General features: G+C 44.3%; 2 protein-coding genes and 1 long non-coding RNA gene across 4 annotated transcripts; 1 reads left to right on the top strand and 2 right to left on the bottom strand.

Moving 5' to 3' along the window:
- Nucleotides 1-96274: 96274 nt before the first annotated feature.
- Nucleotides 96275-192064, bottom strand: LOC134970551 (uncharacterized). Its single transcript, XM_063946489.1, has 9 exons — nucleotides 191998-192064; nucleotides 191012-191281; nucleotides 139686-139964; nucleotides 139041-139151; nucleotides 135268-135378; nucleotides 111457-111543; nucleotides 103959-104072; nucleotides 97942-97973; nucleotides 96275-96774 (listed from the first exon to the last, which is right to left on the bottom strand). The coding sequence occupies exons 1-9, from the start codon at nucleotides 192062-192064 to the stop codon at nucleotides 96505-96507; spliced, it is 1341 nt and encodes a 446-aa protein (XP_063802559.1). The 3' UTR covers nucleotides 96275-96504.
- A 2719-nt stretch (nucleotides 192065-194783) lies between these two features.
- Nucleotides 194784-209403, bottom strand: LOC134897559 (uncharacterized). Its single transcript, XR_010172128.1, has 3 exons — nucleotides 209334-209403; nucleotides 200293-200361; nucleotides 194784-194819 (listed from the first exon to the last, which is right to left on the bottom strand). It is a non-coding gene; the product is annotated as an uncharacterized LOC134897559 (long non-coding RNA).
- Nucleotides 209404-213624: 4221 nt separating this feature from the next.
- Nucleotides 213625-243786, top strand: LOC134891074 (Fc receptor-like protein 5). Of its 2 annotated transcripts, none has more exons than XM_063913508.1 (9): nucleotides 213625-213772; nucleotides 213981-214130; nucleotides 219107-219391; nucleotides 220980-221270; nucleotides 223617-223904; nucleotides 230249-230557; nucleotides 232293-232418; nucleotides 241484-241524; nucleotides 243604-243786. In XM_063913508.1, the coding sequence occupies exons 2-9, from the start codon at nucleotides 214061-214063 to the stop codon at nucleotides 243628-243630; spliced, it is 1437 nt and encodes a 478-aa protein (XP_063769578.1). In that variant the 5' UTR covers nucleotides 213625-213772; nucleotides 213981-214060; the 3' UTR covers nucleotides 243631-243786. The 2 variants fall into 2 exon arrangements, with proteins under 2 accessions (XP_063769578.1, XP_063769579.1); XM_063913509.1 differs by having other exon boundaries at nucleotides 213625-213805.
- The last annotated feature ends 44572 nt before the right edge of the window (nucleotides 243787-288358 follow it).

The raw sequence follows: 288358 nt of genomic DNA, 5'->3' as shown, positions 1-288358 counted from the left end.
GGGAGGCGGCGTTTGGAGATTACATGGTCTCCAAGCGCCACCTGCTACCATACAGTGAACAGGTAAGAGGTCGCATCAACCCGGCAACCCGTTCACCAGCACTTTAACCCGGGTTTAATCCGGATCATACCCATGTAAAACCCTGCTTTAAACGCGGGTTAAAATACCGGGTTGCTCAACCTGGGTTATTTCCCTTGGCTCCATTCACACTGCACAAAACCCGGGTTGCTGTGCATTCACACACAATGGGCCTAATTCAGACCTGTTCGCTCGCTAGGGGTTACTTGCAGTCCTGCGTTCGCATAGTCACTGCCCATCCCCCCACAGTGCCAGATAAAAACATGCCGCCGTTGCTTTGCCCCCAGTAGTTATGCCCCTTCTTTGCCCCCAGTAGTTGTGCCCCCTCTTTCATTGCCCCCAGTAGTTATGCCCTCTCTTTCTTTGCCCCCAGTAGTTGTGCCCCCTTTCATTGCCCCCAGTAGTTGTGCCCCCTTTCATTGCCCCCAGTAGTTGTGCCTCCTTCTTTCTTTGCCCCCTGTTGCAGTGCCCCCTTCTTTCTTTGCCCCATGTTGCAGTGCCCCCTTCTTTCTTTGCCCCCTGTTGCAGTGCCCCCTTCTTTCTTTGCCCCCTGTTGCAGTGCCCCCGTCGCCGCTTACAAACACACAAACACACACAAAAACAATACTTACCACTGCCCCGCTCCTGCTTCCCGACCGCTTCTTCTGCTGCTGCGCTGCTCCGCTCCGGCCGTCCGCTCGCTCCGTCCGGCCTGGTAGGCTAATTGGCTCCCAACAATAAAAAAATAAAAAATAAAATGACCCTATTGTGTGCATATAAAATGCTGCATAGTCTGTGCGTCTCCATTATGCACAGTGTGGCTTGGGGGAACCAGTGTAGTAGTGTCGGATGGGTCCAAATGACTAGATAGATAGATAGATAGATAGATAGATAGATAGATAGATAGATAGATAAAAACCTTTTTCACATGCTTCAAAGAGCAGTACCTCACAGTAGAACCCCTGTTAGCGGGAACCAAGAAATGTAGAAGAAAGGTGGCAACCTTTGTAACAGGTTCTTTTCACAACATCTTTTGTATACAATGTAAGATCAAACCTCTACATTTTATGTTGAATGTCGTAAACAAATACATTTCTGATAGTCTGTTAATAAAAGGCATTTGGTGCGTGTTTTGGGTGTCTGCTCTGGTGAGAGGGTGTCTTCCAGGTTAACACGCGGCTGAGTGCAATATCCGGCGAACTAACAGTTGGGGTTATAGGGGGTGATTCCGAGTTGTTCGCTCGCTAGCAGATTTTAGCTGCATTGCACACGGTAGGCCGCCGCCCTCTGGGAGTGTATCTTATTTTAGCTGAATAGCGAACGAAAGATTAGCAGAATTGCGAATAGAAAATTCTTAGCAGTTTCTGAGTAGCTCCAGACCTACTCACAGATTGCGATCAGCTTAGGCCGTTTCGTTCCTGGTTTGACGTCACAAACACGCCCTGCGTTCGGCCAGCCACTCCCTCGTTTCTCCAGACACTCCCGCGTTTTTTCCTGGCACACCTGCGTTTTTCCACACACTCCCAGAAAACGGCCAGTTTCCACCCAGAAACACCCACTTCCTGTCAATCACACTCAGATCACTTCAACGATGAAAAATCTTCGTTTGGACGTGAGTAAATCTGCAAAGTTTTGTGCTAAAATACTAACTGCATGCGCACTGCGTACCATGCGCATGCACATTTTTGCCTTAATCGCTCTGTTGCGAAAATCGGCAACGAGCGAACAACTCGGAATGACCCCCATAATCAAGTTCTGCCGGAATGCAGTTGGACTTAAAAAAAAAAAAAACATTGTAAAATCATAACCCCTAACCTCAATCCAAACTGGTAAATAAACCCTAATACCCTAACCCCATCACCCAAACTAGCCCCGATACCCTAACCACTAAATTATCAGGCGGTGGCTGCGGAACTTACAAGATGCTGTGTCTGCACTTTTACCCTGAGGGGCTCAGTGTTTTGGTGTGTGTGGGTGTAGGGGTGTGTGTGTGTGTGGGGGCGCTGACGATTTGCCTAGGGTGCTGAGAAACCTTGCACCGGCCCTGGGTTTAGGCACCCCCAGGGAGGCTTAGGGTTAGGCTGTGGGAGTTGGGGGGGGGGGGGGGGTAGGTTTAGTCTGTGGTGGGAAGGCTAGGGTTAGAATGTGTGGAGGGGGATAGGTAGGTTTAGGCTGAGGGAGGGGGGTTAGGTTTAGGCACCCCCAGGGAGGCTTAGGGTTAGGCTGTGTGAGTGGGGGGGGGGGTAGGTTTAGGCAGTTGGAAGGGAGGGTTAGGCTTAGGGGGCCATTTGTGAAAGGTAAGTATACTGTTGAGATTATCAACATTGGGATGCCGCATTCGGTATTCTGACCGCTGGCAACCCGAGCGCCAGCATGTCAATCCCAACCCTGACAGCACGCATGAAATTCACTTAATAGCTGATACATGGACTGAAGGCTGACTCTATGGAAAACATACAATTGGTTACATACATTAGTCTAAAACTTAGTAAAAATTATATTTTATCAATGGGAAGTTAATATAGGGACATGGTCATAGATATATTTGTTGATGCTATATCTATAGTTTTTACATAGAATCAGAAGTATGATATGAGTACAGTTATATATTTTTTTTATATTTAACAATGTAAACTTACTAGAAATAAAACTTGAAGTATTCCATCCAAAATTCCAGAGAAATTATTATTTCCTCTTAAAACTTTGAAACTTGCACTTAAAAAATATGCAGAAACTGGTTTACCAAAAGTAACCATGACAAAGCCTCCGTGGGTGCAGTGAAAAGTGCTGAAGTACGGTATATGGAGTAATCTCCTATACTGTCACTCTCATGCCCTGAACAAGCCACATCCCTATACAATGCATCCCTTACTTCTGCTCTTGACTCTGTCGCTCCACCAATCACTTTTCACCCTCGCAGATTAACACCTCAACCGTGGCACACCAAATGCACCAGATATTTGCAAAAATGCTCACGTACTGCTGAGCGACAGTGGAGGAAATTGCGCTCTAAGGCAGACTTCCTCAATTTCAAACTTATGCTCTCATCCTTCAGTACTGCCCTTTCCCTCATTAAATAGTCATACTTCAAGAACATTGTATCCTCCCAGTCTTCCAACCCCCGGCGCCTCTTTGCCGCTCTCATCTCCCTCCTCTGCCCACCTCCACTTCGTCTCCCATACCCACTCACTGCTCTTGACTTTGCCACTCACTTCACATCCAAAATTGACTCCACATCCCGCCAAAAAAAAAAAAACAGCAACCAGCCACCTCCTATCCCTTGCCACCCCTCCCCGTCCCTCTTACCAACTCTGATGTCTTTCTCCCATGTATATTGTGAGGAAGTCATGGCCCTCATTCGTTCCTCACCCATGGTTTTTGGCGTTACCTGAGAAGCACCTGTAGCAGAGACGGTTAAAAGTGACAGTTGCATTTTTGTGGTTTATTAAAATCTACACACTGGAGGTGCAATCCAAATTTTGATTTCGATTGTCTGTTTGGGCATTATCGTTGATGCAACGCAAGCCACGCATCGGTTATGATGTCATTATGTCAACCCCTTTTCATCCCCTTAGGGCAGGTTTATTAAAATTCTGATTATATTGTTTTCCTGTTTCCCACCTGAAGAATACCTATGTTAAATCTCAGCTTCCTAACATATCGGGAAGTAAGAGAATTAGTGAGTGAGTCAGTCAGTGACTGAGTGAGAGATATGGTAAAAAGTGACAGGGCCATTTTTGTAGTTTATTAAATTCTACACACTGGAGGTGCAATCCAAATTTTATCTGATTGTCCTATCAGGCATTATAGTTCACACAGGGCAAACCATGTGTTGGTAATGACGTCATTATGTCAACCCCCTTTTCATTCCCTTAGATGAGGTTTATTAAAATTCTAATTACATAGTTTTCCTATTTTCCACCTGAAGAATATCTACATTAAATTTCAGCTTCCTAACATATCGGGAAGTAAAAGAATTAGTGATATGTCAGTCAGTTAGTCAGTTAGTCAGTCAGTCAGTCAGTCATCGAGTGACTGATGGCTTTTTTCGCATTTATATATATTAAAATTATCACATGTAAAGGGGGGAATATTTATCTAACACTAATTGCTGTCACACACCTATTCAATTAGCATGGTTACGTGTGGGTCCCTGCAGTCCTGCGCATGAGACCCCAGCATTGGAGCTGTGAGGAAAAGTCTACAAAAAAAAGCACAAAACAGGTCGCACGTTGAAAAAAAAACACACTGATTCCTCAGTTTATGTGGAATCAGTGGTTCCGCAAGTAAATCCTGATTTTTCGGTGTGGGAAAAAGGCTATTTTATTGAATAATATTCCCCCTCCCTGCCGGGATTTTTGATGGCAATTAGCCATAGTGGCCACTAATTCTCCTTTTACATCGCCAATACCATGTTGCACCCGGGACTTGTGCACTGGTCCTTCCAGGGTGCGACCCGCTTGATACTCTTTTAAGACTGGTGTCTGGCATATTGCCATGTCGATGACATCACCACATCACGTGGGGAGGCGGCGTTTGGAGATTACATGGTCTCCAAGCGCCACCTGCTACCATACAGTGAACAGGTAAGAGGTCGCATCAACCCGGCAACCCGTTCACCAGCACTTTAACCCGGGTTTAATCCGGATCATACCCATGTAAAACCCTGCTTTAAACGCGGGTTAAAATACCGGGTTGCTCAACCTGGGTTATTTCCCTTGGCTCCATTCACACTGCACAAAACCCGGGTTGCTGTGCATTCACACACAATGGGCCTAATTCAGACCTGTTCGCTCGCTAGGGGTTACTTGCAGTCCTGCGTTCGCATAGTCACTGCCCATCCCCCCACAGTGCCAGATAAAAACATGCCGCCGTTGCTTTGCCCCCAGTAGTTATGCCCCTTCTTTGCCCCCAGTAGTTGTGCCCCCTCTTTCATTGCCCCCAGTAGTTATGCCCTCTCTTTCTTTGCCCCCAGTAGTTGTGCCCCCTTTCATTGCCCCCAGTAGTTGTGCCCCCTTTCATTGCCCCCAGTAGTTGTGCCTCCTTCTTTCTTTGCCCCCTGTTGCAGTGCCCCCTTCTTTCTTTGCCCCATGTTGCAGTGCCCCCTTCTTTCTTTGCCCCCTGTTGCAGTGCCCCCTTCTTTCTTTGCCCCCTGTTGCAGTGCCCCCGTCGCCGCTTACAAACACACAAACACACACAAAAACAATACTTACCACTGCCCCGCTCCTGCTTCCCGACCGCTTCTTCTGCTGCTGCGCTGCTCCGCTCCGGCCGTCCGCTCGCTCCGTCCGGCCTGGTAGGCTAATTGGCTCCCAACAATAAAAAAATAAAAAATAAAATGACCCTATTGTGTGCATATAAAATGCTGCATAGTCTGTGCGTCTCCATTATGCACAGTGTGGCTTGGGGGAACCAGTGTAGTAGTGTCGGATGGGTCCAAATGACTAGATAGATAGATAGATAGATAGATAGATAGATAGATAGATAGATAGATAAAAACCTTTTTCACATGCTTCAAAGAGCAGTACCTCACAGTAGAACCCCTGTTAGCGGGAACCAAGAAATGTAGAAGAAAGGTGGCAACCTTTGTAACAGGTTCTTTTCACAACATCTTTTGTATACAATGTAAGATCAAACCTCTACATTTTATGTTGAATGTCGTAAACAAATACATTTCTGATAGTCTGTTAATAAAAGGCATTTGGTGCGTGTTTTGGGTGTCTGCTCTGGTGAGAGGGTGTCTTCCAGGTTAACACGCGGCTGAGTGCAATATCCGGCGAACTAACAGTTGGGGTTATAGGGGGTGATTCCGAGTTGTTCGCTCGCTAGCAGATTTTAGCTGCATTGCACACGGTAGGCCGCCGCCCTCTGGGAGTGTATCTTATTTTAGCTGAATAGCGAACGAAAGATTAGCAGAATTGCGAATAGAAAATTCTTAGCAGTTTCTGAGTAGCTCCAGACCTACTCACAGATTGCGATCAGCTTAGGCCGTTTCGTTCCTGGTTTGACGTCACAAACACGCCCTGCGTTCGGCCAGCCACTCCCTCGTTTCTCCAGACACTCCCGCGTTTTTTCCTGGCACACCTGCGTTTTTCCACACACTCCCAGAAAACGGCCAGTTTCCACCCAGAAACACCCACTTCCTGTCAATCACACTCAGATCACTTCAACGATGAAAAATCTTCGTTTGGACGTGAGTAAATCTGCAAAGTTTTGTGCTAAAATACTAACTGCATGCGCACTGCGTACCATGCGCATGCACATTTTTGCCTTAATCGCTCTGTTGCGAAAATCGGCAACGAGCGAACAACTCGGAATGACCCCCATAATCAAGTTCTGCCGGAATGCAGTTGGACTTAAAAAAAAAAAAAACATTGTAAAATCATAACCCCTAACCTCAATCCAAACTGGTAAATAAACCCTAATACCCTAACCCCATCACCCAAACTAGCCCCGATACCCTAACCACTAAATTATCAGGCGGTGGCTGCGGAACTTACAAGATGCTGTGTCTGCACTTTTACCCTGAGGGGCTCAGTGTTTTGGTGTGTGTGGGTGTAGGGGTGTGTGTGTGTGTGGGGGCGCTGACGATTTGCCTAGGGTGCTGAGAAACCTTGCACCGGCCCTGGGTTTAGGCACCCCCAGGGAGGCTTAGGGTTAGGCTGTGGGAGTTGGGGGGGGGGGGGGGTAGGTTTAGTCTGTGGTGGGAAGGCTAGGGTTAGAATGTGTGGAGGGGGATAGGTAGGTTTAGGCTGAGGGAGGGGGGTTAGGTTTAGGCACCCCCAGGGAGGCTTAGGGTTAGGCTGTGTGAGTGGGGGGGGGGGTAGGTTTAGGCAGTTGGAAGGGAGGGTTAGGCTTAGGGGGCCATTTGTGAAAGGTAAGTATACTGTTGAGATTATCAACATTGGGATGCCGCATTCGGTATTCTGACCGCTGGCAACCCGAGCGCCAGCATGTCAATCCCAACCCTGACAGCACGCATGAAATTCACTTAATAGCTGATACATGGACTGAAGGCTGACTCTATGGAAAACATACAATTGGTTACATACATTAGTCTAAAACTTAGTAAAAATTATATTTTATCAATGGGAAGTTAATATAGGGACATGGTCATAGATATATTTGTTGATGCTATATCTATAGTTTTTACATAGAATCAGAAGTATGATATGAGTACAGTTATATATTTTTTTTATATTTAACAATGTAAACTTACTAGAAATAAAACTTGAAGTATTCCATCCAAAATTCCAGAGAAATTATTATTTCCTCTTAAAACTTTGAAACTTGCACTTAAAAAATATGCAGAAACTGGTTTACCAAAAGTAACCATGACAAAGCCTCCGTGGGTGCAGTGAAAAGTGCTGAAGTACGGTATATGGAGTAATCTCCTATACTGTCACTCTCATGCCCTGAACAAGCCACATCCCTATACAATGCATCCCTTACTTCTGCTCTTGACTCTGTCGCTCCACCAATCACTTTTCACCCTCGCAGATTAACACCTCAACCGTGGCACACCAAATGCACCAGATATTTGCAAAAATGCTCACGTACTGCTGAGCGACAGTGGAGGAAATTGCGCTCTAAGGCAGACTTCCTCAATTTCAAACTTATGCTCTCATCCTTCAGTACTGCCCTTTCCCTCATTAAATAGTCATACTTCAAGAACATTGTATCCTCCCAGTCTTCCAACCCCCGGCGCCTCTTTGCCGCTCTCATCTCCCTCCTCTGCCCACCTCCACTTCGTCTCCCATACCCACTCACTGCTCTTGACTTTGCCACTCACTTCACATCCAAAATTGACTCCACATCCCGCCAAAAAAAAAAAAACAGCAACCAGCCACCTCCTATCCCTTGCCACCCCTCCCCGTCCCTCTTACCAACTCTGATGTCTTTCTCCCATGTATATTGTGAGGAAGTCATGGCCCTCATTCGTTCCTCACCCATGGTTTTTGGCGTTACCTGAGAAGCACCTGTAGCAGAGACGGTTAAAAGTGACAGTTGCATTTTTGTGGTTTATTAAAATCTACACACTGGAGGTGCAATCCAAATTTTGATTTCGATTGTCTGTTTGGGCATTATCGTTGATGCAACGCAAGCCACGCATCGGTTATGATGTCATTATGTCAACCCCTTTTCATCCCCTTAGGGCAGGTTTATTAAAATTCTGATTATATTGTTTTCCTGTTTCCCACCTGAAGAATACCTATGTTAAATCTCAGCTTCCTAACATATCGGGAAGTAAGAGAATTAGTGAGTGAGTCAGTCAGTGACTGAGTGAGAGATATGGTAAAAAGTGACAGGGCCATTTTTGTAGTTTATTAAATTCTACACACTGGAGGTGCAATCCAAATTTTATCTGATTGTCCTATCAGGCATTATAGTTCACACAGGGCAAACCATGTGTTGGTAATGACGTCATTATGTCAACCCCCTTTTCATTCCCTTAGATGAGGTTTATTAAAATTCTAATTACATAGTTTTCCTATTTTCCACCTGAAGAATATCTACATTAAATTTCAGCTTCCTAACATATCGGGAAGTAAAAGAATTAGTGATATGTCAGTCAGTTAGTCAGTTAGTCAGTCAGTCAGTCAGTCATCGAGTGACTGATGGCTTTTTTCGCATTTATATATATTAAAATTATCACATGTAAAGGGGGGAATATTTATCTAACACTAATTGCTGTCACACACCTATTCAATTAGCATGGTTACGTGTGGGTCCCTGCAGTCCTGCGCATGAGACCCCAGCATTGGAGCTGTGAGGAAAAGTCTACAAAAAAAAGCACAAAACAGGTCGCACGTTGAAAAAAAAACACACTGATTCCTCAGTTTATGTGGAATCAGTGGTTCCGCAAGTAAATCCTGATTTTTCGGTGTGGGAAAAAGGCTATTTTATTGAATAATATTCCCCCTCCCTGCCGGGATTTTTGATGGCAATTAGCCATAGTGGCCACTAATTCTCCTTTTACATCGCCAATACCATGTTGCACCCGGGACTTGTGCACTGGTCCTTCCAGGGTGCGACCCGCTTGATACTCTTTTAAGACTGGTGTCTGGCATATTGCCATGTCGATGACATCACCACGTCACGTGGGGAGGCGGCGTTTGGAGATTACATGGTCTCCAAGCGCCACCTGCTACCATACAGTGAACAGGTAAGAGGTCGCATCAACCCGGCAACCCGTTCACCAGCACTTTAACCCGGGTTTAATCCGGATCATACCCATGTAAAACCCTGCTTTAAACGCGGGTTAAAATACCGGGTTGCTCAACCTGGGTTATTTCCCTTGGCTCCATTCACACTGCACAAAACCCGGGTTGCTGTGCATTCACACACAATGGGCCTAATTCAGACCTGTTCGCTCGCTAGGGGTTACTTGCAGTCCTGCGTTCGCATAGTCACTGCCCATCAGGAGAGTGTATTTTCGCTTTGCAAGTGTGCGAACGCATGTGTAGCAGAGCTGTACAAATAGATTTTGTGCAGTCTCTGAGTAGCCCAGGACTTACTCAGTCGCTGCGAACACATCAGCCTGTCCGGGACCGGAATTGACGTCAGGAACCCTTCCTGCAAATGCTTGGACACGCCTGCGTTTTTCCAACCACACCCAGAAAACGGTCAGTTGACACCCACAAATGGCTTCTTCCTGTCAATCTCCTTGTGAACGCCATGCGAATAGATTATTTGCACAAACCCACCGATTTGTAACCGTGCGACGCGCCTGCTCATTGTGGTGCATATGCATGTGTAGTTTAAACCTGATTGCCCGCTGTACGAAAACGCAGCCTAGCGATCAGGTCTGAATTAGGCCCAATATACCGTGTTATTTTTGGTAGTGTAAAGAGGTGTAAAGTTCTAATTATTTCTAAATACCGTATATACTCGAGTATAAGCCGACTTTTTCAGCACATTTTTCTATGCTGAAAAAGCCCCCCTCGGCTTATACTCGAGTCAATGGCTGCAGCAGACGCCGTGGGCTGTGTGGGCGTCTGCTGCAGCCGGCTCCAGGACAGACACTAGAGGTCATTATTGACCTCTAGTGTCTGTGCGCGTTGCTATGGGAGAGACGTCATGACGTCTCTCCCATAGAGATGATCGGGTGCCGGGGAGCGGGCGGCCGGACGGAGCGGCGGCCGGACGGAGCGGGCGGCCGGACGGAGCGAGCGGACGGACGGAGTGGAGCAGCGCAGCAGCAGAAGAAGCGGTCGGGAAGCAGGAGCGGGGCAGTGGTAAGTATTGTTTTTGTGTGTGTTTGTGTGTTTGTAAGCGGCGACGGGGGCACTGCAACAGGGGGCAAAGAAAGAAGGGGGCACTGCAACAGGGGGCAAAGAAAGAAGGGGGCACTGCAACATGGGGCAAAGAAAGAAGGGGGCACTGCAACAGGGGGCAAAGAAAGAAGGAGGCACAACTACTGGGGGCAATGAAAGGGGGCACAACTACTGGGGGCAATGAAAGGGGGCACAACTACTGGGGGCAAAGAAAGAGAGGGCATAACTACTGGGGGCAATGAAAGAGGGGGCACAACTACTGGGGGCAAAGAAGGGGCATAACTACTGGGGGCAAAGCAACGGCGGCATGTTTTTATCTGGCACTGTGGGGGGATATCTGTTACTGGGGGTATATGTGGCACTGGGGGCACAACCCTAGCAACAAGCATTACCCCCTGGCAACAAGCATAACACCTACCGCATGAAACCCCTGGCAATGAGCATGACACCCTGAGCATGAAAACCCCTGGCACCGTACATTTCCCACCCTAGGCTTATACTCGAGTCAGTAATTTTTCCCAGTTTTTTGTGGTAAAATTAGGTATCTCGGCTTATATTCGGGTCGACTTATACTCGAGTATATACGGTAGTCATTTCAAATGCCAGCGTTAAGATATGCTGCGGACGCAAGGCACATCTTATTACCATATACGATAAAATTGCACTGTACATCGCAAACACTATATCCCTTAAGAGAAAACAAGTAATCGCACACATTGTAGGCTGAGGTCCAATGGTCAGAGATGTATATATTTGATATTAAAAGGGTATGCATACAATATAACATATGTACAATAAACCATTCAGTTATAATATGTATAAATATGGTTACAGCGTTACAATTACACAAGAAGCAGATAGTTACATAAGGATCCGTTACAGCCAGCACACATCACCCTGTCCCATGCTCAGTGAACAGTCATCCCCATTTTAGAATCTGCACCAACAGCAATGAAACAGAGCTTCCTGGGTGAGGGGAAATACCTACATACTGTGTATTGGGGGAGGTACATGTCTGGGACTGAGTCATATATGTATGATGTTATAACTCTCTTCTATAAATACATTATAATGTCTGGTGCTTGACATGTTTCATTTATGTGTTGTATGAAATATGTGTTGAATATATCTTTGTGGCTTGTCTGTGTGAATGCATAGGCTACCATACATCGCTGTGCACGCTGCGTGTATGCGCACGCACAGAGACCCATCTGTTTGGAGTTTGTATGCAGTGTGTATGTAATATTTTTGACTTCGACAAAGGGTATAGTACTACCATTTAAGTTTTATTTCTCCACTGACATGGTATTGCTACACCAGTTCACTGCCAGACTGTTTCAAAACTGTGGTTACATGAGACTGATTGCAACATCTGAGAGTCTCCGCAGTTGTCAGTGGAATTAACATTTTTCCTGATTTTTGTCTTTACTTTTCTTTAGGATGGTTAGGTAGTTGAATTAATTAACACACAGGTGTCTGTGGTTTTATTAATTGTATAGGGTATATAAAGAGCTCTGGGTCATGCTCTATCATTCACTCCTGAGGAAGCTGGTAGTTAACATCAGCGAAACGCGTTGAGACGATACTGCTGGACATTTTTCACTAATCATCCCCTTCAAAAATTGGAGAACTTTTTCTTCACGATTGACCCGGACGGCATCAATTGGTCTCTCCACCTTGGATCCAACATGTTATGGTGAGATTGAAAAAAATCCCTGTCTGCGTGAAAAAGCTTGCACGGTGTGCTTAAAAGAGGGACTTACAAAAGCTGCTACTCACCTACTACTATATCTGTGGACCATAATCTGGAGAGAATCCTAGCCTGGGGTACCTGCTAATTCTCCTAAGGGGACTAGTGAATGTCTTTGACCCATGAACTGAGTCTTTTAAGTTGATTCTAGATGTCTGAAATCATACATGCTTTTTAGATACTATTCTTATTAAATTTATTATATTAATTCAACCTAAAACCTACCGTCCTTTTTTATTTTTTTATTTAGTTTTATTTTTCTAATGTTGTCTAATTTTTGGAGAGAATAGAGGGATATACCCATAAAAACAACAGAGCGCAGGTGTTATATCCTTTTTTCTGTGACTACATACATTGGGGATTGCCACCCCCTACACCAGCTGCTATTGACAGCGCACCCCACTTGTACTTTTCTATACTTGTTTGTTTTTTGGTATTTTGGAGGTGCTGCAGTCATGAGTTGTTTTACGAATATTAGTGAACGTAATGATAGAAGACAAGCCTACTTGTCTCACATGGATGTACCCAAGACTGAGAAATTGGGTTTAGATAGATCTGATATGATACAGGATTTCTACAAACTGGAGGACCTCTTGAAAGCCGAATCTAGAACCTGGCTTGATAGTACAAATTTACAACAGTATATTGACAAAAAAATGGTACCAAGAGGCCTCAGGTTGTTCAAATCCTCTATATTTCAAGATAATCAAGAATATCAAATTGAATGGGATAAACTTTTGGATGATTGTTCTCTTGCAATGATGAAATTAATTGTTAAATACAGGTCACATAAGGTTATGTGTATTGAAAAAGAGATAGAGAGTTTAAAGAAAGCAATGGAGAGATTTAACAGAGAGGAGAGTTTCAACGAGAGAGATAGATCAGTTAATGATAAAGTCATAAGATATGAACAAAATATTATGGAACAGAAACAGAAAAAATTCAGGAGAGATCTTTATGATTATGAAAATAATTCTGTAAGATCTTATAGAAAAAATACAGAAAAACGGGCCCATTCTAAAGAACAAACAGCTCCAAAGAGAGGAAGAGATTGGTCTAGATCACGATCAAGACCACCCTTTAGAAATCAATCTAGGGACCCTTCTAATTCTAATAAATATAAGAATCAGGGTTATAGGAAAACAGAGAGGTGGGAACAACACTACCATACAGATCGTTATACTTCTCCCTCCCAAACAAGAAAGAATCACTATGGAGATGATGCCCTAGGAGGAACACAAGAACATCATACTGAGGATAGGGATTTTTTAGGGGCACGCCCGAAAACAAAATTCAATCATTCATATTACAAAGATACCCCAAAAAGAGGCAGGGACATAAGCCCAGAGGCAAGAGAGGAGGAAAGCATGAACAGAAAATATCCAAGAAAAATCTAGTTTTATCTCAGACTAATGGGAAACATAAAAGAAGTATTTTTAACTTGTCTAGCAGAGATTTGAGTCAAGCCGATATATCTCTATTAGAGAAAGGCTTGAAATTTTCACCAACAGATGAACCCAACATCTTTGATCTCTATGTTGAATTAAATCGGTACGTCAGGTCTCTGTGCCGGAAAAGATTCTTTGCTAAAAGGGATCTCGAGCGGCGCGGAGATCAGTCGATACCCATACTATTGGATTCTAACGATGATGCCATGCTTTCCATCCTCAAGGAACTGTGGGAACAGAACAGCACAGAGAGACCTGAATCTGGGGAATACTGTAAGATTTTTGATCTTCAAAAACCTGTCAATCCCTTTAGACTCAAGTCGGAATTTTTTCCAATTTCAGCCAAGAGCAGCTGTATTGAGTCCTTTTATAAAATCACCCTGGAAGACTTCAAAGATCTTATTGGGAAACAACAAAAACACACCTATCATTACTCTAACCTTTCCAAACAAGAAAAAAGGGCCCTTAAACATCTTACTCAAGATACCAATATAATCATAAAAGAGGCAGACAAGGGAGGCGGTCTGGTTATTATGAATAGAGAAGATTACATCAACGAAGCTTTCAGACAATTACATGACACTCAATTCTATTCAGTTCTGAAAACCAATCCCACACAGTCCTATACCAACGAACTTCGCTCTATACTAGACTCTGCTGTCTCATCGGGGGTCATCTCCAGAGAAGAACGTAGATTCCTACTTCCCACATTTCCTGTCACACCCACTTTCTATTTTCTTCCAAAGATTCACAAATCCCTCACCTCACCCCCTGGGAGACCTATTATTTCAGGTATCAATTCACTTACTTCTAACCTTTCTTATTATATAGATCACTTTCTTCAACCACGAGGTTCCACACTGAGGTCACATCTGAGAGATACAACAGACTTTCTTAAAAAGATCCAAAAAATACCCTGGAAACAAAATTATGCCTTCTTGACATTGGATGTCAAAGCACTTTATACACACATTCCACACTCCAAGGGTGTTGAAACCATCTGTCGATCCTTATCCTCAGATGAAGACCTCAGTGTGGAACATAAACAATTTTTAATAGATTGTATTTCTTTCATTCTTCACCACAATTATTTTTTATTTCAGGACACTTATTATTTACAGACTATGGGAACGACCATGGGGACCAGGTTCGCGCCCAGTTACGAAAATCTCTACATGGGCGATTTTGAGGATCGCCACCTGTGGAATGGCGGATGGGGCGGGAACCTGGTCTTCTATGGCCGATATATAGATGATCTTTTTATTATTTGGGACGGGGATGTATCTTCTGCACAAAATTTAGTATCTTCACTCAATTCCAACTCTTATAATTTATCCTTCACTTTCACATATAGTCAGGAACACGTCGATTTTCTGGATGTGACCCTCAGAGCAGTGGAGGATAGAATAATTACTTCAAATTATGTTAAATCAGTTAATACTAATTCTTATTTACACTATAAAAGTGCCCACTATGCCCCTTGGAAGAAGAACATACCCAAGGGACAATTAATGAGGCTGCAACGGAACTGCACGGAGATAGAAACCTTCCGTGCACAGGCAACTGATATGATTGATTCTTTCAGATCCAGAGAGTACCCTGACAATATCCTAGAACAAGCCTTAAATGAAGTACTTAATATGGATATAGAAGATCTCTTAGAAAAAAATACATATCTTAAAGCTTCCAAAAACTCTGCTCAAAAACTAGAAGAGAGACAATGTGCTTTTATCAGTAAATATAACAGATGCTCTGGTCAAATCAAAACTATAATTTCTCGTAACTATAAAGTATTGAAACATGACACAATTCTTGGAAAGCTTCTACCAAACAAAATACAAGTTATTTATAAGAAAAATAAGACTCTCAAAACCATTCTAGCCCCCAGCCACCTTAGAGCGAACAAAATAAATGCCAAATCCACTGACTAGGGTTGGTTAGCACAAACACCATGTTTCTTTAGATGTGGTAAGACAAGATGTACAATGTGTTCCTATATACCTAGAAAAACAACTTCAATACAATTACCTCAGAATAATGAAGTGTATACTCTAAAATCTTTTATGAATTGTGACTCCAAATTTTTTATATATCTTTTGAGCTGTGGGTGTGGCTTACGTTATGTGGGTAGGACCACGAGATCCCTCCACACTCGGTTTATGGAACACCGACGAAATATTCTAAAAAATTGTACCACACATAGTGTATCACGTCATTTTAATGAAACACATTCTAATGATCCAAGTAGTTTAACTATAGTTTCATTGGAATTGATTGCCCCCACAGCCAGGGGTGGTGACCGCTATAACAAATTATGCACGAGAGAGGTATACTGGATGTTAAAATGTAACTCATTATATCCTGATGGCCTCAATGAGGCGATTGAATTGAATTCAGTGATTTAGATGAAATTTATTAATTGTTCTGTTTATGTACTTTTTCGTTCTCTTTTTTACTCCTTCCCTCTTCCCAGTATTTATATATATTTAGATCCCTTCTCCACTCTTGTGGGGTTTTTTTTTTCTCAATGAATGTATATATATATATATATTTTTTTTTAAGATCGCTATCTCATGTATATTATTATTATTTTTTCCTCTCTCCATATTGATTTTCATGTAAACAAAATAATATATTCTCCTAACATAGAATATACCATCAATACATCTTGGAACGGAAAATATATTATTGCATCAACTGGTTCTTTAATATCCTCTATCTATACATTAATTTTAATTGAAAAGCACCTTTTTTGAGAACATATCATGATTGATGTATTGCATCAGATCACCTAGGTGATCGCCTATGTAATGGGCTTTTGGGACGGGGGCGCATGCGCGGACCGGAGCCTGGCTGCGCCGTTGCCATGCGCCGGGCTGCGTTGCTAAGACATGACGTCTACGGGTCGATCATGTGATACACATGTATCGACCACGTGGGTGGTGGAGTGACGTCACGACGGGACGCCGGTCACGCGTCATATGACGCGGATCGACACCGTGACTATGTGTCGGGTGATGCGGTTTTGGCGCGTGGGGATGACGTCGTCATGGGCTGAACTGGCGCCTACGCTTCCGCCCTACTCCCCCAGAATTCAGTTCGGATAGGTCACTTGATCTATCTGACCCAATGAGATGCTGGTTAACGATCATGTGAGGAATGTAAATCACATGATCGGACAAAGATCATCGTTTTCAGAATAAATATAGTATTTTTTATCCTTTCTCAGATCTCGTTTTTGATTAAATTTATAAACATCCAACTGTGAGACCAGAATATAGGCTTATGTGATATTTGTCTTTACTTTTCTTTAGGATGGTTAGGTAGTTGAATTAATTAACACACAGGTGTCTGTGGTTTTATTAATTGTATAGGGTATATAAAGAGCTCTGGGTCATGCTCTATCATTCACTCCTGAGGAAGCTGGTAGTTAACATCAGCGAAACGCGTTGAGACGATACTGCTGGACATTTTTCACTAATCATCCCCTTCAAAAATTGGAGAACTTTTTCTTCACGATTGACCCGGACGGCATCAATTGGTCTCTCCACCTTGGATCCAACATGTTATAGTGAGATTGAAAAAAATCCCTGTCTGCGTGAAAAAGCTTGCACGGTGTGCTTAAAAGAGGGACTTACAAAAGCTGCTACTCACCTACTACTATATCTGTGGACCATAATCTGGAGAAAATCATAGCCTGGGGTACCTGCTAATTCTCCTAAGGGGACTAGTGAATGTCTTTGACCCATGAACTGAGTCTTTTAAGTTGATTCTAGATGTCTGAAATCATACATGCTTTTTAGATACTATTCTTATTAAATTTATTATATTAATTCAACCTAAAACCTACCGTCCTTTTTATTTTTTTATTTAGTTTTATTTTTCTAATGTTGTCTGATTTTTGGAGAGAATAGAGGGATATACCCATAAAAACAACAGAGCGCAGGTGTTATATCCTTTTTTATGTTTCATTTATGTGTTGTATGAAATATGTGTTGAATATATCTTTGTGGCTTGTCTATGTGAATGCATAGGCTACCATATATCGCTGTGCACGCTGCGTGTATGCGCACGCACAGAGACCCATCTGTTTGGAGTTTGTATGTGGTGTGTATGTCATATTTTTGACTTTGACAGTCCACCCTTTGTCAGTAGACAATAACTGTCATAACTGACACACTAAACATAATTACAAGAAAAAATATTTCAAACACATGATCGGCGACCTAGACACACGTATGTATTCATTTCGCAAATCATACATTTACTATATTTGGGGAAGACAGGGAGGAGGATGGGACATCCTCTATATGCACTCGGCGGTCACGAGACCACTGGTTGGGTGTGGGATGACATTCAACCTATAGAGTATGATGGGACAGTGCTATGGCTATGATGTCTGATTTGAACAAACGTTGCACACATACATGTACCTACGTCTTTGTACACTGATGTTCAGATTCGATAGAGGTTTTGCTGGGTAGATGGCGAAAACACAAACAAATTGTGAAAGAGACATATAAAATTTTCATGGTATATATTCCTATCACTCCCTGAACATTGGCCCTCATTCCGAGTTGTTCGCTCGTAAGTTTTTTTTCGCAACGGAGCGATTAGTCGCAAACTGCGCATGCGCAACGTTCGCAGTGCGCCTGTGCCAAGTAAATTTTCAAAAAAGTTTGGTATTTTACTCACAGCTTAACAAAGAAATTTAATCGTTCTGGTGATCGGAGTGTGATTGACAGGAAGTGGGTGTTTCTGGGCGGAAACTGGCCGTTTTATGGGTGTGTGCGAAAAAATGCTGGCGTTTCTGGGAAAAACGCGGGAGTGTCTGAAGAAACAGGGGAGTGTCTCGGCGAACGCTGGGTGTGTTTGTGACGTCAAACCAGGAACGAAACTGACTGAACTGATCGCAGTGGAGGAGTAAGTCTCGAGCTACTCAGAAACTGCAAAGAAATTTGTATTCGCAATTCTGATAATCTTTCGTTTGCAATTCTGCTATGCTAAAATACACTCCCAGTAGGTAGCGGCTTAGCATGTGTAATGCTGCTAAAAGCAGCTAACGAGCGAACAACTCGGAATGAGGGCCATTGTTTCCATATCTGGATCGTATGATAGGTCTGTTTCATCATTGAACAAGGGTTATTATTTCAGGTAGTGTCCTTCCTAGATAACATAAACCTTCGGAGTTCGGGGAGAGCCACTCATAAACATTTCTTCCACATATATTAATGAGCTCTTTATCTACTATGAGTGAATAGGCCATTGTCTGATTGTTCCAGATTACCTTCCAATTTCCTGATTTCCTGAAATTGGTGAGCTTTAAACATACCAGGGATTTATCTATGGTACTGGTGGATCTTAGGACTAAGGGGTCTAGTCATATTATATTCCTTGTCCACCTGTCCCCCCCCCCTTCCCCTTCCATGTCATTAAAGTACCTCAGCTAACTCTAAAGAAGGTGGCACTAGTCCTGCAATGTTTTGTCTTAGAGGCACCTGTGAGCACATCCAACATTCCGTTTGGTTTAAGACCTTACCCATTAGTGAGTGGTAATCACTCAAGGGATGTCTGTCAAATTCTGCCTTATTGCTAGACTGACATATCTGGATGCACTCATCTTCAATTATAGGGTCACAATAACTACAAAATACAGTATTCCTCAGACAATAGCCTATCACGTTACCTCCGAACTCCATAATTACTAGTATCGTTGTTGGGTTATCTGCGCACTGAGATCCTAATGTGTGGATGAGCTGCCAACACTGGTAGGCGACCAACCTACTATTTGCTAAATTATGGATAGTATAGTGTAGCGCTCAGTTCTAGCTACTAGTCTTGCTTGTCTATGCTTTGTGTATAGATAATGTTGTAATACCTGCTGTATAAATCTGTGAGTTCACAGGTTAATAGTAATAGATGTCTAAATATTCCCACATGTAGCTGGTTAATGTTATGAAATGACAAGTCAGAAATGTTAACCTGGGTACTACTGTACTACTGTGTTTATTGCGATAATAGGCAAAAATGAAAAATTAAATTAAAGGTAAAAAATAATTAATAAGGTAAAAATAAGAAAGTAATGAACTGAAAGAAATGCTAAATAATGTAGCAATCCTTGCATTTAAATTCATTAAGTCTATGCTGCAGCTTGCGGCGTCCCGCACAACTGCTGATAAGTCTCTCGTTAGAATAGTAAAGTTCACTTTTCGTGCTGCACTGTTAGGTTTGAGGAATAAATATAAACAGTCCTCCTGTGTCTTCACGGTGTAGAGTGTTAGGGGTTAAACAAGGATAAGGTAAGGTTGCTCCGGACTGGTCTCCTACTCTAGCCTCAGCTTCTCATGGTGTGTCTTGGTACAGACGCCCCCTGAGAGCCAGAGGGTTCGAGTGGCTGGCCTGTCTAGGGTGAGGGGGAAACTCGGTTAGCGCTCTAACGGGGCAGCTTGCCGAGTAACACCCGCCGCATACGGAGACTCACCTTGTGCCTTCTCCTGTTCTCCGCCGTACTCCGTCACCGGCTTCCTCTCCGTGTCCTCCGTCTGTTGCTAGGCAACGTTGCTGGTTTCCGGGTTTTCCCGATCACGTGACCGGGTCTTTGCTTCGTAATCAGCGCTCTCTGTGGTTCAGTGTATTGTAATTCCAATCAGCATGTATCGTAGCTCCAACACGTTTCAGCCTCTAAGGGCCTTCCTCTGGGAGTAGTGAATGCTTTGAATGGTATTCCATAGATTTTTAAAGGAACATGCTGTGACCTCATAGGTCATGTGATTCGAATTCCTGCTTCTCATTGGTCTCCATGTTTTTTTGACCACTGTGTGAGTGTCATAAATGATTGTAAAAAGTAATAAGAATAATAAAAAACAAAAATTAAAGACCGTGTAGATACACAATCATTTATCCATCAGATCCCAATTGAACAATCAAAGCATTCACTACTCCCAGAGGAAGGCCCTTAGAGGCTGAAACGCGTTGGAGCTACGATACATGCTGATTGAAATTACAATACACTGAACCACAGAGAGCGCTGATTACGAAGCAAAGACCCAGTCACGTGATCGGGGAAACCCGGAAACCAGCAATGTTACCTAGCAACAGACGGAGGACACGGAGAGGAAGCCGGTGACGGAGTACGGCCGAGAACAGGAGAAGGCACAAGGTGAGTCTCCGTATGTGGCGGGTGTTACTCGGCAAGCTGCCCCATTAGAGCGCTAACCGAGTTTCCCCCTCACCCTAGGCAGGCCAGCCACTCGAACCCTCTGGCTCTCAGGGGGCGTCTGTACCAGGACGCACCATGAGAAGCTGAGGCTAGAGAAGGAGACCAGTCCGGAGCAACCTTACCTTATCCTTGTTTAACCCCTAACACTCTACACCGTGAAGACACAGGAGGACTGTTTATATTTATTCCTCAAACCTAACAGTGCAGCACGAAAAGTGAACTTTACTATTCTAACGAGAGACTTATCAGCAGTTGTGCGGGACGCCGCAAGCTGCAGCACAGACTTAATGAATTTAAATGCAAGGATTGCTACATTATTTAGCATTTCTTTCAGTTCATTACTTTCTTATTTTTGCCTTTATTAATTATTTTTTACCTTTAATTTAATTTTTCATTTTTGCCTATTATCGCAATAAACACAGTAGTACAGTAGTACCCAGGTTAACATTTCTGACTTGTCATTTCGTAACATTAACCAGCTACATGTGGGAATATTTGGAGATCTATTACTATTAACCTGTGAACTCACAGATTTATACAGCAGGTATTACAACATTATCTATACACAAAGCATAGACAAGCAAGACTAGTAGCTAGGACTGAGCGCTACACTATACTATCCATAATTACTAGACCTTTGATTTTCTCTGGCTTTAACAAAGTGATAGGCTGATCCTGGGATCCTATAAAGACATCACTCCTTTCTCCAGAACCAGTTCCAGTCCCACACTCGACTCCTCATGAAACCTTACAAAAATAGAATGTCCTGAAAAAAAAATGTTTCTCAACGGCAAAAAGAAAAATAGAACAAAACAAATCTTGCTTATAACAAATCCATTACTACGACTGGTCTTTCTGTAATCCTTTAGTATGCTCAGGTAGTGTTCAACAGTGCCGCCTCTTAGTCTTCACGGAACAGACTCTCGGGTGCTACTTCTGCGATCTCACTCCCTTTACGAGTTCCTTCCGGACTACCGACTTTCCTGCGATGGGAATTCGTGGACCCAAGTCTCTCTCTCGGCTACTTTCACTGGGATCGTGCTGTCAACAAAACTTGGTACGGTCCTTCCCACCTGTCTATTAGGCAACCTGAGCGTAAGAACAATCACACAGTCTCTTGGTTCACAATCAAGATAGTTAGTAGTTGGCATATTAGGTTGTCTTCCAAAAAGACAAAAAAACAAAGCAAAAATTTCAAAGAGGGTGATTCGTTAAGTGGGGATCTGGGAGTGGTTCCAATGCTACATAACACTAGTGGCAGTGTATATGACCACAATAGTCCAGTTTCAAGCTATCACTTTGCTCCTACTCCTAAGGATACCATATCTACACACAAATGTCTGCACAATTTTCTTTGCGGTAAACACAGCAGTATTTGTGGTGGCAGGAAATGCCTCTACCCAGTTTGAGAAAAGAAAAGTGCACACCAATGCCTATTTCAAATTCCTAGAGGGTGTTAACTGTACGAAGTCGATTTGTATTACCTGAAAAGGTCCGTCTGCAGAAGGGATATGTTATGGCTCTGTTAGTAGTACTACCTTACCAAATGTTCTTCCTCATGCAAGTAAGACAGGTCATTGCTTGACTGAGAAGAGAACCCTGATACACGCCAGTATGCTCTTACCAATTTGCACATACCTTCCCTACCCTAGGTGAGTCAGACCATGTGCCGCCTCAGCTAGGCCTGGGAGATACGTCCTGGGGCCACTGGCTTACCTTGTCCATCTCTCCAGAGTCCTGAGGACTCCTGACCATACCCCTTCGCCTTCCAGACCTCCTTTTCTGGTAGGGAACACAAATATGCATCTCAATTTAATTGTTGTGTGTTTGCAAATGTAAAGTACCATGAGCATCACTCAAAAAAAAACATCTCTAGAGGGAAAAAATAACTAAAATATCATGTCTGCGTTCACTAACGGGCTGTCACTTATGTCTGGTCTTGTAGTAAAGGTCTGATTCAGATATTCCATACCATCATGCATATCAGTGTGTAAACAAAATTTCACTTCACCAGTATTCTCATCCTCAACCCTTTGTGCATGACAAGGCACACTGCAGTAATATACTGGTGTCATTGTGCTGATGAAACGTACCGGGTTCGGGCAGAACGTTGAAGGACCAATACGGTATGTGGTGTATGAACTGTCAAATCATGTACCAGTACTACGTCTCAGGTATTTGATCCTTGTCCTACACAACTGTAGTTTATCCCTTGAGACCTTGTGTCCTGTCTGGAAGAGACGAAACAGAAACTGTTTCGCATCTGCCAGGGATGACTCAAATGAATCAGCGCACAACAGCAAGTCATCAACATATTGTATCAGCACCGACCCATTCTCAGGCTGAAAGGACTGTAAACAGTCATGTACTGCTTGGGGGAAAATACTCAGGCTGTCACTGAAACCTTGGGAGAATCGGGGCCTTTGTGAATGCAAAGATGAAGAGGAAACTGTGAAGAAACAGAATAGAGGTTGGTGACAGATAAGTTTGTAGAGGTGGAGAGGATTTTATTAAAATGACAGCTGGATTGGGCACTATGGGGAATTGATTAACTACTTGGTCTACCCCCCTTAAAGCTTGTGCTTGCTGTGTCACTACTGGGACTACCTCAGTCATCAATCCAGTGTCCTGTCCATCCTAAGTTCATAGGGAACCCGGTATCTGTGAGATAATTTCCTCTACCTGTGATGGACATGAATCTTGAACAGTGGAATGCAATATTAGTCTTTGAGGATTATCTAGCATACCTTGTACTTCCTGAGCGGGAGTACAATATATGTATTTCACATTTCAATTTACATAACAAAATCTCTGTCGATTAAGTTAGTCAGGGGCCACTGCTGCTAGGAGAAAAAGAAAAAGGATATAGCATCATAGAGGCCCAATCGTACCTTCTGCAGGTTTTGTCAAAGGGTAATGTTGCACTTCTCTTGTTCCTCCCATTTGCCGAATTAGTGTTTACTAGTGATCTTATCCTGACAGAGTATTTTCTAGTACTGCACAAAAAAAAAACAAGCTTCTAGGTCATGCGAAGTATTCATTCAATCCTTCTCATCCCCTATTAAGGGTCTGTACATGGTTCAACGAACATTTCCGAGCTTATCTAGATAAGGGCAGTCATAGAAATGAATACTTCTTATGTGGTAATTAAAAAGAAATACCCGGGGTTACCCTATCTCTGTTCGCTTTCCTACTGGGAAATACTAATGTGCAGACAGGATATTCTCCATTTATGACATTACTTTCTTGATTTTTATGTTATTTTTTGGGGGGGTTTTACTTTATATGTACTTGAATGGCTCCATACTTACCAGTTCCACTGGTCTCAGCCACTTCCTCTGCAGGCTACAGCTCCTCTGAGTGCATGAGAAATGGCAGAAACCAGTCAGGTCACCTTATCCTCCTAAATAAAACTTTGACATTCATTAGTACATATATAGGTTACATTCATATTTTTCATATTTTTATTATTTTCTATAGTTCGTATACTGGCTGTAACTGCTTCCACATCCACATATGGGATGCGGTCAAGATCCCACCGGATGGAATCCCGGCGGTCGAAATACCGACACCGGAATCCCGACCGGCACAATCCCAACATATTATCCCTCTGTGGGTGTCCACGACACCCATAGAGGGAGAATAAAAGTGTGATGAGCGCAACGAGCCCGCAAGGGGCTGCGTTCCGCTCGCCACCCCTGTCAGGATTCTGCTGGTCAGGATTCCGGTGTCGGTATTTCGACCGCCGGGATCCCGTCCAGCGGGATTTCGTACTGATCCCGCACATATGGTGGTGTACTTGCTTTCTCTTTTTACTTATTTATTGTTGCTACAAGTTCAAACAGTTAGTATGTTTTCGTTCTTGTCTTATATGACTTTGGTTAAACATACTACCTGCAATACCTCAGGATCAAAACCACCAATCACTGGAAATGATATTCCACCATTCATACGTACTCAATCATTAGAAAAAGCCTCTGTGTGTGGACCATATTTCCCACACATAATATACCGAGCGGACCCTCTTGGCCTCTGCTCCTTAGTCTGAACCCTGGCTCCTGGCCGCCTCTTGCGTGCACATCTAGTTTCCTTCGTGGGCCTTTTAACATGATCACCAAATGGTCAACACGAGACGACGGGGAAAAGTCCCTTCGATAGCTTTTCACCCGCTCCTTCTCCGCTGGAATGTACCACGACTCACTCCTGTAGTGATTTCCCGTGTCCACAGTGAGAATCCCTACCAGACCCCTGCACGAGAAGTATGGAGCATTAATAGAATTAATACCCTACCTTTTTCAGTGGAGGTTGTAAGCCTGTTGGAATGTTTCCTGAGAGAGAGTCAGCGAAACTTCCTTTTCTTTGCACAAATCACGTCTGCGTATGCTATCACAGCGCGTATGATGACGCAGTTGCGCAAAATAATGCAAATGGTATCACGTTGCACCACGTATCTCACACACAGATGTGCGGTCCAATCGCACAGCTTATAGATACCTGTTATATGCCCTACAATCACGGGAGTCGAATTCCACTAGCTGCGCTCCACATCTGGAGCGTAACACCAAAACCCCGCTCCACCGCCCATTCTTCCCTACGTGCGTCAATCTCAATACGTAATGTCGCTAGCCTTCACGCCGCCAAGCCTCTGCTAACTCAGCGTCTTCTACAGGAACCCGAATTGGTCATGGAGTTCAATGCATTCAAACTTACTTTTTCAACAACCCACATTTTTAGGTTTTCTGTACAGAAATAAAAGTAATTTACCAGTGATTGATAACATCCCCTTAAAGGTATTACACTTTAAACAACGTATTACAGTAATGTGCTTTAAAATCGGATAGTTACCTGTTAAAATGTGTTTTATCCCACCATAACAATCAATTTCTATTATGCAGCTAACTTCCGCTTGCGTAAATACGCACTCACTTTTCCCGCCTGTGCGTCCACATGTGTAACCGTGCGTCGCTATATACGTGTCCATGTACTAAGGTACTATGACACGTGTATACTTGCGTACGCAAATGTGTATCGCTGCGTACCTTTGCACGGAGCTTGCCACACTCTGTTACCCAACTCTAGTAATACAATAAAAAAAATAAAAAAACACTATTTGTATTGTATTGTAGTAGTTAGATAAATGCTTATACGTTCCCTTTGAGCACTGGAAGTCCCCTGCCGGAAAGCTTCCGCTACGTGCTACCTAAACTTTTAGGCAGGAACGGAGCTTCACTTATGAAATGCAAATATTTTGCGCATTTTCGTTAACAATAACACTTTAACAATCAATTTTAAAACACTTCAATATAATATGGGTATTGACTATAATTTAAAGGCTATGATTCAGATTGGATAGCTATCTTGCAGAACATACACTGATATAAATACCCATATAATAATATTATATACACACACACACACACACACACACACACACACACACACACACACACACACACACACACACACACACACACACTATTTATTATACTTCTATGAAACCCCTCACACAGCATATGTATTCATACACACATACTGAATGAATGTAGTTTCTACAGAGCCTCTAATTTGCATAATCAGCAGATGTTAACATGCTTGCTGTATTCTGGTTCTAGAGTGGTTGAACAGGTTCATTAACATTTCAATTGCCTATCTTGTAGCAGCAGAGGGTTGACAAATCCTGAAAAAAAACCCTCTTCATCTGTGTGTAATTCTTACATCAAGTATTTATTTATCTCACTATTTCTCTCTCTAGGCCCAATTGAAACTCTATTTATAATTGACTCTGGCATGGGTTAGTTAAATTCATTGGTAGCTTTTAAATGGTGATGAATTTGTACATATATTTGTTCATATTGTGACAAAGGCTACAGATTGTGTAAACAAACTGAAAGTCAGCTGTTAGCTAAGTGGATAGAGAGTGACCTTACATACATAAAATGGCCACTGCTCCTCCCCCTTCCCAAGCCATGTGCATGGACAAAATGGTGATCACACCATGCGGCCAGAATACACAAACACTCTATCCTTTGTCACAAATAAATCCCAGATTATACAAGCACCGGAAGTTTGCTACTTCAGGCCTGCGTTAGCAGTATGCGAATAGGCCTCAGCATGCTAACACAGCTATATCATACCTATGCACCAACTTTTAAATGCTCTTTAAATTTACTTAACAGATAAACAATCCAATCTGAATCAAACACAATATGACTTATTAAACCTCGTTTAGCAACAATAAAAATATGCTGTAGCATTTCTAATATTGTGCATTTTTGTCACACACACGCAACAAAGAAATATATTGTCCCTTGATTCATATCAGCGCTTTACTGATAACACAAAAAAACCACGCATGTGTTCAGCAGCATCTAGATGCATCCATCCTTAACTGGTAGACCACAGCAGTGTGTACTGCGCATCATTAAGTACGTGATATCCTGGCTGCGAGCCCACAACTGTAAAGTTCTAATTATTTCTAAATAATCATTTCAAATGCCAGCGTTAATATATGCTGCAGACACAAGGCACATCTTATTACCATATACGATAAAAGTGCACTGTACATCGCAAACACTACATCCCTTAAGAGAAAACAAGTACTCGCACACATTGTAGGCTGAGGTCCAACGGTCAGAGATGTATATATTTGATATTAAAAGGGTATGCATACAATATAACATATGTACAGTAAACCATTCAGTTATAATATGTGTAAATATGGTTACAGCGTTACAATTACACAAGAAGCAGATAGTTACATAAGGATCCGTTACAGCCAGCATACATCACCCTGTCCCATGCTCAGTGAACAGTCTCCATTTTAGAATCTGCACCAACAGCAATGAAACAGAGCTTCCTGGGTGAGGGGAAATACCTACATACTGTGTTTTGGGGGAGGTACATGTCTGGGACTGAGTCTTCTCTTATTGGTCCAGGGGAGGGAGATCTCTCATTCATGATGTGTTATTGGTCAGTTCATATGCAAGCAACGTCCAGTTTTGAAGAAGCCATTATAGGGATTAGCCATGCTGTCTTACAAGAAGTTCTTTTGTTCACTTTAGAATGTGGCTTCATATTCATACATTTAATCATAACTAATCGTTGCAATGTGCTACAATCTAACCATAGCTATCAAATTAACACACACATTCTACTGATCATTTTGACACTAAGCATGATATGTTTAACTTGTTCTGTTCCAATAATACATACATATATATATATATATATATGTATGATATTATAACTCTCTTATATAAATACATTATAATGTCTGGTGCTTGACATGTTTCATTTATGTGTTGTATGAAATATGTGTTGAATATATCTTTGTGGCTTGTCTGTGTGAATGCATAGGCTACCATACATCGCTGTGCACGCTGCGTGTATGCGCACGCACAGAGACCCATCTGTTTGGAGTTTGTATGCAGTGTGTATGTAATATTTTTGACTTCGACAAAGGGTATAGTACTACCATTTAAGTTTTATTTCTCCACTGACATGGTATTGCTACACCAGTTCACTGCCAGACTGTTTCAAAACTGTGGTTACATGAGACTGATTGCAACATCTGAGAGTCTCCGCAGTTGTCAGTGGAATTAACGTTTTTCCTATTAAGGTACTTTGGGGGTCATTCAGAGTTGATCGCACGCTGCAACTATTTGCAGCCCGTGCGATCAACTAGACGGCGCTTGTGGGAGAGTGTATTTTTATACATGTCTGCATAGGAAGGCTGCGATCGCTTGTGCAGTCCTGCTATGCAAAAAAAGTTTTGTAGAACCAGGGTAAGAGTTACTTACCGTGTACGGTGAATCCAGCATTGCAGGTCCCAGAATTTATGTCAGACATCCACCCTCCAAACGCCTGGACACGCCTGCGTTCGCTGCACCACTCCCAGAAAACGGTCAGTTGACACCCACAAACGCCCTTTTCTTGTCGATTTCCTTGCGATCGGCTGTGTGAATGGATTCTTCATTAAATCCATCGCTCAGCAATGATTTGCTTTGTAGCCGTATGACGCGCCTGCACATTGGGGTGCATTCGCATGCGCAGAGCTGGCACTTCCCGCTCAGCAGCTCCTGCAAAGCAGGGAGGCGCTGGTCGGAAGAGGCGCTCTCCCCGCTCTGCTGTTGCTACTGGCTCCCGGCTGCCACTGCATCTGTCACACTGTATGACAGACGCAGGCAGCATCACTAGCGTTCACAGGGGGGGCCGATACATCGCCGTAGGTGAGGTTTTTTTTTGAGGAAAGGGGGGGAAACGGAGGAACTATGTCAGTGATGCTACAGCTGCCTCTGCAGCGGTAGCGCACAGCTCCTCCGAGTCCTAGGTACTGTACTGTAGTTCCAGTCTGTCCCGAACGTCCGTCTCTCATCGCCGGCGCAGGGACCATGCTGCAGGCTTGCTGCTACACTCTGTACATGCCTACATGGGGAGAGCGGCTGCTGCTCCAGGGGGCTGGTCTGGTGATATCCATGATTGTGAATCTGCTTGCCCTACAGTTTACGGCCTCCAGCCTCGAGGTGAGTGTAACTGTGGGACTCTGGGGGAGAGCTGGGGGATGCAGGGAGCCCAGCAGGTGGACTGGTGGGTGCACACACTAGATACTGTAGATATATATACACACACACATGCACCCCCCCCCGTACTTCACCCATTTTACACGGGTCCGAGGCAGACTCGGATCCTCCCGCCTTGCTCGGTTAACCCGAGCGTGCCCGAACGTCATCATCCCACTGTCGGATTCTCGCGAGATTCGTATTCTATATAAGGAGCCGCGCGTCGCCGCCATTTTCACTCGTGCATTGGAGATGATAGGGAGAGGACGTACAGCGTTCTCTCAGTTGTGTTCAGTGTGCTGCAAATATCTGTGCTCAGTGTGCTGCAAATATCTGTGCTCAGTGTGCTGCAAATATCTGTGCTCAGTGTGCTGCAAATATCTACGTTCTCTGCCTGAAAAATGCTCCATATCTGTGCTCAGTGTGCGGCAAATATCTGTGCTCAGTGTGCTTTATTGTGGGGACTGGGGACCACCAGTATTATATAGTAGGAGGACAGTGCAGAGTTTTGCTGACCAGTGACCACCAGTATTATATCAGTACGGTACAGTAGTCCACTGCTCTACCTACCTCTGTGTCGTCAAGTATACTATCCATCCATACCTGTGGTGCATTTTAGTTGTGCGCAGTATATATAGTAGGAGGACAGTGCATAATTTTGCTGACCACCAGTATATAATATATAGCAGTACGGTACAGTAGGCCACTGCTCTACCTACCTCTGTGTCGTCAAGTATACCATCCATCCATACCTGTGGTGCATTTAAGTTTTTGTGCGCAGTATATATAGTAGGAGGACAGTGCATAATTTTGCTGACCACCAGTATATAATATATAGCAGTACGGTACAGTAGGCCACTGCTCTACCTACCTCTGTGTCGTCAAGTATACTATACATCCATACCTGTGGTGCATTTTAGTTGTGCGCAGTATATATAGTTGTTATGATTCCCGTACTCCAGACCAGAGGAGATCTTATGGCAGAGGTCTGAGTACTGGAAAGATATGCTGGTTACGGGAGCAGGAAAGCCTAGTAACCCCTGGCGCCCTAACTCCGTTGTCTCGCCCGTGTTATCAGAAATCCCCTGCGAGACTATGGTTGCTTGAGCCCATGGCAGCCGCGTTTGAAGGGCGGATTATGTCTGCCCAACTTCGATGCCCCCTCAGGTCTTAATGGGAGACAAAGGGAAATCCGAGACAGGGTGATAACAAGGGGCCCTCTGACTAAGCAACCAGGCCAGGGGCTACAAGCTAACTAACTTAAACCAAAAGTATGTGCGGACAAACCGCCAGGGAAAAGGACAACCAAAGATCCACTGATCCGTTACTCCTATCCAGCACCGCTGGATACCAGAGTGGATTTGTGGGAGCGGAATCCTCCGCAAAAGCTCCGGAACACAATGAAACTAAATAATAAACAGTAAGCGGTCAAGCCGCAACACACGGCTATGCCGCGACTCACGAACACCACAGGATGTTAAAGGTGCTCGGTCGGACTCCAGGAATAGATGACAACTTCCGAGTACAGGACCACTGAGGACAGGAACAACCGGATTGAGCAGGACTGGAAACTCTCTGTAACTGACACAGCAAACAGGAAGCTATCACCGGCGTCTGTGAGAAGTCCTGAGAGTGCTTAAATTTGGGAGCCCTCCAATCAAGATCCAGACAGGGTAATCACATAATCATGCCGTGCAGCTGCATGCTGTACGGCCAGGATACAATTGAACTGATTAATTAAGACCCAGCAACGGGGAACGCGGTCCGAGCGTGGCGTCCCCGTTGCTAGGGTCTGAGCGGCTCCGTGCGCCCGGCGTCTAGCGTTGCTAGGGAGCCGGCGGCTGTCTGCCTGCGGCGTCTCTAGTTGCTAGGCGCCGGGCCGCACTGACGGGCGGACCCTCGGCGCCTAACAGTACCCCCCCTTGAGGAGGGGTCAAGGAACCCCTAAGGCCAGGTTTCTGAGGAAATTCTCGAAAAAATGCCCTTTTGAGCCTCGGGGCATGGAGATCCTCATCCAGGACCCAAGACCTTTCTTCTGGACCATAACCTCTCCAATGTACCAAAAAATAAAGCCGACCCCGGGACAACTTGGAATCGAGAACCTTCTCCACCAAGAACTCCTGCTGACCCTGTACATCTATTGGTGATTTCCCCTGAGAGATCTTGCGAGGAAATCTACTGGACGAAACATATGGTTTTAACAAGGAGCAATGGAAGGTATTTCCGATCCGTAAAGTTGTTGGTAAACGTAACCGGAAAGCAACTGGATTGACTTTTTTGATAATATGAAATGGTCCAATAAATTTAGGACCCAATCTGGCTGAGGTTTGTCGAAGTTTAATGTTGCGAGTCGACAACCATACCCTATCTCCTACTTTAAAAGTGCACGGCCGCCGGAGCCTGTCAGAAATTTTTTTCTCCCGAAATGCCGCTTTTCTGAGAGCCAGGTGCACTTTTCTCCAAATGAGTTTGAGATGAGAGGTCAAGGTCAGTGAGGAGACAGAGGAATGTTGAAAAAAGGAATTAGCTCTGGGGTGAAAACCAAAAACTGTAAAAAATGGAGACACATTGGTGGAGGAATGACAGGCATTGTTGTAAGCAAACTCCGCCAACGGAAGAAACTCAGACCAGTCATTTTGGAGTTTGGCCGAGTACAAACGCAAATATTGTTTTAATGATTGATTAACTCGCTCAGTCTGCCCGTTGGATTGGGGATGGTAGCCAGACGTTAAAGATAATTTCATCTTTAATGAGGCACAAAAAGACTTCCAAAATTGTGCAATGAATTGTGGACCCCGATCAGAGACAATATCAGTGGGTAACCCATGGAGTCTGAAAACATGGCGGAGGAACAAGACTGCCAATCCCTGGGCAGATGGCAATCGGGGAAGAGCAATGAAATGGGCCATTTTGCTAAAACGGTCCACTACCACCCATATGACTCGGCATCCGGCTGACAGAGGGAGGTCCACCACAAAATCCATGGAAATATGAGACCATGGCCTAAGAGGAACATTCAAGGGCATAAGTTGACCGATAGGCAAGGAACGGGGAACCTTATGCTGTGCACAGACCTGACAAGAAAAAACAAACTCCTTAATGTCTTTGGAAAGACCAGGCCACCATACCGAGCGGGAAACTAATTCAAAAGTTTTGGCGATCCCCGGATGCCCGGCAACTTTGCTATCATGAAACTCCGTCAAAACAGTTGCTCTCAAAAACTCGGGGACATAAAGACGACCAGCAGGAGTATTTCCAGGAGCTTGATGTTGAAGCTGCTTTAACTGGGTAAATAAATCTTGTGTGAGGCCTGCCCGAATGACTGAAGACGGAAGTATGGGAGTAACAGGACTGTTGTCTTGAACTGGAAGAAAACTGCGTGACAGGGCATCTGCCTTGGTATTCTTGGAACCTGGCCTGAAGGTGATAATGAACTTGAAACGAGTAAAAAATAAAGCCCAACGAGCTTGCCGGGCATTCAGCCGTTTAGCTGATTCAATGTATTGAAGATTTTTGTGATCAGTCAAAACTGAAATGGTATGAGTGGCTCCTTCAAGCCAATGCCTCCACTCCTCGAAAGCCCATTTAATAGCCAGTAATTCCCGGTTACCAACATCGTAGTTGGATTCAGCAGATGAGAATTTCCTGGACATAAAGGCACAAGGATGTAATTCTAGAGAATCTGGATCCTTCTGAGATAGGATAGCCCCTACTCCAACCTCCGAGGCATCAACCTCAACAATGAAAGGCAATTCTGGGTTGGGATGTCTGAGGACTGGGGCTGAGACAAAGGCTTGTTTCAAGGCCTGAAAAGATAACTCCGCTTCACGTGACCAGTTGGTAGGATCTGCTCCCTTCTTAGTCAGTGCCACAATGGGAGCAACTAGGTCGGAGAAAGAGTGAATAAATCTTCTATAGTAATTCGCAAACCCTAAAAAGCGCTGAATTGCTTTTAAGTTGGTGGGTTGCGCCCAACTAAGGATGGCTTGGAGCTTCTTTGGTTCCATACAGAATCCCCGAGGGGAAATGATGTACCCTAAAAAGGATACCTCCGTGACATGAAATTCACACTTCTCCAGCTTGGCATATAGGTGATTTTCACGTAATTTTTTTAGAACCTGACGCACCTGGGTAACATGTTGTTCTATAGAGTCAGAATATATCAAAATATCGTCTAAGTAGACTACAACGAATCTTCCAAGAAATTCACGGAGCACATCGTTAATGAGATCCTGGAAAACTGCCGGAGCGTTAGACAGGCCGAATGGCATAACCAGATACTCATAGTGACCCGACTGAGTACTGAATGCCGTTTTCCACTCATCCCCTGACTTGATCCGGATGAGGTTATATGCTCCTCTCAGGTCAATCTTAGAAAAAAATCACAGCCGAACGTAGCTGATCAAAGAGGACAGAAATCAGCGGCAAAGGGTAAGTATTTTTTACTGAGATCTTATTCAAGGCTCTAAAGTCAATGCAAGGTCTGAGTGATCCATCCTTCTTCTCCACGAAGAAGAAGCCTGCACTTAAAGGGGATTTAGATGGCCTGATAAATCCTTTCCCTAGGCTTTCTTTAACATACTCATTCATGGCCACAGTTTCAGGTCCGGACAATGCATATAACCTTCCCTTAGGCAAAGTGGCACCAGGAATTAGCTCAATAGCACAATCATAAGGCCTATGGGGAGGCAGAATGTCCGCATTGCCCTTGGAAAATACATCAACAAAATCCTGGTATTCCACAGGAATGGGTGCGGGAATGACAGCAGCTATTCTGATGGGAAACGTAATACATTCCTTATTACAGATGGTACCCCATTGTGAGATCTCCCCCGACTGCCAATCAATGATGGGATTATGAAAGGCCAGCCAAGGGTGACCCAGAACCACTGGAACTGCTGGGCAATGGGTAAGGAAAAACTCAATTTTTTCAGAATGCAGAGCTCCTACCGAAAGTAGAACAGGAGGTGTACAGAGAGAAATAACCCCATTGGACAAGGGACTCCCATCTAAACCATGCATGGTGATACACCTACCCAAGGCTAACTGAGGAATACCTAAGGCCTTGGCCCATGTTAAATCCATAAAGTTCCCTGCAGCTCCACTGTCCACAAAAGCCGAGACCGAGGAACAGAGGCTGCCAAAGGAAACTTTAGCTGGGACTAACAGTGAATTATTTGAGGAGATAAGCTGCAGACCAAAGTGAACCCCCTCACAAATCACTTGGTCGAGGCGTTTCCCGACTTGTTCGGACAACTACGGGCAAAATGTCCCTTACCTCCACAGTATAAACAAAGACCAGAATTTTGCCTTCTGGTTCTTTCTTCAGGAGACAGTTTGGAGAGGCCTATCTGCATGGGCTCCTCTATGTCCACAGGAATGGAAAAAACACAAGGAGTAGACCCGACAGATGCTCCTTTTTCAGCCCTCCGCTCTCTGAGACGACGATCAATCTTAATAGAGAGCTCCATGAGTTTATCGAGAGTCTCAGGAGCGGGATACTGAAGGAGACTGTCTTTTATAGACTCGGATAAGCCGAGGCGAAACTGACTGCGCAGGGCTGGGTCATTCCATCCACAGTCGTTCGACCAACGGCGAAACTCCGTACAATAAATCTCTGCGGGATTCCTACCCTGTCTGAGAGCACGCAACTGACTCTCGGCGGATGCCTCTCTATCAGGGTCGTCATACAATAGCCCTAAAGACCCCAGAAAGGCGTCTACAGACAATAAAGCCGGATCGTCTGTTCTTAAACCAAAAGCCCAGGTCTGAGGATCCCCCTGAAGTAAAGAAATAATAATTCCAACCCGCTGAGATTCCGTACCTGAAGAGACTGGTCTTAAACGAAAATAAAGTTTACAAGACTCTTTAAAATTAAAAAACTGCTTTCTATCCCCAGAAAAACGGTCAGGCAAATGCATTTTTGGTTCAGGAATGACCCTCGGGGAAGTCCGTAACAGATCTTCCTGTGACCTCACCCGAAGGGACAGATCCTGAACCATCTGAGTAAGTTCTTGAATCTGGCTAACTAGAAGCTGGCCAGGATTTGGCCCAACACCGGTGGGATTCATGAGGCCGACAAATCTTCCAACTGAATAAGGGAAAAAATTAAATCCTGTTTAATTTTTAATTTTAGTCTGGCCGGTGATAATGTTATGATTCCCGTACTCCAGACCAGAGGAGATCTTATGGCAGAGGTCTGAGTACTGGAAAGATATGCTGGTTACGGGAGCAGGAAAGCCTAGTAACCCCTGGCGCCCTAACTCCGTTGTCTCGCCCGTGTTATCAGAAATCCCCTGCGAGACTATGGTTGCTTGAGCCCATGGCAGCCGCGTTTGAAGGGCGGATTATGTCTGCCCAACTTCGATGCCCCCTCAGGTCTTAGTGGGAGACAAAGGGAAATCCGAGACAGGGTGATAACAAGGGGCCCTCTGACTAAGCAACCAGGCCAGGGGCTACAAGCTAACTAACTTAAACCAAAAGTATGTGCGGACAAACCGCCAGGGAAAAGGACAACCAAAGATCCACTGATCCGTTACTCCTATCCAGCACCGCTGGATACCAGAGTGGATTTGTGGGAGCGGAATCCTCCGCAAAAGCTCCGGAACACAATGAAACTAAATAATAAACAGTAAGCGGTCAAGCCGCAACACACGGCTACGCCGCGACTCACGAACACCACAGGATGTTAAAGGTGCTCGGTCGGACTCCAGGAATAGAAGACAACTTCCGAGTACAGGACCACTGAGGACAGGAACAACCGGATTGAGCAGGACTGGAAACTCTCTGTAACTGACACAGCAAACAGGAAGCTATCACCGGCGTCTGTGAGAAGTCCTGAGAGTGCTTAAATTTGGGAGCCCTCCAATCAAGATCCAGACAGGGTAATCACATAATCATGCCGTGCAGCTGCATGCTGTACGGCCAGGATACAATTGAACTGATTAATTAAGACCCAGCAACGGGGAACGCGGTCCGAGCGTGGCGTCCCCGTTGCTAGGGTCTGAGCGGCTCCGTGCGCCCGGCGTCTAGCGTTGCTAGGGAGCCGGCGGCTGTCTGCCTGCGGCGTCCCTAGTTGCTAGGCGCCGGGCCGCACTGACGGGCGGACCCTCGGCGCCTAACAATAGTAGGAGTACAGTGCATAATTTTGCTGACCACCAGTATATAATATATAGCAGTATGGTACAGTAGGCCACTGCTCTACCTACCTCTGTGTCGTCAAGTATACTATCCATCCATACCTGTGGTGCATTTAAGTTTTTGTGCGCAGTATATATAGTAGGAGGACAGTGCATAATTTTGCTGACCACCAGTATATAATATATAGCAGTACGGTACAGTAGTCCACTGCTCTACCTCTGTGTCGTCAAGTATACTACAAAAGTTCAATAATATGACCCAAAAATCTAAATTAAAAGCATCTGATGAGAAGCGTAAACTTGCCAATATGCCATTTACGACACGGAGTGGCAAGGAACAGCTGAGGCCCTGGCCTATGTTCATGGCTAGTGATTCAGATTCACATGAGGATGGAAGCACTCATCCTCTCGCTAGAAAACTGCAGTGCCACTCCTAGATGGGCCAGGTGTTTGTGTCGGCCACTTGGGTCGCTTAGCTTAGTCACACAGCTACCTCATTGCATCTCTTTTTTTCTTTGCATCATGTGCTGTTTGGGGACTATGTTTTGAAGTGCCATCCTGTCTGACACTGCAGTGCCACTCCTAGATGGGCCAGGTGTTTGTGTCGGCCACTTGGGTCGCTTAGCTAAGTCACACAGCTACCTCATTGCAACTCTTTTTATCTTTGCATCATGTGCTGTTTGCGGACTATTTTTTGAAGTGCCATCCTGTCTGACACTGCAGTGCCACTCCTAGATGGGCCAAGTGTTTGTGTCGGCCACTTGGATCGCTTAGCTTAGCCATCCAGCGACCTTGGTGCACCTCTTTTTATCTTTGCATCATGTGCTGTTTGAGGACTATTTTTTGAAGTGCCATCCTGTCTGACACTGCAGTGCCACTCCTAGATGGGCCAAGTGTTTGTGTCGGCCACTTGGGTCGCTTAGCTTAGCCATCCAGCGACCTTGGTGCACCTCTTTTTTTCTTTGCATCATGTGCTGTTTGGGGACTATTTTTTAAATCTGCCATCCTGTCTGACACTGCAGTACCACTCCTAGATGGGCCAGGTGTTTGTTTCGGCCACTTGGGTCGCTTAGCTTAGTCACACAGCTACCTCATTGCACCTCTTTTTTTCTTTGCATCATGTGCTGTTTGGGGACTATTTTTTTGAAGTGCCATCCTGTCTGACACTGCAGTGCCACTCCTAGATGGGCCAGGTGTTTGTGTCGGCCACTTGGGTCGCTTAGCTTAGTCACACAGCGACCTCGGTGCAAATTTTAGGACTAAAAATAATATTGTGAGGTGTGAGGTGTTCAGAATAGACTGGAAATGAGTGTAAATTATGGTTATTGAGGTTAATAATACTATGGGATCAAAATGACCCCCAAATTCTATTATTTAAGCTGTTTTTGAGGGTTTTTTGTAAAAAAAACACCCGAATCCAAAACACACCCGAATTCGACAAAAATGTTTCAGGGAGGTTTTGCCAAAATGTGTCCGAATCCAAAACACGGCCGCGGAACCGAATCCTAAACCAAAACACAAAACCCGAAAAATGTCCGGTGCACATCACTAATATACACACGCACACACACACACACACACACACACACACACACACACACACACACACACACACACACACACACACACATACATATACATACAGAGCAAAGGTGTCCAGCACTCCATTAGACTGTGATACATGCCCTGGTGCCCTCCTCCAATAGTAAATCCAACTCCGAAAAGCCTTGACAAAGGGGCGCTGAGCACCGAAACATTGGTCGATTGATGTGATCTTAAATACACTTTGGTTCCACTACAAGTCCCGGGAGTGCCGCCTATATTTTTGTTGTGTATATTATATATATAGAGAAGTGATCCTGTGTGGAAGTCCTTGTACTCAGGAAGAAGTGAGAGAGGAGGTTTCTCTATGTGGCAGTGGCCTGAGAACTGGAGGATGATATAAACCTGGTTCTTACTCCGATAAATAGGTACTATACATTGTCAAGGAGTACCTTATAGGAGCAGCATTCTAAAAAGGAGTGAGTCATTACCACCCTTTCCTTATTTTTAAACTTTATCACTCAGGTGTGATTCTGATTATTTATATTAGAAATCACATTTTTAATATAGTGGTTTTTAAGACACTATAGGCACATAGCACTTTGTTATAAATATATATATTTTTTTATATATATTTTTTATTGGCACTAACAAGTCACTGGTCACTTTATAATACTAAGAGCATTTTTGCTGACACATATCTTCCCTTTCTGCCTATATAACTGTACCTAAACCCCTCGCTGAGGGTGTCCGTACATGGGCCCTCATTCCGAGTTGTTCGCTCGTTCTTTTTCATCGCATCGCAGTGAAAATCCGCTTAGTACGCATGCGCAAAGTTCGCACTGCGACTGCGCCAAGTAACTTTACTATGAAGAAAGTATTTTTACTCACGGCTTTTTCTTCGCTCCGGCGATCGTAATGTGATTGACAGGAAATGGGTGTTACTGGGCGGAAACACGGCGTTTCAGGGGCGTGTGGCTGAAAACGCTACCGTTTCCGGAAAAAACGCAGGAGTGGCCGGAGAAACGGTGGGAGTGCCTGGGCGAACGCTGGGTGTGTTTGTGACGTCAACCAGGAACGACAAGCACTGAACTGATCGCACAGGCAGAGTAAGTCTGGAGCTACTCAGAAACTGCTAAGTAGTTAGTAATCGCAATATTGCGAATACATCGGTCGCAATTTTAAGAAGCTAAGATTCACTCCCAGTAGGCGGCGGCTTAGCGTGTGTAACTCTGCTAAATTCGCCTTGCGACCGATCAACTCGGAATGAGGGCCATGGAGTAAGAGGACAAGGGAAGACGACCATATAAAGATACCACTACAGGCACATCTTGATCATATCTCTGGTACGCATATATATATTTTTAGCTGCACATTGAAGGAATTTTCCACACCAGAGCACTGAAGGCGCAGAGATTTTATCCCTATTGAACATTTTTACCTATGACTTATTGAAATATGAGTCAATAAGAAAGTATATGCTGCAGCCCCTACACTTAGGAGTGCTGATGGAAATTGACATAAATGTTTATGCACGAATTATGTTATATTATTACACCTATTGTAAACGTATAAGGTGTTAAGCGCTTATTTTACATCCTTATTGCACATATATATATATATATATATATATATATATATATATATATATATGTTTGTGTACGTATACATTATAGAATTGGTGGAACTCATGGACTCTTCGTCACCCAGAAATAAAGACGCATAGGCGCCCGCAGGCTACTCCAACATTTTACTGTATAATAACATTTGTCAGGTATATCCTGACAAAGGTTATAATAAAACGAAACGTTGAAGTAGACTGCAGGTCCTAATTTCTTTGTGACAAAGAGTCCGTGAGTGCTACCATTTACCATTTCTATACTGTATATTACATTACTGTTGGAAGGCACCGCCAGATTACCGAGTGCATAATACCTCAGTCTCAGCCCCTTGTGCTTGGCTCCACCCCCTCTTTGGAAACCCCTGTTCACAAATTCTGCGTTTGCCCCTGCAGTGTGAAGCGCGGCTTCGGATCAGTCCCTCCGGCTCTCTCCCTCCTGATTCCACCCCCTCCTCCCCACTGCACTTTAGGCAGCAGCGCCGGCAGCACTCTCCCGCACAGGGCCGGTGCTCTCCCGCTCAGCAGCGTGAAGCGCAGCTTCGGCTTGGTCCCTCCGGCTCCCTCCCTGCACTTTAGGCAGCGGCGCTGGCAGCACTCTCCACGGATCTGTGTGCGGTAAGTAACGCACACCACCTCTATCTCCTCCCCTCCGGTTTACTTAAGTGTAAGGGGCATTAATTGTTGCACTACTTCTGTGGGCATTCTGTGTGGCACTAGTACTGTGGACATTATGTGTGGCACGACTACTGTGGACGTTCTGTGTGGCACTAGTACTGTGGGTGCTCTGTGGATCACTATTGCTGTGGGCATTATTTGTGGCACGTCTACTGTGCGTGCTCTGTGGGGCACTACTATTGTGGGCACTCTGTGTGGCACATCTACTGTGGGCGCTCTGTGTGGCATGACTACTGTGGGCGCTCTGTGTGGCACAATTACTGTGGGTGCTCTGTGTGGCACGACTACTGTAGGTATTCTGTGTGGCATGACTACTGTGGGCGTTCTGTGTGGCACGACTACTGTGGGCGTTCTGTGTGGCACAACTACTGTGGGCGTTCTGTGTGGCACAACTACTGTGGGCATTCTGTGTGGCACTACTGCTGTGGGCAATCTGTGTGGCACGACTACTGTGGGCGCTCTGTGTGGCACAACTACTGTGGGTGCTCTGTGTGGCATGACTACTGTAGGCATTCTGTGTGGCATGACTACTGTGGGCGTTCTTTGTGGCATGACTACTGTGGGCGTTCGGTGTGGCACGACTACTGTGGGCATTCTGTGTGGCACTACTGCTGTGGGCATTCTGTGTGGCATGACTACTGTGAGCATTATGTATTAGGCACGCTATCATTGTGGGCATTTTGTGTGGCACTACTTCTGAGGGTGTTATTTTTATAAGGAACACTACTGTGGGTATTGTGTATTAGGAGCACTACTGTGTTTCGTAATGTGAATTAGGTACACAACTATTTAGTGCAATATGAATCAGGGGCACTACGTGTGGTATAATGTGAATACAATTGTGATACTGTGTGGCGTAATTTGAATTGGGGACACTATTATGTGGCCATGCCCCTTCCATGTGAGAACACGCCCCTTTGGCGAGCACTGTCCCTTTATTACATATGGGAGGGAGGGCGCAATTTACTGTTTGCAGGGGTACGCCGGACACCCTAGCACCGGCTCTGCGCATGCGCAGTACTAACCTGTTCGCTGCGCTGTGAAAAAAGGCAGCGAGCGATCAACTCGGAATGACCCCCTTTGTATCAAATTTGATGTTGATACTTATACAGAGTCTGATACAATATAATCAATTACGCTGCTATCCTGTATTATACAGAAGTGTTTCTCTCAATTTTCTATGTTGATTCTGATGTTATTTGACTTAGTAATTGCTGATCTGTTTTTACCTCCAGATCAGAGATTTATTTTTTAGTCTAAGAAACATAGGCCCTCATTCCGAGTTGTTCGCTCGCTAGCTACTTTTAGCAGAAATGCAAACACAAAGCCGCTGCCCTCTGGGAGTGTATCTTAGCACAGCAGAATTGCTAACGAAAGATTAGTAATTGCTAACAAAAGATTAGCAATTCTGCTAATATTGCCAGAATTGCTAACGAAAGCAATTTCCCTGCAGTTTCTGAGTAGCTCCAGACCTACTCCTAGATTGCGATCACCTCAGTCCGTTTAGTTCCTGGTTTGACGTCACAAACACGGCCAGCGTCCGACCAGCCACTCCTCCGTTTCTCCAGCCACTCCTGCGTTTTTACCTGGCATGCCTGCGTTTTTTAGCAGACTCCGTGAAAACGGACAGTTTCCGCCCAGAAACACCCACTTCCTGTCAATCAGCGGAGCGATTGAAAAGCTTTGTTCGCCTGTGAGTAAAATAGCATAGTTTTGTGTAAATTTGCTTAGCGCGTGCGCCCTGAGATGCATACGCATGCGCAGAACTGCCGGATTTTAGGCTATTAGCAATTCTGCTAAAATAAGCAGTGAGCGAACAACTCGGAATGAGGGCCATACTGTTATAATAACTTATAATTGATATGTATGTTTATGCAATTAAGCACTGCCTATGTTTTTGTATTTGTGTGTTTGTTTTAAGAGGATTGGCATTTCTCTTTCAGGGTAGGTCTCTCTATTGTACAATTTAGAACCACAGTCAGGGCCGAAACTAGGATTTTTGTCACCCGGGGCAAGGTAGTCATTTGACACCCCCATTCCCCCCCCCCCCCCCCCCCGCAAAAAAAAAAAATTCTTTTACAATAAATAAATAAAAATAATAATAATAAAAAAACAATTTAAAATAAATAAATAAATGAATAAAAATATTATTTATATATATATATATATATATATATATATATATATATCTCTTTCAGAACTTTTTTACCTGAAAAATTGCCTTTTCTAACATAAATTTCATATCCAGGAAAAAGTGTCCCCATTTTACACAGTACGACAGGCAAGTGTCCCCATTCCCCATTTTACACATTGCGGCAGACAGGTGACCCCATTTTACACATTGCGGCAGACAGGTGTCCCCATTTTACACATTGCGGCAGGAAAAAGTGTCCCCATTTTACACATTGCGGCAGGAAAAAGTGTCTCCATTTTACACATTGCGGCAGGCACAGGTCCCCATTTTACACAGTACGCTGGCAAGTGTCCCCATTTTACACATTGCGGCAGGAAAAAGTGTCCCCATTTTACACATTGCGGCAGGCACAGGTCGCCATTTTACACAGTACGCTGCAAGTGTCCCCATTTTACACATTGCGGCAGGAAACAGTGTCCCCATTTTACACATTGCGGCAGGAAAAAGTGTCCCCATTTTACACATTGCGGCAGGCACAGGTCCCCATTTTACACAGTACGCTGGCAAGTGTCCCCATTTTACACACTGCGGCAGGAAAAAGTGTCCCCATTTTACACATTGCGGCAGGAAAAAGTGTCCCCATTTTACAGATTGCGGCAGGTGTTTGTGTAATACATCTGAAACAGCAGGCACAGGTCCCCATTTTACACATTGCGGCAGGTGGTGGAGGGAGAGAGAGAGAGAGAGAGAGAGGAAGGGAGAGGGGCTGACTTACATTTGAAGTGGTTCTCGCCGCTCTTCAGCCGCCTCTCCCTCCTCGTCTGCGCGGCTCCCCCTTCTCCCTCCTCCGGCGGGGTTTCGTGGAATGACGCGTTTGCGCCGTGACGTCACGACGCAATCGCGTCATTCCGCGAAACCCCGCCCCCCGAGCTGGGCACTCGGGAGAAGGGGGTTTCAAAGTCTAAAAGTGCCGCGGCGGGTGTTAGGGGGTCTCGGCGCCCCCTCCAATCCGGCGCCCAGGTCGCCTGCCCCCCTAGCCCCCCCCTAGTTTCGGCCCTGCCACAGTGTTTGGCACCAGAATATTTGTAAAAGAAAAAAAAAAATAGGGAGAATATGTAGAATTTTTTCAGAATTGACCCTATATACAGAGCCAGCCCTAACCAATATGATGCCCTAGGCAAGATTTTAGCTGGTTCCCCCTAGCACCGCAGCTAATTCCACCTCTGACCCTGCACCCCTTTCCTAGCACCATCACCCCTCACCCATGGCAGTCCTCATTTTGGTGCTCCTACCTCCTATATTTTAAATAGGAACAGTGCGCACAGCCCAAAAAGGGACATGTTCTTGCTGGGAAGGGGCATGGCCACAAAATAGTACACCCATTTAAAATTATGCCACCTAGTAGTGCAACTTTATTCACATTATATCATGCGATAGTGTCCCTTATTCACATTACATCACACAGTAGTACAACTTTACCTTTATATACGTTGCTCATCACAGTAGAGCCCCTTATTCACATTACATCACACTGAATTGCCCCTTATTCACATTACACCACCCCATGTTGCTCTTTATTCACATTAGACCACACAGTAGTGCCCCTTCTATATGTTAAGCAAAACAGTGGAGCACCTTATACACATAATGCCATTAGTAATGCATTTATACACATAATACCACACAGTTATGCCCCTTACACATATGACACATATTATTAATGTCCTTATAAACATAATGCACCTTACACATTATGCCAACCCTTATTAATGCCCTTATATACATAATGACCCTTACACATATGCTGCAAATTATTAATGCCCTTATACACATAATGACACACATAATGCCCCTTACACATATGCCGAACACTATTGTGCAATCAACCCACCCGCACACAGCACTCACATGGCTGCTAACACTGTGACCTCTGCCTGGATACAGATGTGTCCTCATACATCTTGCCTCAATACGCCATGCAGAAAGAAATGCCTGGCATGAGTCAGCTGGCAGCTCCCGGCCAGCTCTAATTTCTTATTTGCACTGCTATGTGACTAGGACACACAAGCAGCTTCTGCTGATTAAAATTATATGCGGCATGCCTTTATTCTGTGTGTGACTGTGGCTGTATATGAACTGCTACATTACAGTGATTTACAGGAATACACTGTAATGTAGCATTTCATATGCAGATGCAGCCGCAGTCACTCACAGAATATAGGCATGTCGCATATCATTTTAATCAGCAGAAGCTGCTTGTTTGCCTATGCATAGGGCTGACTCTGTCTATATATTAATGTAGTTGTAGGTAGAAAGCTACGCCATGGCGTTCTCAGTTGTGCCACACATCTCTGGAGGGCCTCTTCAGCGGCTTTACTTTCATGCTTAGCAGGGGTTCATAGAACATTAGCAGCCAGGGTGATTGTAACTTGTTGCTCCTTATGCAGACATTCTATGAGCTTGTAGACCCCAATTTTTTTTTTGCACCAAGGATTGTGTTCCATTTCCTATGCCACCCCTCCAATTTGTTTTGTTTCTGGGAATACCAGAGAAAAACCCAAAGAAAATTGGAAAGTAGACTCTTGTTTGGGAGCACTCTAATTCAGAAGAACTAATGTATTATATTATCAATTTTTGCTAAAAAGCGAAACTTTAATAGGGTCTCATAAAAATTAAATATCTAGGACGTCCTGTGAACAAGCTTACCTTGCGAAACGTACATCAGGACTAGGTGGTCACGTGGTGCGCACACGTGACCGAATCAGCCGGATCATCGGGTTCGTCACCAGGCAACGACCACACACCACCGCTCATTGGAGCGCTTATGCGGACGGCAACAGTTAGAACAGTGGTACCTCACCACAACAGGCAGCCGCATCAGAGACTAATTCTGGACATTTGGACAGACAGGACACGGGCATTCATTCGGTCTGGGTATCGTATATGCAACACCCCTCTCCAGCAATACAGTATTGGTGACTTATATGTAGCACTCACCACTGATCCCATAAGGGAGGTCAGCTGTTAGCCTGTCAACATTTGGAATTGCCTGTCCCATTTCCTTCCCCCTTCCTCATACTTCAGTTCCAATACAGGTTTAGAACATGAGAAAATTCAGGTTTAGAACTAGAGACAAACATATGACACCTGCCTATAGTGTTGTAATTTCCTGTGTGTTACAGAAAATTGTATTATACATCCTTTATAGCCGCAGGATCTATATCACTGCATTCTAAATCACCTCTGTCAGTAGGTCGTGTGTGCATATGTATTTTTTCCAGACAGCGCTGGAGGTGGGATGAATAATTTTCTGTCTCTGAATATCTATTAACAGAATTTTCTATCTGCTATCTAATAGGATATTAATCCATAAATACTCACTTGTTATAGCACATAGTGAATATACAATTGAGATTTTTCTGTATGCTGCCTTGAGGCTTACACCACAAACTTATTCACACCTGCCAGCTGGAGGTGGTATGAATATTCTCTTGTCTTTGAATGTTTATGAACAGAATTTTCTGTCCAGCCATCCAATAGGATATTAACCTATAAATATTTGCTTGTTATATCATCCAGTGACTATACAATTGAGATTTGTGTATGCCACCTTGAGGTTTATACCACTATCTTATTTATATCTGCCAGCAGTTACATATCTTATATTGATGCTGAAGATAGATTCCAGTTTCGTTCTTGCAAAAGAATATCTATTGGGACTCTCTGTGTAGATTGTTACTGCTTTATGTATAGTAACACAGTCCCTTGACATGGTCTATTTACTGGTGATCTAACCATTTGTTATTGGGTACCTAGGCAAAGCCTAGTTCTGGATGGTATGTGTTATCTATGAAAAATAATTTTCCACATAATAAGCCTCCACCTGTTACCCATATACTTTCCAAAAAACTTTTTTCTTCTGTCCCCAAAAAATTGTTTCTTTTGTCCTTGGTTATACAAGTTGCACAATTTGTCCTTTTTTGGACAATTAACAATTGCAGTGCAACTGGAGTGATAATAAAGGCAAGCATTTTCAGTTGCGGACATACCCCACTGGAGATGCTCAATCTCCTCTAATCTTGGAAGCCTAGCAGTGGAGGGCTGGGTTAGTACTCGGATGGGAGACCACCTTGGAACACCCCAGTTCTGCAAGAATATTGCAGCCTAATTATTTATAACTATAAATAACACCATCTGGTATTCGGATTCATATGACCTATGATTCAATCTTCTGCGACAAAATTTCCTTTTTGGATATCTGCAGACCAACTGATGGTCATATACTACATGATGGACATTGTATAACAATCCGGTGACAAAAAAATCTCTTGGTTATTAGAACCGACTTTCCGGCTTTTTATGATTGTGGCATTTATACCACTAATTATATATTATAATAATTTATATTTTCGCTAAGTTATTTATTCACACACAATTGACTCCTAAATATTTAATTTTTATGAAACCCTATTAAAGTTTCGATTTTTAGCAAAAATTGATAATATAATACATTAGTTCTTCTGAATTAGAGTGCTTCCAAACAAGAGTCTACTTTCCAATTTTCTTTGGGATTTTCTCTGATACTTCCTGACTCTGGGGAGCACCATTGAAGGTAACATGTACATACAACTTAAAAGATAGCACATCTTATATGTTTATGGTTTCCAGACTCAGAAGTTATTATGTGATACGGATTCAGTTTTTCAGAAGACATTACTTATACTCACACTAATCTCTGACCTGTGCGGTTCCCACAAAAATCCCCTTCTCTTTCTGGGAATACCACCAAGGACATTTTCAAGAATAGACCACATGGCATGTGGAAAATGTGGAGCTGATCTTGTCTGACTTTGGTACGCTTTCTAAGATGACCCAACACATAGTTCTCCTCAAAATAGTTGGGATTGAAGGTTCCTAGTTTTCAAAGCAAATTCCATATTCCATATATCCATATTGGAGGCAAGTCCACATGATTTCGTTTTTTCCCAGATATTTTGCTCCAGATGGAAAAAGGTAACACTTATAGGAGCTGTCTGGGACTACGCACTTTGCTGCTTGGATTGCTGAATTTTCAGTAACCGTAATGATAATCCGAACAGCAAATTGATTATCATGTTCAAGGCCATAATCCAGGAGATCTTCAAAAAACCTTGCATAACAATCCTTGCTTTTGCTACTCAGCAAATCATACACTAGGGGCACAAAATGCTGAGTAGCTTTATCTGTGCCAATCATAGCATGGATGGAGTAGATCTGTCTGAATAAAGCGGGGCATCTTGAAGGTGCCATCCATCACAAAATATGGTGACTCCTGAAGCTTCCTTAAATTGTCTTCGGTACTACTGTAAATAAAAGTATTATTTAATTGTGGAAAGCATTGTCCATATTACAAACAAATGATGTGGAACATCAATATCATCTAGGGAATTTGGCTCAGGAGGACAATCTTCTCTTCTGGACCTTTTCACCACTTGTCAGAGGCCTTCTCTGATAGGCATACAGGCTGCACTTGCAGAGGGAATCTCAGCGGCTACACGTTGAATTATTTGCAAATGGTGGGTTACTGCTATCCCAGGCTTGTAGACGACTTCGCACATTGCAATATCAGTTTTTTTTTAATGTGACTAATTTAAATAGTTTGTTTTGTAAAAAGTGTGATGGTTAAAAATAATTTAATCTTCAACACGGAGATAAATGACCAGCCAATCAGCTCCTAACTGACATGTCACAGGCTGGGTTTTAAAAATGACAGTTATGAGCTGATTGGCTGGTACTTTATCTCCGTGCACTTACTGACAGCAGCACATCCCCCCCTCACCGGCAGCAGTACATCCCCCGCCTCACTGACAGCAGCACATTCCTACTTCAATGAGAGCGGCACATCCCCGTCTCACTGACAGCAGCACATAACACCCTCACTGGCAGTAGAACATCACTGCCTCACTGACAGCAGCACATCCCCGCCTCACTGACAGCGGCGCATCCCCGCCTCACTGACAGCGGCGCATCCCTGCCTCACTGACAGCAGCACATCCCAGCCCTACTGACGGCAGCACATCCATGCCTCACTGACAATATATATATATATATATAGATAGATAGATAGATAGATAGATAGATAGATACTCAGATGTGTCCTCCATCATGTTCTCGGGCATGTGCAACTATTTGCATACACGATCCATATGAAATGCATTGTGCGATTGACACCTGGGCGCAAGTAATCGTAAGAACCGCATTGCAGCAACAAAAAAGGACACATCTTTATAGCACTATATATATATATATATATATATATATATATATATATGAACAAAATAGAAACGGGGGCGCTCTGGTGACACAATGCACTCCTAGTGCACGTAAAAAATATATACAGAATAAAAAGCAGAATAAAAACCAATAAATGACACTTCCTGTAGGGTGAGAGTGGCTGCAGCCTTAAGCAATAAAAAATGTGCTTGGTGAACACATAAATAAGATTTATGTAAGTGTATACCCGATGTGAATAGGAACAGGTCACTACTTATCTGGTATATACAAGACTTTTCTTTCAGTCACAAGACCAATATAGGTACATGAAAAAGATAAGAACAGAATAACATTGCGCGTACAGTTTTCATGCAGTTTTCTTTCCACAAATAAAACCAGTTGTATATAAAAAACTTTGTGGGTATAAGCAAATCCACAATTTAAAATCCACAGCCGGGGATTTTTTTTAAAGTTTTTCACAGAGTTTAATACAACACATATAATACACACAATGGGATCCCCATGATGAAGTCTAATTGACGAAACGCGTTGGAACTGATGTACCTGAACTTCTTTTATGGACAGATAAGCCTTTTTAATATTTATTTCTTGTACGTTTGAATTTTTACCATTTATTTGGATACCTATGGAAAATCAGATGTATTCAACCTCCGATATGGATAGATAAGCTTGTTACATTTTTTTTTTATCCTGTACGCTTGCATTTCTTCCATTGTGTGTATTATATGTGTTGTATTAAACTCTGTGAAAAACGTAAAAAAAAATCCCTGGCGATGGCTCCCGGCTTCAAGACATCTTTGTGCGCATGTGCCCGCGGCTCCCAGTAGTTTCAGTTCATAGGGAGAGTTCCAAATTCTTGTACAGACTATGTTGCCATGTCCATTTTGTGTAAGATTTTTTCACTGTGATTTTCAATCAGCGGTGGCCATCTTATTGTAGATCAACAGACATATGATTGATTCCAGGAGTATCAATGTCCATACGGCGATTTCATATAAATAAATAAATAAAAAAAGAGACAAGTGGTAACATTAGGGCAGAAGAATTAAAAAACAGTATCTATATAAAGAAAGAGGGTTTGAGAGGACTATTTGTAAGGATTTATATAAAAGGTTATATCCTAAAGTGGATTGATTACAAAATGCCTGTGTAATGGATAGGTGAGTTAGCAAGTGACACAGGGTAAATAATAAAAATAAATATAAAAATAAATATAAAATATAAATAAAAATAAAAGTAAAAATAAACAAAAATATATAAATAAATACATGTATATATATATATATATATATATATATATATATATATATAAGAATTATACACAGGACTGGTTACTAAACTTTAGATTATTCGTGTGTATAGATAGTGGTCCGTGACTATTTATTTTTGAGCTTGTGAAATGGTGCTACTATATAAGTCATACAGATAAATATCTAGGTACATACAAAAATTGATTAATAATACTTTAACCATGTTGTTGTTGAGTTAATGTTAAGTAAATGACTGTATGGAAGTCAGATTTAGAAAAGCAACTGAATATTTATTTTTAAGGACCATGCCCATATACAGGTTGAGAGACCACATTCTCTCTCCCTGGGTCAAAATGAATCAACCCAGAAACATGTCAATACAATGATTTTTATAACATACAGTTACGCCCCATTCTTAAAACCCTCCCATATGATTTCATGCATCTTGAGTACTGTGTTATGCAATATTAGGACAATTGGCAAAGACAACCAAGAGATATTTAGCCAATACATCCTTGTGATGAGGCTGACTCGTGCTTTTTTAACCATGTGTCCTTGATTAAATAAAGTATACAATTTTCCTAATTTTCCATTGTTTAAAGTTGTGTGTGGGGGTATTCCTTATTAGGAATTAAACTGGACTTCGGATGTGCATACGTGGACTTAATACTAGTCTCTTAGTCTGTATAAAGTTCATATGAATATGCTTTCTCATTTAGCTAGAAACAAAATGGATTCTCTTATGCTTTTGGACTATAATGGTGAATATGAGGTCACCTTTGATATTGTGATTATTATGTGTATGCATAATATACGTACTATCCCGTTAGTACATATATATAGCTGTTAGGCCTTTAGAATGTTGCCTCTGTCACAGTATTTGACAGTTCCACCCTCTGATCAGGGACATTATCCATGTGCCCTGTCATCTCAGGGGAATTTCTGGGAATGTATAGTTCGCTAATAATCATTTCATGTAGTACTGCTGTTCTGCATCTGGCAGTGGCCTTCTGAATACAGCATAGGCCACACCTGTAGACAGTGTACATCAAAAGAATGGCTATAATGATCACAAGAATAAACCTCATCACAGAATACATCATCACATACAATATACTTAAAAAACATTTCCTGATCCTGAAAATTGAATACTAGGACTTAAACATTAATCCTTTCCAGTCCATATCATAATGTCTTTGTTAAAGTTCTTCTTTTATATCTTGGGCCTCCTTTATATACTTGGCAATACACGTATCCGGATCTGTAATGTCATTGGTCAAATAAGTACAGCAGTGAACTCAAATTGCTGTTCCGGAAATTAAACAATATCCTCCAATTTGTGGTATTAAGGAATGTAGAACAATGTGGTGTTATAATAGTTCATGTCCAATGTCCTGGAATGTCTTATCATAAAGTTCAGTCATGTTATCAATAACTTTAGATGAAATAAAACGTCAACTCCCAGTTGATTAATCATAAAACTCCATTAGCCATAGGAGAACTTATTAGCCACGTCCACCAATTCGAGGTTTTATTGATGCTCTAGTGACAGGAACATGTTTCCTGATTACTGGGTCAATCACTCTTTTTTAGGAATAGTTCATCCTGTAAGAAAACTTTTCTCATATTATTATGTGTTTTTGTATAAAATTGCTAAGTCTTCTTAAATAACAAGCATCTTCAGAATTAATAGGTAACCAATTGTACATCATATCCTAGGGACATAGTGGCAACTAACATTCCCAGTTATGTATGGTATCTCCTTTATCCTTTGAATCTACTCCTGGTAAAGTACATTTACTAAATCATAAACTTTAATGAACATCCTATGTAACCATTACATTTTATATACCGAACTCATTATATCTAGCACATCTAGAAACATTAGGCTTGTATATGGTAACAATCCTTTCACATTTCCTTAAACCAACCTTTCCTATCTGCATACGTTAATTTTTCCTGAATTATTGACCTATTTTATTTCCACTTTATGAAATACACTCCATATGTGTAGCTGATAATAGGATTTTAATACCTACCGGTAAATCCTTTTCTCCTAGTCCGTAGAGGATGCTGGGGATTCCAAAAGGACCATGGGGTATAGGGAGGATCCGCAGGAGACATGGGCACACTAAAAAGACTTTGACTAGGTGTGAACTGGCTCCTCCCTCTATGCCCCTCCTCCAGACCTCAGTTATAGGAACTGTGCCCAGGGGAGACGGACATTTCGAGGAAAGGATTTTTGTTAAACTAATGGTGAGATACATATCAGCTCACACCACAAACACACCATACAACTGGATTAGCAGGAATAACAGATACCAGTATGAACTAACAACAGCAACAAGCTGAATATAATTGATACACAACCTTCATGTAACCGAAAACAACAAGTATCAATACAACTGCAAGTACCAGTCCGCACTGGGATGGGCGCCCAGCATCCACTACGGCCTAGGAGAAAAGGATTTACCGGTAGGTATAAAAATCCTATTTTCTCTTACGTCCTAGAGGATGCTGGGGACTTTGATTGAGCAAACATAAGTTCCTCATCAGCCAGGGTATCAAACTTGTAGAACTTTGCAAAAGTGTTTTTTACCCGACCACATAGCTGCTCGGCAAAGTTGAAGTGCCGAGACCCCTCGGGCAGCTGCCTAAGATGAGCCCACCATCCTGGTAGAATGGGCCTTCACTGACTTCGGCAATGGCAATCCAGCCATAGAATGAGCGTGCTGAATCGTATTACAAATCCAGCGTGCAATAGTCTGCTTGGAAGCAGGATTTCCCATCTTGTTGGAAGCATACAGGACAAACAGAGCCTCTGTTTTCCTAACAAGAGCCGTTCTGGCGACCTAAATTTTCAAAGCTCTCACGACATCAAGAGACCTTGGCACCGTCACGGCATCCATAGCCACATGCACCACAATAGGTTGATTAATGTGAAACGAAGACACCACCTTCGGCAGAAATTGTTGACGAGTCCTCAACTCCGCTCTATCCACATGAAAAATCAAACATGGGCTCTTGTGAGACACAACCTTTCGCAAAGGCGCAAACCAGTGAGAAATAAGAAACTGTAACACCACCAATAGAGGATGGATATGCAGCAATCCCTTCACGAAAGTCTGAACCTCAGGAAGGGAAGGCCAATTCTTTTTGAAAGAAAATAGATAAAGCTGAAATCTGCACTTTGATGGAACCCAATTTTAGGCCTGCATCCACGCCTGCCTGCAAAATATGGAGGAAACGACCGAAGTGAAATTCCTCCGCAGGAGCTGTTTTGGTTTCACACCACGACACATATTTTCTCCTAATACGGTGATAATGTTTTGCCGTGACCTCCTCTCTAGCCTTAAGGAGAGTGGGGATGACTTCCCCGGGAATACCTATACGAACTAGGATTTGGCGTTCAACCTCCACGACGTCAAACGTAGCCGTGGTAAGTCCGGAAACATGCATGGCCCCTGCAGTAACAGGTCCTCTCTTAGAGGAAGTGGCCAAGGATCTTCTATGAGCAATTCCTGAAGATCCGGATACCAGGCCCTCCATGGCCAATCTGGAACGACGAGTATTGCCTGAACCCTTGTTCGTCTTATGATCCTCAGCACTTTTGGAATGAGAGGAAGTGGAGGGAACACATATACCGACTGAAACACCCATGGAGTTACCAGGGCGTCCACTGCACTGGCTTGGGGGTCTCGTGACCTGGAACAATACCTCGGAAGCTTCTTGTTGAGGCGAGATGCCATCATGTCTATTTGAGGGATTCCCCAACACATTGTTACTTCTGCAAACACCTCTGGATGAAGGGCCCACTCTCCTGGATGGAGATCGTGTCTGCTAAGAAAGTCTGCTTCCCAGTTGTCCACGCTCGGAAGGAAAACTGCTGACAGAGCGCTCATGTGCTGTTCCGCCCAGCAGAGAACTCTTGTGGCCTCCGCCATTGCCGCTCTGCTCTTTGTTCCGCCCTGGCGGTTTACGTACGCCACCGCTGTTATGTTGTCCGACTTGATCAGGACAGGTAGACCTTGAAGAAGGTTCTTCGCTTGCAGAAGGCCATTGTAAATGGCTCTTAACTCCAGAACATTTATGTGGAGACAAGATTCCTGGCTTGACCATTTTCCCTGGAAACTTCTTCCTTGTGTGACTGCTTCCCAGCCTCGGAGACTTGCATCCTTGGTCAGCAGGACCCAATCCTGGATTCCGAATCTGCGTCCCTCTAGAAGGTGAGAACTTTGCAGCCACCACAGGAGAGAAATTCTGGTCCTAGAAGATAGACTTATTTTCCGCTGCATGTGCAGGTGAGACCTGGACCATTTGTTCAGCAGATCCCACTGAAACACCCAGGCAAGAAACCTGCCAAACGGATTGGCTTCGTAAGCCGCAACCATCTTCCCTAGCACTCGAGTGCATTGATTAATCGACACTCTTGCTGGTTTCAGAATCTCCTTGACCATGGTCTGGATTTCCAGAGCTTTTTCCGCCAGTAGAAACACTCTCCACAGTTCCGTGTCTAGGATCATGCCCAAGAAGGGCAGCCGAGTTGCCGGAATCAACTGAGACTTTGGCAAATTGAGAATCCAACCATGATGTTGCAGAACCATCAGGGAGAGTTCCATGCTTCTTACCAACTGCTCTTTTGATCTTGCCTTTATCAGGAGATCGTCCAAGTACGGGATAATTGTGACACCCTGCTTGCGTAGGAGTACCATCATTACCGCCATCACCTTGGTGAAGACCCTCGGGGCCATGGAAAGCCCAAACGGCAACGTCTGAAATTGGTAATGATAATCCTGCACCGCAAATCTTAGGAAGGTTTGATGTGGAGGATATATCGGGACGTGTAAGTAGGCATCCTTTATGTCGACTGACGCCATAAAATCCCCCCTTCTAAGCTGGAAATCACAGCTCGAAGAGATTCCATCTTGAACTTGAAAGTTTTCAAGTATGGATTGAGGGAATTTAGGTTCAGAATCAGTCTGACCGAGCCGTCCGGCTTCGGCACGACAAAGAGGCTCGACTAGAACCCTTCCCCCCATTGAGATGGGGGAACCGGGACAATGACCCTCTGTTGACACAGCTTTTGTATCGCAGCATTTACTACTTCTCTTTCTGGAAGAGAAACTGGCAAGGTCGATATGAAAAAGCGGCGGGGGGGGGGGCATCTCCTGAAACTCCAGTTTGTACCCTTGGGACACTATGTCTAAGACCCAAGGATCCAGGGCCGATTGAAACCAGACCTGACTGAAGATTCAGAGACAGCCCCCCACCGGCACGGACTCCCGTAGGGAAGCCCCAGCGTCATGCGGTGGACTTGGCAGAGGCGGGGGAGGACTTTAGGTCCTGGGCGCCAGACACAGCAGGCGACCTTTTTCCCCTTCCTCTACCCTTTGAAGCGAGGAAGGATGAACCTCTTCCTTTTTTGTATTTATTAGGCCGAAAGGACTGCATCTGAGAATGGGGCGCCTTTTTCTGCTGTGAAGGAACATAAGGAAGAAAAGATGACTTACCCACAGTAGCGGTAGACACCAGGTCAGCAAGGCCGTCACCAAACAAGACACTACCTTTAAAAGGGAGAGCTTCCATAGCTTTCTTGGAGTCGGCATCTGCATTCCATTGATGAATCCACAGCGCCCTCCTGGCCGAGACCGCCATGGCATTGGCCCTTGATCCCAAGAGGCCAATATCCCTCGCCGCATCCTTTAGGTAATCTGCAGCGTCCTTGATATAACCAAGAGTCAAAAGAATGTTATCCTTATCAAGGATCCATATCAGAAGCTAAATTATCAGCCCAATTAGCAATAGCACTACTTAGCCACGCCGACGCCACAGCAGGCCTGAGTAGTGCACCAGTAGTAACGAAAATGGCCTTCAACGTCGTCTCCTGCTTGTGATCCACCGGATCCTTGAGGGCAGCTGTGTCAGGAGACGGAAGCGCCACCTTCTTGGAAAGTCGGGACAGAGCCTTGTCCACGTTGGGTGATGACTCCCATTTCTCCCTGTCGTCAGAGGGGAAAGGATATGCCATAAAAATTCTCTTGGGAATCTGCTACCTTTTGTCAGGCAACGCCCAAGCCTTTTCATAAAGAGCATTCAGTTCATGAGAGGGGGGAAACTTCACCTCAGGCTTTTTCCCTTTAAATAAACAAACCCTTGTATCTGGAACTGGAGGTTCCTCAGAAATATGTAAAACATCTTTGATAGCCACAATCATGTACCGAATACTCTTAACCACTTTCGGATGTAGACTGGCCTCATTGAAGTCAACACTGGAATCAGAGTCTGTGTCGATATCTGTATCTGCCATCTGGGTAAATTAACGTTTTTGTGACCCTGAGGGGGTCTGTACCTGAGACAAAGCGTCCTCCATGGATTTTCTCCATGTTTGAGTCTGAGAATCAGATTTATCCAGCCTCTTAGACAATAATGCCACATTTGCATTCAATGTACTCAACATATTTACCCAATCAGCAGTCGGCCCCTTTCCGGCGCGCTGTAGTCCCGCTTAAATGTAAATTTTTTTATACTGGCGGGGTATCGTACACGGTGCCCGGACACCGAATATGCCTCTTCTGCCAGTGAAAAAGCCCCTCAGTAACTTGCTGCCCAGGGCGCTCCCCCCCAGTGTCCTGCACCCTGTAAGTGCCATTGGAGTGTGGGAGCATGGAGCACAACGCGACCGCTGCGCTGTACCTCTGTTACTGAAGTCTTCTGCCATCACTGAAGTCTTCTGTTCTTCTAATACTCACCCGGCTTCTTACTTCTGGCTTCTGTGAGGGGGGTGACGGCACGGCTCCGGGAACAAGCAGCTAGGTGCACCAAGTGATTGAACCCTCTGGAGCTAATGATGTCCAGTAGCCTATGAAGCAGAGCCCTTAACTAAGAAGACGTAGGTCTGACTTCTTTCCCCTCAGTCCCACGAAGCAGGGAGCCTGTAGCCAGCAGGTCTCCCTGAAAATAAAAAAAGCTTAACATAAATTCTTTTCAGATAAACTCAGTAGAGCTCCCCTAGTGTGTGTCCAGTCACTCCTGGGAACAGAATCTAACTGAGATCTGGAGGATGGGCATAGAGGGAGGAGCCAGTTCACACCCTGTCAAAGTCTTTTTAGTGTGCCCATGTCTCCTGTGGATCCCGTCTATACCCCATGGTCCTTTTGGAATCCCCAGCATCCTCTAGGATGTAAGAGAAATTATCACTAGTAGTTCTATCTTGAGATACTGTTGTATCTATACACATGTACCTGTTTCACTATTATCACAACTCTATAAAGTTTTGGTAATCACATCAAATGTAACTTACATAGAGAACTTTGGCCTGTTACTATACAATGCTGGTGTCTTTGTATTAGTGATGTGCACCGGAAATTTTTCGGGTTTTGTGTTTTGGTTTTGGGTTCGGTTCCGCGGCCGTGTTTTGGGTTCGAACGCGTTTTTGCAAAACCTCACCGAAATTTTTTTGTCGGATTCGGGTGTGTTTTGGATTCGGGTGTTTTTTTCAAAAAACCCTAAAAAACAGCTTAAATCATAGAATTTGGGGGTCATTTTGATCCCATAGTATTATTAACCTCAATAACCATAATTTCCACTCATTTTCAGTCTATTCTGAACACCTCACAATATTATTTTTAGTCCTAAAATTTGCACCGAGGTAGCTGTGTGACTAAGCTAAGCGACCCAAGTGGCCGACACAAACACCTGGCCCATCTAGGAGTGGCACTGCAGTGTCACGCAGGATGGCCCTTCAAAAAAATACTCCCCAAACAGCACATGACGCAAAGAAAAAAAGAGGCGCAATGAGGTAGCTGTGTGACTAAGATAAGCGACCCAAGTGGCCGACACAAACACCTGGCCCATCTAGGAGTGGCACTGCAGTGTCACGCAGGATGGCCCTTCAAAAAAATACTCCCCAAACAGCACATGACGCAAAGAAAAAAAGAGGCGCTATGAGGTAGCTGTGTGACTAAGATAAGCGACCCAAGTGGCCGACACAAACACCTGGCCCATCTAGGAGTGGCACTGCAGTGTCAGACAGGATGACACTTGAAAAAAATACTCCCCAAACAGCACATGACGCAAAGAAAAAAAGAGGCGCAATGAGGTAGCTGTGTGACTAAGATAAGCGACCCAAGTGGCCGACACAAACACCTGGCCCATCTAGGAGTGGCACTGCAGTGTCACGCAGGATGGCCCTTCAAAAAAATACTCCCCAAACAGCACATGACGCAAAGAAAAAAAAGAGGCGCAATGAGGTAGCTGTGTGACTATGATAAGCGACCCAAGTGGCCGACACAAACACCTGGCCCATCTAGGAGTGGCACTGCAGTGTCACGCAGGATGGCCCTTCAAAAAAATACTCCCCAAACAGCACATGACGCAAAGAAAAAAAGAGGCGCAATGAGGTAGCTGTGTGACTTAGATAAGCGACCCAAGTGGCCGACACAAACACCTGGCCCATCCAGGAGTGGCACTGCAGTGTCACGCAGGATGGCCCTTCAAAAAAATACTCCCCAAACAGCACATGACGCAAAGAAAAAAAGAGGCGCAATGAGGTAGCTGTGTGACTAAGCTAAGCGACCCAAGTGGCCGACACAAACACCTGGCCCATCTAGGAGTGGCACTGCAGTGTCAGACAGGATGGCACTTGAAAAAAATACTCCCCAAACAGCACATGACGCAAAGAAAAAAAGAGGCGCAATGAGGTAGCTGTGTGACTAAGATAAGCGACCCAAGTGGCCGACACAAACACCTGGCCCATCTAGGAGTGGAAAAAAACAAAGAAGTCCCGCACCAGAATAATCTGATAATAGATAGTGGTCACAGGGATATAGTCTCTTTAATAACTAATAAATTACAAATACATAGTTTTAGACTGGTGCTACCCACTGATCCTAGAATACATACGAACAAAGTAAGGAAAAGGGGATCAGTTTCTCTGGGTGCACTCTTTTCCCAAGACCAATAAAGATTGTTGGTATTAAATCTGTGTTTCTATACTTTTTTTAATATATATCTATATTAACACTTGATTTATATTACCTACCAATACCCATATGGAATGAATGAACTTTATTGATGTCCCATATGAAGTATTATGACCCTAAATTGGGCCGTGAAAGTGAAATATAAAAACAATATAGAATGATAGACGTGAATCAAAAAAATGGACAAATAAAGAAAAGAGAGAATTTATTTGTCCTAGTGTCAAATAATAAAGAAGATTAAAATCAGAGCCGTGTGCCGCCTGTCATTTATTGATGTTTTATATAGCTTAATATTCCAATGTTATATTTCTAAGAAGAAAAGAAGTGGGATATATATATATCTATTTGTGTATTCTTAATGTGATAATCCCTAATTGATGAAATTCTTCATAAATCTATAACAACCTTATTGTATTATTATGAACAAAATTTGCTCCTGATTTATATGTAAGCCTTCTGTTATTTTTGATAAGGGCAAGGATTCCCAGTGCAGATATTCTGTGCTTCAATCCTACCAGAGATACTTTTAAATGTTGCACCTGGTCCCAGAGTGCTGTCTCGATACAAATGTTGCTAATTTTAAGCACGATATCTAGCTATGTTGTAACCATACTGTCTTGTGAATGGAGAGCTGCAGCATCTCTTACTAAATAAAGTATGGTTAGAGGTGGTTTCTTATTATGAGCACAATACACATTAAGGTCTTTATTATAACCAAGCAGTCATATGTATCTGTACAGTGCATGCATGCAAGATTTATTTATTATGTTATACAGCCTTTCAAGCTGATATCATTGGTATCCTGTAATATGATACACAGTTATAAATCACTTTTATCCCCTGCTCAATATGTATATTTTTCTTATGCCCATGTCATATTCCACATCCCTCACAGATAAGGTTATGGAACAATTTCAAGACTTATAATATTAGTGCAGTGATAACACAGGGCAGTTTATACCCCTATATACTGGCAGTACTCGTATTGAATGTCATGTGGCTAGATTCACAGTCAATTTAATGCTGGTTTTTATTCCTAAATATCACAAACCTGTGTCAGGGAAACAGCACTTGGATATAATCACAGTGCACATGTACCACGGGGTATTTTGGGAGCTGTTATGCAAATATAATAGTATGGGACAGTTATCTCCTCCTTTATATTATCAGTATTTGCATTGTATTTGCATATAATATTCTGTATCTACGTCTATTGCCACAGGCATATGTAAAGAACCAGGGCTGACCGTGTTACATGTTACCGATTAGCTTTGCTCTATACTCTGCTAGCTGGTATCTCTGCACATCTGAATGTATGAACAACTATCTGCTCCTTTCAACTGTCAGTATTGACGTGCAGTGTTTTCTAGCTGTGGCTAAAAGCCTGATACCTTTAGTCAGATGCCACAGGCATATATAGAAAACCGAGGCTGTCTGTACTTAATATTACACCATACTGTACTATCCTGACTGGTACCTCCACACCCCTACAAGTATTATACAAGGCAAACAATAAGGTTGATGAATAAATACATTGGGATACAATGATTAGCTTAATTACATTCTTTTCCCTAGCGGCGCACGGCTAGTCCCTATGCGCATTTCACTCTATGTTAGAGCTTCGTCAGGGGTCTAGTGACCGGCGCCCGCCTCATAATAGGTTTATATAGGGAGAGGGAGCCAATTAGAACCTATTATAATTGTCATAGCCAATCTGTTGTCCATGCTGGGGATTTTCAAATCCCCCGTCCGTTGCCGCATACCTCAGCAGCTCTGTCCTCCGGCGATACTGATTAAATCCTCGGCGTGTGCACACAGGTGCACTTAATCATCCTGTTACCATATGCTTCTATACACACATAGAGGGCCCTGTTTTCAGGATATATAATAATCATATCCATATAACAAGATGTACATTGCAAACTCCACACAATAGTATTTTTAAATGGGACAGCATGTAATTTATCTAGCATTTGTATCTAAAAGGTGAATAATTAGTGATGTAATGATAGATGTATATGTAAAATGAGATAAATCATTATAAATAAATTCTGGGTCCTGGGTTAACAATATATCAATTCCAGGGCTGTATACTCGTATATATCAGAAGCTTATATGTTTTCTTGTTATATTTGGACATATATACAGTTATATCATTGCTGCAAGCAAAAATTCCTATAATCTAAAATCTTTTAGTTGAATACCTGTTTATTTCAAATATATCTATTAAAAAGATGTGAAAAACCTATAACTATATTGATAAAAATAAATTCAAACAAAAAGTATAAAAAATATATTTTTAATATTATCTTTTTATTTTTTATATATATTTTTATACTTGTTCTGTCCTCTCTGTTTGTTTTGTCAATATATCCCTCCAAACCGTCATTGTGATCATGTTACAGGGAATGTATTGAGACAATTATCAAGGAGTATAGAGTATATTGCTATAAAGTATAATGTTACCAGTGATGAAGTGTAAATGATATGTGAAGTTATACGTGGAAAAAGTTGGCTTGCAAAGTGTAATAATGTATTGAACTGTGAAAATTATTAAGATCCCATTACCAAAAAGAGGGACAGAGAAACTTTATGTACATGAGAAAAACATTTTTTGTGTGAAAGTGTCAATAAAAGAAAAAGACATCATTATATATCTTTTTTAAGGGGAATGAATGAATTACTTATTTGTGAATAATTATAAATAAAAAAGATGAGAAAGTGCTGTGCATATTAATAATTACATAAATGTGTTTTTACTCCACATTTAATACTGATTAAGGAATATGTAGTATATCTATCCAAAATTACTTGTGAATAATTATAAATAAGAAAGATGAAAGAGTGCTGTGCATATTAATAATTACATAAATGTGTTTTTACTCCACATTTAATGCTGATTAAGGAATATGTAGTATATCTATCCAAAATAATTCCAATCCATATTAGTCCCAAAAATTATTGAGATATGGGGGATATACATAATATTGTTGGATAGTATCTGCAGCAAATTGCCCATATGTTGATAATATAAATCCAATCCTGTTTCGTCTATGAGGTCCCAGTCTTACAAAGATTACTTAAAAAGGTGTTACCGTAATCATGTATGTAGATAGACTGTATATATTCTAATCCACATATTTCTCACTGTATATTCTGGAAACATATTCCATGAATAAGTGTACATCTAATTCCTTCTCATATTTATGTCCCCTATTATATACTAGGTAGTCAAATCTGAAATTATTATAAAAAAGATGAGTATTGTATTTCCTCATTTAATCCATGTGGTGTTAAGCTATCCATGAGAAAGATATGTCTGGATTCCCTTTTCAGGAGCTCCTTTATAATGTTGCCTCCTCTTAAACCCAGCTCAACCTTCTCCAAGCAATAAATTTTCATTTGTTTAGGGTCACTTCCATGTTTTCTCATAAAATGTCGCGCTACACTAGTAAGTTGCTTCATATTGGAGTGATCTCTTCTGGCACGATTTATATTACCAACATGCTCCAATATGCGTTGTTTAAATTGTCTCTTGGTCATACCTATGTACTTGAGTCCACAGGGACAAGTCAGACAATAGATGACCCCTTGGGTTGAACAGTTACTATAACCCGGAATTTTGACCCTAGTGCTATATTTGTTCTCATATTCTTTAGTTGTTTGTATATATGCACACGCTTTACATTTACCACATGTATAACATCCTTGAACCGCCGGTTCTCGTTTTTTTATTTCTCACAAAGTGACTACGAACAAGTTTGTTCTGTAAATTGGGCGATTTTCTCCGACTGGTAAGTATCCTGTCCCCAATTTCCTTCCGTAAGTCCTCATCTGTCATTAATACATGATGGTGCTTCTGCAAGGCTTTGTTTACGTCCCTCCATTCCTTACAATATGTACTAATAAATCTTGTTTCAATATCTTTTTTCTCTTTCTTTTTTGGGGTGAGTAGATTGATTCTGGGGACAGTCTTGGTGTGATTATATGCTTTTTGTAATTCCTTCTTGCTGTATCCCCTCTTTCTCAATTGGGTTTGTAATTCATCAGCCCTCTGCTTGTACGTTGTCTCATCTGAGCAGTTCCGTCTCATTCTAATATATTCCCCTTTGGGAATCCCCCTTAGGGTAGCTGGGAGATGTGCGCTGCTATAGTGCAGTATGCTGTTTGTAGCTGTTTTTTTGCGGAAGACATCCGTTTTTAGTTTATCTTCTGTTCTTGTTATGATCAAATCTAGGAAGGTTATGTTCTCTTTACTGATGTCATATGTCAATCTGAGATTCAAATCATTCTTATTTATAATTATTCACGAGTAATTTTGGATAGATATACTACATATTCCTTAATCAGTATTAAATGTGGAGTAAAAACACATTTATGTAATTATTAATATGCACAGCACTTTCTCATCTTTTTTATTTATAATTATTCACAAATAAGTAATTCATTCATTCACCTTAAAAAAGATATATAATGATGTATTTTTCTTTAATTGACACTTTCACAAAAATGTTTTATTCTCATGTACATAAAGTTTCTCTTTCCCTCTTTTTGGTAATGGGATCTTAATAATTTTCACAGTTCAATACATTATTACACTTTGCAAGCCAACTTTTTCCACGTATAACTTCACATATCATTTACACTTCATCACTGGTAACATTATACTTTATAGCAATATACTCTATACTCCTTGATAATTGTCTCAATACATTCCCTGTAACATGATCACAATGACGGTTTGGAGGGATATATTGACAAAACAAACAGAGAGGACAGAACAAATATAAAAATATATATAAAAATAAAAAGATAATATTAAAAATATATTTTTTATACTTTTTGTTTGAATTTATTTTTATCAATATAGTTATAGCTTTTTCACATCTTTTTAATAGATATATTTGAAATAAACAGGTATTCAACTAAAAGATTTTAGATTATAGGAATTTTTGCTTGCAGCAATGATATAACTGTATATATGTCCAAATATAACAAGAAAACATATAAGCTTCTGATATATACGAGTATACAGCCCTGGAATTGATATATTGGCCCTCATTCCGAGTTGATCGGTCGCAAGGCGAATTTAGCAGAGTTACACACGCTAAGCCTACGCCTACTGGGAGTGTATCTTAGCTTCTTAAAATTGCGACCGATGTAATCGCAATATTGCGATTACAAACTACTTTGCAGTTTCTGAGTAACTTCAACCTTACTCTGCCTGTGCGATCAGTTCAGTGCTTGTCGTTCCTGGTTTGACGTCACAAACACACCCAGCGTTCGCTCAGACACTCCCCCGTTTCTCCAGCCACTCCTGCGTTTTTTCCGGAAACGGTAGCGGTTTCAACCACACGCCCATAAAACGCCGTGTTTCCGCCCAGTAACACCCATTTCCTGTCAATCACATTACGATCGCCGGAGCGATGAAAAAGCCGTGAGTAAAAATACTATCTTCATTGTTAAATTACTTGGCGCAGTCGCAGTGCGAATATTGCGCATGCGTACTAAGCGGATTTTCATTGCGATGCGATGAAAAATACCGAGCGAACGACTCGGAATGAGGGCCATTGTTAACCCAGGACCCAGAATTTATTTATAATGATTTATCTCATTTTACATATACATCTATCGTTACATCACTAATTATTCACCTTTTAGATACAAATGCTAGATAAATTACATGCTGTCCCATTTAAAAATACTATTGTGGTGGAGTTTGCAATGTACATCTTGTTATATGGATATGATTATTATATATCCTGAAAACAGGGCCCTCTATGTGTGTATAGAAGCATATGGTAACAGGATGATTAAGTGCACCTGTGTGCACACGCCGAGGATTTAATCAGTATCGCCGGAGGACAGAGCCGCTGAGGTATGCGGCAACGGACGGGGGATTTGAAAATCCCCAGCACGGACAACAGATTGGCTATGACAATTATAATAGGTTCTAATTGGCTCCCTCTCCCTATATAAACCTATTATGAGGCGGGCGCCGGTCACTAGAGCCCTGACGAAGCTCTAACATAGAGTGAAATGTGCATAGGGACTAGCCGTGCGCCGCTAGGTAAAAGAATGTAATTAAGCTAATCATTGTATCCCAATGTATTTATTCATCAACCTTATTGTTTGCCTTGTATAATACTTGTAGGGGTGTGGAGGTACCAGTCAGGATAGTACAGTATGGTGTAATATTAAGTACAGACAGCCTCGGTTTTCTATATATGCCTGTGGCATCTGACTAAAGGTATCAGGCTTTTAGCCACAGCTAGAAAACACTGCACGTCAATACTGACAGTTGAAAGGAGCAGATAGTTGTTCATACATTCAGATGTGCAGAGATACCAGCTAGCAGAGTATAGAGCAAAGCTAATCGGTAACATGTAACACGGTCAGCCCTGGTTCTTTACATATGCCTGTGGCCAGTGGCGGAACTAGCGAGCGGTGGGCCCAGGTGCGACAAAATGCTTTGGCCCCCCCACACACACACACACATCCCATCCAAGTCCACCCCCTCAACCCAGGAGAGGATCTGGTGAGGGGGACCTGCACAGGGCCAGAGAAATGGATACCTAGCAACAGTGCCGTAACTAGACATTTTAGCACTGTGTGCAAGAAACGGCATCGGAGCCCCACCCCTGCATGCAAAACAGGGGCAGTGCGCGCCGTAGGCGCGCACAAAAATACATAGTGGCGTGGCTTCGTGGGGAAGGGGTGTGGCCACAAAATAATACCAATTCATAAAACGGTACACAGTAGTCTCCATTATTCAAATTACGCCGCACAGTAGCACCACTACACCAGGTAGAGACCCTTTTACACCTTACAGCGGACAGATTCCTCTTTTTACACATTACAGCAGACAGCGTCCCCTTTTTACACATTACGGCAGACAGCGTGCACTTTTTACACATAACGGCAGACAGCGTGCCCTTTTTACACATAACGGCAGACAGCGTGCCCTTTTTACACATAACGGCAGACAGCGTGCCCTTTTTACACATAACGGCAGACAGCGTGAACTTTTTACATGTAACGGCAGACAGCGTGCCCTTTTTACACATTACAGCAGACAGCGTGCACTTTTTACACATAACGGCAGACAGCGTGCCCTTTTTACACATAACGGCAGACAGCGTGCCCTTTTTACACATAACGGCAGACCGCGTGCCCTTGTTACACATAGCGGCAGACAGCGTACACTTTTTACACATAACGGCAGACAGCGTGCCCTTGTTACACATTACGGCAGACAGCATCCCCTTTTTACACATAACGGCAGACAGCGTCCCCTTTTTACACATTACGGCAGGCAGATTCACCATTTTTACACATTGCGGCAGGCAGATTACCCCTTTTTACACATAGCGGCAGGCAGATTACCCCTTTTTACACATAGCGGCAGGCAGTCCCCCATTTTTACACATTGCGGCAGGCTGATTCCCCCTTTTTACACATTACGTCAGGCAGTACCCCTTTTTACACATTGCGGCAGGCTGATTCCCCCTTTTTACACATTACGTCAGGCAGTCCCCCCTTTTTACACATTGCGGCAGGCTGATTCCCCCTTTTTACACATTACGTCAGGCAGTCCCCCCTTTTTACACATTGCGGCAGGCTGATTCCCCCTTTTTACACATTACGTCAGGCAGTCCCCCCTTTTTGCACATTGCGGCAGGCTGATTCCCCCTTTTTACACATTACATCAGGCAGTCCCCCCTTTTTACACATTGCGGCAGGCTGATTCCCCCTTTTTACACATTACGTCAGGCAGTCCCCCCTTTTTACAAATTGCGGCAGGCAGGCCCCCATTTTTACACATAGCGGCAGGCAGGCCCAAGAAAGAAAGAAAGAGAAAGAAAGAAAGAAAGAAAGAAAGAAAGAAAGAAAGAAAGAAAGAAACAGAGAAAAAGAAAGAAAGAAGAATTATACTTACCCTCTCCGCCTGCTCAGGCTCCTCGGTGCAGCCGCGTCAGACGATTCCCGGGCAGTAGAGGAGGTGGAGGACGGAGGTGAAGAAGGGAGCCGCAGCAGCGCTTTGTTACTGGTGGAGGCGCTGCTGCTGCTGCCCCTCTGCTTCCCTATAGGCTGTTCTCGGAAGACAGCCTATAGTGAAGAAGAGGGGCAGCAGCAGCAGCGCCTCCACCAGTAACAAAGCGCTGCTGCGGCTCCCTTCTTCACCTCCCTCCTCCTCCTTCCCCCGTCCGTGCCGCTGCTCCTCTCCTCTCCGGGCGGCTGTGCGCTGCGGGCAGCGGTTGCCTGCAGCGCACAGCGGCATGTAATGAGTCAGTTTGACTCATTACATGCTTGGGCCCCTGGACAGAGGCGGGCCCCAGTAGAACGCACTGCTTGCACTGCCGGTAGTTCCGCCTCTGTTGTGGCAATAGACGTAGTTACAGAATATTATATGCAAATACCATGCAAATACTGATAATATAAAGGAGGAGATAACTGTCCCATACTATTATATTTGCATAACAGCTCCCAAAATACCCAGTGGTACATGTGCACTGTGATTATATCCAAGTGCTGTTTCCCTGACACAGGTTTGTGATATTTAGGAATAAAAACCAGCATCAAATTGACTGTGAATTAGAGATGAGCGGGTTCGGTTCCTCGGAATCCGAACCCGCCCGAACTTCAGGTTTTTTTTACACGGGGCCGAGCAGGCTCGGATCCTCCCGCCTTGCTCGGTTAACCCGAGCGCGCCCAAACGTCATCATCACGCTGTCGGATTCTCGCGAGGCTCGGATTCTATATAAGGAGCCGCGCGTCGCCGCCATTTTTCACACGTGCATTGAGATTCATAGGGAGAGGACGTGGCTGGCGTCCTCTCCGTTTATAGAGATTCGAGAAGAGAGTGAGACAGTCTCACTAGAGAGAGACACAGTAGTAATTTTGGGGAGCATTAGGAGGAGTACTACTACTACTAGTACTTGCTGAAGTGAAGTGATAGATAGTGTGACTGTATTGTATTATCTGACTTGTGGGGGAGACACTGACAGTGGGGAGCAGTTAGAGTCTGAGAGCAGGACTCAGGACTCAGGAGTACATATACTACATATAACGTACAGTGCACACTTTTGCTGCCAGAGTGCCACACCAGTATAATATATATTGTGATTGTATGCTTAGGAGTACTACTTGCAAGTTGCTGATAGTGTGACCAGTGACCTGACCACCAGTTTAATAATCACCACCAGTTTAATTAATATATATATATATATATATATATATAATTGTATATAATTAATATATATATAATATTATAACTGTATACCACCTACCCGTGTTTTTCTTTTTTTTTCTTTCTTCTTTATACATACTACTATAGTAGCTTACTGTAGCAGTCTGCGGTGCTGCTGAGCTGACAGTGTCCAGCAGGTCCGTCATCAGTCATTACATAATAAATATATATACCTGTCCGGCTGCAGTACTAGTGATATTATATATACATATATATATTGATTTCATATCATTATCATCCAGTCTATATTAGCAGCAGACACAGTACGTTAGTCCACGGCTGTAGCTACCTCTGTGTCGGCACTCGTCAGTCCATCCATAATTGTATACCACCTACCCGTGGTTTTTTTTTTCTTTCTTCTTGATACGTACTACTATAGTAGCTTACTGTAGCAGTCTGCGGTGCTGCTGAGCTGACAGTGTCCAGCAGGTCCGTCATCAGTCATCATTACCTAATAAATATATATCTACCTGTCCGGCTGCAGTACTAGTGATATTATATATACATATATATATTGATTTCATATCATTATCATCCAGTCTATATTAGCAGCAGACACAGTACGGTAGTCCACGGCTGTAGCTACCTCTGTGTCGGCACTCGGCAGTCCATCCATAATTGTATACCACCTACCCGTGGTTTTTTTTTTCTTTCTTCTTGATACATACTACTATAGTAGCTTACTGTAGCAGTCTGCGGTGCTGCTGAGCTGACAGTGTCCAGCAGGTCCGTCATCAGTCATCATTACCTAATAAATATATATCTACCTGTCCGGCTGCAGTACTAGTGATATTATATATACATATATATATTGATTTCATATCATTATCATCCAGTCTATATTAGCAGCAGACACAGTACGGTAGTCCACAGCTGTAGCTACCTCTGTGTCGGCACTCGGCAGTCCATCCATAATTGTATACCACCTACCCGTGGTTTTTTTTTCTTTCTTCTTGATACATACTACTATAGTAGCTTACTGTAGCAGTCTGCGGTGCTGCTGAGCTGACAGTGTCCAGCAGGTCCGTCATCAGTCATCATTACCTAATAAATAAATATCTACCTGTCCGGCTGCAGTACTAGTGATATTATATATACATATATATATTGATTTCATATCATTATCATCCAGTCTATATTAGCAGCAGACACAGTACGGTAGTCCACGGCTGTAGCTACCTCTGTGTCGGCACTCGGCAGTCCATCCATAATTGTATACCACCTACCCGTGGTTTTTTTTTTCTTTCTTCTTGATACATACTACTATAGTAGCTTACTGTAGCAGTCTGCGGTGCTGCTGAGCTGACAGTGTCCAGCAGGTCCGTCATCAGTCATCATTACCTAATAAATATATATCTACCTGTCCGGCTGCAGTACTAGTGATATTATATATACATATATATATATATTGATTTCATATCATTATCATCCCGTTTATATTAGCAGCAGACACAGTACGGTAGTCCACGGCTGTAGCTACCTCTGTGTCGGCACTCGGCAGTCCATCCATAATTGTATACCACCTACCCGTGGTTTTTTTTCTTTTCTTTCTTCTTGATACATACTACTATAGTAGCTTACTGTAGCAGTCTGCGGTGCTGCTGAGCTGACAGTGTCCAGCAGGTCCGTCATCAGTCATCATTACCTAATAAATATATATCTACCTGTCCGGCTGCAGTACTAGTGATATTATATACACATATATATATTGATTTCATATCATTATCATCCAGTCTATATTAGCAGCAGACACAGTACGTTAGTCCACGGCTGTAGCTACCTCTGTGTCGGCACTCGGCAGTCCATCCATAATTGTATACCACCTACCCGTGGTTTTTTTTTCTTTCTTCTTGATACATACTACTATAGTAGCTTACTGTAGCAGTCTGTGGTGCTGCTGAGCTGACAGTGTCCAGCAGGTCCGTCATCAGTCATCATTACCTAATAAATATATATCTACCTGTCCGGCTGCAGTACTAGTGATATTATATATACATATATATATTGATTTCATATCATTATCATCCAGTCTATATTAGCAGCAGACACAGTACGGTAGTCCACGGCTGTAGCTACCTCTGTGTCGGCACTCGGCAGTCCATCCATAAGTATACTAGTATCCATCCATCTCCATTGTTTACCTGAGGTGCCTTTTAGTTGTGCCTATTAAAATATGGAGAACAAAAATGTTGAGGTTCCAAAATTAGGGAAAGATCAAGATCCACTTCCACCTCGTGCTGAAGCTGCTGCCACTAGTCATGGCCGAGACGATGAAATGCCAGCAACGTCGTCTGCCAAGGCCGATGCCCAATGTCATAGTACAGAGCATGTCAAACCCAAAACACCAAATATCAGTAAAAAAAGGACTCCAAAACCTAAAATAAAATTGTCGGAGGAGAAGCGTAAACTTGCCAATATGCCATTTACCACACGGAGTGGCAAGGAATGGCTGAGGCCCTGGCCTATGTTCATGGCTAGTGGTTCAGCTTCACATGAGGATGGAAGCACTCAGCCTCTCGCTAGAAAAATGAAAAGACTCAAGCTGGCAAAAGCAGTAGCACCGCAAAGAACTGTGCGTTCTTCGAAATCCCAAATCCACAAGGAGAGTCCGACTCCAATTGTGTCGGTTGCGATGCCTGACCTTCCCAACACTGGACGTGAAGAGCATGCACCTTCCACCATTTGCACGCCCCCTGCAAGTGCTGGAAGGAGCACCCGCAGTCCAGTTCCTGATAGTCAGATTGAAGATGTCAGTGTTGAAGTACACCAGGATGAGGAGGATATTGGTGTTTCTGGCGCTGGGGAGAAAATTGACCAGGAGGATTCTGATGGTGAGGTGGTTTGTTTAAGTCAGGCACCCGGGGAGACACCTGTTGTCCGTGGGAGGAATATGGCCACTGACATGCCTGGTGAAAATACCAAAAAAATCAGCTCTTCGGTGTGGAAGTATTTCAACAGAAATGCGGACAACAGGTGTCAAGCCGTGTGTTGCCTTTGTCAAGCTGTAATAAGTAGGGGTAAGGACGTTAACCACCTCGGAACATCCTCCCTTATACGTCACCTGCAGCGCATTCATAATAAGTCAGTGACAAGTTCAAAAACTTTGGGTGACAGCGGAAGCAGTCCACTGACCCGTAAATACCTTCCTCTTGTAACCAAGCTCACGCAAACCACCCCACCAACTCCCTCAGTGTCAATTTCCTCCTTCCCCAGGAATGCCAATAGTCCTGCAGGCCATGTCACTGGCAATTCTGACGATTCCTCTCCTGCCTGGGATTCCTCCGATGCATCCTTGCGTGTAACGCCTACTGCTGCTGGCGCTGCTGTTGTTGCTGCTGGGAGTCGATGGTCATCCCAGAGGGGAAGTCGTAAGACCACTTTTACTACTTCCACCAAGCAATTGACTGTCCAACAGTCCTTTGCGAGGAAGATGAAATATCACAGCAGTCATCCTACTGCAAAGCGGATAACTGAGGCCTTGGCATCCTGGGTGGTGAGAAACGTGGTTCCGGTATCCATCATTACTGCAGAGCCAACTAGAGACTTGTTGGAGGTACTGTGTCCCCGGTACCAAATACCATCTAGGTTCCATTTCTCTAGGCAGGCGATACCGAAAATGTACACAGACCTCAGAAAAAGAGTCACCAGTGTCCTAAAAAATGCAGCTGTACCCAATGTCCACTTAACCACGGACATGTGGACAAGTGGAGCAGGGCAGGGTCAGGACTATATGACTGTGACAGCCCACTGGGTAGATGTATGGACTCCCGCCGCAAGAACAGCAGCGGCGGCACCAGTAGCAGCATCTCGCAAACGCCAACTCTTTCCTAGGCAGGCTACGCTTTGTATCACCGGTTTCCAGAATACGCACACAGCTGAAAACCTCTTACGGCAACTGAGGAAGATCATCGCGGAATGGCTTACCCCAATTGGACTCTCCTGTGGATTTGTGGCATCGGACAACGCCAGCAATATTGTGTGTGCATTAAATATGGGCAAATTCCAGCACGTCCCATGTTTTGCACATACCTTGAATTTGGTGGTGCAGAATTTTTTAAAAAACGACAGGGGCGTGCAAGAGATGCTGTCGGTGGCCCGAAGAATTGCGGGACACTTTCGGCGTACAGGCACCACGTACAGAAGACTGGAGCACCACCAAAAACAACTGAACCTGCCCTGCCATCATCTGAAGCAAGAAGTGGTAACGAGGTGGAATTCAACCCTCTATATGCTTCAGAGGTTGGAGGAGCAGCAAAAGGCCATTCAAGCCTATACAATTGAGCACGATATAGGAGGTGGAATGCACCTGTCTCAAGCGCAGTGGAGAATGATTTCAACGTTGTGCAAGGTTCTGCTGCCCTTTGAACTTGCCACACGTGAAGTCAGTTCAGACACTGCCAGCCTGAGTCAGGTCATTCCCCTCATCAGGCTTTTGCAGAAGAAGCTGGAGACATTGAAGGAGGAGCTAACACGGAGCGATTCCGCTAGGCATGTGGGACTTGTGGATGGAGCCCTTAATTCGCTTAACAAGGATTCACGGGTGGTCAATCTGTTGAAATCAGAGCACTACATTTTGGCCACCGTGCTCGATCCTAGATTTTAAGCCTACCTTGGATCTCTCTTTCCGGCAGACACAAGTCTGCTGGGGTTGAAAGACCTGCTGGTGAGAAAATTGTCAAGTCAAGCGGAACGCGACCTGTCAACATCTCCTCCTTCACATTCTCCCGCAACTGGGGGTGCGAGGAAAAGGCTCAGAATTCCGAGCCCACCCGCTGGCGGTGATGCAGGGCAGTCTGGAGCGACTGCTGATGCTGACATCTGGTCCGGACTGAAGGACCTGACAACGATTACGGACATGTCGTCTACTGTCACTGCATATGATTCTCTCCCCATTGAAAGAATGGTGGAGGATTATATGAGTGACCGCATCCAAGTAGGCACGTCACACAGTCCGTACTTATACTGGCAGGAAAAAGAGGCAATTTGGAGGCCCTTGCACAAACTGGCTTTATTCTACCTAAGTTGCCCTCCCACAAGTGTGTACTCCGAAAGAGTGTTTAGTGCCGCCGCTCACCTTGTCAGCAATCGGCATACGAGGTTACATCCAGAAAATGTGGAGAAGATGATGTTCATTAAAATGAATTATAATCAATTCCTCCGTGGAGACATTGACCAGCAGCAATTGCCTCCACAAAGTACACAGGGAGCTGAGATGGTGGATTCCAGTGGGGACGAATTGATAATCTGTGAGGAGGGGGATGTACACGGTGATATATCGGAGGATGATGATGAGGTGGACATCTTGCCTCTGTAGAGCCAGTTTGTGCAAGGAGAGATTAATTGCTTCTTTTTTGGTGGGGGTCCAAACCATCCCGTCATTTCAGTCACAGTCGTGTGGCAGACCCTGTCACTGAAATGATGGGTTGGTTAAAGTGTGCATGTCCTGTTTATACAACATAAGGGTGGGTGGGAGGGCCCAAGGACAATTCCATCTTGCACCTCTTTTTTCTTTAATTTTTCTTTGCGTCATGTGCTGTTTGTGGAGTGTTTTTTGGAAGGGCCATCCTGCGTGACACTGCAGTGCCACTCCTAGATGGGCCCGGTGTTTGTGTCGGCCACTAGGGTCGCTTATCTTACTCACACAGCTACCTCATTGCGCCTCTTTTTTTCTTTGCGTCATGTGCTGTTTGGGGAGTGTTTTTTGGAAGGGCCATCCTGCGTGACACTGCAGTGCCACTCCTAGATGGGCCCGGTGTTTGTGTCGGCCACTAGGGTCGCTTATCTTACTCACACAGCTACCTCATTGCGCCTCTTTTTTTCTTTGCGTCATGTGCTGTTTGTGGAGTGTTTTTTGGAAGGGCCATCCTGCGTGACACTGCAGTGCCACTCCCAGATGGGCCCGGTGTTTGTGTCGGCCACTAGGGTCGCTTATCTTACTCACACAGCTACCTCATTGCGCCTCTTTTTTTCTTTGCGTCATGTGCTGTTTGTGGAGTGTTTTTTGGAAGGGCCATCCTGCGTGACACTGCAGTGCCACTCCTAGATGGGCCCGGTGTTTGTGTCGGCCACTAGGGTCGCTTATCTTACTCACACAGCTACCTCATTGCGCCTCTTTTTTTCTTTGCGTCTTGTGCTGTTTGGGGAGTGTTTTTTGGAAGGGCCATCCTGCGTGACACTGCAGTGCCACTCCTAGATGGGCCAGGTGTTTGTGTCGGCCACTAGGGTCGCTTAGCTTAGTCATCCAGCGACCTCGGTGCAAATTTTAGGACTAAAAATAATATTGTGAGGTGTGAGGTATTCAGAATAGACTGAAAATGAGTGGAAATTATGGTTTTTGAGGTTAATAATACTTTGGGATCAAAATGACCCCCAAATTCTATGATTTAAGCTGTTTTTTAGGTTTTTTGGAAAAAAACACCCGAATCCAAAACACACCCGAATCCGACAAAAAAAATTCGGTGAGGTTTTGCCAAAACGCGGTCGAACCCAAAACACGGCCGCGGAACCGAACCCAAAACCAAAACACAAAACCCGAAAAATTTCCGGCGCTCATCTCTACTGTGAATCTAGCCACATGACATTCAATACGAGTACTGCCAGTATATAGGGGTATAAACTGCCCTGTGTTATCACTGCACTAATATTATAAGCCTTGAAATTGTTCCATAACCTTATCTGTGAGGGATGTGGAATATGACATGGGCATAAGAAAAATATACATATTGAGCAGGGGATAAAAGTGATTTATAACTGTGTATCATATTACAGGATACCAAGTACAACTACTGTCAGCACATAATTGAGCACTAGTTGAATATAGATGCATTATTTCTTATTGGGACTATATAGCACACAAATGTACAACAATCCAAGCAGGAGAATATAAATTGATCTCTTTCAGAAAGGTGTGTGTATGATCATTGTGCAATGATATCAGCTTGAAAGGCTGTATAACATAATAAATAAATCTTGCATGCATGCACTGTACAGATACATATGACTGCTTGGTTATAAAAAAGACCTTAATGTGTATTGTGCTCATAATAAGAAACCACCTCTAACCATACTTTATTTAGTAAGAGATGCTGCAGCTCTCCATTCACAAGACAGTATGGTTACAACATAGCTAGATATCGTGCTTAAAATTAGCAACATTTGTATCGAGACAGCACTCAGGGACCAGGTGCAACATTTAAAAGTATCTCTGGTAGGATTGAAGCACAGAATATCTGCACTGGGAATCCTTGCCCTTATCAAAAATAACAGAAGGCTTACATATAAATCAGGAGCAAATTTTGTTCATAATAATACAATAAGGTTGTTATAGATTTATGAAGAATTTCATCAATTAGGGATTATCACATTAAGAATACACAAATAGATATATATATATATCCCACTTCTTTTCTTCTTAGAAATATAACATTGGAATATTAAGCTATATAAAACATCAATAAATGACAGGCGGCACACGGCTCTGATTTTAATCTTCTTTATTATTTGACACTAGGACAAATAAATTCTCTCTTTTCTTTATTTGTCCATTTTTCTGATTCACGTCTATCATTCTATATTGTTTTTATATTTCACTTTCACGGCCCAATTTAGGGTCATAATACTTCATATGGGACATCAATAAAGTTCATTCATTCCATATGGGTATTGGTAGGTAATATAAATCAAGTGTTAATATAGATATATATAAAAAAAGTATAGAAACACAGATTTAATACCAAAAATCTTTATTGGTCTTAGGAAAAGAGTGCACCCAGAGAAACTGATCCCCTTTTCCTTACTTTGTCCATCTAGGAGTGGCACTGCAGTGTCAGACAGGATGGCACTTGAAAAAAATACTCCCCAAACAGCACATGACGCAAAGAAAAAAAGAGGCGCAATGAGGTAGCTGTGTGACTAAGATAAGCGACCCAAGTGGCCGACACAAACACCTGGCCCATCTAGGAGTGGCACTGCAGTGTCACGCAGGATGGCCCTTCAAAAAAATACTCCCCAAACAGCACAGGATGCAAAGAAAAATGAAAGAAAAAAGAGGTGCAAGATGGAATTGTCCTTGGGCCCTCCCACCCACCCTTATGTTGTATAAACAGGACATGCACACTTTAACGAACCCATCATTTCAGCGACAGGGTCTGCCACATGACTGTGACTGAAATGACTGGTTGGTTTGGGCCCCCACCAAAAAAGAAGCAATCAATCTCTCCTTGCACAAACTGGCTCTACAGAGGCAAGATGTCCACCTCATCATCATCATCGTCCGATTCATCACCCCTTTCACTGTGTACATCCCCCTCCTCACAGATTATTAATTCGTCCCCACTGGAATCCACCATCTCAGGTCCCCGTGTACTTTCTGGAGGCAATTGCTGCTGGTGAATGTCTCCACGGAGGAATTGATTATAATTCATTTTGATGAACATCATCTTCTCCATATTTTCTGGAAGTAACCTCGTACGCCGATTGCTGACAAGGTGAGCGGCGGCACTAAACACTCTTTCGGAGTACACACTGGAGGTGGGGCAACTTAGGTAAAATAAAGCCAGTTTGTGCAAGGGCCTCCAAATTGCCTCTTTTTCCTGCCAGTATACGTACGGACTGTCTGACGTGCCTACTTGGATGCGGTCACTTATATAATCCTCCACCATTCTTTCAATGGTGAGAGAATCATATGCAGTGACAGTAGATGACATGTCAGTAATCGTTGGCAGGTCCTTCAGTCCGGACCAGATGTCAGCACTCGCTCCAGACTGCCCTGCATCACCGCCAGCGGGTGGGCTCGGAATTTGTAGCCTTTTCCTCGCACCCCCAGTTGCGGGAGAATGTGAAGGAGGAGATGTTGACGGGTCACGTTCCGCTTGACTGGACAATTTTCTCACCAGCAGGTCTTTGAACCTCTGCAGACTTGTGTCTGCCGGAAAGAGAGATACAACGTAGGTTTTAAATCTAGGATCGAGCACGGTGGCCAAAATGTAGTGCTCTGATTTCAACAGATTGACCACCCGTGAATCCTGGTTAAGCGAATGAAGGGCTCCATCCACAAGTCCCACATGCCTAGCGGAATCGCTCTGTTTTAGCTCCTCCTACAATGTCTCCAGCTTCTTCTGCAAAAGCCTGATATGGGGAATGACCTGACTCAGGCTGGCAGTGTCTGAACTGACTTCACGTGTGGCAAGTTCAAAAGGTTGCAGAACCTTGCACAACGTTGAAATCATTCTCCACTGCGCTTGAGTCAGGTGCATTCCACCTCCTTTGCCTATATTGTGGCCAGATGTATAGGCTTGAATGGCCTTTTGCTGCTCCTCCATCCTCTGAAGCATATAGAGGGTTGAATTCCACCTCGTTACCACCTCTTGCTTTAGATGATGGCAGGGCAGGTTCAGGTGTTTTTGGTGGTGCTCCAGTCTTCTGTACGCGGTGCCTGTACGCCGAAAGTGTCCCGCAATTCTTCGGGCCACCGACAGCATCTCTTGCACGCCCCTGTCGTTTCTTAAATAATTCTGCACCACCAAATTCAAGGTATGTGCAAAACATGGGACGTGCTGGAATTTGCCCAGATGTAATGCACGCACAATATTGCTGGCGTTGTCCGATGCCACAAATCCCCAGGAGAGTCCAATTGGGGTAAGCCATTCTGCGATGATCTTCCTCAGTTGCCGTAAGAGGTTTTCAGCTGTGTGCGTATTCTGGAAAGCGGTGATACAAAGCGTAGCCTGCCTAGGAACGAGTTGGCGTTTGCAAGATGCTGCTACTGGTGCCGCCGCTGCTGTTCTTGCAGCGGGAGGCAATACATCTACCCAGTGGGCTGTCACAGTCATGTAGTCCTGAGTCTGCCCTGCTCCACTTGTCCACATGTCCGTGGTTAAGTGGACATTGGGTACAACTGCATTTTTTAGGACACTGGTGACTCTTTTTCTGAGGTCTGTGTACATTTTTGGTATCGCCTGCCTAGAGAAATGGAACCTAGATGGTATTTGGTACCGGGGACACAGTACCTCAATCAAGTCTCTAGTTGGCTCTGAATTAACGATGGATACCGGAACCACGTTTCTCACCGCCCAGGCTGCCAAGGCCTCAGTTATCCGCTTTGCAGCAGGATGACTGCTGTGATATTTCATCTTCCTCGCAAAGGACTGTTGGACAGTCAATTGCTTACTGGAAGTAGTACAAGTGGTCTTCCGACTTCCCCTCTGGGATGACGATCGACTCCCAGCAGCAACAACAGCAGCGCCAGCAGCAGTAGGCGTTACACTCAAGGATGCATCGGAGGAATCCCAGGCAGGAGAGGACTCGTCAGACTTGCCAGTGACATGGCCTGCAGGACTATTGGCTTTCCTGGGTAAGGAGGAAATTGACACTGAGGGAGTTGGTGGTGTGGTTTGCAGGAGCTTAATTACAAGAGGAAGAGATTTAGTGGTCAGTGGACTGCTTCCGCTGTCACCCAAAGTTTTTGAACTTGTCACTGACTTATGATGAATGCGCTGCAGGTGACGTATAAGGGAGGCTGTTCCGAGGTGGTTAACGTCCTTACCCCTACTTATTAGGTGGTTAACGTCCTTACCCCTACTTATTACAGCTTGACAAAGGCAACACACGGCTTGACACCTGTTGTCCGCATTTCTGTTGAAATAATTCCACACCGAAGAGCTGATTTTTTTTGTATTTTGACCAGGCATGTCAATGGCCATATTCGTCCCACGGACAACAGGTGTTTTCCCGGGTGCCTGACTTAAACAAACCACCTCACCATCAGTATCCTCCTGGTCAATTTCCTCCCCAGCGCCAGCAACACCCATATCCTCATCCTGGTGTACTTCAACAGTGACATCTTCAATTTGACTATCAGGAACTGGACTGCGGGTGCTCCTTCCAGCACTTGCAGGGGGCGTGCAAATGGTGGAAGGTGCAAACTCTTCCCGTCCAGTGTTGGGAAGGTCAGGCATCGCAACCGACACAATTGGACTCTCCTTGTGGATTTGTGATTTCGAAGAACGCACAGTTCTTTGCTGTGCTTTTGCCAGCTTAAGTCTTTTCTTTTTTCTAGCGAGAGGATGAGTGCTTCCATCCTCATGTGAAGCTGAACCACTAGCCATGAACATAGGCCAGGGCCTCAGCCGTTCCTTGCCTCTCCGTGTCATAAAATGGCATATTGGCAAGTTTACGCTTCTCCTCAGACGCTTTTAATTTTGATTTTTGGGTCATTTTTTTACTGATCTTTTGTGTTTTGGATTTTACATGCTCTGTACTATGACATTGGGCATCGGCCTTGGCAGACGACGTTGATGGCATTTCATCGTCTCGGCCATGACTAGTGGCAGCAGCTTCAGCACGAGGTGGAAGTGGATCTTGATCTTTCCCTATTTTTTTAACCTCCACATTTTTGTTCTCCATATTTTAATGCGCACAACTAAAAGGCACCACAGGTATACAATGTAGATGGATGGATAGTATACTTTATGTATGACGATGAGTGACTGAAGACACAGAGGTAGGTACAGCAGTGGCCTACCGTACTGCTATATACAGTATAATGGACCTGGTGGACACTGTCAGCAGACTGCGTTTATAGTATAAAGAAAAAAAGACACCACAGGTATACAATGTAGATGGATGGATAGTATACTTTATGTATGACGACGAGTGACTGAAGACACAGAGGTAGGTACAGCAGTGACCTACCGTACTGCTATATACAGTATAATGGACCTGGTGGACACTGTCAGCAGACTGCGTTTATAGTATAAAGAAAAAAAGACACCACAGGTATACAATGTAGATGGATGGATAGTATACTTTATGTATGACGACGAGTGACTGAAGACACAGAGGTAGGTACAGCAGTGGCCTACCGTACTGCTATATACAGTATAATGGACCTGGTGGACACTGTCAGCAGACTGCGTTTATAGTATAAAGAAAAAAAGACACCACAGGTATACAATGTAGATGGATGGATAGTATACTTTATGTATGACAACGAGTGACTGAAGACACAGAGGTAGGTACAGCAGTGGCCTACCGTACTGCTATATACAGTATAATGGACCTGGTGGACACTGTCAGCAGACTGCGTTTATAGTATAAAGAAAAAAAGACACCACAGGTATACAATGTAGATGGAGAACGGATAAAAAAAAACTAGCAAAACTCTGCACTGTACTCCTCCTAACAGCTGCTCCCCAATCCTCCCCACAATAAGCTAAGCAGTAGCAATCAGATCAACTAACTATAACTTAATAAACGGAGAGGACGCCAGCCACGTCCTCTCCCTATCAATCTCAATGCACGTGTGAAAATGGCGGCGACGCGCGGCTGCTTATATAGAATCCGAATCTCGCGAGAATCCGACAGCGGGATGATGACGTTCGGGCGCGCTCGGGTTAGCCGAGCCATACGGGAGAATCCGAGTATGGCTCGGACCCGTGTAAAAAGGGTAAAGTTCGGGGGGGGGTTCGGTTTCTCGGAAACCGAACCCGCTCATCACTACTTTGTATACATATCTAACAATTATAATAATAATAATTAGCAATAATATTTATATAGCACCAGTACCCAAAATCTTTTCAACAATTAATGGAATTGCTGGACTGGATACTCCTCAGAATAATATCCTAAATTATCCATACATCAATCTATACATCTCTCTTCAAGTGAAGTATAATACAACCACGTTTTTCACAGGGTGATCTTTACACCGGTCATAGATCTCTCTGGATTTCCTGCTTAGAGAAGAGGAAGGAAGGGTCTTATTGAAATAATTCCCATCCACAATAATGGATGAGTACTCATACCTACACCACACGTCTGCTCGCTCTCTCTTCAATGAAAAAGAAAACAAGTTCTAATGCTGTTATAGATAACATCGCTCCCAGTATACTTTCAAAAATGTTAAAAGTTCTGTAGGATATTAGCTTATAAGCACATAGTCTATTATCAATGATCATAATCATCTCCATCTCGATTGAAGGGTTCATTCAAATACAACTCTGTGGTAGTAATAGTAGTAAAAGTCTCTGTATTTTCATACAATTGTTTTTAGTTTTAGGTTCCTTTAAGCTCCGGTCTCTGACCTTTTCATTCCAACGCGAGCTCATGGATCTAGGTGTCCTTCTTCTGCAGCTTTTGCAACGGCTGTATCAGTAGTCAGCGGTACTTGCCAAGGACCATCCTATGCGATCTGTAATGGAACCAAAACATACGCAACTTCTCACCATAACACAATCTTCACTCTCTCAGTGATGTGTCCTGTGCCGGACTGAATGTTCGTGTTGGTTACATATCCTTCCAAGGTTCTTGCAGCTTTTGATATTCTTGTAACTGTTTAAATAATTTGTGTGACACATTTGATCGGTCAAATAATTTTGTAGTTTTGAATCAGTCTCTGGATAATATATCTTTGCTGGATTCCAAAAAGAATAACAAAAAAATTACACAGAAGAGAGACTAAGCAGAGGCTTAGGTGTAATTCTACCACTATTGAACCAACGATTGGACCATGCCATGATTCAAATTCTGCCATTCCTGTCTCCTATGTAGATTAATAATGCTTCATTCTTTAAACCTTCCCTGTCAAATTATGACTTTTTATTCTCAACATTACACATATTAATTGAAAAATATTTTCCAAACTCCTATAAACTCTTTCTATCAGTAAAGAAACTTTACTGCCTTTGAAACAATAGACCACACATCTGGCCTTATTATTCATTTCTCAAATAGCGCAGCAAACTCTGTTGCTTTACTTTACCCCTTAACACCTGTTACACATACTATAGTTCCTTTTTAGCATTAAACTATGTTGTATTAAAACTAGAGATGAGCAGGTTCGGTTCCTCGGGATCCGAACCCCCTGAACTTCACCTATTTTACATGGTTCAGAGGCAGCCTCGGATCTTCCCGCCTTGCTAGGTTAACCAGAACGCGCCCGAACGTCATCATCCCGCTGTCGGATTCTCGCGAGATTCGTATTCTATATAAGGAGCCGCGCGTCGCTGCCATTTTCACTCGTGCATTGGAGATTGAACGGAGAGGACGTGGCAGCGTTCTCTCCCTGAAAAGCTCCGTAATCTGTGCTCAGTGTGCTGCAAATATCTGTACTCAGTGTGATGCAAATAATCTGTGCTCAGTGTGCTGAAAATATCTACGTTCTCTGCCTGAAAACGCTCCATATCTGTGCTCAGTGTGCTGCAAATATCTGATCAGTGTGCTGCATTGTGGGGACTGGGGACCACCAGTATATAATATCTGTGCGGCATTTTTGTGAGCAGTATATATAGTATTACAGTGCAGCATTTAGGTGACTAACAGTATATAGTTGTACAGTAGGCCATTGCTGTATCTTGCAGCTCTGTGTCACTGCAAGTTTCCATTCCATATCTGTGCGGCATTTTTGTGAGCAGTATATATAGTATTACAGTGCAGCATTTTGGTGACCAACAGTATATAAGCACATGAGGGAAGAGGGCCCTGCTCGTGAGAGCTTACAATCTAAAGGGGAGGGGTAGACAGACATGGGCGACACAGATGGGATACATAGAGAATGTGGAACAGAGGGTTAGGAATCAGGATGAGATTTGGCTGGGTTTGGTGAAGAAGTGGACCCCCAGAAGGCACAAGTCAATACTTAACATTGCAACATCTTACTGGGCTATGCAGGAGAAAATTAAAAATAGGCGAAAAAAAAAAGAATCAATAACTTCTACCGCTTTCAAAAAGGTCAATGGAAGCTGAAATAATGGACAACTACCTCATGGAAGCCAGATACAGTATACTAAACAGTTCTTAGCAGAGTTAGGAATGAGTGCTTATGAAATACAGTAACATTTTGTCATAATATTTCAGAAACTGCATGGCTGGTCTCTTGCACTCTTTTGCTCTAATACACCACCTGCTTTAGGATTTATATTCAAAAACATTATGTCTTCATAATCCCAAAAACGTCAGTCTTCTTCCAGTGATTTGGACCAATAATACCATTGATTAGAACAAATAATTCCAGTGATTTTGTCATTTTCTTCCAGTGATTTGGACCAATAATACCATTGAGTAGAACGAATAATTCCAGTGATTTTGTCATTTTCTTCCAGTGATTTGGACCAATAATACCATTGTTTAGAACGAATAATTCCTGTGATTTTGTCATTTTCTTCCAGTGATTTGGACCAATAATACCATTGATTAGAACAAATAATTCCAGTGATTTTGTCATTTTCTTCCAGTGATTTGGACCAATAATACCATTGTTTAGAATGAATAATTCCAGTGATTTTGTCATTTTCTTCCAGTGATTTGGACCAATAATACCATTGATTAGAAGAACGAATAATTCCTGTGATATTGAGGTGTTTGTGTCGCTTAGCTTAGCCATCCAGCAACCGCAGTGCACCTCTTTTTCTCTTTTCTTTGCATCATGTGCTGTTTGGGGACAATTTTTTGAAGTGCCATCCTGTCTGACACTGCAGTGCCACTCCTAGATGGGCCAGGTGTTTGTGCCGCCCTCTTGGGTCGCTTTGCTTAGTCATCCAGCAACCTCGTGCAAATTTTAGGGCTAAAAATAGTATTGTGAGGTGTGAGGTGTTCAGAATAGACTGGAAATGAGTGGAAATTGTGGTTATTGAGGTTAATAATACTATAGGATCAAAATTACCCCCAAATTCTATGATTTAAGCTGTTTTTGAGGGGTTTTTGAAAAAAACACCCGAATCCAAAACACACCCGAATCCAACAAAAAATTCTCTGGGAGGTTTTGCCAAAACGCGTCCGAATCCAAAACACGGCAGCGGAACCGAATCCAAAACCAAAACACAAAACCCAAAAAATGTCCGGTGCACATCTCTAATTAAAACAATGTTGTTTTTAATCAACCCAAACATCTGCAGTAAACATACTATAGAATTTCTTTATCACCATCACTATCCCTCTCATTATCACATAATTTGTTATTTTGGTCAAATGCCAGAACACAATGTATATTTCTCCATTAAACTTCATCCTACCATAGAAAGCTTGTACAATCTATTTCATGCTAGTTACCCTTAGATGTGCATAACTCATGACATTTCCCATAGCAAAAGTTGGCAGCAACACTTTACTATTACTAATACTAATTCACTAATTCACATACTAATTTCAGTTAATGCACTGTAATTCACTATCCCATTATCCCCTATGGATACTAGAGAAAGTATTCTCCTATTACTGTCAGTTTTTAAATGCAATGTAAAAATGCAATGTAATAATTCTAATTGTCTTACTCATCCACATTATATTCCCTATACTCCCCACTTTTGGGGGTGAGGAAGACAAGTATGCAGCTGTATCAAAGTTGTATACTGTCAGAGGTAAGATGTACACATTATACAAAATCTACTGCTTAACCACAGTTTTAAACATTATTTTTTTTCTTATACATAAGTTGATGGTTTGGCTCTGACTGTGTATCCATAATGTCTTATTCATGATAAAGTGTAATATATTGTATTCCCTTCTATAATTTCTTTGGTTATGAACTTTAATGCATGCACATAGCACTTACAAAAAAAATAACTGTATTCAGAGATTTATCATCTGGTCATACATATATATCTCTTAATAAATGTGTACCAAGGCTCCACCCTCTGAGGGTTTAACGGTCTTTGGCCTAGTGCCAAATAATGACCTAGGTATTTAACTATGTCAGCACACCATTGAATTTTGTCTTGCGATGCCTTGTGTCCTGTTCTGCAAGAAAACTTAGTATCTAGCACCGATACTTCAAATAATTTATAGCACGACAGTAGATCATCCACATACTGGGTAAACAATCTGTAGGTACAAAAGAATGTAGGTTATTTTTGCTAGTACAAAGAAAGATAGTTTATAAATCTTTTGCTTAATCTAGTCCAATACAGTGTAATCTATTTCATCAACATCAATTTTTTCTTATTGGGTAGCCTGTATTCTACCATTACTTACACACAAGGTTAGTAATCATACTACACCAACATACTATACATTTCTTTGCTTATCTCAAAATATCTCTCAGACTGGCCAGTCCACTCAGTCCACTCTTCACAAGATCTACGTCTCTTATCCACACTCATTACTTGCTTCCATGCACAACTACAAACTTTCCTTGGACTGCATCCATTCTATGGAATGCCTTGCCACATAGAAGCATTCCCTGAAAACTTACTTATTCAGACAAACTTATCAAAACCGCTCACATTATCTGTATAGCTTTTTTATACAATCATACCCCTAGACTTTCTGGCTACGGAACCTGGTTCATCATTGCATATCGTGCAGTCCACTAAGAACCTTTGCAATCTATATCTAATATACCAATGCCTATACTTTGTTATGGATTTTAGCAAGCATATCCTTTACCTTCATTTATAGAATCACAGGGCAAGTGATATATATGTATGCTATGTATCCAACTGAATCTGTCCCTACTCTATACTTTCTGGAATCTGTAGAAATACCTCATCCGTGATACAGTATATTTTACACTGTAACTTACAAATTAGGTTTCTTCCAAATAAATTTGAAGAATTGTCTAAAAGTATGTTAATACTGGAAGCATAGTGATTAATTGCTTGTAGCAATCTGTGATTTACAGAATGTACTTTACATATAATTTACTTTATCTTTCCCTATGATTTTAGCTGCTGCAGCTTTGAAAACTTCCCCCATACAGCCCACCTTTGAGAGGGAGAAGTATTGTTTGCAGCGATGGGGCATAGTCTTCTTGCCTGTCTGCCAGATGCAGATCTGTTAGCTTTGTACGCTTTGAAGGGAGGGGGAGGAATGAAAACAGGAGGGGGAGAGAGCATTTCTGGTGCCTGTAGTGCACCATAAGACGGACAGCTGCGCTGACATTTCTAGCCTGTATATGCTGCTGGGATTTTTCCTGATTACAGTAATGTTCCTGTAAATACACCTCTTTTTATTGGCAGCTCTCTCTACAGACTATCTGTTTAAGATATCAGTTTACTAAATTAGTTCTTATCTTAAAAATAGAGTAGATCGTTTGTTTAACAAACATTTAAAATTACAAATCATTGTCTTCCAACAGCATTTGTAGCACAAAACATATCTAGAGTATTGCTTATGCTTATTATGATCCATCTCATTAGATGAAAAAAAAGTAAATGAATACTTTTTTTCCCCATCTTTCTCTTCACTACGTCATGGCCTTATGCTGCTGCTGCCGGAAAGGGGGCATGAGTCTGGGCTGTTACAGCTCCCTAGCTCTCCGTGCTACACAGCATTGGAGACTGAAGGCTTTTTTACTTATTTTACAGGGAAAAAAAACTTTATTTTTTTCTTCTTCTTTATATCGCAATACAATCCATATGGTATTAAACAATACCATATGGAAAACTTCACTTTACAGTTAAATAGTAACATCAGATAAACACACATTTCTAATCATATTTAGTTCAGATCTGCCAAAAACCATTCGAACACGGACATTCTCAAATCTTTAACTCTTTTTCTTTCCTCAGTTCAACACATATATAAACATTATTCACAAGACTTGTAAACATGCCAAACAGTCACAGACAGAAAGTTTCTGTTAGACACAGATCTGAGAATATACTTAACATAACAAACACTGAACTTTCATGTCCTACATACAAGACACCATAAAACACAAAATTATATACAGTTTCGCGAGCGCAGGGCGTGTCCTTTTGGTACCATAGTTTCATAGTCTTTTTCATATTTATTTATTTTAACCTCTCCTTTTTTTATTTCCAGCCCGATGTACAGTATTTCATTTTCATATCATACTGTAACTCTCGTCCATGAATCTGAACTTCATTACTCATATTACTCTGCAATCCATATACATTTTATACGTTGGGCGCCCATAAATTAAATAATAAAAAAACAGTTTGCAAACTTCAATATCTTGCAGATTTCAATATACGCTTCCCATTGTATTGGTTGATCAGGCCAAACTTATACAGCATAATTGAAATGCACAGCATTGTTTTTTTTTCTTCACATTTTCTGTAGACTGTACCCCTTGGTCACAGTACTATACAAAATCGGTGCATATATGGAATATTTCTTCCATAACATGATATACACACTTAGGGTTAATCCTCCCTGCCCTTCCCATATGCTGAAAAATTCACAATCCCTGCAATCCTTCACACACGCAACTCGTCTGTCAACTGGGAAACTGCAGTAGTATACCCTCTTATCCCAAACTACAATCACAAAGCAACATGCCAAGTTAAAAGTTGCTTGTCTCTTAGTGCACTACAATGTTAGCAAACAGACTCAGGATATAATTGGGACACTAATCCACAGATTCTGTTTTCTATCAGAATCTGGATATGGTTAAAACAATCAGCAGCTCTTATTAGCAGCAGTTTTACTTTATAACTATAAACAAATTATAATCAACTATAACCTCAGGTAATCACCCTATTTATACTCATTTACACTCTTGCACAGGTATGTAGCTGTCTCTTCAAGAGGGAGGTGATCTATGTGTTTTCACATTACTTTGGCCCTTATTTATCTGTCACTCACAGCGTTAACGATGGGCATGTGACACTGTGAGCTCAGATTGGAACTCTTCCAAACCCCGTGATGGTGGTCCACAGCATTTACTCACACAATTACTCATAGGGTGAAAAACAGAGGTTACCATTTTTTTTTCAATATCACAACTTTTGGATTAAATTTACCACATTTACATGCAACAACAAACAGGTCCCTGAGTTATTTTCCTAGCTTAGTCAATCTCCACACTCCTAATTTTCATATTATAAAAATAAAATCACACAGACAGCTGGCAGGTATAGAAACAGCATGTACTGGCATATAGCACATACCATGATATTCTATACTTACCAGTGTTGTAATGATCCTGGGATATTCCTTCCATCCTTAGCTGCTGGCTGGCACACCCCTTTGAGAATTCAATGAAGAGATTGAGATTTGTAGGTCCTAAGGAACAAGCCCCCAAATTGATTAATAATACTTTAACCATGTTGTTGTTGTTGAGTTAATGTTAAGTAAATGACTGTATGGAAGTCAGATTTAGAAAAGCAAGTGAATATTTGTTTTTACGGACCACGCCCATATACAGGTTGAGAGACCACATTCTCTCTCCCTGGGTCAAAATGAATCAACCCAGAAACATGTCAATACAATGATTTTTATAACATACAGTTACGCCCCATTCTTAAAACCCTCCCATATGATTTCATGCATCTTGAGTACTGTGTTATGCAATATTAGGACAATTGGCAAAGACAACCAAGAGATATTTAGCCAATACATCCTTGTGATGAGGCTGACTCGTGCTTTTTAACCATGTGTCCTTGATTATAATAAAGTATACAATTTTCCTAATTTTCCATTGTTTAAAGTTGTGTGTGTGGGTATTCCTTATTAGGAATTAAACTGAACTTCAGATGTGCGTATGTGGACTTAATACTAGTCTCTTAGGCTGTATAAAGTTCATATGAATATGCTTTCTCATTTAGCTAGAAACAAAATGGATTCTCTTATGCTTTTGGACTATAATGGTGAATATGAGGTCACCTTTGATATTGTGATTGTTATGTGTATGCATAATATACGTACTATCCCGTTAGTACATATATATGTAGCTGTTAGGCCTTTAGAATGTTGCCTCTGTCACAGTATTTGACAATATTATATACATATACATGCATACACACACACAGATATATCTATATCTATATCAAATCTAACTCTCTCTGCAAATGTTATATCTGCCCCCCCCTGCATTGCACATGGTTTTGCCCATTAACTAACAAATTTGCTGCTGTGATCAGGTATGAATTAGGCCCTTAGTTTCCACTGTCGAGTGGATAGCTAGCAAATTAAGCCTTTGATATCTGCAACATCGGTGACTGCACCTGTTAACAAGCAGAAACCTGGGGCAGTGTGTCCTCTCAATGGTGTGTAGCTGGCTGCTAGTTATTGGTTGGTGCTGGGCAGGCAGCCGGGATCATAGCCTGCTGAAAAACACAGCACAAACAGCTCACTTCTATAGCTTGTAATGTGCACCGCACACTAGTCGCAGCACTGCATGGCAAAGAAGAGAGTAGCTGGTATAGGAGAGATCCCAGGTACTGGAACTCACCCACACAGCATTGGAGCCAGCTGAGGGCAGACAGTTGGGTCAGAGACACTGCCCTGGGAGCCATCTACTGTCTCACTGGAACAGCACAGCACTGCCGGTAACCCCCCTGCTCCTCTGTAACTCCTCCACGCCCCCTCAAATCCTGCTCCCGGGGAGCATGCCCCCATTGCACCCCCAGTTGGGGCCCTGCACTGACTACCCATCACATACTTTTAGAAATCCTCTGTGTTTGCTCTATTGCTCTTCAATTGCAGTAAGTGCACAGTGTGACTTTGGCACATGCACAGTGGCAACAAATTACTCTACTGCATCAACACTGACATGCGCACCTCTGATTTAGGCTCTAAATGAGTACACATGACTGTGGCAGAAGCTTGGTCATCCATAGTCATGGTATCATACCCATCACCATCACCAGTGCACACTTGCAGCAATCCTATCCCTGCTGCAAAAGTTATATCTCAAAACAGGTGTATTTATGGTATGTGTTAGTACAATTCTACATTGCCTGCAATTCCGTCCACACACTCTCTGGGATCTGAACTATGGGCATGATGTATCAATGTTAAAGTGTGGTGAAACCTAAATAGACTGCTGCTTTCTGTGGTTTAACATAATACATATGGATCCATGGGGGTCATTCCGACCCGATCGCACGCTGCTCTTCTTCGCAGCCATGCAATCAGGTCGGGACTGCGCATGAGAGGCGGCCGCATTGCGCAGGCGTGTCATTGCCTGGCAACGGCTGTTGCCAGGCAGCGACACCGCTAATGAAGATAGCGGCCGCAGCGGTGACTGCAAGAAGATTGACAGGAGGAAGGCGGAACCAGGCATCAACTCACCGTTTTGTGGGCGTGGAGATCCAAACGCAGGCGTGTTGAGGCGTTTGGAGGGTGGATGTCTGACGTAAATCCGGGACCTGCAACGCTGGATTGATCACACAGGGTAAGTAACTCTTACTCTGGTCTTGTTCTACACAAAACTTTTTCCATAGCAGGGCTGCACGAGCGATCGCAGCCTTGCTATGCAAAAATACACTCCCCCATAGGCGGCATCTAGTTGATCGCACGGGCTGCAAAAAGTTGCAGCATGCGATCAACTTGGAATGACCCCCCACATACTTGGAAAGATCTGCATCAGATATCGCAGCTATATGTTGTGGAGCCATGGTACAGCAATCCTCATAGAAGACCCCATAGTGGGAACTGAAGGACAGCTCTACATCAGAAAAGTTGTCCCGGGAAGGGGGGTGAGTATTGTTGCATGCCAGTGTTAAAAAAATACCAGTTTGCATGCAAATAGGGGTGGGATGTATGCAGGGCCGGATTGGCCATTGAAATTACCGGGACGTTCCCCAGGAGGCCGGCCGGGCTCCGGGGCCGAATGCTGCATGTGGCCACGCCCCCAGGAGCATGTGACAGGCATAGGCAGCCCGTCGGGACCTGTCACAGGGCGCAGCTGGGTAGAGGTCTGCACTTCTGCAGCCACAAGAATAGGCTGTTCTCTTGCGACTCGAGACAGAGCTTCTCCAGTCCCCTGCTAGTATCCGCCCAGACAGAATGCAGTGACACGTGGCCATGCAGTGAGTGGCCTCTCTCTCTTTCTCTTCTTCTTGTAATTCCGATCCTGGCTCTCCCCTCTCAACCGTGGGTCTCCTCTCTTGTTCTCTTTACTCCAGTTTCCACAGCACCAAACGCTCTGCAGCAGTCCCTCCCTCCAGTTCCCCCCACAGCTCCAAACTTCCTCCTCATCCACGGCACCCACGAACTCCCTCTCCTCTCCCACACCTGTCCACTCTCCCATCACAGCTCCCCCCGCCACCTCAATCGCTGCACATTCTTCCCTCCCCACTACCCTCACCTGTCCTATATCTCCTATCACAGCTCCAACCCCACCATTTGCAGCACCTACACCCCCCCCATTCGCGGCACTCATGACCACCCCCCGGCCCCTCCCCTCCACAGGCTACCCTTACCTGTCCTCTCTCTCCTGTCACAGCTCCAACCACCCTATTTGTGGTGCCCACCCCCTCCCTCCCACAGGCTACTCTAACCTGTCCTCTCTCTCCTGTCACAGCTCCAACTCCCCCAATTGCAGCACCTGCGACCCCCCCACCCCATTCGCGGCACTCATGACCACCCCCGGCCCCTCCCCACCCACAGGCTACCCTCACCTGCCCTCTCTCTCCTGTCACAGCCCAAATCCCCCCATTTGCAGCTCTCATGACCCCCCCACCGGCTATCCCCCCACCCCACAGGCTACTCTAACCTGTCCTCTCTCCCATCACAGCTCCAATCCCCCTATTTGCGAAACCTGTGACCCCCCCACCCATTCGCGGCACCTGTGACCACCCCCACATGCTTCCCCCCCCCACAGGCTACCCTCACCTGTCCTCTCCCATAACAGCTCCAACCCCCCCATTTACAGCACCTGTGACCCAACCCCACTGCATTTGTGGCACCCGCGATTCCCCCCTCCCCAGGCTACCATCAACTATCCTCTCTCCCATCACAGCTCCAACCCCTCCATTTGTGGCACCTGCCCCCCCACCCCACCCCACACAGGCAACCCTCACCTGCCCTCTCTCCCATCACAGTTATAACCCCCATTTGCGGCACTCACTACCCCCTCCCCCCATTTGTGGCACCAGCGACCCCTCTGCCCCCACAGGCTATCCTCACCTGTCATCTTTCCCATCACAGCTCCACACTCCCCCCATTCACGGGACCCACGACCCCTCCTCCCCACAAGGTTACCCTCTCAAGATAAATTAATTAAATTATGACATCGGCGCAAAAGAAATTAGTAAAAGATTATAAATCAATTAGTAAGACCATTCATTTTAAAAAATGCTTTCCCCAATATACAATCAGAGTGAAAAATAAAATTAAGATGTCATTTATTTGACCAACGTTAATAGTGCACTGTAGATTACAATTAATTATACCTAATGTCCATTCCTTTCTTTAACACAGATAGAGGGCCTAATTCAGAGATGATCGCTGTTGTAGCACTCTGAAGCCCTTTACACAGTGCGCATGCGCAGAAGCACTGCACATGTGCAGCCAGTGAGATGCGTTCCTCTCCCAGCTTCACCCCATTCCACCCTACCCCACCCCAATCCACAGCACTCCCAAACCCCCCTCCCCCTTCCCCCACACACACACAGGTTGCTCTCCTACTCCCCCCTCATATCCATGGCACCCCAACCTCTCTCTACCCACCCACAGGTTCCCTTCTACTGCTGTATTCGTCTTGAATTGAATTTGGATTTAATCAACAGCCTGGTACACTTAAAAATCACTGTGTTAATTAAAAACACAATTTTTTTTAAAATGCCATTCCTTATTCCTAGAGGGAATGCATTTAGTACACACTGGTTTATTTGATATCTGTGTGAAGGCTATGTGCAACAGGTAGAGGGAGACGGAATGGTGATGAGATTTATGTAATTGCCACCTGTGCACCTTCTAACTGACCTCCCTACAACTGACACCCCTGCACCTTGTACCTCCCCCTGACCCTGTAACTACCGCCTGTTGTTTCTGTAATTACGACCCCTGTACCCACTAATTGCAATGCCTGCAACTGCTCCCTGTAACTGCCACCAATATACATTGTAATTGCACCCCCTCCAACTGCCACTCCTTCACCCTGTAACTTCCACCCATGCACTTTGTAATTGCCCCCCTTTGCATGCACCCCTGTACACTGTAATTGCCTCCAATGCAAGTGATACCACTGCACCCCCCCTTCAACTGCATTCCTGCACCCTATATCTGCCCCCCTGCATTGTAACTGCACTCACCTGTAACTGTCCCTCCTGCTCGTGGTAATTGCCCTCCACTGTGTGTGTCCCATGCTGCACTGTCTCCGGGAGGAACTGCCGCCTACCCCTCCCTGCAGTCGTTGACATCTGAGGAAACCTCTTCCCACCCCTCAGTGTATGTATATGTATATGTATATATATATATATATATATATATATATATATATATATATATATATATAAGGACTCGGTAGAGAGTTCCCAATAATTACAGCCCGCACTATGCTCGTCCCTAGCTTCCCGCACTGCCTTCTCTGTCTTGCCTGTCTCCTGCTCCATGGCTGCCTGTCCCACTAAAACAATGCCACCGAGAGTCTGTAGCCTGCACAGCTGCCCAAGCACTCAGTGCCAGGGCCAACAGCAGCACCAGCAACCAGGCCAAGTACTAGGGACCTCTTCCATAGACAGAAGCAGTAAGTCACTGGGCGCTCCCTGTGACATACTTCACAGACATTGTGGTGGTTGTTACTTTCACAATAGGGCAGATGTATTAAGCCTGGAGAAGTGATACAGCAGTGATAAGTGGAAGGTGATAACGCACCAGCCAATCACCTCCTAACTGTCATTTTTCAAATCTGTAATGACTGGCTGGTGCATTATCACCCTGCACTTATCACCTCTTTATCCCTTCTCCAGCTTAATACATCTGCCCCCATGCATGTTTTATCTGCGTATCAATGTATTGGTTATGGTAGTGTCAGCATTGTTTGCTTAGTTCTTCTATATGTATCTGGTAATTTTGGGGGGATGTAGTTATAATGCTGGCTATCGGGTTCCCAGCGTTCAGAAGCCTGACGCCGGAATTCCGACAGCCAACATATTGCTGGCGGTCACAATGCCAACACCCAATTCCCCCCCCTTCCTGTAATTCCCACTTGGTTGGTGGGTCCACGCCACCAACTGAATGGGAACAGAAATGGGCAAGAAGCATGGCAAGCACAGCGAGCCCACAAAGGGACTTGCTGCCTCACTGCCGGTATACCGGCAGACGGGATACTGCTGTTGGTATACTGACAGCCATCAGTCTGTATATCATCCCCATTCCACTTTGGGCCTCATTAGCAAACCAAAAAAGCAAGCAACTGGGCAAAACCATGTGCACTGCAGGGGGGCAGATGTAACATGTGCAGAGAGAGTTAGATTTGAGTGGGATGTGTTCTAACTGATATCTAAACTGCAGTGTAAAAATAAAGCAGCCAGTATTTACCCTGCACAGAAACAATATAACCCACCCAAATCTAACTCTCTCTGCACATGTTACATCTGCCCCACATGGATTTGTCCAGTTGCTTGCTTTTTTGGTTTGCTAACAAACCTGAATAACCCCCTTTATGAGGTTTATGCAGTAAGTGTTTGCGTGATTATATTTATACATTCATAATTTTTATGCTAAATTGTTAATTTTTTTTATATATGGTTCACTTTGATAATGATACATGTCACTCATTCTGTATGTCATTTTTTTAATATATGTAATTTGGGTGATGTTACGTTTAGGTTTTTATTGTATCTTATTTAGTTTTCATTTTTATTAATTTTCATGCATTTCATATATAGGACCTAATTCAGAGATATACGCAAGGCTGATATTTACAATAAGCGATTATCAGCACAGTTGCACTGTGTACGCGCCAAGGTATCCTGACAATGGGGCCAATTCAGATCTGATCGCTGCTGTGCATTTTCTCACAGGCTGCGATCAGGTCTGAACTGCACATGCGTATGTACCGCTACAACGGGGATTACCGGTCAGCGACGGGATGGAGCAAAAATTCCAAACGCACCAGCGATCACAAGGAGATCGACAGGAAGAGGGCATTTGTGGGTGGCAACTGACCATTTCTAGGGAGTGTCTGGAAAAACGCAGGAGGGACCAGGCGTTTGAAGGGAGAATTTCTGATGTCATCTCTGGCCCCGATCATCGCAGTGGGTAAGTAAGTCCTGGGCTGTGCAGAGACTGCACAAACTGCTGTTTGAGCAGCTCTCCAGCACATGCGATCTCACACCTGCACACAGACACACACACACACACACACACACACACACACACACACACACACACACACACACACACACTAACCTCCCCCTGTAGGCGGCGACTACCTGATCACAAAGATGCAAAAAACGCACCCTACCGATCACGTCTGAATTACCCCCAATGCCGCTTGCAGTGAGGATTTCTTGTCAAAATGATCGACAGCCAGAGACCATTTGGGGGCTGTTATTGGTAGTGGCTGCAAAAACGCAGTCGTGTTGAGACCATTTTTGGGACATTTTCGGGTATGCAACTGTGATATGGTATGCTCGAAATGTGGCCTCAGAGTCTCAGTTCCCGCAGCCATTCCGCACAAACATAGTGATCAATTATCGAAAGATTTGTGGCCACCGCTGTGAAGTTGCTTAGATCTTCAAAGTCAGTGGTGGGCATCTCAGTCCGCTTCAAGGCGGCTGCAGATTAGCATGTTTCTGCATATCTGCTGCGTTCGGGATTGCAGCTCCGAATGCATTAGCGTACATATGTGAATCATACCCATGCTTCCTTATTATTTCTGCATATATTTACATGATTAGCATGTTATGTGCTCATTGTATAATTCGTACTCCCTGGATTTCTGGTCCCCATGACCTGCTGGTAGACTATGTGTTTTCGTCTAGGATATGTGTGACATCTGATCTCACGAGAACTCGGGAACCTTTGCGACACCTCACACCCCTCTAGTTATGGCCCTGTGTACTAATCCTGCCTACTTTGGTGTTGGTTCCGCCTACCATTGATTTGGTGCCGCCCACATGAGGCCACTTCAAGAAATTTTTCCAGGGCCACTTTTAGTTCCCAATCCGCCCCTGGATGTATGGCAAAGTACTTGCGACACATGGTAACCACCTATATCATCTTACTTTTGCTTAGTGATCACCCTCAATTTCTGCTCAAGAGTTTCAAAGTGTGAAGCTCACAAATGATTATTTACACCATACGGCAGTCAGATATATATGTCTTGCTGACTACTTACATCCTTTACAGGATTCTGAAATATGTTTTTATTATTATGTCTCCTGCAATAAACAAAAACATAGCAAATATAATAAGGGATGCATCAAACACATATTTTAAGGTTAGCAAAAATCATGCCAGTTTTATTCCTGAAAACAAAGAAACCCTGGAATCAAATTAAATTTAGTTTGCGCAATCATAAAAAATTTGCCCAAATCAAAATGTTCCTGAAGATTATTTTACTTTGTCTCCTTTTCAAACTGATCAGTGGACTTGTTGGATCCCGATTCTTAATATACACATTATAAAATATTTTTGCTCCTGGCTCCATTGTAACTGTATATAGTTACTGTATTTATCTTGCAGATAGTCATCATCATTGTGGCACTGATGCATAATATACAGGAGAGAGAGCATCAATTGCCTGCGCTTGGGTGTAGGTATCTGCACCGGAATCTAAGCAATAAACCAAAGAACCCATGCTTGTTGAAAGTTTTGGTGCAGGTGATGGTTTCCCTAAGACTGGACACAGATTAATTTCTGTATATAGATGTAGCTCTTCTTTCTCCTGCACAATCATTGGTATCTGCACCGGTGGAGATGTAGTCACTGATTTTCCAGAGTCACGGGTGTTAGATTTCATCCACTAGTAATAGGAAAACACAGAATATGTGAGATCTATTATACTCATTCTGTGATACAGTGATAAGATTCCATGTATATATTTCTGGGCCGGTCTGTGCAGCTGAACGGCATCTCAGATTCACTCAGTAAATAATACACAAGTCATCTGAAGGATAGGTAAATGCAACAAAGTAGCGTACAGTATGTCCCTGCGATAAGACTCTATATTCTAGGCAGTTTGAAACGTATCATTCAAAATCTACTACAAACATGGCTATGAGTATACTGTAATCTTTAAAAGAAATAGTTTTACTTTGATTAATATTAGACATAACAACAAGGTACAAAACAATCATGTAAATTTTGTAGCAATACATTTAAAACATTTCAGATTCATTTCCAGCATTTTGGTACCTTTATAACTATTCAAATCTGGCGTCTGTTTGTTCATTATTAAAAAATTCCTGCTAATCAAAATAGAGCAGTGATAGTTTATAGTTTATAAAAGTAATGACTGATAGGCTGGAACTTCTCCTGAGCTTCCCCTTCTCTCTATCTGTTTGTCAGCTCATTTTTTGAGTGTGCAGCAATGCAGAAATTGTACAGTAACTTCATAATTCTATTCTGACTCTTGCTTTTCCATATGTGTAATATGTCCAAGAGAAACACTTGCCTGATGTAAAAAAAGTTTTTTTCCACCCAATAGCTTTGAAAGCTTTAAACACCCCCATGTTCTTTATTTAAAGAAAATTGTTTTATCTATTTCAAATGGACTGGATTGAAGTATCCTTGGAAAAGGAATCCGGAGTAGCTAAATTTTTCGAACTTTAGGAAAGTTATATCTTAATTCTTCCCATCCAAACTAAACAATTACTTATCAAATGTTTTTCAATCACTTCATGGCACCTAACAAGGTTGGTGGATAATGATCCACCGATATACTATGAAAACTACTGGTGGTGTCGCCCAGCGTGTCCTACATCTTATGATATTTTTCATATTTTATATTATCTATTTTGAATACTGTTTACCGATAACATTGTATTCATTATACTGAAATTACCTATTCATTACTGTCACTCTTGCAACAAAGGTCATTGATATTATTTAGTATCAAGCTTCAGAATCATCAATAAAAATATTTTGAATTTTTTTTTTTAGTAAATGTTTATTTCTTAGAGTTACTTACCAGGGATCCTCTCATGCCTTTCCTTTTCATTCCTAATAAAAAATAGATAAAAATGAAAAAAAAAAAAAAAAATTGCAATGTTTTCAAGTACAAGATTATCACGTGGAAACTGTAGGAGTCAGTGCATATATATATAGACAGATAAGGCGATACAGAGAGAGGCATATATTTTGAGAGAGAGAGAGAGAGACCAAGGGTAATGGGAATTATGGTGTATGGTATAATGTGGACTGGGAACTATGGTGTGTGGCATATTGTGTAATAGGCATTATGGTGTGTGGCATAATGTGTAATGGGCACTATGGTGTGTGGTATATTGTGTAATAGGCATTATGGTGTGTGGCATAATGTGTAATGGGCACTATGGTGTGTGGTATATTGTGTAATAGGCATTACGGTGTGTGGCATATTATGTAAGGAGCATTATGGTGTGTGGCATAATGTGTAATGGGCATTACAGCATGTGGAATAATGTATAAGGGGTATCACAGTGTGTAGCATAATGTGTAAGGAGCATTTTTATAAGGAGAAAAAAATGACAAGTAAAGTGGCATGAATTAGATTATTTTTTCCTGCGGTGGCCAATGTCTGAGCGTGCAGGTTGCATAACTAAGATGGAGGGGGGGGGGGGGGGTGGAGGGTTCATCAGAAACTTAACTAGCAGTGGGAAGCAAATAAATTGGTGGTAGGGTAACACCACAGTTGTCCACTTAAATTATACATTATACATATGTTACCTTGTAATGCACTGGACTATGGTGTATTTTCTACAGTGTATTGTTGTTATTAATCTGGTCCATTATCATGCATGCACTATCAGTATTTATTATATATATTTATCAAGGGGCCCAGCCAAAGCACTCTCTAATGGTTAAGCAAATCAATGAGGCAGTTGGCCACACTACCCCTGGAGACTGGCCACACCCTTAAACATGGGCCCCTACCAATGCATTCCCCTTCATGCCCCAGACCGACAATACCAACAGATACTGATTTCAAGTCATCACATGTCATTACTCGACGGACAAGTGCTTAGCCAAGAGAGACAGTTCTGTATGACAGTTTCCAGTAGGCCCCTGAGTAGGATAAGACCCACAAGATGAAGAAGAAGAACACACTGCCAAGGGACTGTGCTTGGAACATGACAGAAACACGTTTCCATACCAGCACCAGCAGTCATAGGTGAGTGAATTCAAGATTCTCATGTGAGACTTTTATAATTTCTTTCTGTGGTACACATTATGCCTGAAGGGCAAAGTTTTCTTTTTGGGAGTGCAAACTATCGGGGAAAAAAAAAAGTAGATTATAAATCAAACGGTATTGTACTATTGTCTATGTTTTAGTTTTAGTTTTTTGTATGCTTGGAGTTAATATACAAAAGTACAAGGAGAAGTGTTTAATATCTGAAGCAATGATTATATGCCTTTGTTACATGTCTTTAGGGAGTAGCTAATACTATTATCTGCTTCAACATATGCACCTTGTGGAGAAGAAGGATCTTATTCAGTCATACTTTTTGTTTTTGGACACAAGAAGGGTGTTTGTAGAGTGTTGATAATTGGACATACTACCCTATATTTTATATATTTTTATATTACTTATCTGGGCCGGAGACCCATTCCACGTGATAAACTTGTAGCGGGTTCACCATTATCTAATCAGACAAATTGGCGCTACATACCAAGCACTGTAAATGACTAACTGTATGGTTAATAATGTAAGGACAGTTAGAAGAAAAAAGGAATCAGTTTCAAAATGGGAGCACTCATTTCCTTCCACCAAAATAATTTTTAGAATTTTCAATAATTAAAACTTATTGTATTTTATTCAATGACAAAAAAATCTTAAAACGTTTTAATACCCATATGTGTCATGAATATCTTTATTGTTGTTCCATATGGTGTATCATATAGTCCCCTTTATCAGGGTCATAGAAAGCAAAATATAAAGTACGTAATTATAGAGATAGAAAAATGTGTGAGAAAAAAGCTAAATAACGTTGTGTAAATAAAGAATGCGATGTAAAAGAGTTTTTCTTGTATTAGATGATTCTGGCAATGTTCTATACAAGTGGTTTTTAGAATGGCAACATTGTTACAGATGTTTGTTAATTTTACATTCTGTGGTTTTAGATGTTACATTTGTTTCTTTTTCAGTAGCAATGTGATTGAATTATTAAGACAGAATATAAAATTAACAAACATCTGTAATAATGTTGCCATTCTAACAACGGAATGCATATGTATTCCCGGCGGATGGGATGCCGGCTGTCAGTATCCAGACAGAATGGGGTGTGCTACGAGTCCACTTGTGTGCTCACTGCGCTCGCCATGCTGCGGCTCACTGCACTTGCCACAGGTTCTATTCCCACTCTATGGGTGTCGTGGACACCCACGAGTGGGAATAGCCCCTGTGAGCCGGTACTCCAACTGTTGGCTTGGTCAGCTGTCGGGATTCCGGCGTCGGTATACTGACCGCCGGGATCCCGACATCTGGCAAATTCATTGCCTCCCCTAACAACCACTAGTATTGCCAGAATCATCTAATACAAGGAAAACACTTGATACATCACAGGAATATAAATTATAATATACATACATTTTGAATAAAGACAATGCACAAGCATTTTCTTTTAAAGCACATTCTTTATTTACACAAAGTTATTTCACTTTTTTCTCACACATTTTTCTGTCTCTATAATTACTTTATATTTTGCTTTCCATGACCCTGTTAAAGGGGAATATATGATACACCATATGGAATAACAATAAAGATATTCATGTCACATATGGGTATTAAAACTTGTTAAGATTTTTTGTCATTGAATAAAATACAATATCTGTTAATTATAAAAAATTCTAAAAATAATTTTTGTGGATGGGAATGAGTGCTCCCATTTAGAAACTGATTCCTTTGTTCAGCACCAAAATCACGTTTTATACATGGAGGAATTATCTGTATGAATAGGAAACACAATAAAACAGTAATTCACTGAAAATCTATCTATATATTTTTTTAATTATTTTTTTCTGGTGACGGATTCTCTCTTAAATTGAAAATGTTTAATAATGTGTATTAACATCTTATATTTAGTCTATGTACAGTTGTAGAATTGCATGTTTAAAATGTATTTATATCTGAGATGTGTTTAACAAATGCACTTATTGACATTTGGGAACAGTTCATGGGATGCTCTCACCTAGCAATCAATCTGGTAATTGACCTAGCTCCAGCAGGGAGATACTGTTGGTGTTGATTAGCCAAGCACTTAAGGGGGGTACACACGGAAAGATCCGTGTATAAAATCTAAGCAATCTGATTAGATTGCTTAGATTTTAAGCATGGATCTCCCATGTGTATGCCCCCCCAGCAATAGCGATGCGCGGCCCCGCGCATCGCTATCACTAGATTGAGCCTGCATGCAGGCTCAATCTAGGGGGTCGCTCAATTTCCCCGTCATCGTGCCCCCTCGCTCAGCACATCGCGCTGTGCTGAGCGGGGGGAGAGATGTGTGCTGAGTGGTCTGTGTTAAGATCGCTCAGCACACATCTCCCCCGTCAGTACTGGCCTTTACTTTGAAATGCCCTCCAGGTGGACTTATGCATGTCTCTATGTATACTGTATGAGGGGAAGAAGTTAATTGGGTTAAGAATGTAATCTGGAAGGAAGGATGAGAACCATTTGTTCGTTTGAGAACTCAAATGCAAACCTTATTTTTAATCTATGTGATAAAAATATAGCAAGGGAGAATTGTAAATGACCAGTTGCTAATGTGAGCTGTATTGTGTCTTCTGACTATATATAAATGGCTTGAGAGCCCTGTGTATATGTACATCTTCTCTGACTGAGAAATCTGCTGTGACAGGTACCCTCTGAGCAATGCTTGCAAGGAGGAAGGGTCTTCTTTAAGACTGTTTGAACAAATAAACATCTTTGCCTTCAAGATGACGACGGCCTCCATCTTGTGACCCACAGGAATGCGACAAACACAGTCCCATTCTCTGCAGTTAGGAGCTGTGTCAGTAGCATGTTGACGCACACACAGTAGCAAGCGGTATTCAGGTGCTGATGGTAGGAGCCTGATACTGGCAGCAAAATACCCACCCACTGCACCATGTGTGGAGTCAGTAACAGGCAGTTACTGGTGGTAAGAGAATCCCTTATTGGCCAAGTCCCATGTGACCCAAACCCAATCTGTGATCGCTGGGCATAGGAAGCAAGGAGGAGTCCAGTCACATTATCATACAATAATCAACTAATGAAATTACACTGCACGGAGCAGGAAACACCACCAAAAGGAAGAGACATCTGCATAATAAAAGCACAAATACTGAGCGGAAGGCCTAATGCAGGGACACATATGTATTCCCAGCTGTGAATATGTACGCAGCGGCTGTGTGAAAATATGCCAATGTAGCTGCTGTCTGTATTTGTATTGAGAGGCCTCTGACAGCTTTGCAAATCCCAGTGGCTCCATGCAAAAGTGCAGCATCTATTACACAGTAGATCAGTCAATTATAAAGTTCTGAGTAGCCCTAGGAATGAAAACACTGAAGACTTTCAGTTGTGTATGTGGTCCCAGTCACAGCCTGAAACACATCCCCAAAATGATTGAGACACACCGGCATTTTTGCTGCCACTACCCCATTACCTCCCCCAAACAGTCCCTGACTGTCAATCATTTTGCAAATACATGCTCTCTGCGACCGCCATTGCAAGACCATTGTGGCAGAAGCGCAGTGCAACATATATGCATGCATAGACTGATGATAATTGCTAAACTGTGAAGAACATTTAGCGTCATTAGGCCCAGAGAGTATAACTGAGAAATGAAAAGAGCGCAGAAGCTGCATGACAGACAAACATCAACAAAACGTCCCAACCAGAAAAGGGAGGCATGAGCATACCTGCACCTCTGTGACTTGTAGTTCCACAATAACAGTAAATCTATTGTTACTTTATACTATTACACTAGCACCCATCGTTCAAGGGCAGCCAAGTGCTTTGCAATACTGGGCTGGATTTTTCCCCATATGAAATTGTGCCCTATGCTAATTTCACTTACAAGAAAATGATCTCCAACCATGCAAATCTACAGCACAGGTGGCCTGTTGTGACAAAACATGCCATCTTCTACACAGGTGTGTCCAATGTTATGGAAATGCCCATAAATACAAGAGTGGCGCTTGTAGGGGTGAAAAAGTTTGCATATGCTGATTGGAGGGGTTGGATTGATTTATGGGCCTTATTCTGATTTGGAAGTAAAGCAAGTAACTTTGTATCTGGAACAAACCATGTTGCAATGCAGGGGGAGGAAACCTATTTATTTGTTCTTCCTGCAGAGTAAATACTGGCTGCTTTTTATGTAGCCCACAGATGCAGGGCAGCTTTATGTTTAGACTGCAATTTAGTTACAGTTTGGACACGCTCCTCTCCCATCTAAATCTCTCTGCACATGTTACATCTGCCTCATCTGCAGTGCAACATAGTTTTGCCCAGGTCCACAGTTACTTGCTATTTTTTTTTTCTATACTTGCAAATCAGAATTAGGCTCTAGGTTGTGCTTTTCTAAGTCTTTATAAGGAGCACAAATCCAAACGGGAAAAAAGGGATTTCATATTGTTGGATGTATATTTTAAAATAGCTGTCAAATGTATAAAATAAAACTAATGAAGGAGATATTCCTAAATTCCTCCGACTTTACAATAAACCGGCAAAACTGCAATAGTATGCACATACTTTTTTAAGAAGCTATTAAGCTGGGATAGTTACAATGTTGTCCAGTTTGCCTGTACAGGTTTTTTTTTAGGTTGTGGAAGAATCTTCCAAGAAAGAAAATTATTTGTGCAGCCTGAAATGTGCTGGACAGACCATCTAGGAGCACCAGTGCACCAGGGCATGCTGTGGTATGCCATCCAGTGCTTTTCATTATCAGGTCCTTAGCGTCAGAGGGGCAATGTCATTGAAGAATGCTTATTTTTCTGCAAATGTACTCACATACTGATTAAGTGACTTACCTGTACCCTTCCTTGCACACCAAGACCTGAGCAGGAGAATGGCCATTAGAACACACAATGACACAAAGACTAGGCTGCCGCCAACGGAGTAATATATCCATGTTGGTGTCAGATCTAGAAAATAAATATACCTTGCTAGTAATTTGATATACAGTTTATGTTAATTATACATTACTATTTTCAATTCTGCATGTGCCATTTATTTAGCTTTAGTGTACATAAGTGACACAATGGAAGTAATGATAAACCCAACATGCACATAATAATTATAATAATAATAATAATAATAATAATAATAATAATAATAAATCATAATAAGTAGCCGTAGACGTAGAAGTAGAAGTAGTAGTAAGTGAACCAGTCCATGTTTTGATTTTATTTCCAAAACTAGCCTTAGTACTGAATTTTTCAGATCCTCAGTCTTTCTATAATGACTATTTTACAATATAAACAAAGGCAAAGACTGCATCTGTGAGTGTGTACAGTATTGTTTGTATGAGCCCCAATAAAATTACAACAATAAAAACCCCTAAAATAAAATGCTTTGCATAACCCACCTGTAGCAGCCATGTCAACTCTCTTAAATGGGTTATTAGGATTATTGTTCAGCATAATTTTCTTCTATTCAATCTTTACCGTCATCATCAGCAGGGAAAGTTTAGATTAATTCAGCACCTGTCCTACCTTGATTTACTGTTTGTAAATGCAGTTGTTCCTGTCGAGTCTGTATCCAGCGATACATCAGTCATTTCACAATGCTTTACAGCTGGTTTAAGAAGTGGGATGAGATGCTTTGTTTGGCATATTGAATCGGGTTTCTGACTCATGCCATTACCCTATGATTTGTTACAATAGATGGGAGGACCTTTGGGAGGATTGTTCTTCTTTCTCTGGTTAGACTGCATACATTGTTGTGTTTTTTTGTTGTTATTTTGACATGTATTTTCTTGTTAATGCTCTCACTACCCCTTGTGGGGGATGATTCAGACCTGAACGCTGCTGTGCGATTTTGCAAAGCGGGCGATCAGCAATAGACTGTGTATGCGTATGCACTGCAATGCACACTCGCATCGGCCAACAGCAACGGGCAACGCAGGTCAACGACAGGATGGTGTGAAAATTTCATTCGCACGGGCTTTCGCAAGGTGATTGACTGGAAGAGGCCATTTGTGGGTGGTAACTGACCATTTACTGGGAGTGTCCAGAAAAATGCAGATGTTCCTAAGCATTTTCAGGGAGGGTGTCTGACACCAGCTCCGGCCCCGATCAGCCTGTTCTTATCGCACTGTACGAGTAAGTCCTGGGCTGCGCAGAGACTGTACACACTGGATTTTTGCAGTTCAGAGTACACATGTGATCGCACACTTGCACGGCAAATTTACACTCCCCCTTGGGCGGCGACTATCTGAACGCAGGACATCAAACATTAGATCAGGTCTGAATCACCCCCATAGTTTGTTTCTGCAGGTCTGGGCATTGACTGTCACTTTGTGGGGGTCATTGGCCATTCCTTTATATTCTGGGTAAGCACCATTTACAATGGGATCCCTCCCTATTTTTAAGGACTCTATGGGGCATATGTAATAGGGTCCGAGTTTGCCGGAGTTGCAGGATGCCTAAAGGGGCAATCATTTAAAGGCATGGTTTTCCCTTGTAAAAAATTGCTGCTTTAAAAAAAGTCCAAGTTCGGCTGGAATCTCACACCTCCAGGAAACTTGGACCCTGTTAAATATGCCCCTACATGTGCATTGGCTGGGTTTTGTAATGTAATTACACTTTGTAATGTGCTGACTGGCAATGCTGACTGCTTTGGATGCCCCTGGGTTCTGGTCATTCACTTTGGGGGAACAATTTGGGGCCACGTATGTCTGTCAAACTGATTCTGATTATAAAGACCAACTTGCAGTGTTTGATGGCTTTGTGGGTGGTGACTGTTGTCTGGTCTAACATGGTATCTTGACACTGTTGGCAGGGTCCCACCATAGAACACCAGTTAGATGAGTTCTGTAAGAAGGTTACTTCTGCTGTTGGCCATTTTGTGTTTGGTTGTGGGGGAATTATGGTGCAGCATCATAAACTGTGTTATACAGAAATGGGTTCTCTGCGCACTGAGGTGTTAATCTGAGGCGGGGTGTGCTGCTGGTAATGAGGGGTGTCCCACCCCCCCTTAAATGGTAAGTATACAGATGTGGATAAATCCACAGGGAACCAGCGCTCAAACCCAGAGGAAGACCCTAACAGGTCGAAACGCGGTGGAGCTACCCATCTATACTACATTGGACTGAGGACGAATATTCACTACAAAGAAGGACAGTACTGCTAATCCTTTCCGCAAACCATCCGGTCACGTGATCCGGAGTTCCGGGCACAACCGGTTGCCAGGCGACCGAAGAAGCCCGAGACAGCGGAGAGTGGAAGGCGGAGGGGAAGGGAGAAGGTAAGTCCCTGTAGGAGGAGGAGAGGCGCGGCCAGCCGCTCGGAGAGCTCCGGCCGGGTCCACTTCGCCTCTGTGACAGGCGCACACCCCAGGTCAGCGGCCCCACAGAGCGGGCCTGATTCGGGCGCTCTACTGTGGGACGTGCTGCAGGAGGAATAGCGCATGTCCAGGGTCCTTATTCTCCACTCTAACCAAAGCATACACTACCGCTGTCAACTGTTCATCACTTCACAAGAGAATCCTTCACTTCAGAGCACAGATTAGCGGGACGCAGCTGTCTGCATAGACTTGTAAACCGTTTGGACTTTAGTACATATTATCATTAATATTTTTTTGTGGCATTTTTCTTTTTCTTTTTCTTTTTTTCGACTTTACAAAGATTACAGCATTTGTTCTTTCAATTGAACCTTGCACTTCAGAATTTAAGCTCAAACCAGGAGCGTGCCCCAATCACTGATTGACTTTTAAACCGAATTTATACCTGTTGGGAAAGAAAGTATCTCAGCATCTTAGAATAAACAACCTTAAGTATATTACCTGCTTTTTCATTATTGATTTTAGTTTCACTTTATAACCGTATCATTCACCACTACAAATACGGTTTGAGCGCTGGTTCCCTGTGGATTTATCCACATCTGTATACATAAACTGTGTTATATTTATGCTCACTTGTAATGGCAGGAAGGTGTATTGGCCTCTCTTTTGGTAGCATCTGTTCAATGTATGCATGGTTGTGGTGACAGTTGGACTTCTGGCTTGAGTTAGAGTTTATTTTTGGGGGGAATCCCTTGTTTAGGTGAGCTTACTGGTGGTGTGCTGCAGTTCATGGCAAACCTGGTTTTGGTGGTAAAGCATGACAAACTGAGGCCATATTTAGTGGCAATGATGATGATGATCATCATCTCTATTGTCTGTAAAATCATCCTATAGTACTGTATGTGAGCCAGAGACAGTTTATTAGTTTGAGATGTCAAAGAGGCAGCAATATATTTAGGCATCTCTTTTAAATCATAAAAATCATGCCATATGTGTGTGCTGTGGTGATTTATGATCAGTGGGATTTTTCATCTTATTGTAACCCCTGAGGATGCTCCTGCAGGACTTTCTTTGGCCATAAGAGGGATGAAGAGTTAGGGGCAGAAGAGTGAGCAGGATAAAGTATACTAATTGCTTGCTCAATCCAAGCTGCTTTAATACAGATGGAAAGCTGTTAATACTGTTTACTACTCAGAGCTGTGGAACTACAAGTATTAATTTGCCTGCAGTACCAAGGAGGACATATTGATTTTCTGCCTACTGATAAGTGAGAGTATGTGTAATATAGATTATATTGGAGAAACTGTTCAGGTCTTCTGGGAACACACAGCCTTGTTCAACTTTACAGAGTCACATTGCACAGTACATGAGCTCCAACGGAACGTGCACTGATATCACTATATGGTCATTGGTGTGTTACTAGTGTGTGAGTGTGACTTTAATAAAGTATAATGTCATTGTATTTATGTTTAACTGCTGATAGGAAGATAAAGTGAGATATAATTGTTAGTTAGCCAGAAGTTAGACAGCCAAAGGCTAAAATACTGTTGAATAGTGGATTGCTTGAACTCAATATTTATGTTAAATTGATGTTGCTGGCATTGATTGCACAAGATTCTTCTCGCATCAAATTTTCAGATATTCCTCTTTACCCCAGTTTATTTGGTTCAGTTCATGGGTTAATGATTGACTGTTTCCTGAATCTCCCTCTGGTATTCTTTTCCAAGGCACACCCCAGAAGATGCAAGAGTGATCCAGCTGGAGGCACTGGTAACCGGTATCCGTTCAGATGGTCGACCATGTTATGGTCGACAGTCATTAGTTCGACCACTATTGGTCGACATTGACATGGTCGACATGGACACATGGTCGGCACATGAAAATGGTCGGCACATGGAAGGTCGACACATGAAAAGGTCGACATGCGTTTTTAAAAAAAATTCTTTTGGAGAACTTTTTGATACTTTACGATCCATGTAGACTACGATTGGGAACGGTAATCTGTGGCAAGCGCAGCGGTAGCGGAGTGAGCCACCTTGCCCGAAGCATGGCGAGCGAAGCGAGCCATGCGAGGGGACGCGGTGCACTAATTGGGGTTCCCCGTCACTTTACGCAGAAAACGACACCAAAAAAAGTAAAAAAACTCATGTCAACCTTTTCATGTGTCGACCTTTCATGTGTCGACCATTTTCATGTGTCGATCATGTGTCCATGTCGACCATGTCAATGTCGACCTAATGACTGTCAACCATAACATGGTCGACCATTCATACCGGAACCCTGGTAACCACATACAGAGGTGAGGGAATATATTTACTGTTCTATACACCTACATCCTTACCCCACACATCACATAAATGGGGGTTACTTTATTATAATTAGTCAATTTTTAAGGCAAAAGCATCAACATTTGCCGGGGAAGCTGTAAAAACTGTAGTTACATTTGTTATTTGATCTGACAACTCATTTTCAAGGAGCTGTTTTCATTTATTTGCATATACAGGTTGAGTATCCCTTATCCAAAATGCTTGGGACCAGAAGTATTTTGGATATGGGATTTTTCAGTATTTTGGAATAATTGCATACCATAATGAGATATCATGGCGATGGGACCTAAATCTAAGCACAGAATGTATTTATGTTACATATACACCTTATACACACAGCCTGAAGGTCACTTTAGCCAATATTTTTTATAACTTTGTGCATTAAACAAAGTGTGTCTATATTCACACAATTCATTTATGTTTCATATACACCCTATACACACAGCCTGAAGGTCATTTAATACAATATTTTTAATAACTTTGTGTATTAAACAAAGTTTGTTTACATTGAGCCATCAAAAAACAAAGATTTCACTATCTCACTCTCACTCAAAAAAGTCAGTATTTCGGAATATTTGGTTATGGGATACTTAACCTGTATTCCTTTTTTGAAACAAAGACATGAATTAAACCATCTTCACCTTGCATAAAGGTGAAGATGGGTGACTACCAATAGATGCTGCAGCGGGTGCGGCTGCCTCCATCTCTGAATCAACCTCTCATGGGTTGTTATGTAGCCCTAGGTGGCTTGATGTTGTTCCACAGGTTGTTGAAGGATATTGAGTGATTAATTACCTATTTTCTGACTTTTGATTCAGTTTCAGTCTAAGATAAATAGAATCAATAAGGAATTCCATAATATGGACACATGTTCTTAAATAATTTGATATAGTCTGATGTTGCCCTTCAGTTTCTTACCACTGTTTCTCTTTCACTTACTTTTAACTTAAGTTCTCCTCGGTATTCCAGTCACCTTCTGAAGCCGCATCACCATCCAGTTACCAGCAGAGTGTAATTGGCCAGGTGGGTGCTTGTTTTTCCTAATGTGCACCCCATGTGTACGTCCGGCAAGTGACCATTGACAGTGTTCATTGTTAGAAGCTCAGTGGCAGGTGCTCCAATGTGCACAAGCGCACCAATGTAATGACCTAATTTTTATCAGCAGTCAGTTTTATTCTAAAGATTACCTACACTTCATCTTAGTGCCATAAGAGAATGTAATAACATTGCATGCTCTGCTAGGTGCAGTAAGTGTCTGAAAAAATTGATGGGTGCCTATCCAAGCAGCCCATGTGATGAAAACAGGTGCTGTACCCTTGACCTTTTGCAGTGAGCAGCCACACCGGTCACTCCACCCTTGGTACGACCCAGCTTGTTCTATTCAGGCACTCCTGTTTTATTCACTATGATATGCCATATGTAATGTAAAAACAAAAAAACTACATCTACCCTGACTGTAACGTGACACTGTAGTATTGCACTCTGCTGGAGGATTACTAAACAAAGTGATCAGTTTTCTTATTAGTGGGATATCTAGAATGTCATACATTTTTATCTATCCTCTTACGGTGCATACACACTAGGTGATTTTGAGGTCACTTTTGGCATTTTGAGCTACTACTTTGAGCAGTGAGCTCTGATCAGCGGTGATCGCTGATGAATGCTCCCGGATCATCGCTGGCCACCGACGTCCATCACCCTGTTTTACTGGCCGAGTAAACCACTTTCCACAGTCTACTACTGTAGAAAGTGATCCACCCCCGTGGGCCCAGTGAAAATCACTCAGTGTGTATGCACTGTGCGATTTCTTTCGGCCAGCAAATTTCACATCATCACTCAGCATACACACTGGGCAAAAAACCCAGTGTGTATGCACCTTTACTGTAAATGCAGGATGGCATTAAGAGATTTAAGAGTCTGAAAAAATTATTATAACATTTAGATTATACTGTAATTGTTTCTTTAATTACTGTACATTGGCCCTCATTCCGAGTTGTTCGCTCGGTAAAAATCTTCGCATCGCAGCGATTTTCCGCTTAATGCGCATGCGCAATGTCCGCACTGCGACTGCGCCAAGTAAATTTGCTATGTAGTTAGGAATTTTACTCACGGCTTTTTCATCGTTCTGGCGATCGTAATGTGATTGACAGGAAATGGGTGTTACTGGACGGAAACAGGCCGTTTTATGGGCGTGTGGGAAAAAACGCTACCGTTTCCGGAAAAAACGCAGGAGTGGCCGGAGAAACGGAGGAGTGTCTGGGCGAACGCTGGGTGTGTTTGTGACGTCAAACCAGGAACAACAAGCACTGAACTGATCGCAGATGCCGAGTAAGTCTGGAGCTACTCAGAAACTGCTACGAGGTGTGTAATCGCAATATTGCGAATACATCGTTCGCAATTTTAAGATGCTAAGATTCACTCCCAGTAGGCGGCGGCTTAGCATGAGCAAATCTGCTAAAATCCGCTTGCGAGCGAACAACTCCGAATGAGGGCCATAATCTATTATTATTATTATTATTATTATATTATTTATTTAAATTGAAGACCATTAGGATGTTTAATAAATTATTTAAGCCTGCCTACTGTAAATATATTAACTATATATTATAGGACATAGACATGCAATGAAAAATACTACATTTTGCATTAAGCATTAATCTATGTACAGTATAAAGTGACTTTACAGTAAGCTATGTACCATTATTACTGGAGGAAGAATTCATCCAGTTGTTGTCGGTTGTCCATTGTGACATTGCATAGTGCTGAGAAATAGATGGAACTATTGCTGAAAAAGAGAACAAAACATGTCAAAACATAACAACACAATAGCTAAAATGTTTGTCAATATTGGCCATATTTGTCATTTATCAACACTTAGGATTTGCACCTTCACCTGAGCTGAACATAAGCTACCTGATTCAAAGCTGGACACAAATCGCATTGTGGCTGTGTCTCATCTTCATACGCAGTGGTACTGCTAATGCCACAGCTGCTGGAATTTGTACAGAGACACAACTTGCATACAAAGATGCCCCATCAGCAACATCGGTTGCACATTGTCATACCATCGAACTTCTAAGCAGCCCTAACTGCAGACTATACAGAATGTCCATCTGACCTAAGATGTTGGGGCCAGTACAACTGTGAACAAAGACGCAGTTGCTAGCTATGAAAGACCCAGAAAATGCTTGGGACACACCCACAACTGGCTAGCCACCCCCCCCATTACTCCCCATAAATGCACACTGACCGTCAATCATTTTGCACCTAAATCCTCACTGTGACCACCATATCTAATCAACCACCACGCAACCATGCATTTGCAGAGCAACTCAGATACATGCAGAGGCAAGGCCAAAGCACTGGCACTTGAGCAGCCCATACTTAAAAGATAGTTTGTTCTGAACATGGTTTATGGTTTCTCAAACATGAAAAGTCATTTTGCTAGTGAAACAGATGTTTTCACAGTCCCAAAAAATCATTTCCTTTGCCTTATATATCTTATATATTAATGTGGATACTACTCACGATAACCATCCTGGTGAAACCTACTGTACTTAAGTCTTAAAGTGGTCCTACTGATCCTCTTAGTTCTGGTAACATCATTCTGACATGGCATAGCCAGAACAGAAGCATTAAGAAATGCTATATTACTGATATGCAGCTTTAGCTCACCAGTGCTGCACTGCTATCTCCTCTTGTATACCTGCCTGGTTCATGTCAGCCAAGTAACAAAATATCCCAAAACAGCATCTCAGAGAAAGCGGCATTGTGTCACTGGTTAGCTACAGTGGTGTCCATGTAACGTAAAAGTAATAAGGGGAAAAAAAACTTTCATTTAAGTTGGAAAAAACAGGGATACACACTAATACCAAAGGGTAGCAGAGTCACACATGGGTATGGGCAGAGACACACATGAGTATGGGCAGAGACACATTTGGGTAGGGAGAGGCACACATGGGTAGTGACAGAAGTATAGAAACCTAGAATTTTGATGGCAGATAAGAGCCACTTGGTGCATCTAGTCTGCCCTAAACACATGTACATATGCAAACTTACACATTAGTGTTCATTTTTGTTGAGCGCCCTTTACCAGTATATTTTAGAAGTGTGGGATGAAACCGGCGCTCCAGGAGGAAACCCACGCAAGCACGGGGAGAATATAGAAATGCCACATGGTTAGGGCAGTGGTAGGAATTGAACCCATGACCTCAGTGCTGTTAGGCAGTAATGCTAACCATTACTCCGTCCGTACTGCCCAAACTGGTGATCTCCACAGTGACACTCTCCTCTCACACACCAGTATAACACACACATACACAGGTGATCCCCACAGTGTTGCACTCATCTTGCACACCAGTAAAACACACACACAGGTGATCTCCACAGTGGTGTGCTCCTCTCACTCACTGGTAATACACATACACACACACAGATGATATCCACAGTGACGCGCCCCTCTCACACACCAGTAACACGCACACACAGGAGGGAACACTCAGCAGTAACACACACACAAGAGGGAACACGCACAGAGGAGAAGGGGACATACACAACTGACATCCACACAGTAGGGGACATGCACAGAGGAGGGGACACATGCAATTGACACACACACACACACACACACACACACACACACACACACACACACACACACACACGAGGGGATACACATACAGGAGGTGAACACACACACACAAACACACACACACACACACACACACACACACACACACACACACACACACACAAGGAGAGATGGACAAACACACTAGAGGGAACATGCATCCAAGTGTTGGGGACATGGACACACACGGGAGGGGGAGGACACACAGTCACACTGGAGGGGACACAAACACAGTCACACAGGAGGAGTGGGGACACGGTCAAACAGGAGGGGAGGGGGGCACAGTTACACAGGAGGGGGGAACAGTCACACAGGAGGGGAGGACACAGTTACACTTGGGTAGGGACAGTGGTACACATTATTAGGCAGATGAAGACACACACAAAAAACTGGTGATAGAGGAGGAAAACAAAGGCAGAGACAGACAGTAGGTGACAGGGAAAAGCAGACACAGACAAGCATGTAGGGGAATCTGCTATCCAAAGTGGCTGAGGCTTCCAGAGATCTTCAGGGCAGTAACCCTTGTACACCCCTGGTTAAGACTTGTGGAACTCACAACAGGTCTTCTTGCCTATAATTGCCACTTTTCCCATAAGGTGAGATGTGCCTACCAGTACTGGGATGCATCCAGGATTTACGCCACTGGTGGTAGTATGAGCTTAACCCTAAGTGACCCAAATCAAAGCCGGTAGGAAGGAAGACCCGAAAGAAGAGAGTAGTAATACAAAGTTAATTAAGACAAGAGAAAGGGAATGACTCTACAGAGTCACAGATACTCAGGAGAGCAGCAGATGGTAGACAGGGGTTTCCCAGACAAGGACAAGACAGAAGCAATATAGGCTGGAATAAAAGAGGAAACAATAACATGAAGACACTGAAAGCTCTGAACCCACAGGAGGAGCTACTAGCAGTGGGAGTGCAAAAAGTATACTGGGGGAATAGGTAACAGAGAAACACAAAACTGTATAGTAAATAGGCCAGGAGCAATATCTGCAGGAATAACTAAACTATGACGAGACTGATAAAACAACACCGAGTTGGGCACAGGAACTTTGCAGAGGATGATAGTACGGTAGCCAGACAGAGGTATCCACAGGCTAGTGCTAGAACCTAGAGACAAGGGCTCCCGTTGCAGGCAGGAACTATGACCAGCAAGGAATGAGAAACAAGCGGTAGTCACGGGCCGCTGTGACTCAAAACGGAGATAGAAAGAATCGGGGTGCGCTTCAGGGAAAATGCAGTGCAGCTGGGAGTATGTGTGCTGGGCTGGAACCATGTACAGCTGGGCTGCAGAGCCATCTTCAAATAGGAGGCATGTGTGCAGTCTCCTTCTGGGCTCCATCCTTTCTAGCCAGCAGCACTCTTTACACTGGGCACTAGGGTCACTAGGGGACCATAGCACTGTCCCAGAGTCTAGTGTGCATGCGCAGGTCTCCAGGAAAATGGTGCTGTATGTTGGAGTATAGTGCACTCAGCACCTTGTCTCCTGTGTATACATTACACTGGGTGCACATCCTCTAGTGTTTACCCTCTAGGCACAGTTCCTCCTGCAGTGGAGAGAGAGAGAGATGGTTCCTACTGTAGCGCGAGTCACACTGCCTGAGTGGGATGGAGAACAGTGGGCAGTGTGTGTTCCTTCCAACGGGAGTCAGTCTGCGTGGATGTGCAGCCTTCCATCCCATACTGTCAGTGTCACTACTTTACCACAGCCGCATGACCTATAGCGATAAGTACCGCGCTTTCACTATACCAGCCTGTTATATATGTCAGTGAGTTACTGCTGCTGCAGAACATCTTCTGCATGGGTGTAGTATGGTATGCCGGTGGCCGGCCTCCCGGCGACCAGCATACCGGCGCCGGGAGCCCGACCGCCGGCATACAGACAGCGTGGCGAGCGCAAATGAGCCCCTTGCGGGCTCGCTGCACTCACCGATGGCACGCTACGCGCGCTACGCTATTTTATTCTCCCTCCAGGGAAGTCATGGGCTCCCACGAGGGAGAAAAAGTGTCGGTATGCTGGCTGTCGGGATTCTAGCGCCGGTATACTGTGCGCCGGGATCCCGACAGTCGGCATACTGAAGACCACCCCTTCTGCATTAACAAGTGTTGTCTTTGTATGTTAATAAATGAGCGTTCTGGTTAACTATCAATTATAAATTGTGTGGATTACCATCACTATCAAACACTGCAACACGTTGCCAACAGGTTATGGGCCCAGCCCCGTGTGTTTGAATGATAGCCCAGAACAGAGGTACACAGAACAAAAGTACAACAGATGAATTTAAAGAAACATTTTATTAAATCACTGATAAGATGTATAGCACAGGGCACAGCATGAACTTTGCAGAATTGAAAGGTTCAGAGAAATACACTACATGGAAGTTTGCCATTGGAGATGCAGCTTAAGCGGGAAAAAATGTGGAAGGTCACAATAGACCCAGGAGCAGGTTCTAACCCAGATGATGTAGACTGACCCATCGGCATGATAGGCTAAACAGTGGAGCAGCATGTTTATTCTATAATCAGTAGGAAAGTGTCAGCTAAGGACATGTGGACAGCCCTGCAAAAGGCACATGAGCACAGAGGTCTGATGAGAAGGATAAGTTTAAGATGCATGCTATATGGGACAAAATTGAGTGCCTGCAAGGACATGAATGATTACATTAATAAGACATTGGCCCTCATTACGAGTTGTTCGCTCGCTAGCTGCTTTTAGCAGCTTTGCACACGCTAAGCCGCCGCCTACTGGGAGTGAATCTTAGCTTTGCAGAATTGCGAACGAAAGATTAGCAGAATTGCGAATAGAAATTTCTTTGCAGTTTCTGAGTAGCTCGAGACTTACTCTGCCACTGCGATCAGTTCAGTCAGTTTCGTTCCTGGTTTGACGTCACAAACACACCCAGCGTTCGCCCAGACACTCCCCCGTTTCTCCAACCACTCCCGCGTTTTTCCCAGAAACGGCAGCGTTTTTCCGCACACACCCATAAAATGGCCAGTTTCCGCCCAGAAACACCCACTTCCTGTCAATCACACTCCGATCACCAGAACGAAGAAATGTCTTCGTTAAGCCGTGAGTAAAATACCAAACTTTTTTGCAAAATTACTTGGCGCAGACGCACTGCGAACATTGCGCATGCGCAGTTTGCGACAAATCGCTCCGTTGCGAAAAAAAACTAACGAGCGAACAACTCGGAATGAGGGCCATTGTCAATAGCTCAGCAGTTGGCATCAGGTGTGGTTTGTTTGGGTAGATTAGACTTAGCTCGACAGTGTCTAGGTTGACCACTATTGGTAGACAGGAAGTAGGTCGACATGGTTTCTAGGTCGGCAGGGACTCTAGGTCGACATGTACTAGGTCGACATGAGAAAAGGTCGACATGAGTATTTTTCAATTTTTTGGTGTCGTTTTCTCCTAATAGTGACCGGGAACCCCAATTAGTGCACCGTGTCCCCTCGCATGGCTCGCTTCGCTCACCATGCTTCGGGCAAGGTGCCTCGCTCCACTATCGCTGCGCTCAGCACAGGTTACCATTCCCAATTGTAGTCCAAAATGAACCTTTTTCATGTCGACCTAAAACATGTTGACCTAGAAACCATGTCAACCTACTTACTCTCGACCAATAGTGGTCGACCTAGACAGTGTTGACCTACTTACTGTCTAAGACCGGATCCCGTTGGCATCTGTGGGGACAAAATCTGATGTCAGTGTTACGTTCACTGTATTTGGTACTCCTGAAACTGGGCGGATGAGCTCCAAGTACAGGAACGTAATGCTGGAATGGGAACAGAGTTCCGCAGCAACCCCTAAAGAGCCCTGACTTCATTGTCTCACTCTCGTGATCAGCTTACGTCTGCGACACTATGGTTTCTTGGGCCCACGGCAGCCGCGTTTGAATGGCGGATTATGTCTGCCCAACTCCGATGCCGCCCCGGTCTTAGTTGGAGTCAAGGCGTAAACTGAGACGGGGCGATGACAAGGGAAACCTCTAACTAAAGACAGAAATACAAAGTTAGGTGCGCTACATAACTAAATGAAAGTATGTGCGGCTCTGCCGCCAAGATAAACGACAACAAAGGCAGTGCTGTCCACACGCCTACATGACACTGTCGTATACCAGCGAGGACAGCCAATGCAGAACCCTCTGCAGAAAGTCCAAAACAAATATAACGGAAAAATACGGCCAAGGCCAGGATTACTGGATCAAGGATAGGCAAACTACAGGATTCCATGACAGGAACGCTCCAGGGCAAGAAGCAGCTCACCAGAAGCTGACAGGTTCTCACTGAGGGCAGAAAAAGGTGTGTATACTGGCGCCGGCTGTAGGTCAAGTAATGATAGACATAGTACAAATAGGATTAGGTAAAATATAACCACTATTTTATTAAACAATCTTAACAGATGAAGAATATTAAAATATTATAGCAATTGCTAAAAGTAGTAAAATGGCAAAAAAGAATAAAAAAGATATAATGATAATAAGGAACCACTGGTTATGTCCTTTAGGTGTAATGTCCCAAATCTCTGACTAGGACTCTATTCCACTTATGCTCACAAGTTCAATTGAAGAAATATATGTTGTTACCAGACTTGCTTCCGGAAAGGGAACCCCCTAGGAGTCTTATACATGAAGATCCAAATTTGCAAACAGGGGTATATCCGGGTCTGTAAGTGACTTGTGCTGGAGTTTTATCCGGTGGATGCAAAAGAGTCCATAGTGCCAGAGTTGTTGTTGGAAAAACACCTTGTGGTCCTTACACAGATAGCTCAATGCGTTTCGCTGGTCTTGTAGCTGACAGCTTCCTCAGGAGCATTATGCTATACCCCTGTTTGCAAATTTGGATTTGCAGCTTAAGGCTTCAGATTGTAGGATAAGAAATTTTAGTGGTGCACAGAAACAGCGTGACAAACCAAAAGAGTCAGCACTGAATGTAGTAGATAGTCACAGGAAGGATTGCTGGTACATGGACTATGGGGCCACTAGGCATTTCAGTTGCAATCAGCCCTGGTTCAGCTCTTTAACACCGTGTGAACACACTACAGTAAAAGGGACTGGAAATAAAAGCCTTACTGCATCACAAGTTTGGACAATCACAGTGCGTTTAAGAATTGTAGGAGAAACAGTTGTTACAGATATCCAAGATGTATTATTTGTGCCAGATTTGGGAAGTAATCTCATTGCTATCAGTGTCCTAGAGAAAAAGGGTTACAGAGTCCAGTTTGCAAAGGGCAAGTGTATGGTGCAAAATTAAAGAGGGACTGTAATTGCTTCAGCAATCTGGTGCAATCAACTATATGACCTGGACACTGAGAAGTGTCCTGCAATGATGGCTACTGGTGCAAACCAATCAATGGAGCTGTGGCACAAACGTTTGGGTCATTTAGGATATGTTAACGCCCGTAAATTGCTAGATGGAATGGTAACAGGGATCACCATGAGTAACGATGAAAGACCTATGTGTGAAAGTTGTATAAAAGGAAAGCAAACTCGCAACCCATTTCCAAAGTCAGTTAGTAGAGCAGAGACACCACTAGCTCCAGTGCACTCTGATATATGTGGTCCAATGGAGGTGGAATCAATCAGTGGCTACAGATATTTCATGACTCTCATTGATGATGCCACAAGAATGACTTATGTATGTTTTATTAAAGAAAAGAATGAAGTTGCCAACAAAATTGTGGCATACAAAAACCTGGTGGAGACTCAAACGGGTCTGAAATTAATGGTCTTGAGATATGGTGGAGACTATGACAACAAGGTGTTAGCCGCATTCCATAAAAAATACTTCATAAAGCATCAACTAACAATTGCCTACACACCGGAACAAAATGGCATGAGTGAACGGGCAAACTGCACAATTGTTGAGAGAGCACGGACTATGTTAAGTGACATGGACCTGGAAAAAAGATTTTGGGCAGAAGCAGTATCTACTGCGGTATACCTAAAAAAATCGTGCACCTGCAGTAGCTGTAAAAGGTAAAACTCCACCAGAGGCGTGGTCCAATAAAAAGCCAAGTGTCAGTCATCTTTGTGTCTTTGGGAGCAAAGCTTTTGCACATATACATAAGGAGAAAAGGAGAAAGTTAGATCCAAAATCCATAGAATATATTATGCTCAGATTGTCACGATCCGGGTATCTGGACGCCATTTCTTACCTATCAGATGCCTCCTAAGGCTGGCTCAGCGCTCCAGGACCGGATCCCATCTGTTATCCTGATGTGCACATTCCCGCATCCTCTCCTGTCTCTCTGGACGCAGTCACAGTAACGCCTTATACATCTGGCATGGCGTCTCCCGCGGCCTCCGCCGCCGTCCCTGAGCTTCTGCATTCAGAGTGGCGATTACGTCAGCCGCGGCCTCCGCTGTGTCCGCGTGGTCGGATGTGCATCTGTCAGCCTGGCGTCTCCTGTCTCCGGTGGCCGGCGCCGCCATTACTGTTTTCCAGACCACATGGATTACAATCCAAACTTCCCTCCAAGTGTCTGCATGGGCGCAGCCATCTTGGATTCTGTCAGCTGATCATTCCTACCAATCCGTTGTCAGTATTATTAATTTGCATAATTGCCTAGCCAATGCCTTCCTTGCTGCAGGTATAAATAGGTTGTGCCTGAGCAAGGAAGGCGTCAGTGCTTTGGTTGTCAAACCTAGTTCCAGTTTGTCTCTCTTCTGTGAATGTCTTCCAGGTTCCAGCTCCTGTCTCCAGACTTCTGCTATAGAGACCCGCACCAGCATTCCATCTGCGGTGTAGCCTGACTCTCCGATCCATTCTGGACTCACCTGTTTCCAGCTACAACATCACCTGCTTCCAGCTTAGCTTCCAGCAGTGTACAGCTTCTCTTAAAGGGCCGGTGTCCTTTCTGCAGTTTACCACTCTCCACCGGTATTATTATTTCTCCGCTCTCAAATTCTACATTTCATCTACATTGCATCGCTCTCAAGCTTTATTTATTATTTAACTGGTTCCAGCCAGTATCCACTCCGTGCCAACACCTGTCTGGTTCTAACCAGTACCCACAGCAGCATTTTATCTACAGCAGTCCAGCTTTCCCTGGAACACCAGCTGGTACGACCCTGGGCTTTCCTCATTGCTACAGTTGAGCCTGGTAAGGACTTTCCAACTTGCAGATAATAAGAACTGTCTCATACCACCAGAGCTCTGTAGCCCCTGCCACCCTGTAGTACCCAGGAACTGTATTATTATTTCTCTGCTGATTTTTATGTTACTTTTTACTGCTACTGTGATGCATGGAGTTTGTCATAAATAAATATCATTGACTTTTACTCAAGTTGTCGTGGTCACGCCTTCGGGCGGTTTCTCTTCATGTTACTTACATGTCCAGGGGTCTGATACAACCTCCCAGGTTCCGGTACATCTCAGCCCCTACAACTGAGGCTGCCTTCCGTCAGCTCAGGCCCTCAGTTGTGACAGTAAGCACTGACCAAATGAATCCAGCCGGAGACCAGGATCAAGCGGCCAGGCCGATGCAAGAACTGGCAACCCGACTTGAACATCAGGAGGCTGCACAGGGCCACATCATCCGCTGTCTCCAGGATCTCTCTACTCGGCTGGATGGGATTCAGACAACTCTCCGTGGATCAGGCGCATCTGGGGCGTCAACCACAGTGACTCCAACTATAACCCCACCCACCTTACCCGTTTCTGCTCCACGTCTTCATCTTCCAACGCCAGCAAAATTTGACGGATCTCCAAGATTCTGCAGGGGATTTCTCAACCAGTGTGAGATTCAGTTTGAGCTACAACCTGGCAATTTTCCCAGTGACCGTACAAAAATTGCCTACATCATTTCACTTCTCAGTGGCTCAGCCCTTGACTGGGCATCACCGTTATGGGAGAGGTCCGACACCCTGCTATCTTCTTACACTGCATTCGTGTCAACATTCAGGCGCATCTTCGACGAGCCAGGCCGGGTAACTTCAGCTTCGTCTGAGATTCTCCGTTTACGCCAGGGATCACATACTGTAGGACAATATCTTATACAGTTCCAGATCCTGGCATCTGAACTGGCATGGAACGACGAGGCCCTGTATGCTGCATTCTGGCATGGTTTATCCGAGCGTATTAAAGATGAGTTAGCTACCAGAGACTTACCCTCCAAGTTAGATGAGCTAATCTCACTTTGTACAAAAGTTGACTTACGTTTCAGAGAGAGAGCAACTGAGCGTGGAAGATCATCTGCTCCAAAATCTTCTGCTCCTCCTCCTCGGCAACCGTCACCAACTAAAGATGAACCCATGCAAATTGGCCGTTCCCGTTTAACTCCTGCTGAGCGCCGAAGACGTCTCTCCGAGTCTCTCTGTCTTTATTGTGCAGCTCCGTCTCACACCATTAATGCCTGTCCCAAACGTCCGGGACTCCAAGTCCTAGCTCGTCAAGGAGAGGGCCGGCTAGGAGTAATGATCTCCTCTCCATCTCCTCAAGATTGTAATCTCCCAGTCTCGCTTCAAGTTGCTCAACGTTATCAGAACGTCATTGCCCTCCTGGATTCCGGAGCAGCTGGGAACTTTATTACCGAAGCCTATGTTAAACGGTGGTCCCTACCCACCGAGAGACTTCCTTCCTCCTTTTCCTTAACTGCCGTGGATGGCAGTAAAATTTTTGATACAGTTATTGCTCTAAGGACTCTACCAGTTCGTCTGAGAGTGGGAGTTCTTCATTCCGAACTTATTTCACTTTTAGTGATTCCAAGAGCCACACATCCTGTGGTCCTGGGCCTTCCATGGCTCCGTCTTCACAATCCTACAATTGATTGGACGACTACGCAAATCCTGGCATGGGGTCCCTCCTGTGCTGAGACATGTTTGTTTAAAGTGTTGCCTGTCTGTTCTTCCTCCCCCAGGTCGTCTGATGTTCCACCTCCTCCATATCAAGATTTCACGGATGTGTTCAGTAAAGCTTCTGCTGATATCCTTCCTCCTCATAGAGAATGGGACTGCCCGATTGATCTCGTTCCAGGGAAGGTTCCACCTCGAGGCCGAACTTATCCGTTGTCTCTGCCCGAGACGCATTCTATGGAGGAATACATTAAAGAGAACCTAGCAAAGGGGTTCATTCGACCTTCTTCTTCTCCAGCCGGCGCAGGCTTCTTTTTTGTAAAAAAGAAAGATGGTGGTCTGCGGCCGTGCATCGACTACAGAGGTTTGAACGACATTACCATTAAGAACCGCTATCCTTTACCCCTGATTACTGAGCTCTTTGACAGAGTTAGCGGAGCTACCATCTTTACAAAGCTGGACTTGAGAGGTGCATACAATCTCATCCGGATCCGTGAGGGTGACGAGTGGAAGACCGCATTTAACACCCGTGACGGTCATTATGAGTACCTCGTCATGCCCTTCGGATTGAGCAATGCTCCAGCTGTCTTCCAGCATTTCGTCAATGAGATCTTCAGAGACATTCTATACCGTCATGTCGTGGTCTATCTAGACGATATCCTCATTTTTGCCAACAATTTAGAGGAACATCGTTTTTGGGTAAAGGAGGTTGTGTCCCGTCTCCGTGTCAATCATCTCTATTGCAAATTAGAGAAATGCGTCTTTGAAGTCAAGTCCATTCCGTTTCTAGGGTACATTGTGTCCGGTTCCGGACTAGAGATGGATCCTGAGAAACTACAAGCAATCCAGAATTGGCCGGTACCCTTAACCCTCAAAGGGGTCCAGAGGTTCTTAGGGTTCGCCAATTATTACCGAAAGTTTATACGAGACTTTTCCACCATTGTGGCGCCTATTACTGCTTTCACCAAGAAGGGTGCTAACCCGTCCAAGTGGTCTGAAGAAGCCATGCAAGCTTTTCATCTTTTAAAACAGAGGTTCATCTCTGCGCCTGTCCTGAAACAGCCTGACATCGACTCTCCTTTCATCCTAGAGGTGGATGCCTCCTCCGTTGGAGTAGGAGCGGTGTTATCTCAGAGGGCTAAAGATGGCCATTTACATCCTTGCAGTTTCTTCTCATGGAAGTTCTCCCCAGCGGAGCGCAACTATGCCATTGGCGACCAGGAGTTGCTAGCCATCAAGCTCGCTCTAGAGGAGTGGAGATATCTGTTGGAGGGAGCTTCTCATTCAATCACCATCCTTACAGACCACAAGAACCTTCTATATCTGAAAGGCGCACAATGTCTCAACCCTCGTCAGGCCAGATGGGCACTTTTCTTTTCCAGGTTCGACTTCAAACTCCAGTTCTGTCCGGGCTCTCAGAATCGCAAGGCCGATGCCCTTTCCCGCTCATGGGAGCAAGAAAATGAGTCAGAGTCTTCAGACAAGCATCCTATTATAAATCCGTTGGCATTCTCCACGGTAGGGATGGACTCTACGCCCCCATCAGGGAAAAGTTTTGTGAAGCCGACACTAAGGAAGAAGCTCATGCATTGGGCCCATGCTTCCCGCTTTGCCGGACATACAGGTATCCAAAAAACCCTGGAGTTTATCTCTAGGTCTTATTGGTGGGCAACTCTGAAAAAGGACGTTTTGGAGTTTATTGCATCTTGCCCAAAGTGTGCTCAACATAAAGTATCCCGCCAGTCGCCTGCGGGGCAACTGGTTCCACTATCTGTTCCCCGTCGACCATGGACCCATTTGTCGATGGATTTTATTACAGATTTGCCCATGTGCAACAAGTTTAATACCATCTGGGTGGTAGTTGACCGGTTCACCAAGATGGCACACTTCATTCCTCTCACCGGTCTTCCGTCAGCTTCCAAGTTGGCTCAAGTATTCATACAAGAGATCTTTCGACTCCACGGTCTTCCAGAAGAAATTATCTCAGATCGAGGAGTTCAATTCACAGCCAAATTCTGGCGAAGTTTATGTCAAGCCCTCCAAGTCAAGCTAAAGTTTTCCACGGCTTACCATCCTCAGACCAATGGTCAAACTGAGAGGGTGAATCAGGACTTGGAGTCCTTCCTCCGCATCTATGTGTCCTCCTCTCAAGATGACTGGGTTCAATTACTTCCCTGGGCCGAGTTCTGTCATAACAACCAGTATCATTCTTCATCTTCTTCAACACCATTCTTCACCAACTTTGGATTCCACCCTAAAGTCCCTGAGTTCCAACCGCTTCCAGCAACTTCTGTTCCCGCAGTGGATATCACCTTGCATCAGTTTGCCAATATCTGGAAGAGCGTACGATCAGCTCTGCTCAAGGCATCGTTCAGGTACAAGAAGTTTGCGGATAAGAAGCGTCGAGCAGTTCCTGCTCTCAAGGTGGGTGATCGGGTATGGTTATCCACGAAGAATTTGAGGTTAAGAGTTCCCAGTATGAAGTTTGCACCTCGCTACATCGGTCCTTTTAAAATTGATCAAGTCATCAATCCTGTTGCTTACAGACTCCAGTTGCCTCCCTTCTTAAAGATACCCAGGACATTCCATGTTTCCCTGTTGAAACCGCTAATCTTGAATCGGTTTCATTCCTCACTTCCTCCAACTCCGAAAGTCCAAACTCAACGAGGCGTTGAGTATGAAGTAGCCAAGATCCTGGGCTCACGTCACCGTTACGGTCAACTTCAGTATCTTATTGACTGGAAGGGTTATGGCCCTGAGGAACGTTCATGGACCAATGCTTCTGATGTCCATGCTCCTGCCTTGGTCCGGAGATTCCATTCCAAGTTTCCTCAAAAGCCAAAGAAGTGTCCTGGGGCCACTCCTAAAGGGGGGGGGGTGCTGTCACGATCCGGGTATCTGGACGCCATTTCTTACCTATCAGATGCCTCCATAGGCTGGCTCAGCGCTCCAGGACCGGATCCCATCTGTTATCCTGATGTGCACATTCCCGCATCCTCTCCTGTCTCTCTGGACGCAGTCACAGTAACGCCTTATACATCTGGCATGGCGTCTCCCGCGGCCTCCGCCGCCGTCCCTGAGCTTCTGCATTCAGAGTGGCGATTACGTCAGCCGCGGCCTCCGCTGTGTCCGCGTGGTCGGATGTGCATCTGTCAGCCTGGCGTCTCCTGTCTCCGGTGGCCGGCGCCGCCATTACTGTTTTCCAGACCACATGGATTACAATCCAAACTTCCCTCCAAGTGTCTGCATGGGCGCAGCCATCTTGGATTCTGTCAGCTGATCATTCCTACCAATCCGTTGTCAGTATTATTAATTTGCATAATTGCCTAGCCAATGCCTTCCTTGCTGCAGGTATAAATAGGTTGTGCCTGAGCAAGGAAGGCGTCAGTGCTTTGGTTGTCAAACCTAGTTCCAGTTTGTCTCTCTTCTGTGAATGTCTTCCAGGTTCCAGCTCCTGTCTCCAGACTTCTGCTATAGAGACCCGCACCAGCATTCCATCTGCGGTGTAGCCTGACTCTCCGATCCATTCTGGACTCACCTGTTTCCAGCTACAACATCACCTGCTTCCAGCTTAGCTTCCAGCAGTGTACAGCTTCTCTTAAAGGGCCGGTGTCCTTTCTGCAGTTTACCACTCTCCACCGGTATTATTATTTCTCCGCTCTCAAATTCTACATTTCATCTACATTGCATCGCTCTCAAGCTTTATTTATTATTTAACTGGTTCCAGCCAGTATCCACTCCATGCCAACACCTGTCTGGTTCTAACCAGTACCCACAGCAGCATTTTATCTACAGCAGTCCAGCTTTCCCTGGAACACCAGCTGGTACGACCCTGGGCTTTCCTCATTGCTACAGTTGAGCCTAGTAAGGACTTTCCAACTTGCAGATAATAAGAACTGTCTCATACCACCAGAGCTCTGTGGCCCCTGCCACCCTGTAGTACCCAGGAACTGTATTATTATTTCTCTGCTGATTTTTATGTTACTTTTTACTGCTACTGTGATGCATGGAGTTTGTCATAAATAAATATCATTGACTTTTACTCAAGTTGTCGTGGTCACGCCTTCGGGCGGTTTCTCTTCATGTTACTTACATGTCCAGGGGTCTGATACAACCTCCCAGGTTCCGGTACATCTCAGCCCCTACAACTGAGGCTGCCTTCCGTCAGCTCAGGCCCTCAGTTGTGACACAGATACTGTGAAGATAGCAAAGGATACAGACTTTTGGATATTACAAACAAACGTCTTCCTAAATCCAGAGATGGGGTTTTCCATGAAATAGTGCCACTAACTGGGGCAGTGGAGCAAGAAGAAAAACAGCATGTGTTATTGGATGTACAGACAACAGAAAGCGTGTCTGAAACAGAGAATGTCAATGTAGACAACAAATCAGGAAACAGGAATTCCATGAGGAGCAACAAAGGTGTTCCAGCCAAGAAATACAGTGAGGAATATGCAAACATAGTTTAGTGTGAATCCCAAAACATACAGGAAGCAAAGTCAAGCAGTGATTGGACAGAGTGGAAGTCAGCAATTGATACAGCTGTCAGCACTGGATGATAACAGTACATGGACTGTAGTTGATAGGCCAAGCAACCGTAAAACGATCAAGAACAAGTGGGTCTTTTGCAAGAAGTTAAATGCAGATGGGACAATTGCTCGTTACAAAGCCTGCCTTGTTGCCAAGGCATATACCCAAAGGTCCGGAACCAATTAAGTAGATGATCTACTACTGGCAGGCCAAGAGAAACACATCACTGTTGTAAAACACCAGCTACAGAAAGGTTCAAGTTAAAGGATCTAGTCCCTGCAAATCATTTGTTAGGCATGAGGATTGTAAAAAATCTAAAAGAAGGGACTGTTAAATTGACCAACAAACATATATTGAGGCAATACTTTCCAAGTATGGAATGTCTGATGCAAAACCAGTAAGCATTGACAAAGGTAATAAAAAAATGGCAAAGGCCATGTCACCAAACAGCCAGGAAGAGATAGAGGAAATGAAAGAGATTTCTTATCAGAATGCCGTTGGTAGCTTAATGTACGCAAGTATTGGGACTCGTCCTGACATCACACATTAAGTAAGTCCGGCAAGTCAGTTCGCAATCAATCCTGGGAGACCACACTGGATTGCAGTTAAAAGAATTTTAAGATACCTTAGAGGTACAAGTTCACTAAAGTTGGGATTTACAAAGTCTAAAGATTCCAGCGTTAAAATTTTCTGTGATGCCGACTGGGGGTCAGATGAGAACGACCGTTGTTCCTACACAGGGTATCTGTTTGTATTGTTAGCGCGTGGCCGCCAGCTGGGCGAGCTGGAAGCACGCCAAAGTTGCCTTCTCTACTACAGAAGCGGAGTATATGGCACTTACAAAAACATCAAAGGAAGCACTACGGATAAAAGAGACATTGGGGTATATTTACTAAGGTCCCGATTTTGACCGAGATGCCGTTTTTTCTTCAAAGTGTCATTTCGGTAATTTACTAAGCAAAAATCTCGGCAGTGATGAGGGCATTCGTAATATATTGGAAGTCCTAGGAAAAAATCACGAATCAATACACCATCGGTCAAATACGCCTGCAATTTGGTAGAAATCGGTAATTTACTAAAAAGTGCAAATCAGAAACACTGCCGACAATAGCCAAACACTGCCGTGCAGAAATACAATTCGTGAAAAAGTGCTAAAAAAAACCAGACCTGCTTTTTTATCCCGTGTTTGGATAGGCATGCAGGGATCCATGAGATCCGTGCATGTTTATCAGTGGGAAGGGGATGGGAAAGTGTTTATTTTTTGAAAAAAAATTGCGTGGGGTCCCCCCTCCTAAGCAAAACCAGCCTCGGGCTCTTTGAGCCGGTCCTGGTTGCAAAAATATGGGAAAAAAAATGATAGAGGTTCGCCCATATTTAAACAACCAGCACCGGGCTCTGCGCCTGGTCCTGGTTCCAAAAATTTGGGGGACAAAAAGCGTAGGGGTCCCCCGTATTTCTGAAACCAGCACCGGGCTCCACTAGCCAGATACATAATGCTACAGCCGGGAGACACTTTTATATAGCTCCCGGCGGCCCTGGCATTACATAACCAACTAGTCACCCCTGGCCGGGGTACCCTGGAGGAGTGGGGACCCCTCCAGCCACCCAAGGACCAGGGGTGAAGCCCGAGGCTGTCCCCCCATCCAAGGGCTGCGGATGGGAGGCTGATAGCCATTGTGTAAAAAAATGAATATTGTTTTTAGTAGCAGTACTACAAGTCCCAGCAAGCCTCCCCCGCAAGCTGGTACTTGGAGAACCACAAGTACCAGCATGTGGAGGAAAACCGGGCCCGCTGGTACCTGTAGTACTACTACTAAAAAAACACCCCAATAAAAACATAAGACACACACCTTGAAAGTATAACTTTAATACATACATACACACCTCCATTTACACATACTTACCTTATGTTCACACGAGGGTCGGTCCTCTTCTCCATGTAGAATCCATGGTGTACCTGTGGAAAAAATTATACTCACATACTCCAGTGTAGAAGCCTCTTCTTCTTGTAATCCATTTGTAATCCAGGTACTTGTCAAAATAAAAAAACGGACACCCGACCTCGCACTGAAAGGGGCCCCATGTTTTCACATGGGACCCCTTTCCCCGAATGCCAGAAACCCACTCTGACTTATGTCTAAGAGGGTTTCTTCAGCCAATCAGGGAGCGCCACGTTGTGGCACCCTGCTGATTGGCTGTGTGCTCCTGTACTGTATGACAGGCGGCACACGGCAGTGTTACAATGTAGCGCCTATGCGCTCCATTGTAACCAATGGTGGGAACTTTGTGGTCAGCGGTGAGGTTACTTTTGGTCACCCGCTGACCACAAAGTTCCCACCATTGGTTATAATGGAGCGCATAGGCGCTACATTGTAACACTGCCGTGTGCCGCCTGTCATACAGTACAGGAGCACACAGCCGATCAGGAGGATGCCACAACGTGGCGTTCCCTGATTGGCTGATGGAACCCACTTAGACATAAGTCAGAGGGGGTTCCTGGCATTCGGGAAAAGGGGTCCCATGTGAAAACATGGGTCCCCTTTCAGTGCGAGGTCGGGTGTCCGTTTTTTTATTTTGACAAGTACCTGGATTACAACTGGATTAAAAGAAGAAGAGGCTTCTACACTGGATTTTGTGAGTATAATTTTTTCCACAGGTACACCATGGATTCTACATGGAGAAGAGGACCGACCCTCGTGTGAACATAAGGTAAGTATGTGTATATGGAGGTGTGTATGTATGCATTAAAGTTATACTTTCAAGGTGTGTGTCTTATGTTTTTATTGGGGTATTTTTTTAGTAGTAGTATTACAGGTACCAGCGGGCCCAGTTTTCCTCCACATGCTGGTACTTGTGGTTCTCCAAGTACCAGCTTGCGGGGGAGGCTTGCTGGGACTTGTAGTACTGCTACTAAAAACAATATTCATTTTTTTACACAACGGCTATCAGCCTCCCATCCGCAGCCCATGGATGGGGGGGGACAGCCTCGGGCTTCACCCCTGGTCCTTGGGTGGCTGGAGGGGGGGACCCCTTGATTGAAGGGGTCCCCACTCCTCCAGGGTACCCCGGCCAGGGGTGACTAGTTGGTTCTGTAATGCCAGGGCCGCCGGGAGCTATATAAAAGTGTCCCCCGGCTGTGGCATTATGTATCTGGCTAGTGGAGCCCGGTGCTGGTTTCAGAAATACGGGGGACCCCTACGCTTTTTGTCCCCCATATTTTTGGAACCAGGACCAGGCGCAGAGCCCAGTGCTGGTTGTTTAAATATGGGGGAACCTCTATAATTTTTCCCCCCATATTTTTGCAACCAGGACCGGCTCAAAGAGCCCGAGGCTGGGTTTGCTTAGGAGGGGGGACCCCACGCAATTTTTTTTTTATTTTAACACTGTTTTTTTTTTTTTAATAAAGGTGCACAATGAAGCCCAGCACGGATCTCTCAGATTCGGCTGAGATTCATTGTATTAAAGTCGGCAGTGTTTTACAAGTCACTCACGTAAAACACTGCCTAAAAAAACAAATTACATCGACATCGGTAAAACCGAAAATGCAGAATACGGCAGCTTAGTAAATTAGTCGTACTAAATTCAAAAAGTTGTATATTTACACTTTCGATGTCATTCGTGATTGAACTTTGACCTCAAACGGGAAAATACGAATTTTAGTAAATATACCCCTTTGTGTGAATTAAGTCTTCTTTATCACAGTGAGACCATCAACATTGCGTGTGATAACAAAGGAGAATTAGATTTGTCTTCTAGCACCAAGCATTATGGACAGTCTAAGCTTATTGCCATAAGACATCACTTCATTCGTGAATTTGTGGAGAATCAGTCCATCAATGTGGAATATGTGGCAAGTGAGGAAAATGTTGCTGACATGTTAACAAAGGGACATCACACCTGCTAAATGTGTTCTTGAAAGAATGTGAACTAGAATATATTTGATATTGATTTGTTATTACTGTTTTTTGCTTCATAACCATGTTTTCGGTTACAGGTATGACTTTATTGAAAAGTTTTGATAAAATCTCATGTTCTTTTATATGTGACCGGAGACAGTCCTGAGCGAGGGGGGGTGTTGGAGTTTTGTGCACTCAGAACCTTGTCTCCTGTGTATACATTACACTGGGTGCGCATCCTCTAGTGTTTACCCTCTAGTGCTGGAGTATCAGGGAGGTGGAGACTGATGACACAGTTCCTCCTGCAGTGGGGAGAGAGAGAAACGGTTCCTCCTATAGCATGTGTCGCACTGCCTGAGCGGGACGGAGAGCAATGGGCGGTGTGTGTTCCTACCAATGGGAGTCAATCTGCATGGTTGTGCAGCCTTCCATCCCATACTGTCAGAGTCACTACCTTACCACAGCCAAATGACGTATAGCGATAAGTACCACTGTACCAGCCTGTTATATATATGAGTGAGTTACTGCTGCTGCAGAACATCTTCCGCATTAACAAGTGTTGTCTTTGTATGTTAATTGACCAGCGTTCTTGTTAACTATCAATTGTGTGGATTAAAATCACTATCAAACAGAGCAACACTCTGCCAACACTGTAGCCATTCCCCCAGTGACTTTCCTACTGTGCATGCACAAAACACTGGGAAATTAGCCGCACGCCATTTCCCCAGTGATTTCTACAAGCGTAGCTGCGGCAACCTGGGACTCTGGAGCGTAAGTATTGAGTAAAATGGGTATATGATGTGCGGTGTCGGTCCCCCTGGATACAGAGGGCCTGCGTGCAGCTCACACACTGTACCCATTGTAAATACGCCAGTGCTGGGCTGGGAGCAGATGTGGAGATCTGTAACTATTTTCCAGGATCCTCGGTTGCTGGTCATACCCCCTCATGTACTGTTACAGTGACAGTACCCATCAGAGCAGCATGCATCAGTGCAGGACAAGCAGAAGTCAGTCACATGCACTTCTGTGCATGTGTTATTCAGTCTAGCCAATGGGAGAGAGCAGAGTGGAGTTACTGGCCGGACAGCTGAAAGGAAATAGAGGGGGGGGGGGGCGTGGCCACGGCTGTGCAGGAGAAGTTAGCACTGGGTGAGCTTTGCTGTTATGTATTGTAATATGGCTGCATGCTACCTAGTTATTGCAATAAGTAGTGAACGGCCAATGCTATAAAATAATGTATTCCAGTGATCGCGGCTGGCCACGGGGAATCTTGCACTCTGCTCCCTGGCCCAGCCACCACTGGATGCATGCGCAGCACAAACAGGTCATTCAGCTCTGCAAACATCAGCTCTGCATCCATCTCTGAATCAGGCGCTTATGCTGCCTTATGTGACAGAGGAGGGAGAGGCACACAAGCATAGTGAGTTAAGATGTTGCTCATGTTTTCAATTCATGTTTCTGCACTTCAAGCACAAACATCATATTGGGACATATGATTTCTGGCTAGATGGGATGCGGCATCATCCCGAGAGTTGAAATCCCGACAGTCAGAATACCGACAGCAGAAATTCCAATGGATCCTGACGGTAAGTAATGGGGTTTGGGTTAGGCACCAGGTGAATGGTTAGGTTTATGCATCCATATTTATACTTTTAGTATAAATATGGATGCATGCAGGTAGGGATCATACTGCCCTGAGGAAGAGTTAATAGTAACTCGAAACGCGTTGGCGGTGTGTTGATCCATCTACCTGCATCCACGATCGGGGACGAGCATACCATGTCCGGTTGCTGGTGAATAGCTTGGAGGGAGGAAGGAGGGATTCCGGAACCTCCCATTGATTGCTCTTTCCTTTGCTCCTTGCTGGGAGCTTGGCACGGTACGGTTCCAATTTTAACTCGTTAAAGCAGAAAGATTTCACTTTGGTATTGGATGGAAATAATTTTTATCATTTTATATCTTTTTTTGGAGGGGGGAAATAAACTGTGAATGTTTAAAGAATTTCTACACTATATGCTATATATTTTTTCTTTTTAAATGCTGACGACACGATTATAAAGAGAAAGTCTATCTTGAAGGAAGCGAAGGAGAGTACATCATGCAAATAGTACTCAAAGCCATCAAGATTTTATTTGGACACTCACGGACATTTATTTGATAGCCCTTTATATGGTAATTGTGTTTTTGGTGGTAGCACCTAAAGTGTACCTAATCTTTATCTTTATTGTTTGCATAGTGGTGGTTGGGTACCACCAAAGTACATTTGGGCGGCTTCTAATTCACTAAGCGCCACTGTTCACTCCATATATACTTTAGACTACCATTATGTCTGTTTGTATTACTGCCTGTCTCCTAGCAACCAGGATGCTGGCTGGTATGTGCAGCAGCACACCTGTTTGGAATTCCTCATTACATGACTCCAGCCTAATGACTCCTGTGGTTGGTCTGTCTCCCATTCATTAGGGATTCTGGTCAGTTCCGCCCTGCCAGTGATATTCACTAGTTCCTGTTACCTAGTGAAGCCTGTCACATTGTCACTGTACACTGTACAGTTCTCTGTTCCTGTGCCCTGATCTGTCTGTCTGAGTCTTGCATCCTTGTACTTTGCCTCAAGTCCTCAGTGTGCTGTCCATGACAGTCCTGCACCGGTGCCCTGTTGGATCCTGCCCAGTACCTGCTGTCCCTTGTTCATTCCTGCTCTGTGTCCTTGTCTTGCTGTGGCCATCCATTCTCGTGTATGCTCCTGATCCATGTCCAAGCTCTTGTCAAGTCTCTGTGAATATACCCTGCCAGCCTGGTTCTGTGTGCTTCCAGCTTGTGTGTCCGTGGTTACCACCAGCAAAGTTTATTCACTCCAGATGTGCCTGTAGTCACAAGCCTGCAGCATTTCCAGCAGACCTGATTCATTAAACAATTCATCAAGCAAGTCTCTCTGCTACTAGCATCATGCTGTAAGCTCTCTGCTTTCAATCAGTAAACACCCAGCACCTTATTGTACCAGCAGTTAACCACCACCTGGCTGTTTTCTACAATTTATACCTCATTGCCATTTGTCCTTCTGTGAATCCTGCACAATCCTAGTAGTCTCCAGTCAGCATATTCTGTTAAGTTGGCCTACAATTAACCAATGCTTTGCTGTATATCCGGTTTTCATAAAGTTCTGCAGTCTTAAGTTACACCAGCTTAGTTTGCATAACCTAGCCAAGTCTGTTTGCTATTAACCCCAGTCTTGCCAAGTCATCCTGTATCCAGTCTGTCTGCAAATAACCCTTGCATTGCCAGCTGTTCAATATTTTCATTAACGACCTAACAGAAGGTCTAGAGAGCATGGTGTCAATTTTTGCAGATGATACCAAATTGTGTAAGGCTATAAATACAGAGGAGGATGCCAAGTCTCTTCAGAACGACTTAGTTAAATTAGAAGCATGGACAGCCAAATGGAGAATGCGCTTCAACACAGACAAGTGTAAGGTAATGCACTGTGGTAACAAGAACAAAAATTACACCTATCTACTAAATGGGGTAAAATTAGGGGATTCTGTACTGGAAAAGGACTTAGGTGTCCTCATAGATAGCAAGCTAAGCAGTAGTACCCAAAGTAGGACTGCAGCAAAGAAGGCTAATAAGATATTAGCATGCATAAAACGGGGTATTGATGCTAGGGACGAGAGTATTATACTCCCGTTATATAAATCACTAGTGAGGCCATACCTTGAATACTGTGTAGATTTCTGGGCACCGTACTGCAAAAAGGATATCCTGGAGCTTGAAAAGGTACAGAGGAGGGCGACCAAACTAATTAAGGGCATGGAGACGATGGAATACAAGGAAAGGCTTGAAAGACTAGGCATGTTTACATTGGAAAAGCGGAGACTAAGAGGGGATATGATCAACATCTACAAATATATAAGGGGACAATACACAGAGCTTGCGCGGGACCTGTTTTTGGTTAGATCAACACAGAGGACTCGTGGACACTCGCTCAGGTTAGAGGAGAGGAGATTCCGCACAATACGGCGTAAAGGCTTTTTCACGGTAAGGACAATACGTGTTTGGAATTCCCTGCCCGAGGGAGTTGTAATGGCGGAATCTGTCAACACCTTTAAGAATGGGTTAGATAAATTCCTAATGGATAAGGATATCCAGGGGTATCGTGCATAGTCATGCATTATAGTTACTATAAATAGGGATAAAATGCAACGGCTGACAGCAGCATCAGTCAGAAATTTTAGTCAAATCATCATGCATAGGAGACCACAAATAGGTTGAACTCGATGGACAATTGTCTTTTTTCAACCTCAGATACTATGTTACTATGTTACAATCAAGCTGCTACATTCCAGGTTAATTTCCTTGTGGTATCCAGCCTATTGTGTGAGCCCCTACTGCTAGAGGTTTAAGCCCCGGTGGCACACTAAGTACCGGTGTGTATGTTGTGCTCTAAGGGAACAGCGGGGGCCTGTTATTGGCAGTAGACCCTCTCACTGGCTCTAGGGGTCTCACATACATAGTGCTGGAGTTCATTAACACTGCAGATGCAAAGATCTCACTCCATCAGACATTGACATAAAACATTAGGTTTGTGTACATCTCTGAATTAGGCCATCTGTCAGGAGAAAATTGGACTACCAGAATTATAATCTAATTTTTGTTTACTTTACCTGTAGATGTGTGAGATGCTGGTGATATCTGTTTTCCTTCAAAATTTGTGCCTTGATGTGTTGTTGAGAAAGTAGAAGCCATAGCAATGTAGTCCATGGCTGTATAGTCTGCTATATAGAGAACACAAAATTAATTTAAAATATATATATATTAACAACTAGAACCTTTGGAAGAAATGCTTTGCGTATTGCTTATTTACAGTGATATCACTCTATAATGTTCCAAAATTAATTTTGTACAGTATTTAATTTACTTCTTGTACCAGTTAAGGTGCCTACACAACAGACGATACGCTCCTTGGGGGTCATTCCGACCTGATCACACGCTAGCTATTTTTTGCAGCGATCAGGGTAAAACTCGGCAAAACTGTGCATGCGTAAGCACCGCAATGCGCAGGCGCGTCATACGGGTACAAAGCAGATCATTTCTGGGCGATGGATTTAATGAAGAATCCATTCGCACAGCTGATCGCAAGAAGATTGACAGGAAGAAGGCATTTATGGGTGTCAACTGACTGTTTTCAGGGAGTGGTTGGAAAAACACAGGCGTGTCCAAGCGTTTGCAGGGCGGGTGTCTGACGTCAATTCCGGGACCGGAGAGGCTGAAGTGATCACAGCTGCTGAGTAAGTTCAGACCTACTCAGAAACTGCACAAAACGTTTTTGTACCACTCGGCTGCACAAGCGTTCGCACACTTGCAAAGCGAAAATACACTCCCCCTTAGGCGGGCGACTATCTGATCGCAGCGCTGCAAAAAATAGCTAGTGAGCAATCAACTCGGAATGATCCCCCATGAGCGATGTCATCTAATGTTTTCCCTACCCTCCCAGGTTGCCAATTTAGAGCTAACAATATTGTTCAGTAACATCACCCCACTGTCGGCCCGTACATGCCATTTTGGATGATATAACCCAAATTTTACTGCATGTGCAGACAACAGAGGAGGTCGTTAACGACGTACAGGAGCACGTATCGTTAATCAGTGTCGGACTGGGGCATGAAGGGCCCACTGGGGGGATGCAGTTATAGGGGCCCATACTTAGGGGTGTGGCCAGCCTACAAAGGGGGTGTGGCCAGCCTCCACGCAGGCTTGAAATACACAATAGTTTAGTGCAGTGTAATGCACCATGGCCCTCATTCCGAGTCGTTCGCTCGGTATATTTCATCGCATCGCAGTGAAATTCCGCTTAGTACGCATGCGCAATATTCGCACTGCGACTGCGCCAAGTAATTTAACAATGAAGATAGTATTTTTACTCACGGCTTTTTCTTCGCTCCGGCGATCGTAATGTGATTGACAGGAAATGGGTGTTACTGGGCGGAAACACGGCGTTTCAGGGGCGTGTGGTTAAAAACGCTACCGTTTCCGGAAAAAACGCAGGAGTGGCCGGAGAAACGGAGGAGTGTCTGGGCGAACGCTGGGTGTGTTTATGACGTCAAACCAGGAACGACAAGCACTGAACTGATCGCAGATGCCGAGTAAGTCTGAAGCTACTCTGAAACTGCTAAGTAGTTTGTAATCGCAATATTGCGAATACATCGGTCGCAATTTTAAGAAGCTAAGATTCACTCCCAGTAGGCGGCGGCTTAGCGTGTGTAACTCTGCTAAAATCGCCTTGCGAGCGATCAACTCGGAATGAGGGCCCATATCTACCATATGTAATACAAGTGCACAGCCTGGAACCTGATCCCTAGAGGAAGGAGTGGGCCCTCAGGCAGTGGGGCCTACCGGTGGTTTGCCTGGTACCCCTATGGGCCAGCCCGACCCTGTTGTTAATTATATAGTGCATACACATTAGAAGATATGCACGAAAATAGTTAATGATATCGATATTGTGCATATCATTTAGAACATTCATCTAATGTGTAGCTACCTTAAGGTAGTGAAACTTTCACCAAAGATTTTGGTGGCAGAGATGACACTTGATTATTAGCAGATGTCAGCTAGAGGATATTTTGACAATTCACTGAACTCATTATTATTATTATTATTATTATTATTAACAGTTTCTTATATCGGGTTCACTACGGCTGGCCGGCGGTCGGGCTCCCGGCGACCAGCATCCCGGCGCCGGGAGCCCGACCGCCGGCTTACCGACAGCTTGGCGAGCGCAAATGAGCCCCTTGCGGGCTCGCTGCGCTCGCCACGCTACGGGCACGGTGGCGCGCTACGCGCGCCACACTATTTTATTCTCCCTCTATGGGGGTCGTGGACCCCCACGAGGGAAAATAAGTGTCGGTATGCCGGCTGTCGGGCTCCCGGCGCCGGTATACTGAGCGCCGGGAGCCCGACCGCCGGCAAACAGAAGACCACCCTCTTATATCATTAGTGTCCCGCATAGGATCCTCTGGCTTGTTTAAAGTCAGTCATGTTTTAAATTTGCTCTTATGATGTCCTTTATGTGCAACCAATTATTTTTAACTGACTAAATAGATATTCATTAAATATTGATTGATCCTTTCCACCTGTCTGCATATATTTAATTATTCCATCATTGATTCAGCGCTGTTTTGGTACTTTCAGTACAATTGTGTTTCTTGATAATAAGAGTATGGATTAAAGTTTTGGCAGTGTCTTGTGTAAGTCATGATCATATTTTAGATATTTTTTTTAGATGTATGTAACATGATTTTGAGACAGATTGCATGTGGGGACCAAAGGACAGTTTAGAGTCTAGAATGACACCTAGGCAGTGAGCTTGTGGTGTAGGGTTGATTGTCATGTTCTCAACAGTGATAGAAATATCAGGTTGGTAACTACTATTGGACGGTGGAAATAAAATGAATTCTATTTTGGAAATATTAAGTTTGAGGTGGAGAGATGTGCTGATGATTTCATCTAAAATGAAATGGCAAAAAGGCGTTCAGTCACATGGCCCAATACAGATGGTGACAAATCTGGGGAGGATAAATAGATTTGAGAGTCTGTAATCCAAAAGAGCAGATTAGTTAACAAGAAAAGAGGTATAGATTGAGAAAAGCAGAGGACCTAAGACAGAGCCTTGTGATACTCCAACTGAATGAGGTAGCGAAGAGGAGTTGGATTCAGAGAAGCAAACACAGAGGGAGTGATTAGATAGGTAGGATAGGAACCAAGGGAGGGCTGTGTCTTGAAGACCTAAGGATTGTACTGTTTGTATCAGAAGAAAATCAGTAGTGTCAAAAGCTACAGAGAGAGCAAAAAGAATAAGTAGTGAGTAATGACCTTTGGACTTCGCAGTGACTAGATCATTCACTACTTTAGTCAGTGCTGTATCTGTGGAGAGTTGGGAATGAAAGCCTGACTGAAGTGGGTCCAATAAGTTGTGTGAATTAAAAAAGTGTGTGAGGCGATTGTAGGAAAGTCTCTCAAGTAGCTTGGAGAGACATTGGAGCTGAGAGAAGGGATGGTAGTCTGAGAGTGAGTTAGGGTCAGAATTTAGTTTTTTCAGAATGGAAGTAATCACTGCATGTGAAGGAAAGATACATCTAAAGAGAGAGAGAGAGAGAGAGAGAGAGAGAGAGAGAGAGAGAGAGATTACATATGTTAGTTAAGGTTGGGATTAGCACATGAGACAGAGATTTACTTACTTGTGAGGGTATAGGCTCAAGAGGAGAGTTAGTAAAGTAGCAGGATGAGAAGAGAGGTTCATACTTTATGTTCACTTGTGAGATCAAATGAAGAGAGACTGCCAGAGGTTTCAGGTAGAGAATTGAGCAGGTCACTGACTGAGGAAGAGCATATCACGTCATCTCGGATCTTATCCATCTTGAAAACTCATGATCATTATTACCTGTAGATGTGGAGGTTGTTGGTGATGTCTTTATGTCTACATCATAGCCTGTTTGATGTTCGGACGTCTGGGAGATACGAGTAATTAAGGTTGGTATCCCTGTTATGGAATCTGCATATAGCAAGAAAAGCATACTATATAAAGAGTCTTACCTGAAAACAATAACTTTTTTCATATGATAATTCCCTCTGGGGACATAGACTGCTCAATGTAACTAGCCCAGGACATAGGCTAACCCACACCCTAACCCCCACCATAAATTACCTGTGCTTCCCACTCCCAGGGACACAGATTAGCCACTTTAACCACCCCCACGAGATAAAGACTACCCATCCTATGCATACTCCCTGGGACATAAACTACTCACCTGGGCGGCATTGTCCCCTCCCCACATTTTAGCTAGATACCAAGAATGAGGCAGCCTTTTTTGAATCAAAGGTAAGATGGCCAACATAAAATTGCTCCATTCGGATACAACAGTTTCACATATGTCATGTTGGATTTAAAGAAAGCTCCCTGAGAGCTGGCTGATAAGCGGGAAGGAGACACTTTTAGGTATGGGTTAGGACTGCCTAAAGGGTGTGCATGTTTATGCCTTCAATAGATGATTTATCCCCTGTACACAGTAACCTCTCACAAATTTACCTGGTATGCTCACATTTCCACTAATCAGTGAGTGAATCCATCTTCCAAGTTTTTCTATGCGATAATCACAGGAAAATTTGCCACTAATCGCTTGTACAGAGATAACTATTTCATTGATGATGATTTCTGGAAAGGAATCTGCTGAAAGGATTTTCTGTTCATTCCTGTAAAATGTAACTTGTCTCCTACCAGAGCCACCTGCAGCAGAACAATTCAGATATATGCGCTTCCCACCCATATATAGCTGGCTCATTGAAATGAATGGCGCTGGAGGACGGTCTGCAAAAAACAAAAGTACTTAGTCTATCTACAGTATATAATGAAATCAACGCCAAATAATAATTATGACACATCGGACTGTAACGAGAGCTGGTATGAACTCTGACCCCTCCCACTTGTGTCAGTGATGCATAGGAATGATTGCAGCAGTAGTGATTGAGAGAGGCAGTAATAAAGGGAAAAGAAGAGCTGGTGAGAAAGTATTGGGGTGGGAAAGAGAGATAAATGGGGTGGAGAGAGAGGGAGGTGGAGAGAAAGTGTTGGGGCAAAGAAGAAAGAGTTGAGGGCAGATAGATGGAGATAAAGAGAAGGGTTGGGTGGTGGTGGAGACAGAATAAATAAATTAATGGCAGTCAGTGACAAGCATTACAACTAGGTGCAAATAATCACATTTAAGGAGCAATTCATTCTTTGTGCATTCAAACTTTTTATGCAAACACTTCACTATTAAAGGCTTTTTTTTTTTTAATTCTTAGGACTTTTTCATACTTTACCATCTACGTGCCCTTATTAATTACAGCTGATTTTTATGGAATTTGACAGTGATACTGTATATCAGGGGTGGGGAACCCAGGCCCGCGGGCATTATAAGGCCCGCGAAGCCGTTTGGTCCGGCCCTCCAGCTTGTGTCAGTGAGACACGCTGCCGCTCAGTCCGGCGGCAGCGTGTCTCAGCTGTCAGAACAGGAAGGAGAGCGCGGCTGTCGAGTGGGAGCGGCGGCGTGTAGGACTTGAAACCAGCTGCCGGTTCGTGAGCCAATCAGAGCTCGCGGAACGGCAGCCAATAAGGAGCCGCGGCTGCTGGTCTGCGAGCTCTGATTGGCTCTCGAACCGGCGTCTGGTTTCAAGTCCTACACGCCACCGCCGCCCAACATAGCCGCGCTCTCCTCCGTGTCCCACCGAAAGCAGCACGGTAAGCAGCACGGAGGGGAGGGGAGGGGAGGGGAGGGGGAGGCAGGGCATCTGTATACCTGGCACTGTGGGGGGCATCTGTATACCTGGCACTGTGGGGGCATCTGTATACTTGGCACTGTGGGGGGCATCTGTATACCTGGCACTGTGAGGGGCATTTGTATACCTGGCACTGTGGGGGCATCTGTATACCTGGCACTGTGGAGGCATCTGTATACCTGGCACTGTGGGGACATCTGTATACCTGGCACTGTGAGGGGCATCTCTATACCTGGCACTGTGGAGGCATCTGTATACCTGGCACTGTGAGGGGCATCTGTATACCTGGCACTGTGGGGGCATCTGTATACCTGGCACTGTGGGGGGCATCTGTATACCTGGCACTGTGGGGACATCTGTATACCTGGCACTGTGAGGGGCATTTGTATACCTGGCACTGTGAGGGGCATTTGTATACCTGGCACTGTGAGGGGCATTTGTATACCTGTCACTGTGGGGGCATCTGTATACCTGGCACTGTGGGGACAATTGTGGATCTGGCACCGCACTATTGGGGGCATATGTGTATCACGTCCCATTTTAACTGGCCACACCCATTTTTTTGGGCGCAGTACCTCTAAGGGGCAGACCTACTGGGGGGCAGGGTAATTTTTTAAGTTGAGAATTTTTGTATGGCCCCCGAAGGATTTTATAAATATCCAAATGGCCCTCGGTAGAAAAAAGGTTCCCTACCCCTGCTGTATATCATCCTGAGATGGTGTACAGCCCCTGGATCCTATCACAAGATCTCTTTTACACTGCAGCCTGTGCTGTGGAAAAGGTCTGTGTCTTCCCTGCTGCAGTCAGCTGGACCTCCCTCTCTCCTTCCTGCTCCACTACACCCACTGCCTCATTCCCAGTCAGCTTGGGGCTTACCTGCTGACGGTGTTGTTTGGCTGGAGGGAGAAAGGAGCCTTGGAAGACACAGCATCAGGGGGAATTATGGATGCACTGGGTAGTGGGTACTGAGGAGAGACTGCAGGAGGTGGTGCTGTGTGGGTAGGGATTGGGCACTGTGCAGCCAGGGAGCGGCCACTGTACAGGCAGGGAGCAGGCTCTGTGTGGGCACTGTGCATGCAGGAAAACAAGGAGCCGGCACTATGAAGAGTGTGCGGGCGTGGAGCCAGCACTCCAAAGGGTATGTGGCCAGAGAGTGGGCACATGGGAAAGTGGGTGCCAACACTATGGAAAGTGTGCAGTCAGGGAGCGGACACTGAGGAGACAGGGAGCTGGCACTGTGGAGAGTACGCAGGCAGAGAGCTCTGGAGATTGGGGTAGGCGTGACTTTTATAATGAACCCGCTGTGAGTTGAAAAGTTAGTATCCCTACTGATATTTTTATCAACATAAATAGGCCACACGGACACTTTATTTCACAAAGGCACTTTGTTTTATATTATCAGTGTTATTCTGTTTTTTTGTTTTTGTTTCAATTTGATCATTAAATAGATGTCTGATGCAAAAATGTATAACCTAGGATTTAAATCAAGTATTTTTATTGCTTTCAAATAAACATAGGGGTACATTTACTAAGATGGGATTTTTATTTAAGATGGGATGTTGCCCATAGCAACCAATCAGATTCTACTTCTCACTTATCTAGCACCTTCTAGAAGATAATACCTGGAATCTGATTGGTAGCTATGAGCAACATCCTATCTTAAGTAGAACTCCCATCTGAGTAAATTTCCTCATAGAGAGAACAACACATACCATAAACAAACACAAACACAAAAGTATGGACAAGAAGATTTATATATGTGGTTCTCTTGCACATTACTGGAATTCCGTGAGCACTGACTGCCTCGTGATCTAAAATACTATGCAATCTTAAATACTACACAATACCACACTAGATGGTGCTAGATCTCACTTTTATATTTTATATTTTTTGACTAATCTAGCAATAGTTACGTAAAATAAATAGTATCCGGACTATAGATCTACAGTGTCTAGATAGAGAGTCAATAGGTCAAGACCAACTGGTCGACATGCATTAGATCAACATTGTCAAAAGGTTGATGTGGACATTAGGTCGACATGTAATTGATTGACAGTGCTTATAGTCAACAGGTACAAAAGGTCGGCCGGTTCAAATGGTCGTCATGCCAATGGTTGACACACATATGGGCGACACAACTGTTTTTTTTCCACACCTTTTTCATACTTTACCATCCACGTGGACTACGATTGGTAATAGTAACCTGTGCAGAGGGCAGAGAAGCACCTTGCCCGCAGCATGGCGAGCAAAGCTTGCCATGCAAAGGGACGTGAAGCAAGGCACTAATTCAGGCAAAAACAACACCAAAAAATGATGCGTCTACTAGTGATGAGCGGGTTCGGTTTCTTGGAATCCGAACCCGCCGAACTTTAGCTTTTTTTACACGGGGCCGAGCAGGCTTGGATCCTCCCGCCTTGCTCGGTTAACCCGAGCGCGCCCGAACGTCATCATCCCGCTGTCGGATTCTCGCGAGGCTCGGATTCTATCGCGAGACTCGGATTCTATATAAGGAGCCGCGCGTCGCCGCCATTTTCACACGTGCATTGAGATTGATAGGGAGAGGACGTGGCTGGCGTCCTCTCCGTTTATAGAGAAGAGAGTAGAGAGTTAGAGACACTATTTACTAATTTTGGGGAGCATATTAGGACTGGAGTACTACTACTTGCTGATAGTGTGACCAGTGACCATTGACCACCAGTTTAATTAATCCGTTCTCTGCCTGAAAAAAAACGATACACAGTGTGACACAGTCACATACCATATCTGTGCTAAGCCTCAGTGTGCTGCATCATCATATGTAATACTGTATATCTGACTGTGCTGAGTGCTCACTGCTCACACAGCTTAATTGTGGGGGAGACTGGGGAGCAGTTAGAGCAGGAGTACATAAATAATATATTTTAAGTACAGTGCACACTTTTGCTGCCAGAGTGCCACACTGCCAGTGTGACTGACCAGTGACCACACTGACCACCAGTATATTGTGATTGTCTGCTTAGGACGGAGTACTACTTGCTGATAGTGTGACCAGTGACCAGTGACCACCACCAGTTTAATTAATCCGTTCTCTGCCTGAAAAAAAACGATACACAGTGTGACACAGTCACATACCATATCTGTGCTCAGCCCAGTGTGCTGCATCATATGTAATACTGTATATCATTATCTGACTGTGCTGAGTGCTCACTGCTCACACAGCTTAATTGTGGGGGAGACTGGGGAGCAGTTATAGCAGGAGTACATATTTTAAGTACAGTGCACGCTTTTGCTGCCAGAGTGCCACTGCCAGTGTGACTGACCAGTGACCACTGACCACCAGTATATTGTGATTGTCTGCTGACCACCAGTATATTGTGATTGTCTGCCTAAAAAAGTTAAACACTCGTCGTGTGGTGTTTTTATAAACGCATTCTGCAGACAGTGTCCAGCAGGTCCGTCATTACATAATATATACCTGTCCGGCTGCAGTACTAGTGTGATATATATATATATTTTAATTTTATCTCATTATCATCCAGTCTATATTAGCAGCAGACACAGTACGGTAGTCCACGGCTGTAGCTACCTCTGTGTCGGCAGTCGCTCGTCCATCCATAATTGTATACCACCTACCCGTGTTTTTTTTTTCTTTCTATCTTCTTGATACTAGTAGCTTACTTTAGGAGTCTGCAGTGCTGACAGACAGTGTCCAGCAGGTCCGTCATTACATAATATATACCTGTCCGGCGGCAGTACTAGTGTGATATATATATATATTTTAATTTTATCTCATTATCATCCAGTCTATATTAGCAGCAGACACAGTACGGTAGTCCACGCTGTAGCTACCTCTGTGTCGGCAGTCGCTCGTCCATCCATAATTGTATACCACCTACCCGTGGTTTTTTTTTTCTATCTTCTTGATACTAGTAGCTTACTTTAGGAGTCTGCAGTGCTGACAGACAGTGTCCAGCAGGTCCGTCATTACATAATATATACCTGTCCGGCTGCAGTACTAGTGTGATATATATATATATTTTAATTTTATCTCATTATCATCCAGTCTATATTAGCAGCAGACACAGTACGGTAGTCCACGGCTGTAGCTACCTCTGTGTCGGCAGTCGCTCGTCCATCCATAATTGTATACCACCTACCCGTGGTTTTTTTTTCTTCTATCTTCTTGATACTAGTAGCTTACTTTAGGAGTCTGCAGTGCTGACAGACAGTGTCCAGCAGGTCCGTCATTACATAATATATACCTGTCCGGCTGCAGTACTAGTGTGATATATATATATATATTTTAATTTTATCTCATTATCATCCAGTCTATATTAGCAGCAGACACAGTACGGTAGTCCACGGCTGTAGCTACCTCTGTGTAGGCAGTCGCGTCATCCATAAGTATACTAGTATCCATCCATCTCCATTGTTTACCTGAGGTGCCTTTTAGTTGTGCCTATTAAAATATGGAGAACAAAAATGTTGAGGTTCCAAAAATAGGGAAAGATCAAGATCGACTTCCACCTCGTGCTGAAGCTGCTGCCACTAGTCATGGCCGAGACGATGAAATTCCATCAACGTCGTCTGCCAAGGCCGATGCCCAATGTCATAGTACAGAGCATGTAAAATCCAAAACACCAAATATCAGTAAAAAAAGGACTCAAAAATCTAAAATAAAATTGTCGGAGGAGAAGCGTAAACTTGCCAATATGCCATTTACCACACGGAGTGGCAAGGAACGGCTGAGGCCCTGGCCTATGTTCATGGCTAGTGGTTCAGCTTCACATGAGGATGGAAGCACTCAGCCTCTCGCTAGAAAAATGAAAAGACTCAAGCTGGCAAAAGCACAGCAAAGAACTGTGCGTTCTTCGAAATCCCAAATCCACAAGGAGAGTCCAATTGTGTCGGTTGCGATGCCTGACCTTCCCAACACTGGACGTGAAGAGCATGCGCCTTCCACCATTTGCACGCCCCCTGCAAGTGCTGGAAGGAGCACCCGCAGTCCAGTTCCTGATAGTCAGATTGAAGATGTCAGTGTTGAAGTACACCAGGATGAGGAGGATATGGGTGTTGCTGGCGCTGGGGAGGAAATTGACAAGGAGGATTCTGATGGTGAGGTGGTTTGTTTAAGTCAGGCACCCGGGGAGACACCTGTTGTCCGTGGGAGGAATATGGCCATTGACATGCCTGGTGAAAATACCAAAAAAATCAGCTCTTCGGTGTGGAAGTATTTCAACAGAAATGCGGACAACATTTGTCAAGCCGTGTGTTGCCTTTGTCAAGCTGTAATAAGTAGGGGTAAGGACGTTAACCACCTCGGAACATCCTCCCTTATACGTCACCTGCAGCGCATTCATCATAAGTCAGTGACAAGTTCAAAAACTTTGGGCGACAGCGGAAGCAGTCCACTGACCAGTAAATCCCTTCCTCTTGTAACCAAGCTCACGCAAACCACCCCACCAACTACCTCAGTGTCAATTTCCTCCTTCCCCAGGAATGCCAAAAGTCCTGCAGGCCATGTCACTGGCAATTATGACGAGTCCTCTCCTGCCTGGGATTCCTCCGATGCATCCTTGCGTGTAACGCCTACTGCTGCTGGCGCTGCTGTTGTTGCTGCTGGGAGTCGATGGTCATCCCAGAGGGGAAGTCGTAAGACCACTTTTACTACTTCCACCAAGCAATTGACTGTCCAACAGTCCTTTGCGAGGAAGATGAAATATCACAGCAGTCATCCTGCTGCAAAGCGGATAACTGAGGCCTTGGCATCCTGGGTGGTGAGAAACGTGGTTCCGGTATCCATCATTACTGCAGAGGCAACTAGAGACTTGTTGGAGGTACTGTGTCCCCGGTACCAAATACCATCTAGGTTCCATTTCTCTAGGCAGGCGATACCGAAAATGTACACAGACCTCAGAAAAAGACTCACTAGTGTCCTAAAAAATGCAGTTGTACCCAATGTCCACTTAACCACGGACATGTGGACAAGTGGAGCAGGGAAGGCTCAGGACTATATGACTGTGACAGCCCACTGGGTAGATGTATGGACTCCCGCTGCAAGAACAGCAGCGGCGGCACCAGTAGCAGCATCTCGCAAACGCCAACTCTTTCCTAAGCAGGCTACGCTTTGTATCACCGCTTTCCAGAATACGCACACAGCTAAAAACCTCTTACGGCAACTGAGGAAGATCATCGCAGAATGGCTTACCCCAATTGGACTCTCCTGTGGATTTGTGGCATCGGACAACGCCAGCAATATTGTGTGTGCATTAAATATGGGCAAATTCCAGCACGTCCCATGTTTTGCACATACCTTGAATTTGGTGGTGCAGAATTATTTAAAAAACGAGAGGGGCGTGCAAGAGATGCTGTCGGTGGCCAGAAGAATTGCGGGACACTTTCGGCGTACAGGCACCACGTACAGAAGACTGGAGCACCACCAAAAACGCCTGAACCTGCCCTGCCATCATCTGAAGCAAGAAGTGGTAACGAGGTGGAATTCAACCCTCTATATGCTTCAGAGGTTGGAGGAGCAGCAAAAGGCCATTCAAGTCTATACAACTGAGCACGATATAGGAGGTGGAATTCACCTGTCTCAAGCGCAGTGGAGAATGATTTCAACGTTGTGCAAGGTTCTGCAACCTTTTGAACTTGCCACACGTGAAGTCAGTTCAGACACTGCCAGCCTGAGTCAGGTCATTCCCCTCATCAGGCTTTTGCAGAAGAAGCTGGAGACATTGAAGGAGGAGCTAACACAGAGCGATTCCGCTAGGCATGTGGGACTTGTGGATGGAGCCCTTAATTCGCTTAACAAGGATTCACGGGTGGTCAATCTGTTGAAATCAGAGCACTACATTTTGGCCACCGTGCTCGATCCTAGATTTAAAACCTACCTTGGATCTCTCTTTCCGGCAGACACAAGTCTGCTGGGGTTCAAAGAACTGCTGGTGACAAAATTGTCAAGTCAAGCGGAACGCGACCTGTCAACATCTCCTCCTTCACATTCTCCCGCAACTGGGGGTGCGAGGAAAAGGCTCAGAATTCCGAGCCCACCCGCTGGCGGTGATGCAGGGCAGTCTGGAGCGACTGCTGATGCTGACATCTGGTCCGGACTGAAGGACCTGACAACGATTACGGACATGTCGTCTACTGTCACTGCATATGATTCTCTCCCCATTGAAAGAATGGTGGAGGATTATATGAGTGACCGCATCCAAGTAGGCACGTCAGACAGTCCGTACTTATACTGGCAGGAAAAAGAGGCAATTTGGAGGCCCTTGCACAAACTGGCTTTATTCTACCTAAGTTGCCCTCCCACAAGTGTGTACTCCGAAAGAGTGTTTAGTGCCGCCGCTCACCTTGTCAGCAATCGGCGTACAAGGTTACATCCAGAAAATGTGGAGAAGATGATGTTCATTAAAATGAATTATAATCAATTCCTCCGTGGAGACATTGACCAGCAGCAATTGCCTCCACAAAGTAGTACACAGGGAGCTGAGATGGTGGATTCCAGTGGGGACGAATTGATAATCTGTGAGGAGGAGGATGTACACGGTGATATATCGGAGGATGATGATGAGGTGGACATCTTGCCTCTGTAGAGCCAGTTTGTGCAAGGAGAGATTAATTGCTTCTTTTTTGGTGGGGGTCCAAACCAACCCGTCATTTCAGTCACAGTCGTGTGGCAGACCCTGTCACTGAAATGATGGGTTGGTTAAAGTGTGCATGTCCTGTTTATACAACATAAGGGTGGGTGGGAGGGCCCAAGGACAATTCCATCTTGCACCTCTTTTTTCTTTAATTTTTCTTTGCGTCATGTGCTGTTTGGGGAGTATTTTTTTGAAGGGCCATCCTGCGTGACACTGCAGTGCCACTTCTAGATGGGCCAGGTGTTTGTGTCGGCCACTAGGGTCGCTTAGCTTACTCACACAGCTACCTCATTGCGCCTCTTTTTCTTCTTCTTTGCGTCATGTGCTGTTTGGGGAGTGTTTTTTGAAGGGTCATCCTGCGTGACACTGCAGTGCCACTCCTAGATGGGCCAGGTGTTTGTGTCGGCCACTAGGGTCGCTTAGCTTACTCACACAGCTACCTCATTGCGCCTCTTTTTTTCTTTGCGTCATGTGCTGTTTGGGGAGTCGTTTTTTGAAGGGCCAGCCTGCGTGACACTGCAGTGCCACTCCTAGATGGGCCAGGTGTTTGTGTCGGCCACTTGGGTCGTTGAGCTTAGTCACACAGCTACCTCATTGCGCCTCTTTTTTTCTTTGCATCATGTGCTGTTTGGGGAGTGCTTTTTGGAAGGGCCATCCTGCGTGACACTGCAGTGCCACTCCTAGATGGGCCAGGTGTTTGTGTCGGCCACTTGGGTCGCTGAGCTTAGTCACACAGCTACCTCATTGCGCCTCTTTTTTTCTTTGCGTCATGTGCTGTTTGGGGAGTGTTTTTTGGAAGGGCCATCCTGCGTGACACTGCAGTGCCACTCCTAGATGGGCCAGGTGTTTGTGTCGGCCACTTGGGTCGTTGAGCTTAGTCACACAGCTACCTCATTGCGCCTCTTTTTTTCTTTGCGTCATGTGCTGTTTGGGGAGTGTTTTTTGGAAGGGCCATCCTGCGTGACACTGCAGTGCCACTCCTAGATGGGCCAGGTGTTTGTGTCGGCCACTTGGGTCGTTGAGCTTAGTCACACAGCTACCTCATTGCGCCTCTTTTTTTCTTTGCATCATGTGCTGTTTGGGGAGTGTTTTTTGGAAGGGCCATCCTGCGTGACACTGCAGTGCCACTCCTAGATGGGCCAGGTGTTTGTGTCGGCCACTTGGGTCGTTGAGCTTAGTCACACAGCTACCTCATTGCGCCTCTTTTTTTCTTTGCGTCATGTGCTGTTTGGGGAGTGTTTTTTGGAAGGGCCATCCTGCGTGACACTGCAGTGCCACTCCTAGATGGGCCAGGTGTTTGTGTCGGCCACTTGGGTCGCTTAGCTTAGTCATCCAGCGACCTCGGTGCAAATTTTAGGACTAAAAATAATATTGTGAGGTGTGAGGTGTTCAGAATAGACTGAAAATGAGTGGAAATTATGGTTTTTGAGGTTAATAATACTTTGGGATCAAAATGACCCCCAAATTCTATGATTTAAGCTGTTTTTTAGGGTTTTTTGAAAAAAACACCCGAATCCAAAACACACCCGAATCCGACAAAAAAAATTTGGTGAGGTTTTGCCAAAACGCGTTCGAACCCAAAACACGGCCGCGGAACCGAACCCAAAACCAAAACACAAAACCCGAAAAATTTCCGGTGCACATCTCTAGCGTCTACCATTTTCGTGTTGACCGTTTTCCATGTTGACCTTTTCATGTGTCGACCTTTTGTACCTGTTGACCTTTTCATGTGTCGACCTTTTATATGTCAACATAATGACCATGTCGACCTTTCATCCCTGTCAACATTTTCACTGTTGACCTATTGATTGTAGACGATACTATTGTAGATCTATTGATCCAAAACCAAAAGAAATAGCAGCCACACGAACAAAGAAGACTGAGATAGACAAAATTTGAACATAGGTGGTCATTCCGAGTTGATCGCTCGTTATTTTTTTCTCGCAACGGAGCGATTAGTCGCTAATGCGCATGCGCAATGTCCGCAGTGCGACTGCGCCAAGTAAATTTGCTATTAAGTTTAGTATTTTACTCACGGCATTACGAGGTTTTTTCTTCGTTCTGGTGATCGTAGTGTGATTGACAGGAAGTGGGTGTTTCTGGGCGGAAACTGGGCGTTTTATGTGAGGGTTTGAAAAAACGCTGCCGTTTCTGGGAAAAACGCGGGAGTGGCTGGAGAAACGGGGGAGTGTCTGGGCGAACGCTGGGTGTGTTTGTGACGTCAAACCAGGAACGAAACTGACTGAACTGATCGCAGTGGCAGAGTAAGTCTCGAGCTACTCAGAAACTGCTAAGAACTGTCTATTCGCAAATCTGCTAATCTTTCGTTCGCAAATCTACTATGCTAAGATTCACTCCCAGTAGGCGGCGGCTTAGCGTGTGCAAAGCTGCTAAAAGCAGCTTGCGAGCGAACAACTCGGAATGACCACCATACTATCTTTTAAAAGAAGAACTTATTGCAAGACAAGTAGCATACATTGTAAGTCTAGCACTCAATACTATTAACACACACACACACACACACACACACACACACACACACACACACACACACACACATATAGCTCGGGTATATATTGCTCAGCAGAGGCGTAACTAGAATTTTTTCTCCCCCAACCCAAAACATTCTCTGTTGCCCCTCCCCCAACCCCCCCCCCCACCCATAATTGCCACTAGTAAAGTGATGAATCTGCAAAAAGGGTCGTGGCCTTGCTGAAATGGGAGTGGCTTTGCATAAAGGGGCGTGGCATTGCCAGAAAGACTACCTTATACCCCAGTTTTGCAACCTGCACGCCCAGATGTTGGCTACCGCAGGAAAATTAATAATCCTGATTCATGCCCCTTACATTATTTGTCATTTTTCCTCCTGATAGTAATGCCCAGTATACATTATGCCACAAACTGCAATGGCCCTTAGACATTATGCCACACACCATAATGCACGCACATTATGCTACACCAAAATGTCTGTGACACATGACACGCATCGCAATGCCCGTTATACATTATGCTACACACTGCAATGCCCCTGAGACATTATAGCACATACAGTGCCTGTGACATATTATGACACACACTGCAATGTCCATGATACATTATGCCACACACTGCAATGTCCGTGATACATTATGCCACATACTGCAATGCCCCAGAGACATTATACCACATACCACAATGCCCGTGATATAGTATGCCACACACCATAATGCCTGTGACACATACCGCAATGCCTGTTATACCCTATGCCACACACTGCAATGCCCCAGAGACATTATACCACAATGCCCGTGATATAGTATGCCACACACCGTAATGCCTGTGACACATTATGCCAACACTGCAATGTCCGTGATACATTATGCCACACACCGCAGTGCCCATTAAACATTAAGTCCTACAGTAAGGCTTCTAATTACTTTTAAATTACCTGCTCATTGCCAGGGGTTTCATGCTCTTGGTTCCATGCACAGTGCCAGGGGTTTTCATGCTCAGGGTGTCATGCTCGTTGCCAGGGGTTTCATGTGGTAGGTGTTATGCTTGTTGCCAGAGGTATCATGTGCTGGGTTTCAAGCTTGTTGCCAGGGGGTAATATTCGTTGCCAAGGGTTTCACGCACTGGGTGTTGTGCTTGTAACCAGGGGGTAATGCTTGTTGCTAGGGCTGTGCTCCCAGTGCCACATATGCCCCCAGTGCCAGATATTCCCCCACAGTGCCAGGTACACATATGCCCCCCGAGTGCCAGCTACACACATACCCCCAGTGCCAAATATGCCCCCCCCAGTGCCAGGTACACATATACCCACCAGTGCCAAATATGCCCCCCCGTGCCAAATATGCTCCCCCGGTACCAAATATGCCCCCCAGGGCCAACTATGACCCCCCCAGTGCCAAATATGCTCCCCCGGTGCCAAATATGCTCCCCCAGTGCCAGGTACACCCCCCCTCCCGGGCTCCCCCGCTGCTGTGCATTTTGAAAAGGAGGACACAGAGGGCACAGTGCGCGCATCTCCTGCGTGTCCCTCCTGGGACTCCGGCGGGAGCGGCGTGTCTTTTAAATGAAGTGCCAGATCGTGAGCCAATTAGAGCTCATGAACGGGCACTTCATTTAACAGACACACCGCTGCCGCCGGAGCCCCTGAGACATTATACCACATACCACAATGCCCGTGATATAGTATGCCACACACCGTAATGCCTTGACGCATACCGCAATGCCCGTTATACCCTATGCCACACACCGCAATGCTCGTTATACATTATGCCACACACTGCAATGCCCCTGAGACATTATACCACATACCACAATGCCCGTGATATAGTATTCCACACACCGTAATGCCTGTGACACATTATGACACACACCGCAATGTCCGTGATACATTATGCCACACACCACAATGCCCATTACACATTAAGTCCTACAGTAAGGCTTCTAATTACTTTTAAATTACCTGCTCATTGCCAGGGGTTTCATGCTCTTGGTTCCATGCATGGTGCCAGGGGTTTTCATGCTCATGGTGTCATGCTTGTTGCCAGGGGTTTCATGAAGTAGGTGTTATGCTTGTTGCCAGAGGTATTGTGTGCTGGGTTTCAAGCTTGTTGCCAGGGGGTAATATTTGTTGCCAGGGGTTTCATGCACTGGGTGTCATGCTCGTTGCTAGGGGGTAATGCTTGTTGCCAGGGATTTCATGAGCTGGGTGTTGTGCTTGCAACCAGGGGGTAATACTTGTTGCTAGGGCTGTGCTCCCAGTGCCATATATGCCCCCAGTGCTAGGTATTCCCTCACAGTGCTAGGTACACATATGCCCCCAGTGCCCAATATGCCCCCCCAGTGCCATCTACACACATACCCCCAGTGCCAAATATGCCCCCCCCCAGTGCCAGGTACACATATACCCCCAGTGCCAAATATGCTCCCCCAGTGCCAAATATGCTCCCCCGGTGCCAAATATGACCCCCCCAGTCGGTGCCCAATATACCCCCCCCGGTGCTAAATATGCTCCCCCAGTGTCAGGTACACACCCCCCCCCAAGCTCCCCCGCTGATCCCCGCTGCTGTGCGTTTTGGAAAGGAGGACACGGAGGGCACAGTGCGCGCATCTCCTGTGTGTCCCTCCAGCCCCTGCGCCTCCAAGCAAACGCAGGGGCTGCGGAGCCCTAGTTACGCCACTGTTGCTCAGGTATATTGCACTCACTGGAGAGATCCTGCATAAACTTAGCTTTCACGTTGCCTCACGTGCCTATTGGGAAATTTACCACTGGCCACGTCGTAGCCTGGGATCAACATCACAATCTGATGCAGACGCCAGCTGAGTTAGCCTTAGCGTACTCAGGCTAGGTGTCGCATGTGGCCTTGCAAGACCAAGAAATCTGCATCTGAGACACAGAGCTTGGCTTCACTACTCCCAGAAAACACGGCAACATGTCTGTTTCTGGAAATCTCCTCCCCCGCCCCACCCGCTAAACGCTTCTGCTAGTCAATCAGGTAGAGGCTGTTGTAAAAATGCGAGCCACATGCAGGATCTGCTCTGCACATGTGCAGAGTGGGCCCTGTGCCTGCGCAGTTTTCCGGTAATCATGAAACTGCGCAGGGGATTGCACAAGCGATCCATGCTTAATTAGGGCCATAGGGGGGTAATTCCGAGTTGATCGCTCGCTAGCAGTTTTTAGCAGCCGTGCAAATGCTATGCCGCCGCCCACTGGGAGTGTATTTTAGCTTAGCAGAAGTGCGAACGAAAGGATCGCAGAGCAGCTACAAATAAGAATTTACTTACCGATAATTCTATTTCTCGGAGTCCGTAGTGGATGCTGGGGTTCCTGAAAGGACCATGGGGAATAGCGGCTCCGCAGGAGACAGGGCACAAAAGTAAAGCTTTCCGATCAGGTGGTGTGCACTGGCTCCTCCCCCTATGACCCTCCTCCAAGCCAGTTAGGTACTGTGCCCGGACGAGCGTACACAATAAGGGAGGAATTTTGAATCCCGGGTAAGACTCATACCAGCCACACCAATCACACCGTACAACTTGTGATCTAAACCCAGTTAACAGTATGATAACAGCGGAGCCTCTGAAAAGATGGCTCACAACAATAATAACCCGATTTTTGTAACTATGTACAAGTATTGCAGATAATCCGCACTTGGGATGGGCGCCCAGCATCCACTACGGACTCCGAGAAATAGAATTATCGGTAAGTAAATTCTTATTTTCTCTATCGTCCTAGTGGATGCTGGGGTTCCTGAAAGGACCATGGGGATTATACCAAAGCTCCCAAACGGGCGGGAGAGTGCGGATGACTCTGCAGCACCGAATGAGAGAACTCCAGGTCCTCCTTAGCCAGGGTATCAAATTTGTAGAATTTAGCAAACGTGTTTGCCCCTGACCAAGTAGCTGCTCGGCAAAGTTGTAAAGCCGAGACCCCTCGGGCAGCCGCCCAAGATGAGCCCACCTTCCTTGTGGAATGGGCATTTACATATTTTGGCTGTGGCAGGCCTGCCACAGAATGTGCAAGCTGAATTGTATTACACATCCAACTAGCAATAGTCTGCTTAGAAGCAAGAGCACCCAGTTTGTTGGGTGCATACAGGATAACAGCAAGTCAGTTTTCCTGACTCCAGCCGTCCTGGAACATATTTTCAGGGCCCTGACAACATCTAGCAACTTGGAGTCCTCCAAGTCCCTAGTAGGTGCAAGGCACCACAATAAGCTGGTTCAGGTGAAACACTGACACCACCTTAGGGAGAGAACTGGGGACGAGTCCGCAGCTCTGCCCTGTCCGAATGGACAAACAGATATGGGCTTTTTTGAGAAAAAACCACCAATTTGACACTCGCCTGGTCCAGGCCAGGGCCAAGCGCATGGTCACTTTTCATGTGAGATGCTTCAAATCCACAGATTTGACTGGTTTTAAACCAATGTGATTTGAGGAATCCCAGAACTACGTTGAGATCCCACAGTGCCACTGGAGGCACAAAAGGGGGTTGTATATGCAATACTCCCTTGACAAACTTCTGGACTTCAGGAACTGAAGCCAATTCTTTCTGGAAGAAAATCGACAGGGCCGAAATTTGAACCTTAATGGACCCCAATTTGAGGCCCATAGACACTCCTGTTTGCAGGAAATGCAGGAAACGACCGAGTTGAAATTTCTTTGTGGGGCCTTCCTGGCCTCACACCACGCAACATATTTTCGCCACATGTGGTGATAATGTTGTGCGGTCACCTCCTTTCTTGCTTTGACCAGGGTAGGAATGACCTCTTCCGGAATGCCTTTTTCCCTTAGGATCCGGCTTTCCACCGCCATGCCGACAAACGCAGCTGCGGTAAGTCTTGGAACAGACATGGTACTTGCTGAAGCAAGTCCCTTCTTAGCGGCAGAGGCCATAAAACCTCTGTAAGCATCTCTTGAAGTTCCGGGTACCAAGTCCTTCTTGGCCAATCCGGAGCCATGAGTATAGTTCTTACTCCTCTACGTCTTATAATTCTCAGCACCTTAGGTATGAGAAGCAGAGGAGGGAACACATACACCGACTGGTACACCCACGGTGTTACCAGAACGTCCACAGCTATTGCCTGAGGGTCTCTTGACCTGGCGCAATACCTGTCCCGTTTTTTGTTCAGACGGGACGCCATCATGTCCACCTTTGGTATTTCCCAACGGTTTACAATCATGTGGAAAAAACTTCCCGATGAAGTTTCCACTCTCCCGGGTGGAGGTCGTGCCTGCTGAGGAAGTCTGCTTCCCAGTTTCCATTCCCGGGATGAAACACTGCTGACAGTGCTATCACATGATTTTCCGCCCAGCGAAAAGTCCTTGCAGTTTTTGCCATTGCCCTCCTGCTTCTTGTGTCGCCCTGTCTGTTTACGTGGGCGACTGCCGTGATGTTTTTCCCACTGGATCAATACCGGCTGACCTTGAAGCAGAGGTCTTGCTAAGCTTAGAGCATTATAAATTTACCCTTAGCTCCAGTATATTTATGTGGAGAAAAGTCTCCAGACTTGATCACACTCCCTGGAAATTTTTTCCTTGTGTGACTGCTCCCCAGCCTCTCGGGCTGGGCTCCGTGGTCACCAGCATCCAATCCTGAATGCCGAATCTGCGGCCCTCTAGAAGATGAGCACTCTATAACCACCACAGGAGAGACACCCTTGTCCTTGGATATAGGGTTATCCGCTGATGCATCTGAAGATGCGATCCGGACCATTTGTCCAGCAGATCCCACTGAAAAGTTCTTGCGTGAAATCTGCCGAATGGAATTGCTTCGTAGGAAGCCACCATTTTTACCAGGACCCTTGTGCAATGATGCACTGTTTTTAGGAGGTTCCTGACTAGCTCGGATAACTCCCTGGCTTTCTCTTCCGGGAGAAACACCTTTTTCTGGACTGTGTCCAGAATCATCCCTAGGCACAGCAGACGTGTCGTCGGGATCAGCTGCGATTTTGGAATATTTAGAATCCACCCGTGCTGTTGTAGCAGTATCCGAGATAGTGCTACTCCGACCTCCAACTGTTCCCTGGACTATGCCCTTATCAGGAGATCGTCCAAGTAAGGGATAATTAAGACGCCTTTTCTTCGAAGAAGAATCATCATTTCGGCCATTACCTTGGTAAAGACCCGGGGTGCCGTGGACAATCCAAACGGCAGCGTCTGAAACTGATAGTGACAGTTCTGCACCACGAACCTGAGGTACCCTTAGTGAGAAGGGCAAATTTGGGACATAGAGGTAAGCATCCCTGATGTCCCGGGACACTATATAGTCCCCTTCTTCCTGGTTCGTTATCACTGCTCTGAGTGACTCCATCTTGATTTGAACCTTTGTAAGTGTTCAAAAAATTTTTTAGAATAAGTCTCACCTAGCCTTCTGGCTTCAGTACCACAATATAGTGTGGAATAATACCCCTTTTCTTGTAGTAGGAGGGGTAATTTAATTATCACCTGCTGGGAATACAGCTTGTGAATTTTTTCCCATACTGCCTCCTTGTCGGAGGGAGACCTTGGTAAAGCAGACTTCAGGAGCCTGCGAAGGGGAAACGTCTCGACATTCCAATCTGTACCCCTGGGATACTACTTGTAGGATCCAGGGGTCCTGTACGGTCTCAGCGCCATGCTGAGAACTTGTCAGAAGCGGTGGAACGCTTCTGTTCCTGGGAATGGGCTGCCTGCTGCAGTCTTCTTCCCTTTCCTCTATCCCTGGGCAGATATGATCTTATAGGGACGAAAGGACTGAGGCTGAAAAGACGGTGTCTTTTTCTGCAGAGATGTGACTTAGGGTAAAAACGGCGGATTTTCCAGCAGTTGCCGTGGCCACCAGGTCCGATGGACCGACCCCAAATAACTCCTCTTCCTTTATACGGCAATACACCTTTGTGCCGTTTGGAATCTGCATCACCTGACCACTGTCGTGTCCATAACATCTTCTGGCAGATATGGACATCGCATTTACTCTTGATGCCAGAGTGCAAATATCCCTCTGTGCATCTCGCATATATAGAAATGCATCCTTTAAATGCTCTATAGTCAATACAATACTGTCCCTGTCAAGGGTATCAATATTTTTAGTCAGGGAATCCGACCAAGCCACCCCAGCTCTGCACATCCAGGCTGAGGCGATCGCTGGTCGCAGTATAACACCAGTATGTGTGTATATACTTTTTATGATATTTTCCAGCCTCCTGTCAGCTGGTCCTTGAGGACGGCCCTATCTATAGACGGTACCGCCACTTGTTTTGATAAGCGTGTGAGCGCCTTATCCACCCTAAGGGGTGTTTCCCAACGCGCCCTAACTTCTGGCGGGAAAGGGTATACCGCCCATAATTTTCTATCGGGGGGAACCCACGCATCATCACACACTTTATTTAATTTATCTGATTCAGGAAAAACTACGTAGTTTTTTCACATCCCACATAATACCCTCTTTTGTGGTACTTGTAGTATCAGAAATATGTAACACCTCCTTCATTGCCTTTAACGTGTGGCCCTAATAAGGAATACGTTTGTTTATTCACCGTCGACACTGGATTCAGTGTCCCTGTCTGTGTCTGTGTCGACCGACTAAAGTAAACGGGCGTTTTAAAACCCCTGACGGTGTTTTTGAGACGTCTGGACCGGTACTAATTGTTTGTCGGCCGTCTCATGTCGTCAACCGACCTTGCAGCGTGTTGACATTATCACGTAATTTCCTAAATAAGCCATCCATTCCGGTGTCGACTCCCTAGAGAGTGACATCACCATTACAGGCAATTGCTCCGCCTCCTCACCAACATCGTCCTCATACATGTCGACACACACGTACCGACACACAGCACACACACAGGGAATGCTCTGATAGAGGACAGGACCCACTAGCCCTTTGGAGAGACAGAGGGAGAGTTTACCAGCACACACCAAAAACGCTATAATTATATAGGGACAACCTTATATAAGTGTTTTCCCTTATAGCATCTTTTTTATATATATTTCTAACGCCAATTTAGTGCCCCCCCTCTCTGTTTTAACCCTGTTTCTGTAGTGCAGTGCAGGGGAGAGCCTGGGAGCCTTCCCTCCAGCCTTTCTGTGAGGGAAAATGGCGCTGTGTGCTGAGGAGATAGGCCCCACCCCTTTTTCGGCGGCCTCGTCTCCCGCTCTTAACGGATTCTGGCAGGGGTTAAATATCTCCATATAGCCTCCGGAGGCTATATGTGAGGTATTTTTAGCCAAAATAGGTATTCATTTGCCTCCCAGGGCGCCCCCCTCCCAGCGCCCTGCACCCTCAGTGACTGCCGTGTGAAGTGTGCTGAGAGGAAAATGGCGCACAGCTGCAGTGCTGTGCGCTACCTTTAGAAGACTGAGGAGTCTTCTGCCGCCGATTCTGGACCTCTTCTTACTTCAGCATCTGCAAGGGGGCCGGCGGCAAGGCTCCGGTGACCATCCAGGCTGTACCTGTGATCGTCCCTCTGGAGCTGATGTCCAGTAGCCAAGAAGCCAATCCATCCTGCACGCAGGTGAGTTCACTTCTTCTCCCCTAAGTCCCTCGTTGCAGTGATCCTGTTGCCAGCAGGACTCACTGTAAAATAAAAAACCTAAGCTAAACTTTTCTAAGCAGCTCTTTAGGAGAGCCACCTAGATTGCACCCTTCTCGGCCGGGCACAAAAATCTAACTGGCTTGGAGGAGGGTCATAGGGGGAGGAGCCAGTGCACACCACCTGATCGGAAAGCTTTACTTTTGTGCCCTGTCTCCTGCGGAGCCGCTATTCCCCATGGTCCTTTCAGGAACCCCAGCATCCACTAGGACGATAGAGAAAAGTTTTTTTGTGCAGTTTCAGAGTAGCTTCAGACCTACTCAGCGCTTGCGATCACTTCAGACTGTTCAGTTCCTGTTCTGACGTCACACACCCGCCCAGCGTTCACCCAGCCACGCCTGCATTTTTCCTGGCACGCCTGCGTTTGTACAAACACTCCCTGAAAACGGTCAGTTGCCACCCAGAAACGCCCACTCCATGTCAATCACTCTGCGGTCTGCAGTGCAACTGAAATGCTTCGCTAGACCCAGTGCAAAACTGTATCGTTCGTTGTGCGTGTACGACGCGTGTGCGCATTGTGCCGCATATGCATGTGCAGAACTGCCATTTTTTTAGCCTGATCGCTGCACTGCGAACAAATGCAGCTAGCGATCAACTCGGAATGACCCCTACAGACAGAACAGGTGATGAACAGAAAAAAAAATCACTATTATTAAAATCATTTTTTTCCTTCACAGATTACATTAAACATATTGTGTTTATTCTGTTGTTGTTATAATAATACTTTTTATTGAATTAAAAAAAAACATATACAGAATATACAGAAAACATATATGGCTGAGAGTGGGGGCAGGGGGAGATTTATGAAATCTTGGAGAGAGAAAAAGTAGAGAAAAATAAAATACCTACCACTCAGCTTCAGTAATTTTCCAAACACATCCTGTAACATTACAGTTAGGAACTGATTGATTGGTATTTTATCTCTGTCCACTTTCTCACTCTCCAAACTTTAATAAATCTACCCCTAAAGGTTATATAGTCAGACCCAAACATTTCAAAGAACAAGATCTGTCATGTTTAGGAAAGTCAGGGGGTACAACTGCAGGAGAGCTACTGAAGGAACGTTAATGTGAGAGTAAAACTGTGAAGAGCAGGTCTGAGACATTCCACCAAGGGACCTGGACTTGTGGGCAGTGCTAGGGGTGGATTTAGCTGTGAGGCTTCCCCTAGGCACAACAGTAATAGCCGCACCTCGCCTACCAATTTATTTAAATTTATATTGATTGGTTATAAGTAGAGATGTGCACCGGAAGTTTTTCGGGTTTTGTGTTTTGGTTTTGGATTCGGTTCCGCGGCCGTGTTTTGGATTCGGACGCGTTTTGGCAAAACCTCCCTGAAAATTTTTTGTCGGATTCGGGTGTGTTTTGGATTCGGGTGTTTTTTTTCAAAAACCCCTCAAAAACAGCTTAAATCATAGAATTTGGGGGTAATTTTGATCCCATAGTATTATTAACCTCAATAACCACCATTTCCACTCATTTCCAGTCTATTCTGAACACCTCACACCTCACAATATTATTTTTATTCCTAAAATTTGCACCGAGGTCGCTGGATGACTAACTAAGCGACCCAATTGGGCGGCACAAACACCTGGCCCATCTAGGAGTGGCACTGCAGTGTCAGACAGGATGGCACTTAAAAAAATTGTCCCCAAACAGCACATGATGCATAGAAAAAAAGTGGTGCACCAAGGTCGCTGGATGGCTAAGCTAAGCGACCCAAGTGGCCGGTACAAACACCTGGCCCATCTAGGAGTGGCACTGCAGTGTCAGACAGGATTTCACTTAAAAAAATAGTCCCCAAACAGCACATGATGCAAAGAAAAAAAGAGGTGCACCAAGGTCGCTGGATGACTAGCTAAGCGACCCAAGTGGCCGGCACAAACACCTGGCCCATCCAGGAGTGGCACTGCAGTGTCAGACAGGATGGCACTTAAAAAAATAGTCCCCAAACAGCACATGATGCAAAGAAAAAAAGAGGTGCACCAAGGTCGCTGGATGGCTAAGCTTAGCGACCCAAGTGACCGGCACAAACACCTGGCCCATCTAGGAGTAGCACTGCAGTGTCAGACAGGATGGCATTTAAAAAAATAGTCCCCAAACAGCACACGAAGCAAAGAAAAGAGAAAAAGAGGTGCACTGTGGTCACTGGACGGCTAAGCTAAGCGACACAAACACCTCAATATCACAGGAATTATTAATTCTAATCAATGGTATTATTGGTCCAAATCACTGGAATAAAATGACAAAATCACAGGAATTATTAATTCTAATCAATGGTATTATTGGTCCAAATCACTGGAAGAAAATGACAAAATCACAGGAATTATTCGTTCTAATCAATGGTATTACTGGTACAAATCACTGAAAGAAAATGACAAAATCACAGGAATTATTTGTTCTAATCAATGGTATTACTGGTACAAATCCCTGGAAGAAAATGACAAAATCACAGGAATTATTAGTTCTAATCAAAGGTATTATTGGTCCAAATCACTGGAAGAAAATGACAAAATCACTGGAATTATGCGTAAACATTTGTAGAAAGTCGCTGCTTTCTGATTACAGATATGCTCAGATATTCCTGCGAATCCACAATCCCTTCCCAGAGGAAAAAGAAATTGAGAAACCGTTGTTTGAGAACGTTTGTTCTCTATCCCTTACAAAGGAACAAACCACTTTCCAAGAAGACTGACGTTTTAGGGATTATGGAGACATAATGTTTTTGAATAAAAATCCTAAAGCAGGTGGTGTATTAGAGCAAAAGAGTGCAAGAGACCAGCCATGCAGTTTCTGATATATTATGACAAAATGTTACTGTATTTCATAAGCACTCATTCCTAACTCTTCTAAGTACTGTTTGGTATACTGTATCTGGCTTCCATGAGGTAGTTGTGCATTATTTCAGCTTGCATTGACCTTTTTGAAAGCGGTAGAAGTTATCGATTCATTCCCCCCCCCCCCCCTATTTTTAATTTTCTCCTGCATAGCCCAGTAAAATGTTGCAATGTTAAGTACTGACTTGTGCCTTTTGGGGGTCCACTTCTTCACCAAACCCAGCCAAATCTCATCCTAACCCTCTGTTCCACGTTCTCTATGTACCCCATCTGTGTCACCCACGTCTGTCTACCCCCCCCCCCCCCCCCCCTTTAGATTACAAGCTCTCACGAGCAGGGCCCTCTTCCCTCATGTGCTTATCCTTTGTCTTACTTTAATAATCTTCAACTGTACCACATCCAGCAGTCTTCTGCCACCTGATACTTATTCTAGTGTCATCTGCTGATGTAACTATGTTTATTTACCCTGTACTTGTCCTATACTGTCATCAACTGTAAGTTGCTGTTTTCCTGTTTGATTATTTATGTACTCTGTAATTGGGTGCTGCGGAACCCTTGTGGCGCCATATAAATAAAGGATAATAATAATAATAATAATAATATAGGGTGTATAATCCCCAGGTGTATCTCACACATCCCTCAGTACAGATTACAGGATGTATAAAATCACCAGGTGTATAACACACGTCGCACAGTACAGTATACATACTGGTCACAATAATGCAGCACAGAGATAGTATACTTGACACAGAGCTGCAAGATACACAGCAATGGCCTACTGTACTGTACTATATATGTATACTGCTGGTCACCAAAATGTTGCATTGTCCTACTATATACTGGTCACAATAATGCAGCACAGAGATAGTATACTTGACACAGAGCTGCAAGATACACAGCAATGGCCTACTGTACTGTACTACTATAATACTGGTGGTCCCCAGTCCCCACAATGCAGCATACTGAGTACAGATATTTGCAGCACACTGAGCACAGATATGGAGCGTTTTCAGGCACGTAGATATTTTCAGCACACTGAGCACAGATATTTGCAGCACACTGAGCACAGATATTTGTAGCACACTGAGCACAGATTACGGAGCTTTTCAGGGAGAGAACGCAGCCACGTCCTCTCCGTTCAATCTCCAATGCACGAGTGGAAAATGGCGGCGACACGCGGCTCTTTATATAGAATATGAATCTTGCGAGAATCCGACAGCGGGGTGACGATGTTTGGGCGCGTTCGGGTTAACTGAGAAAGGTGGGAAGATCCGAGGCTGCCTCGGAACCGTGTAAAATAGGTGAAGTTCGGGGAGGTTCGTATCTTGACGAACCGAACCCGCTCATCTCTAGTTATAAGTAGAGATGTGCGCGGGCACTTTTTGTGTTTTGGTTTTGGTTCTAATTCCATTTTCGTGTTTTGGTTTTGGCTTGGTTTTGCCAAAACCACCTTTTCGTGTTTTGGTTTTGGTTTTGGATCTGGATGATTTTTGGGGAAAAAAACATAAAAACAGCTAAAATCACAGAATTTGGGGGTAATTTTGCTCCTACAGGATTATTAACCTCAATAACAATCATTTCCACTCATTTCCAGTCTATTCTGAACACCTCTCACCTCACAATATTATTTTTAGGCCTAAAAGTTGCACCAAGGTGGTTGTATGACTAAGCTTAGCGACACAAGTGTGCGCCACAAACACCTGGCCCATCTAGGAGTGGCACTGCAGTAGCAGACAAGATGGCACTATTCAAAAACTAGTCACCAAACAGCACAGGATGCAAAGAAGAAAAATAGATGCAATTAGGTAGCTGGATGGCCAAGCTAAGCGACACAAGTGTGCGGCACAAACACCTGGCCCATCTAGGAGTGTCACTGCAGTGGCAGACAGGATGGCAGATTTAAAAAATAGGCCTCAAACAGCACATTATGCAAAGAAGAAAAAGAGGTGCAATGAGGTAGCTGGATGGCCAAGCTAAGCGACACAAGTGTGCGGCACAAACTCCTGGCCCATCTAGGAATTGCACTGCAGTTACAGACAGGATGGTACTTAAAAAACTACTCCCCAAACAGCACATAATGCAAAGAAGAAAAAGAGGTGCAAGATGGAATTGTCCTTGGGCCCTCCCACCCACCCTTATGTTGTATAAACAGGACATGCACACTTTAACAAACCAATCATTTCAGTGACAGGGTCTGCCACACGACTGTGACTGAAATGGCTGGTTTGTTTGGGCCCCCACCAAAAAAGAAGCAATCAATCTCTCCTTGCACAAACTGTCCCCACTGGAATCCACCATCACAGGTCCCTGTGTACTTTCTGGAGGCAATTGCTGGTAAAGGTCTTCCCAGAGGAATTTATAATTCATTTTGATGAACATCATCTTCTCCACATTTAGTGGAAGTAACCTCCTACGCCGATCGCTCACAAGGTTACCGGCTGCACTAAACACTCTTTCGGAGTACACAATGGAGGAGGGGGGGGCAACTTAGGTAAAATAAAGACAGTTTGTGCAAGAGCCTCTTTTTCCTGCCAGTACAGTATACGTATTGACTGTCTGACATGCCTACTTGGATGCTGTCACTCATATAATCCTCCACCATTCTTTCAATAGTGACAATCATATGCAGTGACAGTAGACATGTCAGTAATCATTGGCAGGTCCTTCAGTCCGGACCAGATGTCAGATTTTGCTCCTGACTGCCCTGCATCACCGCCAGTGGGTGGGCTAGGAAATCTTATCCTTTTCCTTGCAGCCCCAGTGGCGGGAGAAATTGAAGGAGGAGCTGTTGACGGGTCACGTTCCGCTTGAGTTGACAATTTACTAACCAGCAGGTCTTTGCACCTCTGCAGAAACTTGTGTCTGCTGGAAAGAGAGATGAAATGTAGGTTTTAAACCTAGGATCGAGCACGGTGGCCAAAATGTAGTGCACTGATTTCAACAGATTGACCACCCTTGAATCCTGGCAAAGCAAATGAAGGGCTCCATCCACAAGTCCCACATACTTTGCGGAATCGCTCCGTCTTAGCTCCTCCTTCAAATTATCCAGCTGCTTCTGTAAAAGCCTGATGAGGGGAATGACCTGACTCAAGCTGGAAGTGTCTGAACTGACTTCACGTGTGGCAAGTTCGAAGGGTTGGAGAACCTTGCACAAGACTGAAATCATTCTCCACTGCGCTTGAGTCAGGTGCATTACCCCTCCTTTGCCTATATCGTAGGTGGATGTATAGGCTTGAATGGCCTTTTGCTGCTCCTCCATCCTCTGAAACATATAGAGTGTTGAATTCCACCTCGTTACCACCTCTTGCTTCAGTTGATGGCGGGGCAGGGTCAAGATTGTTTGCTGGCGCTCCAGTCTTCGTTATGCAGTGGCAGAATGCCGAAAGTTGCCCACAATTTTTCGGTCCACCGACAGCATCTCCTGTACACCCCTCTCATTTTTCAAAAAAATCTGCACACCAAATTAATTGTATGTGCAAAACATGGGACATGCTGGAATTTGCCCAGATGTAATGCACTCACAATATTGGTGGCATTGTCCGATATCACAAATCCTCAGGAGAGTCCAATTGGGGTAAGTCATTCTGCGATGATGTTTCTAAGTTTCCGTAAGAGGTTGTCAGCTGTGTGCCTCTTATGGAAAGCGGTGATACATAGCGTAGCCTGCCTAGGAACGAGTTGGCGTTTGCAAGATGCTGCTACTGGTGCTACTGCGGGGGGCCTTACATATCCAGGCCAGTGGGCTGTTACAGTCATATAGTCCTTAGTCTGCCCTGTTCCACTTGTCCACATGTCCGTGGTTAAGTGGACACTGGATACAACTGCATTTTGTAGGACACTGGTGACTCTTTTTCTGACATCTGTATACATTCTCAGTATCGCCTGCCTAGAGAAGTGGAACCTAGATGGGATTTGATACCGAGGACACACTATCTCCATCAAATCTCTAAGTGCCACTGAACCAGTGGTGGATACCGGATGCACGTCTAAAACCAACATAGCTGTCAAGGCCTCAGTTATCCGCTTTGACTGCTGTCATATTTCATCTTCCTCACAAAGGACTGTTGGACAGTCAATTGCTTACTGGAAGTAGTACAAGTGGTCTTCCGACTTCCCCTCTGGGATGACGATTGACTCCCAGCAGCAACAACAGTAGCGGCAGCAACAGCAGGCATAACACTCAAGGAAACCTACGGAGGAATCCCGGTTAGGAGAGGACTCCTCAGTCTTGACAGTGACATGGCCTGCAGGACTACGGACGTTCCTGACTAAGGAAGAAGTTGATGTTGAGGGAGTTTTATTTTTTCTAGTGGGAGGATGAGGGCTTCCATTGTCATGTGAAGCTGAACTACTAACCATGAACATAGGCCAGGGCCTCAGCCGTTCCTTGCCACTCTGTGTCGTAAATGGCATATTGGTAAGTTTACGTTTCTCCTAAGATGATTTAAATTTCTTTTTTTGGTTCTTTTTACTGAACTTTGGCTTTTTGGCTTCTACATGCCCTCTACTATTACATTGGGCATCGGCCTTGGCAGATGACGTTCATGGCATTTCATCGTCTATGTCATGGCTAGTGGCAGCAGCTTCAGCACTAGGAGGAAGTGGTTCTTCTTGATCTTTCCCTATTTTCTTTTCTAAATTTTTGTTCTCCATTATTTTTTGGGAGTTATATGAGACAATATGCGGCACAGAAATGACTGGAATTACTGATGAGACAGGACACTACCACTGGTCTGATGCAGCACAATAGGTTGTTGTTATAATTATTATACTACAGCAGTGAACATATAGCAGCAGCGTATATCATCACTGGAATTACTGATGAGACAGGACACTACCACTGGTCTGATGCAGCACAACAGGTTGTTGTTATAATAATTATACTGCAGCAGTGGACATATAGCAGCAGCATGTAATGTCACTGGAATTACTGATGAGACAGGACACTACCACTGGTCTGATGCAGCACAACAGGTTGTTGTTATAATAATTATACTGCAGCTGTGGACATATAGCAGCAGCATGTATCGTCACTGGAATTACTGATGAGACAGGACACTACCACTGGTCTGATGCAGCACAACAGGTTGTTGTTGTTGTTGTTGTTGTTATAATTATTATACTGCAGCAGTGGACATATAGCAGCAGCGTATATCGTCACTGGAATTACTGATGAGACAGGACACTACCACTGGTCTGATGCAGCACAACAGGTTGTTGTTATAATTGTTATACTGCAGCAGTGGACATATAGCTGCAGCGTATATCATTACTGGAATTACTGATGAGACAGGACACTACCACTGGTCTGCACAACCCAGTACCACTTTATACAGCTACACTGGATATATGCAGCAAAGAACACCAACACTGTGACTGGCTGGACTGAAGCAGCACAATACACTGACTACACTGGACTGGTCTGCACAACACAGCACCACTTATACAGCTACACTGGATATATGGCAGCAGAGAATACCAATACTATGACTGGCTGGACTGATGCAGCACAATACACTGAGCGACTACACTGGACTGGACTGAGCAGCACAGCACTTGCCACCCCACTTTCCCGCCCCAACACACAGACACTGAACACTGAGGACGCGTCCTCTCAATACACTCTCCGAGACTGGAGTGAAAATGGCCGTGACGCGCGGCTCCTTATATGGAATCCAAATCCCGCGAGAATCCGACAGCGGGATGATGACGTTTTGCCGCGTTCGGGTTTCCGAGTCAGGCGGGAAAACCCGAGCCGGACTCCGATCCAGGCTCAGAAGGCAAAGTTTGGTAGGGTTCGGTTCTCTGAGAACCAAACCCGCTCATCTCTAGTTATGAGCCCTCATTTGATGATAGACAGTTTAATAGAATAATAAAGAAAAAGACACTAACTATGACATTTTTTAAAATTATTTACATATTTTACATATTTACTAAGTAGGAGAGCTCACAGGGGCAGTAATACCCGTTTACACGCCATTAAAGATGGCATATGGTACAGTACAGTAAAAATATTTTGTAGTTACTGGTATTTTTTAGGATGACAGTACCAACACTAGCATCCATGTGCACCCCCAAAAAGGTGCCTAATGGGAAATCCTCAACAGACAATCAACAATTTTAATTGGAAACGCCCCATTTTTTGCACTTTTGCCAGGGTGAAATATAAAATGGTAAATTAATATAAGAAACCTGGTGCATAGAAAGGAAAATGCCCACTATGTAATAGATGCAACCAGACATCAGTCTCACACTGAACCTGAGACTTTGTATCTGGAGACATCTCTTTGTAAATAGACATACCAACACTAATATATGGGGTTGGGGTTGGGGATGGGGGAGGGGCTTGTTCTGCCCACTCTAATTCTAGATCTAATGAGAGGAGGTACCATGCTGAGACCTGTAGTTCCACACAGAAAATGCTGATACACACTTTAAATACTAAACACTGCTAATCAGGTTATTTATAATAAACTCTACAATATAACATGAAGTAAATTTGAGGTACTTAGCATAATTATGGGCCCACCAACTGTCACCAGGTGACCTAACTGGTGGGTCCCTAACACTAAAATTCAAGTCAAGGGCATGGGACCCCCAAGGCCAGCACAAGCCAACCGCCACAAGAAATCACACTAGTGAGATGTTTAGTTGTTAAAAAAGAAGTAAGAAGCAGTAGCTACAGTATGTGTTGAGAGTGTTACATAGGTGAGGGATAATAATTGGAGTGTTAAAAAGTGTTGCATTAGTTAAAAAAAAATCAATTAGGTGCTACAAAAAAAGTCCTAGATTACCAAAAACTAATACCGCCTCTTTGGGGAAAAGTGATCAAATGGAGAGTAACAGCCAATCAGCATCTGCCATGTTACAGGCTGTGTCTGAAAAATGACAGTTAGGAGCTGATTGGTTGGTAGTATATCTCTCTCCACAGGATGCAAATAAAATATCTGCTGTTGGGATTCTGGCAGTCAGAATCCCAACATCAGAATCCTTACACCCGTCAGAATCCTGACGCCAGAATCCAGACAGGGTCAGGAATCCCGACAGCTGGCATCCCAAATGCGAGTATAGCTGGCAAATTAGGGTTAGGTCCAGGGGATTGGGGGAGATTAGGTTTAGCCGCCACTTGGGGGGTTAGGATTAGGCTGCAGGGGGGGGGAGAAAGGTAAGGGTTAGGCTGCGGGAGGGGTGGTTAAGGTAAGGCCGCACTGGGGGGGTGGTTAGGTTTAGGCACTAAGGGAGGAGGGTTAGGGTTAGGCTGCAAGGCAGGGGCAGTTAGGTTTAGGCACCACCAGGGGAGGTTAGGGTTAGGGGGTAGGAGACAGGGGGGCACATACTTACCTCACCCCTGTCAGGATTTAAAATATTGGAATGATGGCGTTGATATTATGACCGCCAGCATCCCAACCGCCGGGAAATTATACTGCACCCCTCTCCACTTTATCACTCTTCAAGGCTTAGTACCTCTGCCCGGACTGGCCAGACAGCAGTAGGAGTGCTCTTACTGCTGCCAGCCAGCACCACCCAGCTGCCCCAGCAACATTTTTGTGCTAAATCACGGTGATATAAAATTTCCTATCATTGCAATAAACAGCAATACAAAATGTATTATATTGCTGAATCTTAAGAAATAGATCCCCTGTTCAAACAGACTACTTATTATACCATCTATATTCAATACATTATTGTTAGACTCAAGTATTCCAATTAATGTTCAACATTAACCCAAACTTATCATGATAAGGGCCAGATGTACTAAGCCTTAAAAAGTGATAAAGTAGAGAGTGATAAAGTGCCATCCAACAGCTCTAACTGACATCTCACGGGCCCTGTTTGAAAAATGGCAGCTAGGAGCTGATTGGCTGCTAGTTTATCACTCTCCACTTTATCACTTTTCAAGGCTTAGTACATCCTGCCCTAAGAGAGAAGGGTCTCTGTATCTGAGCTGCCTGATATGTGGTAATTTATCAGTATGGACAAAGAATAGCTGAAAGTTGTAGCAAGCAGTATAATAGTGAGGTACGGTACTCACCTTTCTAACAATATCTCATTCACTCTCCTATAAAAATAAAAATGTTGGAAAAACAAACACATCACCTAAGAAGCCTGCAGAGCAATAGGCGGCCAGGAGATGTTTGGTTTGAGAGAAAGTAGAAAGCAAAAATGTTTGGCCAGAAGAAGAGCATAAACATTGCATACTTTCATCTAAAGCGCTCCCTTCAGGGCTGTAGCCCTTCCAATATACTGAATAAAGTAGTTTGACCCAAAATATTTTTGGATCAAGGATATGATTTATTCAGAATATTTGCTGATCCTCCACTGGAGGCTTTGGAAAGGTAGCTAGAAAAACAAAATGATTCAGAATAAGAGGTTATAGCATTAAGTTATAATAGACATTGGATATTTGTTATGAAGAAGGTCCTTTGAGATGAACAAAATTAGTACTATCACTTGACAAATCTAGTGTGCCAGGGTGTAGAGGACACATAAAAACTCTAATTGCAGACATGGAGAGGCAGCAGCTGGCAGCTTCTTATGTGTGAAGCTGACAATTTTTGCTCAAACATATTTGTAAGGGGCTGTGTTGTCACAGCCCAGTGCTACACCCGAATAACAGAACACGCTGCCCTGCCGCTGATCTTCTCTGAGTAAAGGTGATAGGTTGGGCTGCTCCTGAGGAAGGCACTCCTGGGTCACTCAGAGCTCACACATCCGCTTTGAAAATAAAAGAAGACTTTACTGATTTATTCAGTGACTTTTTAAGGAACAATGAAATATGGAGCAAGTTTCAAAGTGAGACTTTGTTTTTTAGTTTTAAATGAGGAACAGACAGGAACAAACAGATGTTTATCTGAGATTCCTGTTTGTAAAAAGTAGCTGTACAAATACAAGCTAAGTGAACCAAACAATTACACAATTATTGTGTAATCAGTTGCAGACACTTAAGAAGATTAAAAAGATGGATCTAGTAGTCTTAGATGAGAAAATAGGGGGGTCATTCAGACCTGATCGCTGCTGTGCATTTTCGCACAGCAGCGATCGGGTCTGAACTGCGCATGCGCCGGAGTGTACCGGCGCATGTCAGACAGCCGACGGCTGTCTTAGCATTGCAATTGCCTCTGTCTGATTGACAGGCAGAGGCGGTCGATGGGCGGGAGCTGGCAGGCCGGCGGTGTTTGGTCGCCGTTTAGGGGGCGTGGTCCAGGCAACGCAGGCATGCCCAGACCATTGGGGGGGTGGGCCGCGTCAGCTTTGTGACATCAGACGCAGTCGCTGTGGCCCGAGCAGCGACGAGTACCTCCCTACCAGCGTGCAGGAGATGCGCTGGCTGGGAGCTACTCTTCCAGTACTAAAGTATCGCCGCCATGCAATGCTTTTGTACTTTTGCGGGGGTCAAACCTGACATGCGGGGTGGACTAGCCCTGTGCTGGGCGTCCACCCACATGTCAGGGAAGCTGATCGTAGATGTGCTAAATTTAGGGCAATGGGCATGGTCTTGTGGGAAATGCTTGTTCCCTCCCCATTTTTCATCATAGTGTGGGCATGCCCAGCGCTCTGAGAGCTGCAGAGCATGCTCTACAATGAATAGACACAACATGTGTGTGGCATCCATTCACCACTTGCTCTGCCAAGAGGCGAATAGAGCAGCAGGTGAGTAGGGACCTGCCTATCTCTCTTGCCTCCCCCTGCGGGACACTGCAGCCTATGGGTGGGGCGGCGGTGCAGTGGCTGAACAGCAGGACTGTCCCGTCAAAGTCAGGATAGCTGGGAGGATAGCGGATTTTAGGAGTGCAGGTAATTTTTCTTTCACTTAATTTCTTACAGAAAGCTCTCCAGAATTTGGCAGGAAATTTTAGCCCAATGACCTGAGACAATTTCAGAGATTTTAGTAAATGCTCAAAATGTAGGTCCAGAATTTATTTGGAAATGAAAGAAGCTGTAGAAAATGGCAAAAATCCTGATGAGAAACCTTTATTGCCAGTTGCTACAAGTTGGTAGGTATGTAGTGGATGTGAGCAAGGAGGTTAGTCCACACGTTGACTCCAAACCAGAGCAGACTATTTAAGGTTACAGGATACAGGTGATAGACGATAAACAGCAGTCAATATGATAAGGTAGAAATCTATCCTGGGCTAAGTACTGCACAGACATACAAATTTGTGATGCCCCAATAACACAGTGACAGGCTTGGGCATATGCAGACTCTTTTTATAGAGCCAAGTAAACAGCATACACCTGCAGTCTAATCAGTAGGACCTTTAAGTCTGGTGACTTAGACATGTGATGTTATTGTGGCGAATGAGTCATGCAGAATAACACAGAAATGTGATGTTATTGTGGTTGATGAGTCATGCATAATAACACTTAAGTTAAAAGACATCTTGTAGCATTTAACCATTTCACTAAGTCAACAACCTTGCTGCAATGTATTCAATTACATCTTTCCAAAATCTTGTCCACCAATAACCTTCCCTAATAATCTTCAACATGTTTTTGTTCCAGTATGACCAGCAAATTGTGAGTAAACTGCAATGCCAAGAAAGTACTGTAGTTTGATACGCTCATTCGCACAGGGTTTGGTTATGTCAATTATTAAAGAGAATATACGTGTTACGTGTAGAAACATTAATTAAATATGGATCGTTTATGTAAGAAAGTTATTACTGCGAATTACAGCAATTAATAAATGATAAAGGCCCTCAGATTTAAAATATTTGGAAACTGCAGAAAGTCAGCAAGAAATTGAACCAAAAGATTAACAGGGCAATTCGGTTGATCACTATGTTTGCAATGTGGCGTCATAACGGTGTGGGAACACTGGATTGATCATAGACAGAAACGTTATCAACCACTTAACTGGCTAATAATTTTTCCAGAAACCACTCAGAAATTGTGGGGATTTTTTATGATTGATTTAGGTCAAGAACATTTATTTTAATCTTAAAATTATTTTATTGAATTTATTTTTTTAATAATTCTTTTACTGCATAAGATTCATATTGATTTTTATGATCGGATACTCAGAGATCCCCTATTATTGTTTTTTTTTAATGTTCTGTCAGACATCCTCTGTCTATATAGTCTGCAAAGCTTTACTAGGCATGTACAGAGTGAGCACTGGCAAATGAAGGCTTTCATTATTACAAACGTCCAATGTGGACAAATTGCAAGCTCTGTCCTGGCACTTTTATTATGATAAATCCCTGTGATAATACCTATTATTATAAAATCATATTAATCAATATAATCACATCACAATTGCATTTATTTTTGGACGAGGAGGCCGATGACCGTGCATGCACATTGGTTTCCAGGGACTCGAACTCGGAAGTAGTGTTATAGTGTCACATCTGAAAAGGGGCATGGATTAATAGTAAGTGGGCATGGCATTGTAAAAGTTCCTTTTATGGAACAATGGCGACAGGGCCTCATGGGAATCCCCAGACCCTCAATTACATCCCTCTGGGGGCATGCCCAGCCAGGACCAATGCAAAGTTTCTTGGCACCCTAGGCAAAACTCCAGCCTATCATCCCCTACCGCAAACCATACACCAATACCCCCTTTCCAGTCTCAGGTGAAAGTGTGGAGGTAGCATCTTTGACGTTCAACAGCCACTTTCTGTATTAAGTATACTCAGAGTTATCCTTCATTTTGTTATAAGTAGACTCAGGGCTGCCTCCCCAGGTCCTGGTGCCTTAGGCAGCTGCCTAAAGCTGCCTAATGGTAGAGCCGGCCCCGTGCCCAGCATCCCCAGAAATGCTGAATTGCCCCTGGAGATTTTGGCTGCACTGCCATCTCCTTCTCAGTGACAGGAGCCAGGAGCTGCATTATAATGTCATACTGCAGCCCCAGGCTCCCTGTCACTGTGGAGGAATCGGCATTTTGGCATCCCTGCCTGGAAGGGTTACACCAGGTTGTGGTCTGCACCCCCCTTGTGATAACTCAGCTTCTTTCAATGTTTTAAATTAGGATGTGCAGTCCAAGAGCATTCTTCACCAGTATTTCTATATTTCTTCTATGCATAATTAGCACCACAAGGTGCATGGACATTCCTGCTAAATAGACTGCTCGGACCTGCTTCCTCATTTAACCTGGGATTGTACCACATCTGCTACACTAGTCTTCATCTGTAAGGTAATAGCTGAATTATCTCATTGTATTCCCATGACTACAATGGACCTTTATCATCTACAGCTGGTCCACTATAGACTTACCTGTCCTCACCAGCTTATTCTCCTAAATGGAGCTTACTGTTAATATCATAAATATACATATTTTATATCCTAATGGTGATCATTTTTATTGTCAATATAATTTAGGATACTCATTTTCTTTTACTGTATATTGATGTTATTTATTGTTTTCTTCTTATTTATTAAATGTACTCTTCTTAAGATCTATGATACTCAATAGTGTTCAATTTTTCTGTACTGTTAATTACAATTTGATATGAGTATATGTTCACAAGTCTTCATCATGCAAGGCTAATATTTCCTGGATTTTCTGAACTGAATATACGGTGTCAGTGAAAAGCCTGGTAAGACAAACTGCCACTTTTCCCTTACTATCACTGCAGTGTTTCCTGAGTGGTTCTTCCTTCCTTCTAGCTCTGTGACAGAATGAAAGAATCACTCCTGTCTTTCTGTCCCCAGAAATAATTGACCCCACCTCTCTGGAAGCTGATAATACACACACTGTTTCATAGGATCCTAGCATTGCATTTCTCCAATAGGCCCTTCATGCCATAGTCTGATACTCTCTATGGGAATTCTAACATACAGTAGGCTCTCATTCAGGTGCAGTTTCTATGGCAGCTCATACTGCAAAGCACCGATGTTGGGTACTTTGCGCATATATATTATACAGGACTCATTTTGCACTTGCGTGAATGGATCCTGCGATGTTGCAAGCAACCCGGCATCAGACTGTCATTGATTGACAATGTGATGCCATATTGGGGGCGGGGAAGGGGCAGGAATCTCCTTCCTTGGATGGCAATTTCCTGGTCTCTGTGATGGGCGGTTTGCAGGGCACCATGTGTGCCTTCAGCCACCCAATGGTGGGTGTCTGATCCTATACTGCATCTTAGGGTGCAGCTCGGATCACTACTGTGGCAAGAGGTGTCTGCCTGTAATAGACGCCTTCTGCTACATCACCATATAGCACTATCCAGTGTCGGACTGGGGCATGAAGGGCCCACCGGGGGAATGCTGCTATACGGGCCCATGCTTAAAGGTGTAGCCAGGTTCCAGTTGTGGCATGGGCAGCCACCACAGAGGTTTGACTAACCATTACATGTTCTGTGCCCCTTGGTAAATATATAATAAACCAAATTATTGTGAAGTATAATGTAACATATGTATAATGCATAAATCCAGTGCACTAGGATAGTCTGGAGCTTGATGGCCCACAGGCAGTAGGGCCCACTGGTGGTTTCCCCTGTTCCCCTGTGGGCCAGTCCAACCCTGGCGCTATCACTGCTGCTTCCTTGGAATAGCACCTCCAACCGCCCCTGAATGAACCTCATACTACTGATACAGTATATATAGAAATGCTAAGATAATGCTGAAATACAGTGTAGGGGATTGATGATATGTTGATATGGGAAAAGACATGTGGGAATGATTGGAATTTTCTAATTTAGGATTGATATATAGATATCTGGTAACATGGCTGGGTGCTTTGGTGAAGCTATGGAAGAAAGAACACAGATTCATAAGGGCTGAGGTGATATGGGGTATACAGGAAGAGATCAGTAATAAAAGTTAATGACCCTACCAATAGATTTTGCATCAATTAAAATTGAATTGCTTCATGTACTGTGTGTAATATCGTGTTATTAAATATGAACATTATTGTGTAAATTAAGGATATTATTTATACCTATATACTTGGGCGGAAATTTACTAAAGGTCGATATTGGATGATTTGCGTTTTTATTTTTTGTGTGTGAAAAAGACGTGATTTTGCAAATCACTAATTTACTAAGGATTCATTCGCATGAAAGTCGCATGTCAAATGCAACTTTGTACTTTAAATCATGTAAATTTACCATCAGTGCAAACAATGACTAAGTAACATTGTTATAATTGGAAATTGCAAATTTAATATTTTTTTTTTAAACGATCCATTTCACACCAAAATCATGTCAAAGTCGCACCACAATGCGCTAGGGGGGTAATTCAGACCTGATCGCTAGGCTGTGTTTTCACACAGCGGGCGATCAGGTCTAAACTGCCCATGTGTATGCACCGCAATTCGTGGGCGCGTCGTATGGGTATTAAGTGGATCGCCGCTCAGCGATGGGTTTGTGCGAAGAATCCATTCGCATGGTCGATCGCAAGGAGTTTGACAGTAAGAAGGCGTTTGTGGGTGTCAACTGATTGTTTTCAGGGAGTGGTTGAAAATACACAGGTGTGTCCAAACGTTTGCAAGGAGGGTTCCTGGCGTCAATTCCGGTCCCAAACAGGCTGAAGTGATCGCAGCGGCTGAGTAAGTACTGGGCTGCGCAGAGACTGCACAAGATCTGTTTGTACAGCTCTGCTACACATGCGTTCACACATTTGCGCGGCTAAAATACACTACCCCGGTAGGTGGCGCCTATCTGATCGCAGCAGTGCAAAAATTGCTTGCTAGCGATCAGGTCTGAATTAGGCCCTAAATAATGGTACTGATTTTTTAGAGCGTATTCACCAGTGACGTGCGGTTGGGTGAGGCAGGTGAGTCAGAGCCTTTCCTGTCATATGAACGTTTGTGCCAGAGTTTTGACTGTATAAAGTATATGAAAAATACAAAGAATGTGTTAAAAATATTTTGTTTGTATTATTCTAATCATTTTTATAGTCAAATCCCTGGAGTAAAAAGTCTATGGCAGGTGAGGCAGTGCTTATCTTTTCTGCACATCTCTGATCAAAACCCACCTAATTTCCAGGAGTTTATACTGCTGCACCTGTGTATAATGCCCACATGAACCCTTTGCATTGGTGCTTCTATAATGGGTGGAATGTGTGAGGTGCACAGGGACCCCTGGGTCCAGGAGGGGTCACACCACACACACTGCACCCATTTTAATACTTACCATTCCGGAGTCAAGCGTCAGGCGCTGGGGTCGCGTCAGAAATTGCCACCAAAATGGCCGCTGCGCATGCGCAGTAGCCAAAGAGGTCTCTGGATCATGGCAGGCGCCATGTTTCCAGAGGCCTGCGCATGCGCAGTAGACTCCGCCACAGTGACAGAGTCTACAGAGCCGTTCAGAGGAGGGGGCCCACCCGGAGGTGCACACGGGCCCCCTCGTCTATAGAAACGCCCCGGACCCTTTCGCTCATATATTGTGTGTAAATATGGCTCTTGTACTAGCCAGTGCCTCCTGAGAAATTGACCTCACCATATGTCCCCATCAAAAGCACAACTAAAGTCTGTAGAAATAAAAAGTTACAAAGTTAAAAAAAGAAAAATGTTGTGGGCTCCCCCAAAAGCATAACCAGCACCAAAATCCTGAGCCGGTCCTGGTTCCAAAACTACGGGGGAGAAGGGGGGGCGAGATGTAGGGATCCTCCGTATCCTTTTTAAATCAGCACTGGGCTCCACTAACCAGAAAGGTAATGCCACAGCCGGGGGACACATTTATATTGGCCCCTGCAGTCGTTTCATTACCCCTCCAACTTATCAGCCTTGACTGGGAGATTTCTGGGGGAGTTGGGAACCCCCAATAAAGGGGTCCCCCCTCCAGGGCACCCAAGGCCATGGCTGAAGCCCGATGCTATGCCCGACACCCCTGGGCAGTGGGTGCCAAGTTCATACCATTAAAGTGTAAAACTAAGAATTAACACTGTCTTTTACAGTAGAACTATAGGTCCCAGCAAGCCTCACATGCATGATGATACTTGCACCAACACAAACACACACTACAATGTGACACAATACACTATCGGAAGACAAAGACGCACATGAAAACACTTGTTACTAAATGTGCGCTTTTCGGGGGTCATTCCGAGTTGATCGTAACTGTGCTAAATTTAGCACAGCTACGATCATCTTTCCTGACATGCGGGGGGACGCCCTGCACAGGGCTAGCCCGCCCTGCATGTCAGTCTGCCCCCCCCCCCCCCCGCAGATGTGCAAAGGCATCGCACAGCGGCGATGCCTTTGCACTTCAGGAGTAACTCCTGGCCAGTGCAGCTTTAGCGAGCTGGCCGGGAGCTACTCCTCGCTCCCTGGCCCGCAGCAGCTGCGTATGACATAACGCAGCCGCTGTGGCCCGCCCCCTGTTTGGTCCAGCCACGCTTGCATTGGCTGGACCGCACCTACGAAACAGCGGCCAAATGCCGTAGTTTCGCCCCCTCCCGCCCATCCATCGCCTCTGCCTGTCAATCAAGCAGAGGCGATCACTGTCCTGCTATGGCCTTTGGCCGTCCCGCATGTGCAGGCACACTATGGCGCCGGCGCATGCGAAGCAGGGACTCGTTCGCTCTGCTGTGTTAAAATGCAGCGAGCGAACGGGTCGGAATGACCCCCTTTGTTCCGGCGATCAGGGGTGATTTGTTCAAATTTGTAAATTGCCCTACACCCGTACTGTGATTGTGAGTTTTCTATACTATTTTTACACAACAATGTTAGTGTGGTTAATAATATCCTAGAGAGTTCTCCAAAGTAGTGAGTCCAGAATACAAATATCTGTAATTTGCTCCTATTCCTGGAAGTGTGGCATACAGTCACATACTCCTGCTGAATCTGGGTTGGGACCAAAGTAATAGAAGCAATTAACTTACTGGGCAAACCATATTTCAATGCAAGCTGTGCAACTGTAAATACTGGCAGTGTTTGACTATAGCCCCCAAATGCTGAACAGTTTTATGTTTACACTGCAAAGTGGATCTGACATATCTCTCTCAAACTTATATCTCTATGGTTGGGAGGTATGTCGCATAGAGCATAAATATGAGTGGTTGGGAGGTATGTCGTATAGCATAAATCTGCGTGATTGGGAGGTATGCCGTATAGCATAAATCTGCGTGATTGGGAGGTATGTCGTATAGCATAAATCTGCGTGATTGGGAGGTATGCCGTATAGCATAAATCTGCGTGATTGGGAGGTATGTCGTATAGCATAAATCTGTGTGGTTGGGAGGTATGTCATTGAGCATACTCATTACAGTTACCTGGAATTTTCTTAATTTATATATCAGGCTAACAAATACATAAATTTTATTGGAGTTATTTTATTGGAGTTATTTTATTGGAGTTATTGGGAGGTATATCATAGAGCATAAATATGAGTGGTTGGGAGGTATGTCGTATAGCATAAATCTGCGTGATTGGGAGGTATGTCGTATAGCATAAATCTGCGTGATTGGGAGGTATGTCTTATAGCATAAATCTGCGTGATTGGGAGGTATGTCATTGAGCATACTCATTACAGTTACCTGGAATTTTCTTAATTTATATATCAGGAGGTGCACACGGGCCCCCTCGTCTATAGAAACGCCCCGGACCCTTTCGCTCATATATTGTGTGTAAATATGGCTCTTGTACTAGCCAGTGCCTCCTGAGAAATTGACCTCACCATATGTCCCCATCAAAAGCACAACTAAAGTCTGTAGAAATAAAAAGTTACAAAGTTAAAAAAAGAAAAATGTTGTGGGCTCCCCCAAAAGCATAACCAGCACCAAAATCCTGAGCCGGTCCTGGTTCCAAAACTACGGGGGAGAAGGGGGGGCGAGATGTAGGGATCCTCCGTATCATTTTTAAATCAGCACTGGGCTCCACTAACCAGAAAGGTAATGCCACAGCCGGGGGACACATTTATATTGGCCCCTGCAGTCGTTTCATTACCCCTCCAACTTATCAGCCTTGACTGGGAGATTTCTGGGGGAGTTGGGAACCCCCAATAAAGGGGTCCCCCCTCCAGGGCACCCAAGGCCATGGCTGAAGCCCGATGCTATGCCCGACACCCCTGGGCAGTGGGTGCCAAGTTCATACCATTAAAGTGTAAAACTAAGAATTAACACTGTCTTTTACAGTAGAACTATAGGTCCCAGCAAGCCTCACATGCATGATGATACTTGCACCAACACAAACACACACTACAATGTGACACAATACACTATCGGAAGACAAAGACGCACATGAAAACACTTGTTACTAAATGTGCGCTTTTCGGGGGTCATTCCGAGTTGATCGTAACTGTGCTAAATTTAGCACAGCTACGATCATCTTTCCTGACATGCGGGGGGACGCCCTGCACAGGGCTAGCCCGCCCTGCATGTCAGTCTGCCCCCCCCCCCCCCCCGCAGATGTGCAAAGGCATCGCACAGCGGCGATGCCTTTGCACTTCAGGAGTAACTCCTGGCCAGTGCAGCTTTAGCGAGCTGGCCGGGAGCTACTCCTCGCTCCCTGGCCCGCAGCAGCTGCGTATGACATAACGCAGCCGCTGTGGCCCGCCCCCTGTTTGGTCCAGCCACGCTTGCATTGGCTGGACCGCACCTACGAAACAGCGGCCAAATGCCGTAGTTTCGCCCCCTCCCGCCCATCCATCGCCTCTGCCTGTCAATCAAGCAGAGGCAATCACTGTCCTGCTATGGCCTTTGGCCGTCCCGCATGTGCAGGCACACTATGGCGCCGGCGCATGCGAAGCAGGGACTCGTTCGCTCTGCTGTGTTAAAATGCAGCGAGCGAACGGGTCGGAATGACCCCCTTTGTTCCGGCGATCAGGGGTGATTTGTTCAAATTTGTAAATTGCCCTACACCCGTACTGTGATTGTGAGTTTTCTATACTATTTTTACACAACAATGTTAGTGTGGTTAATAATATCCTAGAGAGTTCTCCAAAGTAGTGAGTCCAGAATACAAATATCTGTAATTTGCTCCTATTCCTGGAAGTGTGGCATACAGTCACATACTCCTGCTGAATCTGGGTTGGGACCAAAGTAATAGAAGCAATTAACTTACTGGGCAAACCATATTTCAATGCAAGCTGTGCAACTGTAAATACTGGCAGTGTTTGACTATAGCCCCCAAATGCTGAACAGTTTTATGTTTACACTGCAAAGTGGATCTGACATATCTCTCTCAAACTTATATCTCTATGGTTGGGAGGTATGTCACATAGAGCATAAATATGAGTGGTTGGGAGGTATGTCGTATAGCATAAATCTGCGTGATTGGGAGGTATGCCGTATAGCATAAATCTGCGTGATTGGGAGGTATGTCGTATAGCATAAATCTGCGTGATTGGGAGGTATGCCGTATAGCATAAATCTGCGTGATTGGGAGGTATGTCGTATAGCATAAATCTGTGTGGTTGGGAGGTATGTCATTGAGCATACTCATTACAGTTACCTGGAATTTTCTTAATTTATATATCAGGCTAACAAATACATAAATTTTATTGGAGTTATTTTATTGGAGTTATTTTATTGGAGTTATTGGGAGGTATATCATAGAGCATAAATATGAGTGGTTGGGAGGTTTGTCGTATAGCATAAATCTGCGTGATTGGGAGGTATGTCGTATAGCATAAATCTGCGTGATTGGGAGGTATGTCTTATAGCATAAATCTGCGTGATTGGGAGGTATGTCATTGAGCATACTCATTACAGTTACCTGGAATTTTCTTAATTTATATATCAGGAGGTGCACACGGGCCCCCTCGTCTATAGAAACGCCCCGGACCCTTTCGCTCATATATTGTGTGTAAATATGGCTCTTGTACTAGCCAGTGCCTCCTGAGAAATTGACCTCACCATATGTCCCCATCAAAAGCACAACTAAAGTCTGTAGAAATAAAAAGTTACAAAGTTAAAAAAAGAAAAATGTTGTGGGCTCCCCCAAAAGCATAACCAGCACCAAAATCCTGAGCCGGTCCTGGTTCCAAAACTACGGGGGAGAAGGGGGGGCGAGATGTAGGGATCCTCCGTATCCTTTTTAAATCAGCACTGGGCTCCACTAACCAGAAAGGTAATGCCACAGCCGGGGGACACATTTATATTGGCCCCTGCAGTCGTTTCATTACCCCTCCAACTTATCAGCCTTGACTGGGAGATTTCTGGGGGAGTTGGGAACCCCCAATAAAGGGGTCCCCCCTCCAGGGCACCCAAGGCCATGGCTGAAGCCCGATGCTATGCCCGACACCCCTGGGCAGTGGGTGCCAAGTTCATACCATTAAAGTGTAAAACTAAGAATTAACATTGTCTTTTACAGTAGAACTATAGGTCCCAGCAAGCCTCACATGCATGATGATACTTGCACCAACACAAACACACACTACAATGTGACACAATACACTATCGGAAGACAAAGACGCACATGAAAACACTTGTTACTAAATGTGCGCTTTTTGGGGGTCATTCCGAGTTGATCGTAGCTGTGCTAAATTTAGCACAGCTACGATCATCTTTCCTGACATGCGGGGGGACGCCCTGCACAGGGCTAGCCCGCCCTGCATGTCAGTCTGCCCCCCCCCCCCCCCCGCAGATGTGCAAAGGCATCGCACAGCGGCGATGCCTTTGCACTTCAGGAGCAACTCCTGGCCAGTGCAGCTTTAGCGAGCTGGCCGGGAGCTACTCCTCGCTCCCTGGCCCGCAGCAGCTGCGTATGACATAACGCAGCCGCTGTGGCCCACCCCCTGTTTGGTCCAGCCACGCTTGCATTGGCTGGACCGCACCTACGAAACAGCGGCCAAATGCCGTAGTTTCGCCCCCTCCCGCCCATCCATCGCCTCTGCCTGTCAATCAAGCAGAGGCGATCACTGTCCTGCTATGGCCTTTGGCCGTCCCGCATGTGCAGGCACACTATGGCGCCGGCGCATGCGAAGCAGGGACTCGTTCGCTCTGCTGTGTTAAAATGCAGCGAGCGAACGGGTCGGAATGACCCCCTTTGTTCCGGCGATCAGGGGTGATTTGTTCAAATTTGTAAATTGCCCTACACCCGTACTGTGATTGTGAGTTTTCTATACTATTTTTACACAACAATGTTAGTGTGGTTAATAATATCCTAGAGAGTTCTCCAAAGTAGTGAGTCCAGAATACAAATATCTGTAATTTGCTCCTATTCCTGGAAGTGTGGCATACAGTCACATACTCCTGCTGAATCTGGGTTGGGACCAAAGTAATAGAAGCAATTAACTTACTGGGCAAACCATATTTCAATGCAAGCTGTGCAACTGTAAATACTGGCAGTGTTTGACTATAGCCCCCAAATGCTGAACAGTTTTATGTTTACACTGCAAAGTGGATCTGACATATCTCTCTCAAACTTATATCTCTATGGTTGGGAGGTATGTCGCATAGAGCATAAATATGAGTGGTTGGGAGGTATGTCGTATAGCATAAATCTGCGTGATTGGGAGGTATGCCGTATAGCATAAATCTGCGTGATTGGGAGGTATGTCGTATAGCATAAATCTGCGTGATTGGGAGGTATGCCGTATAGCATAAATCTGCGTGATTGGGAGGTATGTCGTATAGCATAAATCTGTGTGGTTGGGAGGTATGTCATTGAGCATACTCATTACAGTTACCTGGAATTTTCTTAATTTATATATCAGGCTAACAAATACATAAATTTTATTGGAGTTATTTTATTGGAGTTATTTTATTGGAGTTATTGGGAGGTATATCATAGAGCATAAATATGAGTGGTTGGGAGGTATGTCGTATAGCATAAATCTGCGTGATTGGGAGGTATGTCGTATAGCATAAATCTGCGTGATTGGGAGGTATGTCTTATAGCATAAATCTGCGTGATTGGGAGGTATGTCATTGAGCATACTCATTACAGTTACCTGGAATTTTCTTAATTTATATATCAGGAGGTGCACACGGGCCCCCTCGTCTATAGAAACGCCCCGGACCCTTTCGCTCATATATTGTGTGTAAATATGGCTCTTGTACTAGCCAGTGCCTCCTGAGAAATTGACCTCACCATATGTCCCCATCAAAAGCACAACTAAAGTCTGTAGAAATAAAAAGTTACAAAGTTAAAAAAAGAAAAATGTTGTGGGCTCCCCCAAAAGCATAACCAGCACCAAAATCCTGAGCCGGTCCTGGTTCCAAAACTACGGGGGAGAAGGGGGGGCGAGATGTAGGGATCCTCCGTATCATTTTTAAATCAGCACTGGGCTCCACTAACCAGAAAGGTAATGCCACAGCCGGGGGACACATTTATATTGGCCCCTGCAGTCGTTTCATTACCCCTCCAACTTATCAGCCTTGACTGGGAGATTTCTGGGGGAGTTGGGAACCCCCAATAAAGGGGTCCCCCCTCCAGGGCACCCAAGGCCATGGCTGAAGCCCGATGCTATGCCCGACACCCCTGGGCAGTGGGTGCCAAGTTCATACCATTAAAGTGTAAAACTAAGAATTAACACTGTCTTTTACAGTAGAACTATAGGTCCCAGCAAGCCTCACATGCATGATGATACTTGCACCAACACAAACACACACTACAATGTGACACAATACACTATCGGAAGACAAAGACGCACATGAAAACACTTGTTACTAAATGTGCGCTTTTCGGGGGTCATTCCGAGTTGATCGTAACTGTGCTAAATTTAGCACAGCTACGATCATCTTTCCTGACATGCGGGGGGACGCCCTGCACAGGGCTAGCCCGCCCTGCATGTCAGTCTGCCCCCCCCCCCCCCCCGCAGATGTGCAAAGGCATCGCACAGCGGCGATGCCTTTGCACTTCAGGAGTAACTCCTGGCCAGTGCAGCTTTAGCGAGCTGGCCGGGAGCTACTCCTCGCTCCCTGGCCCGCAGCAGCTGCGTATGACATAACGCAGCCGCTGTGGCCCGCCCCCTGTTTGGTCCAGCCACGCTTGCATTGGCTGGACCGCACCTACGAAACAGCGGCCAAATGCCGTAGTTTCGCCCCCTCCCGCCCATCCATCGCCTCTGCCTGTCAATCAAGCAGAGGCAATCACTGTCCTGCTATGGCCTTTGGCCGTCCCGCATGTGCAGGCACACTATGGCGCCGGCGCATGCGAAGCAGGGACTCGTTCGCTCTGCTGTGTTAAAATGCAGCGAGCGAACGGGTCGGAATGACCCCCTTTGTTCCGGCGATCAGGGGTGATTTGTTCAAATTTGTAAATTGCCCTACACCCGTACTGTGATTGTGAGTTTTCTATACTATTTTTACACAACAATGTTAGTGTGGTTAATAATATCCTAGAGAGTTCTCCAAAGTAGTGAGTCCAGAATACAAATATCTGTAATTTGCTCCTATTCCTGGAAGTGTGGCATACAGTCACATACTCCTGCTGAATCTGGGTTGGGACCAAAGTAATAGAAGCAATTAACTTACTGGGCAAACCATATTTCAATGCAAGCTGTGCAACTGTAAATACTGGCAGTGTTTGACTATAGCCCCCAAATGCTGAACAGTTTTATGTTTACACTGCAAAGTGGATCTGACATATCTCTCTCAAACTTATATCTCTATGGTTGGGAGGTATGTCACATAGAGCATAAATATGAGTGGTTGGGAGGTATGTCGTATAGCATAAATCTGCGTGATTGGGAGGTATGCCGTATAGCATAAATCTGCGTGATTGGGAGGTATGTCGTATAGCATAAATCTGCGTGATTGGGAGGTATGCCGTATAGCATAAATCTGCGTGATTGGGAGGTATGTCGTATAGCATAAATCTGTGTGGTTGGGAGGTATGTCATTGAGCATACTCATTACAGTTACCTGGAATTTTCTTAATTTATATATCAGGCTAACAAATACATAAATTTTATTGGAGTTATTTTATTGGAGTTATTTTATTGGAGTTATTGGGAGGTATATCATAGAGCATAAATATGAGTGGTTGGGAGGTTTGTCGTATAGCATAAATCTGCGTGATTGGGAGGTATGTCGTATAGCATAAATCTGCGTGATTGGGAGGTATGTCTTATAGCATAAATCTGCGTGATTGGGAGGTATGTCATTGAGCATACTCATTACAGTTACCTGGAATTTTCTTAATTTATATATCAGGAGGTGCACACGGGCCCCCTCGTCTATAGAAACGCCCCGGACCCTTTCGCTCATATATTGTGTGTAAATATGGCTCTTGTACTAGCCAGTGCCTCCTGAGAAATTGACCTCACCATATGTCCCCATCAAAAGCACAACTAAAGTCTGTAGAAATAAAAAGTTACAAAGTTAAAAAAAGAAAAATGTTGTGGGCTCCCCCAAAAGCATAACCAGCACCAAAATCCTGAGCCGGTCCTGGTTCCAAAACTACGGGGGAGAAGGGGGGGCGAGATGTAGGGATCCTCCGTATCCTTTTTAAATCAGCACTGGGCTCCACTAACCAGAAAGGTAATGCCACAGCCGGGGGACACATTTATATTGGCCCCTGCAGTCGTTTCATTACCCCTCCAACTTATCAGCCTTGACTGGGAGATTTCTGGGGGAGTTGGGAACCCCCAATAAAGGGGTCCCCCCTCCAGGGCACCCAAGGCCATGGCTGAAGCCCGATGCTATGCCCGACACCCCTGGGCAGTGGGTGCCAAGTTCATACCATTAAAGTGTAAAACTAAGAATTAACATTGTCTTTTACAGTAGAACTATAGGTCCCAGCAAGCCTCACATGCATGATGATACTTGCACCAACACAAACACACACTACAATGTGACACAATACACTATCGGAAGACAAAGACGCACATGAAAACACTTGTTACTAAATGTGCGCTTTTTGGGGGTCATTCCGAGTTGATCGTAGCTGTGCTAAATTTAGCACAGCTACGATCATCTTTCCTGACATGCGGGGGGACGCCCTGCACAGGGCTAGCCCGCCCTGCATGTCAGTCTGCCCCCCCCCCCCCGCAGATGTGCAAAGGCATCGCACAGCGGCGATGCCTTTGCACTTCAGGAGCAACTCCTGGCCAGTGCAGCTTTAGCGAGCTGGCCGGGAGCTACTCCTCGCTCCCTGGCCCGCAGCAGCTGCGTATGACATAACGCAGCCGCTGTGGCCCACCCCCTGTTTGGTCCAGCCACGCTTGCATTGGCTGGACCGCACCTACGAAACAGCGGCCAAATGCCGTAGTTTCGCCCCCTCCCGCCCATCCATCGCCTCTGCCTGTCAATCAAGCAGAGGCGATCACTGTCCTGCTATGGCCTTTGGCCGTCCCGCATGTGCAGGCACACTATGGCGCCGGCGCATGCGAAGCAGGGACTCGTTCGCTCTGCTGTGTTAAAATGCAGCGAGCGAACGGGTCGGAATGACCCCCTTTGTTCCGGCGATCAGGGGTGATTTGTTCAAATTTGTAAATTGCCCTACACCCGTACTGTGATTGTGAGTTTTCTATACCATTTTTACACAACAATGTTAGTGTGGTTAATAATATCCTAGAGAGTTCTCCAAAGTAGTGAGTCCAGAATACAAATATCTGTAATTTGCTCCTATTCCTGGAAGTGTGGCATACAGTCACATACTCCTGCTGAATCTGGGTTGGGACCAAAGTAATAGAAGCAATTAACTTACTGGGCAAACCATATTTCAATGCAAGCTGTGCAACTGTAAATACTGGCAGTGTTTGACTATAGCCCCCAAATGCTGAACAGTTTTATGTTTACACTGCAAAGTGGATCTGACATATCTCTCTCAAACTTATATCTCTATGGTTGGGAGGTATGTCACATAGAGCATAAATATGAGTGGTTGGGAGGTATGTCGTATAGCATAAATCTGCGTGATTGGGAGGTATGCCGTATAGCATAAATCTGCGTGATTGGGAGGTATGTCGTATAGCATAAATCTGCGTGATTGGGAGGTATGCCGTATAGCATAAATCTGCGTGATTGGGAGGTATGTCGTATAGCATAAATCTGTGTGGTTGGGAGGTATGTCATTGAGCATACTCATTACAGTTACCTGGAATTTTCTTAATTTATATATCAGGCTAACAAATACATAAATTTTATTGGAGTTATTGTATTGGAGTTATTTTATTGGAGTTATTGGGAGGTATATCATAGAGCATAAATATGAGTGGTTGGGAGGTATGTCGTATAGCATAAATCTGCGTGATTGGGAGGTATGTCGTATAGCATAAATCTGCGTGATTGGGAGGTATGTCTTATAGCATAAATCTGCGTGATTGGGAGGTATGTCGTATAGCATAAATCTGTGTGGTTGGGAGGTATGTCATTGAGCATACTCATTACAGTTACCTGGAATTTTCTTAATTTATATATCAGGCTAACAAATACATACATTTTTCTGGATGTGTTATATTCTAAGGTTACTGCTCACCTAGTTACATCTACAGGCCTGTCCATCTGACATATTGGTGTATATACAAAACCAAGCTATCTTTCACTACTTACATGTCATCATAAATTGGATTGTAAAGGGAAACTTCAAGACCCAGTTCCTGTTGCATACACCATGGATAGTCCTGCCAAGGAGAGATATATGCAGTGCTGCAAGTATGGCGGTAGGTGGCGCTATGGCGTACTGGTAAGTAATTCCCAGTCGGTATGCCGTACCGCCGGGCCGTCCACCATACCTGCATCCCGCTGGCTGCTGTGTGAGGGGAGGAGAGCGCAGCCCCTCAATTCTCTTTGATGTCCGGTCTCACTCTCCAGTGGCGGCGGCGTGAATCTCAATAAGGCACCGGTTTGCTAGCCAATCAGAGCTCGCAGACCGGCAGCCACAGCTCCTGATTGGCTGCCGGTCCGCGAGCTCTGATTGGCTAACGAACCGGTGCCTCATTTGAGATACCTACCACCGGAGTCCTCACCGGACTTCATGAGCATTGAGGGGCAGGAGAGGCACTGCGCTCTCCTCCCCTCACATAGCAGCAACAGAGGCAGCGGTGAGCAGGGGGGGGCACAGTGGGGCAATGTATATCTGGCACAGTGGGGGGCAATGTATATCTGGCACAGTGGGGGCAATGTATATCTGGCACTGTGGGTCAATGTATATCTGGCACTGTGGGAGCAATGTATATCTGGCACTGTGGGGGCAATGTATATCTGGCACTGTGGGGGCAATGTATATCTGGCACTGTGGGGGCAATGTATATCTGGCACGGTGGGACAATGTATATCTGGCACAGTGGGGCAATGTGTATCTGGCACAGTGGGGCAATGTGTATCTGGCACATTGAGGCAATGTATATCTGGCACAGTGGGGCATTGTATATCTGGCAAAAGGGGGGCAATGTATATCTGGCACAGTGGGGAATTGTATATCTGGCACAGTGGGACACTGTATATCTGGCACAGTGGGGCAATGTATGTCTGGCACAGTGGGGCAATGTATATCTGGCACATTGAGGCAATGTGTATCTGGCACAGTGGGGAATTGTATATCTGGCACAGTGGGACACTGTATATCTGGCACAGTGGGGCAATGTGTAACTGGCACTGTGGGGCAAAGTGTATCTGGCACAGCGGGTCATTGTGTATCTGGCACAGTGGGGCAATTTGTATCTGGCACAGTGGAGCATTTGTGTATCTGGCACTGTGGGGGCATTTTTGTATATCTGGCACTGTGGGGGGCAATGTATATCTGGCACTGTAGGGCATTGCATATCTGGCACTGTGGGGCAACGTGTATCTGGCACTATTAGGGTCATATGTGTATCTGGCCCCCCCATATGTGTATCACGCCCCCATTTTTATTGGACACGCCCCATGTGGTATTTGGCCACACCTGTTTTTTGGCACACGCACACAGTACCTACATATAAGACATTTTTTCTACTTGCACCACTGGACATATGGCAGCATTATCTACCCATACCATCAATACATGCTACACAGATTATCCCTCATTCAGATAATGTGACACTTTTAACTTCAAATACTAAAAACCTGGAAATCTAATTTAATTTAGATGATCATTCTCATTTGCATGGTAAAATGATGAATAAACCCCAACATATATAGATATAAAATATGAAGGCAAAATACAATTAAGCTCCGTAATAATGATTGAGTCTCCTGTTTATTGCAGATACTGTAGTATAACCTCTTCCCACATCTTTGAACAGTGACCTGGGCCACCATCAAGGGGGGACAGCTGGTACTTCAGTCCAGGGCCCGAATTGTGAGGGGACCTGGGTGGCAGGGGTGTTGATTGATCTGGACTACCGGCAAATAAGTATGAGGGACAGACCTAGCAGTGCTATTTGAATTTAGTGTCGGCCGTGACCCAATCGTAACTTGCGCACAAGCAGCCAATCAAAAGCTGCTAGGCACTGAATTCAAAATAACAATGCTCGTCTGCTGGTGGTTCCAATCAATCAACATTCATGCCACCCAGGCCCCTCATTGCGCACATGGACCGCTGCTGCCAAGATTGGTGAGCTGTGGGGACTGCAGGGGGATAGGAACTATGGCTACGTGTGTGTGTGTGTGTGTGTGTGTGTGTGTGTGTGTGTGTGTGTGTGTGTGATTGTGTGTGTGTCTGCATATGTGGGTGGAGGGCTCTGCCTATTTTTTCTGTCCTGTAAATTCTGATGGTAGTCCTGACAGTGACTGAATGGTTCACATACAGTTCAAGTCACAATGCAGATGATGCATCCAGTACAGCTACTCAACCCTGTGTATGAATTCATTGTCTCTTACCATGAACATGGATTGCTCTCTGGTTACTTTTTGGAGAACTGGATTCTGAGTGCCAGTATTCACATGTGTAAATTGCCACATAAGAGGAATCAAGCCTCGGTATGTGAAGAGTTGAGCTGTTTTGTGAAACACACATGGTTTTGTCCTTAAAAAATGTAAAGTTGTGTTGTGTTTCTTCACCAGGAACATTGCACGTCAGTGTAACCGATTCTCCTGTTACGTACACATGGTGATCAGGGTTTGCTGTAAGCACTGGGGTTAATTCAGCATCTGAAAGAAAAATGTAGGAATTCAATTTAAATTTTCTGATGTCTCCAGTAAAGTTTCAGATGTTGCACCACACCTAACTTTTTGTATACTGTATGCGAATGTATGGTATAAATTATGGTGTACATTATAGCATATTCTGTAGGGGACATTACAGTTAAAATTAATTTCTGTTCAGAGGTGGTTACATAAAACAATATCATATTAATAAAAATAATTTTGAGAATCAGCTCTGTGGAAAATGTAACAGAATAAAATGTCCTTGTAGGAGTTTTTATTCTGTTATATGAAAGTATAGTTTTGAAAGACACATGTATTACATATATTGTGGCTGAATACTTCATGTAATAAACTGCTCAATATGAAATTACTATTTCTATAACACATTAAGGATAATATTAAAGGCTTAGCATCAAAGCACACATTTTAGAACCTTTCACTGAATGCAATAGGCTAACAGATGTCTATCTATAAGCCTGAAGAGGGTTAAACAGGGCCGTAACTAAGTGTGTGCCAGCGGTGCCTGACACACAGCGCATGTGCACTGTGGGCGCAGGACCATTGGCAGAATCCGCTAGGCCGCGCCGCACTATTGTCTATCATGAAAGGCAGCTCCGCAACCACTGCTGCTAGCTGCAGCTCTGCCCGCGATGAGGTGCAACCAGCTCCTTCTTGAACCGAACCATTACCTATATTACACACCTAGCTGGGTAACCAACCACAGGCACTGCCCACTCCCTGGTTGCCCTCTCTGGCAACAGTTCTCCTGTCACCGTGAGTGACCATCAGAAGCCCTGCCCACTCACTCTGTCATGCCCTGCATCCATGCCTGTCTGCTGTGTAGATCACCAGGCATTACTGCCCATGCGCTCCTCCGCTCTCCCCCCGTGCCTACTGTACAGAGGGACACTTCTGAACAGAAGCCGGCAGCTATGGCATAAGTGATGTAAGTAGATCAAGCAGTTGCTTCTTTATGAGTAGCAACACACATACACACACTCTCTCTCTCTTTCCACACACACTGTCTCTCTCTCTTTCCACACACACACTCTCTCTCTTTTCATACTCTCTCTCTCTCTACCTGGTGTAATGTGTATAAGGGGGAGGTCTGTACTCCCCAGAGTGTGACCCCCTGTACCAACCTACCCCCTCACCCCTGGTGTGTGACCCCCTGTATCCCCTTTACTGCCCTCCTATTTTTACCGCTGTGTACCCACCAACTCCCTCCAGTGTGTGACCCCCAGTAAAACTCCTACCACCTCATGTATGACACACTGTACACTCCCTACCCCTGTGTGTTTGTGACACTTTGCACCGCCACTTTACCTATGTCTGTGTCACCCTGTACCTACCCTCTCTGTAGAAAGGGGGCCCTTTCAAAATTATGCTATGTGGCCCACAAAGTTCTAGTTACACCCCTTATTATTGCTGCTATAAATTTTCAGTTCAAACCCTTGAGAAGCAATGGTTTGCAAAAGCCACTGCTTCATAAATCTAGCCACAGCGCCCTAGAGTGTCAGAATTGTTTTCATGGCACCCCTAGGCCAACAGTTTCTTATTGAGAAACTAAAAAAAAAAATATGAAATTAAGTAAATTGTGTTTATATGTCATCCTCAGGTTCAGGTATGTGGTACAAGAAAGGATTTGCTTCTGTTTGTCCACATATGTTATAAATGGAAGCCACAAGCACTATTTATGCCTATTCAGGGGTATGGGGCATGTAGGGCCCACCAGGGGAATGCAGAGGTTTGGGCCCATGTTTACTAGTGAGGCCGGTCTGCTGAGGGGGTGTGGCCTGCCACCTCATTGGTTTGACTAACCATTAGAGAGTGCAACGTCTGAGCTCCTTCATAAATATATACAGTAAATTCAGCTGCTGCATGCATGATAATGTACCAGATTAATAACAGATTAATAACAGCAATGCACTGTAGAAAATACACCATGGTCCAGTATAAGGTAACATATGTATAATGCATAATTCAAGTGCACATTCTAGAACCTGATCCTTATAGCAGGAGGTGGGCCGCCAGGCAGTGGGGCCCACCGGTGGTTTCCCCTGTACCCCTGTGGGCCAGTCTAAGCCTGTGCCTATTACTTTGACAATAAGTAATTTGAATTGGTCCTGGAACACCAATCCAAGGCACACATCCAATCCACCCCAGGATGCCACGGCACACAGTTTAAGAACCACTGGACTAGAAGATAATGGGGGGTTATTCAGGTTTGTTAGCAAACAAAAAAAGGTGGTGCAGATGTAACATCTGTCCTCAGGACGCTCCAGGGAGCTGCAGAGACTGCGGGGTGCCTGCCTGGAGCATCGAAAGGAGGTTTTGTACAGTGCTGCAGCAGAGAGATCCTGGCTGAAAGGTACCATTCTAGTTGTTAAGTACTAGCTGTAGTGCCTGGAGTTAACTAGCTTTTATTTCTTTCTTTCTTATCTCTGTCTCCAGCATCCACCTGCTCTTTCTATGTCACCTTCTTTCTCCCCTCCAATCTCCTTCTCTTCCCCCTGACAATTTTGCCCCACCTATCTTTCTTCCCTTTTCTATCACTTCCACACCACAATATATTTTCTCTCCACCTGTCCTCCCTCCTCAGTGTGTCACTCTATCATTGTTACCTTACTATCTCCTGTGCATCTCTGAAACAGGTTGGAGGGGTCAGAGGTTGTACAGACTACCATTACATTACAAAGCGATTACATATTTTCCATCAGTAGTAGATTTTATTATCTAGATTAACACACTAAGCATATTGTATATTATTTATTAATAATGTAATTTCACATAAAGGTGCTATATATCATTTATACAGATTGTAAGCTTGCGATCAGGGCCTTCCTACATCTATGCCTGTCTGTTATTACCTAGTTTTGTGTTATCACTGTTCCAATTGTAAAGCGCAACTGAATATGCTGTATATACGTTCAAGATACCAGTTGTTGGGATCCCGGCACATCAGTTGAAATACCGATGTTGGAATCCCTACACTCATCAGAACACAAACACTGGAATCCAGAACAGGTCAAGATCCCGACACTGGAATCTCAACAGCTGAAATTCCGCAGGTAAGTATAGCAGAGAGGGTTAGGGTTTGGCTGCGTATTTGTGTGTTGTATGTGGGTGGGGTTAGGTTTAGGGGCCAACCGTGGGGGGGGGGGGGGAATGTTAGGGTTTGGCTGCAGGGAGGGTGAGGGGCTAGGTACTAAGTAGGAAGGGTTAAGGTTGGGGGGGAGGGGGTTTAGTCCCTAAGGTGGGAGGTTACAGTTAGGCACTAAGGGGGGAGGTTAGGGTTAGGCTGCGCTAAATAAGGGTTAGGGGCTATTGGGGTAGTTTGAATACTTTCTTCGCCCCCATCAGGATTGTGACCATTGGGATACTGGCATCGGTATTGTGACCGCCAGCATCCCTTCCACTGGGCTCGCTTACCAAACCTGCTACGCTATATAAGAAACTGTTAATAAATAAATAATTTAGGAAAAGCCCACAGTCAAATGCTTACCTACTAGGTCACATATAGATCTGATGCATAGTATGGCTGAAACACAGGATTAACATAGCGTCAATTCATTATTCAGAAAACTTTTGTCTTACTGCAACATTTTACATTAAATCCAGGACAATGCAGAGATATCTGCTCTGCTTAGAAGTTAATCATTTTGTTTACTTCATCCAGGATTTATTTTAACGGGAAGCAATTAGCCGATATACTGACGCCGGGATCCCGAGAAAGACGAAATGCCGGCGTCTATATACCGATGCCATTCGGGATGCCTGCATCACATTACCGACAACCGGCATCCTGATCGTCCTGGGGGGTTAGGTTTAAGCAAGAGAAGGGGAGTTAGGGTTAGGGTGCAGGGCTGGGAAGGTTAGGGTTAGGGAATGGAGAAAGGAGGGTTAGGCACATACAAGGGGGTGTTAGGGTTAGGCATCATGCAGGGAGGGTTAGGTTTGGGCAGCGGGGAAGGTTAGGGTTAGGGAATGGAGAAGAAGGGTTAGGCCCATACAAGGGGGTGTTAGGGTTAGGCATCATGCAGGGAGGGTTAGGTTTGGGCAGCGGGGAGGGTTAGGGAATGGAGAAGGAGGGTTAGGCACATACAAGGGGGTGTTAGGGTTAGGCATCATGCAGGGAGGGTTAGGTTTGGGCAGCGGAGAAGGTTAGGGTTAGGGAATGGAGAAGAAGGGTTAGGCACATACAAGGGGGTGTTAGGGTTAGGCATCATGCAGGGAGAGGTTTAGGCAGCGGGGAAGGGAGGGTTAGGGATAAGCACCACTGGGGTGGGTTAGGCATCCAAAAGGAGGGTTAGGTTTAGGGTAGGGGCCAGAAGAGGGTTAGGGGGCTTACTAGGGGGCTGCTGGGATTTTGCTGGACGGGATGCTGCAGTCGGTATTCTAACCGCCGGCATCCTGTTGAGCGGTAAATCATACTGATCCCGTTTTGAACTAAAGGCAAACAAGATCACAGCAACAGAGTCTAAATGGATCTCAGCGAGTCCATCCTTTCCCCAACACTTTTGAACTCTTTACTGCTGATACTGTACACTTGTAAGGTCTCATAGCAATTGTCTTTACATTTCTGTGTTTACTAACATTTGTAATGCTAGTACAATGCATGCAAATGGGTCTGACTGTTACGGCAATGCCTGCAGAGTGCTGATAAGACCTTTAATAACACTTTGTGAGGTCTTAACCAAATAACCTTTCCCTTAAAGCTAAACATGCTTAACAGTACTTAGATACCATCGCGTTTACAACTCCAAGTAATAAAAGCTTATACTGTAACTGCAAAGTATTCCAGATGATGGTGACAGCAGACTAAGGGGTAAATGTATGAAGTAGTGATAAGAGCGGAGAAGTGAGCCAGTGGAGAAGTTGCCCATGGCAGCCCATCAGCACTGACGTAACAGTTATAATTTGCATACTATAAAATTATACAGAGCAGCTGATTGGTTGCCAGGGGCAACTTCTCCACTGGCTCACTTCTCCACTCTTATCACTACTTCATACATTTACCCATTAGGGGTCTATTTACTAAGCCTTGGATGGAGATAAAGTCGCTGGAGATAAAGTACCAGCCAATCGGCTCCTAACTGCCATGTCACAGGCTGTGTTTGAAAAATGACAGTTAAGAGCCGATTGGCTGGTACTTCATCTCCAGCAACTTTATCTACATGCAAGGCTTAGTAAATAGACCCCTTAAGGGCCCTACACATTAATAGATCCGCCGCCAAGCTGCCCGACGGCGGATACGGCCGACAGGCTACCCGGCGGCGGGGGGGCATTGACGGGGGAGTGAAGTTTCTTCGGGGCCGCGCATCGTTCATCGCTGGTGACTCTACACTCAAAGATATGGACGTTATCTCGTTCAATAATGAATGAGATCGTTCATATCTTTGAGGAATATCGGTAGGGCCTATCAGTCTGCTGTCACAGACTGTAATTATTAGACAATGATGGTGAGAGGTGTTAGCAGACTGCCACAGGTAGGATAGAGAGAAGGTTATTTAAGGTTGGGTGGACAATACAGAGAAGTCTGCAAATCAGATCTGCAGCACCTGTGAATAAATTAGAAGGGCCCTGATTACTGAGAAATTGGCTATGTGTAGGAGAGAAAGGTCCTGGTTGCCTCGGATCCAGGAAAACATGTCAGAATGATGTGAGGACTGCCACCTCTCGCTTCTGATATAAGGATCCATAGTTGAAAATGTCAGGATAAATTACTAATGTCAGGATATATTACTATCCCACATAATTACTTGCATTTGGGTACATTGCATTAGGATTGTGTTGAATGTGAAATGCTCCATGACATAGGTAAATGCAGGGATAAAATGGGATGGGATGGGGTTTCCCGGAAACTCCCCTTCCCTACAGCCTGGTGTGTGGATCAAAGTGCTCAATGTTTGCCCCAGAGAGGATTCGGTAGGTTTCTGACCATGACCATTGGGCCTGCATACTGTATGTCTGAAGTACTGTATTACATAAATTGCACTTTGGGACAGACTATAGCTTGTTATATGCTAATAATGCATCCTTCATGGGGTGGCGACAATCAGTCTGAATCAAACATTTGAAAACCCCCGTCCAGAAATCCTGTCTTTGCCCCTGCATGCAATGTATTAAATTCAAATTAAATGCAGTTAGGCCAATGAAATATTCTCTTATGTCCATGACAAATGCAAATAAAAGACTATACTTATAATCACAAGGCAAACACATTTACAAATGACATGCAGTTTCACATGTGCAGTAATTGAAATCATATCTTTGGCAGCCCTTTCCATGCTGTAATAGTGTAATTGTGTAACCTCTTACATTACTGTAATTGTTACCAATTCAAAATCTGCAGCACCCCCAGGTACAGTATGTGGTAGCACCTGATCTTCTGGTCTCCAGTGCAATTGCTACATCTACTATACAGTACTACTGTCATTAAATTATTACTAATGTCATAAACTCTTTCTTGTATCCTGAAATGCCTTACATTTTCTAATTAATAGGTTGATAACTATGTTAAATTGATGATGTACATACTTTGAAAACTAAATTATTATTGCATTTAAAGAGGATTTCTTTAGTGTTGCAATAATCTGCACAATATTATTTTGTATTAATCACACTTATTGCTATTAACATTGTCCATGCTAGGCACACATGCAATTCTCACGTGCAAACAAATGTGCAGCACTGCTTCTTAGTGCATGTTAAGGAGTGCACCCACCTCCCTGACCAATCATCAGCCTCTAGAAAAGCCAGCATGATCACTACTTTGCTGGTTACAGATCCGTATTAAAATGCACACGGTGGAAAGAGTGAAATGTCAATTACAAGTCCAACTTTCTTAAGGGCCCTACACATTTAAAGATCTGCCGCCGAGCTGCCCGACGGCGGATTCAGCCAATGATGCGACCCGGCGGCGGGGGGGCAGTGACGGGGGGAGTGAAATTTCTTCACTCCCCCCGTCACATGGCTCCATTGAAGTGCAGGCAAATATGGACGAGATCGAGCGCGGGGCTGCGCATCGTTCATCGCTGGAGCCTCCACACTCAAAGATATGAACGGTATCTCGTTCATTAATGAACAAGATCGTTCATATCTTTGACGATTATTGGCCAGTGTGTAGGGCCTATTACACTTTAGGAACATCCACCTTTATTCTTTTATTTATTAGCATTTCTTTATATATTGCCAGCATTTTGCCAGTTATTTTCTTCCTCCTAAAATACTGCATGGTTTACTTAGTTTCTGACTTTTAGCATCAGGGCTGCCATCAGAAATGATGGGGCCCGGGACTGACAAATTTCCCCTGGGCCCCCACCACCACCACCACCACACACACTGCCCCATTGCTTACCATTTGAGGGCAGCAATGATGCTAGACGGGGGCCAGGCCATCTGCCTGGGAACCAGCATGGCAGGCAGCCACATAGGGACAGAGCTGCGGGTGGCGATATTCTTTCTACCTATAGAGCCAGCTCCTGATTGGCTGCCAGTCTGTGGGATCTGATTGGCCTGCTCTTAGAAAGAATATAGTCGCAACTAGACCACTGTCCCTTCGTGGCTGCCTGCCCTGCCGGTTTGTAGGCAGGTAGCCTGGCCCCGTTGAACCTCACTGCTGCCATCCGGCCCTACCTCAGTCTGGTCTCGGGGACTGGAGTCCCCACTGTCCCCCCTTGATGGCGGGCCTGTTAAGCATTATAGAGGACAGTGGGACTGTGTTTAGTTATTGTTACATCAGGTCCCTCTGCTTGCATGTCGTTACAATTGTTCTTAGAAAAATATATTTTAGGAAATTGCAAATGGAAAAAAAAAATCAACATTTTCAATTAGGTTAGGGAAGAATTTTTAAAATAAAAAAAGTTTCTGTTTTCTTTTTAGAAAAACGGGATATTATTTCTGTTATGTCAGAGATGGTGAGGTAATCAGGGTTTCTTGCAGGGAGATAAAGGCTGTGTGCCCTCCTGATAAATGGTTACCTTAAATGCCCTTTTCCCATCTCTATTTACCACCTCTTGTTCCACAGAATGAAATATTGGGCCTAATTCAGACCTGATAGCAGCAACAAAATATTTCTCTAATGGGCAAAACCATGTGCACTGCAGGGTGAGGGGTGAGGGGGCAGATATAACATGTGCAGAGATAGTTAGATTTGGATGGGTTATATTGTTTCTGTGCAGTGTGAATACTGGCTGCTTAATTTTTACACTGCAATTTAGATTTCAGTTTGAACACACCCCACCCAAATCTAACTCTCTCTGCACATGTTATATCTGCCCCCCCCCCCCCCACCCTGCACTGCTCATGGTTTTGCCAATTAGGTCTGAATTAAGCCCATTGTTTATTCATGTGGGCACAGAGTAAGTGTACTTAATCGCTTTACTCAGTATACAGTCAATAATATGTTGACTAATGTATTGGCAACAGTAGGTCGACATTGATGTCGACATGGTAAAATATCTACAGTATGTTGACATTGAAGAATGCAAACATCTTAACTTTCAACATTGTCATAATGTCCACATTTTCAGGAAAGTTAGGGTTAGCGTTCATGATGCCATTAGAGTTAGGGACAGAATGAAATGGAAACAAACATGTTGAAATTCTACATATCATTCGTGTCACCATACTGAATGCTGACATGGACAATGTTGACATCATGAACAAGTTGATATATTCAAAGTTGCCATTATGTCCATGTCAATATTCTCATTTACTGAACCCCTTTAATACACACACATGGAATATCTCTCATCCAATCAATTCCTCCTATTCACATTGTCATCTAAAGAAATCCAAACACTTCCCAGTGTTCAGGTCTGATGAGCATACCTTGGCATGTGATGTCACATAAAAACATTTGTGATAATAGTTTGCACTTTTGGATTTCATTAAGTGAGCCATACTTAACAGAAAGGTTTACAGGTTCCTAGCTCAAAAAACATAAATGTATATACTAGGACATATTACATGTGTGCTGTACAGAATGTTTACTGAATCTCTCTGCTCACCCATCAGGACCACACAGCTCAGTATCATGTTGTCAGGTGATGTTCCGGAACAACTGGAATAGCCGAGTTCTAGGACATAGGAGACATAGGGTTACATGTCAGTTTAAAGCAAAGATAAAATGCAAAAGTATTAATATGTAAATACTGTATGGTTTTGTTGATCAAGTCAGAATGTGTGCAGGAGGTATGTCAAACAGTACATTCATATTGTGCAATTTTTTTTAAACATACAGTGTTGTATCAATGCACCTAAATAGCATGCTTTGTACTCATGGAGCAACATGTACAGATCCGGCATAGGTAACCCGACAAAATATATGTGTGTGTGACCTTGTGAGTTTCCGTATATTACATATAACATATACCAGTCATAATAAATAATAATATTTTATTTTGTGTAGGGACAATCACCTGTAGGTGAAAGGGACTGGGTACTAATACTGTATATCCTTCAGTATTGAGACAATGAGCAATTTACACTATTCATTAGAATGAAAATAATGTTGCAGTTCTGAAATCTTAGAAAATGGGGAGGGGTGGGGGGGAGGATAGCCCCGCAGAGCACACTGGGCGATTCGGTGGTAGCTGCTTGATCTTAGGGGTCTCTGAATTCCCTATAAATAACGTATACTTTAATTCAACTCTGTGTAGTTGCAGGTGTTCAGCGCTTCATATAATCAATTGTTTGTGCTGTGGGAAAGAAGTGCCAGTATGGAAACTGTATCTTATTGTAAATGTAACAGATGACTGAATAATGTTCTTAATATAATTGATACAGGGGGTAATTCCAAGTTGATCGCAGCAGGAAATTTTTTAGCAGTTGGGCAAAACCATGTGCACTGCAGGGGGGGCAGATATAACATGTGTAGAGAGAGATAGATTTGGGTGTGGTGATTTCAATCTGCAATCGAAATTGCAGTGTAAAAATAAAGCAGCCAGTATTTACTCTGCACAGAAACAAAATAACCCACCCAAATCTAACTCTCTCTGCACATGTTATATCTGCCCCCCCTGCAGTGCACATGGTTTTGCCCAACTGCTAAAAAATTTCCTGTTGCGATCAACTTGGAATTACCCCCACAATTTATTCAATTAGGAGACACAGTGCTCCTCAGTATTGAGTACATATATATTTGTGGGAAAATCAGATAATGTACAAGAAAAAAAAAATGAAAAAAATGAAAAGAAAAAAAATCAATATCACATGAATAAATGTGAGTTTTGTATCTGCTGACTGATGCTACTCCAGTGAGGTTTATTTTAGCTTGCAACCCAATAGTCTGTAGAACAAATGCAGTCAATGATGAGTTGGTTACTTGTGAGTATTGTATGGTGGGTGTTTTATGTCCTAGGGGGATGGCGTCCTGTGTCCGCCAGTTGCAAAAACGTACCCGTCATTCTGAGTTGATGGTAGCTGTGTTAAATTTAGCATTGCACAGCAGCGATGCCTTTGCACTTCAAGAGTAGCTCCAGGCCAGTGCAGCTTTAGCGTGCTGGCCGGGAGCTACTCATCCCCTTCCTCGGGGAATGTGGTATGCCCCATCTTGGTTGTGGTCAGGTTTTTGAAGGAGCCTTGAAATTATTTCATTGGTTGAGAGTTTATTGGTGGGCGGAGACTGGTTGGAACACTGGGGGTCATTCGAGTTGATCGTAGCTGTGCTAAATTTAGCACAGCTACGATCATCTTCCCTGACATGTGGGGGGATGCCCAGCACAGGGCTAGTCTGCCCTGCATGTCAGTCTGCCCTCCCCCCCCCCCCCCCCGCACAAATACAAAAGCATTGAATAGCGGCAATGCTTTTGTATTTCGGGAGTAACTCCCAGCCAGCGCAGCTCCTGCGGCTGTCCGGGAGTTGTTTGTCACTGCCGCTGGCCGCAGTGGCTGCGTGAGATGTCACGCAGCCACCACGGCAAGCCCCCCACAACGGTCCGGCCACACCTGCGTTAGCCGGACTGCTCCCCCTCCCGCCCAGCGACCTCCTCTGTCTCAGAGGCAATCGCTAGGCAATGACGACTGCCATGCGCAGTTCCGACCCGATCGCTGCGCTGCCTCAGACTGCCGCAAGTGATCGGGTCGGAATGACCCCCATAGTCCCTCCTTTGTTGAACACGTTCAGTAGCACTTGTGGCACATTGTTCATGGTTAGTAATGTGAGGGTGATTTGTAGATCTGGCTTGTAACAGAGTTGTGTGTCATTAATCTAATAATGAGGTGCATTAAGTTATTAAGACAATATGGAGAAGGGATGAATTATGAGGGTGCTGGGGTTTATTTATAGGTGGTAAACCCCGACACCCTCATAAATCATCCCTTCTCCATACTGTCTTAATGACTTAATGCACCTCATTATTAGATTAATGGTACACAACTCTGGGCCTAATTCAGATCTGATCGCAGCAGCAAATTTGTTAGCTAATGGGCAAAAACAATAGGGGTCATTCTGAGTAGATCGCTCGCTAGCAACTTTTTGCAGTGCTGCGATTAGGTTAAAACTCGGCAAAACTGCGCATGCGTATGCACTGAAATCCACAAGCGCGTCATACGGGTACAAAGAGGATCTTTGCTGGGTGATGGATTTAACAAAGAATCCATTCGCACAACCGATCACAAGGTGATTGACAGAAAGAGAGCGTTTATGGGTGTCAACTGACCGTTTTCTGGAAGTGTTTGGAAAAACACAGGCGTGTCCAAGCGTTTGCAGGGAGGGTGTCTAACATCAATTCCGGGACCAAAAAGTCTGAAGTGATTGCAGCAGCTGAGTAAGTCCAGAGCTACTGAGAAACTGCAAAAACCTTTTTTGTGCTGTCAGCTGCAAAAGCGTTCGCATACTTGCAAGGCGAAAATACACTCCCCCATAGGCGGCGACTATCTGATCGCAGCACAGCAAAAAGTTGCTAGCAAGCGATCAACTCGGAATGACCCCCCATGTGCACTGCAGGGGAAGGGGGGCAGATATAACATGTGCAGAGAGAGTTAGATTTGGGTGGGTTATATTGTTTCTGTGCGGGGTAAATACTGGCTGCTTTATTTTTACACTGCAATTTAGATTTCAGTTTGAACACACCCCACCCAAATCTAACTCTCTCTGCACATGTTATATCTGCTCCCTGCAGTGCACATAGGCCCTCATTCCGAGTTGTTCGCTCGGTAAAAATCTTCGCATCGCAGCGATTTTCCGCTTAATGCGCATGCGCAATGTTCGCAGTGCGACTGCGCCAAGTAAATTGCTATGCACTTAGTAATTTTACTCACGGCTTTTTCATCGTTCTGGCGATCGTAATGTGATTGACAGGAAATGGGTGTTACTGGGCGGAAACAGGCCGTTTTATGGGCGTGTGGGGAAAAACGCTACCGTTTCCGGAAAAAATGCAGGAGTGGCCGGAGAAACGGAGGAGTGTCTGGGCGAACGCTGGGTGTGTTTGTGACGTCAAACCAGGAACGACAAGCACTGAACTGATCGCAGATGCCGAGTAAGTCTGGAGCTACTCAGAAACTGCTACGAGGTGTGTAATCGCAATATTGCGAATACATCGTTCGCAATTTTAAGATGCTAAGATTCACTCCCAGCAGGCGGCGGCTTAGCATGAGCAAATCTGCTAAAATCCGCTTGCGAGCGAACAGCTCGGAATGACCTCCATGGTTTTGTCCATTAGCTAACAAATTTGCTGCTGTGATCAAATCTGAATTAGGCCCTCTGTTACAAGCTGGATCTACAAATCACCCTCACATTACTAACCAAGAACAATGTGTCTCAATTGCTACTGAATATGCTAAACAAAGGAGGAACTATGGGGGTCATTCCGAGTTGTTCGCTCGTTGACGATTTTCGCTATATTGCGATTAGTCGCTTACTGCGCATGCGCAAAGTTCGCAGAGCACATGCGCTTAGTTATTTTACACAAAAGTTAGGTATTTTACTCACGGCATTACGAGGATTTTTCATCGTTCTGGTGATCGTACTGTGATTGACAGGAAGTGGGTGTTTCTGGGTGGAAACTGGGCGTTTTCTGGGAGTGTGCGAAAAAACGCTGGCGTTTCTGGGAAAAACGCGGGAGTGTCTGAAGAAACGGGGGAGTGTCTTGGTGAACGCTGGGTGTGTTTGTGATGTCAAACCAGGAACGAAACTAACTGAACTGATCGCAATGTAGGAGTAAGTCTGGAGCTACTCAGAAACTGCTAAGAAATTTCTATTCGCAATTCTGCTAATCTTTCATTCGCAATTCTGCTAAGCTAAGATACACTCCCAGAGGGCGGTGGCTTAGCGTGTGCAATGCTGCTAAAAGCAGCTAGCGAGCGAACAACTCGGAATGTTCCAACCAGTCTCCGTCCACCAATAAACTTTCAACCAATGAAATAATTTCAAGGCTCCTTCAAAAACCTGACCACAACCAAGATAGGGCATACCACATTCCCTGAGGATGGCCCACAGGGCCGATACGCGTTGGAGAAATAAGCACCGTTACAGATCTGCAAATTCCAGCAACAACCACCCTCTGCAAACACCCCTAAGTCTCCTCTCTGGCGAGCAGAGTAGAGCAGCTGGTCAGTGCTGAGAGCAATCGGGAGCCATGTGTTCTCGCAAGAACACCGGAAACCCGGAAGTTCAGAGGCCGTCGGCGGTCCCGGGCTGTGTGGGATCGGGAGTACAGGCTTGCACACACCACTGCCAGCTTCTATCCGTAACAGGGACAGGGCACCTAGAGGAAGCACTTTATCAACAACAGCAGATATAACTGCACACAAGCCGCAAAGAAGATGGGTACATTTATGCAACTGGCAGACGCGGGACGCCATCCCCTCAGGACATAAAACCCCCACCATACAATACTCACAAGCAACTAGCTCATCATTGACTGCATTTGTACTACAGACTATTGGGTTTCAAGCTAAAATAAACCCCACTGGAGTAACATCAGTCAGCAGATACAAACTCACATTTATTCTTGTGATATTGATTTTTTTCTTTAGATTTTTTCTTTTCTTTTATTCTTTTACATTATCCGATTTTCCCACAAATGTATATGGACTCAATACTGAGGAGCACTGTGTCTCCTAATTGAATAAATTGTATCAATTATGTTAGGAACATTATTCAGTCACCTGTTATATTTACAAATTCTGAAATCTGTTTACTTTAAAGAATTAAACTCAGACTAGCAACATACCTGTATATTGGTTATTATTGATCTTCTCTTAAGCTGCAAACACAATGATAATTGAGTGTTCATTATTATTGGACACTTCAGTTAAAGTGGTTTTAGAGAGCATCTGAGCTGCATTTGTCTCAATTTGACCATTATTGCAATTACTTGAGTCCAACTACCTAGCCACACTGATGCCAAACCTTGTATCACATCTACATCGTGTGCATAAGAAGTGCAGATAGCTCTTTTAAACGTTTTCATATCTGGTTTTACTATGTGGTTTTGCCAAAATTGAATATGGTATAGGCATTTGTAATCCACAACTCATTGGAAGACCTGTTTCTCTCATTAAATAATAATTTTCTTTGTTTGCTGAAATAAAAATAATTCCCTTAAAAATAACAGATTTAAAAATGGAACTTGTAATGCTTATTGCACCATACTTGCCTACCTGACCCTCCCCATGAGGGAGGAAATGCTCTGTTCCTGGACTTTCCTGGTAATGTATGATTGCCATCACCTGTGGTGAAACACCTTTCTTATCAATTAACTAGCTCACCACAGGTGATGGCAATCATACATTACCAGGAAAGTCCAGGAACAGAGTATTTTCTCCCTCATGGAGAGGGTCAGGTAGGCAAGTATGCATTGGACACTAGCAGTAAGTTCAATGAGTGTTAACATAAAATAGTTTCCCTTATTTATCAACACTTAGAATTAATATAATCTACAGATGAAGCATGTTTTATTGAGATAAATGGATTGATCCCGACTGAACATCATTAGGAGAGTGGTGCAATATGTGAATGACAACAAGTGCTTTACTCTACCATTAACCTGTTCCATCTCTGGTGCTTCCAGTCCTATCATAGTCACACTACAGCCCTGCAGAATAACATTACACTATTGTCCAAGTTCTATTCACAGGGGTCATTTCAATTAGTCTCGTCCCGCTAGCCTGTGCAAGTGAGTACAGTTTTGTGCCACATATATGGTAGCTCCAGACTCACTGATTTTTAGTTGCACCCACATAGGGTTGTGTACGATAATCTGCAAGTCCAGGGATAGTCTGGATTGTGAGTGGGGTGAGAAGAAGTTCTGTCTACGGCATTTCCACACCACTGAACAATCTTATTGCCCCTTTCATGACTAGTAAAATTGACCCCAAAGACTCAGGGCCGGAGTAAGCCTTAGGGGCACTTAAGACAGGGGTGCCCTGGCAAAAGGGGGGGGGGGGAAAGAATATTAAATTATGCATACTTCCCAACATGACCCACTCCAGGAGGGACAAAATGCTCTCTACCTGGACTTCCCTCTTAATATATGATTGGTGTCACCTTGTAATTTATAAAAAAGATGTTTCAACACAGGTGATTGCAATCATAAATTAAGAGTGAAGAGTAGGTAGAGAGCATTTTGTCTCTCCTGGATTGGGTACTGTTGGGAGGTATGGATTGTTTATATTAAATTTAAATCAATGGTGTATATTAGATTTAAATGAAAAGGTTAATAATTCCTGAGTACTGTTTATAGCTTGACCTAATTGAGAGACAACTACTTTGTAAAGTTTTCTTGTAGTGGAACAAAGACAACGTAAACAACCTTAAAATACACATACAAAAATAAAATCTATCATCTATGGTGTCACATGTAGAAAAGCAACAGCCTCTGTACTACTTACACACTGGGACAGGAAACAGGAGGACTCTTTGTGTGTCTCTCTCTAGACCCAAATGCTTTCATTAAATAACAGATTACAAAGGACCCAGGTGGGAGGAGGAGAAGCTGGGATACCTTGGTCACTTTCAGCCCTCTCCCCTCTTCTAGCTCTCCTCTCGTCGGGAAGCTCCGTCAGTAGCTCATGAAACCTGTATTCCTGTATTCTCTGCCTGCACTGTATACTGTCCTGCTCACATTATTGCTGCCTGGTTCTGCTACTGTACAAAAAGGAGAGCTAGTGATGTCACTGTGCTTCGGCCAGGGGGCCCCCTGACAGAGGGGGGCCCGGTGTACAGTATGCTCTGCGTCCCCCCTTAATCTGGCTATGCGTAGACTATAAACCCTGTGAATTCATAATTTAAAAATACAGCCATTCTACAGAAAAGCAAATAAAAAATGGAACTCACACTATACTGTAGATTGTGCCGCCAGAACTTAGCACCTATGTCATAAGGGCATGTTTCCCCCAGGAATTCTTTCTTGAAAAAGCCACCCATAGAGTGGTGAAACATGTTGAACTGACTGCCTGTTCTCCTGGGAGGAATTAGTAGCCACACTGCACATTTTGGCATACTAGCTAACATCACCATTTGGCACTGAGCATCTGACAGTTAAAAACCAGCACACTGTCTTCGCTGTTAATTAACCAGTGATAGAGTGGTGTTGGCTGCGCCTGACACAGAGCAGCATTACCTGGTACACAGGATCCTTCATCAGTCAGCTGTTTCCTCCGGTGACCAGGCCGAGTCGAGAGGCACCCACCGCACCTGAATGCGCTGCAGCGACAAGATCCACGGCTGCACACTATCTGCTTCCTGGTGGCGGCCGGTATTGTGACAATGGGGATAATGCTCACAGACTTTACAGCAAGGTACAGTACCTCTGAATTCCCCAGTGTGCTACATCTAGCGTCAGCGACCATCCTCACACACCCGCAAGGGACATTGTGATCTGGGGTCATCCCTGCTGGGACCTTGCCAAGTCTCAAGTTACTAGACCCCCACCGTACAACGTTACAGGTACGGAGTCTCTATTTACACACAGGATATTACTGTGGATTCATCATAAGTAAGGAGCAGAGTATCCTAATGATCCTTATATGTGAGTCTATTAAGAATTATTAAAAGGACTATATAATCTGCCATTGTCTTGTATTCGACACTTATAATTATCGAGATTGCGTGATACTACAGTAACATTAGATATACTTTGCAATTAATGGTACAAGAAATGCTGTAAGCTATTATTGTGTACACCAATTGTGACTAATTAGCTCCCGGGAGTACTATTTGCATTTTTATATTTGATTTTTAATAAAACATATATTTTATATTTTATTATCATGTGGATTGTACCTTCCTGAAGCGCAGATGTAGCATTTTTTTAAAGATTACTTCAGTTTGGGAGGTTAGACACACCTCCAGCTACATTGGCTGCATCAGGAATCAGGCTTTCCAAAGTTTTCTTCTCTGTGCAGGTAATAGCGCCACAGGGTTACATTTCCTTTATTAGTGATGTCACTGTGCTTTGGCCAGGGGGCCCCCTGACAGAGGGGGGCCCGGTGTACAGTATGCCCTGTGTGTCCCCCTTAATCTGGCTATGCATAGACTATAAACCCTGTGAATTCATAATTTAAAATACAGCCATTCTACAGAAAAGCAAATCAAAAATGGAACTCATACTATACTGTAGATCGTGCCCCCAGAATTTAGCACCTATGTCATAAGGGCATGTTCCTCCTAGGAATTTTGCAGCAATTTCACTTAGTTCTAGAACACATACAAACATTTTAATAAACAGAAATGGGTCATTCAGCATACCAACGCTGGGATCCAGACCACCAGAATGCCGGCAGGGTGGCGAGCACAACGAAGCCCCTTGCAAGCTTGCTACACTACCCACAAGATCTATTCCCACTCTATGGATGTCGTGAATAACCACAAGTGGGAATAGACCATGTTAACCGGGATTCCGGCTGGTGGCGTTGTATGTGTTCAGGATCTCGATGTCGGTATGCTGACTGCCGGGATCCTGATTGCTGGCAATGTAACCGCATCCCACAGAAATATACGAAATATGGATCAATAAGGAATATCTCATCCAGTAACTGCAGTATTGGGTAGACTGCAGACATGAATGAAGGTAGTCAGATGGGTTCTGACCTAGTCTCTACTCACCGAGATGTATTGATAGAAGTGCTGTATTATCTCTTGCACAAATCTGAAGTCCCTTGACTGTCCCTATTCTCACCTTGAAGCCAAAATCATATTTGTGCAGCAGGAGTTTTGTAACCAATTTACTTCTGCTTTTAATTTCTCCTTATATAAGTTTTACTTCTCTACCTGGCTCATACTGTGCAGACCTCAAATATGAACTGAAATCCTAAAACCTACTCATTTTGTACAAATATTTCAGCCACTTTCAGAAATAACCGCACACTGCGCATGGACCAAGTCATACTGCGCATACACCAATTCACACTGCGCATGCATCAAGACACACTGCAAATGCACCAAGTCACACTGCACATACACCAAGGTACACTGCCCAAGTCACACTGCACATGCACCAAGTGACACTGCTCATGCACCCAGTTACACTGCACATGCTTCAAGGTACACTGGCCAAGGTACACTGCACATGCACCAAGTCACACTGCATATGCACCAAGGTACACTGCGCATGCATGAAGGTACACTGCACATGCACCAAGATACACTGCGCATGCACCAAGTCACACCGCGCATGCACCAAGTCACACTGCGCATGCACCAAGTCACACTGAACATGCACCAAGTCACACTGCATAAGCACCAAGGTACACTGCGCAGCATGCGCAGTGTACCTTGGTGTATGCGCTGTGTGACTTTGTGCATGTGCTAAGGTACACTGGCCAAGTCAACCTGCGCATGCACCAAGTCACACTGCGCATGCACCAAGTCACACTGAACTTGCACCAAGTCAAACCGTGCATGCACCGAGGTACACTGCACTGCATGCACAGTGTACCTTGGTGCATGCGCGGTGTGACTTGGTGCATGACGTATGTGCTAAGGTACACTGGCCAAGGTACACTGCACAAGCACCATGTCACACTGCACGTGCACCAAATCACACTGCTCATACACCAAGTCACACTACACATGCACCAAGATACTAAAGCAGTGTTGCTCGCAGTGATGATTTGTTTGCAAAGTGATTGACAGCTGGGAAGTGTTTAGGGGAGGGAAGTGAAGACAGAAACACATGTATGTTGGAACCATTTTTGGGGAGTGTCTCAGCCTGCATCTGCACATCCATACGCAGTAACAGTAGCTCCAGCATCTACTTCCAGCAGTCACTCTGCATAACTATAGGGTTACTTTATTAAAGCATCTTCGACCAAAGCTGCATCTTTGTACGCAGCTGCTAGAATTTACATTGTCACCCGTGGGCTTCTCAATACAAATCCTGGCATCTGCAATATTTGCATATTCTCACACAATAGCTGCATACGGAGATACAGCTGCGGTGGCATTAGTATACATCTTTAAATCAGTCATGATTGCAGACATGAAAGCAGTTTTGGCAGTGCACTGCATAGGAGAGAGCTGACAATTTAGTGGGAAAAGGGGACAAGAGGAGCGAGTGTGTCACAGAGTACAGATTGTCAGGTTGTATTGTAATGTGTCAAGTGCATACTCCCAACATAAGAGGCTTCAGAAGAGGGACCCTGCATGTGTTGTAGGCACACGAGAGCCCCTAAAGGGGGCTGGGCTGCCCCCACACATGTACACAGTATCTATACACCCTATGCAGAGCAGCAGTGTGAGCTCCCCCCAACTCCCCACCACCACCACCACAGGACATTGTTGCGCACAGTTGGTACAACGGGACAATCCCAGAAATGCGTACTGCATCGTCGATTGTGTGCGTGGTATAGGTGGGATTAGAGTGAGCTCTAGAGAGATCAGGGACGTGCGGTGAGGTAAATGACTCATGGGGCACTGGCTAGTACCAGAGCTAGATTTACACACAATATATGAGTCCAAGGGTACATGTGGGCATTATACACAGGTGCAGCAGTATAAACTGTTGGAAATTTGGTGACTTTTGATTAGAGATGGGTGGAAAAGATAAGCGCTGCCTGCCCTGCCATAGACTTTATACTCCAGAGTTTTGAGTATAAAAATGATTAGAATAATACAAAGAAGATATTTCTAATATATTATTTGTATTTTTCCTATATTTTATATATTCAAAACTTTGCGTATACATTAGTATGACAGGAGAGGCTCTGCTTCACCTGCCTCACTCCTCTGCACGTCACTGATAGGCTTTCACTGAGATTTATAGATTTTGAGGCTAAGGGTCAGTTTCCCATAAGTGGGAAGTTTTGTGGGCAGCAGTGAGAGGTGGTTATCAGAGGAGAGGGAAGCCACTAATCAGAGGTAATCTAACAAAGTACGAGCTGTAAACTAGAGGGGCAGCACTTCAACAATGGCTGAAGGCCTATTTTTTTCTTTCTTTCCTTTCTAAATAGTAACAACTCTTATCTCCTGCTAAGAAGCAGAAGAAAGTGGCTATATTCCTTTTTATAAAGTCCAAAACCTTATTGTGAGTTTGACTTCCTGTGTACATGTGACATCTTGGCTTTTACAGTAAGACATAGGGGCATTCTGGGGATGTCATTCCAAGGATTTAAGTTATAAGTAAATCCCACGTCTCCTCTCTACATAGGTTTTCCTTTCCCTCTGTCTTCAATCCAACAGAAACCCCCCCAAGTAAAATCCACCACTACAGGGAGTGAGCTAGTTGCAGTCTGTGACTGCACTGGCTACACAGTGACTGGCAGTGATCACTTCTATTAGAAGTCATACCTGCCAGTCAACCCAAGTACAAGCAGTCCCATTGGGAGGTGTTGCCTCCCTCTTGGACTGCCAGACTGGGCTGCAATTGCCTGGTAGCGATCGAAGCATGACTGCACATGCGCAAACCCTGTTTTTTATGGACTGCAGTGCCAATACAGTCCTTAGAAGCAGTGGGTTTGCACATGCGCAGTCAAGACTGCGCATGTGTGGACCCAAGACCCAGCCGGCGGCAGCAGCGGCTATCTCCTTGGGACCTGGCCTGCGGCAGCCCCCCTCCTCCTTAAAGGTAGGAGCCGCCGCTGTTAACCTCCAATCCCATAGCCTAACACTAGCAATCCCTATAGTGGCTAATCCTAACCTCCCCTCCAATTGCATAACACTATCCCTCCCCTAGTGCCTAACCTAAACTCTCCCCCTAGTGCCTAACCATAACCTTCCCTCCCATAGCCTAACCCACTGCTGCCTCAGACTAACCCTCCAGTCCATGCAAAATGTTGACAAATTGACATTCTACAGATGTTTACATGTTCAATGTTGACATTTCAACAATGTCAACATAATAATAATGATGATGATGATGATGATAATAATAATAATAATTTTATTTATACAGTGCTCTTTCTCCAACAGGACTCAAGGCACTTTACTGACATCAAAAACAATGCACATAATACAGAAGATTTAAGTAATACAGCAATGGACAAGCCATACAGACATAAAAAGAAAAACTTGAGCACGCAGTAAGCATAATGCAGGCATTATGGGTAACAACAGTCAACCTTGTGGCGTCAATATTGTTGTGTTGACATTGTAAATGTTGATATTGAGACTACACCCACAAAACAAGTAGCTATGGGCTCTATTTAAATACTGTATACTCCATACAGTTTATTGTTCCATTTTGTGACACTATTTGATTTCTTGTACAAACTAAGGAAATGGGTAACTTCTCCTGTTTAAAATAAACACATAAAGGCAGAAAATGATAACAAATCTGTGAGATCTTCTTATGATGTGTATAAAGTGTATCGTTCTTCAACTTAGAATGATTCTGTGAATGGTATGCTATTTCCTGTATGGCTAACTGTCATTTATGATGAGAATTAATCCTTAGACAGTATGAAGAGATATGTGAAATTTAATTGAACACTCACTATACTGAGGCTGTAGGATCAAGTCCCTATTGGTTGTAACTTTTTTCTTACTTTAGATAATTTTATCAGTATCATTGTCTATAATATGACTGACCCCATAAAGTTCTACTCCCTTATCAGCTGATTTTATGGAGAGTGCTTATATGTTATTTACCACATCACTGCTCTGCTCATTGAGGTAATAGTAAATCACTATTTCCAAAGTACAGTACAAGCAGCATACAGAATTCCATATACTACTTTACAGTACGTATGTGTGTGTTTCTTCATGTTCTTTAGCTGTATTTATACATTTGTAATTTTGTATATATCTGAGTGGGATAGTTATTGTTCTATATAAAAGTGTGTATAAATTGTATATGCTGTATAAGTGAGTCTTTCCGCATTGCTCCTGTTGTTATCATGCTTCCTCTGCTGCTCTTCCCTTCCTGTTTTGGTCCAGCAGCCCAAACTGCCAGCAGGAGATTCCTTTGTAACAATACAGCTCCTCCGGCCTCTGTCCTGCTCTTGGCTGCAGTCCCAGATGGGTAAGGAGGGAAGGAGCTGTGACCAGCACACCAAAGAAATATCACATTAACCTGAAACAACGAATGTAAGACAGCAAGCACAAAGGTATCTAACAGATGGCTATATAAGAAATGAATGGTATATCCTAATTTATAAACATAATATTGCAGTAATGTAATAATGTATGGTAGATACATAGGAAATAGATCTGTAATGGTTGAGAATCACTGTTACAGTATCATTTACTAAGACAGAGGCAAGCAGATGTTTAGTTTAGTATGTTTATATAACAATGCCTTTTTTCTTTGTATAGAGTCTCAGCGAAGGACTGAAGCTGCTCTATGTCTCGCCAAGGATGTTTAACTAGTCTGGACTTTACCTTACCCCTGCACCATGCACAGCCTCCTCCCAGTATGCTTCCATTTGTGGCTTTATCTTTTGGTGGAGCTCAGCGTATATGAAGGTCAGTGTGCCAATCCATTTCCCAATCTGTAAGTGTATCATATATTTACAGGTTGAGTATCCCATATCCAAATATTCCGAAATACGGAATTTTTTGAGTGAGACTGAGATAATGAAACCTTTGTTTTCTGATGGCTCAATGTACACAAACTTTGTTTAATAGACAAAGTCATTAAAAATATTGTATCAAATGACCTTCAGGCTGTGTGTATAAGGTGTATATGAAACATAAATGAATTGTGTGAATGTACACACACTTTGTTTAATGCACAAAGTTATTAAAAATATTGGCTAAAATTACCTTCAGGCTGTGTGTATAAGGCAGGGGTGGGGAACCTCCGGCCCGCGGGCCGTATACGGCCCGCAAAGCCGTTTGGTCCGGCCCACCAGCTTGTGTCAGTGAGACACGCTGCCGCTCAGTCCGGCGGCAGCATGTCTCAGCTGTCAGAACAGGGAGACGAAGGAGAGCGCGGCTGTTGAGTGGGAGCGGCGGCGTGTAGTACTTCACCAGCCGCCGGTCCGTGAGCCAATCAGAGCTCGCGGACCGGCAGCCAATCAGGAGCCGCGGACCGCGAGCTCTGATTGGCTCTCGAACCGGCGGCTGGTTTAAAGTACTACACGCCGCCGCTCCCACACGACAGCCGCGCTCTCCTCCGTGTCCCACGGTAAGCATCACGGAGGGGAGAGGGGAGAGGGGAGGGGGGAGGGCATCTGTATAGCTGGCACTGTGGGGACATTTGTATACCTGGCACTGTGAGGGGCATTTGTATACCTGGCACTGTGGGGGCATTTGTATACCTGGCACTGTGGGGACATTTGTATACCTGGCACTGTTGGGGCATCTGTACAGCTGGCACTGTGGGGACATTTGTATACCTGGCACTGTGAGGGGCATTTGTATACCTGGCACTGTGAGGGGCATTTGTATACCTGGCACTGTGGGGACATCTGTATACCTGGCACTGTGGGGACATCTGTATACCTGGCACGGTGAGGGGCATTTGTATACCTGGCCCTGTGGGGGCATCTGTATACCTGGCACTGTGGGGGCATCTGTATACCTGGCACTGTGGGGACATCTGTATACCTGGCACTGTGAGGGGCATTTGTATACCTGGCACTGTGGGGACATCTGTATACCTGCCACTGTGGGGACATCTGTATACCTGGCACTGTGGGGACATCTGTATACCTGGCACGGTGAGGGGCATCTGTATACCTGGCACTGTGGGGGCATCTGTATACCTGGCACTGTGGGGGCATCTGTATACCTGGCACTGTGGGGACATCTGTATACCTGGCACTGTGAGGGGCATTTGTATACCTGGCACTGTGGGGGCATCTGTATACCTAACACTGTGGGGGCATCTGTATACCTGGCACGGTGAGGGGCATTTGTATACCTGGCACTGTGGGGGCATCTGTATACCTGGCACTGTGGGGGCATCTGTATACCTGACACTGTGGGGGCATCTGTATACCTGGCACGGTGAGGGGCATTTGTATACCTGGCACTGTGGGGGCATCTGTATACCTGGCACTGTGGGGGCATCTGTATACCTGGCACTGTGGGGGCATCTGTATACCTGGCACTGTGGGGACATCTGTATACCTGGCACTGTGAGGGGTATTTGTATACCTGGCACTGTGGGGGCATCTGTATACCTGGCACTGTGGGGACATCTGTATACCTGGCACTATGAGGGGCATTTGTATACCTGGCACTGTGAGGGGCATTTGTATACCTGGCACTGTGGGGGCATTTGTGTACCTGGCACTGTGGGGGCAATTGTGGATCTGGCACCGCACTATTGGGGGCATATGTGTATCACGTCCCATTTTAACTGGCCACACCCATTTTTTTGGCGCGTACCTCTAAGGGGCAGACCTACTGGGGGGCAGGGTCATTTTTTAAGTTGAGAATTTTTGTATGGCCCCAAAAGGATTTTATAAATATCCAAATGGTTCTCGGTAGAAAAAAGGTTCCCCACCCCTGGTATAAGGTGTATATGAAACATAAATGCATTCTGTGCTAAGATTTAGGTCCCATCACCAGGATATCTCATTATGGTATGCAATTATTCCAAAATACGGAAAAATCCAATATCCAAAATACTTCTGGTCCCAAGCATTTTGAATAAGGGATACTCAACCTGTATTAAGATTTGTTTCCATATTGCACCTATAGTATGCAGCACTTCACAGAGAATATTTACTCATTCACATCAGTTACTGCCCCAGTGGAGTTTACAACTTGTGTTCCCTACTACTTGGGCACATGCACTAGGGTTCATTATTTCTGTCAATCAACCTATCTGTATCATTTTTGATTGTAGGAGGAAACCAGAGCTTTCAGAATAAAGCTATACAAACACAGGGAGAACATACACGCTCCACACATATAGGGTCCTAGTTGGAATCAAAACCATGACCACAGTGCTTTGAGGCAGTATTGCTATTTACTGTGTTGCCATGGTACTCCTAGTGTGTTCATGTCATCCTGTGCCCACATGGACCAGAGGTTTGCAACATATGAGGGTGGACCCATATCTATTTTTGGTCTTCCCTGACAGATATTTCTCTATACTGTACAATCTTTGAAATATCTATAGGTAACTTACCTCTTTTGGGTATCAGAACAATAGCACTCTAACACCTACTGTAGAGCCGTACAACAAAGTGACTTAAGGTGGGTACACACTAGTAGATATATCTGCAGATCAATTGATCTGCAGATATATCTATGGACGGATCGGGCAGTGTGTTCAGCATACACACTGCCCGATCCGTCGGGGACTGACGTCGTGAACTGGGCGGGCGCATACACACGCCCGCCCAGTTCAGTTGTCAATCACAGCCGGCCGCCGCAGCATGTGTACGGGCGGTCGGCCGACCGCCCCGTACACACACAGCGACGCGCCAATATATCGGTAGATATATTGCCCGTCGGCTGTGCTGCGCGGCCGACGCGATACATCTGTGAACGACGGAGTTCACAGATGTATCGGCCTTACACACTGGCCGACGGTCCCACGATATATCGGCCGTTCAAGAGAACAGCCGATATATCGACCAGTGTGTACGGGCCTTTAGATATCTAGAGCCATAGAACATTCACACTCTCATACACAGGGTCATAGAACAATGGAATGCTGGCAATTGGCACTACAGATAAGAAAAATTGAGTGCCCTTGATATACATATCAAGTATATGACTGCAGTGACTTAGGAGGATATGTACTAAGCAGTGAAAAGAGCGAAGAAGTGAGCCAGTGGAGAAGTTACCCATGGCAACCAATCAGCACTGAAGCAACATTTATAATTTGCACACTTTAAAATTATACAGAGCTGCTGATTGGTTGCCATGCGCAACTTCTTCACTGGCTAATTTCTCCTTGCTTATCACTGCTTAGTACATTTCCCCATGAGGGGTCTATTTACTAAGCCTTGGTAGTGCAATGCCAGAGATAAAGTGCATGGAGATAAAGTACAAACCAACCAGCTCCTAACTGTCATTTTTAAAACACAGCCTGTGACATGGCAGTTAGGAGCTGATTAGCTGGTATTTTACCTATGCCAACTTTATCTCCCTCCAAGGCTTAGTTAATAAACTACATAATATCCATGTGTGTCCACCACCTTAAAGAATGCCATAGAGTGGATCCTGGAGCCTGGTACATTGCAGATGTGGGGGAAGAGAAATGCAGATGCACACTACTAGCACTAAGAACACTGATAGTAAGAATAATTTAGATAAACCCTCACAATTAACATGGCATATAAGTGAAGTATTTAGCACACATTTGTGCAAATATGTGGGCCCATGTACCGTAACCAGGTGACTTCATAACATGGGTCCCAAACACCTCTAATACTATCACATTATATAAATGTATTAAAGTCTTACCTTCCAATAGAGCCCTTATTAATGTGTGAACTGAAATGTAGGAACCATTGCTAATTAAAACACCTGAGGGTAAATGGGAGGTGTGCCAATGCCAGAGTGAAGGTGCCTCGCCTTCAAGTGTACAATATATACACATTGCAGGAGTGTGCAAAGGAATCGCTATGATGAAGCATATTGGGGGTCATTCCGAGTTGTTCGCTCGGTAAAAATCTTCGCATCGCAGCGATTTTCCTCTTAATGCGCATGCGCAATGTCCGCACTGCGACTGCACCAAGTAAATTTGCTATGCACTTAGGAATTTTACTCACGGCATTTTCATCGTTCTGGCGATCGTAATGTGATTGACAGGAAGTGGGTGTTTCTGGGCGGAAACAGGCCGTTTTATGGGCGTGTGGGAAAAAAAGCTACCGTTTCCGGAAAAAACGCAGGAGTGGCCGGAGAAACGGGGGAGTGTCTGGGCGAACGCTGGGTGTGTTTGTGACGTCAAACCAGGAACGACAAGCAGTGAAATGATCGCAGATGCCGAGTAAGTCTGAAGCTACTCAGAAACTGCTACGAGGTGTGTAATCGCAATATTGCGAATACATCGTTCACAATTTTAAGATGCTAAGATTCACTCCCAGTAGGCGGCGGCTTAGCATGAGCAAATCTGCTAAAATTCACTTGCGAGCGAACAACTCGGAATGACCCCCATTGTAACTATTTAATGCAACTATGGAATCCTCTCTAGGTTTTCCTGCAGGACAAAACAGCAGTGCTAAGTATAATGGCCTTTCAAAGGCAATAACATTTCTATATTGTGTTGCTACAATAGCAGTAATAGATGAGCTGCAATAATATAACCCAACTCATGTCACATACTCCTGCGTATGCTATCCTTCACTTGCACTTTAAGTTCTAATTTATAACTAATAGCACCCTATCTCTTTGTAAAAAGCAACTGATTTACTGCAACTACGGTATAGCAAAGTCTAATAACAAATAGTCTAGAACTTCTAGCATGTATGTTTACATTGTCAAGTTCTTCCCAAGAAACAAATGTGTCCTGAAAATAATTGTTTTATTTCCAGCCTTTCTTCAGCGGCCAAACATTTCCTTCCTAGCCAGTTATACCACATACCTGACAGGAGAACCTGTCTCTCTTATATGTCAAGCTACAACTGACCACAAAATACATGGATACAAATTCTTCAGAAATAGTCAAGAACTTAATAGAATATCGTCCATTGGCAAGCATAGTATAAACAATGTGAAAACAAGTGACGCTGGGTCCTACACATGTCTCTACTGGGTATCAGACTCCAGAGGAAAGGAAGAGTCAGATGTCAGCATACCTGTGTCACTGTCTGTGCTGGGTAAGTAGTCGTAGCTGTCATGTGATCTGTTTAATAGGAAAATGCTTTTTTTATCTGTACTTTCTTCTTCCATTTATTCTGGTTCTGAGCTGCGGCCTCAGGATCTCTACATTATCAGACACTCTGTTTTTTGTATTGGACATGAGACATACAGTAATTGAATGGAAGAATAAGTAATGATGTGTTTTATCTGTTGGACCTACTTTGCATATTACCTGAAAATGAAAATGATTGCAGTGCAATGCCAGCCATGATGTGATAACATGAATATAGCTGTCAGATGCTGGCTCCCCAAATATGTACAGTCGCCGCTCACTCACACACTGTACCATTCTCAGACGGGGACATAAAGGGCCCACTGGGGAATTCAGTGGTAAGGGGCCCACATGTAGGAGTGTAACCAATCTCCAGAGGGACTGTGGCCAGCTGCCACAGAGGTTTGGATAACCATTAGAGAGGGCATGGTCTTTGCCCCATGAGCCCCATGATAAATATATTTAGTAATTGCTGCTGGTGCTCCAAGATTAATAACATGAAAGCACTGTAGAAAATGTAGCATAGTCCTGTGCAGTACAATGCAACATATGTATAATGTATAATTCAAGTGCGCAGTATGAAATCTGATCCCTAGAGGAGAAGGTGGGGGCCCAGGCAATGGGGCCTACTTGGGGTTTCCATTGTACCCCGTGGGCCAGTCCACCCTGCACTGTACTGTAGAAGTAAAATGGGATTAGACTGGTTTCTGGTCTATAGATCTACATTAAAAAGGTCCACAGTCAACAGGTCCACCACTAATGGTCAACATGCATTAGGTCGACAGGGTCAAGAGGTTGCCATGTAATAGGTAGACCGTTCAATAGGTCGGCAGGTTCAAAAGGTCGACAGGGTTAAAAGGTCGACATGACAATGGTCTACACACATGGGCAACACAATTTATTTGTATTTTTTTTTTATTCAACTTTGTCATACATTTACCATCCACATGGACTACGACTGTGAATAGTAACCTGTGCCAATTGCAGCAGCATGGCAAGCGAAGCGGTACACTAATGGGGCTTGTTTATGGCAGAAAAGCGACAAAACACCCAACAAAAAAAAGTGTCTACCTTTTTTGTGTTGACCTTTTGACCCTGTCAACCTTTTGAACCTGTCGATCTAATGCATGTCTACCATTAATGGTAGACCTATTGACTGTAGACATTTTTAGTGTAGATCTAATAATCCACACCCCATGAGACTTCTATCAGTATTATTAGTCACAATAGCTCGGTGCAATGCTTTGAAAAATTGATTAAATCATTTAATTTTGCTTTGGATAGTTTGTTGTACAGACCTCTTATTACTGTGCATCATAGGCCATAAAAAAAGAATATTTGAATTTGTAGGATTATTTTGTTCTAGGCTTTATACAGTGCAGAACAGAAAGTGGGGTTATAAAACTGTTATGCATGAACATTTCTACACAGCAATATATACTGTATGAATGTAAGTGATTCCAAAATGAAAAGAACAATTCATAGGATAGCAATGTACAGTGGAAATACATTCTGTTCTGATATCAGATTTCCCCCCCCCCCCCATTTTTTAGATCAACCATCTACACCCGTTCTGCTAATACAGCCAAAACAATTACTATACTTTGAAGGAGAATCTGTGACTCTGAAATGTCAACATCCGCCCATAATGTTCCATGCTATTTATAATTTTCATAAAGATAACAGCAAACTAGAAAGCTACTATGACACTTCAAGGTCTGAGCACTACATATCCAGCCTGAGCACAAAGGATTCTGGGAATTATTACTGTCAATATTGGGTGTCAGGACACCAGAGGACGATAATGTCATCTGAAAGCATTGCCCAAACCATTTCTGTTACAGGTATGATATTCATATTAACTATGTGAAAGATATTTTACATACAGCTTGATAAAAGTTTTTACATCAAACAAAGACTTTTAGAGGAATATGGTCTCTACGCCATGCCATTAGACTTGGCATGACCTTTTGCAAGGAGCATACATATTAATTTATTCAGTGTTATACAACATTCCAAATCCTTCTGAGCCACTCCAGTTCATATACATGGCCAATGCGGTGTTCACTACCCTGCAGTACTACAGTATACTGTATAAGCAGTTTCTTGTCCAAGAGCAGAGCAGAGTGAAGTGGGACATACGTACAGTAGCTCCCAGCTATACTTGAAATTGTGACAAATTCCCCACCAGAATCAGAGCAGTTGGTGGTAGACTGTCCTGCTGTCTCCTGCTTTTATTTTATTAAGAGAAGAGAAAAAAGTAGACTCTTGTGTGGGCGCACTCTTGTTTTAAAAATAAGGATTGATGTGTTGTTATGAAAACTAAAACTTAACTTTTAATAGCCAGATAAAATAGGTTTTTTTCGTATCCAAGAAAGGAAAAATAATTTTGTATAAAATATGTTCTGGTCCCTCTATATTTGTATATATAGTCAAGAGTGAGATGTAGACACATCCAGTACTACATCCACAACATGCGGCCCAGTACAAGGACTTGTATTAATTGAAACCTAAATTGGATTGGATACGAAAAAACCTATTTTATCTGTCTAACTATTAAAAGTTAAGTTTTAGTTTTCATTACAACACATCAATCCTTACTTCTAAAACAAGAGTGCGCTCACACAAGAGTCTACTTTTTTCTCTTCTCTTAATAACTTGTATTTTTGGACTCAGGACGCACCACCAGGTGGACCTATTCAGAAATAGCTTCCAATATATTGTCCAATTCTGGTCTTTCTTTATATTTACTGCTAATTTAAATACTACCCAGGTTGTGCGGAGTCTAACATAGCCCAACTTATCCTGCTTTTATTTTGCAGCTTTTACTACCTATGGCTACTTGTCTCTTAACCTCAGTTGCTGCTTGCCTTGAACTTGGAATATTGGGACCTAAATGTGTAAAAAGCATTATTGTGATGTAGCTCATAGTTAGACAGGGGATGCATTCCACATCTCGGCTGTCAGTGGTCATGTGACCGACACCAGAATCCTGACACCACTCAGGAGAACGGTGCTGGATCAACGACAGCCGACATCCCGAAGGGGAGTATCGGGGTTCTAGGTTAGGGTCAGGCACTGAGGGGATTAGCATTAGCCGCCACCCCTGAGGGTTAGCCATAGCTAACATCCCAGGAAAATAGCCCAAGCCACCACCCCACGAGGGATAGATTTACAGTAGGGTACATTGGGGGGTTAGATATACCCCTTCTGATGTCTGGATTATCACTGTCAGGATGCCACGGTCAGTCATGTGACTACAGGCATCCCATCCACTGGGATTTCATATGTGCTCCTTAGACAGTTTCCTCAGCATACATACAGCTGCTCATTGCTGCTACCCATCTGGGATAATGCTGCAGCCATACTGCTTACATGTGTACAGTACCCTTGGCCAACTTTGTATAAGAAAAATGTGATCCTTGGATTCATATTATTAAACTGGGAAATTAGGAACAAAAGTTGATTTTTTACAGATACAGGTATGTCATCATTTTACCTGTCTATATTAGAAGATAAACAAGTGTTTTCTTCTGTCTAGGTCTAATGTCTGACATCTAAATCAGTATATGGTTCAAGTTCAGAACATAGCTAAACTGCTTCAGAACATCACTAAACTTGTTCAGAACATTAATAAGTGTACCCTCACGGGCTCGCTTTGTTTGCCAGTCTTCAGGCATGGTGGATCACTTCACTCGCCACAGGTACTATTCCCATTAAATGTGTACGTGGATAGTGAAACTGGGTGGTCTTCAGTATGCCGGCGGTCGGCCTCCCGGCGACCAGCATTCCGGCGCCGGGAGCCCGACAGCCGGCATACCGACACTTATTCTCCCTCGTGGGGGTCCACGACCCCCCTGGAGGGAGAATAAAATAGTGTGGCGCGCGTAGCGTGGCGAGCGCAGCGAGCCCGCAAGGGGCTCATTTGCGCTCACCACACTGTCGGTAAGCCGGCGGTCGGGCTCCCGGCGCCGGTATGCTGGTCGCCGGGAGCCCGACCGCCGGCATATCGTAGTGAACCCGTGAAACTGATAGCCCAGGGGTCTTATGTTCTGAACTTGTGCCTCAGTATATTATAACTGTCAGTGTTCAGCATCACCTCAGTGTTCTCTTTTAAATAAGACCTTGTGGGGGGAGATAATTTTTTATTTGTTTTTATTGCATAAATTTAAGTTTAATTCTTTTTCCAGCTTTGTCTACCTCCCCATTGTTGAACTTCCTGCCCTCATACTCAACATTCATAAAGGGAGAAAACCTGACTATGGAGTGTGTGGCTCCTTCACCAGTTCATGTAAGCCTGTACCGCTTTTACAAGGAGGGACAGGAGTTCAAAGGTCCATTATCGCACAAAGGCTTGTACAAAGTGCACAATGTGACAACAGAGGAACAGGCAGAATATACTTGTATCTACTGGAGCGCAATGAGCAGCAGAGAAATCCCATCCACTCAGAGTGCTGTGAGAGAGATATATGTAATAGGTGAGTAAACTGTTCAGGCAAACACAGCTGTATGTAAAGAATTAAGAAATAAAAGAAAAAAGCAGGACCTTAAAGTTAACACCTGATGGCACACTGTCTCAGCCTTATGGTGTGTACACACAGTGAGATATTTTCTTACAAATTTGAATATATAGTCAAAATTGTAAGAAAAGTTAGTGCAGATCGAAAGGTGAAAGTCACCTTGCGATCCCGATTCGATGTCGATGCACGGTCCTGCGCAGTCGGCATCGCAAGACTAGATAGACTGTTCAGGCAAGTCAATTTTGACTATCTCTATAGAAGAAATAGTCAAATTTGACACTTAGCCAAAATCGCACATAGTCAGTATCGTAAGCACATAATGAGTGTGCTTGCGATACTATGTGCCAACCTAGCCCCTGTCACATAGTGAGAATCGGGCATAGCCCGAATCTCACCGTGTGTATGGGCCTTTAGAGGCACTAAGGAAAAAGCAGGCATGAGAAAATCCTTTTTAAGTGTTAAGAATTTGTTTTTGTTTATTTTTTTATTGTTTTTATATTTCTTCAGTCATCCAATCTTCAATGTACAGTAGTGTGTTTTGTGAAAAATATTAATTCAGAGCAGCATTGTCTGAAGATACTAATAATGGCGACTTGTCAAATAACCAGGCTTATCTATAAAAAACAAAGATTATCACGGCCACACACACACACACACACACACACACACACACACACACACACACTGATGGTGTTACCGCAATACTCTGCACTTTATTAACTGTAAGGGGTTACATACCTTTTTGAACAGATATATAATATTCAGAGCATAGATTAAGATTTGCCAGAAATGATATCAGAATCACGTACACAGTGTAAACTCAATGGGGTAAATTTACTAAGGTGGGAGATTTTTAGAACTGGTGATGTTGCCCATAGCAACCAATCAGATTGTATCTATTATCTTCTAGAAGCAGCTAGACAAATGTTAAGTAGAATCTGATTGGTTGCTATGGGCAACATCACCAGTTCTAAAAAACTCCCACCTTAGTAAATTTACCCCAATGTTGTATAAGCAGCAGTGGGCAGTATTGTCTAAATTATTAACATTTCTAGAATTTTCTACTGTCTGTGAGAAAGAACATGTAGCTGCATTCCAACAGATACATTTGCAACATTTGTATATCTTTGCACCTGCTAGGCTCATGGGAGTCCTTGGAGAGAATATTTGCAAATGTGTCAGAATATGAACCTGAAGGACAAATTCCCGTTTCTACATGTCAGCATAAATATGAACAAACCATTTAACTCTATTAATAGCTAATACAAAATTATATAATTATTGTGTAATGATTTATTTATCTTCTAATGCAGAAAACAGAGATAATGTGTGAAGCTGGCCATATGCACAGTGGTCACATATGGAGCACAATTTTATACAAATCTGGTCATTCCATTATCAGCTCTAAAATTTAGAACTTTTGTCCCACACATAATTGATTAGTTTCATAGAAGTAAACCACTTAATTTACATATATGAAGTACTGTATCAAAAGAAGAAGTTTATCAAAATCCAAAAATGTATAATAAACTTTACACTTCCTTTTGATAATTCAACTCAAACAATGGGGTATATTTACTAAAATTCGTATTTTCCCGAATGAGGTTAAAGTTCAAACACGAATGACATCGAAAGTGTAAATTTGCAACTTTTTGAATTTATTACGACTAATTTACTAAGCTGTCGTATTCTGCATTTTCGTATTTACCGATTTCGATGTCATTCGTATTTTTTGGCAGTGTTTTACGGGAATGAATTGTAAAACACTGCCGACTTTAACACAATGAATCTCGGCCGGATCTGTGCGATCCGTGCTGGGCTTCATTGTGCACCTTTCGTAAAAAGTAAAACTTTGTGAAAATTTATTTAAAAAAAAGCGTGGGGTCCCCCCTCCTAAGCAAAACCAGCCTCGGGCTCTTTGAGCCGGTCCTGGTTGAAAAAAATATGGGGAAAAAAGTGACAGGGGTTCCCCCATATTTAATCAACCAGCACCGGGCTCTGCGCCTGGTCCTGGTTCCAAAAATATGAGGGACAAAAAGCGTAGGGGTCCCCCGTATTTTTAAAACCAGCACCGGGCTCCACTAGCCAGGTACATAATGCCACAGCCGGGGGACACTTTTATATAGGTCCCTGCGGCCCTGGCATTACATACCCAACTAGTCACCCCTGGCCGGGGTACCCTGGAGGAGTGGGGACCCCTTCAATCAAGGGGTCCCCCCCTCCAGCCACCCAAGGGCCAGGGGTGAAGCCCGAGGCTGTCCCCCCCATCCAAGGGCGGCGGATAGGGGGCTGATAGCCTTTTTGATAAGTGTTGAATATTGTTTTTAGTAGCAGTACTACAAGTCCCAGCAAGCCTCCCCGCAAGCTGGTACTTGGAGAACCACAAGTACCAGCATGCGGTGGAAAACCGTGCCGCTGGTACCTGTAGTACTACTCCTAAAAAAATACCCCAATAAAAACAGGACACACACACCTTGAAAGTAAAAGTTTATTACATACATCCACACCTCCATACATACATACTTACCTATGTTCACACGAGGGTCGGTCCTCTTCTCCATGTAGAATCCATGGGGTACCTGTTGGGAAAATTATACTCACATAATCCAGTGTGTTTGGTCCTCTTCTGTTCTATTTGTAATCCACGAACTTGGCAAAATAACAAAATGAACACCCGACCACGCACTGAAAGGGCCCCCATGTTTTCACATGGGACCCCTTTCCCCGCCTGCCAGGAACCCCCCCTGACTTCTGTCTAAGAGGGTTCCTTCAGCCAATCAGGAAGCGCCACATCGTGGCACCCTCCTGATTGGCTGTGTGCTCCTGAAGTGTCTGTCAGGCAGCACACGGCAGTGTTACAATGTAGCGCCTATGCGCTCCATTATAACCAATGGTGGGAACTTTGTGGCCAGCAGTTGACCGAAAGTAACCTCACCGCTGACCGCAAAATTCCCACCATTGGTTGCAATGGAGCGCATAGGCGCTACATTGTATCACTGCCGTGTGCTGCCTGACAGACACTTCAGGAGCACACAGCCAATCAGGAGGGTGCCACGACGTGGCGCTTCCTGATTGGCTGAAGGAACCCTCTTAGACAGAAGTCAGGGGGGGTTCCTGGCAGTCGGGGAAAGGGGTCCCATGTGAAAACATGGGGCCCCTTTCAGTGCGTGGTCGGGTGTTCGTTTTGTTATTTTGCCAAGTTCGTGGATTACAAATAGAACAGAAGAGGACCAAACAACACTGGATTATGTGAGTATAATTTTCCCAACAGGTACCCCATGGATTCTACATGGAGAAGAGGACCGACCCTCGTGTGAACATAGGTAAGTATGTATGTATGTATGGAGGTGTGGATGTATGTAATAAACTTTTACTTTCAAGGTGTGTGTGTCCTGTTTTTATTGGGGTATTTTTTTTAGTAGTAGTACTACAGGTACCAGCGGGCCCGGTTTTCCACCGCATGCTGGTACTTGTGGTTCTCCAAGTACCAGCTTGCGGGGGAGGCGTGCTGGGACTTGTAGTACTGCTACTAAAAACAATATTCAACACTTATCAAAAAGGCTATGAGCCCCCCATCCGCCGCCCTTGGATGGGGGGGACAGCCTCGGGCTTCACCCCTGGCCCTTGGGTGGCTGGAGGGGGGGGGGGGCCCTTGAATGAAGGGGTCCCCACTCCTCCAGGGTACCCCGGCCAGGGGTGACTAGTTGGGTATGTAATGCAAGGGCCGCAGGGACCTATATAAAAGTGTCCCCCGGCAGTGGCATTATGTACCTGGCTAGTGGAGCCCGGTGCTGGTTTTAAAAATACGGGGGACCCCTACGCTTTTTGTCCCCCCGTATTTTTGGAACCAGGACCAGGCGCAGAGCCCGGTGCTGGTTGATTAAATATGGGGGAACCCCTGTCACTTTTTCCCCCATATTATTTCAACCAGGACCAGCTCAAAGAGCCCGAGGCTGGTTTTGCTTAGGAGGGGGGACCCCACGCATTTTTTTTCTTAAAAATTAACACTTTCCCACCCCTTCCCACTGATAAACATGCACGGATCTCATGGATCCGTGCATGCATATCAGAACACGGTAAAAAAAAAGCAGGTCTGTTTTATTTTAGCACTTTCTTACGATTTGTATTTTTTCACGGCAGTGTTTGGCTATTGCCGGCAGTGTTTGTGAATTACACTTTTTAGTAAATTACCGAGTTCTACCAATTTGCAGGTGTATTTGACCGATGGTGTATTCATTCGTATTTTTTTTCTTGGACTTCCAAAAAAATACGAATGCCCTCATCACTGCCATGATTTGAGGTTAGTAAATTCCCGAGATGACACTTTGAAGAAAAAACACCATCTCGGTCAAAATCGGGACCTTAGTAAATATACCCCAATTTGTCAAATTGCAAAATCCAAATTTGTCTAATTGAAGCACACCTGTTTTAAGGGCTCAAGCTAGGTACACACTATGTTGATCACTAGGCATATCAGATAGACAATCCTTGGATTGATTATCCGATCACTGTTTCCCACATACACACTGAGCTATTTCTAGTTCAGTGTGTACATTCTTAAATGGATCAGGAGATCGGGCTTTGTAAATATTATTCTGCTCATAAAATGAAACCTGCCGATCTGACTGTTTTCAGGAATATTTTAAGCCATTTATTAGCTAATATTCCTGCTTACACACCTTTATAATAATCATGCTGATTAGTCTGATAATTGTATTGGTGTGTACCTATCTTTAGATGCTGGGTACACACCTGTACTGTACAACCACCCTGCTGATCGGGTTAGCACTCCAAATCAGCAGACTAGTGTGGCCCCAGCTTGACCTGCTGCTGACACCCATACACACATATACAATACTGATGTGAATTGTATATGTGTGAAAGGGCCTCTATGGGATTGGGAGGTTGGCCAGACAAATATTACACTGCAGATAAGATGCAACCCCATGATCCAGACTGTTGCAGGAATGTTATAAGCTATTTATTGGTTTACATTCCTGCATTGGCACTGCATGCACAACTATACAATAAATGGGGGTTCTCACGATATCGGGAAAACGGGCCGACGATTGTATAGTTGTGTACTCAGCTTAGACAAACATTTATCTACAAAGAGTCTCAAATTCCCTCAGACTATTCTAAGTACCATATGAACCAAGGGTTCATTAGGACAGTCAGATAAAATAACCATTTTCAATGTGATTTAAACCTAAACACATTACCAGGCATCAAGTATGTGGGCAGAATACAGTACCTTTACTGGAGGAAAGCAGCCAGGTGTCAAATATCTCTGGCAGTCTCCAGTTGGAAACCATAAAGTAAGTTAGAAACCTCAGAGTAAGACAAAAAGTGTAGACTCATTAATGCCAGGCTATCTATCATGGGTAAGTGTTCTACAGAAAGTATGCCCATTACAGATAGTAAAAATAAATAAAACTATTCACAGATTGTAAACATTTATTTGAACACAAATTATACTTTGTACCACCGTCCAGTGTTAAATTTCTTTATTAAAACAATGGAACCTATAAAACTGTTCTCAATCTAATATAGTCCAAGCAGTGATTGTGCTTTACCTCTGCCTATTGACGATCTCAAGCTTCTTCCTTGCACTGTTCTACTCTGTAGTCTAAGATATATGAAAATGTATGCAATAAGTAATCAGTCAGTCATATGCATATTGATTGAACATCCATTTCAACAGGTTAATGATGTACAGAAGTCCCGCTCATCCATCCTGTGGCTTGGCCGCACATTCACATGTGCCCCTCCGAGGCTTGAGATCGGCTTAGTATACCAAGCTGTGGCTTAGTGTGTCACCCGTATATACTTATGGATGCCCATACTTAGACACATATGCGCGTCCTAGTCAAAGGTACACTTACTGCACCTGGATTGCCATGATACATTACTAAGACTGAGGTTATTTTTGTATCATCGTTTATATTTTAGTAGCTCTATATCTGTACAGATTACTGGGGTTAATGAATGAAGTAGTGAAAAGTCTGGAGAAGTGGATTAGTGGAAAAGTTGCTCATAACAACCAATCAGCTTAGATGAAGTATTTATAGTACACTCTATAAAATTATAGGTAGTTGTTGATTGGTTGTTATGTGCAACTTCCCTACTGGTTCACTTCTCCACTCTTTTACACTGCTTGATATATTAACCCCACTATCTTATTATTTTTCTCAATTTATGACCGTATGCGTTATATTTATGCTATAGTGTAAATTTGACTCTGTTTGGAGCACCCTCTTACTCTTTGTATTGATCATATTTTTGTTTTGTTTTGATGACAGATCCCATACATCCACCCTTACTGTCTGTAGACCCTCCAAGTGGAAGGATCTGGGATGGAGGCAATATAACTCTATTCTGTACCACTCCTGCAGAGTATGCAAGGACTACATTCTACTTTCTTAATGATACAGATGATATAATAAGTGTATCTACATACAAAACACAGAGAAGAGCAGCAGTAACCATCAACATGAAGAAAACTAATAATACCTCCACTGCCAAGTATCGCTGTCAGTACAAAGCGGAGATCAAAGGACGCTTCCTGCTGTCACCGAAGAGTCCGCAAATTGAGATCATAGTGATAACAAGTATGTAGCAATGTCTACTGGGAATATGAATAACATCCACCACTTGTTAAACGTTAAGTATTCAGTGTAAATGAGTAAAGCTATAGCATGCACGTAACTAGGTGTATACGGAGGGGACACCACACATAGCGCTGCAGGTTAGGGGGCGCTGTTGGTGGCATTTAACAATTTTCTGTGTTAATTACTTTCACTTGCAGCTTCCACCCTTTTGAAGCCTCTCCTGGCCAGGGCCGGTTCTAGGCCTTTTGGCGCCCCCACCCTCCAATAGGTAAAACAGGGTTAGTGCCCGCCGAAAACACGCGTCAAAAATAAGGGTGTGGCTTCATAGGGAAAGGGAAGGAGCCACAGTTATGCCCCCAGTAGATATGCTTCCTGTAGATATGCCCCCTGTAGTTATGCCCCCTGTAGCTGTGCCCCCAGTAGATATGCCCCCCGTAGTTGTGCCCCTAGTAGATTTGCCCCCTGTAGTTGTGCCCCCAGTAGATTTGCCCCCAGTAAGTTGTGCCCCCTGTAGGTTTTCCCCCCGTAGATTTCCCCCCTGTAGTTGTGCCCCCTGTAGTTATGCCCCCTAGTAGCGCTGCTTACAAACACAAAGCCCCACTCCTGCTTCCCGACAGCTGCTGCTGTTCCACCTCTGGCTACCTGCTCCTCGGATCTATGGGAGAGACATCATGACGTCTCTCCCATAGCGCTGCACAGACACTAGAGGTCAATTAGGACCCTTAGCGCCTGACAATGGCACCAGCTGCAGTGGGCGACCACACAGCCCATGGCTCCTGCTGCAGCTGGAGTGCAGGATTCGGGGTGCGGGTGGGTGGTGGGCGCCTGCGGGGTTGCCCGTGCCTAGATCTGCTCCTGCTCCTGCACCTGGCCATCCCTGTCTCCTACCGTGGCCCCTTCTGTCGCTAATACCTACACAACATTCATTAACTGAACTTAAGATTTCTTTGTTATTCAGTCACACTGTCCTTTATTACATTTCAAGATGCTGACATACCTGGGATTTGATCCCATTGCCTGTGGCATTGCAGTCAGACAATCTATTCAATGAGCTATCTGCCCTTGCATAGAATGGTAGATGATTCTAAGCTAGATAATTCTAACTATTTGAAGCTTACCTTGTACTTGTAAAATGCTAAGCATTGCGGCTGAGCATATCTATGTATTGTGTGGCTGCAAGGGATTGGATGTACCAGTATCTTCATATAGTGTTCATAGTGTTTATGCAGGATCAGATTGCTCAATGAGCTGTTTGGGTGTTTGATTAGAATTCAACAGGTTATAGAATTCTGGGAATGGCAGTATATTGAAATGTGTTGTATAATAAAGGGTATGTATTGTAACTGAATAACACCGAGCTCCCAAGTTAAGTGCATGAATGTGGTATAAAGAGGATTTGTGTCCAAATCCATTCCTTGCAGTAGTCTATAAATGTGTGTGTATTTATATAATATATAGATAGATAGACAGACAGATAAAATGTGGGAAGAGGCATCATAGCATGGGCTTTCTCTGGGATCAATTCCCTACCCAACGAGACATGCGCCTTGTGTCCCTATTGGAAAAATGGGGGGGGAGGCGCCAATACTCTCTCTGGCACAGTGCACCAAAAAGTTTAGTTATGGCTCTGAGCTATGGTAATGCTTTGATCATGTATTTTAATCGCACCCTAAACACATACTTCACATGATACATGAAAACAAAGTGACCTTTGAACTTTGTTTTTAATCCTCAGATGGATCTTTGCTGTGGCTGATAGCTATTGTGGTTGCTGCTGGGATTGTCGTATTGATCATTATTGTTATTTTGATCTTCTGGGTTCTGCGTTCTAAAAAAGGCCTACTGACTAAGAGTCAACAGTGTAAGTAGTAGAAAATAACAGTTTGCTATATAAAATAAGTACATCCATGTAACTGGTACACTAAAAATATTTGCCCTGCACAAGGGCGGATTTTAGGGTGAGGCTGCCCCTAGGCACAGTAATAGCTGCCCCTCCAGGAGCTGGCAGGGCAGGGGGATAGGGTGCCATCTGCCCCATGGGCCAGTGCAATTTAAGTGTTCCAGGGCCATTTTTGTATTTCATTCCCTGTGAAAAGCTAATTCCTTTGCTTGAGTCTGCCCCCCAGGCTGAAAGTTGCCAGCCAGCCCCTGTGCCCCTCCCCTGCCTAATTTTTTTTTATTTTATTTTGTTATAAACCCTCATTTAAGAATAGCCAATTTAATAGCATAATAAAGAAAAAGCCACTAACTATGATTTTTTTTTAAATTATGTATACATATTTACTACGTATGACAGCTTACAGGGACAGTATGTGCATGTCCTACCCATTTACAGTCCATTGAAGATGGCATATGGTACAGTACAGTGGAAATATTTTGCAGTTACTGGTACTTTTTGGGCTGATAGAACCAACACAATCATCCAAGTGCTACCCCCAAACAAGTGCCGCATGCCTAATAGGAAATTTGCCACTGGCCCCATAGTCATATGAATGTGAACATAAAAGACCAGTAATATATACTAAGATTTTGGTATGATGTTTCCCAACATGTGTGAGACTTTAATGAAAAAGACAAAAAGGAAAAGTAATTTGCAATATAAGGCACACACCAACTATAATCCATTGTACGATATTCAAAATGAAAATTACATGTTTTTTGCAAATATAATAAAATATCATAAAATCAAAAGGGGATTTAATTTTCATTCACTTACAGTATATGCCATAAAGAAAGAATGTTGTTTGTTAGTTAAAAGTGAAAGGTAAATATTATTATAATATTAAACAATCACAATTTATTATATTAAAAAGATTTCCCAATTTGTTATGCTATAGCTAATTAATAATCTAACAATTTGCACTATATGTCTATCACTCCTTCAATAATATTTTAGCCTAATCGCCCAGCCTTTTATAGCTGTTTAACAGATTCTAATGGCCCATACACACTGGCTGATATATTGGGGGTTCTATTGAACAGTCGATATATTGCGGGACCGTTGGCCAGTGTGTATGGGCGATATATATGTGAACTCCGTCATTCACAGACATATTGGGTCGTCCCTGCAGCACAGTCGACGGCCAATATATCTATCAATATACAGTATTGGCGCATCGCTGTGTGTGTGTACATTCGATCAGCCGACCGCCCGTACACATGCTGCGGCAGCTGGCGGTGATTGACAGCTGAACTGGGCGGGACCATGCATCGGGATCGCAAGGTGATTTTGACCTTGCGATCTGCACTAACTTTCCTTGCGATTTTGACTATATAGTCAAAATCGCAAGCAAAAATCTCTCTCTCTCTCTCTCTCTCTCATCACTGCAATTGCTCTCTCATGTTAGTTGAGAAATTATTCATAGTAACCAATAAGCTTCTATCTATCATTTATCTAGCACATGCTACAAAATGACTGAAGCTAACAGTTGCTAAGGGCAACGTCTCCACTTTACCTCTCTGAGAGGTTGGCTACATATCCTTCCCTCTCTATCTTTTTTTATCTCAGATTCCATGGTTTCTTTATTCCCTCTTATTATTACTTTCTTTCTCTTACATCCTAGGGGATACTAGGAATCCATTTAGTACCATGGGGTATAGACGGGTCCAGTTGGGGCCATGGGCACTATAGAAGTTTGATTACGTGTGCTGTTTCCTCCTTCTATGCCCCTCCTACCAGACTCAGTTTCGAAAATGTTCCCGAAGGAGCCAGTCACGTCTCTGGAAGCTACTGAAGAGTTTTCTGCATTTATTTTTAAAGTTTGTTATTTTCAGGCAGGACTGGATGGCACCAGCATGCCTGCTTCGTGGGACTTGGGGGACGACGACAGCCCAACCCCACTAAGGACTAATGGTCCCGTTCCTCGCTGACAGGACGCTAGCTCCTGAGGGAACTATTTGCAAGCCCCACCACGGTAAGCGTACATTCCCGCAGTACGCCGTCACCCCTAACAGAGCCAGAAGAAAGAAGAGTGGTGAGTACTAAGCCGGCGTCCATATTAGCGGGACGCCGGCCATTATGGCAGCATGAGGGTACGGAGACTCATGGCTTCTACACGAGGCGAAATGAGTCTCCAGACATAGTACACTGTAGTGTACACAGTACCCTGAATGGCAATACAGCCATAAAAGGGGAATGTCTCCATTTTATGCACTTAGACACTATAACAGTATGAAGAAGAGCGGGAAAACCCGCATGCCATTGAAGGGGTGGGGCTTCACTATGAGCGGATCCAGCAGCTCACAAGCGCCATTTTCCCTACTACAGCTGACACAGACGCTGACTGACAGGCACGCGCAGCTCCTTCAGAGAGCCTCCAGTTTACCTCAGTGGTACCAGGGGTTCATAGCAGGGAGGAGCGATTTACTAATGTACTAAGTCCCTAATCTAGGTACTTAGTCTATGACCCGGCTAATCTTGGCATTAGCGATAAGGGCGCCGTATGCTGGTTCCATACTCTTTATGTGTCTCTCAGGAAGGGATCTTTGTGGGTTAATTGTGCATTTAACCTTTTCCTGTGTGTGTGTGTGTGTGTGTGTGTGTGTGTGTGTGTGCTGTCACTGCTGCAGTATGTCAGGAAAAGAATGTATTTAATGTAAGGCACAGTGTTCCTCTTCCCCAGGGGGTTCACTAGTGTGTACTCAGTGTAGTATAAATCCTCAGGCTAGTGGGGTAGAGCCAGCATGGATGGACTCCATTAGGGGAATGATTTCCACCATTTCTACAAAATTATCTCGTAATGAGAAAGAGAAGCAATACTCAAGGCAATCTATGGATGAGTTTATGAAAAAGGACTCAGTACCCTGACCAGCGTCTCAGTCCTCAAAAACGTACTTTGGCCCATATCCTGCATTCTGACTCTGATAATGAAGGATCAGAAATGGAGGAAGGTGAGGTTGACATAGAGGTAGGGGAGTTTACTCTGTCACAGGGTGTAGAGGCTCTCATAGATGCTATCGGAGAAGTTCTAATTATAAAAGGAAATAAATATACTGTTTGAAGAACCGTGGGTTAATCCAGATAGGAATATTTCAAATTCCTAGGCGGTTGTTATCATCTTTTTCTTTTCCTCCTGCAGATAGGAAAAAATGGGAATATCCACCGATAGTGGATGCATCCGTCTTCAGGCTCTCACGTAAAATTGTATCACCTGTCCCTGGTGCAGCCTCCCTAAAAGATGCGGCTGATCGCAAGATTGAGACTACACTCAAATCTTTGTATACAGTTGCTGGGGTGGCCCAGAGACCCACTATAGCATGTGAGTGGATTACGCGAGCCATTGCTAAATAGTCGGGTAATTTAATTGAGGGGTTAGACACCTTACCTCAAGAGGAAATTGTTTTACTCCTGCAACATATACAGGACTCTGCGAACTTTATGGTGGAAACCATAAAAGAGATAGGTTTGCTTAATGCACGCAGTACAGCTATGGCAGTGTCGGCACGCAGGGGATTATGGCTACATCAGTGGACTGCTAACTTGGACTCCAGGAAAGGCGTGGAAGACCTGCCTTTCACAGATGAGGCCTTATTTGGAGATGAACTTGACAAATGGATCTCCCAAGCTACTGTGGGTAAGTTCACATACCCTCCTTCAGTAGCTCCGCCAGCTAGGAAGGCCTACTCAGGACCCAATTTACAGTCCTTTTGGACTGCCAGGTTTGGGGGCAAGGCCAGAGGATCTTCTACCGCCGCCAGAGGTGCTAGAGGTAAACCACACAAACCAGCGACTGCTGGTTCACAGGTACAGGTCTCAGGCTCTTCTTCCTCAAAACCTTCCGCATGATGGTGGACCGTGATGCCTGGAAGACAAGCTGGTGGGAGCCCGGCTAAAATTCTTCAGTCACATCTGGAAAAGATTGTGCCAGGATCCCTGGGTCAAAGAGCTCCCACCTCACAGATTCTTCAAATCAGTCTTACCAGTTTCACAAGAGGCAAGTATAACCTTACAGGACACCATTTACACACTATTACAGACCCAGGTCATTGTTCCAGTTCCACCTCAACTACAAAACAAGGGTGACTATTCCAGCTTGTTTGTAGTACCGAAACCGAAAGGTTCGGTAAGACTGATTCTGAACCTCAAGTCATTGAACCCGTACTTATGAGTGTAAAAAAATTCAAGATGGAGTCTCTGAGAGCGGTGATCTCAGGTCTGGATGAGGGGGAATTCCTAGTGTCTCTGGATATCAGGGATGCGTACCTTCATATTCCGATCTGGCCACCTCATCAGGCTTGTCTACAGTTTTCACTGCAGGACTGTCACTACCAGTTCCAGGCCGTGCCATTTGGTGTCTCCATGGCACCGAGGGTGTTCACCACAGTGATGGCAGAGATGATGATACTACTCCGCAAACAAAGAGTAAACATAATTCCATACCTGGACAATCTCCTTATAAAGGCACCGTCCAGGGAGCAGTTGTTGGAGAACATTGGTCTCTCAACCAGACTACTCCTACATCATGGGTGGATTCTGAACCTACCAAAATCTGACCTAGAACCAACGCAGAGACTTCATTTCCTGGGAATGATTCTGTACACAGTGTCTCAGAAAGTTCCTTCCCTTGCAAGAGGCAGTGGTAATCCAGTCAATGGTTCGGGCCATCTTGAACCTGACCCGGATCTCAGTACATCTCTGCATACGCCTTCTGGGGAAATGGTGGCTTCTTATGAAGCAATTCAGTATGGAAAGTTTCATGCAAGGCCCTTCCAGCTGGATCTGTTGGACAAATGGTCCGGATCACATCTTCACATGCACCAAAGGATTTGTCTGTCACCAAAAGCCAGGTTCTCCCTCCTGCAGTGGCTACAAACTTCTCACCTAGTCGAGGGTCGGAGGTTTGGGATTCAGAATTGGATTCTGCTAACCACAGACGCAAGCCTCAGAGGTTGGGGAGCAGTCACCCAGGGGGTACAATTTCAGGGAAGATGGTCAAGTCAGGAAGTCGTCCTGCCAATAAACATCCTGGAACTCAGGGCTATCTACAACGCCCTTCTGCAGGCCTTATCTCTTCTTCAGAATCAGGCCATTCAGGTCCAGTCGGACAATGTGACGGTGGTAACGTACATAAACCGACAAGGCGGAACAAAAAGCAGAACCGCAATGTCAGAGGTGTCAAGAATTCTCCTCTGGGCAGAAAAACACGCCGTGGCATTGTCGGCGATCTTCATTCCGGGAGTAGACATCTGGGAAGCAGACTTCTTCAGCAGACACGACCTGCACCCGGGGGAATGGGGCTTCCACCCGGAGGTGTTCCGGTGGTTAATGAGTCAGTGGGGGTATCCACAAATTGACATGATAGCCTCTCAACTCAACAAGAAGCTCAAGCGGTATTGTTCCAGGTTGAGGGACCCACAGGCAGTAGCGGTAGATGCCCTGACAACTCCGTGGGTCTATTGGCTGGTGTACTTGTTTCCTCCCATTCCTCTGATCTCAAGAATTATAAAAAGAATAAAAAGGGAAAAGGTTCAAGCAATCCTCATTGCTCTGGACTGGCCACGGAGGGCCTGGTATGCTGATCTTCTCGAGATGCTGATCAAAAATCTGTGGCCTCTTCGAGAGGACCTTCTGCAACAGGGCCCTTTCGTCTAGCAAGACTTACCACAACTATATTTAATGACATGAAAGTTGAAAGACTGATTCTAGCCAGGAGAGGGATTCCTGACAAGGTTATCCTGAATATGATCCAAGCCAGAAAGGGGGTAATGTCTAAACATTACCATCGTATCTGGGAGAAATATGTCTCTTGGTGTGAGAGCAGACAATATTCTATGGTGGAATTTCATCTGGGACGTTTCCTGCTTTTTCTGCAGTCGGGAGTGGATGTGGGCCTATGCCTAGGCTCCATTAAAGTTCAGATTTCGGCCTTGTCTATTTTCTTTCAGAAATAATTAATTTCTCTACCTGAGATCCAGACATTCTTTAAATGTGTTCTGCACTTACAACCTCCCTTTGTGCCTCCTACGGCACCTTAGGATCTTACTTTGGTACTGCAGTTCCTTCAATCGGACTGGTTTGAACCATTACAGGAGGTAGACGTAAAGTGCCTTATGTGTAAGACCGTCACACTGTTGGCCTTGGCTTCAGCAAGACGTGTGTCGGAGCTGGGGCCGCTGTCTTGCAAGAGCCTCTACTTAATTTTCCATGAGGACAGAGCTGAACTCAGGACTTGTCAGCAATTTCTTCGTAAGGTGGTGTCCGCATTTCACATCAACCAACCTATTGTGGTTCCGGCTGTTACGGATGCCTCTGCTACTTCAAAGTCTTTGGATGTCGTAAGGGCTTTGAAGGTCTATGTGAAGAGAACAGCTTGTCATAGGAAATCAGACTCGCTGTTCGTTCTTTATGATTCCAATAAGATTGGATGTCCTGCTTTGAAGTAGTCAATTGCACGCTGAATCAGGCTCACTATCTAGCATGCTTATTCCACGGCAGGTTTGCAGATTCCAAAATCTGTTCAATCCCACTTTAGTAGGTCGGTGGGTTCCTCTTGGGCGGCTGCCCGGGGTGTCTCGGCTTTACAGCTCTGACGAGCAGCTACTTGGTTGGGTTCGAACATGTTTGCTAAGTTTTACAAGTTCAATACTTTGGCCTCTGATGACCTTCAGTTTGGTAAATCAGTTATGCAGGAACCTCAGCACTCTCCCACCCGGTTTGGGAGCTTTGGTACATCCCCATGGTACTAAATGGATTCCCAGTATCCCCTAGGACGTAATAGAAAATAGGATTTTAATTACCTACCGGTAAATCCTTTTATCGTAGTCTGTAGGGTATACTGGGCGCCCACCTGGTGCTTCCTTCTTCCTACTCTGTTACTTGGTTAAGTAATGTTGTTTGGTTCAGCTGTTGCTGTCCCTGTTTAAGAGTTAGGTTAGCTTGTCTTTCCTCTTGTTCTCGTGTTGGTTTGAATTCTCACCACTTTCCTTTTCTATATCCTTCTCTCAAAGTATGTCCGTCTCCTCAGGCACAGTTTCCTAGACTGAGTCTGGTAGGAGGGGCATAGAGGGTGGAACCAGCGCACGTAATCAAACTTCTGTAGTGCCCATAGCTCCAAGTGGTCCTGTCTATTCCCCATGGTACTAAATGGATTCCCAGTATCTCCTACGGACTACGAGAAAAGAATTTACCGGTAGGTAATTAAAATCCTATTTTTTGTAAGGTGCCACAAAGTTTACAAAGGTCCATATAAAGGAGTAAAGCTGGTAAAAAAAAAAAAAATAAGTACAGATATTACATTCCGAATATAAGTTAACATAGATACAAAATTAAAATGTGTACAGTAGTTAGTATAACTACAGATGTGTTGTCTTACATTGTTGCCACGATGCTTACGCATTGTGGGATAGCGGGGACCCCGCTCAGTGGTGTAGAGAGCTGTGGCGGGCCCAGGTATGGGTTCAGGGGCATGCTCTAATCATGGGGTGCATGGACATGCCCCCTTATGGAAATTATGGGAAGAAAATTATTTTCAGTGTCATGAAGCGCTGCAGATTTGGAGAGGAGTGGGGGTGATATCAAGCTCCTCAGACAGGGGCAAATCCAGAGGAGGGGGGGGGGGGGGGCGGTGCAATCAGTGTAATGTGCAAAAGTGGGCTTATCATTTTTTTGTATCATCTGCATGATTTTTGTATGACAACTTTGAAGTTGTTAAATGTTTGCAGATACCACAGAGAAAAAAGTGTTTTTCTCTGTGTTATCTGCTTTCATGTACAGCAGATGTTGGATGTATCTCATACACCTAGTGCCTATATACCATTTGGCGTGACTCTCCCGGCGCAACTGAAACAATAGAGAGATGTAGTGTACCATGTTTTTCTTTACATTTTTTATCCTACTTGCATAGCAGATGCAGTAAAACATCATTCACAGTGTACTAGAGATGCTGGGCTGCAATTTGCACCCCATGGATTAGGGAACCATACAGGGATTAGTGTTAAACATATACAGAATCATAGGTGAAGCACAACAGAACTTGGAATGAGAAAAAGCCACGGCCGCTGCTTTGCAGCACTTCATACTGTATACAGATACAGACTCATTCACACACAGATGTACTAACGTCACAGCAAATTGATTGGTGTAATCTAGCAAAGTACTGTAGTGTTGTCGCTTTAAGTTGCTTTATTTCTGCATATAAAATGCACATTTTGAGCACAACTAAAGCCACAATATATGAGGACACATCTGCAAATAGCGCTGTTTGTAGTGCATGTGACATTTTGGGGGTCATTCCGAGTTGATCGCTAGCTGCCGTTGTTCACATCGCAGCAATCAGGCTAAAAATCGGCATTTCTGTGCATGCACCGCAATGCGCATGTGCGTCGTACAGGTACAGTAAGCATCGTAGTTTGCACAGAGTCTGACGAACATTCCTGTCGCACGGCCGAACGCAGGAAGATTGACATGAAGTGGGCATTTCTGGGTGTCAACTGACCGTTTTCAGGGAGTGCTTAGAAAAACGCAGGCGTGGCAGAAAAACGCAGGCGTGGCTGGGCATTCACTGGGTGGGTGTGTGACGTCAAAAGCCGTCCCTCCGTCATTAGAATCAACGCACACGAAGAGTAACTACAGGGCTGGTCTTGTTTTGCACAAAAAGATTTTGGAGGCGCTCTGCTGCACAAGCGTTCGCACTTCTGCAAAGCGAAAATACACTCCCCAGTGGGCAGCGACAATGCGTTTGCACCGCTGCTAAAAACTGCTAGCGAGCGATCAACTCGTAATGACCCCCTTTATCACTTCTTTGTACAGCTCCCCCTGTGTACCTTTTTGAGTAATGTATTGCACGTGCTCAAAAGTGAGTTAGCATAAAAATAGGGTATAAAAAATTACTAAATAATGATGCAATATTTGTTTTTGACATGGCAATCAAATGTGTTGGGAATTGAATACTGTACGTAAAGTCACTCCTTTTCCTCCCTTTGTTACAGATTCTCCGGAAGATGCTGAAGAGTCCAAGACATTTTCTGAAGTAAGCAAATTGTTTTCTATAACAATTAGGGGACAGTGTATTAAATGACGAAAGCTCTATTAGCAGAAAAGCAGATGTTTTCTCACCAGCAATCTCATAATGACATTAACATATGAGACTAGTAAAATCTAAAAAAAAATGTTTTTAGTCGAGGAGCTAAATTGGATTTAGAGTAGAGATGTGCACAAACCCCCATGTTTCGGTTTTAATTAATCATTGTGTTTTGGTTTTGGAAAAAATAAACAGCTGAAGTGGTTTGGTTCAGATTTGGATTTCAGTTCGGTATGAAATCGATAAAAAAAAAAAAATCAGTAAAAATGATAAAATTATGTACTTTTTGCAATCCAAAAATTGCCCTCCTGAGTTGCGAGCAAATAAATCTGACTAAATTAGTGCCATGGTGCTAGTTGTGGACTTACTGCACGCGCTAAAAGCATCGTGCCTGGCACATGAGTCAGAAACATAGGTGTTTCTATAATGAGTGCAGTGTGTGCGTTGCACATTGGTCCCTGGGTCCGGGGAGGGGGGGGGGGGGGCTACACTGTGCACACTGCGCACACTGCACCCATAGAGTATATTTAAACCTCCGGAGTGCCGCAGCAACAGCCCTGCAGTGCGATCACAAATCACTTGGAAAATGGCTGCCCCACAGCCAGTAGACTCTGGCATTATGCCAGAGTCTACTAGCCACCAGAGAGGAAGGGGCCCGCAACAGAAGCTGCATGCTGGTCCCCCCCTCTCTTAAAATGCCCCAGGTCAGAAAATACCAATTACCTTGACTATTCCCCTGGCATTAGGTGTGGTAAACTGCATATTCCAACTTAAGTGCCAGACGCAATGAGAAATAATTGAATAGCTCAGGGCACTCATTCCCAGTGCCACTCAACATTGCATTCAATTGATGTCCCCATAATGCTCTTTCTGTGTGACAATAAAAGTGAATAGATAGCACTGTGTCAACTGTCAAAAGCTGCAGCATTGCTCAAGTGTGACGGTGGATCAGAGTTCCCTATTCTAATGTTACTCTATTGGCAGATATCCTCTTTTCAGAACATGAGAATATCCATGTGACTCCACTCAAACAGCTCACAGAACCCACCAGTGCACAGTGCAGAGAATCATGCTTTTCAGATTTTCCATGTGCCACTCTTGAACTGAATGATACTTCTAACTTAATTTGTGCAACAAATAGCATGAAAAAATCAAATGTCACCACGTTTTAGTTCTTCTGTCATGCACATTCACAACAAAACATGACAACATAACATACAAGGTCCAGTGACATGCGGTGAGGCGAGGCAGGTGACACAGAGCCTTTCCTGCCATACTACAGTATATGCCAGAATTTTGACCATAAAAAGTATAGGGAAACTACAAAGAATATATTATAATCTCTCCTGTGTATTATTCTAATCATTTTTGTAGTCAAAACTCTGGAGTAAAAAGTATATGACGGGTGACGCAACCATCTGATGGTAATACCATAGTTAGACACTGTGCATGTGCAGACGCAGTCATAGATTCATGCATGCGCACTAGCTGAGCTACGGACACCACTTCCATGTGTCCGCATTTCAACAATAACAGCCAGCCATCAGATGTGCATCGGAAAGCTGCATCCGATGGCTGGCAACCATCGGATTCACACAATTTGAGGGATAAAGTATTTCCATCAGATCAAAAACATTGTTTGTTGCTAACCATCGGATTTTGATGTCCATCCCTAATCAGAGATCCACCAGCCATGCAGATAATTGTATCTTCCCCAAGAATTTCATATTAACTTGACTATGATGCAAAGTTTAACCCAGCTTCCATATCCGTTTCACCCAACATCCTGGCCATATTTCCCTGATATTCAAAATTTGCTTTGTGAGCATATTCGCCAATCTTCCATGTTCCACAATTTTTAATATAAAGTGTAAGGATAATACAGTAGAATCAGACAGGCTGACACATCTGTAGTCACTTTTGTATTTAATGCATTATGGCTAATGAACTGATTGTATTACAATTCTGTGATACTATGGCTCCTGGCCACAAACTGTATTTATGACTTATTAATAATCTTTCTGCTAGGGAGGATGCAAGGTCACCTCACTGTAACATGCTGCCAGAGAGGAAGATGACATGGATTCTTAGAAAATGATGGGAAATGTTTCCAGATTTCATCAGACAAACATAAAAAGGCAGCTACGGAATTTGTGAACAGTTAATACATTATGAAGTATTTATTATTAAAAATATTGTTTCAGCATTTTATCATTTTGTTCTGCAGATCTGATCACATCAGTAGTTTGATCCATCTAATGGAAAAGACAGCTATAGTCTCTGTTTCTAAAGGATGTAAGAAACAACCAAAGATGACTGATATTACTATAGGGAGTTTTAATTTACTAGCCTATAAACTCTTCTTGCTGAAAAAAACAAAACAAAAGCATTGCGTGACAATATTACTGGCGTTATGGTATTGTACTTAACACAAATTGTACATATGACCGGTGTGCGGTCTCCTCCTGAACCCAACCCTACATGACCTGTGCCACATTGTTAGGAAACCTGAAATAGCATAACACCAAGTTCACAGCTCTCAAAGGTTGGAAATGTTTATAGAATCCCTCCTATCCGTCAGTGCGGAATAGACCAGAACAGAGAAAAAAATGGTAAACATACTGTCTTCTTCTGTGCTTTATAGTGTGTAAAAAAAAAAAAAATAGTTTCAGCATAGTAACTCCTTCCATGTGATACTGTACATCTGAAGTGGCTAACCCAGTACTCAAGGGCCCCCAGCAGTTCTCATTTTCCAGACCACATAGCTGGTGCACAAGTGTTATCATTCCTAACTGTGGGGGACATTTACTAAGCAGTGATAATAGTGGAGAAGTGAGCCAGTGGAGAAGTTGCCCATGGCAACCAATCAGCACTGAAGAAACATTTATAATTTGCATACTATAAAATGATACAGAGCTGCTGATCGGTTGATGGGGCAACTTCTCCACTGGCTCACTTCTCCGCTCTTTTCACTGCTTAGTAAATGTCCCCACACAGTGTTCAACGATGTCCTTGAATATTAGAATTGCTAGCAGCCCTTACGTCCTGGTTTAGTTACTCCTCTGATACGATATATGTAACTTAGGGGTCCTAGAGAGAGATATAGTGGACGGCGATAAAATACCAGCCAATCAGCTTACTGCCATGTTACAAGCTGTGTTTGAAAATGACAGTTATGAGCTGACTGGCCACTATTTAGCTCCGTCCACTTTATTTCTCTTCCTGGCTTATTACATAGACCCCATCAAAAAGTATATATTATTGTGCTTACCTTAATTAGGTTAGTAATAAAGCCTAAAAACAGTTCCATAGCCAGGGCACGTTCATTACAGTAAAAATGGTCTTATAAGGTCTTCCATTCCAAATGTCTGTTTTTTTTCTATAAGTTACAGCAATTGCTAAAATAGGAAAGTATTTTCAGACATTAATATGTTAAAGAAATTAATTTCCCTCACACTGCCCTGGTTAAATTACAGTATAGCATATACTCACCATGTGGACATAAGAGAGACATTTCTGTTGCCCCAAGTTTGTCAAACAATGCAGTTGTAAGCAGGAGACCACCTTCTTACATGTTTTATGAGCAACACTGCTAACTTCCTCAGGGAACAGTGGCCTTTTCAGCTTTTTGTGAGTCATTTTTACTAGATGGTCATTTTTTTTTTCCCATGAGCTCAGCAATTTTGGAATACATACATTTTCTAAAACTTTACTTGCATAATTCATATGGTTTCAGTGGCAAACGCAGGATTTTCATAGGGGGGGTTTCTGTACATGTATGTAATGCATGAATATATATACAAAAACTTGTTGCACATACCAAATGGTCAATTCTGGGTAGAGAGCTGGTACATAAATATGTTGCATAAATCTCAAAAAGACCCCGCATATCCACATTTATAAGTGCAAAAATTGTCTCTATAAATCAGCAGCAAAGTGTGATATAAAGTACACACAAATAAATAGCTTTATGACGGGTTACCAAGAACAATACTTAACAAGCACATCAGGGTGGTCTGCCTTTTCGGTGCACCTAGTGCACCTTCAGATATATATGTATATAAACTATAATCATGTCATCTCAGGATTTTAAATGCATACTTACAGTACATTTAATTGCGTGCTGAGCCATATGTAAAACACACACACACATACACACACACACATATATATATATATATATATAGACGCCTCTTTCAAACAGCAGCGGCACTCGTGGGATTTGTAATCAAGAAAAACGTGTATTTCACATCAAAATCAAAAGCAATACACGTTTGAAACGTGTATGTGAAATACACGTTTTTCTTGATTACAAATCCCACGAGTGCCGCTGCTGTTTGAGGCGTCTGTACCAAGTTTTCCAGAGGGCACCAGGGTATGGTTGTCATTTGAGGGGTAGAGTGCCGGTCCATCCAACAAGCATATATATACACACACACACACACACACACACACACACACACACACACACACACACACACACACACACACACACACACACATATACTGTATACATACATACAGCATACTTACAAACATACACACAGCATACATACATACATACATACATACATGCATACATTATATACACACAGCATACATACAGTATATACAGTATACTGTATACACACACAGCATATACACACATATAACCTACACATAGTAAACACACACAACACACAAATCCACATTAACAAATGTTTTGGTAATCGGGACATGATGTGCCTCACCCTGCCACCATAATTTATTATACACTACCCCATCTCCTCAGAGTCCCAACGATTAATGAGGCACAAACCTGGGTGTTGCAGTCAGTGGGAGTGGCGGAGACAGTAAGTTACTGCCTCTCTTGTTCAACTCTTTCCCCTCCACCTCACCTGAATCCCTCTCAAATCGAGAACTGACTGAGAGAAGCTGCCGCTGCAGCTCCCCCTACTTGCAGCCAGTGGCCAGCCAATCACTGACAATGTTAGGTCAGTGCCGCAGCTGCATTATGGACAGCCAGCCTGACCTCCTTAATGAAAAAAAAAAAATAGCGGCAGTTATGATGGATCGACGGCCAGGGGGGGTTCTAGATACTCGGACCCCCCCTTGCTGCGCGTATGGGTTTACATGGGTGTAGTATGTTATGCCGGCTGTCGGAATCCCAGTGCCCAGCATACCAGCGGAGGGATCCCGACCACCGGCATGCCGGCAGCAGGGCGAGCGCAGAAGAGCCCCTTGTGGGCTCGCTGTGCTTGCCATGCTGTGGGCATGGTGGAGCGCTACGTGCGCTACGCTATTTATTCTCCCTCCAGAGGGGTTGTGGACCCCCCAAGAGGGAGAATAGTTGTCAGTATGCCGGCTGTTGGGATCCAGACAGCCGGCATATCAAATGCCTCCCGGTTTACATAGTGAACATACATAAAAGTGCAATAATTAAGATACTGTACAATCATGGGCTAGTGTCATATTATTCAGCTCATTTCATCTACATATATGGCAGGGTCGTACTGGACCACAGGGAAACAGGGAAAAACCCGGGTGGGCCCAGCTGACTGACCCCCTCCTCTAGGGATCAGGTTCCAGACTGTGCACTTGAATTATATATATGTTACATTGTACTGCACAGGACTATGGTGTATTTTGTACAGTGCATTCCTGCTATTAATCTGGTACATTATCATGCAGAGAATACTTTCATCAAGGGGCCCAGACCATGCACACTCTATGGTAAGCCATTAGTGCAGGATACACCCCCTCTGCAGACTGGCCACACCCCTAAGCATGGGCCCCTACCACTGCATTTACCGATGGGCCCTTCATGCCCCAATCCGACGCTATATATGGTATAATAAATATATAAATAAAGAGCTGTCTGTTCTACTGTACATATTGGGTTCAGTGTAGTGCACTTCTGATTAGTTCAGGGATTTTCTACCTGATATGACCCTGCAATAGAGACTAGAAGATGTGACATATAAGAAAATACATTTATGTAACAAAGGAATTTCTTATAAAAAAAAAGGTGAGGAGTCTGAGTTTCAATGGTCTTTACAGCAACTTTGCCATTATTTTCACAATAAATAAACAATGAAATGTAAACCCCCTCGCTATCCTTATAATTCTGTCTGTAATATATTTAGGGGTCTATTTACTAAGCCTTGGATGGAGATAAAGTCGCTGGAGATAAAGTATCAGCCAATCGGCTCCTAACTGTTATATCACAGGCTGTGTTTGAAAAATGGCAGTTAGGAGCCGATTGGCTGGTACTTTATCTCCAGCAACTTTATCTCCATTCAAGGATTAGTAAATAGACCTCTTAAGTTTGTGTGTGTTTTACTAAAAAACTATGCACCAATCTTCTGGAGGGCTGCTGAGAAAGGGTTATAGAAAGTAAGAAGATTCATTCTTATAAACTGCTAATTGCCCATCTCCAGAGAACCAGCTCTATCCCTATGGTCGCAGTGCCGCCCTCTGGATGTGTATCTTAGCTTAGCAGAAGTGCGAACGAAAGGATCGCAGCGCTGCTACAAAAAAAGATTGTGCAGTTTCTGAGCAGCTCGAGACTTACTCCTAGCTAGCGATCACTTCAGGCTGTTTAGTTCCTGTTTTGACGTCACAAACACGCCCTGCGTTCATCCAGCCACGCCTACGTTTCCCCAGCCACTCCTGCATTTGTATGTGACACGCCTGCGTTTTTCCACACACTCTCCGAAAACGGTCAGTTACCTCCCATAAACACCCACTTCATGTCAATCACTCTGCGGCCAGCAGTGCGATTGAAAAGCGTCGCTAGACCTTGTGTGAAACTACATTGGCTGTTGTGAAAGTACGCCGCGCGTGCACATTGCACCGCATATGCATGCGCAGAATTGCTGATTATTTGCCTGATCGCTGCACAGCAACCGAAAACAGCTAGCGAACAACTCGGAATGACCACCATAATTCTAGTTGGAGAACTCTATACTTATTTTCTTCAGCTACTCTGCAATTTTAATCACAATTATTTTGTTCTTTCAGCACACCTTCTATAATATTTTCTTTTTAATATTTTGATGAATGTTCTAACATTAATCCCATTTATATGAATCAGGGGTAATGAATTAAAAGGAATATAACTGAATTGAATTAGAATTTTTTAATGATAAATTCAATAAAGTTCAAAGTTTTAATAAATATTTTGTTGACCAGAGTGCACCACACCCAAATGACTCACTGTATTTTCTTGTTTTGGGAAGTGTTCCTGTCAAGCTGTAAATAGCATCTCACACATATTTCTGTTCGGGGTGAAGGATGCTTGGCTGACGCTCTCTTCTTTAAGTTTACTTCAAAGACTGCTCCTCATGAATTATGTATGGGAAGTCTTTAGTCTTATTTTCTGTACCTTTCTTTTTGATATTAATTATAGAGCATTTGTAGTGTAGTGTCTAATTATTCATTTAAACAATTCTCTTGTTCTTATTTGTATCTTAACCAGATACAAATGTATCATTCTAGGGGGTAAATTGTCCATTCTAGGGGTAAATTTACTAAGGTGGGAGTTTTTTTTTTTAGAACTGGTGATGTTGCCCATAGCAACCAATCAGATTCTATTATCTTCTAGAAGTAACAAGATAAATGTTAAGTAGAATCTGATTGGTTACTATGAGCAACCTCACCAGTTCTAAAAAAAAAATGTTGTTGTTGGATAAAGGGACTAGCTAGAAATCTAAACCTTGATTAGAAAAATGTGTTATTTGCAGTTACAGGTAAAGTTATCTAATGGGTATTAAAGTACAGGGAGCACACTGGCGTATTTATAATGGGTACAGTGTGTGCGGTCCATGCGGGTCCCTGTGGTCCAGAGGAAACACAAAGCACATGACAGCAGCAGCGCTACAGAAATCACTTGGATAAATTATGCGGCTGCACTTTTCCGGGCATTTCGTGCATGTGCAGTAGGAAAATTACTGGGAAAATGGCTGCCATTTTCCCGGAGACCTGCGCATTCTCACTAGAATCAGGGACAGCGCTTGGATCCCTAATTGACCTGAGTCAACAATGCTGTTGCCCAGAAGGAGACGCACATGGGACTCCTCCTCTTTTAAGATGTCCCTGAGGGTGCAGATATCCACGGTGTGGCTTGAAGGGTGGAGAACCAACCTCCCGCTCTGATGCTGTTTGAGTGAGATACCTGGCTCAATGTGTTGTCATGCTAACTAGACTTGCTATGTGAGGTGAGATGAACAGAAATCCTTCTTCATGCTCAATGGGGAAATCCATTAAAATTGACAAACTTTACATCAAAATCTGTTATGTGACTGACTCGGGTTCCTCCATCAGTTGAAAAGCTGCTTGACACTTTCTTAGCTCAGAGATCTAAGTAACATGAACCTGAAGCCTAAGTTTGACTCAGAGTTCTCCTCACAAGAAGAAGGCTAACTAATAGGAGACTCAGACGACCAACTAGTTATTGCATTTCACAAAGCTCCTTGGTCAATTCATTTCTGACTATAGTGCTAGGGTGCCATCCATTTCTTCCCAGATGCAGCCACTTTGGGTGGATTGGTAGTGCTCAATTCAAATGGTCTAGTCAAGTTTTCATGCCTTGCCTGGCAAGTTACCCACACTTGCGTAATGGGGACAAGAATAGTTCAGGATGAGAACCAAGGAGGTTGAAAGCCTGTCTGTCAGAATTTATAATCTGGGGTAAACTAGGATCTGAACTTGAAGGGAGAAAATAAGGCATGAGTCAAGATCATAAGGAGGGCTGGTGGTGTTTGGTGAACAGGTGCATTTTCAGGGCATGTTTATCTGGTAGAGATTCTTGAAGGTTGGGGTAGAGTGAGTTCCAAAGGAAGGGGGGAGTCTTGAGGACAAGCAACAGAGGACAATAAGGAGTGTGGGCTGAGATGAGTTTGGAGATGTAAGAAGGGAAGAAGTGATTGACTTTAAAGTACATGAAAAGAACTTAAACTGTATTATGTAGGGGAGACAGTGAGAAACGGAAAAACAGAAGAGGTTGAGTCAGAGCCAAGATATAGGAAAATGAGGCGAGCACTGATGATAGATTTAAGAGAAAAGACCATAGAGCAATGGGTTGTAATTGTCCAGATGATGAGTACATGAATCAGAGATTTGGTTACATCCAGAGTGAAAGGAAGGATTTTAAAGTGGCAGGATTTGAAAATACTGTGAATGTGGAGGGTAAAAGAGTGGGTGGGGTCAAGACCTACAAGTGGACTTCATGGAAAGAAAAGAGGACAGTAATCAAGCAAAAAGGGGGATGTGGAGAGGATGTAATCTTGGAGGGGCAGAGGAGGCGTGACAATAAGCTCAATGTTATGCTGGGCACACCCTGGGTGATATATCACAAACCTGTCAGCAGGTGTACAGTATACAAAAGAAATGTCTGTGAACATCGTCATTTGTAGACATATTGCATCTGCTCTGCTGCATATCTGATGTCCAATATATCTGCAGATATATTGATGCATCTGGCTGTGTGTACAGGCAGTCCGGTGCCCACCTGTATACTTGCTGGAGGGACTGACATCACAGCTGGATGGGCAAATTCAAATGCCAGCTCAGCTGTTATATGAGGACCGACATATCATTAGTATGAGTATATGCTTGCCTGAATGAGCCACTCGGTTGGCAAAACTGGTGTCCGCCAGAAATCTCGGTACATTGTGTACCCAGCTTTAGATATGTTAAGTTAAAGAAAGTGCTAAGGCAGAGATGAAAACCATAATTTGTAAAATGCACCATATAACCAGGCACACTTTTCTTGGTAAACACTTTAAGATTATCTGTCCAATCTTTCTAGTTGGAGCAAAACTCTGGTAATGTATATCAACAAATGAAATTGACCATTTGCTCCCAAAAGCCAGAAAATGGGCAAAAATGGTTGTTTAGATAAATTGGTTAAATCAACTGGATTTAACCAATTTCTCTGAACATCCATTTTTGTCTGTTTTCCAGTGTTTGGGAGAAAATGGTCAATTGTCATTTGCTCCTATACATTACCAGATTTTCACTCCAACCAGAAAGATTGGACAGATAATCTTATAGTGTGTATCCAGCTTAAAGGGAAAATTTTTATTTAAATATAAATCTATGAATAAAAATAAAAACACGTATTTTTCACTTCTCTGGTGTTTATTTTAGTACAAACGTTATATCTCATACAACAATATAATAAAAATGTTTTAAAGTATGCATACTCATTAGGGGCTCATTCTAAAAATTTTTTTTATAATAATAATAAAATGATGATGTTTCTCTGTTTTAAACATCCAGTGCTCAAATCTATCAGAGACAATTAATAGTTCCACTCCTGGATTAAATGCAACATAATTTATGTATCCACAACGTTTAAACGGTGATTTTCCAAAGATGAAAACTCAGTTCTTTGTTTAAAGACACAGTTTCCACAACATTGAATAATGCTTATCCTCGTTTTATTAGAACTCAGTCTTTTGCATATGACCACAGTTCTCATTCATATATTTGCAAAGTCCATAGACTGACAGTTTCTAAATTGAGCCGCTTACCACCGTATCCGTGGATGCAGACGTGATGGGGAGATCCTCGCCGTGCACAGCGATGCTGGTTTGCTTTCCCTCTCCCCGTCCGTCCTCCGTGGTGGTAGCGGTGCTGGACTCTCCACCTTGCTAGCCGCGTCTCCTCTGATTACGGTTCAGCTAGAGCGGCAGGTGTGTAGGAGGTCTCGTTGGTTGTCCTTAGCTCCCAATCCGGCAGGGTTGATCCCAAACAATGTCGCTGATCACTTAGCAAGGTGAAAGGCAATTCTCTAACGCGTTTCGCACACAGGTGCTTCCTCAAAGACTCAGAGGAGACGCGGCTAGCAAGGTGGAGAGTCTACTCTGAAAATCGTCCACATACAAGCGGCCCCAATCACGTTGAGGGTTAGAAACCATCCAGCACCGCTACCACCACGGAGGACGGACGGGGAGAGGGAAAGCAAACCAGCATCGCTGTGCACGGCGAGGATCTCCCCATCACGTCTGCATCCACGGACACGGTGGTAAGCGGCTCAATTTAGAAACTGTCAGTCTATGGACTTTGCAAATATATGAATGAGAACTGTGGTCATATGCAAAAGACTGAGTTCTAATACAACGAGGATAAGCATTATTCAATGTTGTGTCTTTAAACAAAGAACTGAGTTTTCATCTTTGGAAAATCACCGTTTAAACGTTGTGGATACATAAATTATGTTGCATTTAATCCAGGAGTGGAACTATTAATTGTCTCTGATAGATTTGAGCACTGGATGTTTAAAACAGAGAAACATCATCATTTTATTATTATTATAAAAAATTTTTTTAGAATGAGCCCCTAATGAGTATGCATACTTTAAAACATTTTTATTATATTGTTGTATGAGATATAACATTTGTACTAAAATAAACACCAGAGAAGTGAAAAATACGTGTTTTTATTCATATACGCACCTGGAGAAATAGCGCAATCAGTCATTTTTCTTTTCTCTTGTGTAGCTTCTTGATCAATATTTGATCAAGTTTTAGCTGTACGTACACAGGTACAGCTGGACAAAGATTGCAGCTTTAAGTTTATAAATCTCAAATTAAAAGTAAATAATACAATTAATCAATTAGCGCCTGGATCAGGGTTGTTTTTTTCAAATATAAATCTATGTTGTGTTTTAGAGGCTAAAACGCACATTTAATAACACACAATTTTTTATATGGATTTTACTGTTTATAAATGTGTGATTTAGCCCCTGAAACACATTGATTTAGATCAATATGGATCGCTTTAAAATCAATTTAAATAACAATTATTGAAAGCGACTTTCAGTAAAACCATATGAAACTTCAGCTTCTTGACATATAATATTCCCTCTTTATAGCAGTAGAATGGGTGTAGTTAAAATAAACAACTCTCAGGTAACAGATTTGGCATCCATCTTGCAGAGATGCTGCCATCTGAAGCAATAGAGTAGCACAAGGGAAACCTGTTAAGCAGGAATGAGGGAACTTTTTTGTTGAGGCGGTGGAGACCTTCTGAAAAGGTAGAATTTACAAATCTGAACCTACTAAAAAATTAAAACAAAAATGAAGAAAAAGAAAGAAACAATGGAGAAGTAGCACAGTAACATGATTTAAGCGTCAGCCTATGTTTATAGTGATGGAAAGAAGAAAGCTGAGATTTATAATATATCAAACGAATGATGAAATAAGTTAGTCTGGTAAATAAATTAGGGTGCCTTCCTGCAGTATGTAGTATTTTAATTACACGTTCTGTACTGACATCTATATCAGAAACTGAATACAGGAACAAATAATTTATTTTCTGTTCCCCTGTGTGTACACAAATTACTCAAATTTACTGTATATAGAAATTAAACAATACGTTAATTCCTTAATTAAAACAGGGTACAGTACCACTTGAAACTAATAAATACTGAATCCTAGTACAAAAGTTGTGAAGCCTTCAGTAACATTGCCATTTACAGTTTGATACTCTTAGAAACATTTGTTACGTTTTATGACATAACTTTAAATCTCTGCATTCTGCTATAGATTTATGTTGGTAACAAACAGAGAACATTTTTCTTAACCTCTGTGAAAATGATTTTGTGCTGAACCAAACAGGTTGATAATTAAAATGTAAAGGGGATAACACCTCTTTTAACTATAACTTCTCGGATGGTAGAAATATAGGTTTAGGAAAAATATTTTGCTTTTATTTTTAATTGTATGATTTTATTAGGTTTTGCAAATTACAACAACAAGAACAAAGCCAATAGAAAATAACAATGCCATCAAAAAGAGAAACATTCACAGAAGACTTACATACTGTAGTAAGGGATAACAAATAAAAGATTATCATTACTGGGGGCAGTGATGGGGCGTGTGACTGGAGCTGGAGTTCATTGGCTGAATATTACTTGGGCAGCTGGCAGCTGCAGTCCCTCAGCCACTAGGTAAAATCTGCCACTGGTTAGCATTTTTATCTCCTCACACCAGACAAACTGTTTTCTTTGTTAGTCTTGTTATATTAGCATTCACTGAACATACTGTATGTGGCTGTGTGTTGGGTGCTACACTGTCCTTTTTTCAAAAATTTGCAAACCAACTGTCTTTTGCTAAGACTTGTGCAGTACTTGGATATATATACTACGCAGGGCCGGATTAACAATGGGGCAGATGGAGCTGCAGCTCCAGGCCTCCATTGAAAATAGGCCAACAGTATCCCCTGCAGTGCAGACATTGTTGACAGGGGGAAAAAATTCTTGCCACTACCAACAGCACAGCTTACTCACCTCTCCACCCCGAACCATCTGGATGAAGTCCCAACCACCCCACAGCCTTTCTAAAACTCTTCCCTGAGGTGCAGCCCCTGGACCCATCCAAAGCTCTGCCCCTGGCCCATCTGAAGCTCTGCCCCTATTCCACCCAAAGCTCAACTCCCTGGCCTGTCCAAAGTTATTGCTTACCATTCCTGCCTATTCCCATGACAATCAGATGCAGGAAGAAAGAAGGGATGTCCTGGTGTACAAGGGGGCACTTGCACAGGGCCCTAAGATCCTGAAAGGCCTGGCCACTTAAGAGATATATATAATCAGGGCCATTTCTAGGGGCGGGCCAGCCATTCAAACACGTGGAGTACTGGCCTGTGGCCAGTGTGTGCAGTATTTTATGCGGTCTGGCTGGCTGCATAGAATACTGTGAAAATGTCCCCCCCCCAAAATGACTGCAGCCTGAGAGAAGACAGTTGTAAAGGATGCTAGAGTAGGTTGTGGCCATTTTGGAAGGGACATTTACTAGGAGAAAGGAATGCAGGCATGAACAGTGCTCACCTGAGGTGCCGGGACCCTTGATTAGGTGTGTGTGTGTGTGGAGAGGGGGGTGAGGCATGTGAACAAGATGCTGCCATTCTGCATTTAACCCCTGACAACGAGCAGGTAGGGACATATTTTACAAGGGTCATTATTGTGTGGGTATATGATGTCAGGGGCACTGTTGTGTGGGGCATAAATAATATGGTGTAAATGGCACTATTTGTGTGGGGCATAATATGGTGTAAGGGGCCCTTTATGTCATAAGGGGCATTATGGTGTGTGGCATAATGTGTAAGTGGTATTTCAGTGTGTGGCATGTTCAAGGAGCATTATGGTTTGTGACATAATGTGTAAGTGGTGTAATGGTGCATGGCATAATTTGTAAGGGGCATTACAGTGTGGTGCATTATGTGTAAGGGCATTACTATAAGGAGGAAAAATTACAAATAAGGTAAGTGGCCCGAATTCTGATTTTTTCCCCCTCTGGTGGCCGTTGACTGTGGATACAGGGTGCAAAACTGGGGTGTAAGGTAATCTTTTCCTGCAAGACCATGCATCTTGCAGCGGGGTCACACTCCTTTTTTCTTATTATTTGGTTTTCATAATGTGCATGGGGTGGGCACGTTTTTTGCTGTTTGCACTGGGAGCCAATTGTCCAGAAACAGCCCTGTTTATCAGTTATAGTCATGATTATTACACACATATATAGATCATAAGTGGATTGTGTTGTCACAATATTATTTCAAGGTTTTATCTTTAGTAGAAATGCAATCAATTGTTTACAGCCCCTGTTACTGATTATAGGCAGCAGTTGTTATAGGGGGTGTAGTATGGCTGACCGGCGGTCAGGAGACCGCCGGTCAGCTTACCGACGCCGGGATCCCGGCAGCATACCGATGCCGGGATCCCGGTGGGGAGGGGCGAGTGCAGCAAGCCCCTTGCAGGCTCGCTGCGCTCGCCACGCTGCGGGCTCGGTGGCGACCTGCGGTCGCCACAGGTTCTATTCCCACTCTATGGGTGTCATGGACATCCACAAGTGGAAATAGTCCCTGTTGGTCGGCATGCCGACCATCGGGATAGTGAGGGGTCGGGATGGTGGAGGAGGTCATGTGACTGTCGGTCTCCCGACCGCCGGTCACATGAATACCACCCGTTACAGGGTCAGCCCTTTATTTAGTTATACCATGAATAGCAGTGACATGCGGTGAGCTGAGGCAGAGCCTTTCCTGCCATACTAACATACAGTATATTCCAGAATTTTGACTATATAAAGTATATGAAAAATACAAAGATTATATTAGTAATATCTTCTTTTTATTATTCTAATCATTTTTGTAGTCAAATCTCTGGAGTAAAATGTCTATGGCAGGTGAGGGCCTATCTTTTCTGCACAATTCTGATCAAAACTCACCAAATTTCCATCAGTATATAACAGTACTATACAGCTGCACATGTGTATAATGCTCACATGAATTCTTTGGCTCATATATTGTGTTTAAATCTGGCTCTAGTACTAGCCAGTGTCTCCTCAGCCATTTACCTCACCGGACGTTCCTGAGTAGTCACATAATTTGTACCTTTGTGTGAGGCAGTCAATGGCCAAATCAGTATTAGGCTAATTAATTGTTATAACGACGGTCGGGATGCTGGCTGTCAAAATACCAACAGCAGCATCCCAGTCTTGAAAATACTGACACGGAGTCATTTCTAATGTTAACCCTTATTCCTAACACCCTGCACCCTAACCTACTGTTTCCACAGCCTGACCCTAACCTTCCCCCCTGCACCCTAACCCCCCCAGGTGGTGCCTAACCCCAACCCCCCCTCCCTGCAGCCTAACTCTAACCCTCTCCCACTCATCAATGTGCAACTGCTCAAAACTGCAACTGCATGCGATCGCATGCTCATGGCAGCACAGCACAGTGAAAAGCCGCCTAGCACAGTGTAAGGCCACCCAGCATGCTAAATGTGGCCAGCGATGCAATTGCAATTCAATTGCAGTCACATCACTGATTAAGGGAGGCCCTCCTGCCTCTGCAGCCTGGCTGCGAAGGCAGTTGGACCGCCGCTATTTTCTCCATCACAGTGGCCGCATGTGACGTCACAGAACTGCCTCACACCTGCTCCCGTTTCCAATGCCATGCCACCACAATGCCGAGTCAAAAGCTCCCGCAACACCGCATCACCGCCCCTGACCACCCCATGAACACATCTGCCTTTCAATCAGGCAGAGGCGTTCACATCAATTCAATGCAATCACGTTGGCCGCTCCGCGCATCTGCAGGTTGGTACCTGCACATGCGCAATGTCCATAAAAACATCTCAATGCAATTGCATCGTATTTGCGTGCCATACTGAATAAGGCCCATAGTCATCTAGAGATTATTCATTTGATAGCAATACCATTTATTCTTTCCCAATGCATTAGCAAAGGAAGAGGTTATATCTAGATAATGTATACTGTGTTTCCCAGAATATATATTATAGTAACAGTTGCGAAAGTACCAGAAACAATGGAGTCGGTCGCCTCCGGTATCCAGTTCTGGAAGGGCCACCCTGACCTTCTCCAATGCCTCTGGTGCACTTCAGTCACTGTGCACCAGCCACTTAAAGACATGAGCAGCTGAGCTCTGCACAGCAACATCAGTAATCTCAGTGATGGGGAAGGCAGGTTTGCCTGCCTTATCAGGCAGTGTGCCTGTCCCCTGATAGCTCTGGTGCCTAGTTCCCACATGCCAAACCAACCAACACCCCCAAATGCCCTTCCTTCCCCTCCGCTGTAGGTGAGGAGCGGCAGGAGTTGCTGCAGTGTGGGGACTTGGGAACAACTGGTGAGACCGGAAGAAGGGACTGATGGAGGACAGTGCTCCGGTGGAGATAGAGTGCAGGCTGTGGTAGTACAGCACAGGAGAGCATACACACCCGTCTCATGACATTAGGCAGTAACAGGACATAATTTCCTTATATTTCAGTGTTTGGGACAATGATTGTGTGTATGTACATGTTGCTATGTGTATGTATATATGTGACTGTGTGTGTGTATATATGTTTGTATATGTGGTGGTGTGTGCATGTGGCTGCAGACTATATATATATATATATATATATATATATATATATATACAAGAATAGCCGGCACTCTCTCCTAGTGTAAAATAATGCCTTGGTGCCTCCCAAGCTGGTTTGGCAACCGGATACAGAGTGGGAAATGGTGGCACTCACAGGACTTATTCCAATAATAAATGACACAGCGGTAAAGATTCAAAAGTGACTTTTGAATCTTGACCGCTGTGTCATTTATTATTGGAATAAGTCCTGTGAGTGCCACCATTTCCCACTCTATATATATATATATATAGACACACATGAAAAAATCCAGAGTGTGCTAGTATGAACCAGAGTAGAATAAATTATATTAGCAAGTAGTTTGAACTTGAATGTCCCTATATAGAACCCTTTGGTTTCTTGATGACAATTGTCAATCTTCTTTCAGTATATTATGAATGTCCAATAATAAACAGAGAGGAAATCCTGTGCAAATACTCTCTCACCAAAGGAATCATCAAAAGACCAAAATGGGCAACTTTTAAAATGATACCAAAAATGTATTCTCAATTAAAAGATAAATTCAGTATTAAAATACAGTAATTGTTTACATACACATGAAATCAGTGGGCCATAGCCAATACATGAGAGATGTTATACAACCCCACCTTCACCTTATTCAGGTGTGAGCTCGAGGGGGGGGGGAGGGGGGGGGGGGGAGGGGATCATCCCAAAATTGGATACATACCATAGAACAACTCTAGGTAATGACTCCAATGGAGTTTGTTCCAGATTATTTCATTCTTGGTATATATTATACACCTCAAATTATGGTGGATTATCCCTAAATTTCAGTAGAAGACTTTACTTATGGTCTATAAATAATTATCTTCCTCTATTAGGCCCTATAAGGTAAATTGCGTCCAGCTGCTATTTGGAGAAGTAGACCTAATTTTTATAAGTTCAAGCTACTTGCTAATAGAATTTATTCTACTCTGGTTCATACAAGTGCACTCTGGAATTTTTTGTATATCTGTATTGTTTTGGCTCCCCATAACAGGGGATCCTCTGTGTGGTGCTGCCAATTGTCTAGCGCGAGATAAGGGTATTTTCTTGTAATATACATACATATATACAGACAGAGCCACGCTAATCGTGGCTCCGTCTGTGCCAATGTGCACGTGCCAAGATGCACCTATCGCAGCATCTGGGACGCACATGCGTGTGAGACGCGCATGTGCCCCATTCACTGCAATGGGAGCGTCTCTGTGTAATAGAATTTTTCTCAAGACAGGCAAAATAGGTTATCCAGAAAAAATGTATACAGATTCAGAGCAAAATATACATCTGCAACAAAAACAGAAATACAACATAGACTCAGCCTCCCAGACCCCGGAGTGGCACACAAACTCTACTATCATAATGTATCAATAGTTCTCAAATAGAGAAAATAATTACCAGAAGAAACTAGTCACCACAGGGTTCAGGGTGCATATTTCAACTATCACATAAATAAACATAAAAATCATGGTGTGCAAACACCAATAATGAGTATCATTCACATTGAATATAAATGGATACCTCAGGCCATCAGATCAAAGCGGTACGGCAGTAGTAACCCAATCATCAATTATGCTGTATAAACAAGGTTTAATGCTCAGTGTGATGTTCATATAGCTCAATGAATATACACCAACATCAATAGGTATATACCAGGTATATCAACAAGGTAGCCTACTAAATACCTAAAATTCAGGTGCAAAATCCAGAGCATCATACAGAACCAACTTTATGGTACACTAGAGAGTAAGTATAAAGTAATCTAGTAAAGAGTGACATAACACCAATACAAAGCTCAAAAAGTAAACAAGTATACATGGTCAGGGCCTACTTACAGAGTCCACCTCAAAGGCATGATCACCTGGGCTGCACAAACCTTGGGCACTGTTGCCCGATATTTAAGGGGCTCCGGGACCGGAAGTGCTCAGAACCCAGAAGTGTCAAGCGTTCCAGCCCGGCAACGCAAACAGTGCTGACAAACACCACCAGCAGGCCCCACAAACAAAAGCTGGGCACAAGGCCCACAAGCCCCCCCCCCCCCACGACTCCCGAGTGCCTGTAAGCAACGACCCAACACAAAATTGGGGCCAACAGCCGCTGCACCGGAAACGCTATGCGTTCCACCCGACCAGAAGTCGGAAACAGCATGTGTTCCAACTTATTTCAATAGAAAATGGCTATGTGTACCACCTGGTTACACTAGGAAATGGCTATGTGTTCCACCCATAGCTAGTATAAGGACGCATAGCCGGGGGGGGGGGGGGGGGGGGACAAGTCATCTTAATAGGAATATAACAACTGGTTCAATATGACAGCACTACCAGAGGCCTGGGAGTATAAGGTACAGATTACAGAAAAAATACATACAATGAATTATATGCTAATATAGCAAAAATTAAATAGATAAAAACACTGACACAGCCACAGAAATGTGTAATGTCACAATATGATACAATATTACACAAGAAAAAAATATACATAGAATATTTAGAAAAAATAATTTTTAGAAAAAGAAATCCATATGGGGAGTGTAAGCTATAATATACACAGATACCTGAAGGTCACGCCATGTCCATATATACAGTACATACATCTGTGAGAGCATATGGTATCAAAGGAAAATATTAAATTTATTGAACTCATCCAGTCCTCTTGTGCTACCGTGTCTAGTTTATGTACCCAGAAGCTCTCGCGCTGCTTCTACTTAAGGATACGGTCCCCACCTGTACATTGAGGTGGTATTCAATTAATTAGCTTGCACTTGAGACTAGCAACTTGATGCTTGGCAGAAAGAAAATGACATGCAACCGGTTTGTCTGACTGTCCCGCAAGGAGGGCAATGTGAATAGAGGAACTATGATTCACCATATGATCTCGAAATGTACGGTTAGTGGGTCCCACATAGTACAATCCACGAGGACATTTCAGAATATATGTAGACTACAAAGTCCTTTCGACAGTGGATATGATAATTGATTTTGATGCTTTGCCCTGTGTGAGGATGAGTGAAGGTAGGACCTATCATCATTGCTCGACAAGTGATACAAATGCCACAGGAAAAACTACCAGGCTTGGTTTTCATCAATTGAGTTGTAGACAATTTAAAATCAGGGCGGGACATTGGTCTCATAAGCAATTGTTTGAGATTGGGTCCTCCTTGGTGGTCCCATTTATGCAAAAGGCAAAGTAGGATCAGTGGCGATGATCGGCCAATGTTTATTAAGTAATTTCTTGGTGTTGGCTGAGCAATTGTCGAACTAGGTTTAAAAAACTCATATTGTTACTAGTTCGAGTATTTCTGGTTCTTCTACCAGAGAAGATATTCCTAGCTTTATTCAAACAATGGTGTAGGACCTTTGATGTATAGCCTCAATCTAAAAAATGGGAGGTCACCTCAGCCAACTGTGCTTCTCTGTGATTCATCTCTGAGTTGATTCTTATCACTCTTAAATACTGTGACACAGGGAGATTATCCTTTAGGGCCAGCGGGATGATGGCTATTGGCATGCAAAATTTACAGTCTGTAGGCTTCTGAAATAACGTGGTCATCTGATTCTCCCCAACTTTGCTAACCGTGACATCTAAGAAATTAACCTCAGTAGAGAAAATAGCATGAGTGAATCTGATGGGGCACTCCAAGGCATTCAGGTCAGCAACCATAGATCCAAATGCTTCTTCGGCTTCCAACCAGAGTAGAAAGACATCATCTATGAACCGTCGGGAAAAAAAATATTTTTGCCCATACTGTGGAAAAATATGGGTAGTCTCATACCATGTCATGTAAAGGCTGGCAAAAAATTTGGGTGGTCTCATTCTATGTCATATAACCGAAGGGGCGAGGTTCGATCCCATCGCTGTGCCAGACAGATGCATGAAGATCTTATCTTTGTATATGAAGTGATTGTACTTGAGAACCAGCTCAGCTGATTCAAGACTGCACTCTATGGGGGATACCTTCCATCGGGGATTGTTGTAAGGCTACCCTAAGTGTGTTCAAGCCATCATAATGGGGAATCACCGTATACAGAGAGCACACATCCATGGTGGCAAGACACACACTACTGTCTAGCATGGCCAGGCTATTTAATTGATGAAGTCACCCGTATCCTAACTATAGCTGCTGCTCTTCATCACTAATGGTTGGAGAATGTTATAAATATACTTAGCTAGGGGTTGTAACAATGATCCCTCAGTGGCAATGATAGGCATACCAGACGGATAAGACAAGGTTTTGTGAATTTTTGGTAGTGTATAGATGATTGGACATTGTGGATAATTAACTGTTAAGAAGGCTCGAAGCTCATTACTCAACCAGCCACTCTCAAAACCTTGCTTAAAAGAAGAGTCGATGATAATTTTAATATTGGGAATAGGGTTAGTATCCAACTGTACATATGTAATGCTGTCAGCCAATTGGCACATGATTTCACAATTGCAGTCAACCCAATTTTGCCCCACCATTGCTCTCCCTTTATCCGCAGGGTGGATAACAAGATGTGGGTTATCATGTAATTTTGTTAAAGCTGATCATTCAGGACCCGTAAGGTTGTCATAGAATCTTGGTGGCAGAAAGTTGCCAATATCTCTCTGTACTACTCGTAAAAAAGTTTTCTAACTGGTATTCGAAGACTATGGATAAAATGAGGTTTTATTGAAAAGAGTGATGGGACCATCAGAGGGTTTATCAGTGAAGAATTCTCTAATGTGCAGGGACCATTCAAATTTGTATTGATCAATGGAACTTTGAAAGTTATGTCTACATGTGGGCACAAATGATATACCTTGAGAAAGGAGTGCCATTTCAGAATCATTAAGAGTAATATCAGAGAGGTTAAAGACAGTGTTTACGTTCATCTCCGAAGTCCTTCTGATATCCACCATGCCTCGGGTGCGGTCTGTGCCACTTATTAGGTCCCCGACAGGATTGGTGGGATGGTCGAAACCACGTTATAAAAAATGTCTTGTTGTGTGTCATTATGATCAGTATCAGATGTTGAAATTGATGAGCCAAATTCACGAGGAAAAGGGGGTGCTCTATGTCGCCTTGTTGGTCTATTGGTTCGGTCACCATTGTTGTGTGTACTATTGCCCAAGAGCCACCGGTACACCGTGTGGTTCTAGTAATCACTCGTCACTGTAGATACTGTAGCTTCTTTCATTTAAAAGATAATTATCAACCTGTTGTTGTAGTCTATCCACCCAATTATGAGCTTTATCTTCACAAAGCAGTGGAATGGCTATGGTATTCGTAGATTATATCTCAATTTTGATCTTTCTCAATTTGGTGCCAACTTCCTCGATAACCAAGGCCATCATTTCCAAGGAGCACTTATTAAGGACTCCGCACCAACAGCTGAAAAATACAGGATTATTCCTGCTCAACATCAGAGAGTTGATAATGCAGAATCCTCTAGGTATCTGTCTCTGTCTGTGGTTCTCAGAGTGGAATTGGCCATGCAGTTTTAGTTATTTTTGTACTTTATTATGTCACAGAGTGGAGTGTATCTATTGGATGATGGGCTGCTATCACAAGCAACAACCTCTCTTTGTCTCTGCTTCAAAACTTTGTAAAAGACATCAAGAGCTGTCACAGCTGGCATGCAATCATAGCCTAATTTATGAAATAATAATTTTTTTACTTCCTCGTCCATAAAGCAAATCGTACCCTGCTCAGCTTGTGATAGCAGCCCATCATCCAATAGCTACACTCCACTCTGTGACATAATAAAGTACAAAAATAACTAAAACCAAAAAAAGAAAAAAGAAAAAAAAGGGGAAGGAGAGAAACACAGGAAACACAAAAGAACAAGTGCCTACTTAAGGTCCAATCATATATTCAGCTTTCCCGTCAGACTACACTCTGGAATTTGATTCTGGACCCAAACTGGCATCTGATGTTTTCACTGAACTTAGGGGGTAATTCAGAGTTTATCGTAGATGTGCTACATTTAGACAAGGCTGGGACATGAACTTGGATGCGGTGGATAGTACTCATGAGAAAAGTGAAGTGGGACTGTCATGACTGAGGTTTCTGTGAACCCGGTGTAGTGAAGTCTGTGCGGGCGACTGGAGGATTATGTGAATACTACCACTGACCTGGTTTGGAAATGCTGTGGACTCTGGGTTTCCTCCGGTGACTGGGAAGAGGAACCGCAGCAGAGATGGCCGAATCTAGGTTCTCCTCATGCAGGATTAGGTCGGCAGACAGGAGGCATGCTGAAGGTCTCCTGAAAGACAGAACTGGAAAGGCACTGATGAATCAGTGAAGAATACCAGGTATAATTGTGCTAAAGGGCACGGGGTGCTTGGAGACACTGAGGTGCTTGCGGACACTGAGGTGCTTGCGGACACTGAGGTGCTTGGAGACACTGAGGTGCTTGGAGACACTGAGGTGCTTGGAGACACTGAGGTGCTTGGAGACACTGAGGTGCTTGGAGACACTGAGGTGCTTGGAGGCACTGAGGTGCGTGGAGGCACTGAGGTGCGTGGAGGCACTGAGGTGCGTAGAGACACTGGGGTGCGTAGAGACACTGGGGTGCGTAGGGGTGCTGAGGCACGGAGGTGCTGGAAGCACGGAGATGCTGTGGCATGGAGGTACTGAGGCACGGAGGTGCTGTGGCACGGAGGTGCTGTGGCACGGAAGTGCTGGAAGCACGGGGGTACTGAGGCACTGAGGCACGGAGATGCTGAGGCACTGAGGTGCTGAGGCACGGAGATGCTGAGTCACGGAGATGCTGAGTCACGGAGATGCTGAGGTGCTGGAAGCACGGAGGTACTGAGGCACGGAGGTACTGAGGCACGGAGATGCTGAGTCACGGAGATACTGAGGTGCTGGAAGCACGGAGGTACTGAGGCACGGAGGTGCTGAGGCACGGAGGTGCTGTGGCACGGAGGTGCTGTGGCACGGAGGTGCTGGAAGCACGGAGGTACTGAGGCACTGAGGCACGGAGGTACTGAGGCACGGAGGTACTGAGGCACGGAGGTACTGAGGCACGGAGGTACGGAGATGCTGAGTCACGGAGGTACTGAGGCACTGAGGGGCTGAGGCACGGAGGTGCTGAGGCACGGAGGTACTGAGGCACGGAGGTACTGAGGCACGGAGGTACTGAGGCACGGAGGTACGGAGATGCTGAGGCACGGAGGTACTGAGGCACTGAGGGGCTGAGGCACGGAGGTGCTGAGGCACGGAGGTACTGAGGCACGGAGGTACTGAAAGCACGGAGGTACTGAGCCCTGGAGATCCCAACTACAACAGTAGTAAAACTGAAACACGACAGCTGTGGTTTTCAGTGGAGAACACGGAATTCAGTACTGTGCCTTTAAGACGAAACATTGCAGCTGTACCTTTACATTGAGACTCAGGGAAATGGTGAAATCAAATGGCAACACACAAGTAAACCAAACGGTAACAAGGGAACAGAGTTTCCACAGGAACTTAGGTACAAAGGTTACCTTTAGGGAGCTCAGCTTAAGACCCACACAAGGCTGTATGTGACGCAAGGAACTGGCCCAGATTCCAACTCAGCCTCCTGATTTATACTTCCTGGTCCTTGATGATTGGTGGGCAGGATTAGGTGATGTCACTGTCATGTGACTACTCTAGCCAAGGCTGTGATGTAGAATGAGGCCTAGCAGGCCAAGAGAACACTGAAGCCTGGACTTCTGCAAAACACAGGATGCTTGCTTTTAGATTACTGAATTCAGCCTCACACAGGAGATCACCACAGGTGGAGCTGATTACCTATTACCTCTCAGGCAGAGAACTCAGGAAAACTGACAAGCTGTTTAACTCCGTGAGTGAAAAGACACAGGATCCAGGACAGATGGCAGGGGTAAGTCACCAAATATAAAACCTACAGTCAGGATTGTGACAGTATCCCCCTCTTCAAGGGTGGACTCCGGACACCCATCTTGAATCTTAGAGGAACTTGAGAAATTCATACAGAAGAATTTAGGACCTTCGTTGATGCAGATTCCAAAGGTTTAGGACTAAATTCTTTAACTACAGCGTTACTGAAAGTCTGTAAGTCATGGAACACAGGATCATTACTCTCAAAGAGCATGTTGGCCCACTCCAAAGCTCTTCCTCTGAATGCCAGGAACAGATATCGAGTAACGTTGGAAAGAGTTACTGCACCTGAAGGATCAGACTCCATCCGAGAGAGAAATTGTTCAACCAGAGCGGCATATTGCAATAAATCTCCATCAAAGTAAATAGGTGGAAAACCATCAGACGAAAGCTTAGAGGATGAAACTGAAGAAAGCTTTGGCTGGACGAGTAGGACTGGATTGGATCCGAGGATACTTGGATTGGCTGGAGCCAAAGGAGACGGACCAGGCTGGTCCTGGAGTATTGCTGGACCGGATGGAACCGGGACGGACTGACCAGGCGGAGCCTGGAGTATTGCTGGACCGGCTGGAACCGGGACGGACTGACCAGGCGGAGCCTGGAGTATTGCTGGACCGGCTGGAACCGGGACGGACTGACCAGGCGGAGCCTGGAGTAATGCTGGACCGGCTGGAACCGGGACGGACTGACCAGGCAGAACCTGGAGTATTACTGGACCGGCTGGAACCGGGACGGACTGACCAGGCAGGGCCTGGAATATTGCTGGACCGGCTGGAACCGGGACGGGCTGAGCCCTTTCTTCACAGGGCTGGGCTGAGGCAAGAGCCCCCTCTTCACGGGGCTGGGCTGAGGCAAGAGCCCCCTCTTCACGGGGCTGGGCTGAGGCAAGAGCCCCCTCTTCACGGGGCTGGGCAGCACTCTGTAGAATCTCTGGCTGGGCAGCACTCTGTAGAATCTCTGGCTGGGCAGCACTCTGTAGAATCTCTGGCTGGGCAGCACTCTGTAGAATCTCTGGCTGGGCAGCACTCTGTAGAATCTCTGGCTGGGCAGCACTCTGTAGACTCTCTGGCTGGGCAGCACTCTGTAGACTCTCTGGCTGGGCAGCACTCTGAAGACTCACTGGCTGGGCAGCACTCTGAAGACTCACTGGCTGGGCAGCACTCTGAAGACTCACTGGCTGGGCAGCACTCTGAAGACTCACTGGCTGGGCAGCACTCTGAAGACTCACTGGCTGGGCAGCACTCTGAAGACTCACTGGCTGGGCAGCACTCTGAAGACTCTCTGGGGCTGGACGCTCTGAAGACGCCCCTCCTGGGGCTGGACGCTCTGAAGACGCCCCTCCTGGGGCTGGACGCTCTGAAAACGCCCCTCCTGGGTCTGTGGACACGGACTCCTCTGTGACTGTAAATGGCTTGAACATTCTTCTCTGGACACCCAACTTGGGATAAGGTCTTTTAACCACCGGACCCCAGTCATAAATTTGAGTCTCTCTCAGAAGAGTAGCCTTCTTGATACCCCCGTCAGCAGCAGCAGAAGGATCGGATACTGTGGATGACTTGTAGACATGAGCACTATGATACTGAGATTTGTCACTATTACCTGGCTTGCGAAGAATGCAGTCTTTAACAAAATGACCAGAATTTCCACAGTAAAGACAGAGATGTAGCTCCTTACGCCGCTGACGTTCAGCTTCAGAGAGCTTGGGCCGTGGATAGCTCTGATGAAAAACTTTCCCTTGCGCAGAGGAAGAGACTCTATTAACTGGATGAGACAAAACAGGATCAACAACGTTGGTAGTATTCCTGAGGAGATCAGGCATCACAGAGAGAATACTAGGCAAAAGTTCTTGTAACTGTAGTAACATCTGGTAGAAAATCTGCAGTTGGTCAGGAGTCTTAGAGCAGAAGGTCATAGAATCTCTGGAGGACGAATTCCGCTGCAGACACTGTGCCAATCGATGCTGAGTCGACTCCAGACCTTCCAAGCGTCCTGCAATATTGCTTAGGAGGTCATGCGTCAGACTAACACTTTCGGCCGGGTCCATGTGGCCAGTTCCTACTGTCATGACTGAGGTTTCTGTGAACCCGGTGTAGTGAAGTCTGTGCGGGCGACTGGAGGATTATGTGAATACTACCACTGACCTGGTTTGGAAATGCTGTGGACTCTGGGTTTCCTCCGGTGACTGGGAAGAGGAACCGCAGCAGAGATGGCCGAATCTAGGTTCTCCTCATGCAGGATTAGGTCGGCAGACAGGAGGCATGCTGAAGGTCTCCTGAAAGACAGAACTGGAAAGGCACTGATGAATCAGTGAAGAATACCAGGTATAATTGTGCTAAAGGGCACGGGGTGCTTGGAGACACTGAGGTGCTTGCGGACACTGAGGTGCTTGCGGACACTGAGGTGCTTGGAGACACTGAGGTGCTTGGAGACACTGAGGTGCTTGGAGACACTGAGGTGCTTGGAGACACTGAGGTGCTTGGAGGCACTGAGGTGCTTGGAGGCACTGAGGTGCGTGGAGGCACTGAGGTGCGTGGAGGCACTGAGGTGCGTAGAGACACTGGGGTGCGTAGAGACACTGGGGTGCGTAGGGGTGCTGAGGCACGGAGGTGCTGGAAGCACGGAGATGCTGTGGCATGGAGGTACTGAGGCACGGAGGTGCTGTGGCACGGAGGTGCTGTGGCACGGAAGTGCTGGAAGCACGGGGGTACTGAGGCACTGAGGCACGGAGATGCTGAGGCACTGAGGTGCTGAGGCACGGAGATGCTGAGTCACGGAGATGCTGAGTCACGGAGATGCTGAGGTGCTGGAAGCACGGAGGTACTGAGGCACGGAGGTACTGAGGCACGGAGATGCTGAGTCACGGAGATACTGAGGTGCTGGAAGCACGGAGGTACTGAGGCACGGAGGTGCTGAGGCACGGAGGTGCTGTGGCACGGAGGTGCTGTGGCACGGAGGTGCTGGAAGCACGGAGGTACTGAGGCACTGAGGCACGGAGGTACTGAGGCACGGAGGTACTGAGGCACGGAGGTACTGAGGCACGGAGGTACTGAGGCACGGAGGTACGGAGATGCTGAGTCACGGAGGTACTGAGGCACTGAGGGGCTGAGGCACGGAGGTGCTGAGGCACGGAGGTACTGAGGCACGGAGGTACTGAGGCACGGAGGTACTGAGGCACGGAGGTACGGAGATGCTGAGTCACGGAGGTACTGAGGCACTGAGGGGCTGAGGCACGGAGGTGCTGAGGCACGGAGGTACTGAGGCACGGAGGTACTGAAAGCACGGAGGTACTGAGCCCTGGAGATCCCAACTACAACAGTAGTAAAACTGAAACACGACAGCTGTGGTTTTCAGTGGAGAACACGGAATTCAGTACTGTGCCTTTAAGACGAAACATTGCAGCTGTACCTTTACATTGAGACTCAGGGAAATGGTGAAATCAAATGGCAACACACAAGTAAACCAAACGGTAACAAGGGAACAGAGTTTCCACAGGAACTTAGGTACAAAGGTTACCTTTAGGGAGCTCAGCTTAAGACCCACACAAGGCTGTATGTGACGCAAGGAACTGGCCCAGATTCCAACTCAGCCTCCTGATTTATACTTCCTGGTCCTTGATGATTGGTGGGCAGGATTAGGTGATGTCACTGTCATGTGACTACTCTAGCCAAGGCTGTGATGTAGAATGAGGCCTAGCAGGCCAAGAGAACACTGAAGCCTGGACTTCTGCAAAACACAGGATGCTTGCTTTTAGATTACTGAATTCAGCCTCACACAGGAGATCACCACAGGTGGAGCTGATTACCTATTACCTCTCAGGCAGAGAACTCAGGAAAACTGACAAGCTGTTTAACTCCGTGAGTGAAAAGACACAGGATCCAGGACAGATGGCAGGGGTAAGTCACCAAATATAAAACCTACAGTCAGGATTGTGACAGGGACTTCATTATGGAAAGCCTCAGCCTAAATTGCTCACCCCAGGGGCTTTGAGCTGGGGAGGGGGGCAGTATCATCAAAGATGGCATTGATGAGCAGTTGATTCAGTGTGGGAACGGAGGAATCTGCCCACACAGAGAAGAAAAAGGGTATGTGGCCACATCTAGAGACTACCCTGTGGAAACAGAGCTTAGGTGGGGTTGGATTCGGAACTAAAAGTGACCCTGGAAAACTTTCTAGAAGTGGCCTCACATGGGAAGCACCAAATGAACTGTATGTGGGACAAACACAAAAGTAGGCAGGATTAGTACATCACTACACCTAAGTGGAAGTTGTTGGTTTCAATGTTATTGGTAGTCGTGGCCCCAACACTGTAGGTTAAAGGTCTATGAGTGTTGGGGGCCATGACAACCAATAACATTGAAACCCCAAACCTACATATTCCAAATAACACCCAGCCACCACCACCGAGACTGAACACAGACCCCAAAACCTCCAGCAAATAGACACACAATCATTAAAACAGAGAGACCAAACTAATTGCCTAAAGATCACAAATATCATCACCCCCCACCCGTGGAGCCAGGAATCACCTCAAAAATTGGTTCAAACACAGTTAATACCAACTCCTGACCCTTAAGCGGGAGCTAGGACACACAGGGCTGGGTACAGTAAAGATGGCTGGCATACATACAGGGCTGGGTACAGGAGAAGGGGCTGGGTACAGGAGAAGGGTCTGGGTACAGGAGAAGGGGCTCGGTACAGGAGCAGGGGCTGGGTACAGCAGCAGGGGCTGGGTGCAGGAGCTGACACAGAGGGCTGGGTACAGGAGAGGGGGCTGGCACACATACAGGGCTGGGTAGTGGAGAGGGGCTGAGTACAGCAGCAGGTGCTGGGTGCAGGGCCTTACACAGAGGGCTTGGTACAGAAGAGGGGGCTGACACACATACAGGGCTGGGTATAGGAGCAGAGACTGGGCACAGCAGCAGGGGTTGGGTGCAGGGGCTGACACAGGGGGGTTTATTTACTAATATTCGTGTTTAGGTCGATTTGATGGGATTTTAATCTCGATTTTTATCAGACGTATTTTACTGCAACTTTTTGAATCCATTTTCGGTACTTTACTAAGCTGCCGAGTTTTCTTGTTTCATATTTTCCGATCTCGATATGATTCGTATTGTCGGGCAGTGTTTTACGGGAGTGATGAGTAAAACACTGCCGGACATAACACAATGAAGCCCGGCCGGATCATTGAGATCCGTGCAGGCTTCATTGTGTACATTATGAGTAGTGTTTAAAGCGTTAAAAGTAGGAAACAAAATTGCATGGGGTCCCCCTTCCTATGTATAACCAACCTCGGGCTCTTTGAGCCGTCCCTGGTTGTAAAAATACAGGGAGAAAAATGCGTAGGGTCCCCCCATATTTATACAATCAGCACCGGGCTCTGTGTCCGTTCCTGGTTCAAAAAATATGGGGGACAAAATATGTAGGGGTCCCCCATATATTTTAAACCAGCACCGGGCTCCACTAGCCAGAGAGATAATGTCACAGCCGGGGGACACTTTTATATAGGTCCCTGCGGCCGTGGCATTATCCCCCCAACTAGTCACCCCTGGCTGGGGTACTCTGGAGGGGTGGGGACCCTTTAAATCAAGGGGTCCCCCCCTCCAGCCACCACAGGACCAGGGGTGAAGCCCGAGGATGTCCCCCCCATCCATGGGTGGTGGATGGGAGGCTGATAGCCTTTGTGTAAAAATAAGAATATTGTTTTTTTGTTGCAGAACTACAAGTCCCAGCAAGCCTCCCCTGCTTGCTGGTACTTGGAGAACCACAAGTACTAGCATGCAGGGAAATAACGGGTCCGCTGGTACCTGTAGTTCTACAACAACAAAAATATCACAAAAAAAAACACAACACACACAACGTGAAAGTGAAGCTTTATTTTACATACATGCACATTTACACACTCACATACTTACCTAGTGTCCCATGGAGCTCCTCGGTCCCCTTGTCAAGTAGAATCCACGGGGTACCTGTCAAATAAAAATTATACTTACAACCAATCCAGTGTAGATCTGTCCTCTTCTTATCCGTCGTAATCCAGGGACTTTAACAAACCGGAAACCCGATCCATGCACTTAAAGGGGTTCCATGTTTACACATGGAACCCCTTTCCCCAAATGCTGGGACCCCCCATGACTATCAGGGAGCGCCACGTCAGGGCGCTCTCCTGATTGGCTGTGCGCTCCTAGCCTGTCAATCAGGAGGAGCGCACTGGCTAGAATGGAGGAGAGCGCTCCTCCATTCTACTCAATGATGGGAACTTTGTGGTCTGCGATAAACCGCGATGTTAATTGGGGTCACCCACAAGAGTTCCCACCATTGAGTAGAATGGAGGAGCGCTCTCCTCCATTCTAGCCAGTGCGCTCCTCCTGATTGACAGGCTAGGAGTGCACAGCCAATCAGGAGAGCGCCATGATGTGGTGCTCCCTGATTGACTGGCGGGACATTCAGTGACAGAAGTCACGGGGGGTCCCAGCATTCGGGGAAAGGGGTTCCATGTGTAAACATGGAACACCTTTAAGTGCACGGATCGGGTTTCCGGTTTGTTATATTATTCAAGTCCCTGGATTACGATGGATGAGAAGAGGACAGATCTACACTGGATTGGTTGTAAAGAACAAGGGTAATGCTGCGCTTGTAATAAGCAGCTCTTATGAATATGGTAGTTATATGAAAAGAAAAAAAGAGCGCTATGAGTTTATTTGGGGGAGAATGGGATTTGTTAAAACTAGTGGCACCTGTAAAAAGAAGGTTGATTAGTATCAGTAATGTTTACACTCTTTTGAGTGAATAGTTTGGGTAGCAGATGTTACACGGTATTTGATAAGTGGTATGATGGATCTTACCCCTATCTTTCCCTATCCGGAGTAGTGACTGAGCGGCTGTTAGGTGGAAGCCGCTTCCGTTGTTCCGGCCGATGGCAGGGCTCTGGCTCTGAACGATTGTTGGGGGACGTAGAAACCTACATCGTTCTAGATCAAGATCCCACTCAGAGGTTCACAAAAGAGCTGCATGAGCATCTAGAGGAAGGATTCCAAATGGGAATTATTACCAAGAAAGAGCTGGACTTCCTGAAACAACAGAACCCAAAGATTCCCACCTTCTACTTCTTGCCCAAAATCCACAAACATTTAACACAACCACCAGGACGACCGATTATCTCCGGGATAAATTCAATCACTTCAAACTTATCAAAATACACAGATTTCTTCCTTTAGAATATGGTTAAACAGCAGAAAAGTTATTTAAAGGACACAATCCACATACTGCAAATTATAGAAAAACTGAACTGGTAATCAACATATACATTGGGCACAGCAGATGTCAAGTCCCTGTACACTTGCATTTCACATGAAATGGGATGTGAACATACTCGACATTATCTTTCCACTCAAACTGAATTACCTACTCGACAAGTAAATTTCATTATGGCAAATATAGACTTTATACTAACCCATAATTACTTCTGGTATGACGAAAAGTTCTATCTCCAAAAATGCGGGACCGCCATGGGTACACCACTGGCCCCTAGTTACGCCAATTTGTTCATTTCAAAATGGGAAGACGACAACATTTGGACAAAAAATCCATTCACAGAGGGTCTAGTATGCTGGCACAGATACATAGACAATGTAATTTTTGTCTGGGATGGACCAGAAAAAGATCTACAGAGATTCATCAATTACATTAATAACAATCAATTAAACCTTGAATTCACAACCACAACGAGTAAACAGCAGGTGGTATTTCTAGACCTAGAAATCTATATAGAAAACCAACTCCTCAAAACCCGCACCCACTTTAAAATAGTAAATGGTAACAACACACTTCCAACAAGCAGCAATCACCATAGAAACTGGATCAGAAATATACCAGGTGGGCAAATGCAAAGAATCCGTAGAAATTGTACAGATGATGACACTTTCAAACTTCAAAGTGAAAGACTCAAAAACAATTTCATAGAAAAAGGTTATTCAGAATTTGAAATACAAAAACACATCCTTAGACTCACCGACATTGATAGAAAAGAACTCATTAAATATAGAGAAAAACAAGACAACAAAATTGAGCTACCATTTATCACCCAATTTACCAGTAATACAGCACCAATAGAAAATATGAACCGAAAACATTGGCACATTTTGCAATTGGATGAAACCCTTAAGAAGATTCTACCAGAGAAACCTAGAATCATATATCGTCGGGCACAATCACTGAAACAAACGATTGTGAAAAGTCATCTTCACCTGACAGAAAAGAATGGAACCAACCCTATGGTGAAAGGATTCCATCAGTGTTTGAATTGCAAGGCGTGCACCATCAGTGAAAAAACTACAAAAAATCAAGAAAGTTTCATGTCCACAGCAACAGGAAAAACATATTACATCAACCAATTTCTTAGTTGTGGAACAGAAGGGGTCATCTACCTTCTAGAGTATCTTTGCAAACTACAATACGTTGGACAAACTAAAAGAACAGCCAAAGTCAGATTTGCGGAACACATTAATAATATAAAAAGAGGATTAGTAACCCATAATGTGTCAAAACACTTTTCTGAGGCCCACAACAGAAATCCAGCGGGCATGAAGTTTCTAGTCATCAAAAAAGTAGAAAAAAACTGGAGGGGAGGAGATATATCAGAAGAACTAAAAAAAGTAGAGACATAATGGATCTTTGAGCTAAAAACTTTAATACCAAGAAGGTTAAATGTAGACATTGAACTAAATCCCTTTCTTTTAATGTAGTGAAAATATAAATTAATTAAAAAAATTTTTTTTCTTAAATAAACCCCCTTTTTTTCATTAATACTAAATTTCCCCTTTTTTAAACACCAATATATGTTAACATCCAATACTTGTGGCACCTAGAAATATGTATTAGTATTTTTTAATATATTTTTTAAGTATCCTTTAAGAACATGTGGTTCCCAATAAATGCTATGACCACTTCCGGGCGGAAGTTCCGGTACTTTTAGTAATAAAAACCAAATTAAATTCATTATTTTTTATCACACTCCTTGAAAAAGTGCGCTGCTGTCGCATGAAACGCGTTGGAGCCATTGGAGAACTCTTAAACTTTCAACTGGGATAGCGCTAAACACGGCCGAGCCTGGCCGCATCACAGACACGTCATCACCCGCAGCCGGAGGAAGAGACTGAAAGCGTGCATTCCACAGCCCGCTGGACACAGCGGAAGCGCAGCACGCCAGAGCCCTGCCATCGGCCGGAACAACGGAAGCGGCTTCCACCTAACAGCCGCTCAGTCACTACTCCGGATAGGGAAAGATAGGGGTAAGATCCATCATACCACTTATCAAATACCGTGTAACATCTGCTACCCAAACTATTCACTCAAAAGAGTGTAAACATTACTGATACTAATCAACCTTCTTTTTACAGGTGCCACTAGTTTTAACAAATCCCATTCTCCCCCAAATAAACTCATAGCGCTCTTTTTTCTTTTCATATGGATTGGTTGTAAGTCTAATTTTTATTTGACAGGTACCCCGTGGATTCTAATTGACAAGGGGACTGAGGGGCTACGTGGGACAGTAGGTAAGTATGTGAGTGTGTAAGTGTGCATGTATGTAAAATAAAGCTTTACTTTCACGTTGTGTGTGTTTTTTTGGATAATTTTTTTGTTGTAGAACTACAGGTACCATTATTTCCCCGCATGCTGGTACTTGTGGTTCTTCAAGTACCAGCTTGCGGGGGAGGCTTGCTGGGACTTGTAGTTCTACCACAAAAAACAATATTCTTATTTTTACACAAAGGCTATCAGCCTCCCATCCACCGCCCACGGATGTGGGGGACAGCCTCGGGCTTCACCCCTGGTTCTTGGGTGGCTGGAGGGGGGAGCCCTTGATTTAAAGGGTCGCCACTCCTCCAGGGTACCACGGCCAGGGGTGAATAGTTGGGGGGGTAATGCCACGGCCACGGGGACCTATATAAATGTGTCGCCCAGCTGTGGCATTATCTCTCTGGCTAGTGGTGCCCGGTGCTGGTTTAAAAAATACGGGGGACCCCTACATCTTTTGTCCCCCGTATTTTTTTAACCAGGACCGGATGCAGAGCCCGGTGCTGGTTGTATAAATATGGGGGACCCTACGCATTTTTCCTCCTGTATTTTTACAACCAGGGCCGGCTCAAAGACCCCGAGGCTGGATATGCTTAGGAGGGGGGACCCTATGTAATTTTTTTTACATTTTTAAGATAAAAAGACCCTTTTCCACAGATAAGCATGCACGGATCTCATTGATCTGTGCATGACTATCCAAACACGTCAGGAAAAAGCAGGTCTATTTTTTTCTGCTTTTTTTTTTACGAGTCGAAAAAAAAAAACGCAATTGAACATTCAGGGACAAACTCCAAAATATGAATGAATAGTAAATTCCTGCGTTGTATGAACAAACAGCCGTGTTTGACCGATGGTCTATTCACTCGTATTGCTGCCCTCTGCCGTGAAAACCATTATGAATAGCCCCAACACTGCCGAGATTTGTGCTTTGTAAATTCCCGAGATGACACTTAGAAAATTAAAACAAAATTAAAACAAACTCGGACAAAATCGGGACCTTAGTAAATATACCCCAGGGCTGGGTACAGGAGAGGGGTCTGGCACACATACAGGGCTGGGTACAGGAGAGGGGCTGAGTACAGTAGCAGGGGCTGGGTATAGTAGCATGGGCTGGGTACAGGAGCAGGGGCTGACAAACAAACACACACACACACACACACACACACACACACACACACACACACACACACAAGACTGGGTAGGGGGGGAATTGTTTGTTATACTGGGCTGTGCTCCCCTAATCCAGCTGTTATTGTACCTCTTTGCTGTATCCTATATTTAGTTCTTTGATAGCTCCGCACCTATGTCCGGCTGCACCTACTAAGCCTCAGACAGGAAGTTAAAGCAAACACACCACACTTCCTATCTAGGCTGAGGCTAAGCAGAGGTTGGGCTGTCAGTGCTACCGGTGGCTACTAGGTGGCTCTGCTAGTTATAGGCAGCAAAAAAAAAATCACACAAAAAAAGTCACTCAGCCAGAGGCCAGCCCCCCAGTAGTGTTGGCCTCCCAGGAATCTCCCTGATAAATCTTATGGCCAATCCACCCCTGGTCTGAGCAGTAAAACAGTCCATACAGGGCTGTGCAGACAGACAGCTCAGGTGGAGCTAAGCCAGTCAGAACTGTCATCTAGAGTCTTTATCTGCAAGAGACAGGGAGAACCACAGGATTTAGAAGATTTTGAAACTTTGCACACAGACTAGATGCTTAGATTAACAAGGGGTCAAGCAGGGTATTTGTGCCCTGTATGGTGGCTAGGCTGTTTTTATTTTGTTTAATTTATGCTGACAACAGTAAAGCATTATGTTTATTTATTTAAACCTGGAAAGCTGCGTGTGGACCCTTATTAAGCACCTAGACACACTGCACTATTGACCAATCTTCCAAGCTACATTGTATATTATATTCGTATATATATTAGAGATGAGCAGGTGCAGTTCTCCGAGAACTGGACCCACCCAAACTTCACAATCCGAGTCTGGCTCAGGGTTTCCTGCCAGACTCCGATCCCAAAATGAGGCAATATGTCATCATCCCGCTGTTGGAATTGTATTCTATAAAGGTCCCCAGTGATCTGCGCCATCTTAACTGCGGCTGTGTAAAGTGTACTGGATGGACGTGTATCAGTCCAGGGGTTCTCTGTCTGCTGTATCTGAAACGGGTGATCTGTCAGTCCATCCAGGGTCTCTACATTAGTGTAAAATTAAAACAATAAAAACTAAGAACAAAAAGCCTAAAAATATCATTATTAAAAATATATATTTTTTTGTTTGTGCTGTACCCCAGTGTACTATACAATTTTTTTTTACATTTTCATAAGTATTGTGACCCTGCTGGTAGGACCGCAGTATATTATTATTATTATTATTATTATATCATAGGTCGACCACAGTGTTCGATTACTTTTTCTGAGGCACACATGTATTGTGTGATGCTGTGGGTGAAGGTGGTACCAGTGGCGCATGCAGGGGGGGTTTCTGAGCACCTGGACCCCCCCCCCCCGCCAGGATGATCCATCACAGTGCACCGATGATGGTTATTTATTTATTTATGAGAGTAGTCGTGAGCATGGGCTGTGATCTGTGCTGCCGCTGCAGCAGCTCCTCACAGCCCTTTACATTTCCAAGCAGTTCAGGGGACCAGGCAGGTTGCTCCCATGAGCCTTTGCTTGTGACTCACTGCACTGCACTATTCCTCGGCTGGCACTCCGTCCTCCTTGGCTCCAGTCTACACTGCCTGTGCCTCCCATTAATACACAGGTCATCAGGTCAGATGTGTGTGAGCTGCAGTCCCTGGGGAAGGAGAGAAATGGGGGAGTGTTTGTGTAATGTATTATGTAGTCTAAGTGTTTTTTGGGGGTAGGGGACAGTTTGCAATCCCAGTGTGTGTGTATGTGTGTTGGGCAGTCTACAGTCCCAGTGTGTGTGTGTGTGTGTGTGTGTGTGTGTGTGTGTGTGTGTGTGTGTGTGTGTGTGTGTGTTGGGCAGTCTACAATCCCACTGTGCATGTGTTTGTAACCTGCAGACATAGTGTGGTGGGGTAGTCTGCAGTCCCAGTGTGTGTGCTTAATTTGTAGTGTGTGTGTGTGTGTGTGTGTGTGTGTGTGTGTGTGTGTGTGTGCGTGTGTGTATATATATATATATATATATTCATAAATGAGAGAGGTGGCATTCCTGGACTCGTTGCTTAGTGAATAAAATGTGCTTTGAATTCAATGTTTTGGAGCACTTCCCATCATCATCAGGTTTTTGTGTGTCCTGATGGGGGAAAGTGGCCCGAAATGTTGAATTAATAGCACATTGTCTTCACTCAGCAACGAGTTCCGGAGTGTCACCTCTGTCATTTATGCCTATGGATGGGGTCTGCCAGCCCCTAGGAGTGCACACTGGCAAGTTAAGGTTGGTGTTAACAAGGGAGTGCCGTATAATAGGAGTACATATATAATATCTTACACACACACGGAAACCCCCCCTCCCAAATCCTGCATTTGCCCCTGGGTACCACAATAATATATTTTATTTTCTATTCATACATTGTATTGTGCAACACTGTTGGTGAAGGTCAACCACACTGTTCAATTACTATTTCTGACATCCACACGTATTGTATGATGCTTTGGGTGAAGGTGGTACCACAGTAATACATTTTATGTCCTATTCATACACATACTGTATGACACTGTTGGTGAAGGTCAACTACCGTGTAGTATATTTTATTTCATACTCATAAATGTATTGTGTGATGATGTGGTTAAGGTGGTACCACAGTACTGTACTACATTTTATTTCCTACTCATACACGTATTGTGTGACACTGTGGGTAAAGGTGGTACCACAGTACTGTAATACATTTTATTTGCTACTCATACATGTATTGTGTGACACTGTTGGTGAAGGTCAACCACAGTGTAGTATATTTTATTTCGTACTCGTACACGTATTGTGTGATGCTGTGGGTGAAGGTGGTACCACAGTAATATATTTTATTTCCTATTCACACACAGAGGTGAATTTAAACTGCAGTGTTCGATTACTATCTCTGACTCATACACGTATTGTGCCACACTGAAGGTGTTACTTTTTTTGTACAGATTGTGTGTGTTGTGTGTGTTGTACCCCACTTCATTTGTGTTTGTGGATAGATATGGAAGACAAACAATTGAGAGCAGAGCAGGAAGCACATACTAGTGGCGCAGGTGCTGTCAGCAGTCAAGAAGATACAAGTCCGTCATCTACTAAAGAAAAAAAATCGAAAATAAAGTTAGCTACAGACAAAAATAAAATTGCCAACATGCCATTCACCACACGCTGTGGCAAGGAAAGGCTTATTTACTGTATGTCTGGAGGTTCTGTCTCTTATGATGATGTAAGCCCTTCTCTCTGTAGAAGGGTCAAAAAAATGAAACTAGATAAAGCACAAGAACCAACTGTGTGCTTTGAAAACTCACAAATCCCTGAGAAGAGTCCAAGTGTGTCCACAGGTGCCATATTTGAGCCTGACCTTTCCAATACTGTACTCAAAGAGGAGGCCCCTTCAACATGCTGACATAGAAATTAAGGGTGCTTCTGTTGAAGTGCACCATGATGAGGAAGATATTTGTGTAGCTGGTTGTAATAAGGATGTTGATGATGAGGATGTTGTTTGTGTAAATCAGGCATCAATGGAAACAGTTTTTGTCCATGATATAAAAAAGTCTGTTGTCATGCTTGGGAAACAGACAAAAAAAAAATCCACCTCTACAATGTGGAATTATTTCTACCCAAATCCGGACAACAAGTGTCATGCCATTTGTAGCCTTTGTAAAGTCATAGTTAGTAGAGGTAAGGATGTTAACCACCTAAGAACATTCTCCCTGTTACGTCACTTGGAGTGCATTCATCAAAAGATATTGTCAAATTCAGAAACACTCGCTATAAATAATCAACATCCTCAGTCATAATCGGAAGTAGTCCTGCATCCAAATTCATAAGTGTGACTGACTCCGCTCCTATCCAGGCTTCCACAGAAGCATCCTTGAGTGCTACGCTTGTTGCTGCTGCTACTGTCCAGACAGGGACCAGGAAGACTGCTTGTAGTTTAACTAAACAATTGACTGTTAAACAATCTTTTGCAAGTATGACAGCAGTCACTCAGTTGCACAGCGGATTACTGATGCCATAACAGCTATGCTGGTATTAGATGTGCGTCCAGAATCCTCCATTAATGCAGTGGATTTTAGACAGTTGATTCAGTTCCTGTGTCCCCACACCAAATCTCATCTAGATTCCACTTCGCTAAGAAAAAAATTCCCAGACTGTACAAGGACATTAAAAAAAAGTGTTGTTAGTGTCCTCAGAAATGCCGTTGTACCCCCTGTGCACTTAACTATGGATATATGTGGACAAGCGGAATAGGGCAATTGAAAGACTACATGACTGTGACAGCACACTTCGTAGATGTATTGCTTTCAGCAGCAACAACAGCACCAGCAGCAGCATCTCACAAATGCCCAGTGGCGGATTGGCCATAGGGCTCATCAGGATGATTCCTGGTTGGCCAACGTGTCTGTGGGGCCTGTGTTGTGTGTTGTCATGTGGCCCTACCCAGAGCTGTTTCTAGCCAATTTGGCTCCCAGTGCGAGATTTAAAAATGCGCCCCCCCCCATGACATAAAAAAATGTCGTCCCCCGCCACACACACACCTAGATAAAAAAAAAACTTGCGCGCGCACCCGGCAAGGGGCATGGCCTCATCTAAATGGGCATGGCCTCGCTTGAAAAGACTACCTCATAATCCAGTTTTTGACCCTGCTCCAACAGATCACGACCACCACAGGGAAAAAAAAATTCTACCTTATTAAGCCCCACACAGTAATGCCCCCAGCCAGCACCATATTATACCACACACTGCAATGTCCTTGATACATTAAATCCCCCACACATTACGGCAGGTGTCCCCATTTTACACATTGAGAGAGAGAGAATACTTACAGAGGCGATTACCGCTCTTCGGCTCGCCTCACCAGTCGCTCCTCGCGCCGGCCTTTCCCTCTTCCTAACTTGGATCCCCCTCTGTACTCCGCTGGGGGGGGGGGGGTTCGCGGAGTGATGGGTTTGCGTCGTGACGTAATGACGCAACCGCGTCATTCTGTGAAACTCCGCCCCCCGAGCGGGTTACTCGGGGAGAAATAGGAGGGGAAGCAGGGCGCCACAGTTAGTGCCGCGGCGGGCGCCCAGTGCGGTTGCACTGCTCGCCTGCCCCAATAAACGGCCCTGGCCCTACCCCCCTCTGCAGTACATCAACTCTGCCATCCAGCGATGCTGCCATGGCTACACGGAATGTTTTACCTCTCATGTCGGGCCACTTCTACAAAATTTTACAGGGCCAGTTTTTCCCAATCTGTCTAGTTTCAGACACAACTGCAGCGAAAGAAGCAAGGAAGGCCGCAATTGCATAAAATCAGGCCCTATGAGGAGGGATTCCCCCCCCCCCTCATCAGACCCCACCACCTCATCAGACTGCGCCCCCATTAGATAAACACAACAAAAATTTCCTGGCGCCAACCAAATACCTACACAGTTGCTGCAGCTTTCGATTAGGGAATACTCAGCCCTTAAATTAGAATAAAAACAAAAACAATAGAAAGCGCTGGTAACTGCGTGTAAAAAGGCTTTTTTTTATTTATTTTTATCTATTTATTCCTTTCTAAAACATCCTAAAATAAGAGTATTTATATCTCATACCTAAACTTCAATATAGTCTTAATACATAATTTGCAATATTTATTTGTAGAAAACATATATTCCAATTTTATTTTTCCAAGCTCCAGAGGTAAATTAAATCAATAGGTTCAGTTATACTGACAGCCTCTGCTGGGCTTGGATAAATAACAATACACTTGTTGCAATTTGTTTCTTATCCAAACATCCACATCTAAAACAGATACTTTTTAACCACTTTAAAAAGATAAATTGTATCCCCAGTGTGCTTTCAGGGGGAATTATCCATATCCGTGGGTTTCAAACACCTTATCATGAGAGGTCTTAATTGTTTAACCACTGAGAGTCTTAGTCCGTTACCGACAATCTATTAAACAACTTGTGCTCGGATTGTGTCAGCAGTCTCTTTTGCGTGCAAAAGTCCTCAGTAATCACTTAAGGATATAGCTCTCAGAGTGGCAGACATGGGGGGTCATTCCGAGTTGTTCGCTTGCAAGCTGTTTTTAGCAGCTTTATACACGCTAAGCCGCCGCCTACTGGGAGTGAATCTTAGCATCTTAAAATTGCGAACGAAAGATTCTCAAAATTGCGATTACACACCTCTTAGCAGTTTCTGGTGGTCATTCCGAGTTGTTCGCTCTGTAATTTTTTTCGCATCGCAGCGATTTTCCGCTTAGTGCGCATGCGCAATGTCCGCAGTGCGACTGCGCCAAGTAAATTTGCTATGTAGTTAGGAATTTTACTCACGGCTTTTTCATCGTTCTGGTGATCGTAATGTGATTGACAGGAAGTCGGTGTTTCTGGGCGGAAACAGGCCATTTTATGGGTGTGTGTGAAAAAACGCTACCGTTTCTGGGAAAAACGCGGGAGTGGCTGGAGAAACGGAGGAGTGTCTGGGCGAACGCTGGGTGTGTTTGTGACGTCAAACCAGGAACGACAAGCACTGAACTGATCGCAGATGCCGAGTAAGTCTGAAGCTACTCAGAAACTGCTAAGAGGTGTGTAATCGCAATTTTGAGAATCTTTCGTTCACAATTTTAAGATGCTAAGATTCACTCCCAGTAGGCGGCGGCTTAGCGTGTGTAAAGCTGCTAAAAAAAGCTTGCGAGCGAACAACTCGGAATGACCCCCTCTGAGTAGCTTCAAACTTACTCGGCATCTGCGATCAGTTCAGTGCTTGTCGTTCCTGGTTTGAAGTCACAAACACACCCAGCGTTCGCCCAGACACTCCTCCGTTTCTCTAGCCACTCCCGCGTTTTTCCCAGAAACGGTAGCGTTTTTTCACACACACCCATAAAACGGCCTGTTTCCGCCCAGAAACACCCACTTCCTGTCAATCACATTACGATCACCAGAACGATGAAAAAGCCGTGAGTAAAATTCCTAACTACATAGCAAATTTACTTGGCGCAGTCGCACTGCGGACATTGCGCATGCGCACTAAGCGGAAAATCGCTGCGATGCGAAAAGAATTACCGAGCGAACAACTCGGAATGACCACCATCACTCCAATGCAATTAAAACATAGCCATGTTTGGTGATTTAAAAGGATGGATATTACCACATCCGTCCTGGGAACACTGGTCCGTTCACTCCCTAACCTGGTAGCAAAATTCCTTTATAGGGTCATATCTGGAGGTCCGAAGCAGGTTCCACAGCATAAAGAAGATGTTTTAGAAAGGAATAAATAGATAAAAATAAATTAAAAAAGCCTTTTTACACGCAGTTACCAGCGCTTTCTATTGTTTTTGTTTTTGCGCCCCCCTTAGGGCTGCTTCCATAAATTTCCCGGGCTGGTTTTCCAACCCAATCCACCCTTGCAAATGCCAGCTCATTCTGAGGCATTTGCAATCACCGGCTCTGTGTATCACCAGTGTCACTAAGAGCAGTGGCGGAACTAGCGAGCGGTGGGCCCAGGTGCAACAAAATGCTTTCCCCCCCCCCCACACACATCCCATCCACGTCCACCCCCTCACCCCTGGAGAGGATCTGGTGAGGGGGACCTGCTCAGGGCCAGAGAAATGGATACCTAGCAACAGTGCTGTAACTAGACATTTTAGCACTGTGTGCAAGAAGCCCCACCCCTGCATGCAAAACAGGGGCAGTGCGCGCTGTAGGCGCGCGCAAAAATACATAGTGGCGTAGCTTCGTGGGGAAGGGGTGTGGCCATAAAATAATACCAATTCATAAAACGGTGCACAGTAGTCTTTATTCTTTAAATTACGCCGCACAGTAGCACCACTACACCAGGTAGAGACCCTTTTACACCTTACAGCGGACAGATTCCTCTTTTTACACATTACGGCAGACAGCGTCCCCTTTTTACACATTACGGCAGACAGCGTTCCCCTTTTTACACATTACGGCAGACAGCGTCCCCCTTTTTACACATTACGGCAGACAGCGTGCACTTTTTACACATAACGGCAGACAGCGTCCCCTTTTTACACATAACGGCAGACAGCGTGCCCTTGTTACACATTATGGCAGACAGCGTCCCCCTTTTTACACATTACGGCAGGCAGATTCCCCCTTTTTACACATAGCGGCAGGCAGATTCCCCATTTTTACACATAGCGGCAGGCAGTCCCCCCTTTTTACACATTGCGGCAGGCAGATTCCCCCTTTTTACACATTGAGGCAGGCAGTCCCTTGTTTTTACACATTGCGGCAGGCAGATTCCCCATTTTTACACATTGCGGCAGGCAGTCCCCCATTTTTACACATTGCGGCAGTCAGATTCCCCATTTTTACACATTGCGGCAGGCAGATTCCCCCTTTTTACACATAGCGGCAGGCAGTCCCCCATTTTTACACATTGCGGCAGGCAGATTCCCCCTTTTTACACATAGCGGCAGGCAGTCCCCCATTTTTACACATTGCGGCAGGCAGTCCCAAGAAAGAAAGAAAGAAAGAAAGAAAGAAAGAAAGAAAGAAAGAAAGAAAGAAAGTAAGAAAGAGACAGAAAGAAAGAAGAATTATACTTACCCTCTCCGCTGGCTCAGGCTCCTCGGTGCAGCGTCAGACGATTCCCGGGCTGGAGAGAAGGAGGAGGAGGGAGGTGGAGGAGGGAGCCGCAGCAGCGCTGTGTTATTGGTGGAGGCGCTGCAGCTGCTGCTCCTCTGCTTCACTATAGGCTGTTTTCGGAAGACAGCCTATAGTGAAGCAGAGGGGCAGCAGCAGCAGCGCCTCCACCAGTAGTAAAGCGCTGCTGCGGCTCCCTCCTTCACCTCCCTCCTCCTCCTTCCCCCGTACCGCTGTTCCTCTCTTCTCTCCGGGCGGCTGTGCGCTGCGGGCAGCGGTTGCCCGCAGCGCACAGCGGCATGTAATGAGTCAGTTTGACTCATTACATGCTTTGGGCCCCTGGACAGAGGCGGGCCCCAGTGCAATGCACTGGTTGCACTGGCGGTAGTTCCGCCTCTGACTAAGAGGCATACCACTAACAACCTCTTAGAAAAACTCAGGGAAATCATTGCAAAATGGCTTACCACACTTGGGGGTAATTTAGAGTTGATCGTAGCAGCAAATCTGTTAGCAGATTTGCAAAACCATGTGCACTGCAGGCAAGGGGGGGGGGGCAGATATAACATGTGCAGAGAGAGTTAAATTTGGCTGATATGTGTTGAAACTGAAATCTAAATTGCAGTGTAGAAATAAAGCAGCCAGTATTTACTCTGCACAAAAACAAGATAACCCACCCAAATCTAACTCTCTCTGCACATGTTATATCTGCCACACCTGCAGTGCTCATGGTTTTGCCCAACTGCTAACAAATTTTCTGCTACGATCAGGTCTGAATTACCCGCCTTGGACTCTCCCTGGGATTTGTGATATCTGAAAATGCCACCAATATTTTGAGAGCATTACATCTGGGCCAATTCCAGCATATCCTATGTTTTGCTCACACGATTAACTTAGTGGTGCAAAATGTAAAAGATATAGCAAGCGTGGGCAGGAGATGCTGTCAGTTGTCTGGAGAACAATTTCAGTGTTGTGCAAAGTTCTCCAACCCTTCGAAGTTGCCACATGTGAAGTTAGTTCATACACTGCCAGCTTGAGTCAGGTCATTCCTCTTATTAGACTCTTAGAAAAGAAGCTGGTCAAATTGAAGGAGGAGCTGAAAGGAAGCAAGTACGCTAAGCATGTCGGACTTATAGATCAAGCCCTCCGAAAAGATGCAAAAAAAAGTTGGTGAACAAATTGTCAGCTCAAGAGACATGTGACACGGCAACATCTCCTTCAATTTCTCCGGCATCTGCGGCAGTGAGGAAAAAACGAACTTTTCCGTAGTGACCCACTTGTGGTGATGCTGATCAGTCAGGAACAACTTTTGTCATTTGGTCCAGACTAATGGAGATGCCTACAGGTCATCACTGACATGTGTACTGTCACTGCATATGATATGGTCACCATTCAAAGAATGGTTGACGATTGTTTCAGTGAAAGGAGCCAAATAGGCTTGTCAGTCAGTCCGTTTCAATACTGGCAGGAAAAAAAAGGCAATTTGGAGGCCACTGCACAAACTGGCTTTAATTTACTTAAGTTGCCCCCCTTTCCAGTGTGTACTCTGAAAGAGTTTTCAGCGCAGCCGGGAACCTTGTCAGCAATCGGCACAGCATGTTACTTCCCAAAAATGTGGAAAAGATGATGTTCATTAAATTGAATTACCAATTCCACGAGGAAGACCTTTACTGACAATTACGTCCACAAAAGAAAGAGGCATCTAATATAGCGGATTCCAGCGGGGACAAATGAATACTGTTTGAAGAAGAGGATGTACACACTGATGGGGATGAGGAATCGGATGATGAAGACAATGACAATTGCCTATTTAGAGCCAGTTTGAGTCTGATCACTGCCAGCAATGTTCACTGCCCATTGCCAGCTTGTTTTATGGGGGCCTAAACAAACCAATCATTTCAGCCACAACTTAAGTGACAGTCCCTGTCGCTGAAATGATTAGTTTGTTAAACTGTGCATGTCCTGTTTAATATGTACAACATAAGGGCCCAAAGACATTTCCATCTTGGTACTGTTTTATTTGCATTATGTGCTGTTTGGAGCATTGCTGACTGTCTTTTTGTGTAGATGACAAACATTTGTATCGTTGTTTTTTTTTTAAATTGCTTCCCTGTCTGCCACTGCAGTGCCATTCTGTTTCCTATGTTGGAAGTTGAAGTGCCACATGTTTGTGCTGCCCCCTGCTGTCACTTAGCTTAGTCATCTAGCTACCTGACTGCAACCTTTTGGCCTAAACTGGATTAAAACAATATTGTGAGCTGTGTGGTGGTCAATATTGACTGGAAATGAATGTTATTGAGGTTAATAACACTGTAGGAACAAAAACACATCTAAATTCTGTGATTTTAGCTGATTTTATGATAAAAAAAAATACAGATCCAAAACTCGCAATGGAATTAAATTCAAAACAGATCCAAATCAAGAACCCAGAAAACTCTAGATTCAGGCCGATGCAGATCTCTAGTATATATTTGCTTTCATTATATAAAAAAAATTGCAAGAAAAAGTACAGTAAAGCAAAAAACAAAACAAAAAACAACAACATTAACTCCCATCCTTATTAGAAGTAAAGTCATTATAACAAGTCTACCAGGAGTCTAACAGCTGGGCTACCATATCCCTCAAGAGGAAACCCATGAGGAATAAGATTATCAATAAATCTCAGCCATCCCATTAAATTGGTCCTGATATGTGTGAACTTCCCAACAAAATGTCTGATGTGGAATATGTGTAACAATATACTGA

This window comes from Pseudophryne corroboree, chromosome 1 (genome assembly GCF_028390025.1).
Source record: "Pseudophryne corroboree isolate aPseCor3 chromosome 1, aPseCor3.hap2, whole genome shotgun sequence".
Classification (NCBI taxonomy): domain Eukaryota; kingdom Metazoa; phylum Chordata; class Amphibia; order Anura; family Myobatrachidae; genus Pseudophryne; species Pseudophryne corroboree.
Note: the sequence above shows the minus strand (reverse complement) of the source record. Positions and strands in the feature narration are given on the sequence as shown.

Bases quoted from the DNA above. Each gene is read 5' to 3' on its own strand.
- LOC134970551 (XM_063946489.1), bottom strand. From the start codon at position 192,064: ATGGTCACTCACGGTGACAGGAGAACTGTTGCCAGAGAGGGCAACCAG. The intron at 139,152-139,685 runs GTAAATTTGTGA...TGCTATATGCAG, and splicing joins TGGAAATGTGAGCATACCAG to ATTCCATAACAGGGATACCA. The intron at 97,974-103,958 runs GTAAGTCACTTA...ATTTTTTATTAG, and splicing joins GTGTGCAAGGAAGGGTACAG to GAATGAAAAGGAAAGGCATG.
- LOC134891074 (XM_063913508.1), top strand. From the start codon at position 214,061: ATGCACAGCCTCCTCCCAGTATGCTTCCATTTGTGGCTTTATCTTTTG. The intron at 219,392-220,979 runs GTAAGTAGTCGT...CCCATTTTTTAG, and splicing joins TGTGTCACTGTCTGTGCTGG to ATCAACCATCTACACCCGTT. The intron at 241,525-243,603 runs GTAAGCAAATTG...TCTTTCTGCTAG, and splicing joins AGTCCAAGACATTTTCTGAA to GGAGGATGCAAGGTCACCTC.